This window comes from Cryptomeria japonica, chromosome 4, assembly GCF_030272615.1.
Source record: "Cryptomeria japonica chromosome 4, Sugi_1.0, whole genome shotgun sequence".
Lineage (NCBI taxonomy): Eukaryota > Viridiplantae > Streptophyta > Pinopsida > Cupressales > Cupressaceae > Cryptomeria > Cryptomeria japonica.
In genome coordinates, this window is record NC_081408.1 from 317998654 (window position 1) to 318287011 (window position 288358).

Here is a 288358-nt window from a genome sequence, read left to right on the forward strand (position 1 = left end):
TTGGGGCTAGGGTTTGGCAGGCGGAGGAGCCGAAGCTCAGCTTGCGTCGCCGCCCCCTCCCCCTTTTCTTCCCCGTGGCGCCACCATATTTTGCAGCGTCCCCGCGACCACATTGTGGGCCGTAGGCTGCGACCACAATGTGGGCCGTAGGGACTGCGACCACATTGTGGGCCGTAGGTTGCAACCACAATGTGGGCCGCAGGGGCTGCGACCACAGTGTGGGCCGCAGGGACTGCGACCACAATGTGGGCCGCAAGTGCATCCACAGTGTGGGCCGCAGGGCCTGCGTCCACAGTGTGGGCCGCAGGGCCTGCGTCCACAGTGTGGGCCGCAGGGCCTGCGTCCACAGTGTGGGCCGCAGGGCCTGCGTCCACAGTGTGGGCCGCAGAACCTGCGTCCACATTGTGGGTCGCAGGTTCCTGCGTTAAGGATTAGGGTTTTAAAATAAAAAAAAGAAACACAAAGTTTGTTTTAATTCTATTTTTTTATATATATGTTTTTTTGTTGATAAAAATATATATATATATATATATATATATATATATGGTATTGACAAGTATAAAATGAAAGAAACAAATGTTATGGAAAGTATAAAAGAGATGAAATAGATTTGTAGAAAAAAAAAACTATTTTGTTTTGATAATATAGATTTTAGTTGCTATATATATATATATATATTAAATAATGGAGATTGCATATTTTCTTTCTTTATGGTAGATTAATTAAAATTTATTGATCTTGGATTATTAAATTTATATTAACAATCGTTTAAATATGGAACTTCTTGTAATAGGAAAGGTAATCCTTGGAAGAGAGATCAACTATTGTCTTTATTTGATGACCTTTGAAATATAACACTATTGTTAATGCTATGAGATATATTTTAATAAGATGTTATTTTTTTTTGTTATTCCTTGAAATAAGAATTGTCTTTCGATTTGAGAACTAAGATCTTTCAGAAATTTTTAGAAATGAAAACTAAAGTATAGGAGAGTATGAAAATATGAATCTAAATTACCTTCGTATATTTTGTTATTACTTCCTTGATATGCTAGAAGAATGGATGGAAGTTTGGTAACGTATCGAATTGGAAAGTTTGTAAGTTTAAGTTCTGTATTTGCTTTGCTAAAGTGATGACAAACCTTGATGTATATGTCTAGAACCTGTTGTTGAAAGTGGGGCACTTGTTAAGTCTTAGGCCTCTAAATAGAGTACTGTTGGGCAATGCTCCTTGTATTTCCTTTTTAGTATGCTCAGTTGGTTCTGCCTCTATGTGGAAATCATTTAGGATTAGTGGGTCAAGTGGTCATTTGTATAATGGTTGTGTTCGCCTAAGTGGCAAAGATGGTAAAGACTTATAAATTATGTAATCCTAACGATATAATACCAAAGGGGTCTTGCCGTTGAGCAGACCTGGAGATGTAGCCCTTTAGGGGTGAACTTCGAGATCATATTTGTGTTATTCGATGTGTTAGCTTACTTTGTTTTATGCTTTAAATTATCATGGATGGTTGTATTCTTGTATAAGTGTATGGTGGGGGAATTTAACGAATTTAAATCTAAGTGCATAAATTTTATTCATCATGACAAATGTAGTAATCAGGTTCATGATAGAATGTAAATCAGATAATGGAAAAGTATTTTGAAAATGTGAATTAAAAGTAGTATTAGTGAAGAGAACCTTGCTGGGTTACATTAATGGATTAACTTGTTATTAAGCATATAAATGGAACGAATGTGAAGGAAAAACAAAGTTAGAATTAATGTTATAAATTATAAGATGAAGTTTAAAGGATGAACCTCATATGGGTATTTACCTTCTTACCTTAGTAAATGAGTATCGCCATGTTAATTATATTTCGCTTTATCTGATGAATTTACTTAGTTGTTTATGTTTTAATCTTAACAAATAATCTCTATCAGATTAATTTTATACAAAGGATGAACTCAACTAGCCTTCCATAATTATAACCCAAATAAATGAATTTCTTTATGATTGCTAAAAAAAAATTGAAGCGAAAAGGGAAGGATTCAATTAGTTGTTTATACATTAAATCTTAGTAAAAGTACCTCTCTCATATTAGCTTCATTTAACTAAAATGAGTGATATGCAATAAGATAATTGTATTTTAATCCTAAGGGGAGAACATCTCTATGAACTTATACTTTAAATCCTGAAATGACGAATTTCATCTTGCTAACTAGATTTTTAATTTAAAGGATGCTCTCATGTGTCCTAATACATTTTCATCTTAATGAATTTAGTCCTTCTATTTGCATTTATTAAAACTTCAATGAATGAACTCTATGGCTACTTGCATTCTATCCTCCATAAAGAAACTATGAATCTTTAGTTTGGTTATGCTCAAACCTTAATGAGGGAACCACGCTCTATTAATGGGAGTTTAATTCCTTAATGAACGAATCTCAACTTATTAACCAAACTTTTAATATTTAAGAAAGCTTTCAAATGTGGGTGGTTATCTTAAAACCAATGAATGAACTTCATTATATTAAATGCTCTGAACCTTTTTGGAGGCCTCTAAATGAAATTATGAATTTAAGTGCATTGAATAAATAACCTCTCAATGGCCTCCTAACCACCCAAAGTAAACGAACGCTTCCTAAAATTATAAGATGTCAAATCATTGAACATATATATAATCATGTCTTATGCATTACCTCACAATTAGGATATCCAGATTTATGGATCATTTGACGGAAGTTGAGTTAGGTGTAAGGTTATGTAATCATGTTGGGAAACTCCTTAGGATCGTTTAGCCATCCGCTGTGCTATCTAAGTTTCAGATAACTCCAAATTATCTTAATGTTGTGTCTAATTATTACTACTCTCAGTATTATTAAAAAAAATATATATTTACACTCTATTTGAGTGTTTTTAACTTAAGCCCTTTAGGGGTTTCCTGGCGGGGCATTACAATCCATATGAAGGTAACTTTGATTTGGAGATGTACACAGATGCAGATTGGACAGGTAATGTTTGTGATAGGAAAAGCACAATCGGTGGAGCATTCTTTCTTGGAGGAAAACTTGTTTCTTGGAGTAGCAAGAAGTAGAGTTGTATATCACAGTCTACTGCTGAAGCTAAGTATGTTGCAGCTTATATGAATTGTACCTAGGCTATCTGGATGAGGCACATTTTGAAATGTTTTAAGATGAAGTTTGCAAAACCTGTAAAGATCTTATGTGACAATACCAGTGTAATAAATATTTCCAAGAACCCTGTTTTGCACACACGAACCAAGCATAATTAATTGAAGTATCATTTCCTGAGGGAAAAAGTGTAGAGTAAAGATGTGACCTTGGAGCATGTTTCTACCAAGGAGTAGCTTGCAGATATCTTTACTAAACCTCTACCTAAGACTACTTTTGAGTATCTTAGAAGTCAACTAGGGGTTGTACCCCTTCATGAGGTAAATTGAGCATGATGTAGTGTAGATCAGTCTTAGAGCTACTTGCAAAATTTTACAGTAGGATTGATGTAAAAGTGGAGTTATTCCATAGGGGGAGCATCAAGTTGTAGGTTGTTGATGCTGAATAGTGAAGTTTGACATTGCATGTTTTACTTTCACTTTGACATTGTTGTCAAAGGGGGAGAAGAACTATGTGATTATGGTTAGAAGAACCAGTGACAAGCTGAAGACAAGCAATGTACATGGTAAAATGTAAAATGATTCTTATTCACAATCACAACAATCAATGGTATTGATATTTGTATTGCCATCAATGTCAAAGATGGACGTTGTTGGCATTTGCATGAAGATTGTATTAATTAAATGTTATGTTGTCATTGATGTCAATTAACCAGTAATGATATTGTTATAATGTTGTTTTGTAACCAGTAGGAAGAGCTAGTGAAAGGAATCTGTAACCAATAGGTAAGTTTGTGGAGTGAAACGGTATTTCTAAGTATTGGAGAGTTGGTGAATTAGTGGTATTAGTTTATGATCTGATGATGAGTGGTAATGATTATGACATGTATGCATATTGTATGAAGAGAGTTTCAAAGTATTTTTGATGTGTTGAGATAACAATTTTTGTCTAGGGAATGAGCAAGTATATTGCATGTAATGCAAAGTGCGTGATGAGTTGCTGAGTTTGATGAAGCAGTGATCAAGGAGTGGTCAAGGCTTTCTTGAATGATGTGTAGAGATTGTTATGTAATCCAACGGTCATACTTGAACTGAACTATTTGTAATCTCTATGAGATAATTAGGTTTTTGTTGTGTTACCGGTCTATTGATTTTTTTATAAGGTCGATGAGTTATTTTGTTTTAGAGTTGGCAAAGTTTCAGTTGAGTGTGTGGTTGCTGAATTGGATGATGTATTTGTAGTTTGTGTACAGGCGGATAGGAGTATGAAAATGATTTGAACAAGCAACTATAGTGCTATTCAAACAGATCAGCAAACTCCTATTATTTTCTAACAATTACAGCAATTGAAATCCCCTAACTAGGTAAGCTCTAACAAGCTTAGTGTTATTCAAATCCTCTAACTAGGTGGTCCTTTAGCTTGGATTTCAAATCCTCTACCGAGGTTACTCCTCACAGGGTATTGCTTCTAACAAAGAATTATAGTCAATCCCTTAACCGGGTGGTCCCTAACAAGATCTGTTCTTAACAGGACTTTTTGTAAAATCTTTAATAGGCTTGGCTCCTAATAAGGTGAACTTCAGAAGAATTCAGAATTCTTATGAGTCTCATCTCACCGTGGTTTTTTCCATTTGGGTTGCCACGTCAAAATATTGTGTAAAGTGATGAATGTTTTTCTGGTTATGTTTATTATGGTTGAATTTCTTAACTACTTAATCCACTTTGATAAGTTATGATAACCAACAACAATCTGAAATGAGTTTTACTTATGTCAGTAGAAGTATTTAGATGTTTGTGAGTTTCAAGTTGTTTACTATTAATCTGTTGTAATAGACAACCGGTTTAGCTTGACACTAATATTGCATTTATAGTTCAATGGTTTAACTTGTCAAATTATAGTTTACTTTGATTCTAAGATTGGTGAAAGTTAATATCAGTTTTTCTATCTATTGATTCACCCCCCCCCCCTCTCAGTAGTTGACCAGATCCAAGTTGTTCTTTCATCATACCATCAACCAATATTAGATGGTTTGATGTAAACCCACCTCACACATAGATAACATAACCCTAAACTATTTCGTGATTTTATTTAACAGATGGTTAGATAGATTGGGAGATTGTAAATGAGATTATTTATGGAAATATGATTGCTATTACCTAGTAAACTTGATGAAAAATCATAGAAAATAATATGACTTATTATTTTGTCCTTGCTATGCTCATGTGTTGGTTATGTGCAGGTGGGCAATGAGGACTATGCAAGAAAAGAGAAACACGTATTGAAAATATAATTCCTTTATGAGAAGTTATAATTAGTCATCTTTTAACTCAAGAGAAAAAATGACATTTTATGTTCTATATGGGTGTGTTGTGAGGTTTATCAATGTGGGTCATTAATGTGAGTTTTGAGTCAATTTCCATGTTTAAATTACTAAAATAGACCCCTAGGGTCTATACCCTTGAGGTGGGGGCCTATTAGTCATGCAATAAAGGCCCTATGCCTTTTTTTTACCCTCCAAAAGTCCTCATTAAGATGAGTGACAAATTTGAAGGATGGATGAGTTGAGGGTACCAATCCTACCACCCATACCTCATTTATGAGGGAAGACTTGGGGGAATGGGGTGTCCTATTATTTCTCCCCTGTTAAATGAAGAAAATACTTCATGGAGGAGAGGATGGAAATGTGACATGTGTCACCTTCCCATCCAATTCTTCAAATTTAATCTTTTTTATATTGAGTTTGTGAAGGGAAAATGGGTTGTCCACTTCTCCATTTTGGAGAACTTTTGCAAGTTATGGAGAAAGGAGGAGAAATTTGGGAGGAGTTCTTGAATGTGGAGATGGAGATCTATATGCCTGACTTTATAGAGATAAGTCTTGTACTTCCTTTGCCATTCTCACTTGTGTGTTGTAGGATTAAGATAAATTGCAAAGTTTATCTTAGAATTTGGAAAGAGTAAAATTGGTTATGCAAAGCTGAGTGAGTGGTACTTTTAGCTTATTATTGTAGCCATGTGAAATTGTGAAGAATAAGTATCCTTTGTCATTGGTGTCATATGAGGAGACTACATGAATCTAACTTGGGGCTATATTAGTTTTCTTGCTCGAGGGTTTGGCTAGAGCTTACGAGGGTCCATGACACCATTATGGTTGGGAGGAGACCAAGCCTTGTTTTTGTGTTTTCCCATTGTCATGTATGATTGTGAGATATTTCAAAGTGTCTAGTTAAAGAAAGATTATTATGTAATGAAAGAGAAAGCCATGTTTTTTTTTTTTTTCACATTGGAATAAATTTAATAACATTATTATATGTTTGCTCAAAAATGGTAATCTAAGAGATACTTTATGGTGTTTTGGTTGAAGAAATCTATTAAGTATTAGAAAATCAGGTCTCATTAATTTTCTTTTTCTCTGAGATATCTGCAATGAGGATTGTATGACTGTCTTGAAATGATAATTTAAGCGGTACATCATTATGTTGTTTTGTAATACTCTCTTGTTATTTTTTAGAAAGTACATTTCAGGCAAACAGAAAGTGCCGTTCTCTTGGAAATAGAAAGGAGATACTGTTAATAACGAACGATACATGGGTATGTTGTAATCTCATTTATTGTCTCTTGCATGTCCACAGAATACGCTACGCTCAATTTAGTAAACTTGAAAATAAGACTGAAAATCCCGATCATGAGCTAAAACTATTACATGCTAATTACTTAGGTGCATATGAAGTATGGAACTAGGTAACTAATACGTAGACACACTATCCTTGCCAAACAAAGTTCTCACTAAAAAGAGAAGACTTTCCGCCTTCAAAAAGGAATGAAACTCACAGAATAAAGTTCGCTACAATGTAAGGTCAAGAAGAAAAGGGTAAAAAGAAAGATAGACAAGAAGTATTATATGTTAATAAGTTATTATTTAGTGAAAATCCATTCAAAAGCATATTTCATCCACTAAATAAGATCCACCGTCAGTAAAATTAGGAATCCTAACAGTGCGTACAATTCAGATTGGAAACCCATATAGCAAATAGAATGATTATTGTGACAAAGAGAATTTGGCCCCCAGGAATGGTTTAGCAATTATATTTGTGCATCTCTCCAATTAAGTACTTCCGTCTCTTCATAGCGAACCAGTATTCTTTTAATCCTCTCTATATCACTCCAAATTCTAAGCACGAATAGGGTATAAGGCAAAGAACTGTAACTTACAATTCCTGAGTATGATAACCATGATATTTAACTGTCTAATGAAAACCTGATAATAAGGTATAGAAACAACTGATATATTTTTTTTGTAAATATTGAATTTAAGCTTATAAGAAGATCACTTGTCTGAATAGGACCATCATTTTATCCTATAATTTGCAAATTGCATAATAGTTAGCATAAGATGTCAACTGCTCGATTTATATCTTAAAATTTGTAGATGCTATATATGTATATATAGACAAAAATGTATAAATAAAAACATACCTAACACAAATTATATAAGTTGTGTATACTTAAACGCCATATAGTGAATCTTGTGTATCTGTGATACATATCAGATATGCTTATGAATAGCGCTAGAGGAGAGTCTGAATAATGCTCGACCATCTTTGCTTGACTTGATAACTCTCCATTCTCACATCTTATGGCCTTTTGTTTCGAACTTTTCTAAGGAAAAAGTAGTTTGTTGTAGAGGGTCAATGGTCGATGCGAATTTAAAAGCCCCAATTTAATTCGTAGCTGGACCGTCAACCTCTCCAGCATAGGGCTGACTATATTAAGTATGGAGACCCTTCCAACATAATAAATGACTGTGAAGGGTAGTAAAAATATAAATAAATAAGCAAAATCAAATCTACAGTTGAATGTGCCCGTTTCCACGCTGTGTAAAAATATAGAGAAATTGCTATGTAAGCCTGGGACGTCCCTATCAGTACTGTATCATCTATTTCATGACAAATGTGCCAAATTTAAACTCCTGCCCTAGTGCTTATCGCTACCATATGTCTCATTTGCAGGTGAGTTTCCCCAAAATGATTGATTGCTCACAAAATAAGATTTGCGAACAATATCAAACCCTGCAGAAGTTGAGGCATTGAGATAATGAAAGAAGCCACCCTAGAGTTAACGTCGCTGTCACCATCCCTCTATCATAATTTAAAAGTCTAGTAATAAATTCAGACTGCCATCTTCATGACACCGAAGAAGGGAGGGTTATTAATCAGATTGCAGATTTCGTTCTTATCACCAGCCTATTTGTAGTACTCTCAGCTTGTATGCTATTAAATAAACCAAGAAAGATATTCACCACAATTGTTTCCTTCCACAAAAGTAGTCATATGTTTGTTCTTGTATTAACTCATATCATATTGAAGTTATCTCCTTCTAGATAGAAGATTTGTGTTATCTAATCTAGCAAATAATAATAGAATTATTTCTACATTAGAATGTGATTTTTGTTTCATAAAATAATAGAATGCTAATCTATATTATCTTATCCTACAAAACAATTAGCTAAAAGTAATAGATTTATTTTCATATCAAAATGAAACTTTGGTTTGATAAAAATAGAATAAAGATTTATTCTATTTTATACTATAAAATTAGAAAAGAAATAAAAAATTAAAAAAAACAAAAAAACATTTAGATATATAAATAGAGGAAGGAGAATCATTGTCAACACAAGCTGCCAATAAAGACTTTGGCTGGTAGATAATAAAATTCAAGAAACACATTTATGTAATTTTTGTTTCACCTTAAAGAATGCAAGTTATTGATATTTTATTTTATCATCTAAATTAATGGATATGTGAGAATGGAAATAGTTTTATTTTATAGTGTGATTTGGTTAAAATAAAATAGAATAAAATCCATCTTGTTTTATTCTATAATTGAGTCAAGAAATGATATTAAAAATATTTCTATTTTATAAGGAGATTTGTTTCCTAAAAGAAAAAAGAAAGGCTTATCTTGATTTATTTTACTCTATAATTTATAAGAATTGGTATTAAAAATATTTCCATCTTATAATGTAGTGACATGGTTTAATTGAAAATAGCATGAAGGTTAACTTTTATTTTTTTATTTTATTCTATAAAATGGTTGAGAAGTGACCTAGTAAAATCATGTCCCTTTTGTCATATGATTTAATTTTTAATTATTATTTATTCTTCACTTTTTTTAATCCTACCTAATAATTTTGAATGCCAATGCTATTATAATCTATTGCTCTAATATTTGATGAAAATTCACCAAAGTTAAGAGTTTAAATGGATATCAAATAAATAGAATGTTAAATATTATTGATAAACTTATAAGGCACTGAGAGGGGGGGATGAATCACTGCAAGTAAAACCAATACAAATCTGATTATCAATTTCATTAACTTAAAACTCAATAGGCATATAAGAAATAACACCAAGTAAGCAATCACCACATAAAATATAAGCCACACGACACAAGAGGTTATACGTGGAAAACCCAAATGGGAAAAACCATGATGGGAGTTAGTACCCACAAAGATCCACTATCTATAGTATACACCTGGTTAGGGGCACACCTTGTTAGGAGTGTCTAAGCCCAGTTAAGAGCTATACAATAAGGCCTATGAGGAACAACTCTATTAGGAGCTACCCACGTTACTGGGACTTGCAAACACAAGTTAATGTGTCACTTGGTTAGAGGATTTAATGATCAGACCTATTAGGATCCAACTACACCCTATTAGGAGTGACCTTGTGAGAGGATTTTCTTGCTGCAAGTGTTAGGGAGACAACAAATTCAAGTGATCTTTGTATAACACCATCAGCATCTGATAAGATCCACTTTAGAACATTACAACATCACATATACTTCATCTCAAAACTCCTCTGATCACTGCACTATCAAAAATATGAAATTCGCTAATAATTTCTTACACATTCAAGCTCATACTCATATATACCTTCATACCTCATCACATATCTTATAAACATTATTAGGCCAGCTAGAACCTTGGAAAAATTCCCTAGGTTCAATGAATCTAAACAATCTTGCAATGCACGCCTTAGTTATGTCAGCTATCGACATAAAAAATCCAATTATGTATCATTTTATCGATCTAAGTGATTTTCATCACTACCAGTTGAATGCCCATCAGAATACCTACTCTGTCAATCAAATCTCATTTACCTGATCGAATCAACACATGTGATCATGAACATAACTTCATCTACTAGGACACTTCTTCTTTGCTTCTACAGAACCGCATCATCCCATTCTTCATAAATTGCTTGTATTGGTTGTCAAAATATTATTCTATTTGTCTTTTACTGGTTAAAGTCCTAATTACCGGTTCTGATAAAAACTGTCTCTGCTTACCGATTAAGCCTTGCCAGTTGAACTATAGGAATCAGATGACTATTAAAACATAGTTGCCATCAATGAGAACATACAAAATAGTCATCATACAACAATCTAATCTCTTTACAAAACATACATGTATCCGTTGCATCAAGCAAACAAACAATTACTAGCTCAGATCAAATGATCAAATTCAAATAATTATGACATTTACATAGTTAGTAATATGATATTATTTTACAACATGGTCATTCTTTCATAAGCAATTACAATTCATTTCTTTCATTGGGAGGTGTGAGACAAGTGTGGAAGACTGCAGTGAACCTGCTAGCCAACGAAAGCGCTAGCCAATGAATTGCGCGATTGGAATTTGAATCGTATTAAGGGTTTATTGCTTGCATTGGTAAATCATGCCACCTCTGATGGGTCAGCAACCTCAAACCAGATCTCAAAAGCGTCGGGATCCACTTCTATGAGCTTGGCACAATGGAGGCAGCAGATCTAGGGTTTTGGATTCTTCAAAGAATGTGAATTTAGATAAAAATGCAGTGGTCGATATGGAAACTATTAAATAGGTACTCGCCATAGGATTTCCTAATGATGATTCTTTAGTTCAGGAAATTAAGAATTTGGTGTCTAATAATTCCCCTCTGATTGTTGAAATTAATATGGCCAATGAATCTTCCTTAGGGAATAGTAATCCGTTAGAGGTTGTCCCTGTTATTATGCCAAGTGAGAATCTGGTTCAACAAGTACATGATATTTTTAACAATCATGCACATCAAATGGATGAGGGTATTACTGATAGAGTTGTTTGTTCAATTGAGAATGATTTGGGGGGTATAAACTCGACCTTTCCAATTTCTGCATCTGCTAATCCTTTTGCGGTTTTGGCTACAACAGAGTTGGGTTTTGAAGATAATCCATTTATCATGGCTTCTCCAAAGTCATGCAAGAGTTTACTAATTGTCTAAATAACTCTGGTTTTTTCACCATCGGTGGTTTCTCCTAGGAGAGATAGGCCTCCAAATAATCTTAAGACTCAAATGGAAATTGATGCTGGAATTCAAAAGATTTTGTCCCTTTCTCCTCCTGGTGGGCAAGGGAGGTATTCGGTCTATCTTGGTAGGCCTAAGAAAACATGCCTAACTCCTGTAAGTGTAAAAAGAAAGAGGAGTAAAAGAGTTGAGACTAGTCCTCCTGTGACAAGATCAGGGGCTGTGAAACGTAATTTGCAAGGTTGCTTTGGGGAAAGCAAAAATTCTCCGATTAATGCGAAGAGGGGAGCTTCAACCTCCCCTCGAGAACAATGAGAATTATTTCTTGGAATGTTAGGGGCTTAAATGCCCCTAACAAGAGATGCTTAATTAAGTCCCAGATGGACTTAATTAAGTGTGATATTTTTATGTTGCAAGAAACAAAGTTATCAATGGAGTCTGCCAATTTGGTTTTTTCATCTTGGAGAAGGTGGAATTTTCTTTCTTCTCCGGCTTGTGGTGCTTCAGGAGGTTTGGCACTACTTTGGGATAATTATAATATTGAGGTACAGTTAGTGGCATCTACTATAAATTGGATGTTGACTTTAGTTATAAGCAAGATTTTGAATGTTAAATTCTAGCTTTTTAACATTTATGCTCCGTCAAGATTTCAAAGGAAGAGTAAGTTATGGGGTGAATTAAAGAGGATTTCTTCTCCCTTAAAACATGGTTCCTTTATTATCTTTGGGGGTGATTTTAATGCTATCACTGATTTAGATGAGAAAAGAGGAGGTGTTTTCCCCAATAAAAGGATTATGGATGACTTTGAAGATTTCATTTATGATATGAGCCCTTTTGATTGTAAGTCTCAGAATGGGGTTTTCACATGGACAAACATGAGAAGGTATTTTTTGTAGATTGCTGAGAGATTAAATCTGTTTTTGTTATCTGAGAATTGAATTGATTTAGATTTTGAATTCTTTTCTTCTATTCTACTGGTCTCGAGTTTTGATCATTTTCCAATTTCCCTTTCAGTTATTGAGGATAGGGCTTCTTTTAAGTCTCCATTTAAATTTGAGCTCATGTGGTTTAGGGATTCTTCCTTTTTGCCTCTTCTTATGAAATGGTGGAATTCTGCTCCTTTTTGTTTTGGGTCCCATATGTTTCAGATTGCTAAGAAGTTAAGTAATTTGAAATTGAATATTAGGGAATATAATATCTCGCATTTTAAGAACAATTTTCAGGAGAAACAAAGGATTCAAGATATGATTGAGTGTTTTAATACTCATGTGCTTCAACATGGTATGGTGCCACAAGTTTTTGATGAACTGAAGTCACTAAAATTACAACTTGAGGAGGTGTTAGCTAGAGAGGAAATCTATTGGAGATAGAAATCTAGAGAGTTATGGCTTTTAGATGGTGACAGGAACACAAAATTTTTGCATTCTTCAACTAAGATTAAAAGATGTAAGAATAGGATATCTTGTATTCAGTGTCAAAATGGGAATTTATTGATAGAGCCAGAGGACATTGCTTCAGAGGCAGTTAGGTTTTTTAAGTCATTATTATCTTTGGAAAATGGAAATCTCAGCAATGATATTATATCTAATATTCCTCCTTTGGTATCTTTGGAAGACAACAAGATGTTGATGTCTCCCTTTTCCTTAGAAGAAGTTAAGAGTGTTGTCTTTGCCATGAATCCGGATAAAGCTCTGAGACCAGATGGTTTTACTCCTTTTTTTTTTCCAGAAATGTTGGGATTTTGTGGGAGACGATATTTTATTGGCTCTTGAGGAAGCTAGGAGAAACAGGTCTATTTTAAAAGAACTTAATACTACAATGATTGCAATTATTCCTAAAAAAGAGGATACTAAGACTTTTACTGACTTCTGCCCCATTGCTTTATGTAACACTTTGTATAAGATATTTACGAAGGCAATTTCCCTTAGGTTGGCAAAAAATCTACCTAGGATCATTTCATTGGAGCAAGGTGGTTTTGTTCCTAGAAGGGAGACGACAAAGGGTGCAATTGTAGCACATGAGGTGTTGCATTCTATTTCCACCCGAAGAACCCCAACCATGATACTTAAACTAGACATGATGAAGGCTTATGATAGAGTAGAGTGGGGGGCTTTATGTGTTGTTCTTGAGAAGTTAGGTTTTTCCAAGGCCTGGGTCAAATGGATCCATGCATGTATTTGTTCTACAAGATTCTCAGTTTTAATTAATGGTTCTCCTTGTGGTTTTTTCACTTCCTCTTGGGGTTTGAGACAAGGAGATCCCCTTTCTCCCTTTTTGTTTATTCTCCTAGCCGTAACCTTTAGTTGGGTTATTAGGGTTGATAAAGTGGGGGGGCTTTGGAAAGGTATAAGGATTCAGAATATTCCCCAAAGTATTTCTCATTGTCTCTTTGTAGATGATACTCTGTTATTTGGACATGCTTCATTAGTTGAGGCAAAAGTGATTAAAGGAATAATACAAAATTGTGCATCATTTTCTGGTCAGAAAGTGAATGGTGATAAATCAAATATTTTTTTCCTTAATACATCACAACTGGTTCAGCATAGGTTGCAATCCTTTTGGGGATTTGAGACTGGAAGTATTCCATGTACTTACCTTGGGATTCCTTTCTTTGCTAAACAGGATAAGATTGGTTTTTGGGATAAGATTATTTCGGTCATTTCTAAAAGAATTCTCTCATGGAATCATAGATGGTTAACTTTGGTGGGTAAAATTATTCTCATCAAGTCCATTTTGAATGTTGTTCCCATATATCTCATGTTTGTTTTGAAGTCTCCAAAAGCAGCTATTGTTAGTTTACAGGATACTCTTAGAGATTTTCTTTGGAACAATAATAAAGATGGCAAGAAGAAACTCCCTTTAGTTGCATGGGATAAGGTATGTTTGCCTAAGGAACTTTGCGGAACAAAAATTCAGACTCTAGAGAATCAGAATTTAGCCTTAGGTGCTAAGTTGGTTTTGAAATTATATGATAAGCCTAGCTCCTTATGGGCACAGATTAGGTTTGCCAAATATTTAAATAATGGACTGAGAGAGTAAATTTTTAAAGTCTCAAATTTGCCTTCGGGTTCTGCTATTTGGAATTTCCTTTGTAAATGTAGATCAGTTATTTTTCCTCATCTCTCATGGATTTTTCATAATGGTAGAAAGGTCAGATTCTGGGATGAAGTATGGAATGGACACACACCTTTGGTGAATACTAGGGATTGGTCTCCTCTGATCACTATTCTTTTCTCCCTTTGGGATGTTTTTGTAGCAGATTATTTTGAAATTGTGACTACTGGACCCCTTAAGCTAGATAGATGGAAGTCGATTGATTTCTTAGATGTTGATCAAAGCATGAAATTAGATTTTGAGAAGATTTTGGTGGATAGAATTATATTTCTTTTTTATTCTGAGGATGAACTTATTTGGACAAAGAATATTTCTAGTAAGTACACTGTTAAAGATGGTTACAACTCTCTTATGGTTGCTAAAGATTTATCTTCTTGGCCTTATAAGTTATTTTGGCATTCGGCTTGTCTTCCTAAAGTTGGAGCCTTTTCTTGGTTGTTAGTTCAGGATAGAATCCTTACAGGTATGAGACTAGACAGGCTTGGTATTATTGTTGTTTTCCCTTGTGTCCTTTGTAACAAAAATTTGGAATCTTCTTCACACCTGTTCTCACATTGTGATTATGCTTATGAATGTTGGAAGTGGTTGTTTGAGAAGTTAAATATATCCTTTGTTATTGGTAAGGATATCATTTCCCATTTTAGATCTTGGCCCTTTATGTTTGCCTCATCTTTTTATGCATGCCTTTGAATCATATCTCCATCTATTGTGATCTGGAATGCTTGGCTAGAGAGAAACAACAGGATATTTAAAAAAACAAGGTCTCCTGTGTCTGAGGTTCTATTAAAAATTGAGTCTTCAATCTCTGAGGTTTCTTTGTCATTTATTTATAAGAATTTGGGAAATCTTACTTCTTTTTCACACCAGGATAGTAGAGTTACTAGAGTTTGGAAGCTGCTATTAGTTTTACCCTCTCATGGTTCAATTTTAAAAAAGAATGATGCAATAGGTAAGAGATGCTTGGCTAGATGAAAACCTCCTCCATAGGGGCACTTTAAACTGAATTTTGATGGGGCCTCTCATGGTAACCCTGGGTCGGTTGAGGTAGGCATGGTAATTTATCATCACAATGCAAATTTTATTCGAGCTAAGTGTCATGCTATTGGTTTTAAAACTAACAATTATGCGGAATTTCATGCTTTGTCTTTTGGATTGGATATGGCAATCTCTTTGGGAATTAAGGACTTAGTAATTGAAGGTGATTCTATGGTGATTATTTAATGTGTTATGAAAAAGAAATTGAATTGTTGGAATTTGCAGTATATACTTGATCCCATTTTACAAAAGTTAAAATTGTTTGAATCTTTCTTGGTATCCCATTGTTATAGAGAAGTTAATAAGATTGCAAATTATTTGGTAAATTTAGCCATTGATAGCAATGCTAATTAGTGAGAGGTGGGTTTTGAGGAAATTCCTTCTAGGTTATGGGAAGGTTTGCAGCAATAGTCATATGATTTTCTTGAGTAATGTTGATGTAAAATTTTATGATGATAATTATTCATGATTTCCCCTTTCATTTCAAGTATTCATGTTCGTTGTCTGGATGAGAGTTCGAGCTCATGGTATTTGATACAATATTATTTTTCAAAAGGTTTTTTGATACTTTCTTTTTTGGCAGGAAGGTTTTTGGCTCATGGGATTTGGCACAGGGCTTTGGAAAATTTTGTCTTCTTCCATTGATAGCAGCTGTGGAGTCTACATTTGAAAATTATCCGATGGGTTTTTTTTTTGGCAAATTGTCATATGGGCTCTATGCAAAACTGATATTATATGTGTTGTGACCGCATTTTGTATGTGGTTTTGGGCGGGGTGTATAAACTGATCCGTTAGATACTATAGGTTTATTTTATGAGCTGTGACCGAAGGTTTTCTTCCTAGGGTTATTTTCTCTCGTATACTCTTTGAATCCTATGTAAAAAATAAAAAATATTAATTAAAAAATTTAGTGGAATAATCCACTTTTATTGAAAAAAAAAAAATGATATTCTTTTTGGATTAAATGAATCAAATAACTTTAATATTAAAGGTCACCTTATCTCATTTGAGGGCTAGAATTGTTAAATAATATTGCTATTTCATTAATAAGAATAATAACAATAATTTCCAACTCTTATAATTAAGAGTTTGTTTTTAAGTAAGACTATTCTAGAGATTTGGTATAGATCAAATTTATAGTTATTAGGTAAAGAGGTATTTTAAATTGTTACGTTTAATGAATCTCACATAGTAGGTTAATTATTCATAATTAGAATAAGGTGTCTTCAAGTATTACTTATTTCCCACTTAAGAATAGGGTCAATACTAATGTTACACATACAATATCTTTAAATGCACAATTTCATTACTAGGTTAACCATGTTAGGTGTTGTTAAATAGTAATCCTTTTTTTAAAAATTTGTTTGTTGCATTTTTACCTAAGTGTAAAATTTTGGGCATGACAGTTTACATGTGCTTATTGATGATAATGGATATTTGATATGACTCATGATGTTGGATGAACTAGATGATTGATGATACAATCTGGATTACTTAATAGATGGATTTACATTGGATACATTATATGCGCTTGATATTCCTATGTGGACTATATGATTTATGATGTTATGATAGTTCTAACCCCTATTTCGTGATTATGGCTTCATGTGATGCATTGATGTTGTTAATGCATGAATGTCTTTGTGAAAGGGATTATTCCTTTGTTGGCAGTGGGCCAGCATCCCTCATGGGGATTCGTGACATGGTTTAATAGTCTCCTATAGATTCTATAAGTCTAGTGGTTGTTTCGGGCATTGAAAGGTCGATCTTTTGGTGTAACGACAACCCTAGCTTCTAACAAGTGGTATCAGAGCTTGGTCACATGTTTAAATCACATAGGCCATGGCAAGTGATGCTGGGAGGGGGATTCTTGGCAGTGGGCCAGTGTCCCTCGTGGAGATTTACGACATGGTTTAACAACCTCCCATGGATTCTATAATTCTAGTGGTTGTATCAGGCATTAACACATCGATCTTTCGGTGCAACAACAACCCCAGCTTGTAACGGCCTTATCACTCATTTCAAGCATGATATGGTGTTGTGATTCTCTTTTCACTCAAATGTTTATCATAATATATATACGATGTATATGTATCATATTGTGTTGGTTGCAGGTACCGGACATCAACTCCACCTAGTCCCATAGGTTTGAGAGTGTCCTATCCTAATGACAAGTTGTCAGAGATGGCATGTGTTTCCCTCACATACTCTAGGCTTAGTTGTTCACCTAGTTAGTTGTATTGTGGCGTAAGTTGGTGGTTAGAGTCTTGGGTAAGGTTTTGATCCTTTGTGAGGTTTCTTGAGGTGATGTGAGCATGTGGTTATTATTTAATTAATAATTAGTTAATGTAATTTATTAACATGTTTAAATTAAATTGTCCTAGTATGGCTATCATTTATTTATTTGGTTAATTGAATAAGAATTATTTGACATAACAAGATCAACTAAATCTAAACATCCAATTCCTAATCGATCATAAGACATCATACCCAACATAATGAACATTTCTACAACATGAACCATATGATAATAAATCATCTTATTTTATTACAAGATCATAGTCTTTACATCATCACATCCTATTACATAAGAGTACATGATAGTCTTCCTTACATTTACATTGACATCATGAATTCATTATACCATCTCAAATACATAGAAATCAGCTGCACCACTATCTGCATAAGGAGGAATCATAGAATCCATATCCATGCATGCCAACACCAAAGAATTACATCCCAATGAAAGAAGGCATCAAACCACCAATCATGTGGAACCAAATAGGAACCACTTTCATGGTAGGAGATGACATGGGGTTCCAACTCACACTGAAGAGCTAGACTGACACCTACCAGCCAAGGGACTCAACATAACATCCAAGGATCAAAGATCAAATCACATCACATGGCTAAATCATAAATCAATAAACTCTCAAAGACATAATCAACAATAAGGCATAAGGCTAATGGACACATGTAGGGAAGAGTGTCATCATATGCTATCCTCACAAAGAAGGGCATAAAGTATGATATATGAATATTAGGATCTCCACCCAGCACTACAAGTGTAGTTACGAGAGGTGCGCAGTCACAGTTTTCAGGAAAGGCTAGGAGTTATTCTTCTTCTTCTTGAAATAATCAACAGTTTTGGAAGAAGTTTCCTTAGAGGAATAATTTTTTTCGTGGAGCTAGATCACAACAAGATAGAGACCATAGTAGACAGCATGATAGACATCCTTATCCTTCCCATTCAACTTAGAGTTTTTAGCAATAGTCTATTAGAGGCAGTGTGCAACAGTCTAGTGTGCCTCTAGTTAGCAAAAGATTTGGTAAAGGAGGTTGCTTCACATATGGACAGCAGGGTCACATAGCAATTCATTGCCCTTAGAAATCCACATAGATGTCAAGATATAGACTAGTAGCTTCTGAGCCTAAAGTAGGTGATGCTGGGAGATCCCACCATGTGTTTGCAATGGTTGATAATCATCAGGCTGAACACCAGGCTACAGTTGTTGAGACTACAAGTGAGATAGGTGGTATCTCTTTCTTAGTATTATTTGATTCAGGTGCTTCTGATTCTTTCATTTCTCCTTCAGTAGTATCTAGCGATGTGGGCTTGTTGTGGCAAAGAAAGGTGATAGGTAGTAGTTGATTCCATTGTGCATTGTTGTGAGTTAGATTTGGGAGTTTGTAACACCTCAGTGGATCTTCATGTTCTCTCTTTGGGTTCTTATGGTGTTGTGCTAAGCATGGATTGTTTTGTCTCATCAGGTTAGTATTGACTATCATGGAAAGAGGGTGCAATGTTTATATGATAGAGGAAATAGTGTGGAGATAGTGGGTGTGCAGCAACGTATTTCTCTTCCCATGATTTCTACTATGCAGTTGAAGTAGTGTGCATGACAGGGTTGTCAGCCGTTTGTAGTGAGAGTGGATGATTTGGATGCAGAAGGGAATTGTGATGATCTCTTCTGTCAACATCCCATTCTTCTTAATTTTTTAGATGTTTTCTGTAATGTCCCCATTTTTATGAGTATCAGACTCATAGAGAGATTAGCCTATTATCTTGACCCTCATAGGATAATAAGGTTCGATAGAGGGTCCTTTAAGGGATGCAACTTCTTTAGTAGTTAGAGCTATGAGGATTGGTATCATCTCCAATGTTCCGAGTGCTTCAATTTGGTCTTCATTTGGCATCATTCGGACATCATTTGCTCTACTTACTATTTTTGGTAAATTTTGGGATGTTAGAGATGGACCCCTACTATTTTTCATAAAGGGGGTATGATCATATGCAGTCTCCTCATGTTAGCTCCTAGTTCAGACAACATTAAAAAATACAGAGTATTCATGGAGATATTAATGTTTAATTGGTTCAATTAAACATTAATTATTTGGAAATTATATTATTAAGTTATAAAATAACTTTATATTATAAAGCACTCAAATGAGGGTCTATTTATAATGAGAAGGGGGCCAAGTTTATTAATAATTTATGATCACATAACCCAAGGTTTAATTACATTATGGATGCCAATGAAACATTATAAAATTTTAATGTTAATTAAGAGATTTTTGAAGAAGTTCGAACTTCTTGAGGAAATATAAGTGTGCAAAAGGAATCGAACTTTATGATGTGATTGGATTTTTTGATTGAAGTTTCTCTCAAGCATTGAAGTGTAGAATACCAAGGGTTTCTACAAGATTGAAGGCTTATCGGTATTGGAGAGCATGGCTTGTTCATTGTAACAACATATAGAGGGTGTTCAATATCATCTTATTATGCTTGTGAGAGTTGGCTTCATTCAGGAGTCAATATTGAGCTGATTGGAGGGTTTATTTCAAAGTTTGATTGTAGATTGAAAGAGACTACAATGCACTATGGTTCCATGAACAGTGCACATGAACAGTGCACTATAGTTTCGTGAACAGTGTGCTACAGTGTCGTGAATAGTGCGTGTGAACAGTGCACATGAACAGTGCGCTATAGTGTCATGAATAATGCATGAGAATAGTGCACATGAATAGTGTGCTACAGTAGTTCAATTTTTATAGAAGGGGATTTAGAAAGGTGTGCAACTATATATATTTGACAAGGGCTTTGCATATGAGGAGAATGAAACCAATATATCAAGGCAGCCATTGAAATTCCAGGTTTTCTATATATGGTCATTGTACTAGATAATCATTACTTCATGGCATCATTTTCTATTATGATTATATCATTAAATACTTGGAGGTTGCATATCTTTAATGGAGATATAAGTTGTATATTCCACATTCATGGTAACATTCAATATTGATCAGCCACTTAGCTTTCATGCCAACTGTTTGCTTAAATGCCTAATGGTTGTAGGTATACATTGGGATTCAAGAAAAGTGTTTGTCTTAATGTCAATTAGTTGTACTATTTAATTTCAGTCATTACATGTGTGTGTAAATGTCTAAAACAGCTAGTATATCATGTCTATAACAACCTTGCATTGCTAGAAACTTTCCATAACCTCTATTGAAACCTACAAGCCCAAAGAAGGAAATTAAAACATTCATAATAGCGGCTTCAAACATTGTATGTCAAGTGTTTGACAATATTCATTAGGGTTCAAATAAGCAAAACATGGTCAGAATAGCCAAGGGACACTACAGTGGTATCAGAGTGGTTTCTTGCCAACCTATTGGGTAGATTGATTCAGCTAGTTAATCATGGTTACTTCAAGTACCCAAAATTAGTGGGACCAAAATATGAAGTAAGTGTATTCCTCATTGGAAAAGTTAAAAAAAAAATAGAAGAAGCTGGATGAATTGATTTCACGCCCTGCAAAACTTGATAAAATTTCTTGGTATATGACATCTATTTGTAAGGGGAAGGAGAAACAAAAGGACTTTACAGGGGAAGCATCTAGAAACCTCTGTAATGAATTTCTAGCAACTTGTGACCATCATACAGCTGAACCTATGGTGAGCAAAAATAGGACTTACATGGAGAAATATGTTGAGCACAAGACACTTCATGATGACTCCAAGAGTGAAGAGGAGCAAGAGCAAAAAATAGGGTAAAATTTGAAGTGGGTGATGATGAGTCCCTTCATGATTCCTTTGGGGCTAATGTAAAATGCACTCACAAAAATCCAGAGGAAAAAGTAAAAGTTGAAGTATGGACCAGTAGTATTGAGACCGGGTCTATTTCAGTTGATCTTCACCTAGTTGATGTTATAGATGGTAGAAAGAAAGAAACAGTGGATTCTACATGACAAAGTTACATGAGTCTCCTAGTTGATGACATGGAGGTTATGATTGGGGACTCTTTTGATACTCCTAAGAGTGAACTTACTTCTCTACATGAGATTAGCGATTCACCATCCACTGAGTCTACTTTTTGGAGTGTTGATGAGGAGTTTGGGTTGGGAACTACTACAGCTCTAGTACCAAACTACTGCAACTCTCCTTTGGCAGCCCACAACTTATACTAATGAATTTTCCTTGGTCTGTAAGTCTGATTTGGAGAGCCAACTTAAGGTTGGTGAAGATAAGATTGTTACAGTGTTATCCCATTTTTATCAATTTTGCAAGATGGTGGAAACTCATCTATGGAAGGTCCAACTTAAAGGAAGATATAGAGGCGTTGACGAGGTTTAATCTATCTCTAAATTATAATCATTGAAGACAGCCATGGAGATTATGAAAAATAATTATTTAACTCTTCCTTCTGATAGAGATCACCTACTTGAATTGGGTGTTATATGTTTTGATGCATTGAGGACGAAGGAAGAAGAAGTAGACTCACTTACTAATGAACTTGGGAATACTAGGAAAACCCTAGAGGCTACCTTAGTGGCACTTCGACTACCTGAAAATTAGATTGTTGAACTTAATCAGAAATCAAATTTGTCACACTCTAATTCAGGTCAACAATCAAATGTAACAATTGAGGAGGACCAATAGGTAATCAAAGTTGATGAACTCTGGGTGGATGAGATGGTACAAGAAGGTTTCCTGAATGATAAAGAGATAGATGCATATAAGCATGATGCTGATTGTAAATCAGCCATCTCACATTATGATACAAACAGTATCTTTGAAGTTAAGACTTTGACATTGAGTACAAATCAATTTCATCAGGTTGAACCTATTGTTGTAGTCTATGAAAATGTGTATTCAGAGGTGGAGGTGGTAACACAAGCCATGGGCCAAGTTGATAGGATTGCCACACTTGTTGATTATCTCATAAAACATTGGTCTCAAGATGGAGTTTCCATGACAAACTTACAAATCATTAGGCATGCATTAGGAATGATTAAATAAGATATCTTAGTTTTACTTCCTGATATCGATCATGCCTCTTCATGTGATGAACAAGATGAATCATACTATATTGTGACTAATGATTCTAAGAGTACAATACCCAGTGGTGCCAGTAATTCTACTATCACTAAGGTTGTCATTGATGATAGCATGTGGGTTGATTGGAATGAGTATGATTCATCTACATTCGGTAGGCCGATTGTGTTTAGTGATGAGCCATTAACTGATGTTGGTGCCTTTTATCGCAACTATACAATGAGGAACACTCATCATTTTTCTTTTGATCCACACATGGATGAACTGGTAATACATAGGTGAGGATTGGCTCAGAGATTATATCATCCCTTGTGGGATGGAGGGTTGCCATCTATAGAAGATGGGACTAGAGGCTGCAAGTACTTGATTCAGATGGTTGTAGGAAATTATTTGCAGGGGCACTAGTCAGTTTTCCATCATATTGATGTCTATCTAACAAGGTTGGTCACTCTTATATCACTGAGATTTCCTACAAATACATGGTTACAGGGTGATTATGGTGTTAGTAGTTGCAAGCTAGATTACTGGCTGAGTCAGCACATCTGTGGGAGTCTAGCAGAGGTGAGAGATAGTTGTGGAGTTGCAGATACCTTCAACAATTTGTATCTCTTCATAGCAGATGCATGTGAGTGCAGTTTGCTTTGGGACCCGAGTGATGACAGGGTTAGCATTATAGTTTGGGTGGGTTCCATTGGTTGGCTTCACCACTTCTAGCATGGTGAAGATGAGATCAGAGTTGAGAAGCAAGAGTTTGAGGGTCTATGTGGCAAGATTCTATTCAAGGTTTGGGATCTTTTGGGTGCATCAGGATCTCAGATAGAGCTCACAGAGGAGTTTATGGGTGTGCACATGATGTCAAACACGTACATTTTTACTTTTGACCCTAATGTGTGTGACCTTTTTCAGATGCACAGTTCAGTAGCGCATGTGTTGGACAATGTATATGACAGCTCACTTTGTGCAGTTTTGCGAAGCGAGTTTGGTCAACCTTCCGAGTTGCTTACTTTTAAGATGTTTATTACTACAGCACCTATTGTTGGGTTCCTCCACTATTTCCAGCATGGTGACATGATTGTGTTAGTTTGGCAGGGTCTATTGGCTATATTGATGGTATTGTTGCGGGAACTGGTCACTGATGATAGCAACAATACATGGTTCTACTCTTGGGATCCTGGTGGAGTTGTGGGATTTCTTTAGATTGTGTACAGTGAGTCTTTTTTGAGAGATTGCTTGGGGACAAGCAATTTTAGGGAGGGCGGACTGTAATGTCCCCATTTTTGTGAGTATCGGACTCACAATGAGGATTAGCCTATTATCTTGGTCCTCATAGGCTAATAAGGTTGGATAGAGGGTCCTTTAAGGGATGCAACTTCTTCAGTATTCAAAGCTATGAGAATTGGTATCATCTCTAGTGTTCAGAGTGCTTCAGTTTAGTCTTCGTTTGACATCATTCAGACATCATTTGCTCTACTTACTATTTTTGGTAATTTTTGGGATGTTAGAGATGGACCCATTCTATTTTTAGTAAAGCGGGTATGATCATATGTAGTCTCCTCATGTTAGCTCCTAGTTCAGACGACATTAAAAAATACAAAGTATTTATGGAGATATTAATATTTAATTGGTTTAATTAAACATTAATTATTTAGAGATTATATTATTAAGTTAGAAAATGACTTTATATTATAAAGCACTTAAATGAGGGTCTATTTATCATGATAAGGGGGCCAAATTTATTAATAATTTATGAGTGCATAGCCCAAGTTTTAATTACATTATTGATGCTGATGAAATATTCTAATATTTTGATATTAATTAAGAACGTTTTGAAGAAGTTTGAACTTCTTGAGGAAATATAAGTGTGCAAAAGGAATCGATCTTGATGATGTGATTGGATTTTTTGATTGAAGTTTCTCTAGAGCATTGAAGTGTAAATACCAAGGTTTTATGCAGGATTCGAGGCTTGTTGGCATTGGAGAGTGTGGCTTCTTCATTATAACAACATATAGAGGGTGTGCAATATCATTTGATTATCCTTGTGAGAGTTGGCTTCATTCACGAGTCAATATTGAGCTGATTGGAGGATTTATTTTAGAGTTTGTTTGCAGATTGAAAGAGACTATAGTGAGATATAGTGTCATGAACAATGCACGTGAACAATGCGCATGAACAGTGTGCATGAATAGTGTGCATAAACAGTGTGCTACAATAGCGTGAAAAGTGCGCGAGAACAATGCGCATGAACAGTGGACTACAGTAGTTCGAATTCTATAGAAGGGGATTTAGAAAGGTGAACAACTATATATATTTGACAAGGGCTTTGCATATGAGGAGAATCAAACCAATATATGAAGGCAGCCATTCAAATTCTAGGTTTTCTATCTATGATCATTGTACTAGATAATCATTAATTCATTGCATCATTTTTTATTATGATTATATCATGAAATACTTGGAGGTTGCATATGTTTAATGGAGATATAAGCTGCATATTCCACATTCATGGTAACATTCAACATTGATCAGCCACTTAGCTTTCATGCCAACTATTTGCTTAAATGCCTAATTGTTGTGGGTATACATTAGGATGCAAGACAAGTGTTTGTATTAATGTCAACTAGCTGTACTAGTTAATTTCAGTCATTGCATGTGTGTGTAAAGGTCTAGAACAGCTATCATATCATGTCTATAACAACCTTGCATTGTTAGAAGCTTAAGACAATTAAAAAATTCATAATAGCGGCTTCAAACATTAATTGTCAAGTATTGTACAATATTCCTTGGGGTTCAAATAAGTGAAATAGGGTTAGATTAGCCAAGGGATACTACATTTTTCCTAGTGGGATTCTCGGTATGCAACTGAAGTGTGACATTAATTTTGGGATAGATTTGGTTTCAAGTGCAAAGCCTATATCTAAGACTCCTTATCGTATGACTACTCAAGAGTTGAGTGAGTTGAAATTGCAGTTAGAGGAGTTATTGGATGAGGGATTCATTCACCCTAGTGTCTCTCCATGGGGTGCACTAGTATTGTTTGTAAAGAAGAAAGATGGATCTCTTAGGTTGTGTATTGATTACAGACAACTTAATAAGTTGACGGTGAAGAACTGATATCCTTTGCCTAGGATTGATGACTTGTTTGATCAGACTAAGGATGCACATATCTTCTCCAAGATAGATTTTAAGTTTAGGTATCACTAGCTGAGGATTCACGAGGCAAATATTCATCGTACAAGATTCTGCATTAGATATGGACACAATGAGTTCATAGTGGTACCTTTTGGTCTCACTAATGCTCCATCAATTTTTATGAGCTTGAGGAATTGAGTTTTCATGATGTATGTCGATATGTTTGTTCTTGTATTCTTAGATGATATATTGGTTTTCTTGAGATCAATGGAGGAGCATGAGGAGCACATGAGGTCAGTTTTGCAGTGCCTACGGGATAATCAATTATCTGAAAATTTGGTGAAGTGTGAGTTCTTCAATACAAATGTGAGATATATCTTGGTCATTTTATTTTAGGAGAGGGTATCGCAGTGGATCCCTCTAAGATCCATTCTATAGTGGACTGGCCAGCACCCACTTGAGGCTCATAGCTTTATGGGACTTATGGGTTATTATCAAAAAATTGTTAAGGATTTCTCAAGGATTGCTCACCATATCACTTCTCTTTAGAGGAAAGGGAAGAAGTTTGTGTGGTCAATTCAATGTGAGATACCTTTTTGGATCCTTAAGTAGTGAATGACTAGTTCACATATTCTAGTAGTGTTAGATCCTTTGCATGATTTTGTGGTGTGCACTGATGTGTGCTTGGAAGGTCTTGGAGAAATTATTATGCAGGATGGTAGAGTGATAGCATACGAGTTGTGTAAGCTCAAAGATCATGTGTTAAATTACCCTCCTCATGATTTAGAGCCAGCAGTTGTGGTTTATGCTTTGGTTTGTTGGAGGTATTTCCTTCTTGGGAATCGGTTCAAGCTACATAGTGATCACCGTATTTTGCATTACATTTTTTACATAGGAAAACTTGAATGCTAGGTAACAATGTTGGATGAAGTTCTTGAGTGAGTATGATTTTGAGGTGAGATGCATTCAGGGTGAGGAGAATGTGGTAACAGATGCCTTGAGTCACAAGAGGCATGAGGTTTTAGTGGCGACTCTCAGTGTGGCCGCGAAGAGTAGGATACTTAGTTCCCTTCCTTTGGACAGTTTGTATTAGGAGGTTAGAGCAGACATTGCATTAGGGAGAGGGTATGTGCAGGATCATGGTGTGCCAAAACAGGGCCTTAAGTGGCAATGAAATTTCAGAAAATTAGAGTTATGCAACTTGACATGAAAATTTGAATAAGTTGTGAACATTATTTTTAAAATATGTAACAATAGAATATATAGAAAATTGAATTTAGTTTCTAAGTTGCTAGTTTCTTTTTGGAAAAAAAAATCCTATTTGATGATAATTTCAAATTTCAATGCAGTGGTACTAAAATTTCAGGAAAAAAATAAGAAGTAGACATATGTCTGACCACCCTAATCAAAATCAAATCATAATATTTTTTATAATATCTATAATATAAGTATTAGACTCATGTTCGGATGTGACACATATTTTTTTTAAATTTTTTATAAAGTAAATAATTATTTATGAATTTTTTAATACAACTTTTTAGAAATTCAGAAACTCCTATGTCTGACAATCTTAACTTGGTCAAAACCTTATGAAATTTAATTTTTTTTAATTTTTCCCCATAGTAGACAAAGCATCGGATTTTATGCATGTTTCGGATTCAAAAAATGTTATACGGTTTGAAGGTTATGAGTATTTTTCAATCAGTCTATCAATCAAGACTATTGTCAAAATTCAATTAGAAAATGAATAATAATAATTTATTAAAGTCGAAATAAGACAAGCCTTATATTGTTGGAAAGTTGGGAATGTCCATAAAAAACCCTTTTCGTTTTATCAATTTTGGCTACAAAAAAAGTCGTCAGCCACCAGTGTAAAGTCTGGAAAATCAAGGAATACTAAAAAACATGTTTTTTCAGTTGACTTTCCAGGCTTGTCACTTCCAAGCCAAATACCAAAGCATTCCCGAACCGAAATTCGAAATTTGAAAATTTTACTACAAAAATCGGATATCCGATTATATCGAATATCTGATTTTAATAAGTAAATTCTCTAACTAAATTTGCACATAATTAATCTAATATTTATTAATATATTAATTTATAAATAAATTAGTATATGATATTAGGGAGAGGGAGAGGGAGAGGGGGAAAGGGATAGAGAGAGAGAGAGAGAGAGAGAGGGAGGGAGAGAGAGAGAGATAGAGAGAGAGAGATGGGGAGGGGGAAGGGAGAGATGGGTAGGGGGAGAGAGAGAGAGAGAGAACATATGACCCCTAAGGACAACATACAATCCCTTATGACACTATATGTTATCATTAGGGGTCATATGGTGTCCATAGGGGTCATATTGTGTCCTAGGATAGCATATGACCTCTTAAGACACCAAATTGTGTCGTTATGGGTCATATGGTGTCCTAAGGGGTCGTAGGACACAATATGACCCCTTAGGACACCATATGATCCAAAGCGACCCAATATGGTGTCATTAGGAGTCATATGGTATCCTAAGGGGTCATATGATGTCTTAAAGGGTTCATATGACATAATATGACCCATTAGGACATAATATGACCCATAATGACCAAATATGGTGTCTTCAAGGGTCATATGGTGTCCTAAGGGGTCGTAGGACACCATATCACCGCTATGGACACCATAGGACCCCTTATGAAACCATGTGGTGTCGTTAGGGGTCATATGGTGTCCTAAAGGGTCGTAGGACATAATATGACCCCTTACGACACCATAGGACCCAAAGCGACCTAATATGGTGTCATAACGGGTCGTATGGTGTCCTAATAGGTCATAAGTGTTCATGTGACACCAAATGACTCCTAAGGACAACATATGACCCCTTATGACACCACATGGTGTCATTAGGGGTCATATGGTGTCCTAGGATACCATATGACCCCTTAAGACACCAAATTGTGTCGTTATGGATCATATGGTGTCCTAAGAGGTCGTAGGAAACAATATGACCCCTTAGGACACCATATGACCCAAAGAAACCCAATATTGTGTCATTAGGGGTCATATGGTGTCCTAAGGGGTCATATGATGTCTTAAAGGAGTCATATGACACAATATGAACCATTAGGACACAATATGACCCATAACAACCAAATATGGTGTCTTAAGGGGCCATATGGTGTTCTAAGGGGTCGTAGGACACCATATGACTGCTATGGACACAATAGGACCCCTTATGACACCATGTGGTGTCACTAGGGGTCATATGGTGTCCTAAGGGGTCGTAGGACATAATATGACCACTTAGGACATGATAAGACCCAAAACGACCCAATATGGTGGCATAATGGGTTGTATGGTGTCCTAAGTGGTCATAAGGGTTCATGGGACACTATATGACCCCTAAGGACAACATACGATACCTTATGACACCATGTGGTGTCATTAGGGGTTAGAAGGTGTCCATAGGGGTCATATGGTGTCCTAGGACACCATATCACCCCTTAAGACACCAAATTGTGTCGTTATGGGTGATATGGTGTCCTAAGGGGTCATAGGACACAATATGACCCCTTAGGACACCATATGACCCAAAGAAACCTAATATGGTGTCATTAGGGGTCATATGGTGTTGTAAGGGGTCATATGATGTCTTTAAGGGGTCAAATAACACAATATGACCCATTAGGACACAATATGACCGATAACGACCAAATATGTTGTCTTAAGGGGTCATATGGTGTCTTAAGGGGTCATAGGTTACCATATGACCACTATGGACACCATAGGACCCCTTATGACATCATATGGTGTTTCTAGGGGTCATAGGGTGTCCTAAGGGGTCGTAGGACATAATATGACCCATTAGGACACAATATGACCAATTAGGACACAATATGACCCATAATGACCAAATATGGTGTCTTAAGGGGTCATATGGTGTCCTAAGGGGTCGTAGGACACCATATGACTGCTATGGACACCATAGAACCCCTTATGACACCATATGGTGTCATTATGGGTCATATGGTGTCCTAAGGGGTCGTAGGACACAATATGACCCCTTAGAACACCATATGGCCCCTAATCTCTCTCTCCCTCTCCTCCTCCCTCTCTCTCCTTCTACCCTAATCTCTCTCTCTCTCTCTCTCTTTCTCTCTCCCCTAATCTGTCTCTCTCCACTTATCTATCTCTCCCTCTCATCCTCCTCCTCCTCTCTCTCTCTCTCTCTTGACGATATCGAATATTGAATTTAATCGGATATCCAATTTTTGCCATTGCCATTAATGTGGCAACAGTTAAAAAAAGGTGGCAACATGAAAAAATTTTGGGACCACAATTTAATACATTAAAATTGGATATCCGATTTTTGTAAATATTTTGGGACCACAATTTAATACATTAAAATTGGATATCCGATTTTTGTAAATAAAAATAGCCTTGTTGGCCATTTTGTGGATTCCAATGGCCCATAGTCTGCATATTCTATTTTCTATCGACGATCATGGGTTTCAGACAAGTTGGAATAAATTTGTGCTTTTGGGAGATTCTCAAAGTCAAATCTTACATTTGTGCAGAGGGAAATGGGGAGTAGTAGTCAAATCATGTAGGAGCATTTGTGCGGAGGGAAATGGGGAGTAGTAGTCGTCAAAAGTCTAAACGCAAAAGAAAACATTCAAATGACCAAATTGAAGTGTATAGAGAAAGAGATAGAGAATGTCATAGGAGGAGAAGACAAGGTATGTTAAATATTTCTAATGTTACTTCAAGTGAAGAGGAAATTGAATTTGAAAATGTGCCACAAGTTATTGAAAATGAAAATGTAGATTTTGGAAGTGAAAATTTTGAAAATGTTGAAAATGTTGAAAGTGATAATGAAAATGCTCAACATGTGGAAAATTTTGACATAGGAGGTGAAAATGTGGAAAAATTTTACATTGAAGGTGGAATTTCTCAACCAAGTGAACCATATGTAACACCTAATTACATTAGAAATGAAGACCCTCTCATGGATGAAAGACAAATTCCAAATCCAAGACCTTCAAGAACCCCAAAATGGTTATTTGAAATCGATGAGAACATTATTGCGAACCTTGAAGGAAAGAGGTCAACAAGAACCATTCAGTTGTGGGCTACACAACTTTTCAACCAAAATTTTAGCAATAAAACATTGACTGAGCAATGCCAACTCTTTTTTCAATTGCTAAAGATGATAAAGATGAGACCATTTCTAAACAAATTGAAGATTCGTATGAACAAGAAGATGGAGAAAAATTCTATTATTGCAAAAAATATATTTGACGTTTTCAATTGTATTGGAAAGAATACCAAAGAAAGAGATAAGAGAGCCACTCGAAGAGTGATTACAACCTCCTTAGTAAACCATCAATTGAGGAAGGCTCATCAAATGAGACAAACTTGTGTTGATTTTAACATAAACTATAAAACTTTGGATAGAGCACTTGCACGAAGACAAAGACTTGACAATCCACTTCAACAAGATACATGGGCTTTTGGTGGGAAGCTTTCACGTGTTGATAGAAAGTTGACTGACAATGTGAAGGAGGAGATTCAACAATTTTGTCACTCTACTTCTAGAGTGTCACCCAATGTAAAGGACATTTTGAAATTAAGAATCGACAACCGAGACCACACACTGCATCCCAAACATTTCTTGGAATCAAGCCAAATAATGTTGTACAAATTTTTTTGTAAAGTACATCCAAATTTGCAAATATCACAAAGGGCCTTTGAATCTTTGGAACCATTTTATTGTGTTCCTCTTAAGATTCCCAATACTTGTTGTTGCAAGTACCATGTGGAGTTTTCAATGTACCATGAAATTTTATGTCATATTCGTTCTACAATGCATACTAATGAGATGTTGCAGGAGTGTGCTGCAATGCTATTTCTGAGATCATCAAGAGATTTGCAAGATCTATTTTTATGCCCTAGAGATGATGGTTGTTGTTTCTATAGAAATTATTGTTTGAATGAGAAGTGCTCAGAATGTGGTGGGTTGTCAAAGTTTGTTTCATGTTTTCATGAGGGCAGTGAACATGAGTTTGGAAAGAATTATGTTGAGAAAAAAAGATATGAGACAGGGAAATATACTTTGAAGAGTGGAGGTGAAGGTTCTAGATGCGAATTAGTCTCAAGAGAAGTGAGTATTGCTTATTTTATTTTGGATTTTAAGGAAAATATTTTCTACAAGTATGCAAGGCACACCCATAGGTCTTAGTGGTTGGATCAACAGTTCAGGATGTGTAAGAACTCTTTCCCGATTGGCACTATTGTATCGGTGGTTGATTTTGTAGAGAACTATACATTGCAACCACAAAATGAGGTATAGTCTCAGTACTACAATTCAGTCCAGATTGCTATTATTGTTCACATTACATATAGACATGCTCCTGATAGTACATAAGAGGATAGGAAGATAATAAGGGAGTATCATTTTTATATGAGTGATGATAGATCACACTCCTTCGAGTATGTGCAACATCATTTCAAAAAAAAAAATTGAGTTCTTGCATCAGAAAGATATTGCAATTGAGGATTTCAGGTGCAAATTTCTCTGATGCACGTTCTATTGTTGATTGGTGTAGTTAAGCATTGTCACATGGAAGTACTCTTGATTTGGTAGTGACCAAATTCTTTTGGTTGGTTGAGGAGGAAACGGTGGGAGATAGATTGGATTGTAAAACTATTAAATATTCTTCAAAGATGCATTCATTTCTCATCTTAGATGCAAGTACATGGACCATTTGGACACAAGAGTTGGCTTGTTTTTGTCAGAGTTGTGTTTGGTGAGATTGGGATTAGTGCAAGTCAAGTGAGTGGGTTGATACGTGGGCTCCCCAGTATCTAACTCCTTTATCTCAAATAATATCCTTGTCAAACGATGACATGGAAAGTTCATTTGAGTATGGCCATCTATTAGATCTTGTACAACTAGGACATATTTTTGCAGTTGTTGCACTGCAAGGGAATGAAGAGAGATCAAAATACTGGTTAGCATGATGTGTAGAGGAAAAACAAAAGCTAACACAACCGGTGATAGAGGATGACGGGTTCACATATCCTATAGGTTCAGTTGTTATTGTGGGAACTTGGTTGCAAACATACATGATTAGAAAGAATGGCATACCTGCATTTGAAGACTATGAGAGACACAAAACCATTATAGTGTATTCACACCTTATTATATCTACAAATGTCAAGTTGTTGAAGCATCAAGAAAAACCAAAGACCAAAGAGATATGGACAGTGACTACTGCTGATCATGAAGAAATACTGGATACTCTTAAGCAAAGAGATGACCCTTGAGGCATACTTGAGTAGTAGGTCTTTAATGGTGCCTTATTTTTTTTATCATGCATTTCATTTCAAACAATGATCATTAAACCTTAATGATCATGTTTGTTATGTGCATATTAAGAATGTGTTGAAAATGCAAGTCTATTAATGAACGTGTTTTTTTGGCAACATGGTTTTTGCATGCACATAGCGGGTAGATTCGATATAATCGAGAGGGATGTATTTTTGCAACGTGACTTATTATCATGCATTTGATGAGCTTTACAATTTTTGTTGTTAGAGAACACTATTTGACAATTTTTGATGATATAATTATCACAAAACCTTTATGCTCATGCAGGTCTTTTTTGATGATATGCAAAAGTATCATATTATGATTTTTGCATCAACATAGTGGGTTCTGTTGATATAATTCGAAGGGACGTATTTTTGTGGTATATAATCCCACCTTTTCATTTATTATCATGCATTTCAGTTGAAGTGATTATCATAAAGCCTTTATGTTCATCCATGCATTTTATGTATATACAAACAATTCTTAAAAATACAGGTTCATGCCAGATCATTTGCCGTTGACAAGACCCTCTCTTGGTGATGGTACATATTCCTTTGTGCATTAATGAGATTAAATTTTGTGTATAAACATTATGTCAAGTGAATGTATTGCTATTTAAAAATGACCATATCTACCATCATCTTCAACCATGCAAAGAAATGTAGTGAGAAGGGATTTAATCAACATGCATCTTTCTTCAAAGTTATGCTTGTATACTTTGTAGAGAAACTGGTAAGTTTCGTAATTATACAATCTTGTACGTCTTAAAAATGTTTCAAATGATCTATTTATAATTTTCCAAACTAATTTGTATTAAGTGTTATAATATTTTTCTTGTAGCACATTCATTCCACATAAAAAGGTTACTTATTTTGGTCTTCATTTATATGCAGGCATTGTTGTACGTAAGCTTTTCTCTTAGGACATGAGGATGTCTGATGCAGATAAAGTGGGATGTTTTATTTGTATATGAATGTGAATTGATGTAACATTGTTATGATGATATACAATGTCCATGAGCAAATTGGTTTAGTTATATTGATGATATACAATGTATCTGTACATGAGTACATTGGTGTAGTTGTATTGGTAATGAAAAAAAAATCATGTTTGCATATCCCTTCATGGATGTCACATGCACATGTAATGGTAATTATGTGTATACAATACATGGAAATATTGATGATCATTATGAGTCTACAATGTAATGCTTGGTTATCTATATTTTTAGCACTTAGGGCGCTCAAGGGATGACATCGGTAGGGTATGACCCCAAGCGTTTGACTGAGTAGAGGAGAAAAATAGGAGCATGCATAGGGTAATAATGCCTAACTGGACATGTTGAAGCTAACGATTTGTCATCGTGACAAGCTGAACGAGAAATTCATCACGTCACAACATTCGATTGAATGAGAATAACGATTGTTTTGCGAACCAAAAAATTGCTTCCCTAATAAAACTGTAGGGCAACTTGAAAAACTGAGATACAGTTTCGCAGGGACCCCTTTCATGGCCCTGTAGGTTCAAATGGATCATTCATAGGTGCCACGGATTCCAAGTTAGGGCCGGTCAAAGTTTAACAATTTTTAGCACTTAGGGTGCTCAAGGGATGACGTCGGTAGGGTATGACCCCGAGCATTCAACCAAGTGGGGGGAAAAATAGGAGCATGTAGAGGGTAATAATGCCTAACTGGACATGTCAAAGTTGCTAGTTCATCATCGTGATGAGCTGAACGAGAAATTGGCCACGCGACAACATTCAATTTTTTTGCCAAGCGAAAAATTGCTGCCCTAATAAAACCGTAGGGCAACTTGAAAAACTGAGATAGGCTTTTGTAGGGACCACTCTCATGGCCCCATAGGTTCAAACATATTGTTCACAGGTGCCACGGATTTCAAGTTAGGGCTCATCAATGTTTGACAATTTTTAGCAGTTAGGACACTCAAGGGATGACGTCGGTAGGGTATGAACTTGAGCGTTCAACCAAGTGGGGGGGAAAAATAGGACCATGCATAGGGTAATAATGCCTAACTTGACATGTTGGAGCTGACCGTTCATCATCGCGATGAGCTGAACAAGAAATTGGCCACATGACAACATTCGATTGAATGAGACAGACAATTTTTTTGCCAACCGAAAAATCGCTGCCCTAATAAAACCGTAGGGAAAATTGAAAAACCAAGATAGGATTTTTTAGGGATCCCTCCTGTGGCCCCATACGTTCAAACATATTGTTTGTAGGTACCACAGATTCCAAGTTAGGGCTCGTCAAAGTTTGACAACTTTTAGCACTTAGGGTGCTCAAGGGACGACGTCGATAGGGTATGACCCCGAGCGTTCGACCGAGTGGGGGGGGGAAATAGGACCATGCATAGGGAAATAATTCCTAACTAGACATGTCAGAGCTGATGTTTCATCATCACAACAAGCTGAATGAGAAATTGGCCACGTGACAACATTTCATTCAATGAGATTGGCAATTTTTTTGCCAACCGAAAAATTGCTACCCTAATAAAACCATAGGGCAAATTGAAAAACCAAGATAGGCTTTTGTAGGGACCCCTCTCATGGCCCTGTAGGTTCAAATGGATCATTCACAGGTGCCATAGATTCTGAGTTAGGGCCCGTCCAATATTGACAATTTTTAGCACTTAGGGTGCTCAAGGGATGATGCCGGTAGGGTATGACCCCGAGCATTCGACCTAGTGGGGGGGAAAAATAGGACCATGCATAGTGTAATAATTCCACTAGACATGTTTAAGTTGATGATTTGTCATCGTGATGAGTTGAACGAGAAATTGGCCACGCGACAACATTCGATTGAATGAGACTGACGATTTTTTTGCCAACCAAAAAATTGCTGCCCTAATAAAACCGTATGGTAACTTGAAAAATAGAGATAGGATTTTGTAGGCACCCCTCTCATGGTCCTGTAGGTTCAAACAGATCATTTGCAGGTCCCACAATTTTTGAGTTAGGGCCCGTCAAAGTTTGACAATTTTTAGCACTTAGGGCGCTCAAGGGCTGACGTCGGTAGGGTATGACCCCGAGCGTTGACCGAGTGGGGGGGAAAAATAGGACCATGCATAGGGTAATAATGCCTAACTGGACATTTTGAAGCTAATGGTTCATCATCACGATGAGCTCAACGAGAAATTGGCCACGCGACAACATTCGATTGTATGAGATTGATGATTTTTTCACCAACCTAAAAGATGCTGCCCTAATAAAACTGTAGGGCAACATGAAAAATCAAGATAGGATTTTGTAGTGACCCCTCTCATGGCCCCATAGGTTCAATTGGATCATTCGCAGGTGCCAGAGATTCCGAGTTAGGGCCCGTCAAAGTTTGATAATTTTTAGCACCTAGGGTGCTCAAGGGACGACGCTGGTAGGGTATGACCCCGAGCGTTCGACCGAGTGGGGGGGAAAAATAGGACCATGCATAGGGTAATAATACCTAACTGGACATGTTGGACCTAATGGTTTATTATCGTGATGAGATGAACAACAAATTGGCCACGCGACAACATTTGATTGAATGAGACTGATGATTTTTTCGTCAACCGAAAAATTGCTGCCCTAGTAAAACCCCCAGCGTTTGATCGAGGTGGGGGGAAAAATAGGACCATGCATAGGGTAATAATGAATTGTATCAAGTATTGTTCATTAAATGAATTGTATTGTATTGTTCATTAAATGAATTGTATTGTTCATGAATTATATTGTGCATTAAATGAATTGTATTGTATTGTTGATTAAACAAATTGTATTGTTCATTATATCAATTGTATTGTATTGTTCATTAAATGAATTGTATTGTATTGTTCATTAAATGAATTATATTATTCATTATACAAACAACACTTACGATGAAATGAAATGAATTGTATTGTTCATTAAATAATCATTATTAACCATTGTTAATTATTGGAATGAAGATTAAAGATTTCCATGATAACACCACGCAGCGATGAGCAACAATTTATATGATCAAATATCAACTTCTATATATATAAAAATGTCAAATGATTACAAATGTATGTCCATACACAAATATGGCATAAACGCCAACTGAAACAAAATGTATGTCTAAATACGTGAATTTATATCCATATACAACATATACATGCCAACTAGACATGTAAGCATCTCAAAACTATCTATAACATCCTAAGCTAATGATGGATCATTAAAATCGATCCTCTTCGCCGCACTACTTGGCTCTGAAGGATCCTGCACAAGAAAACAAACCATGATTAATATTAGTCATATTATACAATTCACATTCGAAAAGTTAACATAAAAATGAACTATAATTGAACTATTCATGTTTACCTCATCTCCACGTTTTCTCTTCGGCTTTGTAGGACTCTTGATGTATGTCTTCGGTACAGGAGGTATGTTTTCAATATTTTCATACACAACCTACATATGTTTAGAAACATGACATTGATACAAGTTAGCATATAATTGTCACTAATAATAACAAATTATATCTACTAATCGCAAAATAAAACAAACACACATCTACTCGAGGCATCTCTTCTTCTTCTTCATCTTCAGGTATACTGGGTGTAGTCATCAAGGATGTGAAGCAAAGAATTCTCTATATATATACACAACAAGTATATGAAACTATCAATCTATGTCTAGACGTGTATAATCACTATAAGTTATTTAAACTATTCATTCAATCATATTTGCATTTAATTACCTTTCCCTTGTCTCCAACTACACTACCAGATCCTAAATTGCACTAGCCCGCACTCGTGCTGCTTGTGCCCTACAAGAGTAAAATAAGACATACATGCAAGTTACTACATAATCTAATTAATACCAATATAAATAATGAGCATGTATGTACAATAAAATACAAATGACTAGGTGCAATAATATATGTATTGTCAAGCTATCAAGGCCAAATGAAATGGCTGACAAGGTGCCCTCCTGAATCTGTCTCAACTCCTCCTTGGTCATCAACTATTAAATAGACCATGTAAATAAAAATTAGTACTTAATATTATCTAGATTATAAATATTCATTTAAAATATAACATGAACTATGAAAATACAAATCTTACCACTACATTATCAATGTATGATGATGGTGCCTCCTCGCCTCTAGCATGTGAGGACTCCCCAGGGTATCCTCTAGTCTTTGTCATAATATCTGGTGCATCATGCATCTCATGCACCTCATAATCTGCATTGTCCACAGGAGGATCAACGGGCTGTCCAACTGGACCCAAGCATATGTGCCCACACATGACACAACTATGGGGCACACATATGTGTGGAGTCGAGGATGATGTGTCAACACCACCAAATGCACCGCTACCATCAAAAGTAGGTTGAGCTATTGACCCAACCCGAGAAACCAAAAGGCTACTCAAAGATTGAATAGTTGATATGGTCCGTGAAGCTGCCTCACAAATGATATCTAGATGTTGCACTGGAGGTGGGGGATCAATAAGAGGAGGGGGGACATATGGGCCCCAGACTACTTTGACTGCCCCAGGTCTATTTTGGGGCATACCTAAACCTATTGGATGTCAAAGTAGTTGATATGTTTGTGTAAATCAAACTCAACATTAAATTTTTTTATGAATAGAAGGGGACATCAAGATTGTTGTTGGGTGGTTTGTCGAAAACCATCCACCAACGATCCCAAAAAAAATTCACAATACCATCATTTGTGCACCATTTAATAGAAAGTTTTTTTTTGGGGGGGGGTCTACGAGTTGACCAGTGCGAGGATTCACAAACAATGAGGCGATAGCAGCTTTGGATATCTTGAGATCCTTGATATCCTTATATGACAAGCCATCCGCATATTTTCCCCTCATAGAATCTCGCCACAAAATGGTGATATTGTGCTCCTTAGTCATGGTTTACATAGTCTTTATGATCGACGTGAGAGGATCAAACATTGGGTTTAGATGAGGGATCCTACGATATACATCTACAATCCCCCTCAATTCATTCAAATTTTGTGCAATCAAATCCTTAATTGAGGGGGCATTGGCAAAGGAGGGTTTGGTTGTTGCAGTTGAGGTTCATCAATGTTTTCATTGTTATCCCCCATTTTTAACCTAATTGAATGTAAACAATTGAATTTAGTTAACAAATTTAAACAATTTTGTATTTGATTTTAAAAAACCTAGTTTTCATGAAAAAAACCATATTTTCAATGAAAAATTAAATAAACATTAACAAAAAATACAAAAAATGAATGAAAATGATTGAAAACAATAATATTCTTACCTTTCAATCTATTTTTTAGCAATTTTTGGCCAAACACACTGGATATCGGGTACAATCAGATATCGGATTTTTATAAAATCATGTAGCCCGTGAGCTAAAAATGACTCACGGGCTATCACTGTGGAAATATATTTGTCTCAGAAAATTGGATATCCAATTTTTATACTTAAATTATTTTAAAATAGCATATATAATATAATAATATATTATATAATATAATAATATATTATATAATATAATAATATATTATTATATTATATAATATGTATTGTATTATATTATATAGTACGTATTGTATTATATTATAAACTATAATTATATATTATATAATATATTTTTCAATTTAAAATTACAAATAAAAATCAGATATTCAATTTGCCTAGGTAATTACCAGGCCAAGGTGTACTGACACCCAGGCCAAGCAAAAAGTCAACATGGATTTTTCGCATTTTTAGGCGAGTGGAGAAGGCTATTTTTTTCACATCACCACTTTTTGGCCCCCCATGATCCTGCACTAAGCCGAGATCTTTGGATGGCAGATATACAGGTTATTCTTTGGAGTTCGATGATCTTCTTTGACATTTAGGACATATATGTTCCAAATTTAGATGGCCTACGAGCATTGATCTTATCAGAGGCCCATCATACACCTTACTCAACACATATAGGTGTCAAGAAGAAGCACACAAATTTGTGATAGCTACATCATTGGGTATGCATGAGGAGAGACATAGTGGACTATGTGTCATGTTGCTTAGAGTGTCAATGGGTGAAAGAAGAGCACCAACATCTAGTAGGTTTGTTTCATTCGAACTTGGTTCCAGAGTGGAAATGGGACATTATATCTATAGATTTCATAGTTGGTTTGGCTATGTCTTCATGTCATCATGATGCTATCATGGTCATTGTCGATAGGTTGACCAAGGTGGCACATTTCTTGTTGGTCAGATCTTCATATACAACAACGATAGTGGCTCGTATTTTCATGGAGTAGTAGTGAGGTTGCATGGTATTCCTCAATGGATTATATCAGATTGTGTTCTAGTGTGCACTTCAGCATTATAGACTTCCCTTCAACATGACTTAGGAGCGTAGTTGAACTTCAGTTCGACTTATCATCTCAAGACAAATAATCAGATAGAGAGGGTTAGTCAGGTGTTGGAGGATATGTTGCGGATGTATGTCATGGAATAGCAGTCCACATGGGAGGATTACATTCATTTGGTAGAGTTTTCTTATAACGACTATCATAGTTTGATTGGAATGTCCTCTTTCTAGCCATTATATGTTAGACCATGTCAGACACCCTTGAGTTGGGATTGCTTAGAGGATAGATTACTCCTTGGTTCAAAGATGTTGCAGGACATGGAGGAATAGGTGAGGCATATTAGAGAGCATTTGACAGCAACACAACATAGATAGAATAAATGTGTAGATGCTCATCATGTGGATAGGCAGATTTCGGTAGGAGACAAGGTATTTTTGAGAGTCCATCCATGAAAGAGTCTTTACCGTTATAGAAAAGGCTCTAAGTTGGGACCTAGATTTGAAGAACCTTTTGAGATTTTGGAGCGGATTGGTCTTGTGGTGTATCACCTTGCCTTTCCACCCAGCTTGTCCCATATCCCATATGTGTTTCATGTGTGTGTATTGAGACCTTATCATCCTGATATATTGCATGTTTTGGATTGGCATTCAATGCAGGTCAAGGATAGATAGATTTCTTTGGAGGACATGTGCATTCTTCAATATCGAGGGTTGACCCTTGTTGGGAAAAATGGTGTCTCAACCTTGCATTTATGCGAGGTTACTATTTATAGTAAGTTTTCATTTGAGCACGAAATGGTGCGAAACTCTTCCTGAAGCTTCTGGTTGGCTAGATAAGCATTCCGGTAAAGTTGTGTTGCAAGGTCACAGCTAGTTTTGAAGATATTAATGTTTTCGTCTTGGAGGGGTGCAATAAAATATTTAAACTTAATTTTGGGGACTTTAGAGGCTCCGAAATTCCTTGAAAATTGGTCGTAACCAACGAAGCAGGTTACGAGGTGATAGAGCACTTCGCGAGCTTTCCGACGCTTCAAACGGTTCGTCAATCGGACACCCGGTTCTCAAGTTATGGCCTCCGGAAGTTTGTACTCCTGAAATAGGAAAAATAATTTGTATCGGACACATAAATGAGCTGTAAAAGGGAGCGACATGTGTTGATGTGTGCTTTAACATGTCATAGGGTGTCTAGAAGGGAGATAAGGTCGGCTACACCTTATTGGGTGGTTTTAGCCCATGGTTTTGTAATACCGTTTGACGGTTTCTTGTATTGTATCTCCTATTTATGAGGTGTGTGAGATAGAGGTTGTGTGTAAGAGTCTTATGGCTATTGAGTTGCCTCTGAATCTCTGATTAATGGTACTCCTGCGAAGAGCTTTCTCTGCAAGTATTTTGTAATCTGTTTTTGATTGCTGAATAAAATATTGAGCTGCTTTTGGAGGGTGGGGTTTTTCTCCCGAAAGGGTTTTCCCCACGTAAATCACTGTGTTGTGGTATGAATGCTATTATATCTATTTCCATTTTCTGTAACTGTTGTAACGATCTGAAAAAGTTTTGCATTACCCTCCTCTCAAGGTTAGTGTAGGAAGTTGTTTCCGCTACTTTACTTCCTTACAAGTGGTATCAGAGCCTGATCACCTTTGGTTTCAATTGTGGGCAGTTGGGTTTTTTGAACTAATCTAGATTTGAGTGGGAGCTTGTGCAGAAGACACTTTTTGATCTTGTTGCAGGAATATTCAGATGGCGAGTTCATCAGGGAGAATAGAGGTGGAGAAATTTAATGGAAGTAGTTTTGAGATGTGGAAGCTGAAGATGGAAGATCTGCTAATAGATCGAGATCTTTGGGATGCTGTTGATGTGAATGTCCAAAGACCCTCAGATCCTACTGCAGCAGCTCAGTATGATGTTATGGACCGAAAAGCCAAGGGTCTAATCAGACTGTGCCTGGCAGACTCTGTTCTAATCAATGTCCATGAAGAAAACTCTGCAAAGAAGCTATGGACTAAGCTTGGTGAGATGTATCAAGTGAAATCTTTATTAAATCAAATTTTCTTAAGAAAGAAATTGTATTCCTTGAAGATGGAAGAGGGTGGACGAATTGCAGACCACCTAGAAGCATTCAATATGATTGTGGCTCAATTAGTATCCGTCGGTGTTAAGATGGATGAGGAGGAGAAATGTCAAATCTTGCTTTGTTCTTTGCCTGATTCGTGGGATTCTCTTGTTATGGCTATCGGTAGTACTTCTATTGTTTTGAAATCTGAAGACGTGGTGGGTGCCCTACTCGGTGAAGAGATGCGAAGGAAGGTATCCATCAGTTCAAAGGAAGCCCTAACCGTTCGTGGAAGACCTAAGGAGAAAGGCAAGAAGAATGAGAAGCGTGGCAAGTCCAAATCCAAAGGGAGATCGAAATCTCCTAGAAAGTCCAAAGTCATTTGCTGGAATTGCGGTAAACCGGGTCACATCTGTAAGGACTGCAAAGAAGAAAAGAAGAAGAAAAAGAAAAAGTTCGATTCTGATTCTGAGTCTGACAAGGAAGATGGCGATGCATTTATTGCGGCTTTGGCGACTCATGCAGGTAATGATGCCTGGCTAATTGACTCAGGTGCATCTTTTCATATGACTTCCAATAGAGATTGGTTTTCTGAATATGAAGGATTTAATGGAGGTAAGGTGTACTTGGGTGATGATTCACATCTAGACATTGTTGGTCAAGGTAAAGTTAGAATTAGGTTTTCTGATGGTAGAATAAAAAGGATTAATGGTGTGCTGCATATCCCTGGATTAAAACGAAACCTGTTATCTGTGAGCAAACTGATAGATGCAGGTGTGCAGGTAGTCTTTTCTGAAGCAGGATGTAAGATGATTAAGGGTGCTATGGTAGTTGCTAGAGGTGTCAGGTTTGGCACTTTGTATAAACTTGAAGCATACACTATTGAGTGTAATAGCACTTCTGTAAAAAGTAAATCTGCGGATACTTCACTGGAAGATTTGAAGGTTTCACCTTCAGCAGATGGTAATGGTTTTTGGGTACCTAAGGGTGCTCTTTCGTCTGAAGCAAAGTTACCTGCAGAGAAGACTATGTTATGGCACCAGAGACTTGGCCACATTGGAGAAAAGGGTCTAAGGACCTTGAAAAATAAAAATCTTGTTGAAGGTTTGAATGATGGTAATCTTGACTTTGATTTCTGTGAGCATTGCATTTATGGAAAACAAAACCGCGTTCAGTTTTACTCGAGTTCTCATAAAACTTGTGGTGTTTTGGATCTTATCCATTCTGATGTGTTTGGTCCAGTAGATGTCTCTTCGATTGGAAAATCCACATATTATGTTTCATTTATTGATGATTTTAGTAGAAGGACATGGGTATATTTTCTAAAGAGTAAATCTGAAGTTTTTAGTCATTTTAAAGAATTTAAAGCAATGGTTGAGTTGCAGACTGGAAAGAAAATAAAATGTTTGAGAACTGATAATGGCGGTGAGTTTTGCTCTAATGATTTTGATAGATTTTGTAAAGACTGTGGAATTAACAGACAGAAGACAACTCCATATTCTCCACAGCAGAATGGAGTTGCAGAAAGAATGAACAGGACACTGATGGAGAAGGCTAGGAGTATGTTTAGTGGTGTTGGTCTCGAACAAAAGTTTTGGGCTGAAGCTGTTGCCACTGCTTGCTACCTGATTAACAGGTCTCCTACATCAGCTCTTGATGATAAAACGCCTATGGAAGCATGGTCAGGTCACAAGCCTTCATTGAGACATCTTAGAGTTTTTGGTTGCGAGGCATATGCACATGTGCCAAAGGAGAAGTGAACAAAGTTGGAGAACAAGGCTGTGAAATGTATCTTCATCGGGTATAGTTATGGTGTGAAAGGATACAAGCTTTGGGACCCTGTTGCACAAAAGGTAATTCACAGTAGAAGTGTTATTTTTAGAGAAATTAAGTCTCCTTCTGTTACATTGCAGCCAGAATAGACTAAAAAAGAAGATGTGATTCAACTTCCTTCTACACCTGAAAGAGTTGAATCGAGACCCCTAGATAGGCAAGAATTTGAGGAGAGCTCGTCTAGCTCTGAATCTTTAGAAGAGGAGGAAGAACCTCCAACTCAGCTTGTTCGAAGGTCTACAAGACATAGACAACCACCTGAAAGGTATTCACCTGATGATTGGAGATGTATTTTTGCTCTGAATACTAGTGTGGATGAACCAAAATCATTAGAAGAGGCATTAGGTATGAATGATGCAGAATCCTGGAAGATTGCTATGGAGGAAGAAATGGCAGCTTTGAAAAAGAATGATACATGGGATCTTGTACCATTGCCTGAAGGACGAAAACCTGTTGGTTGTAAATGGGTGTTCAAGAAAAAGATTGGTTCAGATGGAAGCATTGAGAAGTATAAAGCAAGGTTGGTTGCAAAAGGCTACTCTCAGGTTGAGGGTGTTGATTATGGTGAGATATTTTCTCCTGTTGCAAAAATGACGTCCATTAGATTTTTGCTTTCTATTGCTACTGCTTATGATTTAGAGGTTGAGCAAATGGATGTGAAAACTGCTTTCCTTCATGGTGATTTGGAGGAAGATATTTATATGACACAGCCGGAGCACTATGTGGTGAAAGGCAAAAGTAATTTGGTCTGTAAATTGAAGAAATCTTTGTATGGCCTCAAACAAAGTCCTAGGATGTGGTACCAGAAATTTGATACATATGTGTTGAGTTTGGGATTTGAACGTTCTAAATCAGATCACTGTGTTTATTATAAATCTTATGATGATCATTTCTTATTCATTGCATTGTATGTTGATGATATGTTATTCATTGGTAAAGGGAAAGGTATGATTTCAGAACTGAAGTCTCAGCTCGCTGCTAAATTTGAAATGAAAGATCTTGGTGCAGCAAAGCACATTCTTGGGATGGAAATTAGAAGAGATAGGGTGAACAGAAAGCTATGGCTAGGCCATAGTAAGTATGTGAATTCAGTGTTACAGAGGTTCAACATGCAGAATTGTAGACCATTGAGTGTTCCTTTTACAGTTGGAATGAAACTATCTATTTTAGATTGTCCTACATCCCCATTGGAGATGGAAGACATGAGTAGGGTGCCTTACCAGAGTGCAGTTGGAAGCTTGATGTATGCTATGGTCTGCACTAGACCAGATATTGCCCAAGCAGTGGGAGTACTTTCTAGATATATGTCTAATCCTGGTAGAGTTCATTGGGATGCAGTCAAAAGAGTCTTCAGATATTTGAAGGGTACTTCAGAGTATTCTTTGTGTTATCATGGTAATTCAGTTGGAGACATGACTTCCCTTGATATCCATGGTTATGTGGATTCAGATTGGGCAGGTGATATTGATAGCAGAAGATCCACCAGTGCTTATGTGTTTACTTTGTTTGGTGGTGCAATTAGTTGGATGAGTAAGCGACAGGCTGTGGTTGCTTTATCCACTACTGAAGCAGAGTATATGGTAGCTACTCATGCTTGTAAAGAGGCCATTTGGCTTAAGAGACTGTGTTCAGATATTGGAATAAAACAAGGTACAGTGACAGTTTACTGTGACAGTCAGAGTGCAATTAGCCTGGCTAAGAACCCGACATTTCATGCCCGGACCAAACATATTGATATTCAGTATCATTTTGTTAGAGATATGGTCGAAGATGGTAGGGTGAAGCTGGTTAAGGTAGAAACTTTGATGAATGTTGCAGATGCTTTAACTAAGGCTGTGAGCACAGAGAAGTTCAGATGGTGTTCAGAGTCTATGGGCCTTATGGCCCCTAGCAATTGATTCTTTGTGTTGACATTCCCTTCGGCTCTTGCAAGGTGTTCGACAAGTGGGAGATTTGTTGGGAAAAATGGTGTCTCAACCTTGCATTTATGCGAGGTTACTATTTATAGTAAGTTTTCATTTGAGCACGAAATGGTGCGAAACTCTTCCTGAAGCTTCTGGTTGGCTAGATAAGCATTCCGGTAAAGTTGCGTTGCAAGCTCACAGCTAGTTTTGAAGATATTAATGTTTTTGTCTTGGAGGGGTGCAATAAAATATTTAAACTTAATTTTGGGGACTTTAGAGGCTCTGAAACACCCTGAAAAGTGGTCGTAACCGGCGAAGCGGGTTACGAGGTGATAGAGCACTTCGCGAGCTTTCCGGCGCTTCAAATGGTTCATCAATCAGACACCCGGTTCTCAAGTTATGGCCTCCGGAAGTTTGTACTCCTGAAATAGGAAAATTAATTTGTATCGGACACATAAATGAGCTGTAAAAGGGAGCGACATGTGTTGATGTGTGCTTTAACATGTCATAGGGCATCTAGAAGGGAGATAAGGTCGGCTACACCTTATTGGGTGGTTTTAGCCCATGGTTTTGTAATACCGTTTGACGGTTTCTTGTATTGTATCTCCTATTTATGAGGTGTGTGAGATAGAGGTTGTGTGTAAGAGTCTTATGGCTATTGAGTTGCCTCTGAATCTCTGATTAATGGTACTCCTGCGAAGAGCTTGCTCTGCAAGTATTTTGTAATCTGTTTTTGATTGCTGAATAAAATATTGAGCTGCTTTTGGAGGGTGGGGTTTTTCTCCCGAAAGGGTTTTCCCCACGTAAATCACTGTGTTGTGGTATGAATGCTATTATATCTATTTCTATTTTCTGTAACTGTTGTAACGATCTGAAAAAGTTTTGCATTACCCTCCTCTCAAGGTTAGTGTAGGAAGTTGTTTCATGTGTGTGTATTGAGACCTTATCATCCTGATATATTGCATGTTTTGGATTGGCATTCAATGCAGGTCAAGGATAGATAGCTTTCTTTGGAGGACATGTGCATTCTTCAATATCGAGGGTTGACCCTTAGGGGTTGGGACATAGAGTAGGTAAGGGTCCAATGGGATCCAAGTGATGATTCTTTAGTGACATGTGAGGATGTTCTTAAGATGAGAGAGCTTTACCCCTATTTGTTCTCAGGATTCCAAGAGTAAGCCTAGGCAAAGGGGGGGAGGATGTAGTGTCCCTCTTAGAGTCACATTTTTATTTATGCATTGATAGACTTATTTAGACATATGGTTGATGCTTTGATGACTACTTATGACTTTGTCTTTACTTTTTATGATACTCATGATGCTAGATACTTTATGTGGACATATGCTATTTGATGATTCATGCAGATGATGGATACATTATAGACCATATTGATTATGGACCTATATTAGATAGTTTATATGTGCTTTCTGATGATGATGGATAATTGATATAATTCATGATGTTGGATGACTTATATGATTGATGATACATTCTGGATTACTTGAGGGATGGATTTACATTGGATGGATCACTCATTATGAGCATGATATGGTGTTGCAATTCTCTTTTCACTTGCCTATTTATCACAATGTATATATGTATCATATTGTGTTGGTTGCAGGATTGTCGAAACTGGACATTGGATCCACCTAGTCCCACAAGTTTGAGTGTGTCCTATCTTGATGGCAAGCTATCAGAGATTTCATGTGTTTCCCTCTCATACTCTAGGCTTAGTTGTTCACCTGGTCAGTTGTGGTGTGGCGTAAGTTCATGGTTAGAGTCTTGAATTGAGTATTGATCCTTTGTCGAGTTGCTTGAGTTGATGTGAGCATGTGGTTATTATTTAATTAATAATTTGTTAATGTAATTTATTAATGTTTAAATTAAATTATTCTAGTATGCCTATCATTTATTTATTTGGTTAAGTGATTACTTGATATTTTTCTATTGTTGATATTTTGTATTTATTTAATTGGGATTAATTCAATTGATTTATTTGATTTAATGTTTAATTGATTTATATTAATTATTTATTGTTTATTATCTATTGATTTATTAATTATTTAATGTTTATATTTTATTGTTGATATGATTTTTATATTTATCTATTAGTTTCTATCTATGTAAGCCTTTTGTTTATTTATCTATTATTGGGATTTGATTTATTATCATTATCCCATTTGTATTTATATTACTACTTTAATATTATTTGCATAACCGGATATAATATAAAGTCTACCTAGCCTCTTTCTTGATTGATTGATTTTATAGAGGTAAGTAAATAATACTATTAAATAATATTTACCTCAGTATTGTGCAAGGTAGGTATGATGTATAGTTTTATCGAATTTTTTGATTGGCTGGTAGATTTCTATAGTTTGGAGTATAATTTTCTATTTAATAGTTTTTTGTGCATTGTTGGTGTTGGCATCTCTGCAATTTTTGTTTCAAGCTTTGGAAATTTGTATTAGATTGCTGGAATATTTGATTAAAAATTTGGATTTTGGAGTTGTTGGATTTGATTTCGCTTCATCATTTGTTCTTGCCTTGGATTATGATTTCTAGGTTGGAGCTTTCCTTCTATCTACAATTTATATCTAAAAGATTGTCTTGTCTGCGATTGTTGAAGGATTGTTTGGGGAAATTGATTTCATTTTTAAGTTTTCAATTTGGTTTTGGGGAGGAATTTAAAGATTATTGAAAATGAGATTTGAAGTATTGCAAATATTGGAATGGTGTGTGTTGTTGGGAATGTATCTTCTGCATTTTCCTGTAATGAAGCTTTGCTCTTATTTATCTTTGATTTTATTTCATATTATTGAGCTTGTGTAAGGATATTTGAATTTTGTTATGTCTCCATTTGAATCTCCTCAAGTTTCTATGTTCACTTACAATATTTGAAGTGTCTATGACTTTGCCGAGAGTTGATTTCCTGAGTTCTATGAGTTGCAATCTTGTTATAGTTTGTCCTATGGTTGGCATTGAGTGTTGTTTGGGAATTATAATTCCTTTGAATTGTTATTCTATATCTTTCTTGGTCTTACTGCATATTACCTAAGTTACTATGCAAGTTTGATGAAGTTCTGAGCACATCTATGTGTGATTGTGGCTGGACATTGATGCAAATCTCTCCTTGTATGTTCATAATGTATTGTTCATATATTTTCATAGTGATATTTAATCCTCTCACACCTTCTGGGAGTGTCTCATGGTAATTTGTGAGCCCTTATGTAATTTTGGACAAGTTACTTTACCTATTTTATCTGTTTTTTATGCTTTTTGCATACTAAACCCAAAACGCTACTCTTTAGACCCAAAACGCTAAACCTAAGACCTAGAACGCTAGAGTATGTGATGGGAATGCTAATATGGCTCCCAAATGTGCTAACCTATCTCTTGAGAGCAGTGAACTGCTCCAGGGGTGTAGGATCTGGTAGTTTTCCTAGTATGATTGGTTTTCTAGATTTTGTGCTTTTTCTAGAGGCATTTTGGGATTGCATTGAGTTTCTCAGAGTTGTCTATGATGTCATATTGATTCTTTCATGGTGATTTTTTTATTTGCTAAGAGTTTTTGTGCCTTACCATTGAGGCTTATGATTATCTATTATATAGCTCCAGCGAAAGGAAGAATGCCTTGTTGTTGAGGAATGTTTATGAGAGCTCAAGTGGGATGTTATTTCCTTATTGTTGAGGATTGGAATTTCTTTTGGATTGTCCTTTGATTTCATGTTTATGCTTTGGTTCATTATTGCATTGTTTTGGCAAAGCCTCTTTCTCAGACTTTGAGCTTATGCATCATCTTGTGTTTCAGGTTGTATCAATGATGTTGTGACTATGTTTGTATCATTTGTGATCCTTCATGATGTTGTTGTGATGTTACTTTTATGTGTGTTTCCTCTGAGATCATGAGCCATGGTTGGGAGAGTGGGCTCTTGCATGTGTAGGACTGGGGTCTTGAGCAATAGACCACTAGGAAAGGGTCTAGACCTATCATGGAACCACATGAATAGTTTATGATTAATTGCAAATGATAACCATAAGAAATTACTAGAGGCTTTGGGTAATTAGGAGTTCACATAATCAAGATATTGAATATGTTGTTTTTGTACCCCACCTAATAGCCTTGAGTGGAGGCTCTTGGGATGATCTTGGGAAGACTATGGAGATGGTAAGCCAAACTCCCTTGAATGCTCATATGTTGAGATGGCTCCACATGTCCATTAGGGGTGTGAGTGGATATCACATAGTGTCGGGTGGAGATCCTGATATTCATATATTTATATTTTATGCCCTTCTTTTCAAGGATAGCATGTGATGACACTCTTCCCTACATCTATCCATTATCCTTATGCCTTATTGTTGATTATATGTCTAAGACTTTATTGATTTATGATTTAGCCATGTGATGTGATTTGATCTTTGATCCTTGGATGTTATATTATGGTTGTTATGTTGAGTCCCTTAGTTGTTAGGTGTCAGCCTAGGTGTTGAGTGTGAGTTGAAACCCCATGTCATCTCCTAGCACTGTGGGTGGCTCCTATTTGGTTCCACATGGTCGGGTGGTTTTATGCCTTCTTCCATTGGGATGTACTTCTTTGGTACCAGCGTGCATGGTTATAGATTCTATGATTCCTCCTTATGAAGATAGTGGTGGAGCTGATTTTTATGTATTTGAGATGGTATAATGAATTCATGATGTAAATGTAAATGTAAGGAATACTATGTACTTGTACCATGTACTCTTATGTAATAGGATATAATAATGTAAAGACTATGATCTTGTAATGAAATAAGATGATTTATTATCATATGGTTGATGTTGTCAAAATGTTCATTATGTTGGGTATGAAGTCTTATGATAGATTAAAAATTGGATGTTTAGATTTAGTCCATCTTGTTATTTCAAATGATTCTTATTCAAATTAATAGCATGAGCTCCTAGTTGGAAAGAAGAGTATAACTTGTTGTTTTCATCTAGTATATGTATATGGTTAGTAATCTTGATGCATTGTGTGAAGGAAAATCTTAAGGAAATGATCTAGTTCCATTTGTAGGAGAAAGATGTAAGAAATTTCATGATGAACATTTGGTTTGGTACTTTAAAATGAACCTAAATAAATGATGGGGTTATAAGGTTATGTATTGGTAGATCATAATCTAATGATGGAAATAAATATTGAGTAGACATTTAATGAAATGATTTTTAATGATTTCAATATGTAGATATGTTATTGAGATGCTGCTAGTAAGTAGTGACATTAAGATACCCTAGGGAAAGAATGAATGGATATACATGTTAATGATTATGATTTTATTTTCACTTATGTTAAAAGTTGTATTAATGATGTTTTATGCAATCTTATGGAGATAATCTATGTTTTGGATTTATGAGAGTTTACTATGTTACATTTATAGATGATTTAAAAAAAAAAAACTCTATTTGTTAGTTAGTTTAGTTATTTTCTCTAGGGTATTTTTGCGGGCATTACACTTATCTTGATAATGTTATCAAAATTCACTTGAAACGTTCTTATATGCCAGAACCAACTTTCATCAGCTTGAGCAATCAAATATCTTTTACTACAACTATTTAAATGAAATATATTACCTTTAGTCTTTGTACCTAATGCAATCTCAATTCCAGAACTGCCCACGATTATAAACTTTCCATTCTTGAATTGAAGATCATATCCCTTGTCAATAATATTTCCAACACTCAAGAGATTATGCTTTAGAACTTCTACATATAAGACATCATCAGTATTGTGCTTACCATCAAGAGAAATGGATCCTCTACCATGGATTATACCAGCTTTATCATCACCAAACTTCATAACGCCACCTTCATACTTTTCCAAACTCACAAACTTAATCTTATCACCTATCATATGGTGGGAGTTTATCCACTGTCAATCACCCATTCATATCTCTTAAACTTGTGCAGCTAAAGATCTTGCCACATTCATGCAGCTACCAGAATCAATAGGCATTGGATCATCTTCCTTGATAGAAATAAACACCCATCATTATCGCTTGATCCTCCTTTATCAGATTCATCATTTATCACACCTCCATCAGCAACATAATAACATCTCTTTTAAAATCTAGTTTTTTTATGTCTTGGCTTAGGAACTCTTTCCAAAACCTTGACGAAAAATGACCTATCTTATTGCAAGAACAATATTTAAAAGGTAATTTTCCTTCATATTTATCAGCTCCTTTGGGTAATCTCTTGGCAATAAGGGCTTTAAGATCCTCAAGCTCCCACTCTTCATCTTCAATTTCCTTCCTCTCCTTCTCATATCTAGACACCCTTGAAGAACTTTATCTTGGATCATATCTCTGCTTATCCTTTCTAGAAATAGTAGCTTTGAATGTAGATTCCACCTTAGGAAGAGAATCACCAAACTCACTCATCTCAAAGGTTGAAATCTTACCAATCAACATGTCCCTAGTTACATCTATCATAGTTCTGATCTCCTCAATAGAAATGACTTTATGCTTGTAGGATGCAGGTAAAGATCTGAGCACTTTGGCAATAATCTCTAGATCTTCCAACTTTCCACTGACACATCTAATATTACACACAAGCTCATTCACCTTTCGTGTGTAAGAAGTGATGTTCTCATCTTCGCTCATCCTCAACATCTTATATTTTTCCTTTCAACTTTGTAACTTGGAAATCTTAACATAACTGTAACCTTCTTACAAGGTTTCCAAATTCTTCCAAATCTCATGAGCAGTCTGCAATTCCATAACATTTGTCATCTCAGAGTTAGTCAAAGCACTCAATAATTCTTCCTTAGCCCTAATATTTTATTCAACACTTTTGATCTCATCTGGAGTTGAAGAACCATTTGCATGAATGGTATACTTGATTTTAGTAATATCCGAGTAAGGTTCACCAAAACGTCTCAGATGACACTCCATGCAACTCTTCCAAAGAGAGTATTTGGTACCATCAGATCTCAAATAGTCCTTCTTATAAGTTTCCATCTTGGATCACCTCAAATGATTAAGCTTCTTTGGAGGAACCTTGCTCTAATACCAATTGATGGAAATAGGGCAAACAACTGAGAGCGGGGGAGGGGGGGGGGGGTGAATCAATTTTCACAAAAACTTACACAAATTAAACTTATTCTTAGATTTGATAATTAAACATGAAAGCATAAATTATAAACACACATAACACCAATAATTTTGATGTGTAAACCAGGTGAAGGGAAAAACCATGGTGAGGATGAACCCAAAAAATAGGTATTTCTCTATTAGAAGTATTACAATGGGGAATGCACATACATTCAGACATACTACCTATAGCTCACTGCTCAAAATAAAAAGGCACACTACTTGTACAAACAATCATAGATTACATCTAGAAATAATGATATGGAAAATAACATCTCCTTAATATCTGATTCATTTCCATTGAAACAAAAAACAACTTTACTCTTCACACTTCTTCTCTGCCTTGAAAATATGTATACATTCAGTGCTCATACACTCATCCACAATCTCTCCATCATCATGAATACAAGATCATTACACATTTATACATGGCATCAATGTTGCTATAATATCTCTAAGGTTGGCCCAACACTTACCACCTAATTATAAAAATATAATCACACTCAATACAATATCACATGCAGACCAAGAAATGTCAGTCAAGACATAGCGTGGACCCAAATAAATCTCCTTGAACATGCTACACCTCCAAGAATTATTCCTTGAACATCTACAACACATTACAAACATCTGATCGAGCAAGAAGACGAAGAACACCAATATACCGAAGAAAATCATCAATTATAAGATCAACGATCAATGAAGAGAACCAACACAAAAGGCACGCGATCAAGAGATATCCACAAGAATCATTAACTACCATAGCAACATCTACATCAACATAAATTACTAGAATCACTAGCATCTTCATACCAGACCTCAAGAACACTAACTACAATGACTGTCAACCTTGAAAAATCACTTGGGGACCTCTAAACCATGAACCACTTGAATTGAGGAGACACACCAACATTCCAAACATACCATAAAATCGGCTGAAAAAGATATTACAATGCAGAGAAATATAGATCAAAATACTAGCACTTTGTCACCATTGAACAACTGAAAAACCAACCAAAACACAAATACCCATAACTCAATCAAATCTTCATGCAGACCTTTAAAGCTTGAACTGAATCAACTACAGAATCTCTATAAACCGATTAATCTGCAAACTCTGATCTTCATCATGGTAAATAAACTAACTCACTGAAATTTACTACATCACTATCTCAAACAGAGAAATATGTTTGCATCAATGACAACACATTTTTTAAACATCTCCCAAGCACATATATTTATGACATTATTCCAACAAGTGATAATTTGCATCAACAATTAATGAACGTGGTTGAAATCAAGAAGTTTTTTATGACTTCTTATTTAGTGTACTTATTGTCTTACCAAGCCAACTTTCCAGGGTTGAAAAGAGTTGGCAACGTCTACTTTGGAGACAAAAAAAATTATCAACATTATCCCCACCTTGAGCTAAAAGAAAGAAAGAAAAACTATTGTATAGTTAATGATGCTTTCATTTTCCATTTAATAAGGACGCTTGATAATGATTTGGGAAAAAGGTTATCTTTAGAAGCATCAGTGGTATTAGTCAATTCGGCAAATTGGTATGTGCAATTTAAAACATTCACATACACTAGATTTGCTGGATATGAAAATACAACCTTACAAGCTACCAAGGTACCCCTCAAATAGATTAATATTGCTAGGAATTTATAGACAAGTGGTATAGATTTATAAGTTGATTTCCAACAAGCATAATTTAGCATTTGTGTTCCCCATCAAGGTTGGTATATACTCTTGTTGAAACATGAAATAAAAAAAGACATTTGAACTTGATATGGCTCTTCTAGCCATTGATTTACTTGGATATGTGAGAACAAGATTTGGTCCGATTGGGAGAATCAGTCCAATAATAGGAGCACACTTTGAACATGAACCTACCATTGAGGATCATTGGGATAACTATTTGGAGGAACATGAAGTAAGCGTCAAATATTTTTCTAGATTAAGTGTAAACATGATGAGAGGAAATAGTTTTGGTCAAATACTAGAAGATTTGGAAGATAATGGAAAACTTTTAAATTCAAAATACAACATAGACAGGATTTATGATAAATTAATAGATGGAGTGGATTGGTCTATTGTAGAAGATCGATAAATGTTGTAGTAGAGTCAATGGAGTGGTTTGTCTTATGTTATCCTATGAGAAACCATCATAATCTAGAATAGGGACTATGTTCAGCTCCAACATTACAAGAAGTGGAAGACAAAAGTAAATCTATGTTTTATGTAACAAAGAGAAAAACAGATAATGTCCCTCTCATAAGAAGAAAATCATTTGCTAGACAAACTTCTCATAAGGTAATGTCCCCAAAATCACCTTTGCATCCTTCACCTGCATCATCTTCTCAAAATATATCAGCTACACCATCTCCGCTAATGTTACCAAATTCCACTTTGCATCCTTCACCTCCATCATCTCGCCAATGAATGTAAGCTACACTATCTCCACCACATGATTTACCAACTTATTACTCTCCATCAATATGATCTTCTTATGAACATTCCACTCCTCGTCAACATTATTCACAACTTGCATCGCCAAGTCTTCCACTTTGACTTAATCATGTTGTACAAAAGAGAAATAGAACATATGTAGACAAAAAAGAAGATTTTTCGTCAATAGTAGAATTATTTAAAACCCAATAGAGCCATAGGAGATCAAGGAGACTACACAAAAAATAGTAGATGGTCAAAATGTGAGAATAGCTAACATAGCCTTGCTTGTGGTTGATAAATCAGAAATGGAGATGACACTTGTAGACTGCACAATGGAGCAAGTTAACTTGGGATTGTTAACTAGACAAAATGAGAAGGAATCACTACAGTTAGCCATCCCAACCATACTTGAAAGGATGAAGAAAGATGAAAACACAAAATAAGAATTAAAATATCAAGTTTCACAACTAACTTTATTTATCAATCAGTTGGTTGGACCTATAGATTTAGCTACACCTTCTAAATTTGTTGGGTGCATTAAAAAAGGATCCTCATCAAACAAACCCAAAAGGAATTCTGAATATAATTACAAAATGGAAAAAAGGATTGGAGGCTCTCGGTGAAAGAGTAATAAAAAAAGAAGTACAAACTTATCACATCATTAGTAATTAGACCAGTCAAGCAATTGAATTGATAAAAACAATTGATAAATAATTATTGATGTGGGATGAGTGCATCCAAATTTTTGAAAAAATGAATGCCACTGCTTACACTGAATTGGCCAAGATGAAGAGTTGATTCCTAAATGTTTCAAACCTAGCAAATTAAGGATGCAGACACTTAAAAAATGTAAGGACAAGTTGAACAAGATCAAGGACTCCAGTGATAAGATAATGGCCAGCATAGAAAATTTTGTGAAAGATCTTCAATGCACTTTTTGGAAACATCCTTAGTGGTTCATACAACAACATTTATCATACAAGAGTTGACATCATCTCTTCATATGAAAATGTGTGAAGAAGGTATAGATGATATGATGAAGACAAAGGATACTTTAGTCAAGTTTGAAGAAGACTTAGCAGAGTTTGTACAGTTTCCAAACAAGATCAAACAAATAGTTTTCTCTCAAAGGATTAAGTTGAAATATCACATGGCTCCAAATGCAATGATTTCCAACAAAAATTTCCACAAAATATGTGATTTATTTTGTATTTTACTATTATTACATATTAAATCCTTGAGATTCTTTTTGTAATTCTCAATCATGCTCATTCACAATAGGCTTATAAAACTTGAGCATTATGAATGTGATGAAATTGGCTAATTTGTTATACTATAATTTATATTGCACTTTAGGATGTCAATTGGATAATTTCATATGTATATTTCTACTTGTATATCTCCTACATATATCGATAAAATGTATACATAAAATATGTAGATTTAATTGGATGTATGATAAAAAATCCTTTTTGGAATTTCTCTTTAATAATTGCATCAATTATATATATTGTTGTGTGAAATATTGTATTTATAACTTTTTTTCACAATCATAATATATTAAGTTTCTATCTACAATATTAATATTATTTAAATTATAATGCATCTATTAATATTCTTGAAATATCATATGTTCTATATTCATGCCACGACAAAGAATGAATTTTGAATTTGAGGTCGAAGGGATTATCAAAGAGAATATTGTACACACAAAAAGGAGGGTTAGCACGTATACCAATGAGACATTATTTCAAGAGATTCAAATAAAGCATATAAGAAAGAATATACAAAAATATTTCAAGAGCATCTCATTGTCCTCTATCCCCAAGGATTTAGTGAATCTCCATTGTTAGTGCTGTTAGATTATGCACAAGATTCAACTAAATGATGACTTAGAGAATGAGATTACTATGATGATGTGCAATTAAGATAACATGAGTGCTAAATGTAAGATATGCAAGCTAGTATGAAGCTAAAATGTAGATATAAACATGATATAAACAAGATGTTAAGCTAAAAGTATGCTAAATAAGCTAAATGATACTAAATGGATGCACAAGCTAGATGAAATTAAGAAATTTTAATGATTGAACTTTGGATATTTAAAAATATGCCCCAGTTTGATGTGAAAATGGTTTGATTTGAATGAATTAGAGCTAGATCAGAAAAAAATAATAAAATCCCACCAAAAACACCTTTTGAAAAAGGTATAAAAGGTCAAAAGGGTCTTGTTACTTATTATTTTCTCATTCACTATTTGGAGATTCCTTGTTGAGGTATACTTTCTTGCGAGTTTTCATCATGTCAATCCGATACCACATGCAACATTTTGAGTGGGTTCAATGCCATGATCAATCAACAGTGTATGGAACACTAGTGAGTCACCGATACCCTTCGTTTTATGAATTTTTTCAATTTTTTTATCGGTTTTGCAAACATTTTTATGTTTTTAATGCATTTAAGACCCCTTTTAGTGCATACGATGTGCAATCTAGTGCATCCAATGCGCAGTTTAGCGAATCCAACTAGGGATTTTAGGGCACAAATTTTAGGCTTTTTGTGCATTTACAATTTAGAATCTCTCATATGATAATTTTAGTGTATTCAATATTAGTTTTAGCACATATGATAGAAAACATATGACCTTTATTTTTGCACAAATGATAAAACTTTTAGCGCATCCACCTGATTTTACACATTTGATGTGTAGTTTTGTGCATTTGACAATTGTTCTTGTGCATGTGGCTATTATAGCGCATTTGGAGGGTAAAACAATGCATTTAATCTAAGTTTAGGATTTTCTATTTTTTGAAAGCCTGATTTGATTTACAGAACACTTTTGATGATCAGTTTGATAGATAGGATTGATGATTCATGATTTAGGATGATAGATGTGCTTGAGAGAGCTAATAGATTGATAGATGTGCTGAGAAGAAAAATTTAGGATGTTTTTGATGTGCTCAAAATGAGAAAATGATGCACTCTTAATGAGTGAATGATGCACTGACAAGGAACAATTGATGCACTTGCAATGAGCAAATTATGAGCTCACAAGGAGAAATTTGATGCACTTACAACAAGGAAATGATGCACTCACAAGGAGCAATTTGATGCACTCGCAATGAGAAAATGATGTGCTCATAATGAAAAAATGATGTGCTTACAAGGAGAAATTGATGTGCTTGCAATGAGAAAATGATGCGCTCACAAGGAGAAATTTGATACACTCGCAATGAGCAAACGATGCACTCACGAGGAGAAATTTGATGCACTCTTGATGAGAAAATGATGCACTCACAAGGAGAAATTTGATACACTTGCAATGAGTCAATGATGCACTCACATTGAACAATGATGCACTTGAAAAGAGTAATTTGATGATTATTTGATGTGTGACTTGATCTTTGATGACTGATGATTGATTGAGTGAATAAACTAGATTAGTTGTTGACTTTGGGTTGTTGTTGTTTTCTAGACTGATTTGTAAGTCCTTTAGATGTGAGAGCAGTATCTTGGCACTTAGTATTATCCCGTAGTTGACAAAGGATGACCGAGGAGATATTGATGCATGTGGGTTGGGATTTTTGTTGGATATGCAATGGTATCGGGTGAACCATGGTTTGTTGACAACATTGGTAGAGTTGTGGCATAGTGACCACAACACCTTTCACCTACCGGCCAGAGAGATGAATGTCACCTCGAAGGACGTATATCATATCCTTCGCATTCTAGTGACGAGAGAGCTTGTTTTATATAATGTTGAGGAGTAGGGTTGGATGGAGGATTTGAGATAGATTTTTGATGATCTGTAGATTGGTGATTACTCTATTACATGGAAAGATATGGTCGATTATTATGAGCCACTTCCTTCAGTTTTCACAGGATTGATTGGGGGATTCTTGTGCCTAGACAAGAGAGGCCATGGTTACTCTGTGGGGTGGAGTAGGATACTCAGTCAGATGCTCAAGGAGAAGATGATATATGCTTGGGGTGCATGCATGTTGGTGCACTTGTATCATGATTTACACCAGGTTGTCTATGATGAGGAGGCTTCATTGTCTTTGGGGGTCATCCTATTGCATATTTGGGCTTGGGAGAATATCCTAGTAGCACGGCCACTTGCAGACATGATACATCTACCAAATAGGCCCTATGTTTATGCATATGCTAGTGTTGTTTTCCAGCAAAGGCTGGGAAAACTAGAGTTTTGGAGGAGGGTCTTTAATGACTTGTCAGTAGTTGTGTGGTGACCCTACATTGGTTGTGAGTAGAGGGCAAAGGATTGGATGGATACCCCTTATCTCTTTACCTTGAGATATTTTATTCTAAGGATGTTGTATATTATTGAGTATTTTATTATCACACGGGTTTACAAATGGTAAGGTTGTGCATAGAGGATGCCATAGGGTACAACTGAGTATGCGTGAGCACACAAGGAGAGGTCAGAGTGGGGGCCTTCCTTGGATTCTGATACAACCTATGGGGAGATTCTGACACTGGGGGGATAGGCTTGGGATATGTTTCCACATATTTTAGATGGGGGGATAGCATGTTAGTATGTAGAGTATTTAGCAGAGCACCCATTTTCAAGGCTCACAAATTCGGAGGAGCCAATTCCCTTATTAGAGGATGATAAGCCATAGCTAGCTTGAGGGAGGAGGGGGAGGAGGGATGGAGGAGGTGAGGGAGAGGATGGGATGGGGAGAGATAGAGGCAGAGGGGATGGTGGACAAGGAAGAGGGAGATATGGTAGAGATGGAGGGGTAGGATATGGGGAAGATGGGAGAGGAGGATAGGCATAGAGGAGACCTCCACCATATGCCTTAGCTCCACCTATGGTATCGACATAACTTGGGGGTATGAAATTGCTACCATCGCAACTAGTAAAGTGAAGCCCAAGACAACAATATCCATAGGGTCGGGGATAGGCTTGACCATAGGGATTAGGTCAGAGAGAGCCACAACCACAAGTTTTCCCATAGATGTGCCTACAAGTTCGGCCATAGATGCCATCATAGGGAAAACCATAGTGGCTACAGGGTATCATTGATCAACTGAGGACATAGTTGGCATAGGCCCAAGGACATATTACTGAACTTTAGGGAAAACTGAAGTATTTTACCATTGAGCAGGACACAGCCATAGAGAGATATGGTATGACATAGACACTTTCCAGACTTTACAATAGGGCATGGGCCAGAGACTAGGCAAAGATACTATGGGGAGTTGGTATACTAGATTGGTAGGGCTGATTATTATAGCACCTTGTAATTTTTAGGTGGTGCCCTTAGAGAGGTGAGCACACTCATTTTACCAAAGCTCTATGTGTGGTGGGTTTTAGTGGGAGACGGAGAGACGAGGAGTTATAGGTCCGTGAAGAGACCTAGGTGGTGATGGAATAGGTGCAGGTCTGTCTGGTACAACAGTGAGGCCTATGGATTCTTGAGGGAGTCACTCATAGTTTTTTCCCCTCATCCCTCTTGTATTGATGTATTTTTATGTTTATCCTTGATTATTACTACCTTGTTGTTATTGATATTATTGTACATGGACATTGATTTTTTTTTTATGATATGACATGTGATGATTGTTCTATGGATTCATTCTATATGTTTGATGCAATATTTACAGTATTACATGCATGATGATGATGGATGCAATATTTACATGAGATGCCTTGATTTTCATGTTATGGATGTTTATTTGATTTTATATGCATGATGTTAGTGTGATGTGTGATTTTTATGCAATGTGATCTATATGTTTGGAAGGTGATATATGATGATCATGCTCCTATGATGATTTATGCATTTAAGCTTATGTTGATATATGATGATGTCGATGTATATGAATGCTTGTAATGTGTTGTAATGTTGCTTCATGGATTACTTATGATGATGTACTTAAGATTCTTATACATGTAAATTCTACTATGTTAGATGATATGGATATGTCAGATGGGACATTCTTAGTGGATGGTTTTTGATGAAATATAGCCGATTAATGCAAATGAAGTGATGGAATGTATGATTGAAAATGATGTTGATGTTATAGAAAACTTATTTGAAAATATGATGCTTAATGCTAATGTGATGATATGATAATGCTTGACTATGATGCTTATGGATGTGATGCATATAGATATATGTGGATGGAATAATCTTTGTGTCTACAAATGTTGTTGTATGATATGGGTAAATGTAATCTCAATGGAATGAATGATGTAAATTCTAATGGATCTTAATATGGATAGTTACACAAGATCCAAATGAATATGAAAGGGATCTAAATGATATGAAAATGTACCTAAGTGATGTGGAAATGATAATGGATAATGAACCTAAATGAAATGAAAATGATAATGGATAATGAGCCTAAATGATATGATATGAAAGTAGACAATGAACCTAAATGACATGATACTAAATGATATGAACATGAAAATGAACCTAAATGATATGAACATGCCACTTTATGAAGGATATGATTGTTTTTTATTAGTGTTCGATGTACTCAATCAGAGAAAATATTCTGGTCTTGGAAAGTCCATAGATGTAGTCTAATAATGTCATCTAAACTAGAATGCAACCCAGATGAAATGTATCCTAATAATGTCATCCCTAGAATATTTTGATAGTGATTTTTGTCATCATTGAGCATTTAAAATGTTGCAAGATAGTACAAACACTGATTATAGATTGAACCATGATGACCTAAGTACATTTTGCATGGACTTTGATATTTCAAGTTTTACAAGCATCGAGGTATGAAGACTGAGATGACCTAAGTACCACTTGCGTAAAAATAGGCAAGAGTTAATTTTTTTCATATGTGAATACAAAATGTCTTCCTTGATCTTTTGATTGATCATATCCTTAGACAAATCAACGAATTGCTAGAAATTAACTCACAAACAACAGACAAAGAAAAGATCACGTCTCCATCCTTGTTCCTCTAGTCAATGACTATTGGCATATGCACAGTCCAATGAGACATTGTAGGTGATTGAAGGTTTTGTCATTGATGGAAACCTTACAATCCTATGGCACCGGCAAGGCATTACATTGGCACTAGCAAGATCAGACTCTACACCGACAGAAAAAGGAAGCATACTGGCATAGAGGCCGACGAGATTTTTGTTATATTATATTTTGTTTATTATTGTAAAGTTATTTTGTAAGCCGACTCAGCATCATTGTAGAAAATTTTTTAAAAAAAAGAAAGGAAGTAAGATAGAAGAACATTTTTAGGTGAAATAAGGCAGACCTATTATGCGAATTATAGGTTAAGGGTTTATGTAAGAAGCGGAGCAGAAACCAGTACTGGATCTAGCATTATAGATGCTACTCTGAAGTAGTACAAGATACTAGATTTGTATAATCCATCTTTGCAAGTCAGTGAGACTTCCCTTTGAGTAGTGAGCTCTAGGCAGTTGGCCTTCGTGCATGTGCAGGCCCCTCTTGTAGCAGTAATATTCTCTTATTGGCTAGTAAGTGAATATTGTGGGTCAAAAATCCCACCGAGGTTTTTTCCACACCGGATTTCCTCATTAAATCATTATGTTATGGTGTGTTTTTCATTTGGTTGCTTTTAATTCTGATTATTGCATTATTTCTTGCATACGAGTACATTGTTATAATATGTTCTACATGTTTTAAGTTAAGAAATTCAATTCACAGGTTAGATACTGATTCATCCCCCCCTCTCAGTATCTATGGGAATCCTAACAATTAGTATTAGAGCCTGATCCTCTATTTTTAGAAGCCTAACAACTTCAAGAAGATCTTGACACCAGTAGATATGGAAAATCTGATGAAGCAACTAGAAGCAGCTCTTTTAGACTATGATGCAAAGAAATTGAAAAATATCAAACTAGAAGATGATCTAAAGGAAGCTTAGGATATCATTCAGGCACTTCAAGAAAATCTTACTATTTCATGAAACAAGAGAAGAGAACTTTGTGAAAAGATGCAAAATGAGAATGATGAAAAGGAATCACTTAATGATATGATAAACAAGCTGAAACAAGAGAACATGACAACAAAGAATGAGATGCAGGATATGACTATGAGATTTTGTAAAGAAATTGAAGATAGAAAGAAGAATGAAGAAGATTTGACTAGAAGACTAAGTGATGCAGCAAATGAAAACACAAGACTTAGCTATGAAAATGATTTATTGAAGATAGATCTGATGCACACTCAGAATGACTCCAACAAACTGATGAGGTAGAAAGAAGTCTTGGAAAGAGAACTAGATACTGCAAATCAACATAAAGAAAAATTCAAGAAAAGCTTAGAGGAACTTGGTAACTTGCTGAAAAATCAAAAACCTAAAGGTGACACTTCTGGAATTGGCTTTGAAGTTGGTGAAAGCTCTGGTACTGCAAATACATAGGATCATAGCAAACCGGTAAGGCAACCTAATGCTTATAAATTCAATGGAAAATTCTTTAACTATAATAAGTATGGTCATAGAGAAAATGAATGTAGATCTAGAAATTATCAGAATATCAACACACCCATCGGTTAATGTTCAAAATGCAACAAATTTGGTCACAACTCTAAAAATTGTAGAATGAATGTGAGATGTTATATTTGTGGAAGATTTGGACACCTATCTAATCAATGCAGAACACAAACCGGCATAGGTTATGGGAAATCTATTCAGAAGAATAATGTGACTTGTTACACATGTAACAAGATTGGGCATATTGCAAAATTTTGAAGAAGTAAAGGATCACCGACAGATAACAAAAGTTCTAGCTTGAAAGGAAAAGAAAAAGTTGAAGAATTTAAGCAAGAATTCTCAAAACAATGGATTAGAAAGTCAGACCTAAATATTGTTGGGAATACTCCTCCACTGGTAGAACCAATCAGTGCTTCACTGGCAGGACAGAGTGATGCTTCACTAGCAGGACAGAGTGATACTCCACCGGCAAGAAGCTCTTCATCAAATTGAAGAAAATTTTCTTGAGGGTTTGGGAATCAATGATACATATGCTATAATTCCCTCGGTTAATGGTGAGAAGTTGGAAATTACCTCTATACCAACAGACAATGTTAAGTGACAACTTAACCAACATGCATTAAATGTGGTAGATGGAAAAATTAACATTATAAATTTATGGTTTTGGCTCCATTTTACTTCCCCAAGATTTCAACCATTTGTACAGCACGAAATTTGCAGAGCTAAGAGATTTCAAGCAAAGAGGTAAAGCACTTCAAGCAATCAATCCATCCAAAGGCAAAAAAAGGTATTTATCATGGCATCCTCCTCTGCACCTGAATTCATAGCAAACCCTATAGTAGTTGAGGTTATAAAATGCTCTAGGCCCGTATTTAAACTAGTTCCCGAGGTAGCCAAGAAAGATGACAAAGTAGGTTCTTTTTCCCAAATTCCAAAGGGAGTTGTTTTCACAAAAGATCCCCAAATATATATTCATTGCAACATAGAGGAATTAGGAGATGAAGAAATCAAAATCATGTATAAGACTATTATATGTGATAATTCCAGCAATATAAAACTTGAACATAAAATTGTTGAAACCCTAGGATTCACTGAAATCCTTTGCATTCCTAAATTTCCCAAGGAGGTGATTAGGATAGTTTTAAGCAGGGTACATGGTTCATTCTTTTGGCTTGATTCAGTACACAAAATAACAAAGGAAGTTGTGAAAGCAATAACAGGGTTACCATCCACTGGTAACAGACCAGACAAAACCAAGAAGGTCTCTAATGACCTAGTAATGAACTTAACTGGTGCAACTTTAGACAAAAGGTCTCTGAGAGTTAATGATGTGACTGATATAAATGTGAGATTTGTTAGCATGATTTTAGGGTACAAAGCAACTCATGCAAACAGACTTAACTCAGTTTCCAGTTTATGCATTAAAAGTGCTTATGATATGGTTAAAGACAATGTAAAAATTGATGTATGTGAATGGTTAAAAGATGAGTTGATTGATAACTTAGGCAAAATCAAGAAGGATAAGAAAGGAACTTTCAGATTTGGAAATCTACTTGTATGCTTGATGCTACACATAACCAAATAGGTTCACGGTATTGGTAATAAGAATCTTGGATTTGATATACTGGTAGGAAAACAGTTGACAGACCTATTCAATAACATGGGTGAGAACAAAGAAAAGAACATTCATGACTATTTTCAAACACTTAAGGTTAGGATGAACAAAAGAATCCAACTATCATAGAAAATTGTCAACAAATACAAGGATGATATATGTTTTGTAATAAAAAAGGATGAGATCTAGATGGAAGCAATCATCCCAAGAACAATCTGGGTAACCGAGATGGGTTATGAGATAGATGATCATATAATTGAGACTTATGCTAAAGCACTTCCGGAAGCACCAAATGAACTAAAGGAAGAAATATTTTGTAGTGCTAAAACCATAGAAAAACAAATTCAATCTAAAAAGAGAGTGAAAAAGGTTGAAGCAGTTGTAAGAAGAGGCTCTAGACAGGATAAGGCTATTAAAGAAGATGTATTGAAGCAAACGAGTATCACTGGGGATGAGTTAGGAACTCTACAGCCTGAGACTCACCTCTCACTGGTAGCTACTTCTTCGGAGAGTGACATGCCTGTAGCTTTCAAAAGAGTTGTAAGGAAAAGAGATCCTTCACCAGCATCCACACCTTCACCTAGAAGGACTAGACAAAAACAACAGGCAGTGAGGTCACCAGTTAGAAAGACAACACCAAAGAAAAAGTTGATAGAAAAGAGGAAGAAGACTAAACAAAATTTGGCCCCTCTTGACAAATTGCTATATGAAATCATAGAGGAAGGGAAACTCAAGAACATAGAAAAGGTCTATGATACACTGTCAACAAATGACAAAGAACAAGTTGAAAACAATGTTATTTTACACATGGACATCTATAAGAAGTTCTTAATGGAAGTAATAGATGATCTACTAGATGAATTGTTCAAAAGAATGGAAGCAAGAAGACAAGTTGTTGTAGAGCTTGATAAGAAAATCATAATAGAAAAGTTACTTGTTATTTATCCAGTAAACTCACCTAAGGAGATAGATGACTTAATTGCAGAAGCCAGCCGGTCAGTATTCTCTACTGCACACCAGCATATTGTATTAATGGTTCGAAGAGTGAATGAAGTAACAGAGGAAACATAAAATGCATGGGACATATTTCTTGTGGAGAAAGAAAAACAAGAAGAGTACAGGAACCCCAAACCATTAAAGGTATACTAGAAGGAGAGAGACAAAGGAAAAGGAAAGGTTGGTGGACCTCCAAGTATCAAAGTAAAAGATAACTTATCCCCACCGCCTCAAATTGCATCACCGGCAACAACTACTAAAGACCAACCGGCAGATGAGAGTATGGACATAAAAGATACTAATCCTAATCCTGAGGTACTATACATGGTTGATGTTGATACACAAAAGGTCAACATTGTGATAGACAAATATATAACCAACAAGACAGATATGGCTAGTGAGCCACCGGCAACTAACAACATTGACAATACTGAAAGAAAAGTTGAACTTGATAACATAGAGCAACAAACAGCGAAACAAGTAGAGCAACAAGCTCTAGAACAGGAAGAGATTCACATCAAAACAGTGCCACTGGCAATAGGAGAAGATCAAAAACCATTGCTTAAAGAAATGGAAACACAGACTGACCTACCAGGGGTCATTGCAAGTTTGATTACTTCCTCCACCAATGGAATTCAGAATGTTGGTTCCTCCTCAATAGGCTACAAATCAACAAATGTAACTGAAGTACTTTTGGACTCCATAAAAAAGATAACAGATTGTAGTTCACAGGATTATAAAGCTATAGATGACACAATCCCAATTTTGAAGGTAATAGCTCCTAACTATAACATAGACAATAGGGATTCTTTAAAACAACTTGATACTTTGTGTAAATACATCACTAACAACATAGTGACTATTGAGCAAATAAAGGAAGAGACTTTGAAGAATAAGGTAGAAATTGAAAAGAAAAAATTCTTTGAAGATCAGATAAAGAAGTGTACTAGAGAATTTGACACACTTCTACCGGAGCTGTGTAACTTATTGAAGGAATTTAAAACTCTATATAAAGATACTTGCAAGACAAAATTTTTGACAGTAGACATAGATAAGAAAATGAGCAAGGTACAGGATGAAATCAATAAACTTGCAGATAATTTTGTTAACTCACCTGATACATTATCAGTTTTTGAGCAAATGATAACAAGTTTTGAGGAAGAGTTACTTAAGTTAGAAAGAGAAAAGGAGAGAATAGTAAATAAGGCAAAGAATTTGAGACTAAGACTGAGTCCAAGATTGGACTATCTAGTATCATTATCGAAGGAAATATCTGAGGCACTGGTACAGGGACAGAGAACACCGACAGAGCATATGCAGCACCTCACTGGTAGAGTTCAAAGAACAAGAACAACAATAAAGGATAGCAAGAAGTTTATGGAAAGTATAAACTTGATTTTGGGAGATATTTTTCAAATTGTAACCACCCAGTTACAAAGTTGAGACTACAACTCTATTGACATCTTGACAACCTTTGTCATTGATGCCAAAGAGGGAGTAGTAGTATGAGAAAATAACTAGTAAAAGACTTATCTTCTCAGGGGGAGCTCTTATATTTTTGGTAACATATTTTTGGAAACATTTTTTGATTACAATTTTGCATACACTTCTGAATTTTCTCATGAGTGTTGCCATCAATGCCAAAGGGGGAGATTGTTGGCATATGCACACTCCAATGAGATATTGTAGGTGATTGAAGGTTTTGTCATTGCTAGCAACCTTACAATCCTATGGCACTGGCAAGGCATTACACCGGCACTAGCAAGATCGGACTCTACACTGGCACTCAGACCACCGACACTGATAGAAAAAGGAAGCATACCAGCACAGAGGCCAACAAGATTTTTGTTATATTATATTTTGTTTATTATTGTAAAATCTTTTGTAATCCGACTTGGCATCATTGTAAAATGACTCTTATATAAGAGAGATCATTGTAGAATATTTAAAAAAAAGAAAGAAAGGAAGTAAGATAGAAGAACATTTTTAGGCAAAATAAGGCAGACCTATTATGCGAATTATAGGTTAAGGGTTTATGTAAGAAGAAAAGCAGAAACCGGTACTGGATCTGGCATTATAGATGCTACTCTAAAGTAGTACAAGATACTGGATTTGTATAATCCATCATTGTAAGTCAGTAAGACTTCCCTTTGAGTAGTGAGCTCTAGGCAGTTGGCCTTCCTGCATGTGCATGCCCCTCTTGTAGTAGTAATATTCTCTTATTGGCCAGTAAGTGAATATTGTGGGTCACAAATCCCACTAAGGTTTTTCCCACACTGGGTTTCCTCATTAAATCATTGTGTTATGGTGTGTTTTTGATGTGGTTGCTTTTAATTCTGTTTATTGCATTATTTCTTGCATATCGGTACACTGTTATAATATGTTCTACATGTTTTAAGTTAAGAAATTCAATTCACTAGTTAGATACTGATTCACCCCCCCCTCTCAGTTTCTGTGGAAATCCTAACAATGACATCTTTGAGTCGCTAGGAGACATGACTGCATAAATCAAAATACAACCGATGAACAAGTGTGTCGATGAGATCACCATTCAGAAAATATTATCCAGTCATTTCTTTATAATTTACGTTGTTTTGGTTTGATCATTTTAGGTCATATGACTTCGATGTTGTGTTGATTGGATGTTCACGTTGTTCTAGATTTGATTCTTGTGTTGATGTTAAGTTATCTATTTTTCTTCATTGCTTGTTTTTATATCCCTGATATAAAATGACAGGAGTCGAGATTTTGCCCCTAGTTATGAAACACATTGATTATTATGGATGTGTACACTGATCACTAAGCCATGGTGGGATACTGATTACAAAGTCATTTGGACAATTAAGGACAATGACTACGCTAAATGTGTCCAAAAAATGGTCTTTCATTAAAGCTTCTTGTTGATGGGGACAAGATATTGATGGCTAGTATGACCATATGAGATGGATGTGGGCATGGACATGCATGCAAACAGGTGCCAATGCGCTTGATAGATGGAGAAACTGATCTAAGTCAAGTAGCGCATGTCTCCAAGTTTTCACCACTTGTGTTTATTGTAATTTTTTCTGATTTTTTCTTCTTCTTTTTGTGTCTTAAGGTGCCTATTTGCCAAGTTTTCACCATAGTGACAATTTTTTTTTGCTTTTGTTCTTTTATGGATTTTTGCTGATTTTTCACTTTTTTTTGGAGTTTGCTGATTTTTGGAAATGCTTATGCATAAAAATCTTTGATATTTTGGGTGTTGATAGGCTCTTCAAGCATTCCTCCTTCTAGAGTTGAGAGTTGATATGCCCTTGGTCCATAGGCAACTACAATTATGAAGGGGCCCAACCAATTTGTGTTGAATTTTCTTTTCTTGACTCGATCTTGCTGCTTGCAAGGGTTATCTCTCAAGACGAGATCACCCACTTGGAACTCTATTTGCTTGACTTTGTGATTATAGTTCTTGGATATTATTTTTTGATAGACCCTTAGATGATCCAGTGCTTGTTGTTGGTGCTCATCTAGTAGCTCTAGTTCTTGGAGTCTAGATATGTTGTATTGTTCATCTGATACCAATCCCTTCAATGATATCCTAAGAGAAGGCAATTCAGCCACAATAGGTAGTACTTCTTTTGACCCATAAATAAGGGAGTATGGAGTTGCTCCTGGTAGTGTGCAAATGTTAGTGCGATAGGCTTAAAAAGGGGGGTTCAATTGGATGTGCCAGTCTCTACCGACATCATTTACTATTTTCTTCAGGATCCTCAATATTGTCTTTTTTTTTATTTGCTTCCCATTGTCTATCACAATGGCCATGGGGATCTCGTATTTGCAAATGATGTAGTTCATGATGAACATGGATATCTTCTTTCTTGTTGTGGTGATGGGAGATATATCCTGGACCCATTTAGTGAAGTATTTTGTTGTTGTGATGATGAATTTATGTCCATTTGAGGAGAATGGGTGTATCTATATAGCTAGATCAAGTCCCCACTGGCAGAAGGGCCATGGAGTGGTAATAGGATAAAGTTCTTTAGCAAGTGCATGTATTAGGTTCTTGTGGATTTGGAACTATTTGCACTGCTTGAAAAACTGGAAGGAGTCCTTTTCCATCATGGGCCAGTAATACCCAATTCATACGAGTTTCTTTGTCAAGGCTAGACCATTTGATTGAGCTCCACAAATCCCTTTGTGGACTTCTTATAAAGCCTTTTCAGATTCATCATGCTCTAGAAATCTAAGTAAATTACCATAAAGACCTCTTCGATAAAGGTTATTAGCGATAAGGGTATAGTGAGCAGTTTGCCGGATAAAGTTGTGCTTTTGATTTCTGGATAGACTTGGAGGAAGCATGTTCTCTTTGAGGTAGGTATAGATAAGTCCATAGCAGGGTGAGTCAGGACTCTCAATTTGGCATATGATGCGGGAATTGAGATTATCATATGTGGGAGATAGTAGGCCTTCCACTAGAAACTCGTAATGAGCTTGTTGTTCTAGTGCTTGTAGTAATGAGGCCAAGGTGGCCAGAGCATCTGCTACCTTATTCTATTCTCTTGGGATTTGTGTAAACAATAGAAATTGGAAGTTTTATTCCAGGTCCCACACCATTATCTTGTATGGAAACAACTTCTCATCCTTTGTCTAATAATCATTTTTTGTTTGGAAAATTACGAGCTATGAGTCTCCATAGACATATAAGTCTTTGATTTTTAATTTTGATGTCATATTTAAGCCGTTTACCAGTGCTTCATACTCTAAAATATTGTTTATGCATGGAAACATTAATTTGTAGGCTTTTGAGATAGTATAGCCATTAGGCATGAAAAATATAATTCCTACCCCTGATCTATGTTGAGTATATGAGCCATTAAAATAGAGCTTTCGTATTGAGTGTTTAGTATGTAGGACAACCACATCTGGAAATTTGATGTGCATTGGTTCCTCATCTTGTAGAGGTGCTTTTAAGAGTTGATTAGCTATAACCTAACCTTTTACGGCCTTTCGATCCAAATATTCTATGTCAAACTCGCTCAAAATGATGACCCATTTGGAAAGCCTTCCTATCAATGTTGCCCTGCTAAGGAGGTGCTTTATTGGATCTATGTTTGCTATGAGCTTGGTTGAATGATTGAGCATGTAGTGCCTTAGCTTTTGTGATGCAAAGACAACTGCTAGGAATGCTTTTTCTATTGTTGTATAATTCAACTCATAGCTAACCAATGTTCTACTGATGTAATATATTGCTTGTTCTTTCCCAACTTGATCCTGCTATGATAAAAAAGCTTCCAAAGATATTTTTGTTGCTGAGACATAGAGTAACAATAACTTTCCTTTGATAGGCGACATCAAGATGGGTAGATTTTCTATGTGTTGCTTGATCTCACCAAAAGCTTTTGCACATGCATCATCCCACTGATATTGTACATTCTTGTGTAATAACTTGGTGAATGGGTGTGTAGTAACCCCACCCTAATCACTCTTTTTGACCTCATTGACCATGGTTGACTTTTCAATGGCTTACGTGGATGGTTGACACATTATGATTGTGATGTTTTTATCGAGGTATTATGCTTTGGAGTGTTATTTGGTGAATATGATTATGCATTATTTCTTATTGAGGAGTAAATGTTTATTAGGAACTATTTCTTTGAATAAGAAGATGTTAACTCTTCTTATGCATTTTATTTTATAAATGATGAAATGTAAATTTTATTTATGTGTTACTAGCGATGGACTAATACATTTACTTCATGTGTGAGTTGCACTATGTATATGTCGTCATGTAGGTGTGGAAAGTGTATGGGATGTGAGGAGAGGATTTCCTGTCACTCACTTTGGTTAGACATGAAAAGTCATGATTCTCCTTCACCGGTGTGTTTAACGTGTTTGTATATATATATATATATATATGTATGTGTGGTTTGGTGATACAGGAATTGTAGGTACAAGGTATAGACTCCACCTAGATCCATGGGTCTGAGCGTACCTAATTAACTCGATGGAAGTGGAGGAGATGTTTTAAGGTCCTAATGTAATCCCTAGCCTTCCTTGATTGTGAGAGTTGTCAGTCATTTGTCAACCCTGTCAGATCACCAGGTAGGCCACCTTTCTGACGTTGGTATGTGGGTCATGTCTTTAATTTGTTTAGTGGAGTTTGTGTGTTTTTCATTTTGTGATTTGTTATATCCTTCTAGTGTGTTATATGAGAAATTAATTATTTTACCTTAGGGTAATTTTGGGTTAAAGTGTATTATCATGAATAAAGTAAATTAGGAATAAACTTGAAAAGGATCCCTGTAGAATTGAAACAAATAAACCAATTTTACCAAGTTAGCCAATTAAATTAACTATCGATATATATATAATATGGTGATTTAATTTGGTGTTATGTTATTTTTAGAAAAAGGTAATTAAATTTGTGAAAATAAAATATCTTCTATTGACTTTTTGTATGTGAGGAAATTAGATTTATTTAAAATTTAAAAGTATTCAACTTTGTAGAAAATTATTTTTAAATTTTGCATTTTGAAAAAGTGAAATTTTTGAGAAAAAGACTTTGACCTAATAGATATTTTGAGTAAAAACTCTAGGAGTTTTTCCAGAGAGGGGAGTTTTTTCATTTTTGGGGAAAAATTGGCTCTGTTTGAAAAATTCTGACTTTTGGAAGGAATTGGTTGGCTCTTTCTCAAATTTCTTCCAAGAAAGAATTTGCAGGTTATTGATAATTCTCTTTTACCTATATTTTCAATCTAAATTTAGTCAAATTAGAAGTAATTCATTCCTTCTCTTTTTTGGGTGAAATTGGTTCATGGGGTTTTCAGATTTTTCATTTTTTCTTAGGAAGAAAGAATTTGACTGTGAAATATGGATTAACTAGAGATATCTTTAAAATTTTGTATTTGAATCTTTGATTCAGATTGTTAAATAAATATTTTGCATGTTTTATTATTCAATTTGTTACCAAATTTCATACCCTATTTTTGGGCAGAGGACTAATTTTGGGTTTTGCTAGGATTTTTTTTTGTTTAAAATTTGTGGGTGCCTCTCTACCCAAAGTTGTGGGTGTCTCCTTCCCACAACCATGGAGGCTCCTCTCCCCACTCCACAGGGCAGATTTTCATAGTCGTGGAAGCCCCCTGTCCTCCACGCTATGAGGAATCATACCATGCAACATATATGTTTAGTCCATTTTCATATACTGTTAAAAAAATTAGTGTTCCCAAGCAGCCAATGTGCGTTTTGGTATATTTGAATTATATATATATTAATGTGAATAAGTCGATTAGTATAATTTTGATTTTTTTAAAAATGATTAATTGGCAAAATTCTATATTTGACAATGATTATCAGATTTCGAATAAAATAAATAAATATATATGTATTTATATATATATGAATATATATTTCAATATCCATATATATATTCATATATGTGTATATATAATATATGTATTTTGGAATTAGCAATACGAATTAAATGTTAAAGATTGATTGGATATAACTGTAATTTACTTTGGGAAAATAAAGTGTATATTGATAGTCATCAATTAAATTTAGTCAATATGATTTTTAATTGAAAAGATCTATTTTTACTTGAATAAAGATTTTAGTTTTCAAATATATCCTTTTTTTGTTATTTTCGTTAATTAGAAATTCGAATGCAAATTAAACTTGTATTTAGCCAATATGGCTTCAATTGAAAACATCTTTATTTGGATTAAATAATGCTCTCTTTAGACAATAATTTGCTTTTATTCCATAAAACATTGCTTGACATTTTTATTGCAAGTGAAACCTATGTTTAGCCATTTATTAGAAAGGAAAACAAATCGTTATTTTGAAATAATTAATGGTGCTGATTTGTTTAGCTTCATAGATAAGTCATCGTGCAAATTGATTGGTATATGTGGAATTAGACCTTTTCTTGTGTGTGGGGGTGTGGTTTTCTTTTTAAATCAAGGCATTGTGGAAGTCATTTTGGGTGTATATTGACTTAGACCCTTTATATGCATATTTCTCTATTGTAGATTTTCTTATCATGAAGGAATCAATTTATTCAAAAATCTACAATTAGAAAACAATAGCTTTAAATTATTATTTTGAATTGTCTTAATCATTCCTTAATGTGGATATGTATAGTGTGCTAGTGAACCCTTTTAGGTATTTACTCTGATTGGAGGATTTTAGTGTTTGATTTGGAAAGAGTCATTTTCATGATTCATGTTGGTATGTTGTTGAATGCAAGTCTGTCATGCAAGATAATTGGTTAAGTGATGATTGTGGCTATACTTGTTTTATTCTGGTTGTGGTCTAGACTTGAGAATAGACTAGTTGTCTACTTCACACCTCCAATTGGTTTAACCTTGGTAGAAGGTTGTTGGTATTTTGGTATGGTTTTGTCATTGATGTCAACACCTACTGAAAACAAGCACTTTGGAGATCCAACAACATTCACCGGCAAGCAAGTAACTATTGCACAGTTACTGGTATATGGTTCACTGGTAGGATATAATGTTCACCGGTACCTAGAATGATATGGAAGACACTTGATAATGTTGAAGACATCATGTGGACACTTTGTTTTGAAGAATTGATCATTGTTATATTCATATTTGCATATTTCCTTTTACCAGCAAATAGGTCCAAGGTTATCTAGGGTTACACCGATAGGTTTATCTTTTCTAGATCAGCATGGCATGCTATGGAGATGATTTATTATTGATGTAAATGCATTAAGCCGACATGTTTAATCAGTTATTGCATCAGATATTATATTGTATGTAAAATGTTTATTGTAATATCTTGTAGAGCTGACCTACAAAAATTGGTCTTAGGTTATGGTATAAATGTAAGATCTTATTTGTAAGATCAAGTGTGGAATGCGAAAAAGAATTGAGTGAAGGTATATGCAAGATTAAGCAAAGTTATACATGAAGACATCATTTAAAGGTGAAGCTAGCTTTTTGTATAAGCATATCAACATTACACTGGTACTGAATCTAGCATATGAAGATGCTATTTTGTGCAGTACATTCTTATTGGATTTAACCATCCCACTGTAGTCAGTGTGACTCCCATTTTGTGATTGACCAGTGAGCTCTAGGCTGTTGGCCTTTTTGCATGTGCAGACCTCATTTATGTACACTTACTATTTGTAGTAGTATCATCTTATTGTGGGTAAGGTTTCCCACCGTGGTTTTTCCCCTTACAGAGTTTCCACGTACAAATATTGGTGTTATGTGTTGCGGATGACTTTATGTTTATGTTTCATGCATTAATCTTTACCAGTATAGCAATTTATTGTTAACACTATCTACCGATATACTTAACTAGTTTACCGATATTAAGCATCAAGTTGGTTAATTGGTTTTTGGTTTGAATTTATTTGACAACTGATTCACCCCCCCCTCTCAGTTGTCTACGGGACCTAACAATTGGTATCAGAGCTTAGTCCTCTTTTGCAGAAGTTTAACAACTTGAGGAGATCCAATTTCTACTAATTACTTCAGGAAGGATAGTCCTAAACTTGATGGAACCAACTATGGGATATGGAAGATCAGGATGGAGACACATCTGAATTGCATTGGTAAAGACATTTGGGAGGTTACAAAGAATGGTTATACTATTGTTGTAGCTAGTCAAACTACTCCAACTACCTTAGCTAAAGATGAAGATAATTATTGCAAAGCAAGAGAAGCACTTCTGAGCGCATTATCAGATCAACAAATCATGGGATTATCAGATAGGTCTACTGCTAAAGCTATTTGGGATCATTTGGAAACACTAAATGAAGGAGATTCCACAGTCAAGATTGCAAAACTTGAAAGCTTCTGAGTCAAGTATGAACATCTAAAAATGGAAGAAGATGAAAGGATTTATGCTTTTATGGAAAGAGTAAATGAAATTGTTTTGGGTATTAAATGTTGTGGAGGAACCCTAAGTGAGGATGAGATTGTTTCAAAAATATTAAGAGGATTTCCACCCACATATAAAATGAAGGTTACTACTATAAATGAGTTAAGAACAATGCCTAATACATCAGTAACTAGGGATACATTGATTGGAAAACTTTCAGCTTTTGAAATTGAGGAATTTGGTCTTGTTGCTACTATAAAAATAGATTTGGCCTTTAAAGCATCAACATCATCTACTCCATCCTTTGACAAATCAAACTAGAGAGCCTTTTATGCAAGAGAACTTGAAAAAACCAGGAAGGAGAATGAAGAGCTTGAAGAGCTTGAAGCACTATTTGCAAGAAAAATGCCAAAAGGTCCAGCTGGAAGTAAGTATGAAGGTAAAGCACCCTTTAAATGTTTTAACTGCAATAAGATTGGTCATATGGCTTCAAGATGCCCTGATAGACATGCTAGACTAAGAGAAGAAGCTAGGAGAATATACAAGCCTAATCCTGAATATCAGAGATACAAATTTAAGAAGAACAAAGACAAATCCTATTACATTGCTGATGAAGGTGTGACTGATGATTCTGATGAGGATCCAATAGACAATGGATGGGTTTTTATTTCTATAACAGAGGATCAATCGGCACCTACTGCTCAACCGGTAGAACAAGCCCTAGCAGCCAAAGTTGAAGCAAAGGATGAATGGATCATTGATTCAGGATGCTCACATCACATGACTGGAGACAAAGGTAAATTCTTGAACTTTCAAGAATACAATGGAGGTTTAGTAAGATTTGGAGATGAAAAAGCCTATTCAATCAAAGGTAAGGGTTCAATATCTCTTGATGGTAAGCATAACACTGACAATGTCTACTATGTTGAAGGATTAAAGCATAATCTTTGAAGTGCTGGTCAATTAGTTGAGAAAGGATTTCAGTTACAATTTAAAAATGGAAAATGCAAAATCATGAATAGAACTAGTTTGGAAATTGCAACCAGTAATCATACTAGAGGTAATATCTTTCATTTGAATAACAATGAAAAGGCATGCTTAATTACACATATAGATGAAAGTTGGTTATGGCATAAGAGACTATGTCATGTAAACTTTGATTGCATGGTAAAAACCAGTACTTCTAAGGCAGTTAGAGATCTACCTAAAACTGTGAAACCTCATAATACAATTTGTAAGGAATGTCAATTTGGAAAACAAGTTAGAGCTAGTTTCAAAAGTATTCCAGAAAAATCCAATAATGCTCTTTACTTAATTCACACTGATTTATGTGGTCCAACTAGAACTAAAATCTTACAAGGTGATAGATATTTCATGCTAATTATTGATGATTATTTTAGAATGTGTTGGGTTACTTTTCTCAGAGAAAAATCAGAAGCACTTGGGAAGTTCAAACTGTTCAAAGCAATGGTTGAGAATGAAACCAGTAAGAAAATCAAATGTTTAAGATCAGATCAAAGAGGAGAATTCACATCTAAGGACTTTAATACATTCTATGAAGTGAATGGAATCAGAAGATAGTTATTAGCACCTCAGACACCACAGCAGAATGGAGTTGTTGAAAGGAAAAATAGAACTATTTTGGATGCAGCAAGGAGTATGTTATCAAAAGCAAATCTACCACATGTGTATTGGAGAGAGGCAGTTAGCACTTTTGTCTATACATTCAACAAAGTTCACATCAAAGGTGAAACCGGTAAGACCCCTCGTGAACTATGGTTTGGTAATACTCCTACTCTTAAGTATTTCAGAATTTTTGGAAGTAAATGTTATATTAGAAGAGATGAGTATATTGGCAAATTTGATCCTAGAAGTGATGAAGGAATATTTATTGGTTATTCATCTAAGAGAAAGGCATATAGATGTTTTAATAAGAGATTGTAGAAAATTGTTGAGAGTACAAATGTAAAGATTGATGAACAATTCAGAGGAACTTCAAGGTATATAGACTTTGAACTGGCAACAGAAATTGTGACAAATGAACCTACACTAAATCCACCGGTATAGAATGAAGATCCAATTACCCCGGTATCATCAGAGGATTCCACAATAATTGAAGAACAATAGCAAACTAAGACACCCCGGTATGTAAGAATGAATCATTCTGAAGATCAAATAATTGGAAACAAATTTAAAGGAGTTATGACAAGAGGAAGATTGACAAATGAAGATGTATGTCTTATTTCTCAAATTGAACCATCATCTATCAATGAGGCATGTGAAGATAAATTTTGGATTAAAGCTATGGAAGAAGAATTAGGAGAAATGGAGAAAAACAATACTTGGACATTAGTTCCCCGGCCTAAAGATAAAAATGTAATTGGAACCAAATGGGTATTTAGAAACAAACTTAATGAAGATGGTAAGGTTGTCAAAAATAAAGCAAGAAAAGTGTGTAAGGGATATTCTTAGAAAGAAGGAGTTGATTACAATGAAACCTTTGCATTGGTAGCTAGAACTGAGGCAGTCGGATTATTCTTGGCTTTTGCAGCTCACACGGACTACAAAGTTTATCAAATGGATATTAAATGTGCATTTTTGAATGGAGATCTTGAAGAGGAAGTATATATTGAACAACCTTATGGATTTTCCTTAACAGATGACAATGATATGGTTTGCAGGTTAAGAAAAGCTCTGTATGGATTAAAACAAGCCCCAAGAGCTTGGTATGCAAGGTTAAATAAGTATCTTTTAAAGATTGGTTTTACTAAAGGAAATGCAGATAGCAATTTATATTACAAAATAACTAATGATGACATCTTGATTATTGAAGTATTTGTTGATGATATAATCTTTGGAGGAGAAGATGGATTATGTAAGGAATTTTCTATTAAAATACAGCAAGAATTTGAAATGTCTATGATTGGAGAAATAAAATTCTTTTTAGGATTGCAAATTTCATAGACTGATAAAGGTATATTTTTTAGTCAATCCAAGTACTTGAAAGAATTACTAAAGAAATTTAGGATGGAGAACTCTAAACCGGTAAGCACACCTATGACTACAAATGACAAATTATCTCAAAGGGATGAATCTACACCTATTAATCCAACTAGATACAAATCTATGATAGGAGGTTTACTATATTTGACACAAACTAGGCCTGATATTATGAATGCAGTATGTATTGTTTCTAGATTTCAAAGTAATCCTAGGGAAAATCATGAATCCATAGTAAAAAGGATTTTTTGGTACTTACAAGGCACAACAAATCTTGGATTATGGTATCCTAGAGATGAAAATTTTGATATATATGCATACACATATGCAAATTGGGCAGGAGATGTGGATGATAGAAAAAGCACCACTGGAGGAGCATTCATTTTTGGATCGAGATTAGTTTCTTGGCTGAGTAAGAAACAAAGTTGTACATCTTTATCAATAGCAGAATCAGAATATGTTGCAGCAACAACTAACTATACACAGGTACTATGGCTTAAGCAAATGTTGAAAGACATAAAGGTAAAATGCAAGGAACCCATTACTATATATTGTGATAACACTGTAGCAATTGATATATCTAAGAATCTAGTATTACATTCTAAAACAAAACATGTTTCTATCAAACTGAATTTTCTAAAGGAAAAAGTTGAAGAAAAAGAGATAAAACTGGTTTATGTGAATACTAAAGAACAACTTGCAAATATTTTCACAAAACCTTTGCCTAAGGAGACTTTTGAATATCTTAGAGATTAGCTTGGAGTCATACCACCATTAGTAGAGACTTAGACAGTTGATGATTGTCATCAACCGGCAAAATTAAAATACAAATCTTTTACTCCGGTCTTTGATGAGGAAGCTACTTCTCAGGGGAGTAGTTGGTATTTTGTGTGAACTTGATTTTTGTAACTTTGGCATTTGATGTCAAAGGGGGAAAGATATCTATGGAAATACACATTATCTTTTGAGGTGAGAATGCTATTGACAATAAATCTTTGGATAAATTCATGTTGCTCCCAGGGGGAGAAATTGTTGTCTAAGGGAGATTGTTGGTTTTTGGTATTTGGCATTTCTGTTTTGGCACTTTGATGGTTTTTCCATTTTGTGTTGCCATCAATGCCAAAGGGGGAGATTGTTGGTATTTTTGTATGGTTTTGTCATTGATGTCAACACCTACTGAAAACAAGCACTTTGGAGATCTAGCAACATTCACCGGCAAGCAAGTAACTATTGCACAGTTGCTGGTATATGGTTCACTGGCAGAATATAATGTTCATCGGTACCTAGAATGATATGGAAGACACTTGATAATGTCAAAGACATCATGTGGACACTTTGTTTTGGAGAATTGATCATTGTTATATTCATATTTGCATATTTTCTTTTACCGACAAATAGGTCCAGGGTTCTCTAGGGTTACACCGATAGGTTTATCTTTTCCAGATCAACATGGCACGCTATGGAGATGATTTATTATTGATGTAAATCCATTAAGCTGACATGTTTAATCAGTTATTGCATCGGATATTATATTGTATGTAAAATGTTTATTGTAATATCTTGTAGAGCTGACCTACTAAAATTGGTCTTAGGTTATGGTATAAATGTAAGATCTTATTTGTAAGATCAAGTGTGGAATGCGAAAAAGAATTGAGTGAAGGTATATGCGAGATCAAGCAAAGCTATACATGAAGACATCATTTGAAGGTGAAGCTAGGTTTTTGTATAAGCATATCAGCATTATACTGGTACTCAATCCAGCATATGAAGATGCTATTTTGTGTAGTACATTCTTATTGGATTTAACCATCCAACTATAGTCAGTGTGACTCCCATTTTGTGATTGAGCAGTGAGCTCTAGGCCGTTGGCCTTTTTGCATGTGCAAACCCCATTTATGTACACTTATTATCTGCAGTAGTATCATCTGATTGTGGGTAAGGTTTCCCACTATGGTTTTTCCCCTTACAGGGTTTCCACGTACAAATATTGGTGTTATGTGTTGTGGATGACTTTATGTTTATGTTTCATGCATTAATCTTTACTGGTATAGCAATTTACTATTAACACTGTCTACTGGCATACTTAACTAGTTTATCGATATTAAGCATCAAGTTGGTTAATTGGTTTTTGGTTTGAATTTATTTGACAACTGATTCACCCCCCCTCTTAGTTGTCTCCGGGACCTAACAAAGGTTTGTATAACCAAGTTGTTTCTTTAGTTTTATTTTGAACTCCCTGTGTCGATTGGCTTTTGTGTTTTGCCTTGGATTTCTTTGGAGGTTGTGTAGTGTTATAAGGAAGAGTGGCTTATATGTGGGGGCCAGGGCCCAAAGTGGCTGCTAGGATGATCCCTTGGAAGTTTGAGTAATAAGTGATAACTTAATTAATAAACTGGGGTTTGGATTTAAAATATTAGTGAAGATTAATTGTGCCCCTCTCATGGTTGAGTGTCAGTACAAACTCAGGATGCAGTGGGAAGGCTTGGAATGGAAAACCAACTACCTTGTCTTCATAAAAGGTTTGTTGGGTCCACATTAGTCATGGATGGGGGCCGGGGATTCAGGAGAGACTACTAGGATTACCTAGGATTGGGGTCGGGGCCTATGGAGGCCTGCTAGGATAACCCATACCAGCTATGCGATGACACTCTTCCCTTGTGCTTACTAGTGTGTTGTCTTGTGTTGCCTTTACTTGGAGGACTCTTGTGGGAATCATATTTGTATACTTATTCCTTATGTGAGTACCTAATGTACATGTTAGACCATGTGACGCTTTCATTGGCATTGCATGAAGAATGCATTTATGAAGTATAGTGTTGTTATTGATGTCAATTGCAACTGGTATTGAAGATGTATTGCAAACTGGTAATAATGCAGTAAAGCAATCGATAGTGAAGCAATGAATGAAACCAATATTATTATTGAAGCTGAGCTCAACCGGTAACCCTAACCCATTGAGAAGAAGACCCTAACCGATGAAGTTTGGAGAATTAGTTGTGATGATCTATGACTGAATAGTGATTAGAGATGAAGATGCCACATATGCATGTTGCACGTGATGAGTTTCAAAGTGGATTTGGCATGTAGAGATAACTATTTATTTTGGGAAAGATCAAATACATAGCATGAATTGAAAAATGCATGATGAGCTACATGATCCAATGTGCGATGATCCAAGAGAAGTTGAAGCTATCTAGAACAATGTGTAGTTGATTGCTATATAATCTAATGGCCAAGATTGAACTGATATGTTTTTAATCTCTATGAGATCTGTAGGTTTGTGTTGTGTTACCGACCTATTGTATTTTCTTATAAGGTTGATGAGTTATTTTGTAATTATGTTGGCAAATTTGGTTAAGTGTGAATGTTGTCAAACCAGAAGCTATGTCTATAGAATGTTGTGAAGGCAGATAGGAGCGATAAAGGATCTGATTAAGCAAGATGGTGTTATTTCTAGATTAGCAAAGAACCTATTTTTCTCTAACCATTACAACAGTTAAATCCCCTATCCAGGTAAGCTTTAACAGGCTTGGTATTGTTGAAATCCTCTAACAAGGTGATCCATTATCTTGGATTTGAAATCCTCCTCTGAGGTTGCCTTTAATAGGGTATTACCTTTAATAGGGTATTGTAGTCAATCCCCTAGTTGGGTGGTCCTTAATCAAATCTGTTCAAAGGAGAAAAGTTCAAAAGAGTTTAGAATACTTTTGGGTATTCATCCCCATCGTGGTTTTTCCCATTTGGATTTCCACGTGCAAAATCATTGTGTCAAGTGGTGAATGATTTTGTGGGTGTGTTTTTGATATGGTTGACATGAATGATTGTTAAATCTACTTAGATATACTTAGATGACCGGAAAAGATCTGAAATGAGTTATTATTGGTATTAAGTGAAGTGGTTTGATGTTTTAGTTAACCGATAAAGTTTGACAGTGCACTTGCAATTTTTTATTCAGAGACTAAACTAGTTAAGTTTAATGATTTGATTCTAAGTTGAAAGTTTGTTTGGTGAAAGTTTAGTTTAATTTCTATCTACTGATTCATCCCCCCTGCCCTCAGTAGTTGACTGGATCCTTATAGTTTAATCATATTATCAATTGGTATCAGACGTATCCATATCCTCTTCAGTTTAAGCCTAATAGCTTGAGAAAAAGATCTAGGAGAAGATGATGAAGTACATGATGGTATGATAAAAGAATAAGTATCTGGTAGATTACTGAGAGGAGGGGGTGAATCGGTAAACTGAAAAACTGATAAAAACTTCCCAAACTCAAATTCAAACTCACAAAGTAAACTTTCACTATCAAGATCAATACTTATAAGAATACTCAACATTAACATTAACATCAACATGCTTCATCTCTAAATGATTCTAGTTATCATGCCTTATCTGAAGTTAATCAAATCACCAAATAAGAACATAACCACAAAAAAATTTACCACTTGACACAAATGTGTATACGTGCAAAACCCAAATAGGTAAAAACCATGGTGAGATGAGACTCACAAGACAACTATCTAAACTCTTCTAAAGTTAGCCATGTTAGGAGCCAAGCCTGTTAAAGATTTTACAATAAATCCTATTAAGAACTGATTTTGTTAGGAATCACCCGGTTAAGGGATTAACAAAATGCCTTGATGAAAAGGAAAATACCCTATTAGGAGTAACCTCGATAGAGGGTTTGAGAATCCAAGCTAATGGACCACCTTGTTAGAGGATTTTGGAGTAACCAAGCTTGTTAGAGATTACCCAGTTAGGGGATTTCAATTATGGTGTACTTGTTAGAAAACAATAGGTTTTGTTGATCTATTTGAATAGCACTACATTTGCTTGATCAAATCCTTTTAAGCTTCAATCCACTGTTACACAAACTGCAGATCCATTCTCTCATTAGGCAACCACACACTCAACTGATTTCAGCCAACACATTGCCAACACCTTTTACAAACAACTTCATTGACCTTAAATACAAATCAATTAGGTTAGTACCAAAACAAAACCTAACTCTCTCATAGAGATTACAAACAAATCAGTTCAAGTGTGATCATTGGATTCACATAGCAATCAATACACATTCATCAAGAAAATTCCAACTGCTCCATGATCACCGCTTCATCGGACTTTGTAACACATCACACACTATGCATTAGATGCAGTCCACTTTTCTCATTCTCGACAATCAAACAAACAAATAAACAAATGCACCAAAACAATCTGAACTTATCCTCATACAATGATCACACATGTCACTATCATTACTACTCATCATTAGATCTTAAACCAACATACTTGATTGGTTAGGTTTTAACAAAAACAACTAGTAAGGTTTACCAGTTACATTGCATAGATAGGTTTTAACTTGATACACCAGTTTGCTAGTTCAACTCACATACTCACATACCAGTTTACAACATCTTCCTCAAAGATCTTCCTACCAGATACAAGACAATATCAATAACAATAACAATATCATAAATACCATCACTGATTCAATTGACATCAATGACAACATAACACATCATTAATACAATCTTAATGTAAATGCCAACAATCTCCCCCTTTGGCATTGATAGAAATATAAATATCAATGCCTCTTATTGCTGTCATGGATTGGTAAATAGGAATCCTGGTTTTCATTACCAAGTATTCACCATGCTCTCTCTATCTTCAGTCTGTCACTGGTTTCCTCTTTGCCAATCACATAATTCTTCTCCCCCTTTGACAACAATGCCAAATTGAAAGTAAAACATGTAATTGCAAATTTTCACTGTGCATCAACAACATACTTCAACTTGATGCTCCCCCTGTGGAATACATCCACTCCTACATCAATCCATGTAAAATTCTACAAGTAATTCAAGGACTAATGTAATCAGCATCATGCTCAACTTAGTTCATGAAGGGGTACAACCCCTAGTTGTCTTCTAAGACACTCAAATGTAGTCTTAGGTAGAGGTTTGGTAAAGATATCTGCAAGCTGCTCCTTGGTAGAAACATGTTCTAAGATAACATCTTTACTTTGAACTTTTTCTCTCAAAAAGTGATACTTCAATTCAATGTGCTTGGTGCGAGCGTGTAAAACAAGATTCTTAGAAATATTTATGGCACTTGTATTATCACATAAAATCTTTATAGGTTCTAAGATATTCATCTTGAAACCTTCCAAAATGTGCCTCATCCAAATAGCCTATGTGAAATTTATATAAGCTACAACATACTCAACTTTAGCAATAGATTGTGAAGTACAACTCTTCTTTTTACTACTCCATGAAACTAGCCTTCCTCCTAGAAAGAATGCTCCACCGGTAGTACTTTTCTGGTCATCAACATTTTGTGCCCAATAAACATCTGTGTACACTTTCAAATCAAAATTTTGTACATATGGATACCATAATCCATAGTCAACTGTACCTTTTAGATACCTAAAAATTCTCTTGGTTGCTATAAGATGTGCTTCCTTTGGATTCTTTTGAGATCTAGAAACTATAGCAACCACATGGGCAATATCTGGTCTACTGTGAACAACATAGTGTAATTTGCCAATAATTGACCTGTATTCCTTTTCATCAACAGACTTAGATTCATCTTCCTTGGACAACTTACAACCTATAACCATTGGAGTTCCAACTGGTTTACAATCACTCAAGCCAAAAGTCTTCAAAACCTGTTTCACATACTTAGATTGAGTAATGAAAATACCATTCTTAATTTGATGTATCTGCAAGCCTATGAAAATTTGTATTTCTCCTACTAAAGACATTTCAAACTCATTCTTCATTTCATTTGCAAAGTTGTTTCTCATGACATCATTACCTGCAAAAATAATATAATCAACAAATACTTCATTGACCAGTATTTCATCTCCTTCAGACTTGAGATAAATATTACTATCATCAACTATCTAAGTCTCTACTGGTGGTGGTATGACTCCAAGCTGATCTCCGAGATATTCAAAAGTCTCCTTAGGCAAAGGTTTTGTGAAAATATCTACAAGTTGTTCTTAAGTATTCACATAAACCAGTTTTATCTCCTTTTCTTCAACTTTTTCCCTTAGAAAATTAAGTTTGATAGAAACATGTTTTGTTTTAGAATGTAATTTGTAATATAATCAAGATGTCATCATTAGTTATTTTGTAATATAAATTGTTGTTTGCATTTCCTTTAGTAAAACCAATCTTTAAAAGATACTTATCCAACCTTGCATACCAAGCTCTTAGGGCTTGTTTCAATCCATACAGAGTTTTTCTTAACCTGCAAAGCATATCATTGTCATCTGTCAAAGAAAATCCATCAAGTTGTTCAATATATACTTCCTCTTCAAGATCTCCATTCAAAAATGCACATTTAATATCCATTTGATAAACTTTGTAATCCTTGTGAGCTACAAAAGCCAAGAACAATCTAACTGCCTCAATTCTAGCTACCGGTGCAAAGGTTTCATTGTAATCAACTCCTTTCTGAGAATATCCCTTACACACTAGTCTTGCTTTATTTCTGACAACTTTACCATCTTCATTAAGTTTGTTTCTAAATACTCATTTGGTTCCAATTACATTTTTATCTTTAGGTCGGGGAACTAATGTCCAAGTATTATTTCTCTCAATTTGTCATAATTCTTCTTCCATAGCTTTAATCCAAAATTTATCTTCTCATGCCTCATTGATAGATGATGGTTCAATTTGAGAAATAAGACATACCTCTTCATTTTCCAATCTTCCTCTTGTCATATCTTCTTTAAATTTGTTTCCAATTATTTGATATTCAGAATGATTCAATCTTACATACCGCGGTGTCTTAGTTTGTTGTTGTTCTTCAATTATTGTGGAATCCTTTGATGGTACCGGAGTAACTGGATCTTCATTCTGTACCAGTGGATTTAGTGTAGGTTCATTTGTCACAATTTCTGTTGCCGGTTCAGAGTCTATATACCTTGAAGTTCCTCTGAATTGTTCATCAATCTTTACATTTGTACTCTCAACAATTTTCTGCAATCTTTTATTAAAACATCTATATGCCTTGCTCTTAGATGAATAACCAAGAAATATTTCTTCATCACTTCTAGGATCAAATTTTCCAATATACTCATCTCTTCTAATATAACATTTACTTCCAAAAATTCTAAAATACTTAAAATTAGGAGTATTACCAAACCATAGTTCATGAGGGGTCTTACTAGTTTCACCTTTGATGTGAACTTTGTTGAATGTATAGATAGCAGTGCTAGCTGCTTCTCTCCAATACACGTGGTAGATTTGCTTCAGATAACATACTTCTTTCTGCATCCAAGATAGTTCTATTTTTCCTTTCCACAACTCCATTCTGCTGTGGTGTTCGAGGTGCTGATAATTGTCTTATGATTCCATTCACTTCACAAAATGTATTAATTTCCTTAGATGTGAATTCTCCTCCTTGATCTGATCTTAAACATTTGATTTTCTTACCGGTTTCATTCTCAACCATTGCTTTGAATAGTTTCAAGTTTCCAAGTGCTTCTAATTTTTCTTTGAGAAAAGTAACCCAACACATTCTAGAATAATCATCAATAATTAGCATGAAATATCTATCACCTTGTAAGCTTTTAGTTCTTGCTAGACCACATAAATCAATGTGACTCAAATCAAGAGCATTATTGGATTTTTCTAGAATACTTTTGAAACTAGCTCTAACTTGTTTTCCAAATTGACATTCCTTACAAATTATATTATGAGGTTTCACAATTCTAGGTAGATCTCTAACTGCCTTAGAAGTACTGATTTTCACCATGCAATCAAAGTTTACATGACATAGTCTCTTATGCCATAACCAACTTTCATCTATATGTGCAATCAAGCATGCCTTTTCACTATTATTCAAATGAAAGATATTACCTCTAGTCTGATTACCGGTTGCAATTTCCAAACTAGTTCTATCTATGATTTTGCATTTTCCATTTTTAAATTGTAACTCAAATCCCTTCTCAACTAATTGACCAACACTTAAAAGATTATGCTTTAATCCTTCAACATAGTAGACATTGTTAGTGTTATGCTTACCATCAAGAGATATCGAACCCTTACCTTTGATTGAATAGGCTTTGTCATCTCCAAATCTTACTAAACCTCCATTGTATTCTTGAAAGTTCAAGAATTTACCTTTGTCTCCTGTCATATGATATTGGGATCCTGAGTCAATGATCCATTCATCCTTTACTTCAACTTTAGCTGCTAGGGCTTGATCTACCGATTGAGTAGTAGGTGTCGATTGATCTTTTGTTATAGCAACAAAAACCCATCCATTGTCTTGTAACGTCATAAATTGTATGCACTTGCTAAAGCAGTACAATTTAACACCTAGTTTAGCATCCGCCTTGGCACAGTTGCATTCTGCATTGCATTTCTCCTTTAGCACTTAATTAATCAAACTAATTAGGTCTAAAGGTTCTATTTCACCATTCTCTACATCATAAAGTTGGGCGCTTTCACTAAAGCGTGCCCTTCGCATTTTATTCCTCCAATACATCACTTAATCAAAAACCCTAATTAAGTCCTATTTTGAACTTGGGGGCTTGGTTTCGGGGTCAAAACATCTCGAAATCACCTGTAACTTCGGGATTCTCTCCAAACTCATCATATCCGATGGACCTGAAAATTTGGTGAAAAGTTGTCGGGACCGTGCCGCCCGAAGTGCACACGGTCCCGAACATTTTTCTTGAAATTTTAGGAGCATGATCCAATCATAAAATAAAGCTTAACCCCAAGAAATTGGTGAGATATTCAATCTCTAGGTCGGCCAAAATACGAATTTACGATCTAGGGTTTCATACATAAGAGCTCTCTTTCTTAATTTGAAGGGATCCAAATTTTGTTTTCAGGAACTTCATATGCAGCGAAAGAGCAGATCTTTGAAGACTTCAACATCTTACAACATCCTTCTATCAAGCATCTATCAAATTCATTCATCCACTTAGGGCTTGGAAGACATTGAAGAACAATAGGAGATTACCGACTGAAGATTGGCTTGTACTCCTCCCTTGAGGGTTGGGTATGATTTCATGTTGTTTTCATGTCTTTACATAAGCTTCAATACATCATTTATTAATGCTTTAGATCACATTGCATGTTGATTTAGAGCATTTACATTATCATTTACAAGCAATTAGGGTTTACTTTCTAGGTTGTTCTAGTTTGCTTTCTTGCATTTTAGGACCTTGCACACACACTAGGTCTGCACACACAATACATTTTACAAAACAACTTGGCTATTCGTGGAGGTGGAAATCACCGAAGCAGGGGTTTGACTAAGGCAAAACCCTATATAGCCGCCCATACACCCTTTTTTAGATATCATTGCAGGTTTTGGGATTCAAACGACGCCGCGGGATACAGATCCGGAGAGAGAAGGTCGAGACAGCACTCTGTATCAAATTGCAGAGCAGAAGACTGGGACAGGGGCGCTGGGCGCCCTAGTCCCTGGGACAGAGGCGCTGGGCGCCCTGGTCCTCCGGACAGATAGCTTGCAGACAGCTTTCCGACAGTGTTCTAGGGTGCAGAACAGCAGTTTCCAGTGCAGTTTTCAGGACAGTGGCGCTCGCGCCCCCGTCCCGAACATTTTCAGTCTGATTTTGACTCTGGGTACACATTTGCATTCTTATTTCATCCTTGTATTTACAGCTGTTCATTGTTTAATCTCAATTCTGCAGTCTTGTTATTAGTTCATACTTGCATTTTGGGATTAGGGTTTGAACTTGCATTACTTGATCTTACAATTTCAACAAGGGAATAGAAATCCTAATAGATATCCTGTGGCTCTCTCTTTCACAAAAAGAAGTAGCCAATTGTGCGATATCTCTAGGCTCTTTCGTATTCCGTAATGTGCGTCAAAAGGTAGGATTAGGGCATGTTAACCTAGTCTCACTTTTTCCCCCACACATTTTGGTGAACCCGACGTGAATCTATCATTGCTTCCTCTTGCATTGCATTTGTTAGATCTAGATCCAGATTTAGTGTGTTTTCATTTCATTTTCATTAAAAAGAAAAGGAAAAAGAAAAAAAGTGTGTTTCTTTGCATTGGGTGTTTAAGTTTTGTGTAATCTTTTCAAAATGTCAGATTTTTATTTGCAAAATGTTCATGCTTTCGATGATTATTATGAGTATAGCCAAGATGAATTAGATGAAGCTTTAGATGAGTTTTTAAACCCTAAAGATGCCAAACCTTCATTTTACCAAAAACTCTTAAACCTTGTTACTATGCCATTTCGTTGTGATGAGAAAGATAAGTTGAATGAGTCCTCTCAAGGGTACATTCCTATCAACTCTTCCACCAAATCTAGTAACATGGTTGTTTTCAACAATCCCCTCTATGAGGAGATGTCTCCTTTTGAATCAAAAGATAAACCTTTCAATAGATATGATCATGCTTTGTTGGATGATGCTCTTGATGACTTTGTGGCTTTATCGAAATCTTTAAACAAAAACACAACTTCTAAATTAGTTAACATGATAAACTTGAATGAGCATAAAAAGCCTCTCTTTGAAGTCCAAGGAGCTTATCCTTCTCCCACCTTTCAAGTTTCTAAGTCACCTCTCCTTACTGTCCAAGGAGGGTATGATCATGATTCCTTTCGTACTCCGAATAAACCAATCATCACTATGCAAGGAAGAAAACCTATAAGTCCTTATAATTATGCTAAGCAAATAACTAGAGAGAGTTATCATGTGGTTGCCCATACTTATCATACCATAAATAATAGGCAACCTGGTCCTCCTCCTGTTATCCCAGTTTCTCTTCCAAATCCTCAACCGGTTCTTCCACAAGCTCCGCGTATTTCACAAGTTCTTGGAAAGGAATATGATCTCATAGAACAACTTAAAGCTACCCCTACTAAGATATACCTTTGGGATTTGATTCAAAATTCTTCTGCTCATCATGGAATGTTACAAGATGCCTTGAAAGATTTGAATGTTCCTCCACTGAATACATCTAGTAATATAGCATCTTTGGTTAACTCTGTGATGAATCCTAAATCTCAAATTGTGTTTACCCAAGATGAGTTGCCTACTAGTGAAATCCAACATCAATATGATCCCTTGATGATTGTGGTTATCATGAAAGACATAGGTATAAGGTGAACACTAGTAGATAATGGCTCTGGTCTTAATCTGTGTAGCATTAATCTTTTGCATAAGATGAATGTGGATACATCCTTAATTGAACCGGACTCTCATCCTATTCGAGGCTTTGATAATGTGGCTAAAACTTCATTAGGTACTATCACCTTACCCATCACAGTGGGGCTTGTTACTTTGCCTACACCTATCCATGTTATGTCGAGAAATCTAACGTACAACTTGCTACTAGGGAGACCTTGGATTCACAATATGCAAGTTGTCCCTTCTACATTGCATAGACAAGTTAACTTTATTTATAACAATAAGACATATACCTTGATAGGTGATACTAATTTTCAAGCTTGTTTGCAAACATCCACTTCTAAGGGGGGTTCTTCTAAGCCGTCCTCATCTAGTGATGAATCTTTAAATAAGATACCTATCGGTGAATCCTCGCTCTCTGATGATCAAAATTCTTTGGATGAGTCTAGAGCTCTTGGAGAAGATTCCTCTCAACTTGAAACTATACATAAGAAGGATTTTGATCCTGGGAAGATCCTCGAAGACGATGATTGGGGATCCCTTGATTTTAATCCTACCTTTGTGGGTGAATATAAGGTTCCTTCTAGAGAAATTAAAGTTGAAAAGAAGGAAGAAGCTGAAAATCATAAAGTTGAAAAGAAAGAAGAAACTAAAAATCAATCAACCTTACCTAAATCTATGAGTAATAATTTTGTGGCCGCCTCTCAAACTTCTTCTCCTCACATCTCTAATTATGAATAGTTTGATTCTTTGTCTTATGAAAAACCACCTTCTCTTCCTAAAATGGTTGATCGTTATGGTTGTGGTTTTCGCATTTTTGCTAAGCATGGGTATCATGGAAAAGGTTGTGGTGCTCATGAACAAGGGATAAGAGTTCCTCTAGAGACTAATTTTCACAATTATGCCTTTGGACTTGGCTTTAATCCCTGCAAACGTACTAAAGCTTCTAAAAGACCATGCATTAGTGTTAATGCTATCTCTACATCTTTATCAATACAACATCCTGAGTATATTGATGGGGATCCTTCGTGTGCCTGTGCTTTGGATGTCTTCCCTACCGACGATGCTTTAGCTGAGTTCTTGGGAGCCTATGACACCCTTCCTCGTTATCATCACAATAGGGGACTCCCTTATTGTTTGAACACTGAAGCCTATTTTGGAAAAGAGATTGATAATGACAAGATTGTGAAAGAATTCCCTTAGTTAAAGGATACTCCTCAACAAAGTAATCTTCTCATAAGTGACACCACTGATGTTAAGATGGACCCTTGCAATAAAGAGAAAGTCATTAAAATTGGGAAATGTTTGGATGAAGAGGACCAGAAACAATATGAAGAACTATTGCATGAATTCCCTGAGATCTTTGCTTGGGCATATTCTGACATGCCTGGTATAGATCCTAAGATCGTTACTCATTATATTGTCTTAGTTCCTAATGCTAAGCCCGTGAAACAAAATATTCGAAAAATGAATCCTAAGGTGGCTCTGCTTGTTAAGGCTGAGATTGAAAAATTATTGGAGGCTGGATTTATCCGCCCTATCGACTATTCCCCATGGATTTCAAATATTGTCATTGTGGCTAAACCAGACAACAAAATAAGAATGTGTATTGACTTTCGGGATCTAAATAAGGCTTCTTTAAAAGATGATTTCCCTCTTCCAAACATTGACATGATAGTTGATTCTACGGCAGGACATGCCTTGTTATCCTTCATGGATGGTTTTTCAGGCTACAATCAAATTTTTATTAACCCTCAAGATCAATTCAAAACTGCTTTCACCACTCCTTGGGGTACGTTTTGTTGGATAATGATGCCTTTTGGACTTAAAAACACCGGTGCAACTTATCAACGAGCGATGACCCTTATCTTTCATGATTATATGCATAAGATTTTAGAGGATTATGTTGATGATATTTTGGCCAAATCCTTTCTTCGCATAGATCATGTTAAAATCCTTCATCAAATCTTTGAAAGAATTCGTAAATATCACATGTGCTTGAATCCCCGCAAATGTGTTTTTGGTGTGGATAGTGGAAAACTATTAGGGTTCATAGTTTCGCATCGTGGGATTGAGGTGGATACTAAGAAAATAGATGCTATTGTCAACATGCCACCTCCTAGAAATGTGTCTCAACTTAAAAGCTTACAAGGAAAGATTCAAGCTATTCGTAGGTTTGTGTCTCAGCTTGCGGATCGTACCTTTCCTTTTACTCAACTTCTTAAAAAGGATATCACCTTTCAATGGAATGAGGATTGTCAGCAAGCATTTGAAGATTTAAAAGTGTATTTGGCTAGTCCTCCGATTCTTCAACCTGCCGAACCTTCTAAACCCTTCCTTCTATATACAGTTGATTCCTCTCATGCTCTCGCAGCATTGTTGGCACAACATGATAAAGAAGGTAAGGAATGTCCGGTTTATTACATAAGTCGTACCTTACTCGATTATGAGACTCGATATTCTGCGATAGAAAGACAATGCTTGGCCTTGGTATTTGTGACTCAGAAATTGAGACATTATCTTTTGAATTCAGAAGTCCATGTCATGGTAAAGTTTGATCCTTTGAAGCATCTTTTCTCTAAAACTGATTTATCAGGATGTCTAGCTAAGTGGGTTATGATGTTAACTGAATTTGACCTTAAATTTGTTTCACAAAGAGAAATTAAAGGACAAGCGTTGACCAATCACCTAGCTGAGGCCCCTTCACCTTTCTCCTTCCCTAACCCTGAGTCTTTTCCTGACGACTTCATTCTTTCTATAGAGAAAGATGAAACTTGGGAGTTATACTTTGATGGCTCTAAGTGTCGTACGGGATCGGGGGCAGGTGTTGTTCTGATTTCACCTACAAAGAAACCCATTCCCTTATCCTATCGTCTAAATTTCCTATGTACCAATAACATTGCTGAGTATGAGGCTCTTATAGCGGGAATAAAAGCAACCTTAGCTCTGAATATAAAACACATACATATCTATGGAGATTCGCAATTGATTATAAGACAAGTAATAGGAATATATCAAGCAAAACAAGACAAATTATCACAATATAAAGACCTTGCTATCTCTTTATTACAAAATTTCAATTCTTATACTATGGAACCTGTTCCTCGAAAAGATAATCGACATGCGGACGCAATGGCATGTGTGGCTTCTCTAGTATCTTTAGAGGACCCTATGGTCAATCTTAAATTCGTTATTCACAATCTTATTTCTCCAGCTATTGTAGACAATTCTAGCTTGGTAACATGTTGTGACTTTGTAGATTCAGATGAATGGTTCTCGCATATCGTAATATATTTGACCGATGGTACCTTTCCTGATTCTGCTAATAGGAACACTAGGGCTAGAATCCACAAGCTATCTGCTAGGTATATCATTCTTTCTAATGTCCTTTACCGAAGAGGTTATGATGGTCTTCTCCTTTGTTGTCTTAACAAGTCGGAAATCCCTGTTGCTCTTGAAGAGGCACATTCAGGTGCCTGTGGGGGGCATTTTGGGGGCAAATCCTTGGTTCATAGATTGCTTCGTATGGGATACTATTGGCAAACTATGCAGAAGGATTCCTTTTCATTTGTTAAAAAATGTCATCAATGTCAACAACACAATAATCTGATTCATGCTCCTGCCCAAGAACTCCATTCTCAAGTAGCTTCTTGGCCTTTTTCTGCATGGGGTTTGGATGTTATTGGTAAAATCTCTCCTCCTTCATCTCAAGGACACACCTTCATTATAACTGCAACATATTACTTTACGCAGTGGGTAGAAGCTATTCCCCTTCGCTCTACCACTCCTGAAGTGATTTGTCAATTTCTTCTAGAAAACATCATTTCTCAGTTCGGGATACCTTCTACTATAATCTTAGATAATGGGACATCGTTTAAGAACAAGGACGTGAAGAAATTCCTCGAGAAGTATCATATCAAACATTGATTTTCTACACCATACTATCCTCAGTCAAATGGTCAAGCTGAATCATCCAATAAGATAATTGAACAAATTCTTCGCAAAACCATGAATAAGCATGGTAAGGATTGGAGTAACCAACTAATATATGCTCTTTGGGCCTACCGAACGAGTGTACGAATTGCTACGGGAACTACTCCTTATAATCTTGTTTATGGTGCTGACGCTATTATGCCCTTAGAATTAGAGATTCCATCACTTAGGGTTTCTCTCAAAGGTATAGTAGATGATGACTCTTATAGAGAACAATGACTTCAACAGCTTGAGATGCTTGATGAACAGTGTATAAACGCTCTTGAGCATATTCAAGCGTATCACAAAACTCTACAACGAAGCTATAGTGATAGGGTCATTCAACGTTCCTTCTTAGTAGGTGACTTAGTCCTCTATGAGAATCAGCACAATGTGAATGCCTTACCTGCAGAAAAGGGAAAATTTAGTCCTAATTGGCTTGGACCATATATCGTTATTGAGGATTATGGATCAGGTGCTTACAAAATAGCGGATGTGGACGGTACGCCTCTTAAAGAACCTATCAATGCTATGCACTTGCGTAGATATTATGCTTAATTCTTCGTTCTTCATCTTTTCAATTCTTCAACATTGGATAATATGTTAGTGTCTCTTAATTAAAGCAAAATAGAATTAAATGTTATGTTGTTTGATCTATATTGCTTTGTTCCTGACAAGCGTGTCTTCTTACCTTATGGTTTGTCTTGAATTCATTTATGTAAATTGTGAAAGATTTACATTCCATTATGCTAGCATATTATACAGTGTCGTTATGTGTTAAGTAGAATCGTATCATGTTGTGTTTAAGTTCAAAATTAAATCACATTAGTTATATGATTCTTAGACTTAATGCATATTTCTTCCTTATCATCAATGTTGTACTTGATTAAATATTTTAATTAAGTCACACATGTATCAATTTAATCATGGAGCATTGAGAAATCAATCGTGTGGAAATTAAATTCTGAACATACATGTACATTTACCAGATGTATTAGATTTAATCAAAACAAAATATACATTGTTTTAAGCATTAAAGATAACACATTTGAGACAAAAGAGAAGCATGTATATATACATATATATATGTGTGGATCGTATACAAATATAGGTCACTGTATATCCAAAATGTGACCTCTCCTACATCATAAAATCATCTCCTATCCCTAGGGCTAGTGGCTAGAGAATGTCGACTGGATGCTCCCTCCTGATCTGGCCATGAAGGTGGACCCATGGGTGTGTAGCATGATACAGATCGTGAGTGACTCCGAGAGGAACTCCTGCAATCCCTATCCATAAGGATCACGCGATAGGTGGTAGCCTCGGTCTGAGCCGCTGCTAGATCTCACCGTGTCTGCTGGAGGTCCTCTGATAGGACTCTCTCTCTCTATCGCACCTGCTGGAGGTCCTCTGATAGGACTCTCTCTCTCTCCCTCCATATATCTACCTGTACTTGGAATGGGAAAAACAAATCCTCATGCCGACCCGCGTTCCCTTGAGGCCTATAGGCAATCTGTGAGGAACTGGGGATCTGTGCTATCATGGAAATATCTGTCATTGCCTGCTGAATCAGGGAATGCCATTCCTGCACATTAGCTGTGGTAGTAGAACAGATTTTTGTTAGTACCATTCTATATCATCAAAAAATTAATCAATCAATATAAAACTACTATACCTGGATCTCCCTCGCGCCAGTAGGGATCATGATATGGTAGTATCTGTGCTTGGGAACCGCTAGGCTCCCCTCGCTCGAATAATCTATCCATGATGGGTGTAGGCTAGACGGTACTAGGGACAGGCCTCTGTATCACCTCATGTTCCCCCTGTTGGGGAATAAGAGGTGGATCTAGTGCTATGGTATCATCTCCTGAATGGTGGGGAGCTGCATCCGACTCCTCCTCATCATCTCTATCCTCCTCCTTGTCATCCTCCTCATCATCCTCATCCTCGTCCTCATCCGCATCATCACCTGCATCTCCCTCGTCCTCCTCTCTATCTGTATCCTCCTCCTCCTCCTCAGCACTGGGCTGATCCCCTGTAGGTGGATCAGGATCTCCCGCCTCCTCATGACCCTCTCCCTCCTCTAGCTCCTCTGACCTGGATCCCTGGTCCTCATCTTGGTCTCCATGTCTCCATGGGCCTGGATAGCCTGTCGGATGATCTGGTGGAAAGATAGGACCTGGATATGATCTCATAAACCATGAGACGTACCTCCGCTGTGCTCCAGGCTCTGCATAATAGTCAGTGACTACATCCTGATCAGATCCCTCTAAGTCTATAGTCTCGATGTCATCTATCGTCGGTCTCGCTACTGCTCTAGGTCTGGGAAGGACCCGTGAGTGTTGAGTATAGATGGGCACGTCGGCTGGAACACACTGCTCTAGCCCGAACTGCCTCCGTACTCGGTCAAAGTAGAAAGGGACTATGATGTGTGCATATCATCCCCATAGTAGGCAGTTCCTCTGTAGGCATGCTAACTGTCTCTCCATCCCATCCCATCTGTGCATCCATAGGTAAGGTCTCCACACTGTCACCTCAGCCGTCACTCTATCAAAAATCACTCTCCAATATAACAAATCCCCAAATCTCCACTCGCTGGTAAGTGGATAAGCGAACACCCTAGGTCGCTTGCTCACTGTACTCAGCGGAAAGCCGACGGGCCTGGTGCATGTGAAGTGCTCTAAAATCCACACCTGCAGAAGTGTGCATGTCATCAAACTACAACCCTATCCAAATACGTACTCCTCAAGGTCGTGATAGAGATGCACAAGCATACTCCGACCCCAAGCATACACTCTCTTGTGTCTCTCCATCGCTCTGATACACCATGTGAGACCCCCATGCATGTGTGTCCCTCGCCCATTAGGGCAGACGGCTAGTGCTATGATGGCTATCATAAGGCGTCTCAGAAGGGGTACCTCCCCTGTAGGATGTAAGAGCCAGCTGACCATGATGCGACCTCTCGTCTCGCTCGGCATGACTCTCCCTATGCAATACACCTGCTCTCTCTGATGATCCTCCGCTGACCGATCGGTCGCGTATGTAACAGTCGCTCCTCTGATAGGAAGATGAAGTATACGGTACACATCCTCGAGTGTGACTGTCAGCTCTCCTATTGGAAGATGAAATGTGCATGTGTCAGGATCCCATCGCTCCATCAATGCCATCAGCATCGCGGGATGGAACCGAATGGCTGGCATGAGGATCACATACCATAATCCTACTATCGACAGTGTGTCTCTCTCTGACTGAGTAAGCCACGGAATCTGATCTCGCAAACTATGAAGAATATGTCCCGCTATATGCTCTCTCATGTATGAAAGGCCCTGCAACACAAAAACATAACCGTAATCAGTACTCAATCATCAAAATCGCTAATGCAAACTGTTGAACATCGTGTGCTAGTCCTGAAACCCCTCGCCAAGCCTTGATTGGGGACCATAGTGTCCTGTCAGGGACCATGGTGCCCTGAGGGGACCATGGCGCCCTGTCAGGGACCATGGCGCCCTTGTTAGGGACCATGGCGCCCTGGGGGGACCAGGGCACCCCACAGGGACCATGGTGCCTTGGGTGGGCCCCGGGTCAGCCTTCAAGGCCCGCATAAGATCACAGAAAAGTCAACATGTGAAAAATCAAAAGTCAAACGTTCAGTCAACTCACCTCATCCAGTGGCTCGTCGTCGACCATGGCCTGGCGCAGGATCTTGATCCTCGTGGGACGCTCTGGTCATCATGAAGGCATGATGATGGCTATGTGGGCTCTGCTGCACTGAATAGTATTCTGAAATCAACAAAGTGATGAGTACAAGTGTCACTTTCGATGTATATACTCTCGTTTGTTTATTCTTACTTTTTGAAACCCTAATTTTCCTCTACCATTCATTTTATCATAACTTGAGTTTGGGAGATGCGATTTTCGAGCCGTTTGTTGCATTGGAATCATATTTTCCTTCCCCTACTCTCGAGATGTTCCAAAAAGTGCTCTGATGAAGCCTATTTAGTGAACACCCCTCATCAATACTACCTTACACAATTTGTTGTAAGTAAACATGCTACCCTGTTTCACCTCCCCAACAAGCAAGTCGAAACAGGGGGGGCATATACCTACTCATAGATTTCATCACTTTCCCTAGTAAGTATTAGGTGATTTTCTGATCTAACATGTGTTTTGTAGGGTGCGGTTCCTAACTGTGTACTGCAGATGCCGCTGGGGGCTTCGTCCGACAACTTATGGATATATCCTTTTTCAAATAATGTTTACTTTCTGTACTTTAGCTTGCATATGCACGTAGTACTCATATGACCGCTAAAGTGGGGGCTAAATGTAACGTCATAAATTGTATGCACTTGCTAAAGCAGTACAATTTAACACCTAGTTTAGCACCCGCCTTGGCGCAGTTGTATTTTGCATTGCATTTCTCCTTTAGCACTTAATTAATCAAATTAATTAGGTCTAAAGGTTCTATTTCACCATTCTCTACATCATAAAGTTGGGCCCTTTCACTAAAGCGCGCCCTTCACATTTTATTCCTCCAATACATCACTCAATCAAAAACCCTAATTAAGTCCTATTTCAAACTTGGGGGCTTGGTTTTGGGGTCAAAACCTCTCGAAATCACCTGTAACTCCGGGATTCTCTCTAAAATCATCATATCCGACGGCCCTGAAAATTTGGTGAAAAGTTGTCAGGACCGTCGCGCCTGGAGTGCACACGGTCCCGGACATTTTTCTCAAAATTTTAGGAGCGCGATCCAATCATAAAATAAAGCTTAACCCCAAGAAATTGGCGGGATATTCAATCTCTAGGTCAGCCAAAATACGAATTTATGATCTAGGGTTTCATACATAAGAGCTCTCTTTCTTCATTTGAAGGGATCCGAATTTTGTTTTCAGGAACTTCATATGCAGCGAAAGAGCAGATCTTTGAAGACTTCAACATCTTACAACATCCTTCTATCAAGCATCTATCAAATTCATTCATCCACTTAGGGCTTGGAAGACATTGAAGAACAATAGGAGATTACCGACTGAAGATTGGCTTGTACTCCTCCCTTGAGGGTTGGGTATGATTTCATGTTGTTTTCATGTCTTTACATAAGCTTCAATACATCATTTATTCATGCTTTAGATCACATTGCATCTTGATTTAGAGCATTTACATTATCATTTACAAGCAATTAGGGTTTACTTTCTAGGTTGCTCTAGTTTGCTTTCTTGCATTTTAGGACATTGCACACACACTAGGTCTGCACACACAATACATTTTACAAAACAACTTGGCTATTCATGGAGGTGGAAATCACCGAAGTGGGGGTTTGACTAAGGCAAAACCCTATATAGCTGCCCATACACCCTTTTTCAGATATCATTGCAGGTTTCAGGATTCAGACGACGCCGCAGGATACAGATCTGGAGAGAAAAGGTCGAGACAGCACTCTGTATCAAATTGCAGAGCAGAAGACTAGCACAGGGGCGCTGGGTGCCCTGGTCCTACCAGGATAGGGGTGCTGGGCGCCTTGGTCCCTGGGATAGAGGCGCTGGGCACCCTGGTCCTCCGGACAGACAGCTTGCAGACAGCTTTCCAACAGTGTTCCAGGGTGCAGAACAGCAGTTTCCAGTGCAGTTTTCAGGACAGTGGCGCCCACGCCCCCGTCCCGAACATTTTCAGTCTGATTTTGACTTCGGGTACACATCTGCATTCTTATTTCATCCTTGTATTTACAGCTGTTCATTGTTTAATCTCAATTCTGCAATCTTGTTATTAGTTCATACTTGCATTTTGGGATTAGGGTTTGAACTTGCATTACTTGATCTTACAATTTCAAAAAGGAAATAGAAATCCTATTAGATATCTCGTGGCTCTCTCTTTCACAAAAAGAAGTAGCCAATTGTGCGATATCTCTAGGCTCTTTCGTATTCTGTAATGTGTGTCAAAAGGTAGGATTAGGGCATGTTAAGCTAGTCTCACTTTTTCCCCCACACATGTCTGTTGGATCCTCATCAGAATTATCAGTCACACCTTCATCAGCAATGTAACAAGATTTGTCTTTATTCTTCTTAAATCTGTATCTCTGATATTCAGGATTAGGCTTGTATGTTCTTCTAGCTTCTTCTCTTAGTCTAGCATGTCTATCAGGGCATCTTGAAGCCATATGACTAATTTTATTGCAGTTGAAACATTTAAAGGGTGCTTTAGCTTCATACTTGCTTCCAACTGGACCTTTTAGCATTTTCCTTGCAAATAGTCCTTCAAGTTCTTCAAGCTCTTCATTCTCCTTCCTAGTTTCTTCAAGTTCTCTTGCATAAAAGGCTTTCCAGTCTGATTTGTCAAATGATGGAGCAAATGATGTTGATTCTTTAAAGGCCAAATCTATCTTTATAGTAGCAACATGACCAAATTCCTCAATTTCAAAGGCTGAAAGTTTTCCAATCAATGTATCCCTAGTTACTGATGTATTAGGCATTGTTCTCAACTCATTTATAGTAGTAACCTTCATTTTATATGCCAGTGGTAAACCTCTTAAGATTTTTGAAACAATTTCATCCTCACTCAGGGTTCCTCCACAACATTTAATACCCAAAACAATTTCATTTACTCTTTCCATAAAAGTAGAAATTCTTTCATCTTCTTCCATTTTTCAGATGTTCATACTTGACTCGGAATTTTCAAGTTTTGCAATCTTGACTATGGAATCTCCTTCATTTAGTGTTTCCAAATGATCCCAAATAGCTTTAGCAGTAGACCTATCTGATAATCCCATGATTTGTTGATCTGATAATGCACTCAAAAGTGCTTCTCTTGCTTTGTAATCATTCTCCTCATCTTTAGCTAAGGTAGTTGGAGCAGTCTGACCAGCTACAATAGTAGTAAAGACATTATTTGTAACTTCCCAGATTTCTTTATCAATGCAATTCAGATGTGTCTCCATCCTGATCTTCCATATCCCATAGTTGACTCCATCAAGTTTAGGACTGTCCTTCTTGAAATAATTAGTAGACATTGGATCTCCTCAAGTTGTTAAACTTCTACAAAAAAGGACTAAGCTATGATACCAATTGTTAGGTCCCGGAGACAACTAAGAGGGGGGGGGGGGGGGGGGGTTGAATTAGTTGTCTAATAAATTCAAACCAAAAACCATTTAACCAAATTAATGCTTAATACCGGTAAACCAGTTAAGTATGTCGGTAGACAGTGTTAACAATAAATTGCTATACCAATAAAGATTAATGCATGAAACATAAACATAAAGTTATCCACAACACATAACACCAATATTTGTAAGTGGAAACCCTGTAAGGGGAAAAACCATGGTGGGAAACCTTACCCACAATCAGATGATACTACTGCAGATAGTAAGTGTACATAAATGGGGTCTGCACATGCAGAAAGGCCAACAGCCTAGAGCTCACTAGTCAATCACAAAATGGGAGTCACACTGACTACAGTTGGATGGTTAAATCCAATAAGAATGTACTGTATAAAATAGCATCTTCATATGCTGGATTCAATACCGGTGTAATGTTGATATGCTTCTACAAAAACCTAGCTTCACCTTCAAATGTTGTCTTTGTGTATACCTCTGCTTAATCTCGCATATACCTTCTCACAATTTTTCTTCACATTCCACATTTGATCTTGCAAATAAGATCTTACATTTATACCATACCCTAAGACCAATTTTAGTAGGTCGGCTCTACAAGATATTAAAATAAAAACATTTTAAAAATAATATAATATCTGATGCAATAACCGATTGAACATGTCAGTTTAATGCATTTACAACAATAATAAATCATCTCTATAGCGTGCCATGCTGATCTAAAAAATATAAACCTATTGGTGTAACCCTAGATAACCTTGGACCTATTTGCCGGTAAAAGCAAATATGCAAATATGAATATAACAATGATTAATTCTTCAAAACAAAGTGTCCACACGATGTCTTCGACATTACCAAGTGTCTTCCATATCATTCCAAGTGTTAGCGAACCATATACCAGTAATTATGCAATAGTTACTTGCTTGTCGATGAATGTTGCTGGATCTCCAAAGTCCTAGTGTTTCAGTAGGTGTTGACATCAATGACAAAACCATACCAAAATATCAACAAGCATATTGAGCTGAAGTATCATTTCATGAAAGAAAAAGTGCAAAGAAAGGATGTGTCACTAGAGCATGTATCAACTAAAGAACAACTATCAGATATCTTTACTAAACCTCTACCTAAGGCTACATTTGTATATCTTAGAGGTAAGTTAGCAGTCGTACTCCTACATGAAGTCAATTAAGCAAATGTGGATAACATAAGTCCCAGAGCTTATTGAAAATATTGAAGAAGGGTTGGTATAGAGTGGAGATACTCCACAGGGGGAGCAACTAATTGCATATCAACGAAGCATGGATGAGAACCAGAATGGTTTTACCTTCCCTTTGACATTGTTGTTAAATAGGGAGAATAACTATATATGATTGATAGCTAGTTACCAGCTGAAGATATGAAGATACAGTTGAAGGAAATAATATGATTGGAAAATATAAACCAGGATTCCTATACCTATGTATGTGCTTTACTCTCAATCATGAAAATCAATTGGTATTGATATTTGTATTCCCATCAATGCCAAAGGGGTAGAATGTTGGCATTGTAATAAGATTGCATTGATGAAGTATAGTGTTGTCATTGATGTCAATTACAACTGGTATTGAAGATGTATTGCAAACTGGTAATGATGCAATAAAGTAACCAGTATTGAAGTAGTGAAGGAAACCAGTATAATTATTGAAGCTAAACTCAACTAGTAACCCGAACCCATTAAGAAGTAGAACCTAACCAATGAAGTTTGGAGAATCGATTGTGATGATCTATGACCGAACGGTGATCAGAGATTAAGATGCCACATATGCATGTTGCATGTGATGAGTTTAAAAGTAGATTTGGTGCATAGAGATAACTGTTTATCTTGGGAAAGATCAAATGCATAGCATGAAGTGAAAAATGTGTGATGAGCTATAGGATCCAATGTGTGGTGATCAAGGAGAGATTGAAGTTGTCTAGAACAATGTGTAGTTGATTTCTATGTAATCTAACAGTCAAGATTGAACCGACATGTTTACAATCTCTATGAGGTCTGTAGGCTTGTGTTGTGTTACCAACCTATTGTATTTTCTTATACAGTTGATGAGTTGTTTTGTAATGGTGTTGGCAAATTTAGTTAAGTGTGATTGTTACCAAACCAAAAGGAGTGACTGCAGAATGTTGTGAAGGCATATATGAGTGATAAAGTATTTGATTAAGCAAGACAGTGTTATTTAGAGATCAGCAAAGAACCTATTGTTCTCTAACCATTACAATAATTAAATCCCTTAATTAGGCAAGCTTTAACAGGCTTGGTGTTGTTGAAATCCTCTAACTAGGTGATCCATTAGCTAGGATTTGAAATCCTCCTCTGACGTTACCTTTAACAGGGTATTATTCAATCCCTTAACTGGGTGGTCCTTAACCATATCTATTCTTAATAAGACATTATTGTATAAGATTCTAACAAGTCTTGGATCCTAATAGGGTGAACTTCATAAGATTTCTGAATACTTGTGGGTATTCATCCCCACCATGGTTTTTCCCATTTGGGTTTCTATGTGAAAAATCATTTTGCCAAGTGGTGAATGATTTTGTGGATGTGTTTTTGATATGGTTGATATCAATGACTAGTAAATCTACTTAGATATATTTAGATGACTGAAAAAGATCTGAAATGAGTTATTTTTGGTATTAAGTGAAGTGGTTTGATGTTTTGGTCAACTGGTAAAGTTTGACAGTCCACTTGCAGTTTTTGATTCAGAGACTAAACTAGTTAAGTTTAATGATTTGATTATGAGTTGAAAGTTTGTTTGGTGAAATTTTAGTTTATTTTATATCAATCGATTCACTCCCCCCTCTCAGTAGTTGACTAGATCCTTATAGTTTCATCATATTATCAACATTATTTGTGTTTTCTTGAGGGCCTTATTACTATCTCCGATCATGAAGGGGTGGTCCTTTTTGGGCCACATGGTCGGGTGGTAGTGCCACTTTCCATCAGGTATTTTGTTCATGTCTTCTTGTGAGGGATTAGATTTGTAGGTGTGCCAAATTTTTCTCTTGGATTCAGTTCATTCTATTGTACCGGTTGGACCTCTTTGTTCTTCTTGGATCATATTTTTTATCTCTCAGACCTTTGGTGGCTTGTTGTACCAAATGGTTATATGTATGCCTTCACAACAGTTGTAAATTGATGTAATCATTATGCATTTTTATGAGACTTGGTTTATTAAGTGCCGTTGTAATATTATGTTATCCTTGCAATGTAAAAACAATGTATTATAATGGGATTTAGATGATATGATTTATATCTTTAATTAAATTGATTGTTGTAATGTAATCGAATGTATTATCATAAATGAAGCATAGAAATGTTAGTCTTATCTCATGCAAAGTATGAAATAATCATTGTTTAGTGTAATTAAGTCCTAATGGATAAATATATATCTTAAGTAGATTAGTTGACCTAAGTAAGAACTAGTTTAATTAAGTAATCCACGTTGGGAAACCCTTTAGGGGTTAAGTTTTAGTCTTCCGCTTGTGCAACTTCTATTGCAATGTTTATCTTTTACGTTTATATGTTTGGTATTGTTTAAAAAAAAAAAAATTACACTCTTTTTGAGTGTTTGTAGTTGAATCCTTTAGGGTTTCTTGGAGGGGCATTACAATCAGTATCAGAGCCAAGCTTTGAAAATACTGGGATCTCTGGTGTAACTTGTGCCCTTAGTTTGGTGTACAATATATATCCTTTTCATTGCATGCTTGTCCTTCTGATGTATTCTTGTGATTAATGCATATGATAGTGAAGATCTTAGATGTTTTGTGATTTGTTCCCTTTTTCTTACTATATCAGTAAAACTCTAAATGAGTGTAACATGTGTATTCAGTTCTTGCTCTTCCTTATTGATTATTAGTGCTTGCTACGTGATTATATGTGCATTTTTTTCTTGTAAGATGTTTAGGTCTAAAATTACTCTTATTTTTAGAGATAATTGGATGTACCTTTTTAACTAATATTATACTCATTCAAATAACTTATTAGGCTGGATAATGCATTACCTTAAGTATGAAAGTATGATTTTGCGCTTGGGTTATATTTGTAATTAGACTCAGTATTGTATTTTTGAGAACTTGAATAGAAAATGTTGAGTGCATATTCATAGTGAATTGAATATATTTCTTATTTCCTCCTTTTCTCTAGAAATTAAAATATTTGTATCTTGTGTACTTATGATTGGGTGTCTTCTTGTTGTGAATGAAGGTTGTGTCTTCCTAGAACCCTTATGTGAGTCTTAGAGAGGTTAGTGTGTACACGAATGTTGGAATATATCTTGGCTGTGTTAAAGGATCATGTTATTGTGGTATAGGAGGGAATTGGATGTGTTTCATTAAAGATTTCATTGTGTGTTTTCTATGGCCAACTCAAATAATGATTTGTATGAACAATACAATAATGTAATTGTAGTTGGCATATCAAATTGGCTTTGTATAAATAGGATGTGTAAATGAAGAATGTGTTTGATGTGCATGCATAACCATATATTAGTTAATGGGTGGTTTCATTTTCCCTCTTCTCGTCATATTTCGACATTCAATGAATGGTCATAGTAATGATATATTTTTATCAATGAGGAGTAGTGAGTATTTTTCTAGAAGGTTAGTATGATAGAAAAGGTTGTTTATATTAATCTCGTCGTGAAATTAGGACATTAGTGGTATATTTAATATAAGGAAATATCATGATAAGCCAATTTGCATTCTTTTATATCGGTAGTTAAATGAAAAAAAAATAGTACAATAAAGATGTTAGGAATATAAGGAGAAATTTAAATCATAATTGTGTGATCTTGTTGGTTTACATGCATATGTGTGGATTGGTTGATTATCGAAATTCTCTCCCTCTTAACTCTATCAAGTTATGAAGATTCATAGATTTTCTCTAAAATGATGTAAATTGGAATTAAATAGAAGTATTTAATTGTTTGATTAACAAATATTATGAGGCATATATTAAGGAATGCTTGTTTCATTCTGCATTGGAGACCAAAGTGTTTTGTTTTGTCTATTAGTGCATCAGGTCAAGTAAGTAAGTAAATGTAATACTTTTTAATTATACTCTCTGGGTAGTCCATATGGTTTAGATGTTTGATAGATCATTATGGGGAGAAAGTGTTGATTAAGATAATCTCATCACTACATGTAGAATGTGTATGGAGAATAGGAAATTAATCTTTTGTGGTTCTGTTTTATTTTGAAAAATAGAATTCTCAGCTTCACAAAACTTTTGTGTAATTGTTTTGGTTTAAAGAAAAAACAAGTTTTGAAGGGGCCCCAAAACCCTTTACAAAATGATTCTAAGAGGATTAGAATTAGAAAGCAACATCCCAAACAGAACGGGCTGCAAGCATAGGCATAGAAAGTGGTAGCCAAAGAGACAACAAAAGCCCAATCGGGCACAAAAAGATAGTAGAAAGACCAAACCTAGACACAAAAAGAACTAGCAACAGAAAAAAAAAACCCAATTACATTAGGCTTCAGAGGGTCTCAGTGACCTCAGCCTCTAGGGCCTTCATGGTATCAACAATAGCCTGCATAGTGTTATGATCCAGGTTATGAAAGGCCACCTTCTTCATCATGTTCCCTCGAGTCCTTTTGCAGGGTCCTTCACCACTTTGAGCCACCTCAACTTCTTCACCAATAACAACAATAGCCTTATCTGGTTGGTCTAGACATTTCACCGTGGTATTCATAACCATTGAAGACTATTTAAATTTTTTATGATTGCTAACCATAATGGTCTTGAGGGTGTCCTGGATTTTTTTGTAGCCATCCTCAACCCAGGTGATGCATTCCTCCATTTTTTTTCTTAAGCTGGTCAACCCCTTCCCCTATTTTTTGATACAGTTCATGACCGAATTCTTCTCAACATTAGTCCAATTCCCTTCATTGTGGAAACCAAGAGAAGAAATAGCATGGAGGGAATCCATTTTTCTACCCAAAGCTCTTTGGCTAACCCGAATCTCTTTAAGTTCATGAAATAGCCACTTGAACAAACTGGACGTGTCAATTACATGATCACGAACCAAACCCAACAAATTTTCATAATCCTCCTTCTTATCATTTAGCTCATCACTTTTAGGATTAAGGTCAGCAATACCAACCACACCCATATTTCCAGCCTCCTTAAAGAAAAGGCGAGAGGTTGGGACATAAGGGTTATCAGAGTTCCTATCATCATCTACCTTCTTAGAAGAAGAGGAGGAGCCAATCTTAGCCAAAGTAGAGGAGGAGGAAATAACAATGTTCTTATGACCTGTGGAACCCTTCCTCATTTTGGGTTTAGAGCTTGAAGGAATTTCCACTTTATCTTTTTTTAGGGGAAGGCTAGTGTCCACAGACCCAGACCCAGAGGCGTCACTCACAGACTCTCCCATGCTAGTCTCAAAATTCTCAAAAGAAATATGGATAAAATACTTAGGGGGAGGAAGAGCATGAAAATGGGCATCAATAAAAACCAGCAAGCCTTCATGAACAATGGGAAACTTAGCAGGGTTCTTATGGTGGTCACTGAAATCAGCCTTAAGAGAAGACATGAGGTAGAATGGGAAGGACATTTTCACTCCATGGCTGAAATTATTCAGAATAAAAAAATGGTTGTCATAGACTCTAGTATACTGACCATCCAAAGTGAGATAACTCATAGTTACCTTGAGAAGCTTCTACCAGAAAGGTTTGATGACCACAATATCATAGTAGCTAGTTGTCTTCTTAACAATTTTAGCCTGCTCTTCCTCTTCTTTAAGGAAACTCTCCACAATTTTCTCTGTGTACACCCTATCTTTGTAATACTTCATGCCATCCATAGATAACCTAGTGACCTAAGCAATAAGGGATTCATCTACCAGGACTCTCCGATCGTGAAGAATAATCAAGCCATCCTTTCAATTTTTAGCAAAATACCTAGTAACATCTTGATTTCACCCTCGAAGCTTTTCAATGTAATTAGTAAAGCAGCCTTTCTTCAGAATGCACCAAAGCTTTTTTTCATTGTTAAGCTGCACATAGCTAGGCGGCTCAATTATCTTTCTTACACCACCCATTTTCTCAGGCTCTCTATAATTCTCTTTGTAGTGAATTTCTAGAGTTAAGGCAATCCTCCAAAAAATGTATGCAATCACCCACAAAGCATGTGAAATAAATTCCCATCGATTCTTATGTCCTCTCGAGCCACCTCTCTTAGAACTGAAGGTATTGGCAGTTCTAAAAACATGCAAAGTCATAATAACACTAATATTCATTAACTTTACTCCCCTGACTTCGCTCATGGAGTAGATACATTGCAAGTTCAGAGTCCAACAAAGCTGGGCTTTACGCGTCACTCCCCTATTGGCAAGGAAGTCATCAATCACATTGACTTGTCTATAAACATGAGCGAACATAATTTATCAAAGGTTTTAATAACGTGTTTTGTTTTTTTCATCCAAATATCAACATTCCAAGTTGGAGTAGAATTTCCTTTAAGGTAGTTGATAATGTTCTTAGAATCCCCCTCAATCCAAACAAGCTTACAGTTGTTCTAGTTTGCAAGTTTTAGACTATGATATGCCCCTATGGCTTTGGCAACATTATTAGTCTATTTACCAAGAGGGATAACAATAGCAAAAATGAAGTTTCCATTGTGATCCCGTATCACTCCACCACAACTAGCTTGACCTAGGTTCCCTTTAGTTGCACCATCAAAATTGATTTTGACCCAGCCTTGGAGAGGAATGTTCCAACCAATGTTGTCCCTAAGGTTGACCTAGGTGTTACCATATGATGACCAATATTCCAGCCCTTGACAATATTGACTTCATACTCCTTAAGGATGCCATTGTCAGAGAGAACATTGGGGATAACAACCGAGAGGTTATCAGAGATGGCTCTAGAAATTTTCTTGAAAACAATATCAGAAGGGAGATGGGTGTCCCAGAAGATGCGATTGTTACATTCTTTCCCTAAACCCCATGCCATATGAGGAAACACAAAATACCATACCTTCTTTATGAAGCGATTTCTGGAGGGTGGATTCCATTGGTGGATAAACTCCTTAATAGTTCCCGATAAAGTCCATCAAAGATCCCATTTATGAAGCACCAGACTCTACATCTGAGAGGTGTAAGAGGAATGTAAGAATAGATGGTCCATAGATTCATGTGCTTGCAAGCACAAGTAACATTTTTTTGGGATAGAAAAGCCGCTCTTAACAAGATTGTCAGTAGTTAAGATTTTATTAAGAAAGAGGAGAAAAAAAACATATTTACCTTAGTAGAAAGGTTATTAATCCAAACTTTATAACACCAGGACACATAAGGTTCCTTATAGACATTCACAGAAGCCACAAAAAATTTCCTATTGGGATTGGATTTCCAGATTAGTTCATCTTCCACACTTTCCTCCAAACCAAAAGAATTTAGGGAAATTCGCAATTAGGTAAAAGAAGGATTAATAGAAAGAAGATTAACCCATCTTACCCTCTTTCCAATAGGCACCCACCATGGGGCCATGAGAAGCCACACAAATATCTTTTAAAGATCTCAAAGTAGGATTTGAAGCCAGTGAGTTATGCCCAATACAACAATCATCCCAAAACCAGTTTTTTCTAGCATTCCCAAGCTTCCAATAGGCTCCCCAACTAGCCACATCCCTATCCTTGAGAATATTATTTGAGATGAGAACTAGCAGGGATCTGAGAAGAACTCAAAAAATCCTGCAAAGAATGAACATTAGAAAGATATTTATTATGCCATAAGGTGTTCCATTCCCTTCTATAGTCATAAGACCTCCAAACCTATTTAGCTAGCAGAGCATTATTAAAGGTTTTGATGCTTCTAATACCCAATCCACCAACTCTCCTTGGCTTGCAGACATTATCCTAGGCAACCAGAGGGATTCTTCTCTTTTCCTCAACTCCTGACCAAAGGAATCTTTTTTGAATTTTGTCAATAATATCAGCAAATTTAGAGGGAATTTTGAACAATCTGAAAGCTTACAATTGGAGGTTCTAAAGAGTAGCTTTCAATAGCTGAATTTTACTAGCCTGACTCAAAAGGTTACCTTTCCATCTAGCCAACTTCCTATTAAATTGATCAATTAAAGATCTCCAAAAGGACTCGGAAGGTTAAGATCCCAAAGGGAGGCCTAGGTAAGTAGAGGGGATCCTACCAATTAGGTAGCCAAGAATGTTAGCAATCTTCATTTGGTGCTGCTCAATAGTGTTGATAAAATAGATAGAACTTTTAGTTCTATTAACCATCTATCCAGAGCCTTTTTCATAGATGCTAAGAATTGATTTGATGACTCTAGCTTCTCCAAAAAAGGAGCTACCCATTAAGATGGTATCATCAAAAAAATGTTGATGAGAGAAAATCAAATTGGTAGAGGACAGTTTGAGACCTTTTAGGGAACCATCGACAACTATTTTATGAATGTATCTTCTCAAAATTTCTGCCATTATTGTGAAAAGAATAGGTGAGATGGAGTCACCCTGCCTAAGACCCCTCAAAGTTCTGAAGAAGTGGGATGGTGAACTATTGACAATAACAATAGAAGAGGCGATAGAAATGAGCTGCCAAATCAAACTAATCATCTTGCTGGAGAAACCAAATGCCTAGAGAAATTTTTTTAAGAAGCACCAATCCACCCTATTGTAAGCTTTAGCAATGTCCATTTTTGGAAGAAAGCCTTGAGACTTCACCTCCAAAAGAGAATGAATGTTTTCATGAACTGTGATGATGGAGTAAAGAATCTGTCTTCTTGGCATAAAGCCATTTTGTTGAGGGGAGATTAGAAGAGGAAGAACACCTAGCAATCTTGATGTAAGGACCTCAAAAATAATTTTGTAGAAAGAGTTTCACAAGGTGATAAGCCTAAAAGCATCCAAAGAATCAACCCCTTGCTTCTTAGGAATAAGGACAATGATGGTAGCATTCAGTTCCTTCAACATAGATCTAGCTCCCAAAAATTCTTTAACAACATTGTAGACATCTTCCCCTACCACATCCCAAAAGTGCCAAAAGAAAAACATAGGAAAGCCATTAGGGCATAGAGGTTTACTACGATCAAAAGAAAAGAAAACACTCCTAATCTCCTGCTTAGAAGGAATGGCAGCAAGATTATGAATTTTGGCTCTCAGATAGGATTTTGGGTATAGTATCAGTCAACATATTATGAAACTTCGGGTCCAACAACATATCTTTCTTCAGAAGATCAACAAAACACTCAACAATAGCTCTACTGATTTCATCCTTATTATCAATTCTTCTCCCATTCTTCATCAGGTGGCCAATTCTATTAGCATCCCTATGTTTGAGGGTAGATATGTGGAAGGATATGGTATTTGTATCACCATCCTTGAGCCATAAGGCTTGAGATCTCTACCTCCAAAAGGTCTCTTCCTAAGCTATTATATTTTTCATATTTAGACAAAACCTCACTCTGCTGGCATTTTGTTGCATTATGTATGACTGGTGAATGAAATGGTTGTCATTGTTGGCAACATCATCTTCTAAGTCTTCATAGTCCATAAAAAATGAAGTAAAGGATAACCGGTAAAGAACAAGAGTTCTTATTTATATCGGCAGTGAGTAGACCAGTATATAGAGGTTAACTGGCTGAATAGAGTACAGACTAGCTAAGCAATGTGTAGATAGGTTAAGCATAGTGTAGACTGACTAAGTAGTGAGTAGATTGGCACACAAGAGGTCAACCAACTAAGTAGTGAACATATCGGTACACAGGAGGATAATCAGATAAGTAGATAATAGATTGGTATATAGGAGGTAACTAGTTATGTAGAATTTGATCGGTACTACTGCATAATAGGAGTCTCAACCGATAGACCAGGAAATGTCTAGTTGACATCCAATTAAATTGGAAATCTTCTCCAGTCAACTGGCAGACTTATCGACATGAATGACTGTCTTGACCGATATTTCTGGAATAATTTCTGGAGAGTGATTTATGGCACGGTAACAGAATTTTCAATCTGATGTTTTGGAGGGAAATTTGGCATCAAAAACAAAGGTTAATATATTCACACAATTCATTCTAAGAATGTTGTTGTTCACATGAAAAGAGATTAGTGAAAGTGAACACAGGAGGAGCAGAACAGAGTATAGCAGATACACATATGAATCGGTGAAGCTGACACCGATTTGTTGAACAGAGCATGTAAAGTGGATCTATGAGATAGAGGTAGTGTCATTAGAGAGATCTTTCATCTTTGTTTCCTTCTAACAATTGCAGCATTGTAAATCCCTTAACAGGGTGAACCTTAACCAGTTCTTCATGTAAAATCACTTAATAGAGTCACTTCAAATATGAAGTTGTAAAATCCTCTATCAAGGTGAACTTTAACATGTTCTAAGTTATTCTTAACTGGATACCAATCACTCCTGATAGGGTGATGTTCTCAGAAAGAATAGATGGTATGCTCTTAACATGGCACTCTTTTTCATTGCAGCAAGAGAGAATATGGGTTATCCCCACCGTGGTTTTCTCCCTCTAACTGGGGGTTTCTAAGTATAATTACCTATGTTATGTGATATTTATGTGTGCATGCAAATCTCTTTTCTATGGTATTATTTTCTTTCATGATTTACACAATGTTTAAGACAATGCAAAGGATAGTTGCAGACTGGTTATTTTGACTGGTTGAATTATGAATAAATTGCTTTAACTGATTCAAACCCCCTCTCGGTCACTAGGTAAATACTAACAATTGGTATTAGAGCTCTGATCCTCTAAAGTAAAGCATGACACCTTGAGGAAAAATATCATGGAAGAATATTGGTATCAGAAGAAGATTGATGAAGCAAATGAAATTATTGCTTAGCTAAAAAAGAGACTGAGAAAATATGTTTCTAAAAGAAAGGAACTAGCTCAACAACTAAATGAGAGCCAGGATATCATACATCAACTCTTTGAACAGAGTGGATCTGAAGAAGCAGAAGAAGCAGTCTCAGAACCCATGGAAAAGAACAAGAAGCTGACTAAAGAAATCACACATCTCAAAAGACAAAATGAAAGCTAGGCTCTGAGAATGGCTGAGATACTGGGAGCCAGCAAAAGTGTTGATGAAAGAAAAAGAGATGCAAAAGAAGCTTTGTCAAAAGCTAAAAGAGCCAAGAGGCTTGTTGAATATTCCTTGAGAGAAATGATGCAATCATGATTGAAAAATATGAAGAAATTTGAATTCTCACTCAGGAGAATGAATACATACATAAGCATCTACATGACAACATAGAGGAAAAGGAGAAGATGATGAAAGAGATTGAACAACTCAAGAGTGAGTTGAAAGTTGCAAATGAGAGAAATGAGAAGTTAGGGAAATTCAATGAAAGCTCTGAGAAGATAGATCAACAGTTGAAAGCTCAAAGAACAAAGGAAACAACCGGTCTTGGTTACTCTGGTACAGGTCCTATGGAAACTGGAGAATCATCTAAATCCAAATAGATGAAGGATGATAAAAGGAACCATTCATAAGTGAAAGGTATGAAGTTTTCTAAATCTGCTTGTAATCATTGTGGTAAACCGGGTCATAAGTTTGATGTCTATAGAAATAAACCGGTTAGTCAAAAGAATATTTTCACCTTTGATGGTTACTGCCATAATTGTCACAAGTATGGTCACACTGCTTATGAATGTAGATCTCAATCTAGAAGAATTTTAAATAGAAGAAGATTTAATGGACATTGCTTTACATGTAATAAATTTAGACACAAATATGAAGAATACATGTTCAAGTCAAATGTATCAAGATCACCATTCAAACCGGTTAGTCCTAATAAAAGGAGTAGTCAGTTCAATTCCACCTGTTCCACTTGTGGTAATTTTGGTCATGTTGCAGCAAATTGAAAAATAAGAATGGGTCAGAGAAATAATTCAATATCATGGAGGACAAGTGGTATGGTATGCTTCAATTTCAATAAGATCAGTCACTTAGCTAGAGAGTGTAGGAACTGATCCTATAACCGGTTTGAAGACAAGAACCGGTTTGGCAAGAAGAAAGGGAAAAATGACCATAGAGGAAAGAAGAAAATTGAAGAAGTGAGAAATGAAATGAAAAAGACATGGATTAAGAAGGAAGAAAAAAAAGAAGGAGAAAGTCATTCTGAAACCAAGTCATCATCCATCAGTGATGAAATTTCCTCTTCAAACTAGGCATATCAATGCCCAAGGGGAGCACATATGGTAAGATTATTTTTGAATCCCCTTAAACAATATAAGGTTATGTTTATTTGCATAGTTGAGATGCATAAAATTTAGCCTAAAATTCTTGTTTGAGAAATCTCTTGTGAGTTAATTTTTTGTGTATCGGTATTGGTAACAAAAAACCGATAAAAGGAGAATCAATGTACTTTAAGTTGTAAGTTTCAATACTAACCGTTGTATCATAACATCGATAAATATCAATAGATAAATAAGGAAATGTCAATACATTTCACTTACCCGAATTTCTTGTGAACTTTCTTGAGCTTTTGTGCAACCAAAGGTGACTGAAGTCTTAATAGTGATATTTGTGTGAAAAGTTCAAGCAGAGTGATAGTGGTTTTTGGTATTTTTGAGGAGAAGGTATTCAAACCTCATTTGAGAAAAAAATATTTGAAGGTCATCATTGCAACACTTATATCAACTCTTGTGTTGGTTGAAGCTATTAAAGAGCCTCAACCCCAATTCAAGTTGCATCCAATGAAAGCTAGTGAGATCAACATGGCCAATGCCTTATCATTTTTGCCCTCTAGCATATTATTGGTTGAAGATATTTGCTCCTACATCCATTTAAATCTTGAAGAACTTGGAGACAAATTCATTTGAAATGAATTGAAAGGGTTTTGTGTTAATGGCCAGTTGAAGGTAGAATATTTGCCTTTGAAGGCCAAGGGTTTGTCAAATGTTGTTGATTTTCCTGATCAATTTCATGTCGATTAGGTTAGGTATGTATTAAGTAGAGTACATGATCAGTTTTGGTGGCTGGAAGCTCAAGCATCGATCAATATTACAAAAGATGTGATTCGAAGAGTGACAGGGTTTAGCGCAACTGGTGAAGCACTAACCCTAAGAACAATTTCATCACCTGAACTCACTCGGTTAACCAAATCCTAATGTGATAGTAGAGAAATGACAATAACTCATATTGAGGATGTTGAAGTAAGATTTTCTTCTACAGTGCTGGGTTATAGGGTCTATCAATCAAGCCAAATGAATAGTGTGTCGAGTAGTGGCATACATGTTGCCTATTGAATCATCAAAGAGGATGCTACATATGATATTTGTGAGATGATCATAAGCCAGTTTCTGGTAAAGATGGAGAGAATCAAGAAGGACAAGAAGCAATCTTTCAAATATGGCTCACTACTGGTATGTATATTTTTCTATGTGCAAAACTTATTTCCTAGTAAGGGTAATATAGTATGGTCTAAAGAAAAACCTATCAAGGTTCAGATAGGTGAAATGAATAGGGATCTAGGAGATAGGTTTGATGAAACAATGTGGGGATATTTTAAGGAATTTCAAATCAGGATGCATAAAAGGGAAAGAATACCAACTAGTATAGTGGAAAAGGGTCAAAGACAAAACCCAAGGGGACTGCAACTACCAAGCCAACAACATATACAAAAGAAAAGGACATAGGTACTCTTTTATCTTCCCCAAGTAAAGATAGACTGGTAGGATTAACTTATACCAGAAAGAAGAAGAGTGAAGAAAAAGTTGATACAAAGGCTAAAAAGAAGCCCAAAAAGGATGAAAAAGAAGGTGATAACACTGACACTCAATTAGATGTAGCGATTAAAGAGGTCGGAAGAAGTGGAAGAAACATAGCTCCAATAGTTGATGAATTGGTCCATGGGATCAAAGAATTTGGAGGTCTGTCTGATGTTGGGAAAACATATTCCCTCTATCATGAAAAAGACAAAAGAAGAATTGAGGAAGCCCTGATCTGGAACTTGCACAAGTTTTGTAGAACTCCCAATGAATTATATAGAATAATTCCTTTAGATTTTCAAGATCAAATTGAAGGGAATGGAAAATAGCTCCAGCCATTGAGAAAGAGCACATGATAAAACCACTTATGGAAGTGCAACATGATTTAGATATTGATCAAGCTTCACTAGTAGCTATAGCATGCATTCAACATTTTAAGATAAGAAATAGAATAGGGAGAGTGGCTATACGTGAAGTTGAAGCAATACATGAAGAAAGTGTTTCCTTGTGGAAAACAATCATGAATCAGCAAAAGGAAGTTGAAGAAGAAATAACAAAGGGAACAAAACAGGACCAAGGTGCAGCTACCCTTGACAAAGGGAAAGGTAAAGACAAAGACTCTACTTAAGGTTTTGATGTTTTCTCAGTTGAGGACATCATAGGAAATGTTGTGTCAGACATTTCCAATCTGACAAAGGATGTCAAGCAACCGGTTCATACTACATTGGTGAAGGAATTTGATTAAACTGAGCATCCCGGTAAAGATGAAGTGACAATTGAAGACATTCCTTTTGAAGATACACCCCATATAGCTTTAGTGAAACCAAATCCTATTCTATCAAAAAAAGGCAAAGAGGAAGAGAAGAAAGTGGAAGATAAGAAAGCAGTGATGGATACTCCTTTGAGAAAGAGGAAGTTAGACTTAGAAAAGGAAAGTGAAAAGAAGAAAGTAAAACTCACCACTGCAACCAAATCTGAGGTTGAGACTGTAGAAAAGGAAGATGAAACAAAGGAGGAAGAAGAGGAAGAATCAGTCATTGATATAAAAAAAATGACTCCCAAGAAATTGATGAAAGTCTCAGAAAAAATAAAAATTCAAGTTGAAAAGGCTAAATTGAGAGCAAAGAAAAAGAAGGTAAGAATTCTCAATTCTGCCAAGACAATTATATCTGACTTAATTCCTAACATTGTCGTTGATGATAGTACACCCATCATTGATCAATTGGGAACTCGTGTAACAACAATCGGTTCAGAGGTTGCAATAAGACAATATGAATCAAAGAGAGGAGAAAAACTAATGGAAGAAATATCAATTGGAAAAGTTGCCCTCTCCAATCGCACAAAAGAGGTGAAAGATATACTACAAGAAGTTGGCCAATTATTGGTCAAATCTTCAAGTTTTACTGATTTATTCAAAGATCTAGAAGATAAAAGAACTCAGACTCAAAGAGAAATTCAAGTTCTGGTTGGTTCTTTTCATCCTCTTAATAGCTCAACAACAATTTTTAGTGGCAAGGTAAAACAACTCAATCATGAAATCAAAAGGTTAAAAGAAGAAGATGACAAATGAGGCTTTAGTTTGTTAGAGCTACAATTCTATCTGGCACCAATTATTTATTTCATGCAAAGGAATGTTAAAGAAACAGAAGGTCTCATAAATGAACCTAACTCCAAAACAATTGATGATATGGAGAATTTTGTTGCATTTTTGCATGGACACTTCACCACCATGAAATAGATAAAGCCTTCATGGGAATTCTCTTTGACAACAGCTCAAGAAAACTTCAAAGAAATTTTTTTACTTTGATAAATTATTTTGTATAGTCTTTATCATTGATGCCAAAAGGGGGAGTTTTGGAGATTTGTACATTATGAGTAACAAGGGTGAGTAACAAGGGCCATAACCGGCACATTTTTGTATTGTTTGCCACCAATGCCAAAGGGGGAGTATGTTGGAATTTTGGTGCATTTTGTATGACCAGTGAATGAAATGGTTGTCATTGTTGGCAACATCATCTTCTAAGTCTTCATAGTCCATTGACAAAGAAGTAAAGGATAATAGGTAAAGAACAAGAGTTCTTATTTCTATCGATAGTGAGTAGACCAATACAAAGAGGTTAATTGGCTAAGAAGTGTATAGATCAACTAAGCAATGTGTAGATAGGGTAAGAAGAGTGTAGATTGACTAAGAAGTGAATAGACCAGCACACAAGAGGTCAACCGGCTAAGAAGTGAATAGATCAGTTCACAGGAGGATAATAGACTAAGTAGATAATAGACCGATATATAGGAGGTAACCGGTTATGTAGAATTTGATTGGTACTCCTGCATAATAGGAGTCTCAACCAATAGACCATGAAACATCTAGTTGAAATCTAGTTAAATTGGCAATCTTTTCCAGTCTCCCGACAAACTTATCGACATGAACGATTGTCTTGACCGATATTCTTGGAATAATTTTTGGAGAGTGATTTATGGCATAGTAATAAAATTTTTAATCAGATGTTTTGGAGGGAAAGTTGGCATCAAAACTAAAGGTTAATATATTCACATGATTCATTCTAAGAAGGTTGTTGTTCATGTAAAAAGAGATCAGTAAAAGTGAACACATGGGGAGCAGAACAAAGTATAGGAGATACAGATATGAATCGGTGAAGCTGACACCGATCAATTGAACAGAGAATGCAAAGTGGGTCTATGAGACATAGGTAGTGTAATTAGAGAGATCTTTCATCTTTGTTGTCTTCTAACAATTGCAACATTCCAAGTCCCTTAACTGGTTCTTCATGTAAAATCCTTTAGCAAGGTGAACTTTAACAGGTTCTAAGGTATTCTTAATCAAATACCAGTCACTCCTAACAGGGTGATGTTCTTAGAAAGAACAGATTGTAAAAAAAAAAACATGCCACTCTTTTTCATTGCAGTAAGAGAGAATGTGGGCTATCCCCACTGTAGTTTTCTCCCTCTAACCAAGGGTTTCTATGTATAATTACTTGTGTTATGTGATATTTATGTGTGCATGCAAATATCTTTTCTATGATGTTATTTTCTTTCATGATTTACACAATGTTTAAGACAATGCAAAGGATAGTTGTAGACCGGTTATTTTGATTGGTTGAATTATGAATAAATTGCTTTAACTGATTCAACCCCCCTCTCAATCACCAATTAAATACTAACAATTAGTATTAGAGCTCTGGTCCTCTGAAGTAAAGCTTGACAGATTGAGGAAAAAGATCATGGAAGAATACCAGTATTAGAACCAGATTGATGAAGCAAATGAAATTATTGCTTAGCTAAAAGAGAGACTACTAAAATCTCTTGCTAAAAGAAAGGAACCAACTCAACAACTAAATGAGAGTTGGGATATTAGAGATCAACTCTCTGAATAGAGTGGATCTAAAGAAGTAGAAGAAGTAATCTCAGAACTCATGGAAAATAACAAGTAGCTTATCGAAGAAATCACACATCTCAAAAGAGAACATGAAAGTCAGGCCTTGAGAATGACTGAGATACTAGAAGCCAACAAAATTGTTGATGAAAGAAAAAGAGATGCAGAAGAAGATTTGTCAAAAGCTAAAGGAGCGAAGAGGCTTGCTAAAGATGCCCTAAGAGAAAATGATACAATCATGATTGAAAAAGATGAAGAAATATAAATTCTCACTCAGGAGAATGAATACATACATAAGCATCATCATGACAACATAGAGGAAAAGGAGAACATGATGAAAGAGATTGAACAACTCAAGAGTGATTTGAAAGTTGCAAATGAGAGAAATGAGAAGTTGAGTAAATTTAATGAAAGCTCTGAGAAGATAGATGAACAATTGAAAGCTTAGAGAAGAACAAAGGAAACAACCAATCTTGGTTACTCTAGTACGAGTCCTATGGAAACTAGAGAATCATCTAAATCCAAAAAGATGATGGATGATAAAAGGAACCATTCAGAAGTGAAAGGTATGAAGTTTTCTAAATATTCTTGTAATCATTGTGGTAAACTAGGTCATAAGTCTGATTTCTATAGAAATAAACTGGTTAGTCAAAAGAAGATTTTCACCTTTGATGGTTACTGCCATAATTGTCAAAAGTATGGTCACACTATTTATGAGTCGTTACCTTGTACCTACAATTCCTGTATCACCTTAGACCCTCCCCTAAACTGCATGAAACCCTACCCTAAGCTCCATCACAAAGTAGGAGTTGTTGAAACATCGAGTTTTTCAAAAAAAATTTGTGTAATTGCTAGGAACTATAATAATGTTGTGTTTGGTCACTAAAAATATGGAAATGGTGTTACTTCCTTAAATTATTCAATTTGAGAATTCTAGTAATATGGATAAATGCTAATTTTGGGAAGGTGATACTTGTAGTAGAGATAACGTATAGAATGAGAGTTATGCTTGGAGTGTATATCCTTTATGTGTGAAATGTTGTATCTGTACCCTACCTGTATATGACTTCTTACATAAGAATAACTATATGAACATTCATGTGTATAGAAACAAAATTGCATGGCATTAAAGTAAAGTAGTTAGTCTAATAGCCTTAGTGTCTATTATTCATTCTCTAATGCACTTAGGACATGTGATCTTGGGTGTTGTGTAGCGGCTACTCCCTATGGTTTGGCTGAAAATGGTCACTTTGTTTTGAGTTTTTATTGAGACAACATTTTGACTATCTTTTGACTAGTGGTTTGTGGCTATGGGGCTAGAATTTTCTTTTGAGATTTCTTATGGTGAAATGACCACTAAATTCTCGTTTCTTTTATTTAAATTTGACACTTGTCATGTTTTCAATTTTGTTGATTTTCTAAATTGTCGGAATCTTTCTTTAATTATCATCATCTTTGGCAATCATCATTTTGGATGACTTTCTTTTGAGATTTATGGTGCTCATTTTGATTATTTGTATTAGCTGGTCCTAGCTACGTATTAAGTGTTACATATGTTGGAATCCAAGTGCACTAAGAGGGGGGAGGGTGAATCAGTGTTCTATTAGTGAGATCAATTTTAACCATATTAACAAAGTATTTCAGTAACCAGTAGCCATAAAAGAATATAATAGTTAGTAGAAATGATGCAACCCCAAGAACATACACCATAACATAGATTTATACGTGGAAAACCTCAAAGAGGAAAACCACGGAGGGATTGGTGACCCACAATATCTATCCATTGGACAAATGAATAAATATTACAATAGGGGCCTGCACATGCAGGAAGGCCAACGCCTAGAGTGCACTACTCATCACAAAAGGAGCCTCACTAACTACAAACACCAATTATTGGTTTACAAACAAAATTTTGAACTCAGAGAATGCATCTACTATGTTGGATGAGTGCCAATTGCCAAAAATCTCCCCCTTTGGCATTAATGGCAACACTCGTGTGAAAAAATGGATTCTTGAATTGCTATACCAGTTCCTCCAAAAACTGATGACCAAAAATGACCCTGCTCCCCCTAAGCTATACATTACTTCTCATGTCCCTTAACATTTTTCACAACAACCACTCCCCCTTTGATGTAAATGACAAAGGCTAGGGAAAATGAATGAAATAATGAAATCAAAATGTGTTTACCAGATCTAGATGTACTTGAATATATATGGGTAAGCACCCTTCAAAAATCCTAAGTATCCCAACCAGTTTTTCAATGTCCCCAAAATAGATACAAACCCATTAAGAATGTATGCATGAAGTTCTTCTTTAGTTAGGTTTGTCAGTGTGGGTTTATTCATAAATTCTATACTTTCCCACTTATGAAGTAACAAAGTGTTCAAATGGGGGCTACCCAATCCTCTCAATTCCCTTGCACGTTAGATTAATCTATCCATATCTTTCTTTAAGGTTGATATCTCAGATTCTGTAACCAAAATTTGACCATCAGTAGCATTGGTCAATGACTGAGTACCGTAAAATTTGTTATCCAGATGTTCTAACTGGGCCTTTGCTCCTTTTGTTTTTACCTCCAGATCACCTATAAGTTTTCCGGTGTTAATACAAGACCTATATATACAACTGCATTGATTAAGAGCCTCATCAATCTTTGTTAGTTGCTCTATCATTTTGACCTTGTCTGATGTGATCATATTGTCACAAGTGACCTTCCTAGCTACATTGTACCTATCTATTGACTGTCATTTTGATATTTGTTGAAGAGTTTGAAACTCTTTTGCAATGTGTTTAGTCAAACTCTTAAGCTTACTAGAGGAGCTAGCTACCAAACTGATGTATCCTGGAACTAGCTTCTGCAGAACAAGAATGGCCTGCTCAATGACTTGTTTGTCTTATGTTCCTTCCTTGCTTAACTTCTGAGCTGTAAGATAAATTAATTCAAAACTGCTCAGTTGCTGAATATTTCTTTGTCCAAAATCAACTTGACTGGATGAGCCAAGTGCCAACAACATCTATCATGTTCACTTGTCTGATAGTGTGTTAAGGGAGAACACCGTAGAGAGTGGTTCTAGGCATAGTGAGGTAACCAAATAGGAATGGGATCAGTTAATAAAATCGGTGTTTTTTTTTTTATGAAATTGGTTTGTAATCATCTAAATCATAAGATGCAGTAGCAAGAAGTGTGAACTGGATCTATTTAATTGTGTGATAAGCTTTAGGTAAATATTGATGATATGTAGACTTATTGTTTCGTCAAGTGTTTGAAAAGCCTACATGAGTTCTAATTAAATTAAGTGGACATTAGATGGTTGGATGTAGGTAATTATATTCATTTCTTCATTCAAGTGAGGCTATATTTTGCCTTAGGAGTGATTTTTTGGTGTTGTTGTTGGCGTGATTTTGCACCATGAACCTTTATTCATTCAATGTGTATGAATTATGTACCTTAGAGGTAGTATGAAATATTATTTACGACTGAATTTTAGAGTTAGATCTAAGAGTATCTAGTGGTTAACCTAGGTAATAAAAGATGATGCATCTTGTTGTAACTCTTTTAGCGCATTCATTTTCATAATTGAGGAATGTAAAAGCAATATTGTTCAATGTTAAATTATTTGATTTAAAAAAAAATGTTTATGTTAAGATAGTTGACTTGGATGTTGATTTCTATACATTGGTATATTGATTTTGTGGATTTCATTCTCCTTAAGACAAGTTAAGATTTTGGGTTATGTTATGTGAGTGTGATGACCTAGGTGTCCTTGTTGTCCCATCCTAGCCTTGCGATTTCTAGGAGTAAGTCGAACCTTAGGTGGGAGGATGTAATATCCCTACCCTAATAAGACTCTTTTTGACCTTATTGACCATGATTGACTTTTTAATGGCTTACGTTGATGGTTGACACATTATGATTGTGATGTTTCTATCCAGGTATTATGCTTTGGAGTGTGATTTGGTGAATATGATTATGCATTATTGCTTATTGAGGAGTAGATGTTGATTAGGCACTATTTCTTTAAATAAGTAGATTTTAACTTTTCTTATGCATTATATTTTATAAATGATGAAATGTTAATTTTATTTATGTGTTACTAATGATGGACTAACACATTTACTTCATGTGTGAGTTGCACTATGTTTATGTTGTCATGTAGGTGTGGAAAGTGTATAGGGTGCGAGGAGATGATTTCCCATTACTCACTTCGGTGAGACACAGAAAGTCATGATTCTCCTTCACTGTTGTGTTTACCATGTTTGTATATATATATGTATGTGTGGTTTGGTGATACAGGAATTGTAGGTACATGGTACCGACTCCACCTGGCTCCACAGGTCTGAGCATGCCTAGTTAACCTGATGGAAGTGGAGGAGATGGTTTTAAGGCCCTAATGTCATCCCTAGCCTTTCTCGATTGTGAGCATTGTCAGTCATTTGTCAACCCTGACGGATTGCCAAGTAGGCCACCTTTGTGACATTGGTATGTGGGTCATGTCTTTATTTTGTTTAGTGGAGTTTGTGTGTTTTTCATTTTGTGATTTGTTATATCCATCTAGTGTGTTATATGAGAAATTAATTGTTTTACCTTAGGGTAATTTTGGGTTAAAGTGTATTATCATGAATAAATGAAATTAGGGATAAATTGAAAAAGGACCCCTATAAAATTCAAACAAATAAATCAATTTCACCAAGTTAGCCAATTAAATTAACTGTCAATATAAATATGGTGATTTAATTTGGTGTTATGTATTTTTTAGAAAAAGGTAATTAAATTTGTGAAAATAAAATATCTTCTATTGAATTTTTGTACGTGAGGAAATTAGATTTATTTAAAATTTAAAAGTATTCAACTTTGTAGAAAAGTAATTTTGAACTTTGCATTTTGGAAAAGTGAAATTTTTGAGGTAAAGAATTCGACCTAATAGATATTTTGGGTAAAAAATCTGGGAGTTTTGGTAGAGAGGAAAGTCTTTTCATTTTTGGGGAAAAATTAGCTCTGTTTGAAAAATTCTGGCTTTTGGAAGGAATTGGTTGGCTCTTCCTCAAATTTCTTCCAGGAAAGCATTTGCAGGTTGGATGCTTGATTCTTTTGCTTTGTTGTTCTTTTTAAATTTTCTGAGATTGTGCGACTATTGTGTTTCTTCATTTGTCTGGTTGAAAGAATTTGTTGTTGATAATTCTCTTTAGCTGGATTTTCAAACTAAATTTAGTGAAATTAGAAGTAGTTCATTCCTTCCCTTTTTGGGTGAAATTGGTTCATGGGGTTTTCAGATTTTTCAAATTTTCATGGGAAGAAAGAATTTGACTATGAAATATGGATGAATTGGAAATATCTTAAAAAATTTGTATCTAAATCTTTGATTAAGATTGTTAAATGAATATTTTGATTGCTTCATCATTCAATTTGTTTTCCAACAAATATTCATACCATGTTTTTGGGTAGACGACTGATTTTGGTTGTTGCTGGGAAATTTCATTGTTGAAATTTTTTATATTTTAAATTAATAAAAAAAAAATTGTTTGTAAGAGGTGGGGGGGGGGGGGGCATAGAGGCAAACCCCACATTGTGGGGAGAGGCTACCACTATTGTGGGCATCCCCTTCCAACAGCTATGGGGGGGGAGCTTTCCATGCCTTTGGAGGCTCATCACCCAACTCCATTAGGGGAGCTTTCCATAGTCGTGAAACCCCTCTCTCCTCCATGTTGTGAGGAATTATACCACATGGCATATATGTCGCAGTCCTTTTTCATATATAGTTAAAAAAATTAATGTTCCCAGACAGCCAACATGGGTTTTGGCATATTTTAATTATATATATATATATATATTTTAATATGAATAAGTCGATTAGTGGAATTTTTATTTTTTTTAAAATGATTAATCAGTGAAATTTTGTATTTGACAATGATTATCAGATTTGAAATAAAATAAATAAATATATATGTATTTATATATATGAATATATATTTCAATATACATATATATTCATATATGTGTATATATATAATATGTATTTTGGAATTAACAATATGAATTAAATGTTAAAGATTGATTGGATATAACTGTAATTTACTTTGGGAAAAAAATTATATTGATAGTCCTCTATTAAATTTAATCAATATGATTTTTAATTGAAAAGATCTATTTTGACTTAAATAAAGATTTTAGTTTTCAATATACTTTTTTGTTTGAAATTTTCATTAATAAGAAATTTGAATGCAAATGAAAGTTATATTTAGCCAATATGTCTTCAATTGAAAAGATCTTTATTCAGATTAAATAATGGTTTCTTTATATGGTAATTTTCTTTTATTCCATAAAATATTGCTTGACATTTTTATTGCAACTTAAACATGTGTTTATCCATTTATTAGAAAGGAAAACAAATCTTTATTTTGAAATAATTAATGGTGTTCATTTGTTTGTCTTCATAGATAATTCATCGTGCAAATTGATTGGTATATGTGGAATTAGAACACTTCATGTGTGTAGGGGTGTGGTTTTTTTTTTAATTCAAGGCATTGTGGAAGTCATTTTGGGTGTATGTTGGCTTAAAACCTTTTTATGTGCATTTCTCTATTGTATATTTTCTTATCATGAATGAATCATTTTATTGAAAAAGGTAAAATTAGATAACAATAGCTTTAAATTATATTTTTGAATTGTCTTAATCATTCCTTAATGTGGATATGTATAGTGTGCTAGTGAACCCTTTTGGGTATATACTCTGATTGGAGGATTTTGGTGTTTTATTTGAAAAGAGTCATTTTCATGATTCATGTTGGTATGTTGTTGAATGAGATTCTGCCGTACAAGATAATTGGTTAAGTTTTTATTGTGGTTGTACTTGCTTTATTCTGGTCATGGTCTTGACTTGTGAATAGACCAGTTGTATGTTTCACACCTCCGGTTGGTTTAACCTTTGTAGAAGGTTTGTATATAACCAAGTTATTTCTTGAGTTTTGTTTTGAACTCGCTGTGTCGGTTGGCTTTTGTGTTTTTCCTTGGAGTTCTTTGGAGATTTTAGTGTCATAAGGAAGAATGGCTTCTAAGTGGGGGTCGAGGCCCAAAGTGCCTGTCAGGATAACCCCTTGAAAGTTTGAGTAATAAGTGATAACTTAATTAATAAACTAGGGTTGGGTTTTAAAACATTATTCAAGATTAAATGTGCCCCTCTCATGGTTGAGTGCTAGTACAGACTCAAGATGCAATGGGAAGGCCTAGAATGACAAACCAACTACCTTTTCTTCACAAAAAGTTTGTTGGGTCCGCATGAGTCATGGATGGGGGTTAGGGGTTTGGAAAAGGCTCCCAAGATAACTCAAGATGGGAGTTGGGGCCTATGGAGGCCTGCCAAGATAACCCATACTATCTATGCAATGACACTCTTCCCTTATGTTCACTAGTGTGTAGTCTTGTGTTGGCTTTACTTGGAGAACTCTTATGGGAGTCATATTTGTATGCTTATGCCTTGTATGATTACTAGATGTACATGTTAGACCATGTGATTCTTTATTGTGGTTTACTTGAGGGCCTTATTACTGTCTCCTAGCATAGAGGGATGGTCCTTTTTCGGCCACATGGTTGGGTGGTAGTGCCACTTTCCATCGGGTATTTTATTTTTTTCTTCTTGTGAGGGATTAGCTTCATACGTGCTCCAAATATTTCTCTTGGGTTCACTTCATTCCATTGTATCAGTTGGATCCTCTTTGTTCTTCTTGGATCATATTTTTAATCTCTTGGAGCTTTTATGGTCAGTTGTATCAAATGTTTATATGTATGCCTTCACGACAATTATAATTTGATGTAATCATTATGTAATTTTATGAAACTTGGTTTACTAAGTAAAATTGTAATATTATGTTATCCTTGCAATATAAAAACATTGTATTATGATGGGATTTAGATGATAGGATTTATATCTTTAATTAAAATCATTGTTGGAATGTAATTGAATGTATTATCATAAATGAAGCACAAAAATGTTAGTGTTATCTCATGCAAAGTATGAAACAATCATTGATTAGTGCAATTAAGTTCCTAATGGATAAATATATATCTTAAGTGGATTAATTGACATTAGCTAATAATTAGTTTAATTAAGTAATCCACATTGAGAAACGCTTTAGGAGTTAAGGCAAAGTCTTCTTCTTGTGCAACTTCTATTACAATATTTATCTTTTACATTTATGCATTGGGTATTGTTAAAAAAATATATTTTACACTATTTTCAAGTGTTTGTAGTTGAATCCTTTAGGGTTTCTTGGTTGGGTATTATAGGGTGACTCCTATCAGTGAGTTACAAGAGAAATCTTCTTATGGATTGTAGCTTTCCTTGTAATGATCTTAATTGACTAAGATTCTTTGGTGGTGGCATCTCCATGATAGCTTAAACTATTGCTGGATCCACTTCAATTCCCTCTGTTGAAACTATATAGCATAGCAATTTTCCCGATGTTACACCAAACACACACTTCTTAGGAAAGATTCAAAGGCTAAACTTCTCCAATCTTGTGAAAATTTGGTCTAGCATGTGTGAGTGATCTTTCCCTTTTAGGGACTTTTCCAAGATATCATCCACATATCTTCCATTGTGATATACATCATATCATGAAAGATGGTTGTCATTGATCTTTGATAAGTAGTCCCAACATTTTTGAGCCCAAATGGCATGATGTTCTAGTAGAAGGTACCCCAAGGGCACGTAAAAGTTGTCTTATCTTGATCTTCAGGAGCTCTTTTTATTTGATTATATCTGGAGAAGTCATCCATTAAGGAGAACATTTCATGCACAGCTGTTTGATCTACTATCATGTCTATATTTGGTAGAGGAAAACCATCTTTTGGAAAAGTCTTATTTAGGTCTTTGAAGTTAGTAAATATGTGGATAGTTTTTTCATGCTTTGATATTGGCACAATACTAGAGATCCATTCAAGATAATCGATTACTCTATTAAATCCAACATCAAGCAACTTCTTCAACTCAACTTTCACTAGTATTGCAATGTGGGGGTACATTTTCCTCAACTTTTGCTTGATTGGTTTTACACTTGGTGCTATGGATAGTGATGCATGATGTGATATAAATCTAATCCAAGCATGTCTACATAAGACCAAGCAAAGTTGATTTTCTTCTCTTTGAATAACTTGGTATGATCCCAATTCTCTTGCTCAGATAGAGATGCGGTCAAATGAATAAGATTGGGAGTTTTTCTTGTTCCCATATTGATTGTTATTGTTGGTTCAATCAATATTGTTGATCTTTCTTGATAGTGTTTGGGGAGAGTATCAATTCTCCCATCCTCTGGCACCTCTAAGAGGTATTCACTATTGGATACATCCTTTCTTCTTACCTTTTTATGATCTAATGTTGTCATTAGATGGTTTTCACCATTATATCTTGTGTTTGATTCATTTGGTACACTTTTAGGACTAAAATACTTGATACTCCCCTGATTTGGAGTTGCATTACTGAGTTCTTTAGTGGAAGCAATCATGGGTTCAATTGCATTAAGATATATGTTAATGGTCGTATCATTAGGAAAGGTTTCAAGTTATGTGGGCTCGATTTGTTCCAAATCAATGAGTTCAAGATGTCTTAAGGGTAATGGATCATTAGGTCCAATAGTAGTGAAAGTCTTGATAGCGGTATCATCGTCGAAGGTGTGGATAGAAAGGTCAATGACATTACTTTCCTGAAAATTTGACTATAGTGTTATGAATTTGATATTCTTTATTGGAGTCATCATCAAAAGTTTGTGATTTGAATTCAAAAGATCTTGGCCTTGAAATTTGACCCTCATAGAATGTAGGTTCATAGGCATGAATTACATCAATATCAATTTCATACCAGGACTAGTCAAAAGGTGAACGTGAATCCAACTCCCAGTCATTTGAATCAGATCCACTGTATTCTTGCAACCTTTGAATTTGTTCATATATGTTAGGAATGACCACTCTTGGTGCAACTGGTGGAGTAATTTCCACTGTTGTTTCTTATGTCATCACCTCTTCTATTGTGATTGATGAAACAATCTCCATTGGTGCTTCTGATTGTATATCTTCTTCTAAGTTATTTGATGAAGCAACATCTTCTAATGATGGGAGTATTTCTTTTCTTTTTGATGGTGAACTTATGTTTACTTGCTCTATGAACCCTAGTTTGATCTTGTCCTTACAACTCCTAAAAGTGGCTAGGATTGGTTCCACCATACCTTCCTCTCTTTTTCCTATAGGTTTGGTTCCTTTGTATCCCATTTTCTGCATAATGAGAAATCCCTTCCCATATTGTCCTGTGGGTATTTGGATATCTTTTGATATTGTTCTGGTCTCTTCTTCATCCTTGTACGACCAGTTTAGAATACCCTTGTCTTCATCTTCTTTCGATAATGTTGTTTCTTATTTGATAAAGGTACCATTATAAATCATGTGAAGTTTTGATACTTGTTTTCATGATGCAGATGGTCTTCAATATGATTGAGGTGAGAGTCATAATTGTGCCAAATCCAATGAGTGTTCAATAGAGTACTCCCCTACCCCTTTGTCTACTTGAGATTCTTCTCAAAATGGGCCAACATAGTTGCCATATGACCATCCATGTTAGAAACACTCTATGTAGAAGCCTTTTGTGTATTTTCTTGATTAGGTGCACTTTCTTGATGTGACATGCTTTCTTGATTTTAGGGAGTAGTTTTATGAGCTTCCCTATTGTGTGGAACAATAACATCTATTATGGGTTTGAGTGAGTTTCAATGTGGAAATGGATTTGGATACACTGGAATAACAATCTCTTCTCCATCGCAATAATATTCAAGCATTGATGGTAAGTAGATGACACTGCTTGCATCTCATGTATTTATGGCCTACCTAAAAGTATATTATATGACAAATTCAAGTCCAAGACTTGGCATACTCTGCTCTTTTGTATAGGTACCACTTTGATAGGTAGTGTCTTACAATAAAATGGTTAGTGCAATGATTAATATTCAATAAACCCAAAAACTATTTAAATAATATATCAAGAAAGATTAAATAAGAACATCATGAAAACAAGACAAAATATACTAATGAAGTTCCCATTGCAACTCTTCCTTGTCCTCCTTGCCTCCATGAACTTTGCTAGCTCCAAAGTTTGACTAATGGAGAGTTGGAGAGAGATGGAGTGAATGTGGATTGTTCTCCTTGTTCTCAATAAAATAAGTGGATGGATTTGATAGGATTGGATTTGAGTGACGGATTATGAATTTGATAGATTTGAGAGAGGATGAGAGAAGAAATAGGCAGCATGACAATGCATGAGAAGTGGATGATTTGTGAGGAGAATAGGCTCCAATTTATAGATTGGAGAAGGCCAATGGAGGGCCAAGATTGATTTGATTATGAAGGGTTGAGATTGATTTGAGATAGAAGGCATGGATCAAGGGTGCCTTGGGAAAATAAATAGGAATATAAAATTCCTTGGGAAAAGGGGGGAGAAATTTGAATTTCAAATATGAGGAAATAAAAATTCCAAAATAAGGATGCATTGAGGGATTCAAAGAAATTTGAATTTCTTTGAGACTCAATGTTGATGTGACGTGAGTGGGAATTAAAAATTGAGGGAATAATGTTAAGCATGATTATGAGAGATTCTAGAAGGATTAATTAGGCTAATGAGATTAGAAAAAGTGATGTGTAGGAATCACACGACTAGGTTAATTAATTAGAATTAATTAACTGAGTGGGTTTAGAGGAAATGACTATTGGAGGGGACTTTAGAGGAATAGGGGAATAATTTATTTATTTGGTAAATTAATTATTGGACAATAGTGACAAGATTAATTAAATTAGGTTTAATTGATTCTGAGAGGAATGAGGATAACAAAATTAAAATAATTAATTATGTTGATAGGCTTAAATTAATCAACTATTAATTTTAGGTGTCTATAGGTAGTATCACCAATTCTTTTAAGGATCTTTTTGCATCATTGTAGGCTTTTATGATGATCTTTCTCCTTGGGTCCACAACATCTTCTAAATATCCTAATGCTTGTACTAAGTTGAATGTATAGATATTTAGGCCAGACCCTCCATCTATCAAGACACATTTGACATGGTTTTTATGGATCATGACATCATTGTGAAGTGCGAGATTATACAGGTGATTTAAAGACATGTCCTCTTTAGAAAAGGATAAATAGTGAGGGGCAATTACATGCCTCACCATCGCTTGTAATTGTATTGCATCAAAGATTATTTGGTACCATTGTTTCGACTAGGGCCTTTTCCAAAATCTCCTTGTGAGTAGGAGAGAGCTTTAGCAACTCTAATATAGATATTTATGCAGGAATCCTTTAAAGTTGGTATACAATATTGTATTTAGGAGTGGATGATGTTGATGGAGAGAATCCTTTTAAGGTTACCTTAGCTTGGCTTCTTGTGATTGTGTTGGTGGAATTTTTTTCTCCTTTCCCTTTTATGATGATGATGTTAACTTATGACTCATACGCTTCAAGGTTTTTTATTGTGTTATCATAAGCATGGGCATAGTTCACAAGCTTTCCTTTTTCATCTTTGGATGTTTCACCCTTTTCATAATTAGGAAGAGGGGAGAGGAATGTTTCATGTTGATCATTGGACTTATGGCCATGAATCATTATAACACCATTGTCTATCATGTCTTGGACAATGTGGTTTTATGCCCCCTATTTCTATGAAAGTCACAATAGTGATCGTTGTTCCATTGAGAGATTTTAAGTTGTGGTTTAAATCCTCTTGACTATACTAGTGTTATCATTTTGTTATCAAGAAGAGTTTTGAATGCTATTTCTAGAGGTTTCCCCAATGGCATGAACTTTCTTCTTAGTTTAGGTACAAATGGTTTTAGTTGATTGGTGTCTAATTTGTTTCTTTGATTGTGGTTTTGATTATTGTTTTGGTTGTTTTTAGAGAAGGTGTTGGTTGATAAGTTGAAAGAATGTTGCTTCGGTTTGGCATTGTCGGTGTCAACAACTCCATCATTGACCACATTCTTATTCCTCATTGAAAACTTTGGTTTCCCATTGTTGGAGTTGTTGTTGCTTGAGGAACCTTTTTTATCTTTGTTCAATTTGAATTCTCCTTTCTCAACCAGTGCTTCTTTGATTTGGACTCCATTTTCAATTAACTTGGCAAACGTAGGAGGACATTGCAACTTTAATTGATAAGTCATTTCACTGACCAAATTATTTATGAAGATACCCATCTTTTTTTTTTCTGGTATACTACGTGGGTACTTTGAAAATAATCTCCTCCACCTTTGTAGAAAGGTAAGGAATGATTTTCCACCTTTTTGCTTGGTGTTGCATAGATCCAACATCAAGATCTCATGTTCAATGTTGTAAGAATATTGTGTGATAAATTTATTCATCAATTATTCAAAGGATCGAATACCAGAGGGAGTTTTGAGAACCATTATATGGCTTTTCCTCCTAGACTCCTTGGAAATAATCTCATCATGAATGTTTCATTGTGTGCGAATTCCATGCTCATGGTACGAAATTCCCCTATGTGATCTTGGGATCGAAGTCGCTCATGTACTTGTCATATTTGGGTATTTCACAATTTGGGAGGAATGGAACCATGTTGAGCCTCTTATCAAATGGGTAAGGACATATGTCCTCTAATGTGTACCTTCTCATGGTTTCTCCTTGTTGCGTATCTTGAATTTGTTGTTGCAATGCTTGCATTTGTTGTGTGATCATAGTAAGAGGGTTATTCTCATTGTTGTTATTGTAATAATTGGTATCATATTTGTGTGTCCTTGGCTCTTCTCTTGTTTCATGATTTTGTTGTGTTATATGGTTCATATCAAAATCCATGGGATTTTTAACACCTTTTCTTTCTAGCATAAGGAAGTATTTTTCCTTGTCTGATTCTATAAGTTTCTACACAAGTTTTTGGAAACCAAGGTTTTGTTGGGCCTCTTGAATTATGTCCTCAGTTACATCATCTTCACTAGCATCAAAATATGTGTAGAAGGAGTTGGTTCCTCTATGTCCCATGTAACCAGCATATCAATGATTGTACTTATTTCTCTCTACATTTTTTAGCTCGCATTGTAACTGGCATATGAATGATTTGTTGAAAAACTCAATAGGTGATTAGTTCTTGAGGCAAATATGCCAAGTTAATTCGACCACCTTGATTGAGATATTGAGATAACCCTAATCTTTATTCCAATGTGTGTGTTCTCAGAGGTTCCTCATCAAACTCATTTCCATGACCACATAGATAATCACGATAGCGGTATAGGAACATGCGATGTTTTAGCAGAAGCTTGCAGTTAATGTAAAGAAACTTCATGTTCTTCAAGATTTATTTTTGACTAGGACTTTTCTTCTTCAAGTCTCTCTTTTGACTATGATTCTTCCTCTTCAAATGATGAGGGATGGTCATGTAAGTGATGCAAATTTTTGTGTAAGATAATCAAACATTCTATCTTGTTTTGATTTGAACAAAGCCAATTAGGGGGGTAAGATGTGACCCTATTGATAGGGCTATGTAGATGTCATTGTGAACTGCAAGTCCAATTTTAGATGAGGAATGATATATCCTAATGGAAAATCTTGTTGGAATAGATAACCAAGTATGATAAAAGACTAATCTATGATTGTATGATGGAAAATTTGTTCCACTTGCTAAAACTTGTACTCCTAGCTCTCTTTTGACTTATTGTGAAGGTTGGAATCGACTGTACTATCAAAAATATTATCCCTTGTAATTGATGTGATAAATGGCACTTTTCCTCCACATCATTGGAGGTCAGGATTTGCCATCAGTTCCTTTTGTCCACTCACACCATCCATGTCAGCCCTAGTTGAAGCATTGCCAACTCCGCCAATCTGTCACCTTCGAGTAAATAGGCATGGTGCAGAGACATCCATGTGGTGCGCTAGTGTACTGTGAATCAAATAGTTCATAGGTAGTCATTTAAGCATTACACCTACACCCAAAAGGAATCGTAATGCCTCTACATGTGCCCACTAACATCTGAATTCCTTCCTTGCTCTATGTCTCTCACTCAGGAATCATTTGGGAGGATCTCTGGTAATTTGGTTAATTATTTTCTTGTAGGTTGAGCTCTTGGAGAGAACTGGAAGCCATTCCACCATTGTTACAACGCTACCAAGCATTCTAAGTACACCATTCCAAGAAATTCCAAGCATTCCAATATCAATTTGTGATAGGGGAGTTATCTTAAGATCCTCTTTTTTGCATATTTATCAACTTTATTTCCAATTTCTTGTTACATCATTATTCTCCTTATCATTTATCTGTCATGTGGCTTTCTTTGGCTTTATGTGGAGGTGGAAACACCAAAATGGGGGTCTGACTTAGGCAGGCTCCAAAACACATCCCCCAACATTTTCCTATCTTGCACGTGTGTAGGTACACTACCGTGAAGAGGAGATTAACTTGTGGGAGGCTTCATAGCATGAACCTTTTGTTTGTTTATTTCCTTCCCTTTTCTCCTTTTATTATATCTTGGCTATCTTGTACATCATGTTTACTAGTTTAGTTTCATCATTTTTTGTACTCTTATTGCATCATAATCACACTTAGATATTTTTGTATGAACTATGTACCTTGTTCATATAGGACAATAGCATGTCGCGTTGGTGTCCCAGATCCATGCGCTCATCCTGAGGATTCAGACTCTGCAGATTCATTCAGAGATGCTTCTCGGGTGTCTAGCACTCTTGCATAAATCTGTTATCCCTTGGCTCATTTTAGTGCCAGTTCGTAGAGGTAATTGGAAGGACAATTAGTTCTCAAGGATCCATCATCCTTGAGGTGGAAAATTCCCTCCATTACAATTTGGTTAACCTGACGTGAAACAAGATTATATTTGCATTACTTGCTTTCCACTTCATCTGAGTGCATTTAGTCTTTTACATTTTCAAAGGTTTAAAAATATCAAAACAATCTAAAGATTAAAAAAAAGAAAAAAAATAGAAGACAAAAAACAAAAACAAAACTTTCATTAGCATTTAATTTAAATTTTTGCATTTTTCTATTTATCATCTAAAATCAACTTTATAATCTGGTGTCCCTATAGTGTGGTCCTAAATGTCATGTACCTTGTTTATGAGCTTTATGACTCAAACTGCAACACGAGCCATATTCAAGAGGTCTTCCAGGAGGAGTTTTCCCCCTGATCGATATAGTCATCCTCTACTCAGTGCCATGCAAGGTGAGGAATCATCCGATCCTAATGAGTTCTTGACCTCTCATAGTTTGAAATATATTCTAACTAGGGGGCCTTCTCCTTCTAATTCATAGCCTAATTCCCTTAGGAGTTCTACCCCGTCTTCTCCTCCTATGGATAATCATGATTTTAGGGTCACTATAGATTTTGAAAGATCAATATGTTGGAGTAGAATCTGAGAGACTTTGAGGGTTTCTTGAATAGAGAGAATTTCCTCCCCTAGGCTGGGATTGTCGTGAGTACCTTGAGAGACATGTTAATCTCCAACAAGAGAGTCCTAGAGATGTTGAGAGCCTTTTCCATGATTGTTAAAAAGCATGTGCTCTTGGTAGATGCACCCCCTATGGACAATAAATATGATCCTTTTAGTTCCCAGCTTGGTGTTAGCATTCCAGGCCTAGGTGTGCACATGGTGGACTCAACAATACCTAGTGTTAGTTCTTCACTCACTCCATTGGGCTACACATGCATGGCTAGTAGTTCTACCTCCACTGTTGCTTGGGTTTTAGTATTCAATGCTAGCACTACATCTGCCAGTAGCACAGGTCCTTTTGGAGGTTCTGATGGAGCTGGCAGTGGATTTGGCTCACCTCCACCTCCTCTGCCTTCTAATCTTGTCCTGAATACAATCTTACAAAATGTGGGGTAGTTGCAGTTGCAATTGACAAACTTAGCCTTTGCCTTTGGTCAATTATTATGTGCCTACGTATTATAGGAAGAGTCCCCTTGACATTACCATCTTGAATACTATCCTTCCAACTACTGTTGAGTCCTTGAAGTTTGATAGGTTCAATGGTGATGGGGACCCGAATGTGCATATGGATTTCTTCATGACTATGTGTAGTGACTACCATAGTCTAGATTTCATGCTACAAAAAATGTTCTCTTGTTCCCTCGAGGGGACAATTTTAGAATGGTATAGCTCCTTACTTGAACACTCTATTCTTACCTTTGATCAGCTTATGGATCTTTTCCTTAAATGGTTTCAGGTGCACATTGGTAGCAGGGTCACTATCGTTGACCTTGTTCATTGTAAACAAAAGCCCAGTGAAAAGATCAATGATTTTATTTTCATATATAGCGCTATCTCAACCAAGATCCCATTTGCCTTGCTAGATAGTGATCTACAGAGGATGTTTATCAGCAATCTCAATCGACATTGAGGGAGAAACTATCTCATAACCGATATCTGAACTTCGCTAACATGTGCTCTACTCTCACCGATTACCAGCACACTATATCATAGTTCAAAGATACTTCTTCAAACCCTCATGGTGGGTCCTTTGCAGGCATGACCATAAATGGGTCCTAGAAGAATAAGGCTATCTCTAATGTTGTAGTTGTTCCTTTGATGGCTTCTACACAAGCCTCACAAAAATATAGTCTTCACAGCCTTATTACCCTTCTGGAAATAAAACTATTGTCCGATAGTCGACCTTATCTGCATTGGTATGATGGTTCAAAGTTTTGTCATTATCATCGCATGCTTGGTCATGATACTAAGAAATTTTATCATCTTTGACATGTTTTCCAAGACCACATCAACAATGGTGCAATCAAGGTGGATACATGGAAGCAAAAATCAAACAAGTTTATTGATAAAACCAACAACGACTTGCAGATTTATATTGACCCTATCCATCCATATTTGATGAACATTATATCTGCATCAGATCCTTCTTTGGATGATGGTCCATATGTGAACATGGTCACCATCACCCCCATTACCTCACCTCCAGCCCAAAAGGGGAAGGTATCTGATATGTCCTTGTAATTTACCCCATTAGATGACTCATATTGTGGAAATCCTGCTCCTCTTTACATCCTTGCCAAGTTGAATGGTCAAACTATCCCACATGTGATGGTTGACCCATCTAGTAGAGTCAATGTTATCATAGAGGACACTCTCTTTGTGAATGGCTAGCACAGACCAACATATGATGAATGTCACACAACTTTGAGGATGCATGACAGGTTCTCTATCCGCCCCTTGGGTAGTATCACCTTGGCAGTCCTCGTACGACCTAAGGAGGTGTTCTTTGTGTTCATCATCATTCTTGAATTGAACCTCTTATGTGTTAAGCTTGACATTCATTGGCTGATTGCTATGGAAGCAGTCCCCTCATTTGTGCACAAATATCTCAAGTTTCCTCATGATGGCATGGTGCATGTCATCCAGGCCATTGGATACTGACCCCTGATTGGCTATGGGGATTTTTTGTTGGACCAGTTTTGACCTACACTAGTGGGACCTATGCTTCCCTATAGTGATTAAATGTACCATGCTTATTATTAGTATAAAACAGGGGAGTCGACTCCTACATCTGTGCACCCTAGTGTTTCATTGCCACCTCCTGCATCAACCTCTCCTCCATGGATTCGAATCTTGGAGTGGATGATGCCTCATATCTCCTCATCATTAGGGGCCATGGCTAATACTTCTCCATCAAATAGACCTTTGTGTCCACCTAAGACTGCATAGCCTCGAACGGTGTCTGTTGTTTATGCTACTGCGCCCATTGCAACCAAAGGAAAGGCACCCATGCTACAAAGTTTGTGGCCTGCCCTCCCTTCGAGCTCCTGATCATGGCCGATATTCCTCGACCCTCTCATTATGAAAAAAGGAAGCACTCTTCTTGTGTCCCTTTGTCATAGCCTATCCAGGAACCCTCTGTTCCTTTGACCACTCCTTGAGCAAAATGAGGATGAGCACCCATTGTTGTGGACGTTGTGCCTCTCCAGGATGCACCTCTTGTTTCATTGGTTTGGCCTTCTCCCATCCTTGACACAATTCCATATACCTCTCCTATGGATCATGATGCTCCTAAATCTTCTCCAAATCTGGTTGGTGGTCCTTACCTCTGTCAGAATCAGCATGAGCGTGAAAGTAAACTTTTCTTACGGGCTTGATCTCGAGCACATGATGTTGTCTCATAGTTTGCTAGTGTGGCTCCGGCATGCAATGCTACTATTTCAGATCCTATCCCCTTGGTTCCTCCCATATCTGCACCTATTTTGGTCTTTCTCCCTATTTCTTTAGGGGTTTTTGGTCAATCTCCCTCTAAACAAGTGCAGGTTTTCATTGCTCCTTATTTGGGGCTGCCTCTTATCACTTCTTTACTAGACATGCCTCTCTTGTCCCGACCCTTTAACATGTCACATACACAGGTGGTGCCTATGGGATATTGTCATTCATTTCTACTACTAGGATATGTTGTCATTGATGTCAACATATTCCTATGATTTTTGTAGTGATTGCTAATTTGGAAGATCTTATAATCTAGTTTTGATGTTGTTGCTTTGTTGATCACTGTTTTACAGAGTTCAATATTTCCCCCAGTATATTCTGATGTGATCGGATCTTGTGCTAATATTTTGGGATACTGTTTGGGATGGTCGTGTGTATCTTCATTTTAGCTAGTTCATGATTTGGTTCTTTGCAAGTTATCTTTCTTCGTGATAGTTGTTGATTGGTTATATTCTTGAGATTTTAGATGTTGATCGATGAAGATTTCATAAGTGGTGTTGGTGCAATTATTTCAAATGATTCTAACATGCTTGGTGGTATTTCCTAGTCATGTCCTCTTTGTTTTGGCAATCTCCATTGATCATTGTGCAAGTTTTTGGTGGTTTTCATCAACCAGTATTGATTTGCGTGTTATACGGTTTTCTTGGTGTTGTAGCATGTTGCGGTTGATCTTGGCATGATTTCTAGTGGATTTGTGTGTTTGGGAATTTGATTTAGGACCATGTTATTCTATGTAAACCAATATATTGGTTTGGTGGATGATCTTTCTATCGTGTGATGTAATTTTGTAATTATGAGTTGAGGATTAGTATTTATCCAACCTTGTTATCAAGGTTGATGAATTATATATTTAGGTTATATAGTCATGTAGTTTGGGTGGCATTTTGGTGTCTATATTATCAAAGAGATTTTTATGTGCAAATAAATGATTTATCCTTCAGTGTTGATTTTGAGGAGATATTGGTGTTGTAGAGTAGACAATTGTGCTTAACTGGAATTGTAATCAAGCATTTGGAGATGTTATTCTTTTAGTGCATTCCTTTTGGATTGTAGTTTGAATCTTATTGTAAGTCGGTGAGACTTCCCTAAGGGTTGTAACCTTTTAGGCAATTATATTTGAGCATTGAGCTCTACGAAGTGTACCTGAATGTATGTGCATTCCCCATTGTAATATTTTCACATACTACTACAGAGTATCATCTTATCGTGGGAAGATTCACATCGTTGTTTTCCCTTAACCGAATTTTCCATGTCAAAATCTTGGTGTTGTGTGTTGTGCTTTCAATTTTCCTATTTGTCTTATTTCTACAATTTATTAGATCTATTTTTGGTGGTTAAGTTTGTTATTTCGGTGAAGACTGATTCACCCCCCCTCTCAATATTCCTTCTTGGTTGCTACTAACAATTGGTATCAGAGCTAGATCCTTTGGTAGAAGCTTAATTGCTTGAGGAGATCCAAGATGGCAGCTCAATGTGTAATCTTTAAGAAGGATAGTTTGAGGTTTGATGGAACAACTATACTATATGGAAGAACCAGATGGAAGTGCACTTGAAATGTGATGGTGAAGATTATTGGAAGATTAAAAAGAATGTCTATGTTGTTCCTCAGAATGGACCTTCTACTCCTGATGAGATCAAGGAAGTTGAACACAATATTAGAGTGAAGGAAATATTTCTTAGTGCCTTCACTGATTCTGAGATGAAAAATGTGATGGGACTTTAGACCGCACATGAGATCTGGGAGAAGCTTGAGATCCTATATGAAGGTGATAAACAAGTGAAATTTGCCAAGTTGGAGATTTTGAAAGGAAACTATCAGACATTGAAGATGGGAGATGATGAGAACACACACTCATTTATGGCTAAGGCAAATGACCTTGTCCTAGGTATCAGATGTGCTAGTGGAACTATTGAGGAAGATGAAATTGTTGCCAAGGTGTTGAGAGATCCTTGCCTCTTTCTTATAAACATAAGTTCGTTGCTAATGATGAGATCCAGAGTGTGACTACAATGACAATAGATGTGTTGGTTGGAAAACTTGCTGCATTTGAGCTGAGTGAATTTGGAGAATCACATGGAAAGTCTGAGACCTCATTTAGAGCATCTACATCTATATCTGGTAAGAAAAAATATGATCCTAATGAGTGTATAATATCTAGATGTGTGTGTGTGTGTGTGTGTGTGAGAGAGAGAGAGAGAGAGAGAGAGAGAGGGAGAGAGAGAGAGATGGAAGAGCAAGAAAGAGAGCTAGCTGAACTTGAAGCATTGATTGCCCAAAGATTGCCTAAAGGTTCCAATAAGTATGTTGGAAAGTTGCCTTTGAAATGTTTCTCTTGTAATAAGATATGACATTTTTCTTCTACATGCCCAAAGAGAATGGCTAAGTATGAAAGGCATGATAAGTTTGATAAGCATGGTAGGAATGATAGATATGACAAGCATGAGAAATATGATAAGCCTTACAAGTCTAACTGAAAGTTTAGAAATCAAAAGAACTATTATTATGTTGCTGATGAAGGTGTTACAGATGAAGAATCAGAAGGAGATCAAGTTTTGTTAATTGCTATTAAAGAAGATCAGCCCGTACCTGTTGATTCCACTTCTTGCACTATTGAGGAGAAAGTTTTAGCTGCTAACGTTGAAGAGAAAGATGAATGGGTAATTGACAGTGTTTGTTCAGATCATATGACTAGTGATAAAAGAAATTTTGTAAGTATGGAAATAAATTATGGTGGAATAGTTAGATTTGGAGATGACAAAGCCTGTGTAATCCATGGGATAGGTTCTATTTCTTTTGATAGTAAGAATAACATTGCTGATGTCTTGTATGCTGAAGTCTTGAAGTATAATCTTTTAAGTGTTGGATAGATGGTTGACAAAGGTTGTGATCTACAATTCAAGGATGGTAAATGCAAGATTTTGAATGCCTATGGTATAAAGATTGCATTTGGAACTAAGATTGAAGGTAACATTTTTCATGTGAATGTTGGTGAGAAAAGTTATTTGATTTCTTAGATAGATGAGAGTTGGTTGTGGCATAGAAGGATGTGTCATGTGATTTTCGATTCAATGATTAAGATCAGTTCTACACATGTTGTTAGAGACCTGCCTAAAATTGTTAAGCCTGCTAATTCGGTATGTAATAAATGTCAGTTGGGTAAGCAAACAATGATTTCTTTTAAAAGCAAATATTATACACCAGAAGGAATATTAGATCTTGTGCATACTAACCTATGTGGACCTACAAATGTTAAAAGTGTGCAGGGTGATAGATATTTTATGCTACTAATTGATGATTATTCTAGGATGATGTGGTTTGTCTTTTTGAAGGGAAAATCAAAAGCATTTGATAAATTCAATATATTCAAATCTAAGGTGGAGATTGAGTCTAGATTGAAGGTGAAGTGTCTGAGATTTGATAGAGGTGGAGAGTTTTGTTCCAGTGAGTTTAATTTATTCTATGAGAAGTATGGGATTAGAATACAATTATCTAGTCCTAGAAGCCCTTAGCGGAATGAAATTGTTGAGAGGAAGAACATAACTATTTTGGATGCTGCAAGGACTATGCTGATTGAAGAAAATGTTTTGAAGATCTATTGGAGAGAAGCTATTAGCATTGTTGTTTACACATTCATTAAAGTTCACATCAAAGGTGATACCGGTAAGACCCCTTATGAGTTATGGTTTGGTCATGTTGCTACTGTGAGATATTTCAGAGTATTTGTTAGATAATTTTATATCAAGAGAGATGAGGATATAGGAAAGTTTGATACTAGAAGTGATGAAGGTATCTTATTGGGATATTCTACAAAGAGCAATGCATACTGGTGTTGCAATAAGAGACTAAGAAAGATTGTAGAGAGTGTAAATGTGAAGGTGGATGAGAACATTGGGAATGATGGTCAACATATTGTTTTAACGCCATTCAACATGAAGAGCCTAAGTAGAATGATCCAATAGAGACAATAAAGTTAGATGTTGTTGCTGCTGCCACTGGTGATGGAGTGCAATAACTTGGTAATCAGAACAATCAGAAGACTTTGAGGTATGTAAGATTGAATCATTTTAAAAATCAGATTATTGGTGACAAGAATAAGGGTGTGATGACTAGAAGAAGATTAGTTGCTAAAGAAGTATGCTTGATTTCCAAAGTTGAACCTAAAGATGTTGTTGAAGCTTGTAAAGATGAAAATTGGATGAGAGATATGAAAGAAGAACTAGATCAGATTGAGAAGAATAACACTTGGGAACTTGTGCCTAAACCTAAGGATAAAAATGTTATTGGTACTAAATGGGTATTCAAAAATAAATTGAATGAAGTCCGTCAAGTCAAAAATAAAGGTAGACTGGTTTGCAAAGGATATTCTTAGTAAGAAGGAAAAGATTATAAGGAAACTTTAGCTACAGTTGCCAGACTTGAAGCTATTAGATTGTTGCTTGCTTATGCTTCTTATAAAGGTTTCAAGGCATACTAGATGCATGTCAAATCTACCTTTTTGAATGGTGGTCTTGAGGAAGAAGTATACATTGAACAGGCTGATGGATTTTGATTATCGGATGATGGAGACATGGTATGTAAATTGAAGAAAGCTCTTTATGGATTGAAACAAGCTCCTAGAGCCTGGTATGCTAGATTAGATAAATACTTGTTGAAATTGGGATTCACTAAAGGTGCCACTGATAGTAATCTATATTTCAAGATTGAAAATGATAACATCTTGATTGTTGAAGTCTTTATTGATGATATTATCTTTGGTAGTGATGATAACTTGAGCATGAAGTTTGAGGGTGATATGCAGAAGGAATTTGAGATGTCTATGATTGGTGACATGAAATTTTTCTTAGGTTTGAAAATTGCATAGACTGGAAAATGCATATTCATATCTCAAAATAATTATGTGAAGGAATTCTTGAAGAAGTTTGGGTTAGATGACTCCAAACCGGTTGGAACTCCTATGGTGACTAGTTATAAACTGTCTAAAAAATGATGAATCTCCAAAAGCTAATAAGTGTTTGTATAGATCTATGGTTAGTGGACTGCTATATCTTACACACACTAGACTAGACATTATGAATGTTGTATGGATGGCTACTAGATATCAAGCTGATCCAAAAGAGAGTCATGACATTGTCGTTAAGAGGATATTCAAATACATGAAGGGAGTTGTGGACTATGGACTATGGTATCCAAGAAATGATGATTTCATGCTATGCGCTTACACCATGCTGATTGGGCTGGTGATGTAGATGACCGAAAGAGAACTACCGGTGGAGCATTCTTTTTGGGTAAGAAACTGGTTTCATGGGCTAGCAAGAAACAAGATTTAGTGTCCCTATCTACTGCTGATGCTGAGTACATTGTTGCTCCTAGTAACTGCACTCATGTAGTTTGGATGAGGCAAATATTGAAAGATGTCAGAGTTATTAATGATGAGCCTACTGTTATTTACTATGACAATTCTAGTGCAACATCCAAAGACTAAACACGTGTCAATAAAATATCATTACTTGAGAGAGCAAGTTAGTGAAGAGAATGTGAAGTTGGAGTATGTATCTACAAAGGAACAAATTGTTGATATTTTTAATAAGCCTTTACCTGTAGATACATTTGTCTACTTGAGAGACATGTTAGGGATATCCAACCCTCCTAATGAGAACTAGATGCATTGAGTTGCATCAATCCAATGGATTTCAGAACCTTATCTCTTTATCTAGATTGGTGTGTTGGTGCTACTCCTCTGGTGGAGTAGTTTGTTGATTTGATTATGCATTTCAGGGGGAGAGAGATTTATGTCCCTATTTTGGGGAGAGAGTTTGGTTATCTATTTAAGAGCTTTGGCATTTCTATCAAAGGGGGAGAGAGATCATGTGAAAATATTCTTTCTAAGTCCTAATCTTAGGTTGAGTTTTTTAGAGATATCTTCTTTCTTTGCATTGACTATTTTTCACATTCATATGTTGCCATCAATGCCAAAGAGGGAGATTGGTGGATATTGTCATGCATTTCTACTACTAGGATATGTTCTTGTCATTGATGTCAACATATTCATGTGATTTTTTCCAATGATTTCTGATTGGGAAGATCTTATGATCTGGTTTTATTGTTGTTGCTTTGCTAATCACTATTTTGCACAGTTCAATATTTCCTTCACTATATTCCGGTGTGATCAAATCTTGTGCTAAGATTTTGGGATATTGTTTTGGATGGTCTTGTGTGTATTCATTTCAAATGGTTCATGATTTGGTGCTCCACAATTTATCTTTCTTCATGACAGTTGCCGATTGGTTTTATTCTTGAGATTTCAGATGTTGATCGATAAAGATTTGATAGGTGGTGTTGGTGCAATTGTTCTGGATGATTCTAACATGCTTGTTGATGCTTCCTAGTGATGACCTATTTTTTTTCGCAATCCGCATTGATCTTTGTGTGATTTTTTGGTGGTTTTCATCTATCAATATTGATATGCGTGTTATGCAGTTTTCCTAGTGGTGTAGCATGTTGAGGTTGACCTTGGCATGATTTTCGGTAGATTTGTGCATTTAGGAATTTGATTTAGGACTATTTTATGCTATGTAAACCATTATATTGGTCTAATAGAACATCTTTGTATCATTTGACATAATTTTATAATTATGAGTTGAGGATTAGGGTTTACCTGACCTTGTTATCAAGGTTGGTGAATTGTATATATAGGTGATATAGTCATGTAGTTTGGGTGTCGATGTTATGTTTGCATTATCAAAGATAGATTTATGTGAAAATAAATGATTTATCCTTTGGTGTTGAGTTTGAGGAGAGATTGGTGTTGTGGAGAACATAACTATGCTTAACCAGAACTGTAATCAGGCATTTGGAGACACTATTCTTTTAGTTCATTTCTTTCGCATTGTAGTCTGGATCTTATTATAAGTCAGTGAGACTTCCCTAAGGGGTGTATCCTTCTGGGCTATTATATTTGAGTAGTGAGATCTATTGGCAATTTGGAGGAATTGATTATGTGTTGCATTTATGTTTTATCATTGATGGCAACACTGATAGTTTTGGTTGTTTACCAGTTTCTAGTTGGTTCTGATAGAGTGGTTGGTTTACGATGTTGATTCGATATGCTCTGGTATTCTTTGGTTTGTGGATTTGGTTTGGATATATCATTCATGCTATTTATATGTGTAACACAATCAGTTGGTTTGGGATTTGATGACTTAGAGCTATCATTTGTTCTAGTAAGCCTTTTTGTCACTCGTAAAGATTTTACCGGCAGAGCTTTATTGAAGATATTTTGATGCACATGATAAATTGTGTTGGTGTTGCTTCTAGATGGATTTTAGGATGCTATTAGTTATCTTGTTCATGTTCCTATTGATCAGTGGTGTTGGATTTGGTTTATGGCGACCTATTTTGGGTCCGGTGTTATCTAGGTTATTGACCGGTTTATGTAACATGTTGGAAGATGTTTCTAATGTGTTACTGATGAGATTTAATGATTGGTTTACATTTTTTTCAACCTTAGCCTACTTGGTTGATCATTGGATTGTGGGTTTATGCTATTAATTTATTGTATTATCTTTTAGGTGGCCGACCTAATTATCTAGGTCCTGAGTTGGTTTAAATATCATGTAAGATCTCTTTGTAGATCATGTATGTGTATGGTATATGATATAGGATTATTTGTGTGTGAATAATGTTGTAATCATATGCAAAGGTTTTCGTTGATCATAGGTGATTGAATTGGGTTTGTAAGAGATGTTTAAGGCCTCTAGTATTAAGCTTAACTGAAACTATACTCAAGCATAGGTGATGCTATACTTGCAGTTCAATCTTCATTCCGGATTGTAGTCTAATGTATTTTGTAGTCAGTTAGGATGCTTTTTTGATGAGAAGTGCACTCTAGGATATTTCCCTTCCTACATGTGGAGGCCCCCTTCATATTTTAATCACATACTTACTACAGAAGTATTATCTAATTGTGGGTAGGCTTCCCACTGTGGTTTTCCCTTTACCGGGTTTTCCATGTACAAATATTGGTGTCATGTGTTATGGTTGGATGGTAACTATTATGTGATTTATGTTTATGTTTAATTTCTATATCTTCTATTCTGATATTGGGTTTATGCATTCCAGTATTGAGTCTATGTGTTCTGATACTTCTATAATCCGGTGACAACTGATTCACCCCCCCTCTTAGTTATCCTCTAGTTATTTGAAATGTCTAAACATTGGTATCAGAGCTTGGTCCTCTCTGCAGAATACTAACCATTTCAGGAAGATCCCATGGCATCTAACAGTGTAAGTTAATCAAGTTGATCTAGAGCTATTTTCTAGAGAGAAATTCCTAGCCTTGATGGAACAAATTAGAGGGTATGGAAGTTTCAAATGGAGACACATCTGAGATGTCTTGGAAAAGATATTTGGGAGATAATTGAGAATGGTGTTACACTTTTTAGTCTGGCATCTAATAATCCTTCTCTGGCAGATCTAAATAAAGAGCTTGAGAATGATTGTAGAGCTAGAGAAGCCCTTTTGTGTGAACTCTCTCATCAGCAAATTATGGGACTAACTGATAAATCAACTGCAAAGGCTATATGGGACAACTTGGAGACTCTAAATGAAGGTGACCCTAGTGTTAAAATTGCTAAACTTGATGGTTACCGGGTGAGGTATGAGAACCTAAAGATGGAAGAATATGAAAGGATTATTTCTTTTATGGAGAGAGTTAATGAGATTGTTCTAGGAATTCAATGTTGTGGTGGATCTTTGAGTGAAGATGAAATTGTTTGTAAAGTACTGAGAGCTTTGCCATCAGTTTATAAGATGAAGGCTATTGCAATTAATGAATTGATAACTATGGAAAATACTTCTATTAATAGGGCTACCTTGGTTGGGAAGATCTCTACATTTGAGCTTGAGGAATTTGGACCTTCTGGAGCTACAAAATTTGAACTTGGTTTTCATGCATCTACATCATCTACTAGCAATAGTGATTAGAAAGGTTTATAAGCAAAGGAACTAGAGGATATGGACAAAGAAAATGAATAGTTAGAGAAAATTGAAGCCTTATTTTCTAGAAGAGTACCTAAAGAACCGAAAGGAAGTAAATATGAAGGAAAAACACCTTTCAAATGCTTTGCATGTACTAAGATAGGTCATTTTGCATCTATATGTCCTAAAAGAAATTTAGGATTTGAGGAAAGAGCTAGAAGATCTTTTAGGCCTAACCATGATTATCAAACCAAGAATAAGTACAGGAGAAACTAAGACAAATCATGCTACTATGTCGATGAGGAAGGTGTGACTAATTCTAATGATGAACCAACACAAGATTCAGCTAGTGGACCCAACAATGGAAAGGAATGTGTATTTCTGGCTATCAAAGAAAATGATCTGGTACCTGAAGAGAAGGCCCTTGCTGCTAAAATTGAAGACAAAGATGAAAGGGTAATTGATAGTGGATGTTCACATCATATGACTGGAGATAAAAGTAAGTTCTTATCTTTGCAATAATTTGATGGTGGTTTGGTTATATTTGGAGATGGCAAATAATGTATGATCAAGGGAAAAGGAACAATATCATTGGATGGTAAATGTTGAAGGTTTAAGGCATAATATTTTGAGTGTAGGATAGTTGGTGGATAAGGGATTTGAGTTTTAGTTCAAGGATGGAAAATGCAAGATTATCAACAAATTTGGATTGGAGATAGAAACCGATACAAAGACTAAAGGTAATATTTTTCATTTCAACTCCAGTGAGAAGACATGTTTGATTGCACAAAATTGATGAGAGTTGGCTATGGCATAAGAGGTTGTGTCATGTGAATTTTGATTGCATTGTGAAGATAAGTTCTACTAAGGCAATTAGAGATATACCTAAGATTGTAAAGCCCTAAAATCCGGTATGTAAGGAATGTCAAATGGGAAAGCAAGTCAGAACTACTTTTAAGAGTATACAAGATAAATCTTATGATTTTCTCAATCTTATTCATATTTATTTGTGTGGTCCTGCTAGAATCAAAAGTTTTCAGGGTGATAGATATTTCATACTAATTATTGATGACTATTCAAGAATGATGTGGGTTACTTTTCTAAGGGAGAAGCCTGAAGCATTTGTAAATCTTTAAAGCTAAATTTGATACATAGACAAGATTAAAGATTAAATGCTTAAGCTCAGATCAGGGTGGAGAATTCACATCCAGTGAATTTAAAAGCTATTGTGAGAAGAATGGGATAAAGAGACAGTTGTCTGCACCTTAGACACCTTAGTAGAATGGAGTTGTGGAAAGGAAGAGTAGAACTATCTTGGATGCAGCTAGAACCATGATGATGGAAGCTAATCTGTCTCACATCTACTAGAGAGAAGTTGTAAGAATGATGGTATACACACTCAACAAAGTTCATATCAAAGGAGACACCGGTAAGACACCTTATGAGTTATGGTTTGGTCATACACTAATAGTTAAGTATTTTAGAATCTTTGGTAGTAAATTCTATATCAAAAAAGATAATTCCATTGGAAAGTTTGATCCTAGATGTGATGAAGGAATATTTGTTGGTTATTCTAATGAAAGTAAAGCATATAGATGTTATAATAAAATATTGGAGAGAATTGTGGAGAGTACAAATGTCAAGGTGGATGAGCAGAACATAAGTCAAATCAGAACTTATGAGAAGGAACTGGTAATGGAAATGATCATAACTAAATTGGTAGTACCTACACTGGAACATAATGTTGAACCAGTTACTCTAGAAGTATCAAAAAATTCAACAGTAATTGAAGATCAGGACAAAGGAGCATAAAGTCAGATGACTCCTACGTATGTAAGGTTGAATCATTCAAAAGATCAGATCATTGGAGATAAAAAAAAAGGAATGATGATAAGAAGAAGGTTGGCAGCAGATGAGGTATGTTTAATTTCTCATGTTGAACCGACATCACTAATTGAAGCTTGTAAAGATGAATTTTAGATCAAAGCTATGGAAGAAGAATTAGATTAGATATAAGTTTAGTTCCCTGGCCTAAAAATAAGAATGTTATTGGAACTCAATGAGTTTTTAGGAATAAATTGAATGAAGATGGACAAGTGGTGAGTGTTGGAAACCAATAATAGTAAGAAGTGGGGGTGAATCAGCGTTATACTAGAATAGTAGATTTTAGCTTCAATAAAACATTCATACACCAACCGGTATACTGATATAGATAGAATTGAAAGAAGTAAAGAAACCAATAAGCCAAACACATAAATGAGAAACATAACACATATTTATACATGGAAAACCTTAATGAGGCAAAACCAACATAGGATTTGTGACCCACAATATCAACTCGCTAGCCATATGAAGCGATATTAGAATATATAATGGGTCTGCACTTGTAGGAAGGCTTACAACCTAGAGCACACTGCTCAATCACAATAGGAGCCTTACTGACTACATAAAATTCTAGACAACAATCCAGAGAAGTCTAAACTGCTAAGATAGCATCTTCTATGCCAGAATACAGTTCCGGTTTAAGCTCTATCTATTTTAGTTGAAACCCTAAACCCTTTATCGAAATAACCCTTACAGTAAATTCCTCACATACATAATCCCTCTGAATAATTACATTCGCATATCCATTCCATTACATCCATATTATTATTCTATTAAAATGATCTAATCAATCTTCCCTATATACCCTATACAAATTTATGCCTTATGTTAGCTTACAAAGATATATACAATATCAGATTACATGTCGGCCAGATAAAATACATGAATAAACATTAAAAAAAATTGTCGATGCTCGATCCAAGATATGTCAGCCTCCAATACCGATAACCTTTTCTGTACCATATCGGCCTGCATTTCTGGTGACCAAAGAAATCATTTTGTCTTGCCGGTGTCAGTGCTTGTGTAGAATCCATGAAGTTCTTGTTGGTACACCATATGAAGCCAGAATACAAAATCATGTTGCCATCAATGAAAAAATAGTAAAACCAACCAATAGAGTGTCAATTTCCAGTAATCTCCCCCTTTGGCATTGATGGCAACACTCATGTGAAAAATGATCTAGGTTTCATTTGTTGGTTTCATTCTGCCCTGCTCCCCCTGAGCAAAATATGCAATATACTCCATATCTCCAAAAACTCCAAAATTTTGTAACTCCCCCTAATGTATGCAACCCTTTTATTCTTTTTCACATTTATACTACTCCCCCTTTGACATCAATGCCCAAAAGCAATTGTAAAAATAATGTAAAAGAATTGTACTATGAATACCTCCAAAAAAAAGTCTTACAGGAGCTTGACCAATTTTTAAATTTTTGAATAAGCCTTCTCTAGTAACTCCACATAAGTATCCCAGCCGGTTTTGAATGTGTTGGAAATAGATACAAGAACACTCAATAAATGTGCAAAATATTCTTTCTCATTTACCTCTGTCGGTGTGGGCTTTCCCAGCATATCCATGCATTCCTTCTTATGTACACAGAGTGAATCCAATCTTGGACTCACCAAACCTCTTAGACTTCTAGCTATCCAAATTATTTTATCTCTTTCCTTCTCAAGAGAAGAAATTTGATTCTCCAAAATCAAAATTTGACCATCAATTGATGTATTCAATGTTAATCCATCAAAAGAGTTAGCAATACTAGCATTTTTCTCCTCTATCTCTTTTATCTTTTTGTCTACATTTGTTGTAAGTATTTCACTATTGCAACATACACTATATATATTTGTACATTATTTCAAACAATTTTCTATTAGAGTTAGCTTCTCTTCAATATTTTTCTTCTTTGTCTCGATTACCTGATCAAAAGTGGATCTCTTAGCCTAGGTAAATCTTTCAAATTCTTGTCAGTTTGATATTTTTTGTAAGGATTGAAAGTATTTTGATATGTGCTCAGTGATTACCTTAAGCTTGTCGGAAGGCCTCGCTTCATTTTCAATCTTACACTCTGGGACCAGTCCATGTAGAACAGTGATTGATTGATCTATAATCCCCTTGTCTATAGTTCCCTCCTTCATCAGTTTCTGAGCAGCCATCATTATTGGTTCAATTGGACTCATCTCTGTGATGGTTTTCTTTTCTACCTGAGAAAGTGTCAATTGTCAATAATGATGGGCCAACAACTAGTTCCCTATCGGATTCCTCTATTTTCTCCTTTGATGTTTTATCCTTTAAGACCTCCTTACTTGTACTGGTGACTTCGCCACTTGTTGCAGTCTGTGTAACTATTGGTTCCTCTGTAGGACAATATCCTCAACATGTACATTAGTATCTGGAGGACAATTGTCCTCAATATTAGTATCCTGCACAATGTTATCTTGTTCAATCTCTGTATTAATCAGTATTTGAGTATTTGTCTGTACATCTTTATTTATCAATGTCTCAATTTCCATTATCTTAATATTTTTCAAAACTGAGGGTGAAGTACCCATAATCCCCTTTCTTTTCCCTTCAACTGGTGTATCTACAATATCCGGTTTTGTCTCTGGTGAAGTAAAGAATCCTTTGTATTCTCCCAAAACTTTAATGAATGCCTTTTGAGTTTCCTTTATTACTTCATTGACTCTCCCTAGCATCAGGCTAGTTATCCTATGTTTACTATTGAAGACCTTTCTTTCTGTCAACTCAATTGTCTTATCCATTTCATCTAGAGTCATAGTAACACAAATAGCTAGTAGTTCTTACATTTTAATGTGTTTATCCTCTTGCATAGCAGATAATCTTCTAGCATCTAACATGTTATATAACTTAGCTGTTATTTGATTTTCTATCTCTCTTAAGGTTTTCTTATAGATATCTAAGTATAGTAAGACTACTTCTACTTCTCTCTGTTTATCATCCTCTAAGTTTTCATTATTAAATTTAACCTTCTTTAACATGCCATCTTTTGTAATTTCATCTACAATTTCTGCACAAGTTTTAGGTGTAACCTTACCAAAATCAGTGTCATCCTTCTTCTTCCTCTTAACAATACCGGATGGAGTTGTAGGTGTAGCTTTAGGTTCTTGCTTCTATGTCGATAGATTGATTGTGACCTTCTTAACTAGTTGCTTTTTTTATTCCACCTTTGTTTCCTTCAGTTTCTTCCTAACAACCCTCTTGAATGCTAATAGAGTGTCAAACTTTGATTTAGATTCAATAGTAACATGTTAAATATGAACTTCTAGATCCTTCCTCTTTCTACTTTTCTCTAGGACAACATCAATTAAGGCCTTGATGTCCTTTGAGACCTTCTGTACAAATTTAATTGCTTTTCCTTCTTGTTTGTCCCTTTTCTTCTGGTTGAACTCTATTTCAACCTCTAGAGTCTTGTGTTGTGCAATTCCACAGGCCTTCTCTGCCTCATCTATTGGTGCATCAATTAGCATTTTCGCATAGGCATCAAGAATTTGTGCATCCACCTCATAGCCCATTTCCTCAATCCAAATCTTCTGGGGCTTAACTTCTTCCATGAGTATCCCATCCTTCTTTACAATGAAGCAAATGTCGGTAGAGTATTTCTCTACTATATGCTCAGGTACCCTTACCCTAGACTTCATAGATTTTGGAAATGCCTTGAAATATCCCCATATCTTATCATCTCTTTGGCTTCCTAATGCAACAATTGACTATTTTAATTGTCTTCCTACCAGAATGTCAATAGGCCATTGTTTCCTACCAGAACCAGGTGTATCATTCAAGAAATATAGTATCAAGCATACTAACAAATTCCCATACCAAAAAGTTCCCTTCTTCTCTCCCTTAATCTTTGCTAAGTTGATTAACAACTCATCAAGCATCCAACCACAAAGATCTAACTTTACATTGTCTCTCATCATTTTATATGCAACCAAAATGCATGAACTAGAGACAAAATTTAGTTGGTTTGACTGAGTTACCTTATATCTGATAATCATGCTAACAAATTTGATGTATGTGTCAGTGATAGTGCTCACTTTCATGGATCTCTTTTTAGATGTAGTGCTGGAGATCTTCCTTACGAAGTCATTTGAAACTTTCTTATCTCGATGTTGCCCTACCGATGACAAACTAGTAAATTCTCAAATGTCTTCCTTAGTAATTTTGTAAGGTTTGTCTAGGCATATGAATTCCCCATGTACTCTACTCAGTACATATCTGATTATATCATCCTCAAACTCTAGAATATCCAGAATGTATGTAAACCCTAGTTCTTTAATATATTTATATATTGGTTTTATCTTTCCATATTCTCCCATTAGTTCACTCATATAAATTCCCTTGATCTCTAAAGTTCATAAGTCCTCTATATGATAGTGAATGTATGCCCTAACATCCTATACATACATAAAACCCTTTGAAACGCAAGACAATGCTCCAATCAAATCTTTCTGGGTAGCCACATGTGGATAACACTTGAAAATTAGCCTGGGGCAATCCTTGACCTCCACAATAGTTGGTTTTGAAACAAAAATAGGAATATAAGATGATCTCGCTTCCATGTTTAAAGATAAATACCTTTTCTCACTCTCGGTGAAAATCTTCAACAAATTCTTCCAAATGCAGGTGAAATTGCTCAAGAAGAAAACTGATTGCCTTTGAATAGCCTATGATCACACATAGTCGCTTTGAATCACTCTCAAATTGATCTGAATGTAGGGTGATTAACAATGAAGTGTATTCAACCTTATATCCTTCGAGAGAAAACCCTAATCTTTCATTGACATAAATGACTGTTGATGAAAGATACTTGATCTTGCTTAGAACATATCCATGCTAGATAATCCTCTCCAATAGTTGGAACATCTTCCAGAACCTCTTCCCGCAACATATGCAACATCTTCATGAATTTTTCCTACCCCTAAGGAATCTACCTTAGTTACTAGATGAGCTCATTGTTGGTGCAGGAGCAGCCTCTTCTATCAGATAAGTAACCAGGACATTCCTATCAGATGATTGTTCTTCAGTCTTCCTCACCCATCTTTGAGTATGATCTTTTCGGATTTCACTAATCTTCTCTTTTCCTTTTTCATATGATCCTCCATTACTAACCGATGGATTTTTGCTTCTGTAGAACTTAGCAATATGTCCAATTTCATTACATGCATAACATGTAACATTGTTCTTTTGAATTGCTTTGCTAAAATTGCTGAAATTGCTTGACCTGCACTGATTAGCCATATGCCCAAATTTTCCACAAGCATAGTATTTAACATTCATTCTGCAATCTTTTATCTTATGACCAATTTTATTGCATTTAAAACATTTATCGGGAGAAGAATTAGGGTTTTGATTTGCTCTATTTCTACATTGCCTAGCCATGTGACCAAGTCTATTACAAACAAAACATCTACCATTAAAATTATAAGCATTGAATTGTCTTACCAGTGGCTTATGATTTTGATCTTCATTAGCAATACCGGAACTCTGTCCTTCCTCAAATCCAAGTCCATTGGAATCTCCAATCTGTCTCTGTCTTTTCAATAACTCATTAAGTTGTGCTGAGGTGATCTTGAATTTTTCTTTGTACTCACTTGCAGCAATTAAATATTCTCTTAGTATTATCATTTATCTATCAAGCTCTTTCTCATTGCTCTGGGATTGTACCAAATCAGTTCTCAACATATCATTTTCATGAACCAACCTACCACATGCTTCAAATTTGTTCTTTAGGGACACAACAAGATTTTCTTCTTTTTTCTTTCTATCCTCAATCTCCTTAGACATCCTCATAGTTATAGCTTACATTTCATTCTTCATAACCATGTTCTCCTGACTCAATTTCTAACATTGTTCCTTAAGTGCATTTTTCTCTTCATCATCTTGATTTTGCTAAAGTTCCTTCCTCATAGCTTGAATAGATGATAGCCTCTCTTGTAGGACAAGAACGAATTCCTTATAAAAATTCAATTCATCTTGTAGCTTTAAGTTCTTCAACCTTTCAACATCATAATCTTCAAGTGCCATCTCAAGCTACTTCTCCAAAGCCATATTCAATGATTATGGTTTCAGGATCTTCCTCAAGCTATTAAACTTCCTCTGAGGCACAAGGCTCTGATACCAATTGTTGGAAACCAATAACACTGAGAGGGGGGGTAATCAATATTATACTGAAATAGTAGATGTTAGCTTTAATAAAACATTCATACACCAAATGGTATATCTGTATAGATGAAATTGAAATAAGTATAGAAACCAATAAGCCAAACACGTAAATCAGAACCATAACACATAGATTTATACATGGAAAACCTCAATTAGGAAAAACCACGGTGGGATTTGTGACCCACAATATCAATCCACTGGCCATTTGAAGAGATTACAATATATAATGGGCCCACACTTCCAGGAAAGATTACAGCCTAGAGCACACTACTCAATCACAATAGGAGCCTCACTAACTACATAAAATTCCAGACAACAATCTAGAGAAGTGGGAACTGCTAAGATAGCATCTTCTATGCCAGAATACAGTTCTGGTTTAAGCTCCGTCTATTCCACTTGAAACCCTAAACCCTTTACCAGAATAACCCTTACAATAAATTCCTCACATACATAATCCCTTTGAATAGTTACTGTTGGTGTAAATAATTATTCATCATGGATATTATTACACTTACTTAAGTTTACTTAGGATAATGCATTTCATAGTAGTTTGGATATGAGACACTTGGGTGTTTGTGCCACATTGGGATAGTGTGTGTAGGAGAAATTCCACCTTTTATGGTGTTGATCTTGTTATTACACTATCATATCCACTTATTGTGGAGTGATAATTCCACCTTCGATGGGTGATCCACCTCATCTAGAATATTATATTATTTCTCCTACCTACCCACATCTATTTCCTACCTACCCTTGTTTCTTATTGAGCCACATGTCATGTTTATGTGCTCATACATATCCCTAGCCTTGCCTATATAAGCAGGCTCATGTACATTGTATGTAACAAGTTGTTGATCATTTTCTATTGATGAGAATACAGTTTATTCTTGTCCTATATTGTGTCTCTATCTTGTACATTTCATTGACCCCTTGATCTTGGCAAAATCCAACATGGTATCAGAGCTATTGGGGCTTCATTGATTCGTCTTGAAGAGGCATTATTGCGACGTCAAGAGGTAGATCTGAGGAGCAGCATCTTTTGGAAGCATCCTAGACCAGATCCAACCTCGCCATTGCGTCCAAAAGGCCGTTTCCATGAATTTTGGTTATAAAGTTGGCCTATTTTGGTGAGAAAAAAATTTTCCCCAATTTTGCTTATATCGTACGGATTTTCAGAATTTATTATTATTTTTCAGAAAAAAAAAATTTCATTTTCTGAATTATTTTTTCAAAAAATAAAAAAAAATTGAAAAAAAAAATGGAAAAAGCAAAAAAAATCAAAAAGTTGTTTTTTGGGGGGTCCGCAGACCCCCCCCCCCCGTGACCCGTACAACAGGTCTGTGCGCAGCACCCGTACCTCCTACCTGCGTGCCGCAGGTTCTGCAGACAGATCCATACCTGTCCACGCGTACCTGCTCGTCCTGCTGCCCACTGTCGACCCTGCTCTGTCGCCTCCCTCCGCGCAGACTGTGCTCCACCACCACTCGGCGCTTGCTATCTCCCTCTAGCATTGGCAGCACCGCGGCCCCCGCAGCACCGCCCACCTACCTGCTGGACTTCGCCGCTAGTACTCGCCGCATCCTCCCGGCTCCTCCGCCCAGCACCGGTGCCCTCAGCGGCTCTCGCGAGACCCTCGGTCACCAATCGCCGGATAGCTCATCCAGTCAACGAAGACCGGAGGACCACACCCGCCACGTGGCAGGCGGCCACTGGCCCGTGGATAAAACACATCCATACAGACACCACGTCATCGCACCCAGTCACAGAGACACGTCATCTTTTCGTATGGTACGAAATATACAATCAACCTACCATGCAATCTGTCCGTACAGTACGGACATACAGTCAGCAGAGGGCAAAGTTTTTGTGACGGTCATACAGCCATCAAATTTAATCGAGTGACTTGCTGATGTCAGCACCACATCAGTAGGGTTTGAAAATTTTTGGACCCCCTCTCATTTGCATTTTTGATTTTGCAGTTCAACTTCAAATGGCCATAACTTGCTCATTTTTGCTCCTTTTTGGGTGCAATTTTTTTTGAAATGGGCTAGAATTTTGTGCTCTCCACAGTGGTGAAATAATTTTTTGATTTTGATGCACGGATTTTTTAGAAAATGCAGTTTTTGGTGACTGTCCCTGAGTAATCCCAATTTTTGCAACTTCAGAGGCTTCGTTTGGGGTCATCCGACCTCCTTTTTAGGTGCCATTTTTTTTCTGAAAGTGCGTATTTTTTTGTCTACTTTCACATGATGCTATCAGATTGATGTCATTGTAAGTAGAAATTGTACTTTCAGATCTTGGCCATTTTTGGCTCTCTTGGTACTTGTGTGTTTGCTTGAATCTCAGTTAGATTCATTGCAATATTGATTGAAGTCTCTTGTATCTCATTTGGGAAGTTGTAAAATTTGCATCAGAAGTCCACTTTGCCTTGTCTTTCAAGTGTTTCATTGTAATCGCACTAAGTATAAAGTGCCAAAATCATCACTTTAGGGGGGGTACTTTGATTGATTGAATTTGGGGGGTGTCTCTTATGCTCTTGTGCTTTTGTGCTCTTGTGTTCTTTCCTTTTTTCTGCTATGGGTTCTTCTAAGTTTCCTCTCTTAACTCCACATAATTATGCTACTTGGAAAATTGATGCATGGAGTAAACTTATGGAAACAGGACTCACTCATTACATTGATGGAACTATTGTTGCTCCAGCTGATCCTAAGGTTGATCCAATTTGTCACTTAGATTGGCTCACTAAAAATATCATGGCAATTGGTACCTTAAGAAAGTATGTATCAAAGGATCTCATTTTTCATATTGAGAAATGTACTCTAATCAAGGATGCTTGGCAAAAGTTTCAAGACTTGTATGGTCAAGTTGATGAGATTAGGGGATATCAAATTGATAGTGATCTCACCATGTTAGATCCCAAGAACTTTGATACTATACAAGATTATGTCACTAAGGCAAATGAATTGAGGGCACAACTCAAAGATTGTGGCATTGATAAAAAGGATACTCAATTGATATTCAACTTGATAGGCAAGCTTCCACAAGAATATGCAGCATTTGTTTCTAGTTTCCAAACCCATAGGATGACAATGGGTTCAAGCTACACAATGCCTAGATTTGATGCTTTCAATGAAATGTTGATGATGGAACAAACTAAGTTGATAAGCATGGGCATTCTTAAGGCTTCTAAGTCTCAAGCATTAGTGGCAAATCAAGGGAACAAAGGAAATCAAGGAAAGGACAACTCAAACAAGAAGAAATGGCAATCAAAGCCTAAGGACAAATCACCATCTTCTCCACAACAAGGAGATTCATCCTCTTCCAAGAGAGATAATTCACCAAAGAGGGAGAGACCTACTTGTGCTTATTGTAAAAAGATTGGTCATGAGGAGCATCATTGCCATTCTAAGAAGATTGATGAGCTTACACATATCATCAAAAAGCATAACATTGATTTGCCTAAAGTCTACAAGAAGGATGATTCATCAACCTCCACTTCCTCACATTCAAAAGGAAAAGGGCAAGCATTCATAGCTTCTACAAGTGGAAAGACTCACTCTTTTGGAACAAGAAAAGGAAAAGCTCTATGTGCTACTATCAGTCATGATTTAGAGAGATGGCTTCTAGATTCAGGGGCTTCTCATCATATGGCATCTTCACAGTCTATGTTCTCTACATTTGAGCCTTGTACCATGCCACAGATTTTGATGGGCAATCATACATACATGGATGTGATTGGGAAAGGATCTATTGACATTGGGGATAACTCCTTCAATGATGTGTTGTGTGTACCCCACTTGACAAACAATCTCCTTTCTATCTATCAAATCACACATGGTACAACTAAGAGAGTTGTGGAGTTCACACCTGACTCAGTTTTTATTAGAGACATGGAGACTAGAGCTATCATTGCAACTGGGGTGGTTGATCATGCATCTCGGTTATACTCCTTTTCAGATTTTGTTGATGATGATGATTTCACATTTGATGATTCTACACATGATGATCACACTTATTGTGATGGTTCAGATTTTGAGGAGAACTTTGGACACTTGAACATGGGGATTCTCACATGTAACCCCGTTCTTGATTCTTGTATTTCATCTCCTCATATTGATATCACATCACCTATTGCACCTGATGATGCAGATAGTGCGACAATTTTGCCTTCATGTGATTCAGTGCAGCAGGATATTCATTGTCTTCCAGCTTCAGATTCATGGGATGATTACTTGACAGACATTGCAGGTTTGTTTGTGGAATCCTACATTGCAGATTTGGGAGACATCATTGATGACATTCATCTTCTCTTTGATGAAGATGATCCTTCTTCGATTGTTGCGAGGGCACACTCTGACCCTCTTGTTCATTCTCTACATGATCATTCTTTCGAGGTTGACATGATTGTGGATACTTATGTACTGCAGTTGGAGGAGGTCTCTTTATTTTTTGAGGAGACATATGAGTCTTTGGGACATGTTCTACATCCATCTCCACTAGATATTGGAGTGCCTTTTTCAGCAGTGTGGAGCTGTTCACCACCTTTGGAGGGGGTATCTTTTAGCATCGACATGGGGACACTTGAGCAGTTTTCAGAGATTCCTTTCATCATGAGTTTTCTTCATACATCTTCCCTTCATGATTGGGGAGACTTCATGGATACACCTTTGGTTTTGTTTCTTCCTAAGGGGAGGAATGTTGTTCGATGTTCGTGGAGCAGTTTCTTCATACATCGAGCTTCTATCATTGGTGCAGATTCTTCATTGAGGGAGGATCATAGTTTGACTTCTCTTCTTCTCTCATATGGGGGGGACTTTTTCTGCACATGGGGTTTTGTTCCTCACATACTTCTATGAGAGTTCTCTTGTATAGCTTTCATCTCTCTTTTGGGGGAGGGTTTTTTCCCATTGGGTTTTTCTCTCTTTCCCCACTTTGTGAGAGATTTCATTGCATTGGTTTGCATGCATTTGCATTTGTTCATGGGTACCTAACATGGCCTCGTAGCCGGGACCCATCTTGCATTGCTTAGTTGCATTGTAGACTTAAGTGCATTCCCCTAAGTTGCACTTAAGGGGGGGTGTTGGTGTAAATAATTATTCATCATGGATATTATTACACTTACTTAAGTTTACTTAGGATAATGCATTTCATAGTAGTTTGGATATGAGACACTTGGGTGTTTGTGCCACATTGGGATAGTGTGTGTAGGAGAAATTCCACCTTTTATGGTGTTGATCTTGTTATTACACTATCATATCCACTTATTGTGGAGTGATAATTCCACCTTCAGTGGGTGATCCACCTCATGTGGAATATTATATTATTTCTCCTACCTACCCACACCTATTTCCTACCTACCCTTGTTTCTTATTGAGCCACATGTCATGTTTATGTGCTCATACATATCCCTAGCCTTGCCTATATAAGCAAGCTCATCTACATTGTATGTAACAAGTTGTTGATCATTTTCTATTGATGAGAATACAGTTTATTCTTGTCCTATATTGTGTCTCTATCTTATACATTTCATTGACCCCTTGATCTTGGCAAAATCCAACAGTTACATTCACATATCCATTCCATCACATCCATATTATTATTCTATCAAAATGATCTAATCAATCTGCCCTATATACCCTATACAAATTTATGCCTTATGTCAGCTTACAAAGATATATACATTATCAGATTACATGTCGGCCAAATAACATAAATGAATAAACATAAAAACAAATTGCTGATGCTAGATCCAAGATATGTTAGCCTCCAATACCAATAACCTTTTCTATACCATGTCAGCTTGCATTGCCGATGACCAAAGAAATCCTTATGTCCTGCTGGTGTCGGTGCCTATGTAGAATTTGTGAAGTTCCTACCAGTACACCATATGAAATCAAAACACAAAATCATGTTGCCATCAATGACAACATAGTGAAGCCAACCAATAGAGTATCAATTGCCAATAATGAGGAATAAAGCTAGATTGGTTTGTAAAGGATATTCTCAGAAGGAAGATATTGATTATGATGAAACCTTTGCACCGGTAACTAGAATTGAAGCTGTGAGATTATGTCTTGATTATGCAGCACATAAGAACTACAAGGTTTATCATATGGATGTCAAATGTGCATTTCTAAATGGATATCTTGAAGAGGAAGTTTATATTAAGCAACCTGATGGATTTTCACTTTTAGATGATAAAAACATGGTTTGTAGGTTAAAGAAATGTGTATATGGATTGAAACAAACCCCTAGAGCTTGGTATGCAAGACTGGATAAATATCTTTTGAATCTTGGTTTCAATAAAGGTAATCCTAATAGTAATTTATATTATAAGATCAGTGATGATGATATATTGATTATTGAAGTCTTTGTTGATGATATCTTTTTTGGAGGTGAAGATAAGTTGTGTATGGAATTCTCTAACAATATGAAGAATGAATTTGAGATGTCTATGATTGGGGAGATGAGATTTTTCTTAGGTTTGCAGATTAATTAAAGTGATACAAGTATTTTCATCTGTCAAACTAAGTATGCTAGAGAGTTGTTGAAAATAATTAGTTTTGAAAATTCTAAACCGGTTGGTACACCTATGGTTACAAGTGAGAAATTGACAAAGAATGATGCATCTACACTGGTAAATCCTACAAGGTACAAGTCTATGATTGAGGGTTTGTTATATATGTCTTAGACTAGACCAGATATAATGAATGTAGTTTGTATTGTATCAAGATATCAGAGTGATCCTAGAGAAAATCATGTGAGTGCGGTGAAAAGGATTTTCAAGTATTTGTAGAGAACAACTGAATATGGTTTTTTGTATCTAAGAATGATGACTTTACATTATGTGCATATATAGATGTAGATTCGGCTAGAGATGTTGATGACCAGAAGAGCACATCTAGTGGAGATGTCTTTCTTAGAAAGAAACTTGTTTCATGGATCAGCAAAAAGCAATCATGTACATCTTTATCTACTGTTGAAGCTAAGTATGTTGCTTGTACTACTAACTATACACAAGTTCTACGGATGAAGAAAATGATAAAGGATATAAAGGTGGATAGTAATGAACTGGTAGTTATTCACTGTGATAACTCTGTTGCTATTGTTATATTAAAGAATCTAGTATTTCATTCTAAGACAAAGAATACATCTATCAAGTCTAACTTTTTGAAGGAAAAGGTGGAAGCAAATGAAATTAGACTAGTTTATGTGAACACTAAAGAGAAGATTGTAGACATTTTCATTAAACCTTTACCTAAAGAATCATTTGAGTACCTCAGAGATAGATTGGGGGTTTCTGCCCCTCCGATAGAGACCTGAATGATCCTGATTGGCATTAGTTTGCCATTCATTTATAGAGATACTATTCATTTTGGATTAATGTGGCAATGCTACTACTCAAGGGGAGTAGTTAGATGTGTGGTTCAGTGGATTTATCATCTTTATTCGATATTTATGCCAGATCTTTGGCTTTGATGTCAAAGGGGGAGAGATATACGTGAAAAATAGAGCTTAACAAAATATCAATCAAAGGGAGAGTTTGGTTCAGAGCTGTTTCTATTTTGGTATGGTTTTGTCATTGATGTCAACACCTACTAAACACTTATCAACTCTGGCACTTTAGATAATCAACAACATTCATCGGCAAGCAAGTGACTTATGCACAGTCACCGGTATCTGGTACACCAGCAAGATAAAATGATCACCGACACTTGGAAGGGCATGGAAAACACTTGGTTATGTTGAAGACATCATGTGGACACCTTGTCTTGGAGTTTTGTTTATTGGTATATTCATATTTGCATATTTGTTGTTACCAGCAAATAGGTCTAGGTTACACCGATAGGTTTATCTTTTCCAGATTAGCATGGCACACTATGAAGATGACTTATTATTATTGTAAATGCATTAAGCCGACATGGTGAATCAGTTATTGCATCGGGTATTAATTGATTTGTAAATTAATTTTATTGTATTATCCTTAGAGACGACCTACTAAAATTGGTCTTAGGGTATGGTATAAATGTAAGATCTTATTTGTAAAATCTATTGGAGAATGCGAAAAAGGATTGTGTAAAGGTATATGTGAGATTAAGCAGAGCTATACACATAGACATCATCTGAAGATTGAAGGAGGGTATTTGTGAAGACAATCCGAACTACACTGGTACTGAATCCAACATATGAAGATGCTATTTTGAGCAGTACATTCTTATTGGATTTAACCATCCAATTGTAGTTAGTGTGACTCCTATTTTTGAGCAATGAGCTCTAGGTGCTTGGCCTTTTTGCATGTGCAGACCCCATTTGTATACACTTACTATCTGCAGTAGTATCATCTGATTGTGCGTAAGGTTTCCCACCATATTTTTTCCCCTTATAGGGTTTCCACATACAAATATTGGTGTTATGTGTTGTGGATGACTCTGTCTTTTTGTTTCATGCATTAATCCTTACCGGTATTGCAATTAACTGTTAAAAATATCTACAGACATATTAGAGTGGTTTACTAGTATTAAGCTTTAAGTTGGTTTAATTGTTTTTGGTTTGAATTTGTTAGACAACTGATTCTCCCCCCCACCCCCCTCTTAGTTGTCTCCAGGACCTAACAAGAGCTTCATTGTAATATCATCTTATGGGAGATTGTTGGCTATCTTCCTTTGGGGGAGACTTGTTTGGGATTTCTTGGCACTTGGATGTTTTTCACATCTAGTGTTGTCATCAATGCCAAAGGGCGAGATTGTTGGCAATTTGGAGGAATTGATTGTCTGTTGTATTGATGTTTTGTCATTAATGGCAACACCGACAATTTTGGTTGTTCACCAGTTTCTGTTTGGTTCTGGTAGAGTGGTTGGTTTATGATGATTCGATATGCTTTGGTATGCTTTGGTTTATGGATTTTGTTTGGAACTATCATTCATGCTATTCAGATGTGTATCATGATTAGTTGGTTTGGGATTTGATGACTTAGAGCTATCATTTGTTCTAGTAATCCTTTTTGTCACCAGTAAGGGTTTTGCTAGTAGAGATTTGTTGAAGATCTTTTGATGCATGTGATAAGTGGTGTTGGTGTGGCCTCTAGATGGCTTTCATGATGTTGTTGGTTATCTTGTTCATGTTCATCCTGATTAGTGTTGTTGGATTTGGTTTATGGAAACCTATTTTGGATCTAGTGTTATCTAGGTTATGGACCAGTTTATGTAACGTGTTGGAGGATGTTCCTAATACGTTACTAGTGGGATTTAATGATTGGTTTACATTGCTTTTGGCCTTAGCTGACTTGATTGATCATTGGATTGTGGGTTTATGTTATGAATTTATTCTATTATCTTTTAGGTGGTCAACCTAATTGTCTAGGTCTTGGGTTGGTATAAATATGATGTAAGATCTCTTTGTAGATCATGTGTGTGTATGATATGGGATATAGGATTATCTGTGTGCAAATAATGTTGTAATTATATGAAGAGGTTTTGGTCAATCATAGGTGATTGAATTGGGTTTGTAAGAGAGGTTTAAGGCCTCCGATATTGAGATTAACCGGAGCTGTACTCAGACATAGGTGATGCTATACTTGTAGTTCAATCTTCATTCAAGATTGTAGTTAGTGAGGATCCCTTTGTGATTAGCAGTGCACTCTAGGCTATTGGCCTTCCTACATGTCCATGCCCCCTTCATATTCTAATTACATACTTAATGCAAAGTATTATCTAACTATGGGTAGGCCTCCCACCGTGGTTTTTCCCTTTATCGAGTTTTCCACGTACAAATCTTGGTGTCATGTGTTATGGATGGATGGTAAATGTTCTGTGATTTATGTTTATGTTTAATTGCTATATTTTCTATTCTGATATTTGGTTTATGTATTCTAGTATTGATTTAATGTGTTCTAATAATAAGGATTTAAATGATTAATATTCTGTAATCCGGTGACAACTTTTTCAACCCCCCCTCTTAGTTGTCCTCTGGTTATTTCAGCTATCTAACAAGCTCTAGGCAGAGTGCCTGAATGCGTGTGTGTTCACCATTGTAATATTTTCATATACTACTACAAAGTATCATCTTACTGTGGGTAGGTTCCAACTGTGGTTTTTCCCTTAACCATATTTTCCACGTCAAAATCTTGGTGTTGTGTGTTGTGCTTTCAATTTGTCTATATGTCTTATTGATGTAGTTTATTAGATATGTTTTTGGTGGTTAAGTTTGTTATTCGAGTGAAGACTGATTCACCGCCCCCCTCTCTTAGTCTTCCTTCTTGATTGTTGCTAACAATTCTTAGTGCAAATTTGTCTACCCCACCTACTTTGCTATTGTTGGGTATGTGCATGATCATGGTGGGCGAAACAGGCCCTTAAATGGCAATGAAAATTTAAAAAACAAAGTTAGGTGAATTGACGTAAGAAAATTGAATAAGTTGCCAACATTATTTCAAAAATAAGTACGAATAAAATTCCTATTAAATTGAATTTAGTTTCTAAGCTACTAGTTGTTTTTTTGAAAATAAAAATCTATTTAATGAAAATTTTAAATTTCAATGTGGTAGTACTAAAATTTCAGGAAAAAGACAAGTGGGTGTCTATCTGACCACCCTAACCACAATCAAATCATAATAGTTTTTAATAATATTTTATATATAAGTAAAAGACTCATGTTTGGATATGACACATTTTTTTTTGTATTTTTTTTTAAATAAATATTTAATTATGATTTTTTTACTATAACTTTTTAGAAATATTAAAAACTCGTATGTCTGACCACAATAACTTGCTCAAATGTTTATGAAATTCAATTTTTTTTTAATCCTATAGTAAATGAAGCATAGAATGTGATGCATGTTTTTGATTCAAAAAATGTGATATTGTTTGAATGTTATAGATATTTTTCAATCAACTTATCAATCAAGACATTAGTCAGGACATCGCCAATTTCTGGCCCCTCATGATCCTGCACATACCCTGCTCCAACATACGAGTTTTCCTAGGGTCCTTCAGCCTACTATGGTTGATAGGAGGAATGTCACTCCTATCCTCTATAATGCAATTTTGAGTAGGGCCTTGTTCCAAAGTTTTGACAGTGCAAGTCTTCATAAGTATGTTCTTCATCCCTTCCTTTTCCTATCTTAGTGCATGTTGGTTTGCTTATTTGCATGATAAAGAAGGCCCCACCTTCTCTTGAGTTTCTTACTGCCCCTCTTCTAAAGGCCCGTAGTCTTGTTCTTGTTCCCTCTTCTCCAAGCGAGTCACTTGCTTCCTCCAAAGTGGCCTGCATGTTCGGCTCCTTGGAGGATATCCCGGCCTTGTCTACGATCTTCACACAATCATTCACCTTCACCTCCTTCGAGCCTATAGACAAAAGATGTCACTGCTACTTTGTCTCTTTCTCTCACTATTGGTGAGGCACCCAGTGTAGCCCTTGCGATATTCCCTCTCCAATCTTGCCCCCCTTCTCCCTATGACCTGGATTGGGAGGACGAGGCTCTTCTTGAGGATGATGATCTCCTACAGTATGATCACCTCCTAAGGGCTAATTGTTAGGACTTTAATTTTTCATCTACATATTTTTTCATGTGTGTGTGATTGTGTTCCCATGTGCTTGATTTTCGTTCCCTCCTGGAGGACCCAGGTCACTTTGTAGGTACTTGGATACGGGAGGTTGACTATTTTTATCCGTCTTGCTCTCATAAAGAACCCAAGTTACTCTGTAGGTGCTTGGATACAAGGGATTTTATGTCATGCACATTCCTCTATTTGTCTACCTCCTTCTATTTGTCGTATATTTCTTTTCAACATTCAAGGATGATGCAAAGTGTTGGGGGTATTCTTTGCTTTCTTCCATGTTGGCCCGAATTTTTATTTTATCTTTGTCTTCTTGTGCTCTTCTTCAAATCTGAGAAATTTGGCACTATGATGATACACCCATCTCATAGTGATACTATATATCTTTTTGACACTATTATGCATTTTGATGCCAAACTATCGGGTCCCCTTGTCTTCTTGTATTGCATCTTTTGATGTTGTGGGCATTTATGTGTCACTCTATAGTGGTGGCATTTCATGGAAACATCTTGTTATGTTGACATGCCATAACTTCTCTTCTCCTTAGAATGACATGCCTTCCATGCCTATCATTCTAAGGGGGGCCATCATATCTGCATTTTATCTCTTACCTCTTGCATCTGTTTCATTTGCCAAGTTGTTTTTTCATGTTTTCCCAGGTGGGGGCCAAACCACTTGATCTTTTTATTTTCCAAGATTGCATAGGTGGGGGAAAAGCCACTTGATATTTTCAAAATATTGCCTACATGGCGGTCAAACCATTCCTAATCGATATCTCTCATGTTTTCCTTGTTAGGGGTCAATCTACTACTTACCAAATTTATCTACCCTATTGCATGGCTATCTAGCATGTTTCTACCCATGCTGACAAATCTATCTTTATCTGCCCTATCGCATGGCTATCTAGTGTGTCACTACCCATGCTAGAAAAATTTATCTTTATCTGCCCTATTGGATGGTTATCTATACTGGCATGTCATGCCCTATCATATGGACATCTACCATAATGCATCTTGCTACCCATACTGATGTATTTTATACCAATAGTGGCCACTCATCTCATATCTTTCTGTAGCCAGGGGATTTCTTCCAGAGCAAAGTTTGTTTCTATCATGCTATCTTATCCATTTCTTTATCTTACCATCCATCATGTTAGTTTGCAACTGTAAAGCGGAAAAATCGTGATCAAACCCTAGTTGCTCTCCCCTCTTCTAACTCCAAGGAGAGAGAAGGGAGGTTCGCTAGGATTCGATGGTTTTCACTTAGGGGGGAGACTTTACATTCAAAAGAGGGGTTGAAACCCACAAGATCCAATCCCATGCAATGCAAGATTGGATGCTAAATGAGTTTCAAGGGTTAAGACAGCAAGGCTGCCCTCTTTTGTAAAGAATGTGCATAGGAAAATTAAGCTAGGAATGCATAGAAAGTGACAAAGATTCGCTTATAAACTGAGATAGGAATACAGTATGAAGCTCCAGACCTGGAATTAGCAGTAAAATGTCGATACGGCGCTATCTTGCAAATTTGAGCAAAAGTTGTCAGGACGATGGCGCCCGGTGCCACTGTCCTCCGAAAAATCCGCGAAACGAAGGGGGATCTGTTCGTCTCTGCACAAGGATTCCAGATCTTCAATCTCAGCCGCGTACCTGCAACCTACACACAGAAAAGCGAAGACGATTGGGGGGTTAGGGATTAGGGGTTTGCCTTTAGGTCAAACCCCATTTTTGGAATTAACCAAGAAATGAGCAAGAGCTGTAAATGTAAATGACTGTAAAACAAGTACTAATACCTTGTTCTAAGGATGTTTGTATCCTTATGTGCGAAGGTTTAGATGTTGTATGTTGTATGTTGTAGTAGTATGTAGTAAGTGATCTCCTCTTCAATGATTGAATCCTTGTCTTGAATGCAACACTTAGCCTTGAATGGAGACTTAGAAGGAATGCTTGAATGCTTGAATGCTTAAGTATATTTTCCACGCCTTTTTCATCATGTATGTGTTCTCCCCAAATGAGAGAGAAAAATGTAGTTTATATACTTGTCAATTAGGGCTGATAGACTGATTTTCCCGGCCTTAGGCCGACCAGGAAAGTTAATTTCCAAATTGCAAACAAAAAGACCCGAGACCCCTTAGGAGACTAGGCCCAAAATAGGACCTAGGGACCAGGGCGCTGGGCGCCCTGGTCCTGAGGGACCAGGGCACTGGGTGCTCTGGTCCCACCTCCCGGGACAGTAGGGTGCAAGGAGGTTTAGGCCAGGGTACTTGAAAAATGCAGTTTTTGGTGTTGTGAGCAAGCTTCGGGGTCTCCATTCAGGTTGCGTGTTGCGTCGCCATTGTGAAGACCGAAATGCAGTTGAAATTGCAAGTGTCGCAATTTTAGGACGCTACATTTAGCCCCCACTTTAGCGGGAGTATGTATGCTCATACTTCCGGTAAAGTACAAGGAAACAACATTGAAAAACTTTCACCACGTCAAGGAGGCAAGACACACCAAGCCCCCAGTGGACTAAGGATCTTACGACTTCGATTGACAAAGTAAAAGGGAAGATCATGAAGGAGAACCATGACTGTCAGTAGTAAGGTTCCCTCACTATGAGTCATGCAAGAAAGATATCAAAAAATTTCAAGGCAAAGCTAAATTTGCCAAGAAATTCTCAAGTATCTTGAAAAGATATGAACGGGATGTATGCCCCCCTACGTTAAAGCGATCGCACACGCCTCACCAGGGGTGATTGTTTTAACATAGTGATACATATAAGAATGAGAAAGGAAAGGAGCACGTTATCGCAAGGATTTAGCCCCCAAGTGTGAGATAAGCCCAAGGATAATAGACACAAAACACAAAGCACGAGGTGACTTCGCTTTCCTTGGGGTCAGTATGCTGTATGATAAGTCATGTATATATCATATGTATGTATGCATAATTGTTCTTCATTCCCCAATCAAGGAAGGTCACCTAGAAGAAGGGAACACATGTGTCTTTTGAGTCAACATGAGAGAGATCGAGAGATCTCAATGCTTTGCATCGTCCTCAAGTAGACAACACTAAGGACAACAAATAGAAGAATGAGAATAACATATAGAAGAAGTAACACAAGAGAGGAGGAGAGAATCTGCTATGCTAATGTAACTAGTGTAGCACGTCATCTACCCCCCGATCTTGCTGATCAATGTTTCAGGAAGGCAGGGAACACGCTAGAGGAGGAACATTCAACACAGCAGATGGAGCTATCACAAGATCCAAACAAGGGCTATGTTCATGTTCCGAGCCACATTGTTCTTGTCTAGGAGCTAGGATAAGTGCTTTAGAAAATTCATTAGATAAATGGTTATCAACATCAACAAGTTCATATTCACTATCAGAAGCAAGAGAAGTAATATTTTCATCATGAATAACATTTTCATCTATAGCATCATCAAGATTTATAAAAATAGGATCTTTAACTCGCACAGGATCAAGACCATCATGCATCTTATGTTTAGGAGATTTAGGCTCAATGTCTGGCTGAGGAGAAAATGGAATAATGCTCGTGGAAGGTGTTTTTGGAGAGGGCAAAGTTTGAGAAGCAGCTGCTTGAGCTCTAAGATGACGCTTTCATCAACGTTCACGTGCAGAACGATTTCGTCTAGTCTTAGTAGGAAGTGAAGAAGATTGAGGAGGAGGAATGTTCTCATCCCTATCACTTGGGTGTTTAGGTTGTGGTCTCTTAGGCTGAATAATAGGAGAAGAAGAAGGTCTCTTCTCTCTATAAAAGGAAGGAGGAGGAACTGCTCCATATAAAGGAGAAATTTTTGGTTTAGGAAGGAGACCAAGTCCATCATGACGAGGAGGTATAGGTCTACTTGTAGGAAGTTTATTAGACATAGACATAGTCACATCCATAGGGATGGGTTGGGAATCTTCTTGAGGAAAGACATTAGTTTTATCTTTCAAAGGAAGAACTTCCTTCTCAAGAATGATAGGAATGTCAAGTTTAGGTGTCCTAGGTTCACTTAAAGATAGGATCATATCTATTTTCCACTTTTGATAAGATTTGAAAAGATGATCACTTCGCGGAGGAAGGGATTGGAATTGTTTAGGCCAAAAGTAATCAAGAGGAACACTAGAGGTTCTTTCAGCTGGTTTAAAGAGGCTATGATTGACAGTAACAATTTCACCATTATGGGGAAATTTCAAACACTTATGAATAGGAGAAGCAATAGCTTTCATGGAAGATAGCCAAGGATAGCCAAGCTTCACACGAAATTGTTCGGAAGATGGAATAATAGCAAAGTTCACATCAAGGGATTTGTTATGGACCTCAATAGGCAATGTAATAGAACCAATTGCGGGAGAAGAAAATGCATCAAATAGTTTCACAATCACATCTGTTTTGTCATAAATCACTTGATTCAATTGCAAAGTAAAAAGAAATTCTTCAGTAATAACATTAACCATGCACGAAGGATCAATAAGCACTCCACGGCAAGGTGTATTCTTGACTTTTGCAACTATGTATAAAGGACCATCAGGTGCCCTAATGGTTTCATTGGAATCAAATGTGATGGAAGGTTCTTTAGGGTTTTCTTGCTGCTCTACAAAGTTAATCACATTTGGAGTCATAGACACAAGACCATCAGATGAAAGAGAGGAATCATTAGTCTCAATCGCATTAGAAGTATGAGAAGGTAATGGATCAGTGAAAATCTGAAGATTTTGATTAGGAGGAGCTACAGATGTATTGCCTTTATCATTCACTCCAGAAACAGAGATAATAATATTATCAATCAAATCTTAAATTTTACCCTTTAAAGAAAAACATTTTTCAGTATCATGCCCAGGCTGACGATGAAATTGACAAAAGGCTTTGTTATCAAAATAAGGTGAAGTAATCTTTGCAGGATCAATTTGTCTTATAGGAGGAAGAGTAAGCACATTTTGTTCCAATAATTTATTCATAATACTATGCAATGATTCATTCAAAGGAGTATACTTTCTTTCTTTCTTGAAAAATTTAGAAATAGGAGGCACACCTGATGCTGCATTCACATTGTTGTTGATGATGTTTTCATTGAATTTGATGGAGTCTCTATTCGGTTTAAACTTCCCAAATGGTTGTTGACTGCTATCACCCTTATCACTCGGAGCCATAGGATGTGATTGTTCCATTTGACTCACAGTTAGTTGATAATTGTGAAGAGTTGCACACAACTGTTGGAAAGAAGTAAACTCAGAAAACAGAAGTTTGTCTCGAATATCTTTTTGTAAATTAGAAATAAAGATTCTTTGAATATCATTGTCAGGCACTGGAAAAGAAATTTGAGCATACAAATGCTTATATCTACCAATGAAATCAGTCACTTTTTCTTTAACACCTTGTTTACAATGCATTAAATCAATCAAAGTAACTTTAGGACTTATATTGTTTTGAAATTGTTGAATGAAAGCATTTGCAAGTTGTTCAAAAGAAGTAATAGAATAAGAAGGCAACGAGCAATACCATTGTAGGGGTTTGTCTCTTAATGTTCTCGTGAATAGTTTTGCAAGCAACCTTTGGTCATAAGCAAAATCAGTACATATTGTTTGAAAAGTCTTAACATGTGTTAGAGGATCACTTTTACCATTATAAAGTTCCAAATGTGGAATTTCAAGATGTTTAGGGGGAATAGCTTGAACAATGTCAAGAGAAAGTGGGCTCGCAACATCAAATGTGGGCACACTAAACCTAGATTGATTCATAGAGGCAATTTGTTGCTGTAAAGAAGAGATAGTTTGTGCAAGATTGTTAATGGTCGCTTCAGTCGAAGAATTCATATTAGATGTGTTAGATTGAGATGGAGGTGTTATGTTATTGAAAGAAGGTAAAGAGTAAGGTGGTGGGACCCTATGATAATTAGTCATAGGAGATGATTGGACAGGAGGAACACTACAAGGAGGAATGGAATGATTAAATGAATTGCCCCCTTGCGTCATGTTCATTTGTGTAGATGTAATAGGAACACTCATTGAAGGAGTAAATGAAGAAGTCGGATTGAATGAAGGAAGAGGGTTAATTGAAAAGGAAGGATTGCCCCCATGACTAGTGATCACAGGAGGAATGTCTTGTGTAGAAGTAGCCATTATGTTTGATGTAAAGGTAGGTATGCTAGCAATAGAAGTCATCAAAGGAATAGAATGATTGACTTGTGTAGGAGGTTGTGTATAACCTAAAGTTTTGGCACAACTCTTCATAGGCATCACGTTCGAATTCACAATGTGTGAAATACCACGCAAAATATCAATTCCATTCTTATCACTTTGAAGCATACGTTTTAGACCCTCAATTAAAGGAAGAGCTTGACTATCAGGGTACTCATGAGACATCCATTGGTGAAAATCATCAAATTGGTTATCTAATTTCAAAATTTGTTCTTCAGAAACCTCATGGAGAGCTTCTTCATCATTAGGAGGATTAGAGGAATTACCCATGTCCTCGTTAAAAAGGCTATTCAAATTAGGTTCCATCTCCTCAGTAATTAAACCTCGGAAAGACTTAATTCTACAGCTTCGTCTAACGGGAATAGTGTAAGTAGGGCTTATTGTTGTAAAACTCATGCACTAGAGAAGGAGAGAAAATTTTGATTTTAGAGGTAGCAATTTTCAATAAAATCAGCCAATCTTCTGGATTTAAGCTGTTAAATGCAATCACGACAGTCTCCCGAAATTTCGGAAAAAAATGTCCAGGACCGTGGCGCTCGGAATGCAACATGGTCCTTGCAATTTTTTTCGAAATTTGCAGGGATGAAAGGTATGATAATTTTAGAGCTAATCTGAAAAAATTGAGTGATTTTACGGTCTGTAGATAGGCCAAATTAAAGTTGCAATCTCAAAATTGAACCCTACCCAGATTGTCGAAAAATGCAAAATTTGAATTTTGAAAAAGAGAGGGAAACTGAAATTTTGAATTTTATGATTTTAGAGGGAATGTCAAGAGCAATGCAAATTTTGAAATTTAAAAATTGACTCAATTTCACGCAAAATTCAATTTTGAAAGCGGAAATCAAAGTTGTTGTAATTAAGCACTTAATTTCAAAAGTCACAAAATGCAAGAATTTGAATAAAGCACTGAAATTTTTAATGAATGTTAATGCACTTTTCAGATTTAGGACAGTAAGAACACGATTTTGACACAAAATTTCAGTTTCAATGATTTTTGAATGTTTAAAAGCCTTAATCGAAGCAATCACAAGACCAACTTTGACTATAATTTTGAAGGTGTTAAAATTGATAAAATCAGCCAAAATTCTGGATTTTAGCAGAAAAATACAGTAAGATCTAGCTCCCAAAATTTCGGAAAAAATGTCGGGGACGATGCCGCCCGGCGCCACGGTCCTCGCAACTTTTTTCCAAATTTTCAGGGATGAAAGATATTGTGATTTTATTGCGGAATCCAAAGTTACAGTTGATTTGGAGATGTTTTGATTGGTGAAATTGTCGAACAAAGGTTGAATCAAGAGGGTTTCAAAAATTAGGGTTTTGACGTTTAACCACTTAATTTTCAAAATTAAAACATAGATATGAATTAATAATTTGTAATAGAAAGACAGATCTGAAACAAGCATTAACAATTAAAAATTTCACAAGCTTAATTACTAAAAAGAAATTTTAGGGTTTTTATGCAATCACCTCTAAAATTTTGCAAAAGATCAAACATGGAAATGTAATCAATTTTTTTTTTAGATCTAAGCATGAAAAATCAGAAAGGATGTTCACGTCGGGTTCACCAAAATGTAAAGCGAAAAAATCGCGATCGAACCCTAGTTGCTCTCCCCTCTTCTAACTCCAAGGAGAGAGAGGGGAGGTTCGCTAGGATTCGATGGTTTTCACTTAGGGGGGAGACTTTACATTCAAAAGAGGGGTTGAAACCCACAAGATCCAATCCCACGCAATGCAAGATTGGATGCTAAATGAGTTTCAAGGGTTAAGACAGCAAGGCTACCCTCTTTTGTAAAGAATGTGCATAGGAGAATTAAGCTAGGAATGCATAAAAAGTGACAAAGATTCGCTTATAAACTGAGATAGGAATACAGTATGAAGCTGCAGACCTGGAATTAGCAGTAAAATGTCGATACGGCGCTGTCCTACAAATTTGAGCAAAAGTTGTAGGGACGATGGCGCCCGGTGCCACGGTCCTCCGAAAAATCCGCGAAACGAAGGGGGATCTGTTTGTCTCTGCACAAGGATTCCAGATCTTCAATCTCAGCCGCGTACCTGCAACCTACACACAGAAAAGCGAAGACGATTGGGGGGTTAGGGATTAGGGGTTTGCCTTTAGGTCAAACCCCGGTTTTGGAATTAACCAAGAAATGAGCAAGAGCTGTAAATGTAAATGACTGTAAAACAAGTACTAATACCTTGTTCTAAGGATGTTTGTATCCTTATGTCCGAAGGTTTAGATGTTGTATGTTGTATGTTGTAGTAGTATGTAGTAAGTGATCTCCTCTTCAATGGTTGAATCCTTGTCTTGAATGCAACACTTAGCCTTGAATGGAGACTTAGAAGGAATGCTTGAATGCTTGAATACTTGAGTATAGTTTCCACACCTTTTTCATCATGTATGTGTTCTCCCCAAATGAGAGAGAAAAATGTAGTTTATATACTTGTCAATTAGGGCTGATAGACTAATTTTCCTGACCTTAGGCCGACCAGGAAAGTTAATTTCCAAATTGCAAACAAAAAGACCCGAGACCCCTTAGGAGACCGGGCCCAAAATAGGACCCAGGGACCAGGGCGCTGGGCGCCTTGGTCCTGAGGGACCAGGGCACTGGGTGCTCTGGTCCCACCTCCCGGGACAGTAGGGTGCAAGGAGGTTCAGGCCAAGGTACTTGAAAAATGCAGTTTTTGGTGTCGTGAGCAAGCTTCGGGGTCTCCATTCAGGTTGCGTGTTGCGTCGCCATCGTGAAGACCGAAATGCAGTCGAAATTGCAAGTGTCACAATTTTAGGACGCTACAGCAACTAGTGTGTGTTTAATATGTACCAAATAGAAACATCTATACCAAATCTTGACATCATCTCACTTGGGGCAACCTCATCTAATCAACAAAAATATGCCTCCCTATTGTGACTATTCTTTCTCTGTATCTTCCTCTACTTTAGCTTCAAATCCCTCAACAAAGGCATTCTCGCTGAAGTGGGGGAAAAATGTAATATCACCTTGTAAATAATATGACAAATGGTGCTTATTATCCATTTCATTGGAGGTCAGGATCCACCATCATGTCCTTTTGTCCACTCAAACCATCCCTGTCAGCTCTAGCCAAAGCATTACCAACTCTGCTAACTTGTCACCTTTAAGAACACAAGCATGATGTAGAGACATCCATGCAACACGCTAGTGTTCCACAATTCTGATAGTCCATAGATGGTCATTTGAGTGTTACGCCTACACCCAAAAGGAATTGTAACACCTTTGGATGCACCCACTAACGTTTGAATTCCTTCCTAGCTCTATATCTCTCACTTGGGAAGCATTTGGGAGGATCTTTGACAATTTTATTAATTGTTTTCTTGCAGGTTGAGCTCTTGGAGAGAACTAGAAGCCATAACACCATTGTTGTAGCACTACCAAGCATTCCAAGTACACCATTCCAAGCACTTCCCAGCATTCCAATCTCAATTCATGATAGGGGAGTTATCCTAATCATCTTTCTTTCATATTTATCAACTTTGTTTCCAACTTTACATTACATCAATATTTTCCTTATCACTTATCTCTCTCGTGGCTTTCTTGGGTTGTCCATGGAGGTGGAAACACCAAAATGGTTAGGAAGGCTCCAAAACACAACCCCCAAAATTTTCCTTTCTTGTACGTGTGTAGGTACACTATTGTGAAGAGGAGATTAACTTCTTGGAGGCTTCATAGCATGGACCTTTTGTTTGTTTATTTGCTTCCTTTTTCTCCTTCCATTCTATCTTGGTTATCTCGTACATCGTATTTCCTAGTTTAGTTTCATTATTTTCTATACTCTTATTGCATCATAATCACACTTAGAGATTTCTATACAAACTATGTACCTCATACATATAGGATGACATCATGTTGTGCTGGTATCCTAGATCTACATGCTCATCCCGAGGATAGAGACTCTGCAAAGTCATTCAGAGATGCTTCTCGGGTGTCTAACACTATTTGCATAAATATGTCATCCCATGGCTCATCTTAGCGCCGGTTCGCAAAGGTAATTGGAAGGACGATTTGTTCTCAAGGATCAATCATCCTTTAGGTGGAAAATTCCCTCCATTACATCGACACTAGATGAAAAAGGGTATCTAGAAGTGTTTTTGAAATTTCTTGAAACTGACTGGAAGTACCCTCTGTCTCAGATGTGGTATTAAATATGTTCTATAGAAATTTGCATATGCACAATTCTTTTATCAAATGCATGACTATGCACAACAAATGGGCAGCTCTAGACCCTATATGCACTATAATAGTTTTACTTTGATCAAATGCGAAGTATTGAATGTCATATACATTAATGTTATGGTTAGATGTGTTACTACTTATCAAGTTGCCATTAGTTTTTATATTCAAAGTCATACTATATACTCTAGTCAATTAACACTACTGAATCATGCAGTCGGTATACACAGAGAAGTCGGTATGCATAGTCTAGTCGGTTATAGAAGAAAGCAGTCACAGAACGTAGTATACATTGAGCTGTCTACTGAGTATCTTTTTATGTCTATCGAGCAGCAAAGATGACACACTGAGTTGATATACACTAAGTGAAATGTGTTACCAAATTCATTGAACCTAGACATACATATGAAAACATGTTACAAGATCAAGGCACATCTAGCCATTGTCACATTGGAAATTGCACTAGAAGATTGTGTATGATTTCGAGATCAATCTAACCAATGAAATATTTTGTATAGTTATTCATTTGAGGAATCGTGCTTGTAAGATTGAAGCAATGAATTGGATCACCATCTTTAGATATCTATTTATACAGCATGAGTTAAGAGTTAAAGGTGTGTGCATGTGTGTAAGAAGACTGTTACAGAGACACAGAGGTCACTGAGAAGGTTTTTAGAGAACAATTGAAGAACAGAGTAAACAGAAGGGTTTACCGAGTTACTATATGGGTTATCGAGGTATGCTATAAGCAAGGTAATCTATTTTGAGCACATAGAATCTGCTATAACATTTCAGATGTAAAGTTGCAGATATTTGTAATGATTTTGTTGTAATATTGTGAAGTTGAAAGAGAAACCTTTAATAGGGTAAAAGACTCTAATCAAGTCTATAAATTGTAAAGCCTCTAACCAGGTGCAACATTTAGATTAAGTGTTGTAAAATCCTTTAGCAAGGTAGATCTAACAGATCTTGTTACTCCTAGTAGGGTAAGCTATCAGAAATAGCTAATATGTAGCTCTAACCGAGCACTCTTTGTTATTACAGTAGTGAAGTTGTGGGTGCCATCCCCACCGCATTTTTTCTCTCTAACCAAGAGTTTCTACGTAACCAAAATATATGTGTTATGGAGTGAATAATGTATGACTATTATCTATTTGTTTTAGCTTTATTTTATGTTACTGCACTATTTGGTTTATGCATAATAGTAAAGTTATTATTTAAGAAAAGTTTTGGAATACTGATTCACCCGTCCCCTCTCAGTATATTAGCTTTCCATATTGGGCCTAACAATTGGTATCAGAGCTTGAATCTTGGAAAAGGGTTTAACTTCCTAAAGAGAAAGATCTTATCAATGGAAGGCTACAAACAATCTTGGAGGATTGTGTATCTACAAGAAGAGCTAGATCATGCTAATCAAGTGATTGGAGACATGCAAAGGCAAACGCAAAAATATCTGAAAGTAAGAAGAAGATTATTTGATGATTTGCAGGATTCTCAAGAGTTAGTGGAACAAATTGAGACATCATCTGAGAACAGTATATCTGAGGAGATTGAAGAAATGATTGGAGTATTGAAAGAAAAGAACAAAGAATTGGCCGATCAACTAAAAGCAATGAAAAGAGAACATGAACATTTCAACACACAAATGACTACAAATGTAGATGCATTAAGGATAGCTACGGATAAAGAAAGAGATCTAGAAAGAGAGAAACAACAACTTGAAGTGTTAGTATCTAATAAAAATGATGAAATCATAAGGTTGACTGGGATTCAACAAAACCTATCAGATCAACTAGGTTATGCACATCATGAAGAAATTTTGAAGAATGATGAGAACCAAGCATTGAGACTTGAAGTATCAAGGTTGACAGATGAACTTGAAATAGAAAAGAAATCCAAGGAAACACTGAAGGAGAGCTATGAAGCATCAAATATGTTGGATGAGCAACTGAATACAAGAAGACCCAAGAAAGATGCAGGACTCGGTTACAAAGGAAAAGACTCTACCGAGAAAGGAATTCATACTACCGAGAGAGGGGAATCATCAAAGCAAGGTGGAAACAAGAATAACATTAAAAGAAAGAAGCCTATTTGCAACTACTGTGGAAATCAAGGTCACACTGCCAACATGTGCCAAATCAGAAAAGGTAAGCAACTGAATGTCACTAAGTCCAATGGTTATTGTTACAATTGCAATAAATATGGTCACACATCTAATCAATGTAGGACAAAGTCTGTTAACAATTATCAGAAGGAAAAATTCAAAGGGTTTTGTAGAAACTGCAATAGATATGGTCATAGTATTGAGAAGTGTTGGTTTAAACAAAAGAACTACATGTGGACTGCACACCGAGAAAATACTAGAGGTTACCGAACTTACATAGATCCTTACCAACAATATGCAACATTACCATGGGATTACAATACAAGGATATGGTGTGAATGTTGTGGAAGATATGGACATATTAGTGCTAACTATTTTATAAGGTTTGGAATGAACAACCAAAGATCATGGAGAAATCCTGGTATGGCATGTTTTCATTGTCACAAAGTTGAACACTTGGTTGGAGATTACAGAGATCAACCTAGAAAATACACTGAAGAAATAAAAGAGAAATTACAGATGATTTGGAAAAAGAAGGAAATTGTGTCAAAGGAAGAAAGCACCTTACCTACCGAGTTAGGTGCACCTATTCCAAATTAATCAGTAAAGGTATGAAGGGACTGCATTCTCTAAAGGTTAAAATCATAATAGTTCCTATTCTATTATGTACTAAATTCAAAAACTGCACAGTTAAGATGCATTAGTAAGTTTGAAATTCTATCAAAGTCTTTGAAGTACTTTACAGGAAACATGTCAAGTCGGTGAATACAGGAAACCTGTCAAATCGGTAAATGAAGGAAGCTTAGTTATTCGGTTAAAACAAAAAGAGAGTAAATCGGTTAAAGAGGAACCAAGTGCATTTAATGTTTTTGACCTAACCTACACGGAGCCCGATAAGGTATTTTGTGTACTTAAAAGCATTTTCGCGGTCATTTTCTCACCAAGTTTTCGAAAGAGAAGAGAAGAGCGAATCAAGGTGATCAAAACCTCATTCAAAGCAAATCCAAGGTATTTACATCAAATCTCAACATATTTTTAAGCTGGTTTTCCGATCTTGTTGCCATTATTTGCTATGTATAAAGCGTATGTCATTTGAAATTCTGAAACCCTAAGGACTCTTTACTAGTGTTTACCTGAAATCTTAAATGGCGCCCAAGATCCAAGATCCCATTGTTGTCAAGAATGTAGAGAAGCCCTCACTGAAATACTCTTTGACTCCTAAAGTTGCCTTCAAACCGGATGACAAAACCGCCTTTTCACTCATCTGAGATCGAGTCTTGTTAATCGAAGATGTGAGATTCTTCACCAAATGTCGTGTTGAAGAACTCGGTCATGTTGAAATCAAAGACATCTATGATGAATTATGTACCGATGGTGTATTAAACAGCAAGTATGAACACATCAAAATCAAGGGATTAACTGAAGCCCTAACCTATCCCTGTGTGTTCAAACCCCAGTGGGTCAAGTTTGTTTTGAGTAGAGTTCATGATGATTTCATGTGGTTGGAAGAGCAACCATTTAAAATAACCAAGGAAATCATTCATGTGATCATCGGTTATCCTATCTATGACCATGCACGAGCTCAGAAGATGATATCACAGAAGGAATTGATCATTTTAACCGAAGTAGAATCTGATTATAGAGGACTGAAACTGAACAATGTCACTGATGCAGAACTTAAGTTTGCCATTAGAGCAATTGGTTACTATTTCTTCCAATCAATAAGGGAAAATAGTGTACCCTATGCAGCAGTTGACTTAGTTTATAAAATTGTGAAAAAGGGAATGAAAGTTGACTTATGTGAGGTGTTATTGAAGAATCTATTTGAGAATCTGAATACAATCAGGAAGCTGAAGAAGAACAACTCGGCTAACACACTAAATTTTGGTTCACTTCTTGTATGCATGTTTTTCTACTTTGAAAAATTCTTTCCATCAGTCGATAAAGTAGTTTGGGAGCTACACCGACCAATCACCCATCAGATTAATGACTTGATCAAGAAGTTAGGAGATAATTTCAATGATATCATGGATGATTATTTCAGTAAATTTTAGAAGAAGATGCATAACAGGTACTGAATTCCACCCCAACTATTGGAGAAATATAAAGATAATATATGCTTTGAGGTAGACACTAACTACTTTTATGTGAATGCTATGGAACTGAGGACTCAATCCTTGTCACCAATGGGTTACGAGATTGATTTTGACATCACACAACAAGAAATTGATGCATTTCTTACATTACCAAGGCATGCTACCAAGCTGAGGTATGGAACCTATGAAGAAGTAAAGGAAAAGGTAAAAATGAATATTGTAGTACCCAAAGCTACAAGAAAAGCAATGAAGATGATAAAGGTTTTAATGGAGAAATTCGGAGAAGACTCTTCCTCCACACCTATCAAAGGCACTCTTCCCATCACTGAAGAGGAATCAGAAGCTCAAGAGGCAGCTATAACACTGAGCACCAAATTTCCTAAGGGTAAAGTGCTAAAAAGAAAGAAACATGACACTTCAAAGGCCCTATTGACTCCTCCAACAAAGAGACCTAATACAAGAGCATCTGCAACATCACCGAGTAAGAAACAAAAGAGTGTTACTACTCCCAAGGTAACAAAGACATACAAGAAATCTACTTGGAGACTCATTTTGGCAAAAGAGTCTAGTGATACAGAATCTGAAGATGCAAACAAATTCCAGATTGTCAAGAGCAAGAAGGTAAATATACATAGTGTTGAAAACTTCTGTGCCAATCTGAAAGAATATGGCAGATTTGGTTCATTTAGATATGTCAACTATGAAACTAGAAATAATGATGAGAAGAGACAAATTGAAGAAGTTGTCATCTGCACACTTCTAAAGTTTCGGTTAGCTCCATTGGAACTAGTAAAGTCACTTCCAAATGAACTTTACTTGCATATTGATAATAGGTGGAAGTATGCAATAGACTCAAAGAAACAAATTAGAGAAAGAAGTCTAGTCCATCTATTTCCTGATATGTCAGTAGCTGAAATAAAGGAACATATAACAACCTACAATTCAATGTTTCTTGTCAAACAAAGAGCTTTAAAACTAATGAATGGGCTATATATTGACGTAGAAAATGAGACAAAAGAAAAGTGGTAGGAAATCTTCAAAATCAAGGATGCCGATGACCAATCTATAGTTGAAATCATTGATGTCACTCAGCATGATTCTGATGTTACCGAACAAGACCCAGCTGACACTATTCAAATAGATGAAGATGTCATGGATACAGAGGAACCAGAGCAGGAAATGATAAAAGGCACTACATATGTAAAACTTGTATCTAGTGAATCCATTTTAGAACAAGTTCAGCCTTATCCACCGATCAATCAACCTGTCTCTATTGAAGCTCCTTAGGATACAACACAAGGCACCGAAGGTCACAAATCTACAGCAAGAGAAGATACTACTTGAGTACAGACCTCTCAAGCACCTTCAAGCACTAAAAATATAGAAGTTGAGACACCCAGTACTGAGACACCCAAAGACACCATCGAGGCTACAGGAACCGACCAAAGTTTTGTCTCTACCGAGCAACCTACCGAGGGTGAACAAGCCTCTCAAGCTATTGTCTTGGTCCAACCAACCAAAGGTAAAGAGAAGAAGGTGAAAAAGCATAGTTTCAAAGTTGATTTAGCTAAACCGATAGTGTTGCCCAATGTGGATATATCAAAATTAAAGGGGCAAACACTCATTGATTTCGGTGAACTATGCAAAGCAAAGGCCAAACAAGAAAAACAGATGGCCATACAAAAGAAGAATAAAGTACTTCAGAAGGTCAAGACACTGGTATCAGATATGCTACCTACAGCTACAGTGTCAACCAATGCAACCATCCATATTCAACTAGATGAACTCCTTAATAAAATAGAAACATCCGGAGTTGATGCATCTGAGTATTTGAGCAAGCTAAAAGACAAGGAGCTTACTGCAAAAATGATAGAAGAGGTACAGAAAGCTCTAGCTATTGGCAAAGTCAAACTTGTCAAATTCATTGTTGAGTTGTCCCCTCAACTGAAGCACATTCTTTATGTATTTCAGAAACTCTGTACATTTTCTATATTCATTAAAGACATTAAGAATAAAACTGATGCAATTGAGAAAGACATCACCGATCTCTCAAATAAGTTGACCCCAAAGCCCAATTCAGTTCAGAATTTTTATACCAAGCTTCAACAACTCATGGCTCAACAATTGGAACTAAGAAATGAAGAACATAAGATCAGGATGGATATAATGACACTCCAGACATTATTCCTTCCTCATCTTTCATCAGTCCAAGAACAGATTAACCGAGCCACACACCTATCTACTACACAAGAGGAAAGCACTTTAGATGGCTTAATATCACTATTGGCTAATATTCAAGCACAAAATTCTTTAATGGAAAGTGTAAAGGATGCACTCTCTATTGCTCTCACCGATGCTCAGAACAAGTACAAATCGATTTTTGACTAGTTACCACCCCCGAATGGAAATTAAGTTTTTGATGTTTGTCAAAAAGTGGGAGTGATACTATATATTTGGGGAGTGATACAGTTTTGATATAGTTTTGAGAATGATATAGTATTCAGAGTATTGTATACAGGGGGAGTATACCGAGTAGAGTATGCAGACTATCCAAGGATAGTAAGCATAGCACACAAGCACAAAATCGAGCATGCAAAATCAGAGTTATGTACAGTATAATGATAAGGGGAGTATATCTAAATATACTACTTCATTGACTTTTGTATATACTATCAAGTATAGTCATTTTGCAAAGTATATAAATTTTTGAGTTATAACTTTGAAAGTAGTTTTTGTTAAACATCTCAACTAATGTCAAAAGGGGAGATTGTTACTACTTATCAAGTTGCCATTAGTTTTTATATTCAAAGTCACACTATATACTCTAGTCAATTAACACTATCGAATCATGCAGTCGGTATACACAAAGAAGTTGGTATGCACAATCTAGTCGGTTATAGAAGAAAGCAGTCACATAACGTAGTATACACCGAGCTGTCTACCGAGTATCTTTTTATGTCTATCAAGCAGCAAAGATGACACACTAAGTTGATATACACTGAGTGAAATGTGTTACCAGATTCATTGAGCCTGGACATGCATATGAAAACATGTTACAAGATCGAGGCACATCTAGCCGTTGTCACATTGGAAATTGCACTAGAAGATTGTGTATGATTTTCAGATCAATCTAACCAATGAAATATTTTGTATAGTTATTCATTCGAGGAATCGTGCTTGTAAGATTGAAGCAATGAATTGGATCACCATCTTTAGATATCTATTTATACGGCATGAGTTAAGAGTTAAAGGTGTGTGCATGTGTGTAAGAAGACTGTTACAGAGACACAAAGGTCACCAAGAAGGTTTTCAGAGAACAGTCGAAGAACAGAGTAAACAGAAGGGTTTACCGAGTTACTATATGGGTTACCGTGGTATGCTATAAGCAAGGTAATCTATTTTGAGCACATAGAATCTGCTATAACATTTCAGATGTAAAGTTGCAGATATTTGTAATGATTTTATTGTAATATTGTGAAGTTAAAAGAGAAACCTTTAACAGGGTAAAAGACTCTAATCAAGTCTATAAATTGTAAAGCCTCTAACTAGGTGCAACATTTATATTAAGTGTTGTAAAATCCTTTAGCAAGGTAGATCTAACAGATCTTGTTACTCCTAAAAGGGTAAGCTATCAGAAATAGCTAATATGTAGCTCTAACCGAGCACTCTTTATTATTGCAGTAGTGAAGTTGTGGGTGCCATCCCCACCGCTGTTTTTCTCTCTAACCAAGAGTTTCTACGTAACCAAAATATATGTGTTATGGAGTGAATAATGTATGATTGTTATCTATTTGTTTTAGCTTTATTTTATGTTACTGCACTATTTGGTTTATGCATAACAGTAAAGTTATTATTCAAGAAAAGTTTTGGAATACTGATTCACCCCTCCCCTCTCAGTATATTAGCTTTCCATATTGGGCCTAACAAGATGCGCAACTCTGAGAGTGAGATGCACAAAATTTCTATTCAAATGCATAATTCTAGAACGTATATGCACTAAACTACCATGAATTGAGAATTTTGAATGCTTTGAAAATGTTTTTTGATCTGAAAGTTGGATTTTTTGAAATGATTGGACATCTTTCTTGTGTGGTATGATCATAAACATAGAAAACACTTGATTAAGAACTTGTTTTTTCCTTAATCTTCTAGACAAATAGTGTATGTTCTAGGCTCTAAAGAAAGCCCAAGTTTTCATGGGTACAACACATAAAATATACACCAATCAATTCTATCCTAAGGAAATTGGCTTCATTATCATTTTTCTACCCACACCTTCGTACCCTGTCAACTCACACAACCTTGTCAACCCCTAAAGGGCACCCATTTTTTTGCCTTTGTGAGAGCTAGTGGAGTCATGTTATGAGCCTAACAATAAGTACTCAAAAGGGGAGTTCTCACATACACTCAAAAGGGACATACGGTGAGTGCCTTCGAGATAGATTCTTTCCCCTCTCTACACTAAGAGAATGATAATGTTCAGAGGTGAACCAGGTAGGATTCCATTTTAACTTGGTACTAGTAAGGGATCTATTTAGCACGTCAGGTTATAAACTAAATTAAGAGGTCTCCTAGCCTTGTAAACCAAGGTTTTCTATACCCGAAGGTACAAAAGAGAGCTATTACCAAGCATTGTCATTGATTTGATTTTCATAAAACCACATTTATTTTAAAGTGGGTTGGATTACTTAGCGTTAGTCATTCCCACTTGGGTCGTTCCCCACTCACCAGCCTTCTGGGCTTCTTGGGAGGGTAGGCCCGCTAAATAAATTCACTACTTGAAAGAAAAAGGATATAGGTGGGTTTGGATTTTTTATCACCCAATTAAGGGGAGATAATATACCTACCACTATTAACCTTAAAATGTAAAAAGAAAGAAGTAGATTTACACTTGTAGATTAGACTAGATGCCTATTTTAACCAAAAAAACACAAAGTCTTGTTGGAAAATGTGTTTGACCCATGAATCTGCAAAATTCCTATTAGTAGTTCGAGAATTTTTTGTCTTTGGCTTGCGGATCAGCAACCTACAAACAACAATTTAGCAGTCAGTTACAAAAAAACTAGATTTTAATGTAGATTATCAAATGCACTATTTTATGAAGTGTGTGCACAATTCTGAAAGCTATATGCGTTATTTTGTAAATTAATTATGCTAATCTACAATTTATATGCACTAAGATGATACCTAAATTCATAGAACTGTGAATTAAATGTACAAAAACAAAATGCACAATAGTTAATTGCAGAATGCACTAAGCAAAGAGTTAAATTTGCTAAAATAAGTATTATATGCATTATTTTGAGTGTTGCATGCATAGTCGTGAGAGTCAGATGCACTTTTCTGGGTATCGCATATGAAAAAACATGGTTTTTGTCTGCCTATTCATCAAGATACCTGTGAGAAAATTCAAAATTCCTACAAGAAAAATGGTTAATTTTGGGCAAACTACCCCAGGGTGGGCACCAAAGATGTACACAAAAAAAAGGAGGGTTATCACCTAGTCTACCAATGAGACATTATTTAAAGAGATTTAAATAAATAATATAAGCAAGAATATACAAAAATCTCTTAAGAGCATCCCATTGTCCCGTATCCCCAAGGACTTAGTGAATTTGCATTGTTAGTGCTCTCAAATTATGCACACGATTTAACTAAATGCCAACTTAGAGAATGAGATTACTATGATGATGTGCAATTAAGCTAACATGAGAGATAAATGCAAGATATACAAGCTAGTATGAAGCTAAAATGTAGATATAAACATGATATAAACAAGATGTTAAGCTAAAATCATGCTAAATAAGCTAAATGATACTAAATGGATGCAAAAGCTAGATCAAATTGAGCATTAGTTTGATGCAAAAACAAGAGATGATTTGCATGTTGGAAGTGGCTCTATTTATAGACTTTCCAAGGCTAAGAGTGAGGTGGCATGGAATCAAGGGTTGAGATTCAATCTGGCAGCATGGATGATGAGGATGCAAAGATCATTTATGATGGAAGACTTAAATACATGGAGGTTGAGATAGAGAAATCATATTTATTGCTAATTGTGGGCTCAAGAAGAAATCTTGAGTAAATAAGCATGGCACAAGCATGGTCCAAGTACCCAAATCTAAGGTCCAAGTACCTGAATGAAGAAGCATGGAAGGTTCAAGTACCCAAGTGTAAGATTTAATTACTTTGGATGCATGAGTAAGGAAGGTTCAAATACCATTGAGTATAAGACTTAAGTACTTTTGATGGATGGAGAAAGAAAATTTGCAAGTACCCAAGTGTAAGACTGAAGTACCTTTGATGTTAGCATTTTTGACCAATTTAATTTACAAAATAGATAGTTTCACTTGTCACATGTTGATGTGTTTGATGAGGTGGAAAAGGGGATGAGGATTTGGATTTGTAGGAAAATGCAAGTGGGTGAGCATGAATAGGATTACCAAGAATTGTCATTGATTTGATTTTCATAAAACCACATTTATTTTAAAGTGGGTTGGATTACTTAGCATTAGTCATTCCTGCTTGGGTTGTTCCACACTCACCAGCCTTATGGGCTTCTTGGGAGTGCAGGCCCGCTAAATAAATTCACTACATGAAAGCAAAAGGATGTAGGTGGGTATGGATTTTTTATCACCAAATTATGGGGAGATAATATACCTACCACTATTAACCTTAAAATGCAAAAAGAAAGAAGTAGATTTACACTCGTAGATTAGACTAGATGCCTATTTTAACCAAAAAAAACACAAAGACTTGTTGGAAAATGTGTTTGACCCCTGAATCTGCAAAATTCCTATTAGTAGTTCGAGAATTTTTTTTCTTTGGCTTGCAGATCAGTAACCTACAAACAACAATTTAGTAGTTAGTTACAAAAAAGCTAGATTTTAACATAGATTATCAAATGCGCTATTTTATGAAGTGTGTGCAGAATTCTGAAAGCTATATGCATTATTTTGTAAATTAATTATGCTAATCTGCAATTTATATGCACTAAGATGATACCTAAATTCATAGAACTGAGAATTAAATGTACAAAAACAAATTGCACAATAGTTAATTGCAGAATGCACTAAGGAAAGAGTTAAATGTGCTAAAATAAGTATTATATGCATTATTTTGAGTGTTGCATGCATAGTCCTGAGAGTTATATGCACTTTTCTGGCTATCACATATGAAAAAACATGGTTTTTGTCTGCCTATTCATCAAGATACCTGTGAGAAAATTCAAAATTCCTACAAGAAAAATGGTTAATTTTGGGCAAACTACCCCAGGGTGGGCACCAAAGATGTACACACAAAAAAGGAGGGTTATCACCTAGTCTACCAATGAGACATTATTTAAAGAGATTCAAATAAATAATATAAGCAAGAATATACAAAAATCTCTTAAGAGCATCCCATTGTCCCCTATCCCCAAGGACTTAGTGAATTTGCATTGTTAGTGCTCTTAAATTATGCACAAGATTTAACTAAATGCCAACTTAGAGAATGAGATTACTATGATGATGTGCAATTAAGCTAACATGAGAGATAAATGCAAGATATACAAGCTAGTCATTGATTTGATTTTCTTAAAACCACATTTATTTTAAAGTGGGTTGGATTACTTAGCGTTAGTCATTCCCGCTTGGGTCGTTCCCCACTCACCAACCTTATGGGCTTCCTGGGAGGGCAGGCCTGCTAAATAAATTCACTACTTGAAAGCAAAAGGATATAGGTGGGTTTGGATTTTTTATCACCCAATTATGGGGAGATAATATACCTACCACTATTAACCTTAAAATGCAAAAAGAAAGAAGTAGATTTACACTTGTAGATTAGACTAGATGCCTATTTTAACAAAAAAAACACAAAGTCTTGTTGGAAAATGTGTTTGACCGATGAATCTGCAAAATTCCTATTAGTAGTTGAAGAAATTTTTGTCTTTGGCTTGCAGATCAGCAACCTACAAACAACAATTTAGCAGTCAGTTACAAAAAAACTAGATTTTAACATAGACAATCAAATGCGCTATTTTATGAAGTGTGTGCAGAATTCTGAAAGCTATATGCGTTATTTTGTAAATTAGTTATGCTAATCTGCAATTTATATGCACTAAGATGATACCTAAATTCATAGAACTGTGAATTAAATGTACAAAAACAAAATGCACAATAGTTAATTGCAGAATGCACTAAGGAAAGAGTTAAATGTGCTAAAATAAGTATTATATGCATTATTTTGAGTGTTGCATGCATAGTCCTGAGAGTCAGATGCACTTTTCTAGCTATCGCATATGAAAAAACATGGTTTTTGTCTGCCTATTCATCAAGATACCCGTGAGAGAATTCAAAATTCCTACAAGAAAAATGGTTAATTTTGGGCAAACTACCCCTGGGTGGGCAGCAAAGATGTACACACAAAAAAGGAGGGTTATCACCTAGTGCACCAATGAGACATTATCTAAAGAGATTCAAATAAATAATATAAGCAAGAATATACAAAAATCTCTTAAGAGCATCCCATTCTCCACTATCCCCAAGGACGTAGTGAATTTGCATTGTTAGTGCGCTCAAATTATGCACAAGATTTAACTAAATGCCAACTTAGAGAATGAGATTACTATGATGATGTGCAATTAAGCTAACATGAGAGATGAATGCAAGATATACAAGCTAGTATGAAGCTAAAATGTAGATATAAACATGATATAAATAAGATGTTAAGCTAAAATCATGCTAAATAAGCTAAATGATACTAAATGGATGCACAAGCTAGACCAAATTGAGCATTAGTTTGATGCAAAAAAAAGAGATGATTTGCATGTTGGAAGTGGCTCTATTTATAGACTTTCCAAGGCTAAGAGTGCGGTGGCATGGAAACAAGGGTTGAGATTCAATTTGGCAAATTGGATGGTGAGGATACCAAAATCATTTATGATGGAAGACTTAAATACATGGAGGTTGAGATAGAGAAATCATATTTATTGCTAATCGTGGGCTCAAGAAGAAATCTTGAGTAAATAAGCATGGCACAAGCATGGTCCAAGTACCCAAATCTAAGGTGCAAGTACTTGAATGCAAGAAGCATGGAAGGTTCAAGTACCCAACTGTAAGACTTAATTACTTTGGATGCATGAGTAAGGAAGGTTCAAATACCATTGAGTGTAAGACTTAAGTACTTTTGATGGATGGAGAAAGAAAATTTGCAAGTACCCAAGTGTAAGACTCAAGTACCTTTGATGTGAGCATTTTTGACCAATTTAATTTGCAAAATAGATAGTTTCACTTGTCACATGTTGATGTGTTTGATGAGGTGGAAAAGGGGATGAGGATTTGGATTTGTAGGAAATTGCAAGTGGGTGAGCATGAAAAGGATTACCAAGAATTGTCATTGAGTTGATTTTCATAAAACCACATTTATTTTAAAGTGGGTTGGATTACTTAGCCTTAGTCATTCCCGCTTGGGTCATTCCCTACTCACCAGCCTTATGGGATTCTTGGGAGGGCAGGCCCGCTAAATAAATTCACTACATGAAAGCAAAAGGATGTAGGTGGGTTTGGATTTTTTATCACCCAATTATGGGGAGATAATATACCTACCACTATTAACCTTAAAATGCAAAAAGAAAGAAGTAGATTTACACTTGTAGATTAGACTAGATGCCTATTTTAAAAAAAAAAAACACAAAGTCTTGTTGGAAAATGTCTTTGACCCATGAATCTGCAAAATTCCTATTAGTAGTTCAAGATTTTTTTGTCTTTGGCTTGCGGATTAGCAACCTACAAACAACAATTTAGCAGTCAGTTACAAAGAAGCTAGATTTTAACGTAGATTATCAAATGCGCTATTTTATGAAGTGTGTGCAAAATTCTGAAAGCTATATGCGTTATTTTGTAAATTAATTACGCTAATCTGCAATTTATATGCACTAAGATGATACCTAAATTCATAGAACTGAGAATTAAATGTACAAAAACAAATTGCACAATAGTTAATTGCAGAATGCACTAAGGAAAGAGTTAAATGAGCTAAAATTAGTATTATATGCATTATTTTGAGTGTTGCATGCATAGTCTTGAGAGTTAGATGCACTTTTCTGGCTATCGCATATGAAAAAACATGGTTTTTGTCTGCCTATTCATCAAGATACCTATGAGAAAATTCAAAATTCCTACAAGACAAATGGTTAATTTTGGGCAAACTGCCCTAGGGTGGGCACCAAAGATGTACACACAAAAAAGGAGGGTTATCACTTAGTCTACTAATGAGACATTATTTAAAGAGATTCAAATAAATAATATAAGGAAGAATATACAAAAATCTTTTAAGAGCATCCCATTGTCCCCTATCCCCAAGGACTTAGTGAATTTGCATTGTTAGTGCTCTCAAATTATGCACAAGATTTAACTAAATGCCAACTTAGAGAATGAGATTACTATGATGATGTGCAATTAAGCTAACATGAGAGATAAATGCAAGATATACAAGCTAGTATGAAGCTAAAATGTAGATATAAACATGATGTAAACAAGATGTTAAGCTAAAATCATGCTAAATAAGCTAAATGATACTAAATAGATGCACAAGCTAGATCAAATTGAGCATTAGTTTGATGCAAAAACAAGAGATGATTTGCATGTTGGAAGTGGCTCTATTTATAGACTTTCCAAGGCTAAGAGTGAGGTGGCATGGAATCAAGGTTTGAGATTCAATCTGGCAAATTGGATGGTGAGGATGAAAAGATCATTTATGATGGAAGACTTAAATACATGGAGGTTGAGATAGAGAAATCATATTTATTGCTAATTGTGTGGTCAAGAAGAAATCTTGAGTAAATAAGCATGGCACAAGCATGGTCCAAGTACCCAAATCTAAGGTCCAAGTACTTGAATGCAAGAAGCAAGGAAGGTTCAAGTACCCAAGTGTAAGACTTAATTACTTTGGATGCATCAGTAAGGAAGGTTCAAATACCATTGAGTGTAAGACTTAAGTACTTTTGATGGATGGAGAAAGAAAATTTGCAAGTACCCAAGTGTAAGACTCAAGTTCCTTTGATGTGAGCACTTTTGACCATTTTAATTTGCAAAATAGATAGTTTCACTTGTCACATGTTGATGTGTTTGATGAGGTGGAAAAGGGGATGAGGAATTGGATTTGTGGAAAATGCAAGTGGGTGAGCATGAATAGGATTACCAAGCATTGTCATTGATTTGATTTTCATAAAACCACATTTATTTTAAAGTGGGTTGGATTACTTAGCCTTAGTCATTCCCGCTTGGGTCGTTCCCCACTCACCAGCCTTATGGGCTTCTTGGGAGGGCAGGCCCGCTAAATAAATTCACTACTTGAAAGCAAAAGGATATAGGTGGGTTTGGATTTTTTATCACCCAATTATGGGGAGATAATATACCTACCACTATTAACCTTAAAATGCAAAAAGAAGTAGATTTACACTTGTAGATTCGACTAGATGCCTATTTTAACAAAAAAAACACAAAGTCTTGTTGGAAAATGTCTTTGACCCATGAATCTGGAAAATTCCAATTAGTAGTTCAAGAATTTTTTGTCTTTGGCTTGCGGATCAGCAACCTACAAACAACAATTTAGCAGTCAGTTACAAAAAAACTAGATTTTAACATAGATTATCAAATGCGCTATTTTATGAAGTGTGTGCAAAATTCTGAGAGCTATATGCGTTATTTTGTAAATTAATTATGCTAATCTGCAATTTATATGCACTAAGATGATAACTAAATTCATAGAACTGTGAATTAAATGTACAAAAACAAAATGCACAATAGTTAATTGCAGAATGCACTAAGGAAAGAGTTCAATTTGCTAAAATAAGTATTATATGCATTATTTTGAGTGTTGCATGCATAGTCCTGAGAGTCCGATGCTCTTTTCTGGCTATCGGATATGAAAAAACATGGTTTTTGTCTACCTATTCATCAAGATACCTGTGAGAAAATTCAGAAATGGTTAATTTTGCGCAAACTGCCCCAGGGTGGGCACCAAAGATGTACACACAAAAAAGTAGGGTTATCACCTAGTGTACCAATGAGACATTATCTAAAGAGATTCACATAAATAATATAAGCAAGAATATACAAAAATCTCTTAAGAGCATCCCATTGTCCCCTATCCCCAAGGACTTAGTGAATTTGCATTGTTAGTGCTCTCAAATTATGCACAAGATTTAACTAAATGCCAACTTAGAGAATGAGATTACTATGATGATGTGCAATTAAGCTAACATGAGAGATAAATGCAAGATATAAAAGCTAGTATGAAGCTAAAATGTAGATATAAACATGATATAAACAAGATGTTAAGCTAAAATCATGCTAAATAAGCTAAATGATACTAAATGGATGCACAAGCTAGATCAAATTGAGCATTAGTTTGATGCAAAAACAAGAGATAATTTGCATGTTGCAAGTGGCTCTATTTATAGACTTTCCAAGGCTAAGAGTGAGGTGGCATGGAATCAAGGGTTGAGATTCAATCTGGCAAATTGGATGGTGAGGATGCCAAAATCATTTATGATGGAAGACTTAAATACATGGAGGTTGAGATAGAGAAATCATATTTATTGCTAATTGTGGGCTCAAGAAGAAATCGTGATTAAATAAGCATGGCACAAGCATGGTCCAAGTACCCAAATCTAAGGTCCAAGTACCTGAATGCAAGAAGCAAGGAAGGTTGAAGTACCCAAGTGTAAGACTTAATTACTTTGGATGCATTAGTAAGGAAGGTTCAAATACCATTGAGTGTAAGAGTTAAGTACTTTTGATGGATGGAGAAAGAAAATTTGCAAGTACCCAAGTGTAAGACTCAAGTACCTTTGATGTGAGCATTTTTGACAAATTTAATCTGCAAAATAGATAGTTTCACTTGTCACATGTTGATGTGTTTGATAAGGTGGTAAAGGGGATGAGGATTTGGATTTGTAGGAAAATGCAAGTGGGTGAGCATGAATAGGATTACCAAGAATTGTCATTGATTTGATTTTCATAAAACCACATTTATTTTAAAGTGGGTTGGATTACTTAGCATTAGTCATTCCCACTTGGGTCGTTCCCCACTCACCAGCCTTATGGGCTTCTTGGGAGGGCAGTCGTGCTAAATAAATTCACTACTTGAAAGCAAAAGGATATAGGTGGGTTTGGATTTTTTATCACCCAATTAAGGGGAGATAATATGCCTACCACTATTAACCTTAAAATGCAAAAAGAAAGAAGTAGATTTACACTTGTAGATTAGACTAGATGCCTATTCTAACAAAAAAAACACAAAGTCTTGTTGGAAAATGTCTTTGACGCATGAATCTGCAAAATTCCTATTAGTAGTTCAAGAATTTTTTGTCTTTGGCTTGTGGATCAGCAACCTACAAACAACAATTTAGCAGTCAGTTACAAAGAAGCTAGATTTTAACGTAGATTATCAAATGCGCTATTTTATGAAGTGTGTGCACAACTCTAAAAGCTATATGCGTTATTTTGTAAATTAATTACGCTAATCGACAAATTAATATGCACTAAGATGATACCTAAATTCATAGAGCTAGGAATTAAATGTACAAAAAGAAAATGCACAAAAGTTAATTGCAGAATGCACTAAGGAAAGAGTTAAATGTGCTAAAATAAGTATTATATGCATAGTCCTGAGAGCTAGATGCACTTTTCTGGGTATCGCATATGAAAAAACATGGCTTTTATCTGCCTATTCATCAAGATACCTGTGAGAAAATTCAAAATTCCTACAAGAAAAATGGTTAATTTTGGGCAAACTGCCCTAGGGTGGGCACCAAAGATGTACACTCAAAAAAGGAGGGTTATCACCTAGTCTACCAATGAGACATTATTTAAAGAGATTCAAATATATAATATAAGCAAGAATATAAAAAAATCTCTTAAGAGGATCCCATTGTCCCCTATCCCCAAGGACTTAGTGAATTTGCATTGTTAGTGCTCTCAAATTATGCACAAGATTTAACTAAATGCCAACTTAGAGAATGAGATTACTATGATGATGTGCAATTAAGCTAACATGAGAGATAAATGCAAGATATACAAGCTAGTATCAAGCTAAAATGTATATATAAACATGATATAAACAAGATGTTAAGCTAAAATCATGCTAAATAAGCTAAATGATACTAAATGGATGCACAAGCTAGACCAAATTGAGCATTAGTTTGATGCAAAAACAAGAGATGATTTCCATGTTGGAAGTGGCTCTATTTATAGACTTTCCAAGGCTAAGAGTGAGGTGGAATGGAATCAAGGGTTGAGATTCAATTTGGCAAATTGGATGGTGAGGATACAAAGATCATTTATGATGGAAGACTTAAATACATGGAGGTTGAGATAGAGAAATCATATTTATTGCTAATTGTGGGCTCAAGAAGAAATCTTGAGTAAATAAGCATGGCACAAGCATGGTCCAAGTACCCAAATCTAAGGTCCAAGTACCTGAATGCAAGAAGCAAGGAAGGTTCAAGTACCCAAGTGTAAGACCTAATTACTTTGGATGCATGAGTAAGGAAGGTTCAAATACCATTGAGCGTAAGACTTAAGTACTTTTGATGGATGGAGAAAGAAAATTTGCAAGTACCCAAGTGTAAGACTCAAGTACCTTTGATGTGATCATTTTTAACCAATTTAGTTTGCAAAATAGATAGTTTCACTTGTCACATGTTGATGTGTTTGATGAGGTGGTAAAGGGGATGAGGATTTGGATTTGTAGGAAAATGCAAGTGGGTGAGCATGAATAGGATTACCAAGAATTGTCATTGATTTGATTTTCATAAAACCACATTTATTTTAAAGTGGGTTGGATTACTTAGTGTTAGTCATTCCCACTTGGGTCGTTCTCCACTCACCAACCTTATGGGCTTCTTGGGAGGGCAGGCCCGCTAAATAAATTCACTATTTGAAAGCAAAAAGATATAAGTGGGTTTGGATTATTTATCACCCAATTAAGGGGAGATAATATACCTACCACTATTAACCTTAAAATGCAAAAAGAAAGAAGTAGATTTACACTTGTAGATTAGACTAGATGCCTATTTTAACAAAAAAACAACAAAGTCTTGTTGGAAAATGTGTTTGACCCATGAATCTGCAAAATTCCTATTAGTAGTTCGAGAATTTTTTGTCTTTGGCTTGCGGATCAGCAACCTAAAACGAACAATTTAGCAGTCAGTTACAAAAAAACTAGATGTTAACGTAGATTATAAAATGCCCTATTTTATGAAGTGTGTGCACAATTCTGAAAGCTATATGCGTTATTTTGTAAATTAATTACGCTAATCTGCAAATTAATATGCACTAAGATGATACCTAAATTCATAGAACTGAGAATTAAATGTACAAAAACAAAATGCACAAAAGTTAATTGCAGAATGCACTAAGGAAAGAGTTAAATGTGCTAAAGTAAGTATTATATGCATTATTTTGAGTGTTGCATGCATAGTCCTAAGAGTCAGATGCACTTTTTTGGGTATCGCATATGAAAAACATGGTTTTTGTATGCCTATTCATCAAGATACCTGTGAGAAAATTCAAAATTCCTACAAGAAAAATGGTTAATTTTGGGCAAACTCCCCCAGGGTGGGCACCAAAGATGTACACACAAAAAATGAGGGTTATCACCTAGTCTACCAATCAGACAATATTTAAAGAGATTCAAATTAATAATATAAGCAAGAATATACAAAAATCTCTTAAGAGCATCCCATTGTCCCCTATCCCCAAGGACTTAGTGAATTTGCATTGTTAGTGCTCTTAAATTATGCACAAGATTTAACTAAATGCCAACTTAGAGAATGAGATTACTATAATGATGTGCAACTAAGCTAACATGAGAGATAAATACAAGATATACAAGCTAGTATGAAGCTAAAATGTAGATATAAACATGATATAAACAAGATGTTAAGCTAAAATCATGCTAAATAAGCTAAATGATACTAAATGGATGCACAAGCTAGACCAAATTGAGCATTAGTTTGATGCAAAAACATCATATGATTTGCATGTTGGAAGTAGCTCTATTTATAGACTTTCCAAGGCTAAGAGTGAGGTGGCATGGAATCAAGGGTTGAGATTCAATCTGGCAAATTGCATGGTGAGGATGCAAAGATCATTTATGATGGAAGACTTAAATACATGGAGGTTGAGATAGAGAAATCATATTTATTGCTAATTGTGGGCTCAAGAAGAAATCTTGAGTGAATAAGCATGGCACAAGCATGGTCCAAGTACCCAAATCTAAGGTGCAAGTACCTGAATGCAAGAAGCAAGGAAGGTTCAAGTACCCAAGTGTAAGACTTAATTACTTTGGATGCATGAGTAAGGAAGGTTCAAATACCATTGAGTGTAAGACTTGAGTACTTTTGATGGATGGAGAAAAAACATTTGCAAGTACCCAAGTGTAAGACTCAAGTACCTTTGATGTGAGAATTTTTGACCAATTTAATTTGCAAAATAGATAGTTTCATTTGTCACATGTTGATGTGTTTGATGACGTGGAAAAGGGGATGAGGATTTGGATTTGTAGGAAAATGCAAGTGGGTGAGCATGAATAGGATTACCAAGCATTGTCATTGATTTGATTTTCATAAAACCAAATTTATTTTAAAGTGGGTTGGATTACTTAGCGTTAGTCATTCCCACTTGGGTCGTTCCCCACTCACCAGCCTTATGGGCTTCTTGGGAGGGCAGGCCCGCTAAATAAATTCACTACTTGAAAGCAAAAGGTTATAGGTGGGTTTGGATTTTTTATCACCCAATTAAGGGGAGATAATATACCTACCACTATTAACCTTAAAATTTAAAAGGAAAGAAGTAGATTTACACTTGTAGATTAGACTAGATGCCTATTTTATAAAAAAAAAACACAAAGTCTTGTTGGAAAATGTCTTTGACCCATGAATCTGCAAAATTCCTATTATTAGTTCAAGATTTTTTTGTCTTTGGCTTGTGGATCAGCAACCTACAAACAACAATTTAGCAGTCAGTTACAAAAAAACTAGATTTTAACGTAGATTATCAAATGCACTATTTTATGAAGTGTGTGCACAATTGTGAAAGCTATATGCGTTATTTTGTAAATTAATTACGCTAAGCTGCAATTTATATGCACTAAGATGATACCTAAATTCATAGAACTGAGAATTAAATGTACAAAAACAAAATGCACTAAGGAAAGGGTTAAATGTTCTAAAATAAGTATTATATGCATTATTTTGAGTGTTGCATGCATAGTCCTAAGAGTCAGATGCACTTTTCTGGGTATCGCATATGGAAAAACATGGTTTTTGTTTGCCTATTCATCAAGATCCCTGTGAGAAAATTCCAAATTCCTACAAGAAAAATGGTTAAATTTGGGCAAACTACCCCTGGGTGGGCACCAAAGATGTACACACAAAAAAGGAGACTTATCACCTAGTCTACCAATGAGACATTATTTAAAGAGATTCAAATAAATAATGTAAGCAAGAATATACAAAAATCTCTTAAGAGAATCCCATTGGCCCCTATCCCCAAGGACTTAGTGAATTTGCATTGTTAGTGCTCTCAAATTATGCACAAGATTTAACTAAATGCCAACTTAGAGAATGAGATTACTATGATCATGTGCTATTAAGCTAACATGAGAGATAAATGCAAGATATACAAGCTAGTATGAAGCTAAAATGTAGATATAAACATGATATAAACAAGATGTTAAGCTAAAATCATGCTAAATAAGCTAAATGATACTAAATGGATGCAGAAGCTAGATCAAATTGAGCATTAGTTTGATGCAAAAACATGATATGATTTGCATGTTGGAAGTGGCTCTATTTATAGACTTTCCAAGGGTAAGAGTGAGGTGGCATGGAATCAAGGGTTGAGATTCAATCTGGCAAATTGGATGGTGAGGATGCAAAGATCGTTTATGATGGAAGACTTAAATACATGGAGGTTGAGATAGAGAAATCATATTTATTGCTAATTGTGGGCTCAAGAAGAAATCTTGAGTAAATAAGCATGGCACAAGCATGGTCCAAGTACCTGAATGCAAGAAGCAAGGAAGGTTCAAGTACCCAAGTGTAAGACTTAATTACTTTGGATGCATGGGTAAGGAAGGTTCAAATGCCATTGAGTGTAAGACTTAAGTACTTTTGATGGATGGAGAAAGAAAATTTGCAACTACCCAAGTGTAAGACTAAAGTACCTTTGATGTGAGCATTTTTGACCAATTTAATTTGCAAAATAGATAGCTTCACTTGTCGCATGTTGATGTGTTTGATGAGGTGGAAAAGGGGATGAGGATTTGGATTTGTAGGAAAATGCAAGTGGCTGAGCATGAATAGGATTTTTTTTTGAGGAATTTAGGAAAAGTGAATTATATAATTAAATTGCCGAGGGATTCAACTATATAATAGAGGAATATTTAAATAACCTTTCCATCGAAATAATTATTTAAGACAAATTTATGTTTATACAAATATCATAGAAGACAGCATGAACAAATAAAAGATGTTGTAAGGGAGGAACAAAGACAAAGATGCAATGCGATTGAAAGGCATATATATGTTAGACATAGAGAAGAAGTAGTAGTAGAAGAAGTTGAAGTTCATATTAGAGAAGGTGAAAATACAATTGGAAGCAGTCATCAACGAACTTGTCAACAAGAATCTCATTCTCAGAGGGATGATAGGCAACAAGTTCACCAACAATCAATCGAAATGCAAAAAATTAAATCAGATGCAAACATTCAAATGAATTTTTCAGAATGAATAATTGGCATCTATTGAGTATATACCTCAAAATACTGAACATGTTCCTCAAACTAAAATAAATGGAGGAACATAAAATAATGTACAAAATATAGACAATCCTAATGGAATTCTTCAAAATGATATGAAAAATACTCAACTTGCATTTCGACATTGATTAGACAACTTTGTTTCTTGAGCAATGTGTTATATATGTAAGGAATGCTACCTTGGATTAAAAGTGTATCACACTTCACAAGGTCTTGTATGTAGTAGGTGTTGTCATGAATGAGGAAATACTAGATTCTGTTCCTCGAACAATATGGATCCAGGACCACAACCACAAGAACTTGTCAACCCAACAAAAGTAGAAGAAATTATGATTGCATGTGCAAGTCCAATTTTACAAGTCACATGGAAAAGGGGGTCAATATAAATACAAAGTACACACAATAAGATTTCCACAAAATATTGAATGAATTTCCAAGATTTTGCCACATCCAATCAAAGGCATGCTAATAATTATTGTTTGAAGAAAAGATCAATGTGGCATGGATTACAACTTTATAGTAAATAGAGAATGTTCCTATAAAGAATTAAAATATAAAATACAGTATGGAAACTTCTATTTAGATGTTACAATTGATCATAATGCTCTGCATTATTTGGACAGAGATTGTATCACAATATCTTTGACAAAATAAAAATGGTGCACATGAAATTTGATTCTGACTCAAATCAAATTGTATTTGTTGGTCCAACTGTGGAAACGGGTGATTCTAATATCAGAGATCACACAACATCAATGGCTTCAAAACCACCGACCGTGCAAAGAGAAATGGAATTAATCCATGCATGGGTGAATAATCCAAATGCAAATCCTCCCAGATTGATTGATTGGCCTGCAATTGGTGTATCTCCAATCGATGAATATACAATATCAGGTTTAATTGACATGGCATTGCCAACTCTATTTGCTAATGATCGGTGTGATTGGTCAGAACCAAAAATAAGATGAGTACACCTACATGAGTATTTGAAGCATTTGCTTTGCTATAGGGACCGCCACTTTGGAAAACACCCAAGGTTTCAATACTACATGATGAACATGATAATGAGGCACTGGGTAGAAAATTCAACTATTGTATTTGCCAAAAGGAACCTTTGGGAGTTGCCTATCACAATAAATGAATTACATGAACATAAGAAGAACTTTCCAAACTCACACCTAGCTAATAAATTAATGCATAATTGGAACAACATTGAGAGGTACTAGATCATATTGGACAAAATGTCAAGAAGAACTATCTAACATGCTTCATCAAATCGGAACACCGACAATATTCTTTACAACCAGTGCAATGGATTTGTATTGGCCAAATTTGCATGCATTTATGCTATGAAGAGCGCCATCAACTCCTTGTGAAGTTAAAATCTGGAGGAAACAAAATGTTATCGACTATCCTCATATAGTCCCCCACTACATGCACTTAAGACATTCTATATTTAGAAAAGAAATACTAGAAAAGATATTGGATGTTAAAGACTATTGGTGCAGATATGAATGGCAACATAGGGGATCACCACACATGCATGGTTTCTTATGGATACATGGAGCACCAAATATGGATAGTATAGATTACGAAGAAATTTTAAACATGGTACAAAGACATGCAATGTGTAGAGAGGGTGCATGTTTAAGAAAGAAACAAGGAGCAATGGTTTGTAGGTAATAATTTTATAATAAATAATTTTATATATAGATGAAATGTAAAAGTTTGAAAAAACATGTTGAATAGTATTTATGAATATAATTGTAGATACAATTCTCCTTGGGCCTTAAATTTACATGGATCAAAATTATAGGTAGACATAGATAGTGGTGAAAAGAAATTTGAGCCAACAAGGAATGATGATAAAGTCAATTCACACAACCACTACATACTACAATTGTGGAGAGCTAATATAGAATGGAAACCAATTCTTTCAAAATATGTAGTGATAAAGTACATTGCAAAGTGTGTAGTGAAAGCAAAGAAGAGCTCAGAAACCTACCATCACATACTAATGCATCTTGCAAATATATAAAACCCAGATGATCTACTAGCAAAGACATACAGGAAGCTCCCAATTGAAACTATTATAGAAAGAGATGTTGGAGCTCAAGAAACATGCTACATGCTCTTAGAACTTCCCTTGGTTGAGAGTAGTAAAAGATTTGCTAATTTGAATGTTTCACGTGAAGTGTTCAAACTTGTAGTTGTATGTGATTTAGATAACAATGAAGAACAAACAAAATCATTCATTGATGGATAAAGGACAAGGCCATTCTCTATGGAAGCTATCACCCTTATTCAAGCAACCAGATCATGGATATATAATCCTTGATGGAGAAGAGATAAAAAATGGGAGCCCAGGGAAAGAGAATCTATTGTTAGATTGTTTCCAAGGTTTCTATCCATACCTTCATATGAATAAAAAAATGTTTATTTTTGTTTATTAGAATTGTTACTTTACATGCCATTTCATGACATGGAAATAGATATATGTGACAACAATGGCACTATAATACCAAATTGGGAGTCACTCAATTATAGCCTTTGGCATGTGGAGCAAACAATAACTACAAAAAATAATGAAAATATTAGTGATTATTCAGATACTGAAGACAATGGCATCTTTCAAGAAAACACTACAAAGAATGAATGTGAAATCATATCAAGGCTACATCATCGTGATATAATGTAACTCTCAGAAATAGATATGCTGGGAAGAAGGGATATTGATAGACTAACAGTTTGGTCTAACGATATCAAAGTAATGAATATATAATTCAAGCAATCAATTTCATAAATGCAATGAGAGAGAACAAATACCTTATACATGATGATATACCACAATATAAATTATGCAAGCTTGAGTGACAAACAAGGGAAAGCATTGAACGTAATTATGTCAAACTATCATATGAATAAAAATGGGATGCCATTGTATATGATAATTCAAGGAATGAAAGGAACAAGAAAGTCATACCTAATTGGTGTGATTACTAAAAGTCCTAAAAGTGAAGCAATGTCTAATAAATCCCTCCTTCTATTACTTGCACCAACTGGACTTTCAGTATTCAACATAGGAGCATCGAGTATTCATTCTAAGTTGATAATTTTAATAAAATATTTTGCTCAACTAGAATGAACAAGACTAACAAATTTTTAAGAAGAACTATCACATGTGAAGTATATATTGATTGATGAAATGACCTTCGTTAGAGATAAATTACTAAACAACATAGATTCTCAACTTCATCAAGCATTCCCACAAAAATCTAATCTATAATTTGCAGGTATATTCACAATTGCATTCAATTATAAAAAAGTATTTTATATTGTAATAAATGCAATTTAAATGTATTAAATTTCTATATTTGCATTATATAACATTTAAAATTATGTTTATCAATTATTGTCATGTGTTTCGATCATTTTAGTTGTAGACATAGGTCAACTGCCTCTCATCAAAGACAAACTGACATATGATAGCAATAAACGAGCAAAGATAATGTGGAAAAACTTCAAAATTGTGCTTTTTTTAGATAAAGTATTTAGATAAGATGGAGAAGACATTGAAAAAATATAATTTTGTCAACCGTTGACAAACCTGAGAGAAGTACAACCTACAATTGATGATTGGAAGTTGCTAAAGTCAAGAACAAACATTAACATTACTACAACAATCAATGAAGAGTTTTACAATGATGATCATTTCTTATCCACAAATGATAATGTTCAGAATCATAATAGGAAAAAATTATATTCTCTCAAACAACTTGTTGCACGTAGCATTGCAACAAAAGTTGGAATTGTTAATGCAATTGAAGGAGGTTCTCAAGATGCACTTGATATTGAGTTATTGATTATTAAGAATACAAGAGTAATGATAACTTCTAATCTATGGATAGAAGCATATGGGAATATGTTAGATTTGGTTAATTGTTGTCATTGATGTCAACACTGTATCCTAGTTAGTCTTGGTGATCTTCTTGGTTCTGGTTGTGATTCTAATCCGGTATGATCAGATCTATGGAATCAGTTTTGGATGCTCATTCTTGATGGTTAAATGTTTTCTATATTTTGAACATGGTTCATGATTTGGTGCTTTGGTTGTTATCTCTTTTGGTATTTGCCTTTACCATCTTGCCTCTGCTATCCCGATTAGCTTTACCGGTATGCTATTTTGGTGACTTGGTTAGTGGATTTTGGGTCTAGCTTATGGAATCAGTTTCTCTCATGTTGAAGGTGTTTCTTGGTCATGTACCAAACATTTGGTGACTTTGCATTGTATGGCATGTTATTATGATGGTCTTATTTGGATTTGGTTTAACTTTTTGTTACTTCACAAGGGTTTCTACTGGTTGGTGAAGCGTGTTGGATTTTGGTCTTAGCGGAATTTCTGGTGGATATAATTGTTTGGATATTTGATTTAGGTCCATGGTATATAATATAAATCATAATATTGGTCGTTGGTATTGTGTGATGTAATTTTTGTAATTATGGGTTTAAGGTTTAGCCGACCTTCTCAATAAGGTTGATGATCTATATTAACAGGTGGCTTATTCATGTAATTTGGGAATCGATGGTTATGGGTGGTTATCAAAGAAAGGATTATGTGTGAATAGAGTCATATTATTCTAGTAAAGGTTGGAATGGTTTTGTATTGCAGAGAAGACATTAATGCTTAACTGGAACTATATCAGGCATTAGTAGATGCTACTTTCACAGTTCATTTATTTCCGGATTGTAGTCCGATGTTTATGTAAGTCAGTGAGACTTCCCTTTGTGATGATCCTTGTGCTCTAGGTTGTTTTCCTTTTGGCAAGTGAAAACCCCATTATAATTATTCATAATACTACTATAGATTATTCATCTGATTGTGGGTTGGGTTTCCCACTATGGTTTTTCCTTTTACAGGTTTTCCACATCAAAATATTGTTGTTATGTGTGTTGTGCTTTCACACTATATCTTTCATTGTGTTGTGCTCCAATATAAGGTTTATAATTAAATTAATTGTTGTACTTGTGAGTAAACTGATTCACCCCCCCTCTCAGTTTACTGTCAGTATCAGTAAGGTCCTCTCTACAGAAGCTTAACTGATTGAGGAGATTCAATGACATCTACATCAAGTTCCACATTCAACCCTTACTGGAAGGAGAGTCCCAAATTTGATGGTACTAATTACAAAATATGGATGAAGTGAATGAAGATTCATCTCAAATGTCTTGGAGTTGAAGTTTGGGAGATAGTGGAGAAAGGGTATATACCTCATAATCCTAATTCTGGAACAATGACACCTGCTGATGAACATAAGAGAGTTGAAAATGATGTAAGAGCAAAAGAAGCATTGTTATGCGCCCTATCTAATTTAAATCTATTGAATGTCATAGAGTTGGAGAATGCTAAGCTGATTTGGATAAAACTTGAAACTCTTTATGAAGGTGACTTGGCTGTGAAAATTGCAAAACTTGAAGGTTTCCATGTAAGATATGAAACTTTAAAGATGGAAGAAGATGAGAAGATAAGTTCTTTCATGGATAGAGTCAATGAGATTGTCATGGGTATCAAAAGTGATGATGATATAGTGTCAAAAGTTCAAAGAGTTCCACCTCAGACTTACAAGATGAAGGCTACTTCTATCAATGAGCTATGGACAATGTCAAGTACCCCTGTGACCAGATATACATTACTTGGTAAATTGACTGCTTTTGAACTTGAAGAACTTGGAGATCGGAGTACTGCTAGAACTGAGACTACATTTAAAGCATCTGCCTCTGGTAAGCAGAAGATAGATTGGAAAGAGATGTATGCTAAGGATATGGAGGAAATTGAGAGAGAAGAAATAGAACTTGAAGAGCTAGAAGACCTAATTGCTAGAAGAATTCCTAAAGGACCACCTGGAAGTAAGTATGAAGGAAAAGTCCCTTTTAAATGTTTTTCATGCAATAAGATTGGTCATTTTGCATTTATATGTCCTGAAAGAGCTTCTAGGAATCATGAAACATTTGTGAGGAATTATAAGCCTAATCTTGAATATCAGAGCAAACCTAGATTCAAAAGAAATAAGGATAAATCATGTTATTGTGTTGGTGATGATGATTTTGGTATTACCAATGATGATAATGATGAACCTATGAGTGGATCCGATAATGGAGCCTCATCCGACAAAGATTGGGTCTTTATTGCTATTAAGGATGATTCTCCAAAATTTGCCATTGAAACAACACATACTAAAGAAAATGCTTTAGTTGAAAAAATTTAAGAGAAGGATGAATGGGTTATAGAAAATGGTTGCTCGCATCACATGACTGGTGACAAAACAAATTTCTTATCATTGCAAGAGTTTGATGGTGGATTGGTCATATTTGGAGACAAGACATGTAGGATCAAAGGCAAAGGAACAATATCATTGGATGGTAAGACTAATACTGATAATGTTTATTATGTTGAAGGCTTAAAGCATAATCTTTTAAGTGTAGGTCAGATGGTGGATGGAGGATTTAATTTTCAATTCAAGGATGGAAAATGTAAGATCATCAATGGATCTAGATTGGAGATTGCTTCTGGAACTGAAACCAAAGGTAATATATTTCATTTGAACTCCAGTGAGAAGGCTTGCTTGATTGCTCAGATTGATGAAATTTGGTTATGGCATAAGAGGATGTGTCATATAAATTTTGATTGCATAGTACAGATTAGTTCAATACCGAATGTCATAGATTTGCCCCAGATTATTAAACCTCATAATTTGGTATTTAGAGAATGTCAAATGGGTAAGCAAGTTACAACTTCTTTCAGAAGTATACATGAAAAATCTAATGAAATTATTGATCTTATTCATACTGATTTGTGTGGACCGGCAAGGAATAAAAGCTTTCAAGGTGTTAGATACTTTATGTTACTTTTTGATGACTATTATAGAATGATGTGGGTAGCATTTTTGAAAGAGAAATCTAAAGCTTTTAAGAAATTCAAAATCTTTAAAGCTATGGTTGAGACTGAGATAGGACTGAAGATAAAGTGCTTAAGATTAGATCATGGAAATGATTTTACATCCTGTGAGTTCAAAAACTTGCATGAAAGGGATATTAGGAGACAACTTTCTGCACCTAGGACTCCACAACAAAACAGATTAGTGGAAAGAAAGAACAAAACAATTTTGGATGTAGCAAGGACAATGATGATAGAAGATAAATTACCTGACATCTATTGGAGGGAAGTTGTCAATACATTGGTATATACTTTCAACAGAGTACACATAAAAGGTGATGTCGATAAAACTCTTTATGATTTATGGTTTGCTCATACTCCTAGTGTCAGCTATTTTGGAATTTTTGGAAGCAAATGTTACATTAGAAGAGATGATGCACTAGGAAAGTTTGATCCTAGAAGTGATGACATAATATTTTTGTGTTATTCTACTAAGAGAAAATCATATAGATGTTATAAGAAAAGCTTGAATAGGATAATGGAAAGCATAAATGTCCAGGTGGGTGAGCATGGTAATAATCATATCAGATCATTTGATTATGGACTAGAAGATGAATTTATTAGACCTGAACCGGTAATGCAAGAATTAGTTTAGAACAGTGAACCAGTGATATCGGTAGCACTAGAAAATAGTGACAAATGCACAACATAATGAGTCATCAAATATAGAAAATTCAAAGACTCGCAGGTATGTAAAACTAAATCATTCTAAAGATCAAATTATTAGAGATAAAAGGAAAGGTGTGATGACTAGGAGAAGGTTAACTGCTGAAGAGGTATGTTTAATTTCTCAAATTCAATCAGGATCATTTATTGAAGCAAGTAAAGATGAAAATTGGATAAAAGCAATGGAAGAGGAATTAGGTCAAATTGAAAAGAATAAGACATGGGAACTAGTACCTAGACCTAAAGACAATAACATTATTGGAACTAAATGGGTTCTTAGGAATAAATTGAATGAGGAAGGTCAAGTTGTAAGGAACAAGGCTATATTGGTTTGCAAAGGTTATTCATAGGAAGAAGGAATTGATTATGGAGAAACTTATGCCCTGGTTGCTATAATTGAAGCAGTAAGACTTTTTCTTGCTTATGTTTCACACAAGAACTACACACTATATCATATGGATGCCAAATGTGCATTTATGAATGGAGAACTTGAAGAGGAAGATTGCAATGAACAACCTAATGGATTTTCTTTATTAGAAGACAAGGACATGGTTTGCATATTGAAGAAAGCTTTTTATGGATTAAAACAGGCCCTTAGAACATGGTATTCTAGATTGGATAAGTATCTTTCAAAGCTTGGTTTTAGTAAAGGTAATGTTGATAGTAACTTATATTACAAAATTGAACATGATGATATATTTATTATTGAAGTCTTTGTGGATGATATCATTTTGGAGGAGAAGAAGGTCTATGCATGAAATTTGCTAATGATATGAAGAATGAATTTGAAATGTCTATGATTAATGAGATGAAATTTTTATTAGGTTTGCAGATTACTCAGACTGATAAAGGTATTTTCATTTGTCAAACTAAGTATGTGAACGAGTTACTTAAGAAATTTGGCCTTGATAATTCTAAACCTATAGGTACTCCTATGATAACCAGTTGTAAATTGTCAAAGTATGATGAATCACCTAAGGTCAATCCGATCATATACAAATCAATAATTGGTGGTTTTCTATACCCAACTCAAACAAGACTTGATATAATGAATTTTGTTTGTATTGCCTCTAGATTTTAGGCAGATCCTAGAGAAACTCATGATATTATTGTCAAGAGGATATTCTGATATCTGGTAGGTATAACAGACTTTGGGTTATGGTATCCAAAGAATGATGACTTCACATTATGTGCATATAAAAATTCTGATTGGGTAGGAGATGTGGATGAATGGAAGAGCACTACCGGTGGTGCATTCTTTCTTGGGAGGAAGTTTGTTTCATGACTTAGTAAGAAATAATAGTGTACTTCATTATCTACAACTAAAGTAGAATATGTTGCAGGTGCTACCAACTGTACTTAGATTTTAAGGATGAAACAAATGTTAAAGGATATAAGGGTAAGTTATGAAGAGCTTATTGTTATTCGCTGTGATAATACTGCTACTATTGATATGTCAAAGATTCTAGTATTTCATTCCAAATCAAAACATATTTCTATAAGGTATAATTTCTTGATAGAAAATGTTGAAGCAAAGGAAGTCAGATTGGTTTATGTGCCAACTAAGGAATAGATTATAGATATTCTAACAAAACCATTGCCTAAAGACACTTTTGAATATCTCAGAGATCAATTGGGGGTTACCAACCCTTTGAAAGAGACGTAGAGATGCAGAGAAGCATCAATCAGGTGAGCTTATTAGACATAGTTTTTTTTATCTGGGTTGATGAATATGGTGCTACTACTTAGGGGGAGTAGTCAAAGGAGGAGAAGGTATTAATGTGAAAAACTATCAGATCTCGGATGGTGTTTATTTTAGATCAGTCTTTTCTCTTGTGGAGATTGTTGGCATTCCTTGGCACTTGAATGTATATTTCACTTTCAATGTTGCCATCAATGCAAAAAGGGGATATTGTTGGCAATATGCTCGATTTGGTTAAGTGTTGTCATTGATGTCAACATTGTATCTCGATTGGATCTATCCCAGTTGGTCTTGGTGATCTTCTTGGTTTTGGCTATGATTCTGATCCGGTATGATCAAATCTATGGAATCAACTTTGGATTCTTATTCTGGATGATTACATGCTTTCCATATTCTATTGGTTCATGATTTGGTTCTTTGGATGTTATCGCTTTTGGTATTTTCCTTTACTGACTTGACTCTTCTATCCCAATTAGCTTTACCACTATGATGTTTTGGTGACTTGGTCAGTGGATTTTGGGTCCGGCTTATGGAATTGGTTTCTCTCATGCTGAAGATGTTTCTCAAGATCATGTCCCAAACATTTCGTAACTTTACATTGGATGGCATGTTATTATGGTGGTCCTATTTGGATCTGGATGTCATGTTGGATTTTGGTCTTAGCAAAATTTCCAACAGATATAATTGTTTGGATATTTGATTTATGTCCATGCTATGTAATGTAAATCATAATATTAGTTTGGTGGTATCGTGTGATGTAATTTTCATAATTATGGGTTTAGGGTTTATCTGACCTTGTCAATAAGGTTGATGATCATTATTTATAGGTGAATTATTCATGTAATTTGGGAATCGATGGTAATGAGTGGTTATGTCTGCATGTTGAACACAAGATGCCACTAAGAGGGGGGTGAATCAGTGTTTTCCAAAATTTAACCTTTTAATCCTAGGTGTGTGTACTGGTTGGAAAATCTAACATAAAGTAAACATACCAGTAAGATACAGGAGGAGACTAAAATGTAAGCACACACAAAAGGAGCATCACATAACACCATATGTACAAGGAAAATCCAACATGGGAAAAACCTCAATGATAAATGTTGTTGGAGTCTACTGCTCCAATCTAGCCTCATAATAAAACAATGGTTACAACATTTAGGGCACCAACCCAAGGAGTACCACCCCTTCTTTAGGGCACCAACATAAGGAGAACCAACCCAAGGAGCACCAACCCCTACACCAAGATCCTACTCAGTGATTACAATGACATATATCAATACAAAGTAATAACCCAGTTACAAATGAATTATGTAACCTCTCACACTCAACTTACTTTGTCGGTTCTACTATTCTCAATCGGTCTTCATCTTCTCTATTTGCTGCCGGTCCTCAGCTCACTCAGATCCTCCTCTCTTTCACTCTCTCCTATAACCTTACTAGTTCATCTTCTACCTCTTGTCTGTCGGGACTTTGTTTTGTCAGACACACTGCTGCTTTCCACCACTGATACTCTTCACTATGATCTTTTCCAATTTTCTCCTTACCGATCAAGCCCCGCTTAGATCTTTCCTTACTGGATCTTCACCCACACTCCCAATACACTACAACACCTTCTCTTCCTTTTGGCGGGTTCTAGCACCATTGATTTACACCATTGCAACTCACTTTGCAATCTACTGGTCACTCTGACCTTGCTGGTTAAGCCTCTACTAAACCCTCTCACCAGTTGTACATCCAATGCTTAGTCGCTATGATCTTCAATGAAGTCTCTGATTGCTTGGCTCTCTGCTACTTTTTCACACTCCACTCTTCAACATCCAACATCTAATCTCTTGGAAGCATCATTCGATCTTGATTTGTAGTCGACATATTTATATGTGTGTTTTCCGCCATGAACGACATTCAAACCTTTGGTGTGCTAGGATTCCTTTATCAACCTCGAGGCATATCAAATTGAATCAGATCTCCTTCTAGAGATTGACCACTTGCAATAGATCAATCAACTCTATCAATCTCATTGCATCCAAAACACATTTTCCATATTTTGAAAACACAACAACCTACATCCTAGTATGTCAGCTTTGTGATTTGTCAATTATCATGCATGATGTGGTTTCCTTCACCTACTCCAATCTGATCGATCAATGCATCCTGGATCTCCTCTATTCATTTAATCTCGAGCCACAAACCCCTAGAATACACCCATTATTTTGGGGGTTGACCATAAATACAGATTCATTCGATAGATACTTCACCGACCCACACCTCATCGACCACAACATGCATGACACATGTCTCCTATGTGTCATCATTGTCAGCATGCACCTCAACAAACTCACCATGTTAGTTTAGAATTTGTCACCGACCAACACACAATATCGGTGCTTCATCTACCGATTCTCTAACCATGTTGGTTATACCCTAACCAATCAACTTTCAAGCCTGCACTTGGCAGCTCTGTTGATGGAACACTTTTTCCGGTCACCAAAAATATGAATCCACCACATGCTCATCTTCATCAGGTAGGAGCACATCACTTAGCCTCTTTTCTCTGTTATTGGTTCACATACTTTGTAGTAGGCACCTTGATGATACCATGTCATCAACCTTCAACTGTTTCCATCTGAGGAATCTGCATTTTGATTGCACTCTCTATCTGTAGCTTCTAGATCTTGCCTTCTTCTTCATCAGCCCATACATCATCTCAACTAGTTTGTCAAAGTGACAAAACCATCACTTCTTTACTCTTCATTTTCTGTCCCAGTGGCACAACATGCCAACTTTTGCTGATCTGGTACACATCTTTGATTTCATGCACTTGAGGCATCCTTGTGTTTCACCAGTTGATCCAGTGTGAGCCTTTAATCATTTACCTTTAATATCTCTAACTTATCCCAAAGCATTATCACTTACAGGTAGGAGAGGATCCTTGTCATCTGCTTTCAACATTGCACCAATATGACCTAGCTCACATTGACTAGATACATCTTCAATTAGGCACATATGATCTGGTTGGGCACACACACTATTATTCATATCATCAACTTGTGATATCATCTTCATCTAGTGGGAATCCTACAGATTAACATCCAATTGCATACCAGTTCTGCACTTCTTCATTAGCTCACCCTGTTTTTTCACTAGTCATATGCTTGTTGGTTGGCTACAATTTACTTGCCAACATATCACATACTCTTTGTCATACTATACTGTTCTCCACTACTTGTCTTCAACACAAGCCAACACTAATTTAAGTACCAGTGATCCCAATGACTACAAAGTTGGTTGACATCCTCTTCTTACTAGTGACAAGGTATACTAGTAACCTATTACACTAGTTAATGTCAATGACACCATTACTAGATGACATCAATGATAATTATGCCAACAATCTCTCATACTGATTGCCATGCCATACTGTTGACATCAATGACAATACAATTCCAACAATCTCCCCGTTTGGCATTGATGTCAACACATGTAGTATTCATCATACTATAGATTCTCTCTCTGCCTTTGAGAACAATGGCAAATAGTACTAATACAGTTTCTCTCTCCCTTTTCTCTACCAGTTGCTTTTCCTCCTTTGACCATTTCATTTTGCATCCTCTCAACTACCAACACTTGAGATGGAGGGATCAGACACCAACTGACACCAATTTCTCAGCTACCAAATGTATATATAAACCAAATACCAATGGTATATACAAGTCTAATACCAATTATAGGAAAAATGTGTCAGTGAATTCCGCTTACCTATTGGTTAGACTGCATCATCTCTGCTTGTATATGCAAAAAGTTATTCTGACCCCCAATTTGCTGATACCAAGTGTTGAAGTTGACACTGATATCAATTTGATATCACATATGTATTCATCGATACCAAATGTATGTTCTCCTTCTATGCAGGTAACTCTCCCTCTTTGTAGGCAACTCTCCTAGTGGTCCGATTGTGAATTCAATAGTACAAATTAAATAGACATTAAAGTACCTCAAAAACACATATCGATGAGCACATCCCAAAGTCGCAATCATACTGGTACAACCAAAGATACTTTCTCTCCCCCTGTGTTAAAGCATGTCTAATACCAATCAGAAAATATGGCTGTCAACTCCCCCTGAGTCATAGATCTTAGTTCATCTTTTCCTATTAGGTTCTAAACCAAAGCTCCAATATGCACCTTATACCGATTGAACTAAGTGAATAAGTGATCGAATGATGATATTTTAGCTCCATGGTATCCATCATTACTCATGACATGATCATGTATAAACACAATGGAAAACCACATCACTACCATGTCAACTATCTAACCAGTTAGATCAAAATGAAGCATGCATATATGATCTACTATCGGGCTAATACATGTCATTCAGATCTTTTCCAATATCACCTAAGATATAATCTCTTCAATCCATGCTACCAAAGTTATTGCAATGATCCCAAAACTCATTGACTTACATAACCTGCAATATTGGTCAATATCCATATTGGTTAATATACTGCACGTACCAGTTTACTAAACCGGATCAACATCTTCACTAGAGCACCTTTATATAACTCTTGTCTTCTTGTGTCAATTACCTCTAATTCCCATGGCAATTTTAACCATACACTGATACATGTGACATTAATCCATCTCTCATATGTAGATGTGTAGTCAAGGCAACAACTGGTGTACACACTACCATCTCATCTTCTTCCTTTATATCAGCAGTAGCTTCTTCTTCCATTTGTCCTTTTCACTAAGGGGGTGAATAATATGGTCAATAATTAACTCCCCCTAAGGTCCTGCATCTCCTTTAAGCCTTCAGAGATATCACTTGTGCATTGAATTCATAGTGCCAGTCCATGGTCCTACTCTCTTCCTTCTTTCTCCATACCTGCTTGATCTCCATTTTCTTCACATTTGTAGTCTTGGGAGCAGGTCTTACCTTCTTTTTCTGATTTGTCCTTGCTCTACCGAATTTTGTAGCATGACCAAAAGAATTTCTATAAAAGCAAGCTGTGTTCATACCAAGTAGTTGTCTTGAGGATCTTCTTTCAAACCAGCTAGACCATCTTCTTCTGGTCATGCTATTGTAACTAGCTACCGATACCAGTTAATTCCTTGATCCTGTATGGGTATTTCTTCTCTAGTTCCATGTAGGTCTTTAACTCCCATATTCTCTATACCCATTTTCATATTGACCATAGTTGTTATACCAGCTACCATAGGACTGCAAGTTCTTCTTTCTATAATTATAACTTCTATGCCCAAAGCCATTACATCTTTGACAGACAAAATTCTTATTTCTAGGAAATGCATTTTGTCTATTCCTATACCTCTTTTTGCATTCATATGACCTATGGCCATAATATTTACAAGAAAAGAAGTAACTGGAGAAGGAGGGCATATTACTTACAAATTTATTCTGCCAAACATGAGTGGATCTTATTAGTTTGGCATCTCCATTTCTGCTTCTTCGGGGATTGTTTTTGAACTATCCAGTCACTATAGTCCTTTCATCTAATCCCATCTTCTTCCACACTTATCTTGACTTGTGGAAAACAACATCTCTTTGTTTTCTACCAGTACAAGGTCTTTTAGTTTGTTTTCTTCTCAAGTTCTTGCTATCGATGAAGCTACCTTCTCTCATCTTTCCTTTTCCTTTGGAATCTACATTGTTCCTCCTTGCAACACCGGTCTTCTTTAGCTTAATATCCTCATCAGTTGTAGTTAGATCAACCTTCTTCCAAGGAGTATTCTGGATAGTGAATATTTGTCCCTTGTTATGTCCATTTGAGGAGACAAATTGAATGTCTTTGTGGGAGACATCCTTGTTGGTGGAGCATTCACCAACATCACATCCTAAACCTCTAGTATCCTTGGAGTGTTTTTGCTTCTTCAACATCTTGTCCAAGGCATCACTTCTTCCATCAAACTGGATCTTCACCTTGAGTTCATCTTGACACTTCTCAAGGTCTTTACTGAGTTTCTCCACTTCATCTCTTAGCCTTTGATACTCTTTGTTTTTGGCCTCTAGCTCTGATGCTAGATCTTTACACCCACACTCCTTGATATGCAAATTTGGGTTTGAATCTATACTCTATCTTTTTGCATCATTCACTTGTGTTGTGAGATTTGCAATGGTTGACTTTGACTCTTGAAGGTATTTGATCAACCAGTTTTGTTCCACAACCACAACATTCTTGAACAACTTGTATTCATTCTTCACTATACTAAGTTCCTTGAGTGCACTTACAAATTCTCCTTCAAGATCAAATTCTTCTTTATCTTCTTCTTCATCTTCACTATCACTCCCAAACACATCTTGCCAGTAGGATTGATCTGTATGATCACATCCAAATATGTGGTTCTCACTTTATGTCTCTTGAGCCATGAAGAGGTGAGTCTCCTCTTCATCATTGTTGTTGTTGCTGCTAACTAATTTATCTTCATCTATAGACCCATGTGACATATTTCTCTTCTTTCTCTCACAAACTAGTTCTATAGTGGCAGGCTCATTTCAATAGAGCTTCTTCAGTCGGTCCGACAAAATCTTTGATGATCTATATTTGTTCACTTGTGAGGAAACATCACCAGATAGCCCACTTAGTATAGCATCCTTGGCTTCAACATTGCATTCATTTCTTCTTTATGCTTTAGGATTGGTGGGAGGACTGATCGATCTAGAGGGACCATTTACAATCGACATCCAGACATCATACCCTAATGAAGATAGGTAGATTTACATATTGCAACTCCAAATAGAATAGTTTCAACCATTAAACACGAGAGTAGGATTTGACACTAAACAGACCATTGTATTCTTATACAAGAATCTACCTAGGCTATAGAAATATTATCAACCAGGAACCTAGGCTCTGATACCAATTGTTGAACACAAGATGCAAATTAGAGGGGGGTGAATTAGTGGTTTCCAAAATTTAACCCTTTAATCCTAGATGTGTGTACCAATTGGGAGATCTAACATAAAATAAACATACCAGTGAGATAGGGGAGGAGACTCAAATGCAAGCACACACAAAAGGAACATCACATAACACCAGATGTATGAGAAAAACCCAACATGGGAAAAACCTCGGTGAGAAATGTTGTTAAGTCTACTAATCCAGTCCAACCTCACAATAAAACAATGGTTACAAAATTTAGGGCACCAACCCAAGGAGTACCACCCCTGCTTTAAGGCACCAACCCAAGGAACACCATTCCCGGCACCAAGATCCTACTTAGTGATTACAATGACATATATCAATACAAAGTAATAACTCGATTACAAATGAATTATGTAACATCTCAAACTGAACTTACTATGTTGGTTCTACTCTTCTCAACTGTTCTTCCTCTGCTCTATTCTCTGTCAATCCATAGGTCACTCAGATCCTCCTCTCCTTCATTCTCTACTATAACCTTACTGGTTCACCCTCTACCTCTTCTCTATCAAGACTTTGTTCTGTTAGACGCACTACTGCTTTCCACCACCGATACTCTTTATTATGATCTCTATCAGTTTTCTCCTTACTGGTCAGTCCCTGCTCAAATCTTGCCTTTCCGAATCTTCACCGACAATCCCACTATACTGCAACACCTTCTCTGCATTTCTGCAGGTTCTAGTACCACCAGTTTACACAACTATAACTCACTTTGCAGTTTATCGGTCACTCTGACCTTGCTGGTTAAGCCTCTAGTAAACCCTCTCACCAGTTGCACCTCCAATACCTAGTCTCTATGATCTTCAATGAAGTATCTAACTGGTTGGCTCTCTGCTGATTTTTCACACTCTACTCTTCAACATCTATCACCTAATCTCCTGGTGACATCATTCAATCTTGATCTTTAGTTGGCATATTTATATGTGTTTTTCTGCCATGACTGACATTCAAACCTTTTGCACACTAGGGTTCCTTCATCAACCTCAAGGAATATACAATCAAATCAAATATCCTTCAAGAGATTGACCACCTGTAATGGATCAATCAACTCCACCAATCCCGCTGCATCCAAAATATGTTTGCCATATTTAGCAAACATGGCAACCTGCATCCTGATATGTTGGCCTTGTGTTTTTTTAATTATTGTGCATGATGCAGTTTCCTTCATCTACTTTGACCTTCTTGATCAGTGCATCCTAGATCTCCTCTGTTCATTTTATCTCAAGCTGCAAACCCCTGTAATGCACCCTTGATTTCGGGGTCGACCATAAATGCAAACTCAGTTGATAGCTACCTCACCAACCCACACTTCACCGACCATATCATGCATGACATCTGTCTCCTATGTGTCATCATTAGCAACATGCACCTCATCTCGATCACCATGTCAGTTTAGACTCTGTCCTTCACCAACACACAATACCGGTGCTTCATCTACCAGTTCTCTAACCCCACTAGTTATACCCTAACTGATCAACCTTCAAGCCTGCACTTGGCAGCTCTTCTGGTAGAACACCTTTGTCCATCACCAAACATATCAATCCACCACATGCTCATCTTCATCAGGTAGAAACACATCACTTAGCCTCTTTGCTCTCGTACTGGCTCATATACTTACCGGTAGGAACCTTGATGACACCATGTCATCAACCTTCAACTATTTCCATCTGAGGCATCCACATTCCAGTTGAGCTCTTTGTCCATAGCTTCTTGACCTTGCCTTCTTCTTCATCAACCCGAACATCATCTCAACTGGTTTGTCAAAATGACAAACCCATCACTTCTTTACTCTTCCTTTTTTGTCCCAGTGGCACAACATGCCAACTCTTGTTGATCCAATGCAGATCTCTGATTTCATGCACCTGAGGCATCCTTGTGTTTCATCTGGTGTGAGCCTTCAATCAGCTGGCTTTAATATTTCTTACTTATCCTAGAGCATTATCAGTTATTGATGGGAGAGGATCCATGTCATCTGCTTTTGGCATGCACCAATATGCCTTAGTTGACATTGAGAAGATAAATCTTCAATCAGGCACATATAATCTGGTTGGGCAACTCAGTGTTAGTCATATCATCAACATGTGATATCATCTTCATCCAGTGTGAGTTCTGCAGATTGACATCTATTGGTATTATGGTTGGCTTTGTCATGTGCTGCACTGCTTTGGCATTTGATGTCAAAGGAGAGAGACTTCTATGGAAAAACAATGTACTTTGATGATTGGGGAGAGATGTATTTTTGGAGAGATGTATTTTTGTTTTGGTTACACTGTTTTTGTTTTTGGTATAGAACTTTATGTTGATCTATTTAGGGGAGATTGTTGGCATTCTATTTTTGGCACTTAGATGTTTTTCCATCTAGTGTTGCCATCAATGGCTTAGGGGGAGATTGTTGGTATTATGGATGACTTCGTCATGTGTTGCATTGGTTTTTTCATTGATGTCAACACTTATCTTTTTGGAGGTCTACATTGTTGATTTGGCACTCTGGTTATATTGGTTTGTTGTTGAACTAACACATTGTGGTCCCAGTATGGATATTGGCTTATGCACAGTTACCGGTATATGTTTCACCGACAACTCAAGAAGTTGATGATGACTTGTTATCATTTGGAGATCATTTGGTTATATCAAAGACATGGATTAGATGTTTGCATTTGGTGTTTTGCATATTAGACTGATCGGGTTCACATATTTACCTTAACCGACAAATAGGTCTAGGTTATGAACCGACATATGATATCATGTTCCAGATCTACACGACATGATTTGGAAATGATTTATTGATTGGATAATGTGTAAATGTATTGAGGTCGACATATTTTATTGCATCAAGGCTTATTTTATAATTGATTTAAATATAATATCTTTTAGGAGCCAACCTAATGATGAGGTCTTGGGTTTTGCATAAATAATTGTAAGATCTTATTTGCAAGGAGTATGCATACATGTTAAGATCATTTTGAAGAGCGAAAATAAGTAGACCCTTCTGCGAATCACGCAAATATCATCTAAAGGTTGAAGGAAGGCTATCAAAGGTTATGAAGGTGTTTGGTCCTCATGCTCAGAGCTTAAACCGATACTGAATCTAGCATTGAAGATGCTATATTGAAGTAGTACATTGATTATTGGATTTAACCATCCAACAGTGTAGTCAGTGTGACTCTTATTTTGTGATTGAGTAGTGAGCTATAGGAAGCTAGCCTTTCTGCATGTGCAAACCCCATTATTGTATTCACTTACTATCTGCAATAGTATCATCTGATTGTGGGTAAGGTTTCCCATCGTGGTTTTTCCCCTTACAGGGTTTCCATGTCAAAATCTCTGTGTCATGTGTTGTGGATGTTGTTTTCCTTTCTGTTTCATACATTAAGTTGTAGCAGTAATACTATAACTGTTAATATGTTTTACCAGCACTAAGTTTTAAGTTGGAATAATTTGTTTTGGGTTGAAATTTATTGACAACTAATTCAGGTCCCCTCCCCTCTTAGTTGTCCTTCCTAGTTCCTAACAACATCCAACTGCATACCAGTTCTACACTTCTTCATTAGCTCACCCTGTTTGCGCACTGGTCATATGCTTGTCGGTTGGCTACAATGCCCTTTCCAACATACCACATACCAGTTGTCATACCATATCGATCTCCACTACTTGTCTTCAACACAATCCAACACTAACTTGTATAGAGGTAATCCCAATGACCACAAAGCTAGTTGGCATCTTCTTCTTATCAGTGACAAGCTATATCGGTAACCTGCTATACTATTTAACATCAATGACAAATATACCAAACTTTGATCCAGTGTGAGCCTTCAATCATCTTCCTTTAATATCTTTGGCTTAACCCAAAGCAATATCACTTTCCAGTGGGAGAGGATTCTTGTCATCTACTTTCAACATTGCAGCAATATGCCTTAGCTGACATTGAGCCAATAAATCATCAATGAGGCACATATGATCCAGTTGGAAACACTCACTGTCAGTCATATCATCAATCTACAATATCATCTTCATCTGGTGAGAGTCCTGTAGATTGATATCCAACTGCATACCGGTTTTGCACTTCTTCATTAGCTCACCCTATTTGATCACTAGTCATATGTTTATCGGTTGGCTACAATAAACTTGCCAACATATCACATACCGGTTGTCATACCATACTGGTCTCCACTACTCATCTTCAACACAAGCCAACACTAACTTGTATACCAGTTATCTCAATAACCACAAAGTTGGTTGACATCCTTTTCTTATCGGTGACAAGCTATATTGGTAACCTTCTATACTAGTTAACATCAATGACACCATTGTTGGCTGACAACAATGACAACAATACGAACAATCTCTCATACCGATTGTCATGCTATATCATTTGAGATCAGTGACAACATAATGCCAACACTACATTATCAGAGAAAGGATTATGTGCGAATAGAGTCATATTATTCTAGTGAAGGTTGGAAAGGTTTTGTATTGCAGAGAAAACATCAGTGCTTAACTAGAACTGTATCAAGCATTAGTAGAAGCTACTTTCATAGTTCATTTCTTTTCAGATTGTAGTCCGATGTTTATATGTAAGTCAATGATATTTCCATTTGTGATGAATAGTGTACTCTAGGATGTTGGCCTTTCTATAAGTACAGACCCCATTGTAATTATTCATAATACTATTGCAAAGTATTCATCTGATTGTGGGTAGGGTTTCCCAATGCAATTTTTCCCTTTCTGGATTTTCCACATCAAAATATTGGTGTTATGTGTGTTGTTCTTTCATGATATATCTTTCATTGTCATGTGCTCCGGTATAAGGTTTATAATTGAAAATTGATTCACCCCAACCCTCTCAGTTTACTGTTGGTATCAATGTATTCCAACAATAAATGGAGTATTAGGTTATACTCAAAATATTGCTTACAAACGTAGAAGTATGCCACCAAAACCGCCAACATTTGTAATGGTTAAGTTTGATAACTATTTTGGATTTCCATTTGAGGATCACAATCCACAAGTAGTTCCCATCAGTGTAAGAAAAAGAGGTTCTATAGTCCAAATACCATTAAGACTGGCTTGGGCATTGACAATACACAAGACACAAGGTTTGACACTTGGAAAAGCCACAATTGATATAGGATCAACTAAAAGAACATGAATGAAATCTGTCATTATATCTCGTGTAAAGTCTTTGCAAGGACTCGGAATAATGCCACCATTCACATATGATCACTACAAAAAAATGAGAAAGGGAAAACAACTTGCGAAGAGAAAAGTTGAAGAAAGTAGATTGAAAGATTTAGAAATTAGTTGATGTAATACATTTTCATAAACATTCACTATTTCATATGATCAATATTAAATTTTCATATTCTATTTGATTAAGAAGTCATCTCCATTCCTTTTGTATCATTCTATTTTTAATTAATTTAATTACATTTACAGGTTTATGCAAAAACTTTCATTCTATACTGTATTATTTATTAATTTAATATTGGTGCTAATTTTGAATCTTATTGTAACCTTATCATTAATATAACTACTAATAATAACTTTAACACTAGCACTAACCCTAACTTTAAATCAAATCCTTATTTTCCTAAGATCTATTGAAATTAAAGTTCACGCAATTGTATAATCTATATTTTTTCAAAAAATATTCTTCTACAAAATTTGGATATGTTGACATGTTGTAGGTTTCATGGAGAATAAAGGATTAAAATGCATGTGGGAAGAGATACCAGAATAGTTGGTATTGATGATTATAGAAAGATTGTCTACTAGGAATTTGTGAAGAATGAAGTTGGTATGTAAGAGGTGGAAGGAGATCCTTTCTTCACCCAATTCTTTGAAAAACATCCTTGCGGATCATTCTCCTCCAAGAAGTAATTTCTTATTGCAATTTTTTCCATTTGGGTCCTAAAGGATACAAACATGGGTCATCGAAGTTGAATCAGATTTTTATAAGGTACATTCAATTAAATTTCCAAAGTATTGTAAGTGCATAGAAATGGTTTCCAACAATATCTAGTGTTGCTCAAAATGGGTAAAAGATTTTGATTCTAGTTTTTACATATATGTTAAAAATGGCTGAACAGTTGATGCATTATATCCCCCTAATGGGCCTAGTTAATGATTGTGATAACTCCCTTGTTGGTGGTGTGTCAAAAGAGACCAAAGAGACTACGGATGACATGGCTGCTGAGAACCCCCAGGGTGTCCCTACTCTTCAACAAATGGAAAATATGAGCACATATGTGTTAGACATCACGTAGAGAATTGAAAACCTCGGCTATGTGCTTGATTTGTAGACTATCAAGGATGATGTCAACCAGCTCAAGAACAAGATGGAGGCTTGAGAAGCCCAAATGGCGGGCCTTAACGAATTCCATGTGTAGGTATTACATAGCTCTATACTCACCCTCTCTCTGTTGACGAAATGTTCTGCAGACACTGAGGAGGACAAGAAGGAGGCTAGGGACCTCTACAAGTTCATGTCTAATGAATGGAACAGTGCCATGGATACCACTGGGGTGCACAAGGCACCCCTGTAGTTTGTTTTTTGTTTTTTGTTGTTGTTTCTATTTTTTAAAGACTTGGTTCCTTTTTGCTGATAGTTGCTATTAATTTTTGTTATAGTGATGTTTCTCCACTATGATTTTTAATAGTTTTGCTATGTAAAGGGTCAGTGCCCTTGTTCTCACTGCTTTATTAGTCAAAAACAATGGAAGCATATAATTATGGGAGAGAAATTATCATTATATGATACTGAAGGAAGAATAGTATGAACCATTGAATTACAAAAGTTTGACCCACAACTTCTTATTGAAACCAATAAGTTTTGAATTTATATATCATTATTTAGCATATCGGTAGACTATATGAATGTATGGTGACCACAATAATTTCTGCACTAGATTGTGTGAATATATGGTAGTAACAATTATTTGTTAAATTTTATATTTTGGAATGTGGAATTATAATTTTGCAATTGATTTCCTATAATTTCAAATATAGTTTTATGTTTGTATTTTGAAATTATAATAAAGCTCTATTGTTATCATTATTTTCACATTAATTTTAAATTTACACTACTATACACATATTTCAATATATATATAATTAAATATATTTAAAGAAAGTTATAACATTTGCTAATATTACACTATTATACTTATTAAATTAATTATACAACTTTATATGATGATATTGAAAATAACTTAATTTTAAATTTATTATTCATAGTTAATACACTAGTACATTTGGGCCTAATTTCCGATGGCTAATTATCGAAAGTCTAACGACACCATGTTGGACTTCTAACCAATTTAACCTTCGAAAACTCATCGTCGGTCTTCCCGATGATGCCATTTGCGTTAGACGTCCGACGGCGGTTATATTTACTCCCTCGGCCAAAAATTTTGACTGATTACGGTTATAATTCTAATGGATGCTATGTTTTGTCCTCAATGACTGTCCGACAAGGAAGTGACATCGAATATACAACATCCTTGTCGAATGTTTCTTTATTTGTCGTCGGAATTCCGACGGTATCATATGATGTGGGTCAGATGGCTTTGCCATCGGTGCATGAAAGCATTGAACGAGTTCTACTTTTAAAAATTCCATAAAACATTTTTTATTTATTTGATTTAGTGTTATTTGCAAAAAAAGATTATCAATGATGTTTCCTTTCTCCAAGAATTCTCTAGGATCTTTCCTTCAGATAATATGTAACATCCAATGATGAAATCTTTTCTTTACAAATGCTTATTTTATTTAATTATCATCTGAGTGTGAATTATAATTTATATCTATGTGGAAGTAGAAGATACAAGCTGAAGACTTGTGCATAACTAAATTTCGTAAAAGAAAGCAAGCAAGCATTATCTTGAATGACATGGAAATAAGCTCATCAACTGCCTAGAAGAGAGCAATTGGAGAAAATTAGAGTAAAGTGTTAAAGGGTGATAAATACATAGAGAATATGCAATACAAACAAACAATGTATGGAGTGTGTGATTTGACGTCTCTAATTTATGTTCAGAGGGAATAACTGGTTTTGGAGTTCCAGGGAAACCTATTGGGCCACACTTGGAGGAAATCAATGTGTTGATGCAAGGACCACCTTTTTTATATTATGACAATGATGCTTTTGTACCGAAGGATATTTGGAAGGCAATATCCAAAAATTTCTATAGTGTGGAACTAGAGTTGGTGGACTCAAAGTACTTTTTATCTTCTAGAAGACCAAGAGGTTATGTACACAATCTCCCAATAGAAGGGTGATTTCAAGCATTACCTCTCCCCCCCATGACTATTCAGGAAGCACTTCCTCAGACAAAAGACTATTGGCCTCCATGGGATCAAAGAAAAAAATTGAAGCATAGACTCTGGATGATGTGGTGGAGTCCTTCATGAAGAACTCTATACTATAATTGAAAATTCACAAGGGAAACTGCAAGATAGTGAATAGAAATACATTCTTGAAAAGTGGGAAGAATGGATGGATCTGGGTTTGGGTGGGGCTAGGTCAGGTGGCTCCTCTATAGGTTGAAGAGATAGAAATCATATTTGGATTTGAATAAGATCACACTCGTGGAACTTCGTGTGCAACTGATCAATTGTGTTGTTTGGGTAATGAATTCTAAATAAATACAGCTGCATACCATTCATCTATCTTGATTAAAGCCTTTTATCCTTATGGCATTAAATTAAAGTTCTTTCTCTATTTTCAAGTGATCTTTGGAGTAAAGGTTGCTTTGCATCGACCTAAGATACATTTAACTTGTGTTGTATCTGTGGAAATTTGTATCCTAGGTCAATGCAATGCAACCTCTTCTCCACCAATACCAAATAGAAGAGAAAGTACTTTAATTTAATGCCATCAAGATAAAAGGCTTTAATCAAGACAGATAAATGGTATGCAACTGTATCTATTTGGAATGCATTACCCAAACAATGCAATCGATCAGTCACACACGAAGTTCCATGAGTGTGATCTTTTTCAAATCCTAATATTATTTCTATCTCGACAACCTCTAGAGGAGCCACCTAACTTGGCCCCACCCAAACCAAGTTCCATTCTTTGCACTTTTCAAGAATGTATTTATGTTCACTCTCTTGAAGTTTTCCTCATGAATTTTCAATTATAGTGCAGAGTTCTTCACAAAGGACACTACCACATTGTCTATAGTCTAGAAATATAATTTTTTTCTTTGATCCCATGGAGGCCAATAGTCCTTTGTCTGATAAAGTGCTTCCTAAATAGTCATGCGGGGAGAGGTAATGCTTGAAATCGCCCTTCTATTGCACAATTGTGTACATAACCTCTTGGTCTTCTGGAGGATGAAAAGTACTTCGAATCCACTAACTTTGGTTCCACACTATAGAAATTTTTGGATATTGCCTTCCAAATATCCTTCAGTGCAAAATCATCATTCTCATAATAGAAAAAAGGTGGCCCTTGCATGAACACATGTATAGAAAATCATCATTCTCATAATAGAAAATCTTCAGCTTGTATCTTATGCTTCCACATAGATATAAATTTTAATTCACGCTTAGATGATAATTAAATAAAATAAGCATTTGTAAAGAAAATATTTAGTCATTGGATGCTACATATTATCTAACGGAAAGATCCTAGATCTAATTATTGGAGAAAGGAAACATCATTGATAAAAAAAATTTCAAATAACACTCAATCAAATAAATTAAAATTATTTCATGCAATGCTTTCATGCACCGACGACAAAGCCGTCTGACCCACACCATTATCCATAATAGAATAAATCACTATAATAGGCTATTATAAAGAATCTATACAAAAATATGAAAGAACATTAAATTACCATTACAAACCCATAAACCATTAAATAGTGAAAATAGATATAAATTTGTAAATGTCTCCCTACAAACACCACAACCATAACCAAAACAAAAAAATTTCTTACCCGCAAAAACTAAGTAGCTGGTGAGTTGCAAGTCTACAACATCTCTCAAATGATCGAACCATTTCTTAATTTTGTTCTCCTGATTAGTCAATGGATTTAGTTGCATGTACAAGTTTTCTATTTCAAGCCTTCTGTTTCCTTCTGCATCATTCTTCATGTCTATAGTATTGGATAGTTGTACAATTTGTGATGCTATAATATCTATGTGACCCTTAATATCCTTAGTATATTTAGGCCATTGCCTTTAAAACATGTATGCCGCCACTACATCCTTTACACTTTTCTAAAAAAAAATTATGCTTTCTTGTAGTTGGATATGTGTTGTTGCACATCTAATCACCAAAACTTCTAGTATTTTCTCTTCCACCTTCTTCTCTACATCCTTCAAAACTTTGGCTTCCAATTTGAAAGAATGTTCCTTAAATCTATTAAGCATCAATTGTTTTTTCTCTGCACTTGACAAAGACTCATCCAAAAATACTTCTAGAAGTCCTTCATGAAGGACTTTCACTGCATCATTAATAATTTATGAGCCCTATATTTTAGACTTACTAAAATTCTTTGTGAGTAGAATGGTGAAGTTTATCACCCAAACAAATCATATGCAAGGGAGACAATCAATTAAGGTCCATCTGATCTTGAGACATTGATGCCCACTTTAGCATGTCACATCATAAATTGACAACTAGGACACATTAGGTGCCCTAGTACTCATGATTGGGACCCAAAATATGACCCCTCATTTATTGCCTCATATGTGAGTTAAAATTCAAATACTTTATGTATGATTAGGTATAAAAGATAGCCTACCCTATCATTTGAAGGGGTCTACCTAAAATTCAAGTGATATCTTAATTATAAAATCAATTCAATTCCAAGCGAACAAGCAATCAAGCATTCATCAAGCATTGAAGGAGAATTCAAGTTAAAGCACAACATTCATGATCAACAGTCTGCATGGCATCCTAAAACCTTGTGTGAGGATTCAAGAAAGATTCATCAAGGTATCATGTTCAATTTTAAGCATTTTTAGATTAGATCTAAAGGGATCATTTTAAAGGGGGAGGAAGAGGTCTTTTCCTTAAAATGTCTACCTCCAAAAATAGAGGAGATATTTAATAAAGATATCATTTTTTAAATTAAGAAATGGGAAGGAGATTAAGAATAAAAACCTTCCATATTGCACACTTCAAGGTATATTCAAACCTATTTGACCCAGGAAAGCCCCCATCAACAAACCTATTTTCGTCATTTTGTGTGTAGGAAATTGATTCAGGAGTTATGTGTGAAGAATTTGGCAAAGTAAACAATGACAATCAAACTCAAATTTTGATGGCATGAAAAGTAGAAGAGTAGGCTAGTTCACACCTTCTAGTCCCAAGAATTTTTGACAACCTTTTGATAGTAGATTTTGTGTACCATCCTAATACAAAAACCATTCATTTTGTCTACAACCAATAGTCATTGCTAAAATCAGTTTAAAGTGTATCCATTTAGGGACCTTTCATAAAATATTCCCAACTTACACATCATAAAAGGATCTTAAAATATTCATTGTTTATAATGATAAGAATTTGGTTGTTCCATACACCTTCCTTTACTATTTTAAAAATATCATCGACCAAAATATTGTGCAACAGTAGTATGGAGTGCATTTCATCTATTTTATGTCCAAAGATTTCATCATACCACTTTCTTTTCAAAGGTGATTCATTGATTGTGTTGTTTGGGTAATGCATTCCAAATAGATACAATTGCATACCATTTATCTGGCTTGAAATCCTTTTATCCTAATGGCATTAAATTAAAGTTCTTTCTCTATTTTCTGGTGATCTTTGGAGCAGAGGTTGCTTTGCATCAACCTGGGATACATTTAACTTGTGTTGTATCTACGGAAATATGTATCCTAGGTCGATGAAATGCAACCTCTTCTCCACCAATACTGGATAGAAGAGAAGGTACTTTAATTTAATGCCATCAGGATAAAATGCTTTCTAGACATATATTAGGTATAAAAGGAAGCCTATCCTGTCATTTGAAGGGGTCTACCTACAATTCAAGTGATCTCTTAGTTATTAAATCAATTCAATTCCAAGTGAACAAGCAATAAAGCATTCATCAAGCATTGAAGGAGAATTCAAGTTAAAGCACAACATTCATTATCAACAGTCTGCATGACATCCTAAAACCTTGTGTTAGGATTCATGAAAGATTCATCAAGATCAACAATCTGCATGACATCCTAAAACCTTGTGTTAGGATTCATGAAAGATTCATCAAGTTATCATGTTCAATTTTAAGCATTTTTAGATTAGATCTATCCTTTCCCTCAAAAGGAAAATGTTATACTTCAAGGTTAATTTAAAACCTGAGGTTTGACCTAGGAAAACCCCCATCAACAAACCTATTTTTCATCATTTTGTATGTAGGAAATTGAATCAGGAGTTACATGTGAAGAATTTGGCAAAGTAAATGATGACAATCAAACTTAAATTTTGATGGCATGAAAAGCATAAGAGTAGGCCATTTCAAACCTCCTAGTCCCAAGAAATTTTGACAACCTTTTGATAGTAGATTCTATGTACTATCCTAATCTAAAAAACATTCATTTTGTCTACATCTGATAGGTGGAGGATCTGGTCGATCCGCACCTCCTAGTCCCAACAATTCTACTTGAACAGTCTGTCATGGGAGAAGAGATATGACTTCTAGGTCTACTAATGAGTTACTTACTATTAGTCATATGATAAGACAAAAGAGAAGAAATGTGAATAATACTAGCTAACAAGTTGTGTAATGTTGGGTGATTCATGTTACATCATGGATTTCATTGGCTATAAAGTTGTGTTATGCTAGCTGATCCATGATAGAGAAGATTAACAAACAAAACCATTTGTTCACAAGGCAATCCAAAAACTCTACTACAAAATGGTTGTTGTAGTGACACAAAACACAAACAACAATAATGACCAACACTTGCAAAGGTGTAAACAACAACAATGGTCAGACTAGCATTAATCCATGTTATTCCAAGTAATGAATCCCAAAAGTAATAACCATGCCCTAGGGGGGGCTATGTACCACAACACTTCTAGTTTGAGGATATAACATAAATAAATTAACACAAAAAAAAAGGAGAGCTCATATGCCTCCCCTTAAGATGTCAATATACCTCTAGGTTGATATCTTAAGGTAGAAAGTGATCAAGGATAAGCACCTTCAACACCAAGAAGATACCCTTAATAAACATACATGCATTCCAAGCTAGGAAGAAAGATCCTTGTACATGCATCATTGCTATAAGAAAGGAAGACATAGTTATAAAAGAGATATTATGGAAACATTAAATAATTTAAATGAAGTCAACCAAAAGAATGCAGAGAGATAAAAAAAACTCTATAGAGAAACTATTTTACATACCTCAAATACAAAATTGTAGGGTGGAACAATAAAAAATGGCAAATCAAGGAAAGAATGAAAGATCCACACCAAATTCTTATACAATGTAGTCCAGTTGAAGGATTTTTATTCAACACAAGATAGTGAAGGGGTCAATATGATGATTTATTTGAAGGTTCATAAGTTAACGTTAGTCACTAACATATAAAGAGTGAACAAATTGAAGAGCCCGATGAATTGTCTGCGTAGCATGAGGATGTATGATGTTAACAATAGAAAAATGATATTATAATGGTGGTGAAACTACAAAAAGTTTTGATCATATTTTTATTGAGCATGAAAGCAACGACCTTGAGCTCATTAATGATAGGCATCGTGTTGTAGAGTATCAACCCTTGTTGAACAAGGGTGTCACATTTTTTAGGCTCAATTAGTGCAAGGAGACATTTTGTGTATATGAAGTGGTTTCAATTAGCCATTTTGTGTATAAGTAGAGGAGAGGTCGATGTCTTTTTTTATTTTCCTACAAAACAATGAAAGAGGTCCTAATTAAGGAACACACATGTCCAAGGAAGGAGAGAATGTGGATTCAGGACAATTTTATGCAAGAAAGGATATCAAGTTATAAAAGATAAAAATCAACAAAGCTAAAGTGGATCCTTAAAAAAGAGGAACAATTGACAACTATTATTCTTTCTCCATAATGTAGAGACAAGAATAACTAGGCTATTACGTTGCCTCCCAAGTATGATTGCACTAGGCTATTACATTTCCTCCCAAGTATGATTGCACATGAAATCGTAGTACCATGAATGACAATGAGCCCCTAATAGGTAATTAAGCTACCAATGTCATATAGCAAGATAAAAACATAATAGGTTATAAATGTCATTTAGAAGGGATATGATGAGTGTATAACTCATTGTCACCTATTATTTAAATGTTACTAGAACTACAATAAGTTGTTGAATTTTAATCTCCAAATCATGACGTTCATTAGTGGAATAGTTGATGATGCTTGAAAAAAGGATTGTCCTAATTTTGTTTATGGTTTTTTCTTCAATTTTTCAAGGGGAGAGTAATAAAGTTTGCTTTAAGAAACTCATACAAAATTATCTCTTGTTGTGATTAAAATTTGTTGGAAAAGTCATAGATATATTAGACAATGGGGGAGGGGATGTCAACAAAGGAGGAGGATAGAAACCTAAATCTTCTTTAGAAAAATGTAATGTATATTTCTCATGAACCTCTACACTTCATTGCACACATCCTAAATCATGTCCATTGCATCCATGTGTATAATTAAATGTGGTATTTATATCATGTCTAGAGGAGTGTGTTCATTCATATTTTCAAAGTTTAAAGATCCTCAACCATCATCAAGACATGTGTTGGAAGAAGAGGTTGGAATAGATTTAGAAGAAGCTTGAATAATTGACACATACAACTCCCTTGAGACTTCATATTTGGATAGAGGGACCTTATATCAAATTAAGGAAGGCATGAGAGTGATATATGTATTAGTGTAATTATTATACTTTTTGAATATTTATCCTTAATATAATATTGGAATAGTATCTTATACTAATTAGGGAGTCGTAATTAGGATATTATTTTCCCATTTTTAGTTGTTGATCTCATTATTTTAGACACAAATGATTTTTGTCATTTCTTTTCTTTATGTGCAATATATATCTAATGTAATTATTTATATTTTTAATAAGAAAATAAATTTATTGTAGTAATCATGTGGTTTTTTAATTTTATCTCTTGTCTAAGAGATAGTATTGAAGATCATAACTCTAACATGGCTTTATTTTGGATGAGTAACAAAATTCCTCTATTATTTATCCTATGATAGATGTTCATACCTTGTTCAAAAACTTCCAATTTCTATGAGGTAGTCTGTCAAATAGTCGGCATGCCATTTTAAAGCTCCCATTTTCACACATGTTGGGGGATGTTGACAGAGCTTTACACCTTCCCCCACGCCAACGGAGAATCAGAAACATCACTATGTGCAGGTGCAAAATAGATGGGTGACCGATGAATGAATTAAAGAAGGGGAATGAAGCCTATTGGTCTTTAGTTGAACATAATGATCATTGGGATTGTACAAAATAGACCTTTTAAAATGCTTTAGAAACTTTCAATATTGTGAAGACATGACCATGGAATTCAAACTGCTAAAATTCATCACAAAAACGATGTCTCATGGAATGCCACGATATGCAAAAAGTAGATTTGTTGAAAATATTTTTGACACCTTAAGGCAAATAAACATGGTAGGTGTACAACTGAAATCGACAACCATTACCAGCACCCTCTTCATACACATCTGAGATTGGAACCTTGGAATAGGGTTTGGGCATGAATTGAAATACTAAGGGAGATTTTCAGATGTTGTAGTTGTGAATGCCTTGGTAGATATGTCTGCAAAATGTGGGAGCATAAAATAAAACATATGAACTATTTTTTGAAAGAAAAAAAAATCCCCAAAAAGGATGTTGATTCATACCCGGGAGCATGCCCTATTCCATGAGCTGACATTGCTCCCATTTTCGCACGTTATCCCTTTTTCGTTGGGCCTTCAATCTACGGAAAACTCCATATCCAATTCTTGGGCGGGGGAAAAAGAGCTTTGATTTGCTTGGGATCACCATTCATTTCTAGCAGGACTCGAGTGAAATGAATTCTATAGATATGATCTCTATTCCCCAACAAAAAATCGGTGGCATTATGACACAACCTCTCCTCTATTGCTGGGGTTTGACAGAGGTGGAACTGCAAAGAGCCAATCTAGGTGGGAGGAGGTTGACAGAGCTTTACACCTACCCTATTCTTGCATGAGCCGACATTGCTCCCATTTTCACATATTCCATGAGCCGAGAATGCTTGGAGCTGGCATTAATCGGTCAAAACGGTTCACGGTTCATGCTTACTCTGGGCGGGAGTACACTGCTGGGGTGGCAACATGAGAATGGGAAGAGATCGCAAAATGATTTGAAATGTCTTAGTCTTTTTTTTTTTTTTAAGTAATGCCCATTGTCGTCCGAATTTCGATGAACGTGGGCACTTTTTGTAAAAAAGTACAAATGTAATTGCCAATTCCTTCTCTGTCAAAAACATATATTGAATTATCATCGGAATTCTGATGAATGCGGGCAATTTTTCAAAAAAAAAATCAAATTTGTTCACAATATACCTTCTCCATCAAAAACCTCCATCAGAATTTTAGGCCAAATGTATTAGTGATATCAATAACTTAAAATATTATGATATAATGGAATTAATCACATCAATATCTAGATTATTTAAATTATAAAGTAATACATGTTAAATCATTATTGAAAACTTATTATTAATCAGGTTAATATTAATGAAATATTTATTCATACAAATATTCATATTATTTAGATGCTATTCGACTAAATATTAGGCTAATATTTTAATTAATAAACAAAATTGTTGAGCTTATGAATTCATAAAGAAATTTAAGTTATTAAAGTTATAATAATTATTATATGATGACATAATGACATTAATCACATCAATATCTACATTATTCAGATTATAAAGTAATAAATGTTAAATCATTATTGATAAATTAATATTAATCAACTTAATAATAATGAAATATTAATAATATTAGCATCATATAATACATGCTAACTAATTTAATTAACTAAAATAATAATATTAACTAAATGTTTATCAATGAAATATTAATTTAATATTAAATAATAAACAAAAATTGTTGAACTTATAAATTCATTAAGAGTTAAGTTATGAAAGTTATAATATTTATGAAAATTATTAAATTTATGAAAATTACTTTATTAAACTAAATAAATTTATTAATAATATTAAATAATTAATTAAATTAATATTTTTGATTGGGGAAAAAATGGGTTTTACAAGGACTCGAAACCACAGAGTTTACAAGAAAGATAAAATATTAAAACAAAGTTCACTAATATAGGAAAGCTGCATAACAGAGAAAAAAGGACAACAACAATGAGCCAAAAGTTAGAAAAAAGCCAACACTAGATAAACAAAGCTAACCTAAGGACTTTAAGGTATCAACAATCTTGGCCTCAAGGTTATTCATTTCCTGAGCCACCTTCTTCAACTCATTGATCTCCTAAGGTGCATAATCCGCTTTTCTCTTCCAGTTGGCTTTAGTCCTCTTCGAGGGGCCAAAATCCTCTTTCTGGCTTTTGTCTTTGTCAGTTATTAAGTCCAAAAATAAGGTCCCTTGCTAAGTTTTTTCTAGCTTATCCACCAAGGTGCTCATTGTAGTAGCAGAATTCTTCACAATTTTGTGGCTTTGCTTCATGATGTAGTTCATAGTTTCCCAGATTTTGCCAATTTCCCCTTCTAGATGTTTTATCATTTTCTTGTTTTCTAGATTGATATTATTATTAAAATTAGTTATAAATTATCTGTTTATTATTTTGAAAAAGTATGGGGAATTGGGAAAATGGAATAAAAGAATTCATTATTCCTTGGAGTGGATAAAGTGGAAAGAGACCCATGTGGGGTCCTTCCAAAAAGATATTAGCATTTAAGATGGAGTTGGACATGGATTGACCTTGGGATTAAGAATGTGCACATTTAAATGGAGTGATTATATTATTAATGGCAACTGATAATGTATGAGGATGTGATGGGAGGAGAGAGAATGAGTGGAAGGAATTAAAAAGTGCTTTTAATTTTAAGTGGGAGAGAATAGGGATGCATCTATTCTGGCTCCAAAACGACAGTATGGATTGACTAACAGGCATGTTAGTCGCGCGTTTTACACTGTCAATTTTGCAATAAACGACTATGATTGACTAACCTGTCACTAACACGCTGTAAGAAAGGTATGTTTTGGAGCCAGAATAGTAACACGTTGTAAGAAAGGTCTGTTGTGGAGCCAGGATAGCTTCAGCCAGAGAAGAGGGGGGTTGGATTAAATAAATAAAAGAATTTATTTATTGCAATGGGGAATTATGAATTTGATCAATTCATTTTTCAGGACATGTGGGAAGAAGAGAACCCTTTAATTAAATAAATACAATATTTATTTAATAAAGTTGTCATAGGGAGTTATTTAGCTATGTTAATTAAATTAATTTAGCTAAGGTTGCACAAGCAAAGGAGCGCATAATTAAATAAATAAATTATTTAGTTAGCGGTTAGGCTTATGATAGGAGGAATTGTAGGAATAATTTGATCAAATTTGGGTGTCTACACATTGAAATTATTAATAGACTTGAAATTTGATTGAATGAATTAAATATATTGGATTAGATGTGTATTTCACAAAAAACTAAAAAAATGATTTTATATATTTGACTATACCCAATAGGAGCCACTATTTAAGAAAGGTTAATGAATAGTTAGTATAAAAATTATTATGTTTCATTCTTTCTTGTGAAGTAGACATCTAATCCAGTGTATTTAATTCATTGGATCAAATTTCAAGTCTATTAATAATTCCAATTACATAAGGACTATTATATATATTATGATAGTCATTTTCTATGTGACATGGTAAGTTAATATGAAAATATTTGTTTGTCTTTTTGAAATTGATTTTAACTCTTTCAATATATTCTAACACATTCAACTTTGTTTGGAAAAATAGGGGTAGTTTTTTTATTAATTAAACGTAATCACTATAGAGAAAAACAAAGCAACATGCCCAACAAAGGACCACAACCTAAGAAAGAAGACAACCAACCAATCAAAGCCCTTCGAAGGCTCCCAAATAATTACTCATGTCTTCCATAACTAAATATTGTAGAATTCAAGAATAATTCATGGACAAAAGTCTGTCCAACACTCCATGTCCCCATCTACTTATAAGCCCATTTTGCCAAACAATTTTCCACCCTATTCCACTCTCGAGGAATGTAAAACAAGGTAGCAAAGTCCAAAGAATTACTAAGACTATAAATATGATTTACCACCAAGGCATTTTATGACTTTTCTCCATCCAATTGTCGCTTATTCGACATATCTTGATCACTACTTGTGAATCAAATTCACATATAATCTTTCTCCAACCAAGGGTACAACCCTTTTAGTGGAGAATAGCCAAAGCTTCAGTAAAGCTGTTAGTTTATTATCCTTTATACATATAAAATAAGTATAAGACAACCCCTTAATTATCTCTACTAATACCACCAATCCTAGCATGTCTTAGATTTCCTATGAAAGATCCATCAATATTACTTTTTACAACATCATTCAACATCAATTTGTTAAACACAAAATTAATTGCACTCACTACATGGTAGGACATAACACAATGTCTCTTGTTGGAAACGAAAATAAACTTTTCATAGATAGGTCAATCAAATAAGAAGCAAAAACAATAGTAAAAATTAACTTAGATTAGTAAATGAAAGTAGTAGTTTAATTTGGAATTCAATGTTAATTTAGGTAATTAAATTATATACATATATAATTTTAGGTTTGATGAAGAGGAATAAAATTAACGTGGAATTAAAATTGATTTATAAGTAGATTACAAATAGAATAGATTTGTCTATTTGTATATTGCTTTAAATTATACATGAAATTTATGTCCAACTTGTTTAGGTTGAGTCCATACCCTTAAATATCTTTAATGTATATAAATTCATCCTTAGTAATGATGATTTGTTCATACTAGTTATATGTCTATGATCTCTAACTTGCCTAATTCCTTGATATATACTCTTCTATCTGGATTGAAGATATTTAAAAATACCTTAAGAGGACTATCAAATACTAGGCAACAAGTTATCCTGTGTCAAGTCCCAAACTTGTTTAGCTACTTGAATTCATTTAGCTACACACACAAAAGTTTACTTTCATTAAATATATTATTATTATTTCTATCTAAGTGTAATTGGTTGGAACACTCCTGAAAGAACTTAATATCCTTTTGTGATAGTCAATTTTTATCTATTACACATACTCATGTTAATTCCCATCTAGTTACGCTGAGAGCCGTAACCTACAATGGCATCATATAGGGGTCATCACCAGTAACAGTGTAAGAAAAAAGAAGTGCTTTGTATTCATGGGGATGACTGGGATATTCATGGACATTCTATAACTGATGAAGTCAAAATGATTGGACATTCTATAACCAATGAAGTCAAAAAAATTCGAATGTTACAACTACATATACAGCTTTTTATGGACTCACTTCCATGATAACCATTTCAATTCTGACGTATCGTTTCTAGTTAAGAACTGATCAATTCATGATTGTAATTTTTGTAATAGAGGTCACCACCAGTGTCCATGTCATAAAAAAGAAACCTTTCATATTCCTGTCAGTTATACATGAATGACGGTTACAAATAGAAGTGGAGAGTATTATGATTCACAAGTGTGAGCATTCGGTTATAAACACATGATAGCAGAAATGGCTATGAAGTGTTTTCTATGAGTTGTCTTCTATGAAGTGTTTTTTTTCAATGACAGATGAGGGGTTTCTTCAAAGAAATAAATATAGCCGATGAGAAGCAGAGGATAGATCTCCATCGTCTGAATTAGCCAGGATTGCTACTTTACACAAGGGGGTGGCAAATTTCTCGAAGAAATAGAAATTGATTTTGATCACAAAACACTCTTCATTGGTGAATATCATGGGAGAAAGATAGGCTTGCAGATCTTTTTTCCCATTATGGCAAGGTTTTGTAGATTGATAATGAATGATCACGTCACTGGGTGCGCCAAAGGCTTCAATTTTGTCATTTCACTAAACCTTCAATTCTTGATATGGTTCTCCAGGACAAGAAAACCATCGACGGGAGAATTGTATGTTTCTTTTATCATTTTGTTGCTTTTCTTTTCAACCATATATGAATATACCTTGCTAAATTCTTTTGGGTTTTGTATTTTTATTCTTTTTTTTATCCCTAATGGTTGTTTGATCTTAGACTGATTAATTATCTCACCCATAGTAGGCTGCATAGAAGAAAATGAGGTATTGTCATTATAGTTTGTTAAGGCTATCTAACATTTTTCCTATAAACTCTGCTAAAAAGTCTGTTAAAAAGACTATTACAAGAAATATTTTGGCATTCCATGGGACCACATTTCTTTCAGGCGTAGTCGGTATGCCTTCTCTTTGCTTTCATATTTTGCATGCATGTCTACCGAAGCATTTTCACTATAATATCTGAAAAAAATATCCCTAACAGTGTCTTTGATGGATATCCATACATAATTCCAAAGGTCCCATGTTGTGCATATCCTGCAACTATTACACTGAATGAGATGGCATCTCTCTAACACATTATATCAAACAATTTGTGCACCTTGCCTATGGTTCCCCATTTTCCATTCATGTCTAATAAGGAAATTGCAACCATAATATATGACAAAATCCATTTTTCATTATGCCTTGTTACATTATACGTTGTTGCAAAGCTCGTATTTTAGCAAAGGTAGGGAGGATGCTAATAAAGGTTGTAAATTCCAGCTTTACACTTTCCAATTGTATTACCTTCAAAATTTATAAAGACCTTTTAGCAAACCCATTTTGTGCATTTTCTAATATCATCGCAGTCTATGACACCACTTCTTTGGGGTATTATGTCAAACAATTCACTTACCCTATCTATGCTTCTAAATTTTCTATAAAAATCTGCCAAATGCACTTTTATTTACATCTGATAACTAATAATGAATTTGACGGTTCTTTATCCAAAGCTAAAGTTAGGCGTATGATTTAATTATTTTATTTTTTATAATTATGGGAAAGAGATATCCTTATACCACATGATAACAATATTCTATGAGATGAAGTTTATAGGCAAAGAGTGTTTTGAAAAAATTGGTAAGCAAATGAAAAGAAATGTAGAATCCAATTCCTACCGGTTAAAAATGGTACATGAAATACAAGCATGCTAAAAAGCGTTTTACACTTTTGAAAAGATATTATTTCGAGTTTTGTCTTTTTATTGAAGAGGAACCCTAAACTATTATATCTCGCACAAAAAAGTTTCAAATTCAAAGTTTGTTAGAAATGTGTTTAAAATTTATAATTATCTTTAACTACTCAATATTTAATGTTTTTTGAAGTGTAAATTATACTAAGTCAAAAAAAGGTCATTAAAGATGGAGTTATATATAAGAAAGGTGTCAATAAAAATTAATAATGCATTATAAAAAAGATATATTATACATCATAAATATTTTTAGAATCCATGCATAATCTATTTTTCGAATCCATTTGAAATTTGTTCTTATAAGAGATTCGTATGAATTCTACAATGCTTATAAGTTTTACTTACTTATGTCTTCAAAAGATAGAAATACAAGCTGATTAATATTATGACATTCACTCACATGCATTTTCCACTTTAAGTTAATTTTTATGAAAATTTTGATTCATATGAACTTTGCAATGCTTAAAAGTTTCGAGCTCAATCTATAAAATTTACCACTATATCACATGTGAGTTATTTTAAATCTTATATTAACCTCCTCTACAAACTCAAATATAAAATCCTAAATTACACCACTTTAAATTTAATAATTGTTATTAAAGAAAATACATTAGATTTTATATATAGAAAATATTTTAACTCTATACCTCATGAGTTTGTTTATGTGTATTAGAGAGACTAACACATGAAAGAGAAGTGCTATTTAATTTTTGTTTTTAAATGTAAGTGTAATCAATTCAAGTGTGAGTATAAGTATCACACTCTAAAATAAAGTAATTTTTATTCAACTATTTCTTTTTTGCAATCATTGTTTCTCTATGTTGAATTTATATAACAATTATATAACACTAACCCCAACCTTGATTGGATCTTAACACTAACCTTAACCCTATTCAAATCATAACACTAACCATAATCCTAATTGTGGTCAGGGTTAGGGTTCAATAGGATTATAACAATTCAATTAGGATAAGGGTTAGGTTTACAATTCAATTAGGGTAATGGTTCGTGTTATAATAATACTATGACAGGGTTATAATTATAGTTAGGGTTACAAAATAGAATCAAGATTAAAGTTATAATTAGAAATAAAGATAGGGATATGATTAGAGTTAAATTAGGTTTAAGGTTATAATTAGAATTAACGTTACTCCTCATTTAAATTTAGGATTAATATTCAATCAAGGATAGGGTTAGGGTTTAATTATAGTTATGGCTTAAATAGATCATGCATGTTGTTGTCTATTATAATGTATTATTTTACAAAGAAATGTATTGGATGTTAATGTCTTGGGTCTAATGGTGCTTGAACCATATTTTGTTTAATATCTTAATCTATAACCTAAAATCTAATGTCTTAATCTATAAGCACCACAATTGAACCCTATTAGAACCCCAACCCTAACATGGTATTAACCCTAACTCTCATTGTGCTTGAACCATACTTTTGTCATTTCTTCCATGTTGCTCTATGATATATATATATATATATATATATATATATATATATATATATATATATATATATATATATATATATATATATATATCTTGCCAGGTATCCTTCTCAATGCACATATTTTTAATATTTTTTACCTTAACCTAACCTTCATTGAATGTTAACCATAGTTTAATCATAAACCCAAACCTAACTCAAATATTGCCCCTAATTGAGTCCTAACCCTAACCTAACCTAAACCCTAACCCTAATTGAGCCTAGACCCAACCATAATTGAAGTGTAACCCTAACTATAACTAAACTCTATTTTAAGCCTTTTGAACGAATCCATTTTCTACAAATCTTGCAATATTTTGCATTCAATGAGATGACATTCTAGCCTTTGTTATGTCTATGATTCCACATCTTGCATGCATATCTACCAAAGCATTTATAACTATAATATCTGATAAATTTTTTTTCTTATCATTATGCTTCGATGAATCTCCATGCCTCATCCAAAAGCTCCCATTTTCACACAGGTAGGGAGAACGCTGCAAAAGAATTTGGCATTCTACCAGCCAATCGCATTTGTCTTAAAGTTTCAAAAGCCTTTTCAACTAATCCATTTTCTCTTCATTACATATCAATAATATGCATATTGAAAAAAAGAAACATTTCATTTAAATATAATAATTTACAAAAATAGTGTATTAGAGTGGTTCGTTTCAATTTGATCTCAACAATTTTTCATTTGCATATAATTATAAAACATGAATTAAGTATTTTTGTTATGTAGAATGTTGTTTTTTTTGAATTATTTTTTCTCTATAAAAGTTAAAGAATAGGAATTATAAAAATAGAAACAATATTTTGACAAGTAAAGGAAGGAAAGAATTTTAATTTTCAATTTAGAAATATCAAGAAAGAATTTCCATGTTTCTAAATCTTAAACATAAAAATACAACGTTTCTAAATTTGATAAATAAAAAATACAATTACATACCAACATAAATATTTCAAAAATAATATATAAATTATTATTTTCAATTAAGAAAGATCAAATAGAATTTTAATGTTTCTAAATTTCAATCATAAAAATATAATGTTTATATATTCAAACAATCAAATTAGGTACCTACAAAAATATTATATATAATATTTAATATGTAAAATTATTTATTATTAAAAGTTTCTAATTTATCATATAGATGTGATATTTCTATTTATATAAATTTCTATGTTAATAATTTTAGTCATAAATTCAAATTGGGCCTATAATTTTATTATAATCCTACCAATATGATAGCTTTGGCTACAATGATCATGCAAGTTAGATTCTATTATAATGCATCTATTATTAAAAGTTTCTAATTTATCATATAGATTTCATTTTTCTATTTATATTCTATTTATTAGGAGCTAAACAAAAATTTTTTAAAATAATATATAATTTTTAATTTTAAGTTTAAAAATATCAATAAGTACTTTTATGTTAATAATTTTAATCATCAATTCAATTTGGGCTTATAATTTTATTATATTAATCATACCAATATGATAGCTTTGGTTGCATTGATGATGCAAGTTATATTCTATTATAATGTATCCATTTAAAATAAAACATATTGGATGTTAATGTTTTGTGTTTCATGATAAATTAAGTAGTGAGTTATTTTTGGTTGAGTTGTATTTGAGTCCTACATGGGAGGTATACTTTTATTCTAAATTATTTTTCCTAAATATATTTTCTATTAAACACAACATATTTAATGTATATTTTTTATATATGATGAATTGATATAATAGTTATTAAGGTTATGATCAAATTTTAACACTAACCTTAACCTTAACTAATTGAAATCTAATTGAATTATAATACTAAATAAAATCCTTATTCAACCCTAACCTAAATAATATTCCTAAAAGGGTAACCACTAATATGATCTAATATCAACCCTAACCCTAATATAATAAGAATTGATTCCTAACAAAAACCTAACCCTAAAATTAATCCTAATCATAATTAAACCCTATAATGAATTTAAATTCTACCCCTAAAATAACATTAACCCTAAACCCAACCTAACCTTGATTGTATCCATAACCTAAACCTAATTTCAAACCCTAACCATAATTAAACCTTTACACTAAAGTAAACTATGCTAACCCTATTTGAATCCTAACACTAAATTTCTAAGCTTAATTTAATCCTAATTGAATTAAATTATAATATTATCTCTAATCCTAATTGATATTAAAAATAACCTAGAATAGTAACCTTAATCATAGTCTAACCTTAATACTAACCCCAATCTAACCTTATCTCTAGCCCTAATATAACCTTAATTGAACACTAACCATAACTCACCCCTTTACTTATCCCTAACACTAAGGCTAACACTAATTGTGATGTAAAGCTAACCCTAAACCCTAAACCCCAACGTAACCACAACCCTAAACCCTAAAACTAGCAACAATCATTTTTCCTAACCCTAAAGTGTAACCCTAACCATAGCAACAATCCTTTCTCCTAACCCAAAATCCTAACCCTAACCATAACCCTCAACCTTGTAATCCTAACCATAACCCAAAACCCATCCCTATCCCTAACCCTAAACCTATATCTCAACCCTAAATCATAAACCTAACCCTAACAATGATGTAAACCTAACCTAACCATATACCTAAGCATAATCCTTAGCCACAACCCTAACCATAATGCTAACCCTAACCTTAACCAAATTAAATCCTATCCTTAACCATAACCAAAATGGTAAATGTAACCCTAATCATAAGCATGATATAAACCCCAACCCTTAAGCCTAATCCTAACCCTAAACGTAACCCTAACCCTAACGGTGATGTAAATGATAACCATAACCCTAACGATTATCTAAATTATAACCTTGAAATTAACCCTAACCCATACCCTAAACCATAATTCTAACTCTAAACCATAATTCTAACCCTAAACCTGAGTGTAACCCAAACACTAAACTTAACTCTAACCCTAACCATGATGTAAACCCTAACCATAATCCTAATCCTAATGCTAAAACCTAACCCAAACCCTAACCCTAGCCTTAACCATAATTTAAACCCCAACACTATCGATAATCCTAATCCCTAATCCTAAACATAATCTTAACCCTAACCCTAACCATGATGTATATCCTAACCCTAACCATTACCCTAATCATAAACCTAACCATTGTGTAAACCCAAACCATAATCCATACCCTAACTATGACATCAATGCTAACCCTAACCCTAGACATAACCTCAAACCCTTTGCCTAACCATAATCCTAACCCTAACCATTATATAAATCCTAACCCTAATCACAACTGTATTTCTAGCCATAATCTTACAATAATCCTAACTCTGACCCTAACCCTAACCATGACATAAATCCTGACCCTACTCATGATGTAAATCCTAACCATAACCTATCCCTAACCCTATCGCTAGCCATCATGTAAACCCTCACCCTAGCAATAATCCTAACCATTGAACCCCAAGCTTAACCATAATCCTAATCTTAATCATAACCCCAACAATGATGTAAACGATAACCCTAAACCCTAACAATAATCCAAACCTGCCAAGACCTAACTTTAACGCTCAAATTATTGCTAAATATGACATAAACTCTAACCCTAATCATAACCATATTCCTAACCATAATCCTAACCAGAACCCTAACCCTAACCCTAACCATGATTTAAATCCTAACCATACCCATGATTTAAATCCTAGCAATAACCTATCCCCAACCCTTACCCTAGCCCTAACCCTAACCAGAACCCTTAACCCTATCATTAACCCTAACCCTATCCCTAGCCATCATGCAAACCATAACCCTAGCCATAATCCTAACCATTAAACCCTGAGCCTAACCATAATCCTAAGCCTAACTATAACCCCAACAATGATGTAAACCATAACCCTAAACCCTAACCTTCATCATAATCCAAACAACAACCCAAACCCACCAAAATCTAATTTAACCCTCAAATTATTGCTAAATATGACATAAACCCTAACCCTAATCATAACCATATTCGTCACCATAATTCTACCATAATCCTAACATTGAACCTAACCCTAACCATGACATAAATCCTGACCCTGCCCATGATTTAAATCCTAACCATAACCTATCCCTAACTCTAACCCTAGCACCAACCCTAACCATAATCCTAGCCTGAACCCTTAACCCTATCCCTTTACCTATCCCTATCCCTAACCCTATTCCTAGCCATCATGTAAACCCTAACCCTAGCCATAATCCTAACCATCAAACCCTAATCTTAACCATAATCGTAACCCTAAACATAACCCTAACAATGATGTAAACCATAACCCTACTCCCTAACACTCATCATAATCCTAACAATAACCCAAACCTACCAAAACCTAACTTTAACCCTCTAATAATCACTACATATGACATAAACCCTAACCCATAATTTTAACCCTTACCCTCTCTAATTATAATCTTGACATAAATTGTAACCTTTACCCTAATCATATAATCTTAAACCTAATCCTAAGTCGTAACCCTTTACATAATCCTAACCCTAAACTTGACCATAATCCCAAATAATAATTCTAATCCTAACCCTAACTATTAACTTAAACCTAATAATGATGTTGACCCTTACCATAATCTTAACTGTAAACCACAGCCTAACACTAACATATAATTTGAACCTAACAATGTTGTTAACCCTAATCGTAACCTTAACCTTGATGTAAAGCCTTACCCTAACCATAATTATAATCCAAACCCTGTACACTTATTATAACCATAAACCAAAACTAAAACTAACCATTCCCTAAACCTAACCCTAAAACCCTAGCAATATTCCTAGATATGATATAAACCCCAATCTTGACCATATTCCTAACCCTGACAATGAACTCTAACCCTAGATTCCTCATTGAACCTTGACCCTAAGTCTAAGACTAATTTAAATTGAATACCAACCCTTAACCCAAACATTATCCTAGATTATTAACCTTAACTGTAAGATAACCTTGACCCTAAACTTAATCTTACCACAACTGAAACCTAACTATAACCTAACCTTAAATGTAACTCTAATCCTAGAATTAGACCCTATTAAACTATATGCCTAAACTTAACCCTAACCCTAACTAAAATGTAATTTTAATTTAACTCTAATCCTTGACTAATCCTAACCCTAATTTAGCCCAAAACCTAACTATAATGATGGTTACGCTAATATTAAATCCTATCCCTAACCATAAACTTCACCCGAACCATAACCCTAACCATAATCCTAAACCTAAAGCAAACCCTAACCTTGATGCTAACCCTAACCATTATCATAACCCTAACCCTAACAATGATGTAAACCTTAACCATAGCCATAATACTAACCTTAACCCTAACCCTAGCCCTAACCCTACATTGAATAATCATAAATAGAATTATAATCCAAACCCAACCCCATGTTATAATTATAACCCTAACCCTAACTGTAATTATGGTTACGCTAACCCTAAATTGGATATAAACTCTACACATAACTAAAACAATAATAATAAACCCTAACCCGAACCATCTACTTAACCCTAACACTAAAATCTAACCATAAGAAAAACCCTAACCCTATTTGTAATCCTTAATGCTCACATTAACCATAATCCTAAAGCTAAACCAAACCTTAACCTTGATCCTAACCCTAACCATGATATAAGCCCTAACCATTATCATAACCTTGACCTTAAAACCTAACCCTAATTATAACTGTAACCCTAACCCTAACAATGATGTAAACCTTAGCCTTGACCATAATAGTAACCTTAACCCTAACACTAAATCCCAACCCTATCCCTAACCCTAACCCTTACTGTAATTCTAAACCTAAATCAAACCCTAACCTTGATGTGAACTCTAATTGTAGCCCTAACAATGATGTAAACCTTAATCCTAACCATAATACTAACCTTAACCCTACCCTAACTCTATCTGTAACCATAATATTGAGCATTGAATAATGTTTTATACTACCATTAAATAAAGTCTAATATAAATCTTACATTTAGTATATGCTTTAATCTTGCAACACATATATATTTATTAAAATTAGTCTAAATGGATATATAAAATTTCATATATCTCCACATAATAATATAATAATATTATAATATAATTCAATTCAAAAGAAAGATACTATATAAATATATATTGCATTTATTTTATGTTTTCCATGTCGCTCCGCGCGACTGCCACTAGCATATATACCTTAAATTTTAATTTAATCTATATAAAATACGCCAAGAGATATCCTTCTCGAGGCACCTATTTCTAATCAATTTTATACCCTAAATTGAAATAGGCACCTCGAGAAGGATATCTCTTGGCATCTTTTATATAGATTAAATTAAAATTTAAGGTATATATGCTAGTTTGGTATTAACTTTCACAATACAAATTTGTGCAAATATGGGTGCATTACATTATCCTTCACCTATCCCTATTATACACATTCCCACACATTTATCCACATCTTATCCATTTATACACGTCTATACATATAAAACATATTTTTTATATCTATTATGATTAGACATCCATTTTGTACACAAACTTTAATGTTCCATCATCTTTCCTATAGTGCTTCAATCTTTCATTTTCACTATGAAAAAATTTCTCACTTATTTGACAATTAATTCAACGTCACCAACAACTATTAGTTTTTAGATCCTTTTTTCTTTAGTTGCTAATGTCCCAAACATCAAAGCTTCATACTTAGCATTTTTTTATTGTTATTCTTAAAATCAAGCTTGTATGAAGAGGGGAATTTTTATGTGATGATATAAGAGAATTTATTGGATGTTTTATGATAGAATGGTGTAAATATGGAAAGATGTATACAATTAAAATAGCACATGCATTTTCTTTATTTGCTTTTTCTTATATGGTATATGGTTTATGTTTGAAAAATATGTATGGAAACTATATTTTTAATGTTCTTTATCTATCTTTATTTATTTTCTTCCATTTGTTAATATTCGATAGATGTAGTGAAAGTTGGTAGTTGTCAAGGAGAAAAAAGTCTTTTATTATCTATTAAAAAGGTCAACAATAAAGAACAATCTCTCTCTCTCTCTCTCTCTCTCTCTCCTCTCTCTCTCTCTCTCCTCTCTCTCTCTCTCTCTCTCTCTCTTTGTCTACTCTTTTTCATCTTATTTTTTTCTTTTTCCTCATCTAGATCTCTTTTTCTATCTCCCCCTCCCCCTCTCTATCTATATATTATTATCACTACCTCTCTCTTTTTTACTATCTCTATCTGTATTAATCCCTCAACCCTCTCTATCTGTTGGGTTCTTTCTCCCTCTCTTTACGTATATCTCCTTATATCTCTACCTCTCTCCCTATATCTCCATATCATCCTCTATACTATATATCTCCCTCTCTCCTTCTCTATGTGTTGATATATCTCTCCCTCTCTACCCACTCTTCTCTCTCTCCATCCCCATACTTTGTCTCCTTTCACTATCTATATCTCCCTCCCTCTCAATTTGCCCCACTCTCCCTTTTCTCTCCCCATTTATGTCTATCTCTTTCTCTTCATATCTCTCTCTCTATCTCTCTTCACATATATCTATATCTTTCCATTCTTCTCCTCTCTCTCTCTCTCTATTACTTGTCTTTGTCATCTTATTTTCTTACTCTTGCCTCATCTAGATCTCTTTCGCTATCTCCCCTACCCCTCTCTACCTATATCTTATTATCACTACCTCTCTCTCTTATTTAATATTTCTATCTATATCAATTCCTCACCCCTCTATATCTGTTGGGTTCTTTCTACCTCTCTCCCTATCCCTCCATATCATCCTCGGATACTATATCTCTCCCTCTCTCCCTCTTTATGTATCGAGATAACTCTCCCTCTCTACCCAATCTTCTCTCTCTCTATCCCCCATTTACTTTGTCTCCTTTCACTATCTATATCTCCCTCCCTCTCAATTTGCCCCACCTCTCTCTGTTTCTCTTCCCATCTATGTTTTTATCTTTCTCTTCATATATCTCTCTCTATCTCTCTTCACATATATCTATATCTCCTCACTCTTCTCTCTCTTCACATATCTCTTTATCTCTAAATTATTCTCTTTCTCTATATATATCACACTATTTCTCTTTCCCCATCTCTATTTCTAATTATCTCTCTACTCTCTATTTTTAACCTCTCCATGTCTCTTTCCCCCTCTCTCTATATCTCCTTATACCTCTATCTCTCTATCACTCTATCTCTCCCTTTTCCTCTCTATCTCTCCCTCTCTACCTCCTTATCTCTCTTATCTCTCCCTCTCTATCTCCCTCTCTCTCTCTCTCTCTCTCTCTCTCTCTCTCTCTCTCTCTCTCTCTCTCTCTCTCTCTCTCTCTCTCTCCCTCTCTCTCTCTCTCTCTCTCTCTCTCTCTCTCTCTCTCTCTCTCTCTCTCTCTCTCTCTCTCTCTCTCTCTCTCTCTCTCTCTCTCTCTCTCTCTCGCTCTCTCTCTCTCTCTCTCTCTCTCTCTCTCTCTCTATATATATATATATATATATATATATATATATATATTCATCTCTTCCAACTCTATCTATTCTTTTCTCCTCTCTGTCTTACCTCTCCCGCTCCTACTCTCCATGTCCCTCTCCTTCTCCTTCTCCACATATATCTTAACATCTCCTTTCACTCTTCCCCCCTCTATCTCCCTCTCTCCCTACCATCATCTATCCCTCTCTCCCTCTCCCCTTATTACAAATATAACATGATCTTGTTGTTAATGGATCCTAATCATCTTTCTGAATCAAAGGTTTTTGTTAAATTATGTTTAACCTCCTTGTAAGTGGATGCATCACATCTTCATTGAGACCTTTGTCACTCTAACATCATTTTTTTCTAAATGCCCTACCAACTCACCTCATGCACTACACAAATGTATGCAAAAGATGGACCAAAATTTCCCTTATTTGACTTTTCACACATCTTCAGCATACCCCTTACATACCAAGGTGCATTTGCCAGTGTATTATTTACCCACATGCATTGAAGGAGAAATATATTATAAACGTTAAGGACTCTATTAAATGCATGATGAATAAACCTTTCTTGTTTTTAATGTATCAAAAATATATGCATATGTAAATGCAAAGCATTCAAATGTTTGAAAAAGCTTTCGTTTAATCTACATTTATTTTATTTTTAGTAATTCATAAGGATTGATATTTATTAAAATTAGTTATCAATTCTCTTTTTTATTATTTTGAAAAGTATGTTTTATAATAAATTATTGATAATGGTTATTTAACTATTGAGTATTTGGTTATTAGTTTGAATTTAAAGAAAGATCTTAATTAATTATTATTAATAAATTAATAATTAGTAATGTTATAATAAGTAATTACAAATAATTAATTTTGAAAATATCTTTTAATACTATTAAAATGTTTTTTAAATATTTTTTAAGGATAATATTAAGATATTAGAAATAAATAATTATTAACATTTTAATAAAAAATATTAACAAAAATAAATAATAAACTATGATTACTAATTATTTAAAGTTGTTGAAATTATAGGATTGATACTAAGTTTGCCAAATACTATTTTAAATCTTTTAATTATTCATTATAAATAAGAATAACACTAAATTATTAACCATAAATAAGTTTTAAATAACAATTTTATTAAAAATTATTAATAATAATAAATGATAAATTATAATTATTAATTATTTAAAGGTGTTGAAATTATAAGATTGATACTAAGTTTGCCAAATACTATTTTAAATATTACTCTTTATTGATGGATAAGATATCCAAGGAATGAACACAAACCAAACTATTTTAATATAAGGGTATTAATGGGTTTGTTGGTTTGCTTTTATATAGTTTCCATGATCAAAGATTGCTCAATATACAAATAAAGGAAATTATCTATTCAATATTATTTTGAGGAAATTATCTATTCAATATTATTTTGTGTGTTTTGAGATAAAAGAGATCTAAAATTCTATTAAAATTAATATATGTTAATAGTCATATTATTGTATTATTAATAGCACTTTCTTTCTTTGCATACTAATGAATATAAAGTAGAGGCTAACATGATTTTGAAATGGCTACTACATAATTGTTTGCTTTGCAGGATTTATTTTCATTCTTTACTTTTTTATCATAAGAATATATATATTTTTATAATTGACAAAATTTTAATTTTTTGTTAGAATTAATATTATTATATCAAATTTTTATAGACATGTAGGCAAAATGAGATAAAAAATAAGAAATATATTGTAATAGTTTGTTGCAATATTCCCCAAAATCCTTGTTATTTGTTCTAATATTTGACATTTGGAACAAGAGATAGAATTTATTTTTTTGATAATTGAACTACTGGTTAGGGCTGGTCCCTTTATTATATGCAAAAAAATATATACATCATTATTAAGTTCTAGCTATGACAATTTATTCCTTCTATGTCATTAATACAAATTAACTTTCAGAAATCATTCCTCTACAATATCTACTAACTCAAGATATCCTTACATTGTTACAAAACTTCCCGCAGGCCCATATTGTTCAATGACATTCGAGAATTTGAAGTTTTGTTCACAATCTAATTGCCTTCTTATAAATCTACTCCTTAATTCCAATTATATCTTACTTTCAAAAAACTACTATTCCTATTATGATACTATGCCAAAGAACTCATGCACAAGGGGCAATGATAATCTTCTAACCATCAACATTGTCTTTCATTTCTTCGTCCTCCACTAGGTCTTCTACTTCCATGATGATTTCATGACTCTACAACTCCAGTCCTTCCATCTCAATGAGCGTTTCCATTCAATTAGGTGCTAGATCAACAACTACCTTTGTCCAATTTAGGAGGAAATTTAGGTTTTTTACTGCTTTCTTCTTATAATCTTGATACTCCATCTCATCATCCATGAGAATAATTGGTAGTTTTGGGACTTCCTCTCCTTTTTTTATCAAAATCTTTAGGCAAAGGAATCCAAAAATTCTCACAATTCCTCATAATGTCTTCAAGGTAGCCTAGGAATTGGGTTTTGAAAATGGCCTCACAAAGATTTCTAGCCATCTCCTTTCTTAACCCCCTGTGCAAAGCTAAAGCTAAAAACATGGACGAGATGTCCATGTTTACTTGATATCTATGATCTGTCATTATGAATTCCTCACCCAAAAAACAATTTGATCGGATAAAATACTAAGCGGTGTTCATATTATAGAATGGAATTCAATCTCTTGTTTGTGATCCCTCCTAAAAAATCCATCTGCATTTTTCTAACAATCAAATGAAATGTAGTAAATAGATAGGTGTGATTTGTTGATGAAACCCTATATTTGGAAATGTCTAGTCTTCTCAACAATTCATCACCCTTTTCGATCCTTTCCTAAATTTAATTTATCTTCAAGTCCACCTTAGCTTCACATTATTTCACATCAATTAAAGTTACCAAGATATCCTCCCATGATTTCCATCATTATTTGGTTGATCAAGTTACGAGGAACCCCTCATTAGGTGAATATTAGAATTATAATTTATCCTTTTCCACAAAATTAGTGCCAACTACTCCTTCCTCCAAACATCTTATCCACTTAATAATTTAGTCTTTTTTGCCTTGGATATATAACATTGATTTGTCAATCCACCTATCTTAAAAATTACTTTTGCCCACCTGCCTTGAACTCCCATCTTTATTAATAGTATGCCTCAATTTCAAATTTTGTTATTTCTATTTAACCAGATAGCCATTAATTGCCACATTTAAGTTCAAAACCATTACTTCTACTAATCATGGGAGGCAAAGGATGAAGGACATCTGTTGGTTCATTTTTGGCTTAACTGAAATGAGTTAATTATTATTAGCAACAATTTTTGCTATCATATCCACTTCACTATTTCCCTCCCTATACATGCGAGTAGCTCTGAAATCTTCTAGCTTCATAACCATTTAGCCATCAACCAATTTGGAGACATATTATTGTGAACCTAACAAAGTCGTTCTTATCTCCACCTTCAAGATGTATTTTCCTTGTTCCAAACATTAATTACTATTAGGGAATCACCTTCAAGATGTATTTTCTTTGTTCCAATTGTTAAGCCCATTCGTAGCCTAACAAAGTTGTTCTTATCTCCACAATGTTATTAGTTGTCACTCTTATGGGTTCTAATTGTTGGGCAATTGTAGTTCCTTCCTCATTTCTAGCAATACATCCCATACCTGCATTGTTTGGATTACCTTTTTCTGCCCCATTAGAGTTAACTTTAATCCATCCTACTTGTAGACGAGTCCATTTAGTGCTCTCTCTACTAGTTGTTGAAGTCTTGATTGTCCCATTCTAATAGTTTTTAGGAATAGCTAAACCCTTGAATCTCTTAATCATGAAATCATACCACCAGCTAAATATTGAGCACTTTTTCATTTTATACTTAGCTACCGAACTAACTAGTTCCAACACCTGATCTTCTATTTTCTAGATTAGAATTTTCATTGGAATTTCCTTGTTTTGGAAGGTTCTCCAATTTCTTTCTTTCTAGATTTCCCAAATTATCACTCAGGGGGTAAGCTACCACAACATTTTAAAAAGGCCTATTTTCTCCATTCCATTCCACATTTAGAACTAGTTACTTACATGTTGTTGTTTGGGGTAGTAGAATTCTAGTTTATCCATAAAGTAATTCCAACATTTCCATGAGTATTGGTGATCTAAAAATAGGTGATCCACCATTTCCACACTCACCTTACACATGACACATCTACTTGCTCCTTGGTAACCCATATTAGTCAAACAATCTTGAGTGAGAACCTTTCCTTAAATTTCTATCCAAGAAAAGACTCCAACTTTGGGAAGACAATATTTACTCCATATAAGCTTACATGACCAATCATCTTTAATTAAGGATGTATTTAATTTATAGCCTGGACCTACCTTATAAGACCCCAATTTTGGTCCACACCATCTTATTCTATTTGGTTTATTAGATGGAATTAGCTATCTCTTTTCTAATAAATCTACAAGGGCTTCTTTTTGCACTCTTGAAGCCTATAAATTCTCCATAGATTTCCATTATTAGATCTGTTAGGAATTGAATGCAAAAAATATCAATTATATGCAAATAAAGATTAAACAAAGGAATTAAAAACACAAAAATAATAACATGGAGGAGACAATTTTTCACGTGGTTCACCCAAACTCGAGCTACATCCACTAAACAGAGAGTCCAATATTAATATCTAGCAAAATCGAACTAATTACAACCAGTAATATCTTTCAACTTAATACCACTGCAAAATGCTACCAAAAAATATCTACAGAAAACCCTAACCCTTAACCATTTTATCAATAATTATATCAGGTACAAAAATAGGGTTACAATATGTCAACCAATAGAAAAATAACTCTCGATGCCTTTATAAAATAATAAAAGTTCATTGAGCTTTTGGGGGCAGTGCCCTCAAAAACCTCCGCGAGAGTGCTGCCCCTCGACCCCACCCTCTATCGTGACAAGGAGCATGCTAGGGGCACTACCCCTTGGACCCTACAAGGGGTATTTCCCTTGACCCCATCTTGGGGACACTTCCCCCAAACCCCCATTCAATAATTTGGGGGGAAACTGCGTCGATAAAAGTAGAGAAAATTTAACTGTCTGATTAGGCTCCATACAACAATAAGATCCTCATTCAATTTTCTTCTACGACTTTCTCACAATCTTTCATTCTTTCTCCCCATTTTAATAAGGTCTATCATCTTATATCCTCCAAATTTGGATGGTCTTCAAAAAATTTATTATCATTCCAACAATCTATCCAAGAGTAATCTTGTTCCCCATTACCTATCTCCCAAGTTACATGTCTTGTTATAATGTCCCTAATATAATTCCAAACTAATGAGCCTCCAGGGGGTCTCTTACCTTCAAAATATTGATCAGATTGTTGGAATTTAATTTCTTCCTTCTTATTATATTAACCCATTTCTGATCACTTTTTGCATATCGATTCCATACAAGTTTCACCCCCATCGCTAAGTTCATTAATGTTAGTTTTCTCAAACTTTCTCCACCTACATTTTTTGGCCATATTTTAACCCAAGCCAGCAAAGGTGTTTTGTTTCGATCGATGATTCTGTTCTAGAAGAATCTTCTTATTATCTTATTCATTTTTTACTCAGTTCCATTTGGTATTTTAAAATATGACAGAGAGTATATAGGAACACTTGCAGAGAGTACTGATTTTATCATTAGCAACCCTCCAGCAAAGGAAATCCCTTTTCCCTTCCATGCACTCATCTTGTCTGCATATCTTGAGACTAAACTCTTCCTATACTTCTTTTTATTCATTCCTTGAAAAAGTGGTGTTCCTAAGAATTTACCTGGGAGGTTAGCCACCTTAATTTTTAACATCGTGGCGAAGTCCCTTTGAAGGATCCATTGGGTAATGAGAAAGAACACATCTGACTTACTCCAATTAATTTGTTGGCTTGAAGCATCATAGCATTTAGCAAGAAGGGATATGATATTCCTAGATTATGTCCTGTTTGATTGACCAAACAACATTGTGTCATTTGTAAATTGTTGGTTGGTCATCAATTTCACACCTAAAACTACCTTAATTCCATACCAATTTATAGCCTCCTTTATCTTGCTTATTCGTCTTCCTAGTGCTTAAGGCTTAATTATAAAAATAAAAGGGGATATGGGGTCACCTTTCCTTCTGCCTCTACATGAGCTAAAAAGGCCATGAGCCCCACCATTTATCATCACTGAGAAGGTCAGGGTTGAGATACAACCATCAATCCATAGGATCCATTCCTTTCTAAAACCAAATTTTCCTTTAGAACTTCCTTCAAAATTTCTCTATCAACCTAATCATAAGCTTTTATAATATCTAGTTTTATGATCACTCGTTCTTTCTTTGGCTTCCTAGTTGAGTGAATTACTTCATGAGCTATTATTATACCTTCCACAATCGATCTCCTAGGAGAAAAGGCACTTTGTTCTTATGCTATTGACATATTTAAAACTCTTTTAAGTCAGTTTGCAATAATTTTGGAGATTGTTTTATATGTTGTATTTGTGAGAATTTACCAAGATCAAGAGGCAATGGAAAGAAAAAAATAGAGAGACAAAATATATGATAGGAATAAAGTGTATTCTATCAAGATGAAAATAATGATCAACTGGATCATCAATCGTTACATACAATGAATATGAGCCTTCTTATATAGGCAAGGCTATATGGATATGTGAGCACACAAACATGACATGTGGCTCAATAAGAAACAAGGGTAGGTAGGAAATAGGTGTGGGTAAGTAGGAGAAACAATATAATATTCCACATGAGGTGGATCACCCACTAAATGTCGAGTGTAACAACAAGATAAGTCCACAAAAGGTGGAAATTCTCCTACACACACTATCCTAATGTGGCACAAACATCCAAGTGTCTCATACCCAAACTACTATGAATTGCATGTACCTAAGTAAACTTAAGTATAGTATAATAATATTCATGATGAATAATTATTTACACCAACACCCCCCCTTAAGTGCAACTTAGGGGAATGCACTAAAGTCTACAATGCAACTAAGCAATGGAAGATGGGTCCCGACTACCAGGCCATGTTAGGTACCCATGTACAAACCCAAATGCATGCAAACCAATGCAATGAAATATCTCACAAAGCAGGGAAAGAGAGAAAAGCCCAATGGGAAAAACCCTCCCCCAAGAGAGAGATGAAAACTAGATACAAAGAACTCTCATAGAAGTATGTGAAGGACAAAACCCCATGTGAGGAAAAAGTCCCCCCCATGTGAGAGAAGAAGAAGAAAAGATAGGTAGCCCCCCCTCAATGTGGAATCTGCACCAATTATAGAAGCTCAATAGTGTATGAAGAAACTGTTCCATGAATGTCGAACAACATTCCTCCCCTTAGGAAGAAACAAAACCAAAGGTGTATCCATGAAGTCTCCCCAAGCATGAAGGGAATATGTAGGAAAAATACTCTTGATGAAAGGAATCTCTGAAAACTGCTCAAGTGTCCCCATGTTGATGCTGAAAGTTACCCCCTCCAATGGTGGTAAACTGTGCCATACTGCTGAAAAAGGCACTCCAAGATCTAGTGGAGATGGATGTAGAACAATATCCAAAGACTCATATGTCTCCTCAAAAGATAAAGAGACCCCCTCCCATAGTTGGACAAAAGTATCCACAATCATGTCAACCTCTAAAGATTGATCATGTAGAGAATGCACAAGAGGGTCAGAGTGATCCCTCACAACAATTGAAGAAGGATCATCTTCATCAAAGAGAAGATGAATGTCATCAATGATGTCTCTCAAATCTGTAATGTAGGACTCCACAAACAAACCTATAATGTCTGTCAAGTAGTCATCCCAATCAACTGAAGTTGGAAGACATGAAATATCCTATTGTAATGAATCACAAGAAGGCAAAACTGATGCACTAGCTACATCATCAAGTGGTGTGATATCAATAGAAGGAGATGATATGCAAGGCTCAAGAATGGGGTCACATGTGAGAATCCCCAAGTTCAAGTGCCCCAAGTTCTCCTCAAAATATGAATCATCAACATAGGAAGAATCAACGTCATCAATAGGACCAAAATGTGAAAAAGAGTACAACCAAGATGCATGATCAACCACTCCAGTCGCAATGATAGCTCCACTCTCCAGGTCTCTAATGATAACTGAATCAGGTCTAAACTCCACAGTTTTCCTAGTTGCCCCATGTGTGATTTGATAGATGGAAAGACGATTGTTTGTCAAGTGATGTACACACAACACATCATTGAAGGAGTTATCCCCAATGGCAAAAGATACTTTCCCAATCACATCCATGTATGTATGATTTCCCATCAAGATCTGCAGTATGTGGCAAGGCTCAAATGTAGAAAACATAAACTGCAAAGATGCCATATGATGAGAAGCCCCTGAATCTAGAAGCCATCTCCTTGAATCGTGACTTGTATTAGTACAAAGAGCTTGTCCCTTTCCTTTATCTATCCCAAAAAGTGATCCTTTCCTTTATCCTTGGAAGAAGAAGCCGATGTAAACATTCTAGAAGGTAGGTTGATTTTGTTCTTCTCAAGAAGATTCTTCAACTCATCAATATCCTTCTTATAACAATGATGTTCATCATGTCCTGGCTTCTTGCAATATCAATAAAAAAGATTGTCCTTATATGATTTCCTCTTAGGTGAGAATGGTGAATAACCTTGTTGTGGACAGGAAGATTGTGCTCCATCTTGATGTGGTTTTGACTTATGTTTCTTTTGATTCTTTCCTTTTCTTTAATTGCTTTGATTCCCTTTATTAGCCAAAAAAGCTTGATACTTTGAAGATTTGAGAATCCCCATCATGGTCAACTTAGATTGCTCAAGTATCAACATCTCCCTGAATGAATCAAATGAGGGAGAAGTGTATGAGGAAACTTGAGCTAACCTATGGGTGTGAAAGCTAGATACAAAGGCTGCATACTCTTAAGGAAGCTTGTCCAACAAGTTGTAAATCAATTGAGCATCATTTTTGTCAATTCCACAATCCTTTAGCTTTGCTCTTAGCTCATTTTCTTTTGTGACATAATCTTGGATTGTATTAAAATCCTTGGGATCTAAAGTTGTGAGTTCACTATCAAGATTGTAGCCCTTAATCTCATCAACTTGACCATACAATTTCTGAAAAATATCCCAAGCCTAGTGAATTGTAGTACGCTTATCAATGTGAAAAATGAGGTCATCTGATACATACTTTCTAAGAGTTCCAAGTGCCATAGCATTCTTAGTAAGCCATTCAATTTGAGCATTAGGACCAACCTTAAGATTAGGTGGTGCTGTAATAGTTACATTTACATAATGAATGAGTCCTTTTTCCATTAGTTTACTCCAAGCCTTAATCTTCCATGAAGCATAATTATGAGGAGTTAAAAGTGAAAATTTAGGAGAACCCATAGCACCTCAATGAAAAAACACAAGATAGAGAGAGGCACAATCACATAAGAAACCCCCCCAAAATACTAAACAACCCCCCCCCCCCCAAAAAAAAAGATGATTTGGCACTTTATACTTAGTGCATATACAATGGGCCACTTGCAAAACAAGGCAAAGTGGACTTTTGATTTCAATTTACAACTTCTCAAAATGAGATATAAGAGACTTCAACAAATGCTGCTAGTGATCTAAACTGAGATCCAAGTAAAATACAAGTACCAAATAGGCCAAAAATGACCAAATACTGAAAGTAAAATTTCTACTCAAAATCACTATAAACAAATGGCAGATTATGAAAGTAGACAAAAAAATTATTCACTTTCAAAAAAAATGACACCTAAAAAAATTATGTCCTGACTTCTTGCAATATCCACAAAAAAGATTGTCCTTATATGATTTCCTCTTAGGTGAGAATGGCGAATCACCTTGTTGTGGAGAGGAAGATTGTGTTCCATCTTGATGTGGTTTTGACTTAGGTTTCTTTTGATTTTTCCTTTTCCTTGATTGCTCTGAGACCATGTGATATTTTGCCAAGATCAAGAGGCAATGGAGAGCACAAATAAGAGAGAACAAAATAGATGATAGGAATAAACTGTATTATATCAAGATGAAAAATATGATCAATTTGATCATTACAAGCTATTCAATGATTTTCCATTTGTCCGTACAAACAATGTAGATGAGCCCAAATGAAGCCCCCAAAGTTGTAAAAATCAGGATTTTATGATTTTCAAAAAACCTGTATCCGAATAACAGAAAACTCCTGCACCACTGTACATATCACAAAATTCTACCACAAAACAAAAACAACTGCTCGAAAAAAGGGGTCCGGATGAGTGAGATATCACTATTTGAAAATTGTCTGCAAAATTATAATTTCTAGAAAATTTCCGTCACAGCTTCAAACTTCAAATGCCTCTAGATTTGGCTTCCGAAGTCTGATTTGGATGAAACAAAAGGCAAAACTAACTTTCTTGGACCTCCTCAATCCAATGGTGACCTCATATTTGACCCATCAAGCTTCAATAATAACTTGCAATAGAAAGCTCCAAAATGCAAACCCTAAATTTCCCTCAATTGGCAAACCAATGACACTCTAATGGCTCTGATACCATGTGAGAATTTGCCAAGATCAAGAGGCAATGGAAAGCACAAAATAGAGAGACAAAATATATGATAGGAATAGACTGTATTCTATCAAGACGAAAATAATGATCAACTGGATCATCAATTGTTACATACAATGAATATAAGCCTGCTTATATACGCAAGGCTATATGGATATGTGAGCACACAAACATGACATGTGGCTCAATAAGAAACAAGGGTAGGTAGGAAATAGGTGTGGGTAGGTAGGAGAAACAATATAATATTCCACATGAGGTGGATCACCCATTGAATGTGGAGTGTAACAACAAGATAAGTCCACAAAAAGTGGAAATTATCCTACACACACCATCCCAATGTGACACAAACACCCAAGTGTCTCATACCCAAACTGCTATGAAATGCATGTACCTAAGTAAACTTAAGTATAGTGTAATAATATCCATGATGAATAATTATTTACACCAACAGTATTGCATAAGGCTATTAGTCTAAAGTCATTAATTGTATTTGTCAACTTCTTCTTTGGAATCAAAGATATAAAAGTATGATTCATTGCTCTTAATACTATCCGCTTTTTTCTTGATTCCTCCATCACCTTATGTATATGTTGACCAATTATCTCCCAGAAATATTGGACAAAGCTAGCTAGGAAGCCATCTGGGCCAAGAGCCTTGTCAGGATTCATCGAGAATACTGTTGTTTTCACCTCCTTCATTGATATTTCCATAAAAAATTCCTCATTCTATTGATCCATAATTACCTTGGGAATTGCTTCTAGAAATTCCTTTCTTGTTTCCTTATTCGAAGGTAGATTTTTATTAGCATGGTTTGAAAGAAATTTATAGCCTCTGTATTGACTTCTTCAAAAGTTTAAGTTCTTGTTCCATCTTCCCTACTAATTTCCATAAATCTGCTCCTCTCCTTTTTTGTTGTAGAAGTTTTGTGAAAAAAAATTATATTTTTGTCCCACTCTTGAAGCCAAATATCTCTAAATTTTTGTCTATAATAGCATTCCTCTCTCACCGATATCTCAAGGAGATCGGTATTTAAAATTTTCTCTCTTCCATATTCCTCTATACCCATTTCATCCTTAATAATTTTTTCATTGATATTCACTAGTTCCTTTTCTACTCTCATTTTCTCGAAAAAATATTTTTGAAATGAGTTTTATTCCGTTCCTTCAATTTCATGTTAACATACTTCATTTTTCTAATAAGTTGAAACATGTATGCATGTTCTTTGAGATTAACCTCCTTCCACCATTTTGTAATAAGACTTTCCTGGCTTGGATCCCTGAGCCACATATTTTCAAACTTAAATGGAATACCAAATGGGATATGGATTTGAAACAAAGTCAATTGAACTGGGAAATGATCAAAGCCAATAATAAGAGGAAGAATAGAGACATCATAGAACTGCATTAGTTTTTCCTAATTATTGCCCATCATGAATCTATCTAATCTTTCTGCAATATTGGTGAAGCCTTTCATCCCATTGGTGTACGTATACATATTGTTTGTTGCATGTAAGTCCTTGAGGTTATTTTTATCAATAAAATACTAGAAATCATTTTGGACTGTTGTTGTTTTCCTAAGTCCCCCTTTTTTTCCAAGTTATTTTTAGTAATGTTAAAATTCCCTATTATCAATACTCTTTCCCTTGCGAGTCCTTCCAGCCTATTTGATAGTTGTAACCATAGCTCTTTTTCTGCATAGTTTGAGCTAGGCTATATACATTGATTATGTTGAAAGTCTCATTTGTTTGTAGTATCTTGCATCTACTTGATATCCATCACATATTTCCTTCCACAATTGAAACTTCTAGTTCTCATGGGTTCCATATAATTCCCTGACCTCCTAAAGCTCCATTAGAGTCTATAAATTATCCCTTCCAATATTTAAAACAACTTAATCTCCTTTCACATTCCTTCTTTCAAAGCTTGGCCTCTTGAAGAAGATAGATGTTTTTTTTTGTTTCCTCAATTTGACATTTAATTAAACAGTTGTTAGGGGTATTTATACCCCTAACATTCTATGTTATGATCTTCATTGTGATTGGGGAAGGTCGAGGACCTTCCCAGAGCCTTTATTATTTTTCCTATTCCTTTTATGTTCTTATATAACAAAGATGTTCAGTTTGGGTTTGTTTGATATTCTCTTCCTGCTTTTTTGCTCAAGGATCCTAGGGCCTTTTATTCTTGGCTTTGATTTTCTCTAGCATCCTCTCTTCAATCCTCATTTCATCTATGTCCTCCCACTCTCTTTAACCATCCCCTTCTTCATCTCCACTTGACACCTCTGTATTTATTCCTTTCCCTTGCTTTCCTTCCTTCGCTGGATTTTGAGAGCTATTCACCTTTTTGCCCTCCTCCTCTAACACTTGTTGGTTTTCCATTACTTCTCTATTATCCTTCTACCTTACTGCCTCCAGTTGTTGACATATTGTCTGTCTTAAGTTATCAGTATATTTTAATAACACTTTCAATTCTACTTCCTTATTTATATCTTGTGTTGTTTGGAATTATTATTCATTTCATCCAGCTTGTTTCCTTGGCTATGCTCCAATCATTTTGTCAGTTGATTCTCTTATCTTCTTCTTTTAAGGGTACTTTCATCTATATCTCTACTTTCTATATTTATATTTGCCTATTATATACCTTCATATTTGTCATATGTTTCTAGATTATTTGAGATTGAGATTCCTTCTAGAATTTTTTCTCTAGGTAGGAAACAATCTAGAAAATTCTCATTCAAAATTTTAACTTGTTGTTTCCACCCACCCCCATCTATGACAATTTCTAGCTCATTATATATTCTTGAGTCCATATCAATTTCTACACAAATCTTTGTTAAGTCCCCTTGTTTTCCCATTTAGTAAATCCTCATCTATTCTTATAAATGAACCTAATGCATCTCCAATTCTCATGCTTGCTTCATCACTCCAATATTCTGTTGATAGACCCACCAGAGTAATCCATTTTAGGACTTTGTTAATCTTAAAGATCTTCGGGTCAAAATTTGAGCTCCAGTTTGTTATAGAAAAGATAATACCTTTAAAGAAGCTAGGACTACCATGTAGTATCTCGTGCTTTAAATATAAGTTTATACATTCCAACAGAAAATGACCATTTTGGAGGGGGCAAATGCTTATCTTTTTTAGGTATTTTCCTTTCCACCATTTAATTATTTCTTCAGAGATCCCTTTTTCTTCTCGTTCTCCTACCTATTTGATGATTAAGGCAAGCTTCTTCAATCTATTGATCCTTGTAGCCATAAGGTCTGAAGACATAACAAAAATCTTGTTACCCAAATATTTTTTCTTCCAGATTTTCCTTTGTAGCAGTTTTTTATTCTCCATTCCTTGATCATTATTCCATCCTCTTTCCTTTGGGGCATTCAAAGCTCCATTTAAGGCTCCTCCCATTCTTCATCCTTGGAGAGGGTTTAAACATGACATTCTTTGATTTTCTCAACTTTGTCTATTGTGTATTCTCCTCACAGGCCCCACTAGCCAATATTTTGAGTGCATCTTGAAGCTTTGGTTATTGATTGTTGGGTCTCCTCTAATGGGAATCATGTCTACCACCATAGCTACTAGGGGCCATCTTTGACTTCTAGATGGATCTTCCCCATCCTTCATATCTATTGGTCTCCATTCTCTAGAGAAAACCTCTTCATCCCACCTGGGGAGGAATTCCCCCTTATATTAATGCCCAGATTTCATATATAGTGGGTTTGAGATAGAGGATACATTCCCCCCATAATTTATTTATCAATTTTAATTTAAAATGATTAATAGATTATTTATTCATCAATTTCATTTTAAATGATTAATGAATAAATTATTCATCTATATATTGTAATAGTCTCCAACTTTGTAGTGTGAACATCCGAAGAACTTCAAAATAACCTCTATAGAAGCATGTTTAGTGTCTTTTGTGTCATACCTAAGTTGATTGTCACATAGTGTTTTGTATGTTTAGTTTATCAAAGTCCAAAATGATCAAAGTCTAACAAAATCATATATCATGTTATCAAAATCCAAAATGTCAATTTGGTGGATTGTATAATTTCATCAATTTTAAATAATTAATAATAGATAATTTACTATAGATTATTATTTATTAATTTTAATTAAAAAATAAATAATTTTTTTTTAATTAGTAATTTATTTTTATTTATAATGCTCATACATCCATGAATTAAAAAGTATTTACAAGAATTTAGCATCAATCTTATAATTTTAATCCATAATTTATTATTGATTAGGGGAGAGGGACCAATTGGCAATAGGGGTACCAATACATGTCATAGTACATGGGCACTTTCAAACCAATAGTGGTGCCCTAAAAATGTCATGTCAATGCTTATCCCCAAAAAAGTACCTCTAAATTTCAAAAAAAAAATCAATGATGTGATGCCACATCAGCATGACATTAGTACACAAGTAAACATGACTTAGTTCACACCTATGGGTCTTATGACAATTTGGGACCATTTAGGACACCTTCACAAAAATGCATGTTGATGTGGCATAATATTTGTGTAAAATTAAGAACCCTAAATGTTTATTATGAATAATTTATTATTAAAAAAATATTTCTAAAAGTTAAATTTTTAATTTATTCTAATAATAATCACTATTAATATATTATTTATTAGTAATTAATTAAGATCTTTAAAGTTAACCCAACAATAAAATTCTTGAAAGTTAAATATCAAGTATGAATAATTCAAAATGAAAAATATTTAAACAAAAAAACATTTTAATTAATTTTAACAATATTATAATTCTTTTAACCTTTTGTTAGTCTCCCTTAAAACATGTGGGATAAAAACTAATTTCCACACAAAACAACATTCTGTACAAAAGTATCTAAAATCTACAAAATACAATCGATTTTTGTGCAATTTTTTACAAAACACAATAGATTTTGTGAAATTTTTAATATCCTAATCTTTATAATTTGCATCTCCATTATTATAAAACCACACAAAATAAAACAAAAAAAAACATATTTTAGACATCTAAAGTCTTTTCCAGTGTGGACATTAGCCGCTGGCTAAAAACTATTACACAACACGGAGAGAAACAAAGAAAAGTGGTCCACTAGCTTCCGCGTGACAAAGGTAAATCTGAAAACGGGAAAGGATGAATTTTAAAATGTTTGTGGGCCCGACCATCTATGTCAATGCTTCGAGAGTGTCGGTTAAGCCCGGTCGCGATGTCCGGCATAACAGCAGTTTCCAACTGTTCTTGTCTGCACTTAAGCCTACTTCACTTCCCTATATAATCCAACCATTAGTAGAAAACACTCTGAGCACACAAGCACTAAGATATCTTGCTAGATGCAAATGCCTATGGATACTTTAAAGCTTTCTTCATTCTTTTTGTCATTCTCAGTTTCACTAACGCTTCCTCTTATAATAGTACTACTAACTTGTCTTTGCTTTTTCAAAGGCAAAGCAAAGGCAAAGCTGCTGCCGGGGCCACGAGGACTGCCCGTTTTGGGTAGCCTGCTGGACCTCGCTTCGAATCCCCACTTCTCTCTTTACGCTCTTTCCAAGTGCTATGGTGGCCTCATGTATCTCAAATTGGGCACCATCCCCACCATTATTGCTTCCTCCCAGGAGGCCGCAACTGCCATTCTCAAAACATTTGATTCCGATTTCTCTAACAGACCGCAGACCGGATCAGCGGCGGTGGATATTCTCATCTACAATAGAAGCGACATCGCCTGGTCTCCGCAGTGGCCTTTCCTGAGAAAGCTCTGCATTTTCCACCTCTTGACCCCGAAATGTATGGACAAGTGGCAGGAGTTCCGAGAAGAAGAGATGGCGCTCTTGCTCACCTCCATCTTTAAACAGCGAGCCAGTGCTGTAAATGTGGGTGATTTTGTTAACGTCTTTACTTGTAATGTTATTGGACAGATGACGCTCAGGATGAGACTCTTCCACGAGAACAACGCAGACGCCGAACATTTCAGAGAATTAATGAACGATTTTCTAAGAGCTGCTGCTCGTATTAGGATTGGAGATTTCATTCCTTTCTTAGAGCGGATTGGTTTGGGCGGTTCTCTTGATGAAATGAAGAGCCTGAACAAGCGCCTTGATCAATTTCTTATGAGGAAGATTGAAGAAAAGAAGCGTATGCCTTTGTCCAGCGAGGACGATGGCAACAAGGACTTTCTACAGATTCTCTATCAGCTCAAATCTAATTCTGCCAGTGAGGGAGAACAGCTTTCCGAGTCTAATATCAAAGCCATTTTACTGGTATGCACTTTAATAATTTCAGTTTACAGTAGTATTCCGTCATTTATATAATAGATGATTCGTGCATGCAATGATTTTAAGCTTGGAAATGCAGGACATGATGGCGGCAGGAACCGATACGGCTACCCGCACGGTAGAATGGGCGATGTCCGAGCTGATCCGCCATCCTCATCTCATGAACAAAGTGAGAAGCGAAGTAGACGCAGTTGTGGGAATGGAAGAGAGAGTAAGAGAATCTCATCTTCCTCAGATGAAATATTTAGAAGCAGTTGTGACAGAAACTCTTCGACTGCATCCTCCAACGCCGCTTATGCTTCCTCACGCATCTCCAGACAGTTCAAGGGAAGTAATGGGGCATTTCATTCCCACGAATACTCATGTGATGGTGAATGTGTGGGCCGTAGCAAGAGATCCAAATGTGTGGGAGAAGCCATTAGAATTTGATCCGGATCGCTTTGTGGACAATCCTGTTCATCTCGATGGACGAGATTTTCGAATAATACCGTTCGGCGCAGGACGAAGAAGGTGCCCGGGCTATAAACTGGGACTTCGTATGATTCATTTTGCCCTTGCAAGCTTTGTTCATGCATTTGATTGGTCGCTTCCACCTGGTGAAGAACCCCAAGATTTGGACATGAATGAGAAATATGAACTCTCAATTCACAGGAATGTTCCTCTCAATCTTTTCGCCATTCCCCGCTTGCCCACTCACCTTTATAACTCGTCGCACTAAATATTTGGTGTGGAAGTATTATTTCCTGTTTAATGCCTTCCTCCGTACAGCCTGTATCCTCTTCTTTGAACGTTTGCTAGTTCGTAAGCTCATAGAGATGTGAAGTGCGGTTTTTTATCATAAATAAAATCATCTTAGAAGGTTTGTTAGTTCATAAGCTCATAGCTTTAATAAATAAAATCATCCGATCTCATATATTCGCACCCATTTTCGATGTGTGTGTGGCCTGTGTATAAATCAAAATTTTGTTGTGTTTAATTGTGAATTGTAAGGGTTAATTCAGTGAGGCTAATTTTGATTTTTGTTTGATAATGTTTATATATTTAAGTTGATATTGTGTTGGATCATATAGTATGAGATTGAACCATGGTAGAAAGTCAAAAATCTAAAATTGTAGAATAAATGAATGGGAATGTGTTGAATGATGTGTACAATAAATGAATAGTAATGGTGAATGTATAGGAACAATTAGAAATAGTGATGAAATAAGATCAAAATTGTGGAAGCATGGGTAAATGGTATGGATGAAGCATCAAGGAGTCGGTCCAACTTTCAATAATTAATTTATAAAAAATCAGGATTATGATTTTAATCTTCATTAAGAAATGGAGGTATAATCTTTCAACACAAACACTTTATTTCCATTACAAATCTACACAGAATAAATACCATAAAATTATAAAAAATTTCTCTTAAACTAATTGAAATTATGAAAAGGCAAAAAGAAAACTTAGACACACATCCAAAGAGATGCATACAAGAAAATGTCACTAGAGAAAATGTTAAATTGGTGAATTTTTTAAGTAAGAGTGTAAGAACATCCCATGCCACTATCTTAGTTGCTTATATAGGTATACATCACTATATATGATTAATTAAAAATTAAAACATCATCTTAAAGCCTTTTCACACCTCCTTTACCTCTTTCTCTATGAGAACCTTGACCTTTCCCAAAGTAATTAACCAAACAAACATAAAAAAGAACTTTATCATATCTAAAAGACAGTCAATTAGATGATTTTCCTTGCCAAATCTTTAACTTCAACTCAATACCCATGATATATTGAGTTTATTGGTATGCAACTATATATTTTGTCGCTTTGTGCAAAGTTCACTTATAGTCGGTCCTATATTAATGTGAATTTTACCGAAATAATTTCTAGTTAAATTTAGTTCAGAAAAATTGATTCAATGACAAGAAACATTCTAGACAATCTTTCACACCTTCTCAACCAAATTGCTAACTATTGTACATCATATATCAACCATTTTGATGATTAAAAGTTTTTCCTAATATAAAATTTTAACAGTGACCTTCAATTAACCCTACCAACTTTATATCTTAAGTTTTTATTTCAATCCATTGTTTCTAAATATATAATTATATGAAATATTTCATCAAAACAAATCTAAATATAACACTGACTTCTTCCATTTATCTTTTTCTGAAAATATAAGGATTTGTTATTTTTTCCTTATATAAATTATACACATCACAATTATATATCCTAAATTTAATTATATGACATAAAAAGAGCAATAACTGGTTGAAAAAGGAAACAGTGAGTAGGAAATGTGAAAATCAATATGGAATAGTTGACATTTGAGCCATGCTTTGACATGGGCATAAGAATTATTATTTCGATATTTGTACATCAACTATAGTATTCTCAGTTTTCTGCGTTCATTTCACATTCACATTGCTTCATGCCGACAATGGTGTACATCAATAACAAGCCCTAAGGAGTGAATAAAAGTATCTTTGAAAAATGTGAAACTAGGTTTAATTTTAACAATTAAAATATATTAATAACATTTGAATAAAAAAGTTTGAAATTGATTTTTAATACATTTATAGAGATTTTCAACTAAATTTTTAAGAGGTATTAGATTTTAATTTATTATTATTATTTTCTTTACTATGTTTATACATAAATACATTAATTTTAATTTTTAGTTAACAATTTTTTTTTTTGGTTTTTTTAAAGTTTATTTGAAAACTTATTAATTTTTTTGGAAAGTTGTCCTTTATTATTTTAACAATTGTTTCTTTCTTTTTTAATGTTGTTTTGAAAAGTTTAACAAATATTATAAACTTATATGTTATTTGGTTTGATTTGACTTCATCATATTCCTTATTTATATTAACTAAATCTATTTTCTATATTTATATTTGAAAAAAAAATAAAAAAATTAATTATTGCTAACGAATGAAGAAAAATTATGTCAAAATTATTTATTAAAAACTTAGAAGATGTCTAATTTGGTCAATGGGTCCTCAATTGATCCTTAATATGCTAACAATTTTGTTGTAATTGATACTTGAATTTCATGTAAACAAATCAAATATTTTTTAACTTGTATAAGTAAAAATATATGTGACATTTTTAATTTTTGGATGTATTATAAAATATGAAGTTTTGTTTCTATATTTAACCACCCTTTCATCAATACCACTTAAAATAAAAATGGACAACTATTAGAGAAATATATTAGTGTGTAATAATGATGGTGATGGAATATATCATTTCTTACTAAGAATTTTATTGATGAAGTTTGCATTCTTTCCTTTGCATCTTCATCTTCACAGAACTTGTTAGGGGCTTTTAGAATAAAAAAAGGAGTCCCTCACTATGGTCCACACACACTTGAGTACCAAGTTTTAAAGTTTAAGATATTTTTTCTTACATGAAGGAAAAGCATATTCAAGTATGTTTTAAAGATTTGACAAGGTTTCGATGAAAACACAAAATGGTGAAAGCTTGGTATTCTATTTATCATAGTAGAGAACATTTTATACAATGCATGACATGTCATTTGGTGGTTATATAGATGATAGTTAGAGAGTTATCAACCAACCATAGTAATCCCAATGATGTCAACATCTCGTTCCTCCCCCTCATCCCCGTTAAACACTAATCTTAAAAAAATCAAACTCACCTTGCCCTAGGGACCCCCCATTAAGGTAACAAAAAAACTTGTCGATTACAAAAATTATATAAGTGTATTTCAGAAGATATTTCCTTGAAGAACAAAATCTTGAATCAAGTTACCACAAGTTTCCTCATGACCCTGATAAAGGTGTAGCTTCAAGCTGAATCCTTGAGCTCTCACTCACAAAATCTCGAATCATAGACATCGAATTATTTTGGACAAAAATCCTCTAAATTTTTTCTTGACCCTCATAAGGGTGATAATTCTTGGTCATAGTCTCATAAACTCTCTAGGAAACCATCCATACTTAGGCTCTTCAACAAACCCCAAACTTGTGTCCAAAAAATCAAACTTTACAATACATGTATTCTTCAATTTTGTTAATGTCAACAATTAAGGCAAAAAGGAAAGCATAAACAAAAAATGTTAAAAACACTTCTCATGCAAAGCATCATCTCAAAGTGAGAATCTAACTTGAGATGATAGAAATTCCTCCATCGTCTAATGTCACCAACCTCTAGTATGTCCTGCTATACTTTGTTCATTTGATGTTCTAGGTGAGACCTTGAAGGTTGTGCCATGTGACATAAAGATGACTCTGAAAGCATAATCGATGTTTGATATATGTGTAGCCATGGCAAAAAATGTCAACAAATGATGGACCCATCAATTGATCAACTTTATACCTCCATAAAATAGCACTTGGGGAAGTATTGCAACCTTCAATAGAGAGGTAATAGGATAATAGAATTTTGAGCAATCACTCCATCAATAAGACCATTTTCTGATAATTCTAGTTTAGACATGTAATTGTCCCCATCAATATCCCTAAATATCAACATTAGACACTTCCCCATTTATTCCTCAAAAAAAATTCCCTCCAAAGAATATCATAATGTTTGGACCCACACAACAAAGAACTGACAAAGCTTTTGAGAACAAATATGGCGTTCTCTTTATTATGTTTGTGTAAAATCATAAAAGATTCACTTTCAATATTCTTTCATTACAGTCCTCAGATCAAGGAACATTATGACCATTTAAATAAAAATTTGAAATATCTCCCTCTTATATCTCCAAAGAAAAATAAGCTTTCTATTTAATGTTTCCATACCTTACACTCATTAATGCAATTTAATAAAGCTTTCCTTAATCAAGATCTTGCATTATTTATTACCCTAAATTAATGAATGAAAAAGAAAATTACATAATTTAAACATTGTAGAAATGTTGTGCAATGTTTATCATGTGACCATTTAAAAATATAAATTGTACAATTTTTTTAACAATATAAAATGTTTTTAGAATCTATGAAACCAATTAACTTAAAGAAATGAATACATTAATTATTGAATAATGAGATGTCTTTTTTATTGTTGATGTTGATCTTTTGAAGATGGCTCTTTGTTCATTGAAGTTGATTTTACATGATAAAAAAATTACAAATCATTTTTCATGTAAATGTTGAATTCTTGAATAAGCTCCAATTAACTTATAAATATTTTAATGCATACAAATGTAAATTTAATCTTAAACACAAAATAGATTACATTATATTTTTTAAAACAATGTAAAATTCTAAATTTAAATCTACTACCTAAACAATTTTGAGATCACTATATAGTCAAGTATGATCAAATTGTATACAAAATCGAATTCTAATCCATCCTATTCAAGTAAAAAAATAGAAATAAATTTTTATATGTATCCTAGCACACAATAATATATTAACACAAATAAGCTTTAGAATTATAAGATTCCTTAGTAATCAATATTTTAATGGATAGTTTATGTCAATACAAATCAAGTTTACTATCTTAAAGATGAAATAAAAAATTTATTTCATATTGTTTTTGATAAAGATAAAGGGGTTTTACATGGACCCGAAACCAAAAAGTTTTACATAAACCGGCCATTAGCCAAACAGATATGAACCAACATCAAAACAGGGGAGCACCCCCAAAAAATCATGAAAGAAAAAAAGACGCAGACAAACAAGACAAAACAAATCAAAAACCCTCAATTAAGAGAATGCACCAGATCCTTGTTCTTTTGGATGGAAATCTTGTTGATTTCTTCCAGCTCCTCCATAATGAATATGGAGGTACACTTGTTGCTACTCCTGCTCTGGTTATGGAACTAGGACTATTGGCTTTGTTGTCTCCAACAACCATATCTTCCCCTCCAAGATCTTTCACCAGTTCATTGTGGTAGGATCTGTAATCATCAACCATGGCATTGATCTTTTCAAGCCCCTCTATACTGTTGTTCATGGCTTCTTTTCTTATGTCATCCAGGTTCTTGACATTTTTCTTTATCTCTGCCATAGACTATTCCACCTTTTCAATTCTATGCTCTTGATTGCATTTCATCACCTCGACGTCCTGGGAGAGATTTTGGGTCATAATCATGAGTTTCTCAGATTTACTGGGTTGAAGGGAAGCAGTGAATATTTCAATAATATCTTTAACCCCCACTTTGAGGGTATCAATTTCTCACTCCACCCACTTCCAGTAACACTCTTGGCTTCTGGTATCTTCCATTACCAGGTTCATTAGATTACTAGTCCTCTGAATCCCATTGTTCTCTTCTTTGGCCATGGTCCCCTGTTTTTCTTTCAGGGCATTGATGGGGATGTCCAATTTTATTTCCTGATCTGAATTCTTCAGACCATAGTCCTTAGCCACCAACTTCTTCCTTTTAGAGAGGGGCTTGGCCTTAGAAATCAATTTGCTGGTGGTTTTGTATTTTTTGGCCTCCCATCTAGGAGGATTCTTACTGCTAAATGTCCTAGGGGTGACCATCATCTCCCCTTCTTCCGTAGGTTTATAATCAGGGTCATCAAGAGGAATTGCACCCACACTACCCTCTAATTCCATATCCGAGTAAGAGACATCCTGGATATTAGTCTGATGGCTAGTCTCAGTTATAGAGGGCACAACTTCAAGGGACCTAGCGTACTCCATGATGAGCACAATAAGCCCTTCATGGAGAGAAGGGTTGTGTGGATTTTCCAAATATTTTTCTAGGCTATATTCTTGAGAGGAGGCCAGATAGAAAGGAACATAAATGATTTTATCATGCCTAAAATGATTCAAAATGGTAAAATGATAGGAAAAGATGTTGACATATCTACCATCAAGCGTAATATACCTCATTATGAACTTGGCCATGTCAGTGCAGGGAGCCATAAGATCTTTCCTATTGTAGCTTCCATCAACCATCTTGGTGAATCTAGAGTGTTCCTTGTCTTTGTAAAAGACACTCGACAAGTCCTCCTTCCCAGTTTTCCTATCCCTATAAAATATTCTCCCTTTCGTCGCTAGACCAATGACCATCACCACCAAGGTTTCATCTAGGAAGAGGAGAAGGGCCATGAAGTCGATATAGGAAAGGGACCATTCCCCCATCAACAACTTCCCGCCACACATCCTTTTTTTTCTTCCATTTCTTGCAAGTAGACAGTTCTTGTCTGTTCTTGTCCCCACCCATTATGCTCCTAGTCGTTGAATAGCAAAAAATGGGCCACACCAAAAAAGGCTCCAAACAGTCGCAGGAAATGGGCCACACTAGAAAAGTCTCCAAACAGTAGAAAAAGATGGGCCACACAATAAGACAAAAATCCAGGCACCAAGGAAGTTTCTAGATCTTCGATTAGGGAAAACAAAAAGGAGTTGTTTCCCCATCAACTCTATCAAATCATGATGAAAGATCATTGATTAACGCAGGTGGGTGTAATCATTATGGGCCAGCTCACACAGGTTTTTGGGGAAAAAATCCCTACTATTCCACCATTTGATCGAAACATAACCCACTGCTAGATTGGCCAATAGATCCACTGCTTTATTTTCTTCCTGGTATACATGTGAGATTTTGAAATCTACTAGCTCATTTATTATATCACGAAAATCCTTGATCAGATTAGTTGTCATCTAGATAGGATCTGTGAGTCCACTCAGACAGTTGACAATGTTTAGCGAGTTAGACTCCAACTAGACTTTTGTAAAGCCTTCTTTTTTAGCCATGTGTAACCCAATGTGGGCAGCACTGGCTTTCGCATATTGGTTAGACTGAGTGCCCAGAGGGAGGGCCACCATAGAAACCAATAGACTAGAATGATTCAAAGCCACTCCCCCACTCCCGATCAGCCCAAGATTTCCTTTAGTCGGGCCATCCACATTGATTTTGATCCAACCCGTATGGGGCAGATGTCAGAGAACATTTTGTCTGCATTGCTTTGTTTTGTGGACTAGAATGGCAATATTTTAGTCAATTTGCCACTGATTGATAGTATCCTAATCCTCTTGGAGAGTAGGGAGGGGATGATCATTCTTTCTATTGGGGCAGAAGTGTAGACAATTCTCCTTGGTAGCAGAGAAAATTTTAGTAGCCACAACAAACCTAGGAGTTTCCAAATCCCTAAAAACTCTATTATTTCTTTCTTTCCAGATGCCCTAGGCAATATGTGGAAGAGATAAATTCTAGAGAACTCCCAAAGCCTAATTATCAGAGCGCATTTTCATTGAAACCATATTCTATGGATAGTATCAGGGAAGACCCAATCAATGTTCTAGATGTTAAGGAAGTGATTCTAGATATCCTTGGCAAAGGCGCAATGAAGTAGCAGATGGCCATAATTTTCCTCCACCTCTTTACAAAGAAAGAATCTATTGGTAAGAGGAATACCTCTTCTGTAAAGATTGTCAAAGGTAGAGATCTTACCCTGCATAAACAACTAGAAAAAAAATGTTAATTTTAGGAATTAAGAGCTTGTTCCAGATACCAACCAAAAAGAGGGGGGGGAGAAGCTTCTAGAGATGAACTTATAAGCATCAACAAACTTGAACTTCCCAGAAGAGGAGAAATTATAGAACACTTCATCCTCCCCTTGAGAACGGGGGATGTGAATACAATTCAACTAGGGTTGCATAGGTAATAGAGCATTATCCACAGAGTTGAGGTCCAACCAGACTCCATCTCTAAAATAATCAGCCACCCAAGCGCCAATTTTTCTGAGACATAATTCTTTGAAGGGAGGATCACAAATAGAGTCCGATAGGGGGCCATCACCAGTCCACCAGTCATCCCAAAATCTAATTTTGGTATCATTCCCCAACATCCATCTGCAACCATGCAAGATAACTTTGGAGGAGCCATAGAAATTACTCCATAAATCAAAAACAACATTGAGAAGATCAAAATTTTCTAGAGTGTTTTGAATATTTGGAATGTGGTATTTATTTTGAATATGTCAATCCATTCAGTATTATCTTTAAGACATCTCCATAGCTACTTGGCCATCAGGGTTTTATTGAAATCTCTCGGATTCTGGATGTCTTATCCCCCCATGGATTTGGGAAGGCAAACCTAATTCCAAGCCACAAGATGTAATCTATTCTTAGATTCAGTTCCAGTCCATAATTTTTTTTTTGAATTCTTTCCAGTTTATCAACAATTTTGGCTGGGATTTTGAATAAGCTCATAGCATAAACTGGGAGGCTCTAAAGCAAGGCTTTGAGTAGCTAGAGTTTACTAGCTTGGATTAATAAATCACCTTTCCACCTAACCAACTTGTTCTGGAATTTGTGTATAAGATTCGTCCAAAAGGAGTCTGGAGTCGAACCATGGCAGAGAGGAATACCTAAATAGGAGTCGGGCAAAGATCCAACTTTACAACCAATAATTGAGGCAATCTTCATTTTCCTGTGTTCAGGAGTGTTAAAGAAGAAAATGGAGCTTTTAGCTAGGTTAATTTTTTGCCTTGAACCATGTTTATAGATATTCAAAGTCATTTTTAAATTATTAGCTTCTTTAACAAAAATTTCCCCCATCAATAGAGTATCATCGACAAATTGTTGGTCAGAGCATGTGGAGGCTTGAGATGAGGGTTGTAAGCCCATAATATTGCCATTTCTGACTTCCTTTTGAATAATTTTACTGAGAGCTTCACTCATCAAAATGAAAAGGAAAGGGGATAGAGGATCCCCTTGTCTTATGCCCTAGACGCAGAGAAGAAACCAAAGGCAAATCCATTAATCAACACAGAAAATTTTGGGGTGGAAATATAATACTCAATGATCTAGATGAAGTTATCTCTGAATCCAAAAGCCCTAAGGATTTGGAGGAGAAATCTCAAATTGAATCTATCAAAAGCTTTCAGCAGGTCCAATTTCAGAAGAAAAAAAAAACCAGGTTTTCTATTGATACAAAGGGAGTGGATATTCTCATGCACCACAATAATAGAATCTCGAATCTATCATCCAGGGACAAACCCATTTTGATGTTTAGAAATTAAAGAGGGGATGAGAGTCTTAAGCCTGAGCATCAAAATCTTGGTGAATATTTTATAAAGATAATTGCAAAGGCTAATAGGTCTAAAATCCTGAAAAGAGAAGGCATCAGGTTTCTTAGGGATGAGGATAAGGAAGGTGGAATTCAGTTCTTTCAAGAGAGAGTGGGATCCAAAAAATTCTTGAGCCGCAGTGACCACATCAGTACAAATAATCTGCCAAAATTTTGAAGGAAAAAAAGAGAGAAACCATCAGGGTCGGGGACCTTGTTACCTTCAAAAGAGAAGACCGCATTGCAAACTTCATCAGGAGAGGGAATTTTGGTAAGCTCCAAGTTCATGTCCTGAGAAATCATGGAGGGAACTTCCTACAAGATTTCATTTTGAGCTAGATGATCAAGAGGCTCATCCACAAAAAGGAGATTAGAGAAAAAGTTGATGGCTTCCTGGAAAATCTCATCATGCTTATCAACCCATCTCTATTCGATCTGAATTTTGTTTATTCTATTAGCAGCCCTATGCTTAAGAGTCATCGTATGAAAGAACTTGGTGTTTTTGTCGCTACTTTTGAGCCATAGAGCTCTAGATCTCTGCTTCCAAAATTCCTCTTCTTTGGAAATAATGTCATGCAATTTAGTCAAGATTTCAATTTCATTGTTCAAGACATCTTTATCAAACCCAAAAACTTGAATATGATTTTGAACCTCCTCAAGATCCAATTTGAGCTTCTCTTTAGCTTTGAAGATATTGCCAAAGGAGGATTTATTCTAATGTTGAATATTAGACTTGACATTAGAAAGCTTCTTGGTTATACGAAACATAGCCGTGCCCTGGACATCAATATTCCACCACTCCAAAATTTTATCTTGGATTTTAGGGGCCATCAGCCACATTTTCTCAAATTTGAAGGGGTACGCCTTTCTGCCAAATAATAGAGTAATGAAGAGGCAGATGGGAAGTGATTAGACCCAACATAGGCCAAGGCATTGAGACGACAGGAAGACATCTGAAGCCAATCAAGAGAGACAAGCCCCCTATCAAGCTTAACCTAAAAAACATCCCACTACTGCATCTATTGGACTAGGTGAACTTGGCACCAATAAGATCCAGATCCAAAAGGTTCAAAGTGTTGATCATGTCAGCCAAGTCTTGTCTACTATCAATAGAGATAGGAATACCCCTTGATTTCTCCATATTAGAGAGAGGAGTATTAAAATCACCCAGAAGAACCCAATTTTTATTAGGGAAGAGCGATCTAGCATGGAAAATGCAAGACCAGAGGGCTTTCCTATTAGATCTCCCATTAGGAGCATAGATGTTGGAAATAACCCACAAGGATCCATCTTTAAGACTAGAGAATCTAGTAGCAATGTGATTAGGAAAAGAGAGAACCACCTTACCACAAAGTAGTCTCGGATTCCAAAGGGTGGTGATACCTCCTGAAGCACCATTTGCATCTACACAATGAACACCACAATCTCTGAAGATCGCCAGTTTAGTTTTTTCCACTTTGCTACCGGGCAGTTTCCTTTCTTCGACAAGGCAAATATCAGGTTTATGATCTCTGACCAAATTGGATAGCAGGTCATGCTTGTGGGGGTGATTTAAACCCCTTATGTTCCATGAGATGAATTTCATTTAGCATGAGGGGGGATCCCATCTTCATTTTTGGTAATGTTCTTTGGGCTCCATCTGTAATGGCAACCCGACTCTACCTATCTCTTCTAACAACATTGGGTGGTCTCCCCACCCCCCTTGATTCAAACCCATAGTCTGCTTTTTGTCTATTTTTGGTTAAGACCCCCCCTGAGATCAGAGTGTTTTGGCCAATAGGGGAGTTTCTTCTTCTATTTTTGGGTTTGACCTTAATAAAAGGAGCAAATTCCTCAAGAGATGATGCTTGCAAGGGGGAGGTCAGGGGTTTTGACTCGATAGAGCTATCCATATCCACAATCAATTGAATGGAGATATCCTAAGAAGATCTAGAAGAAAATGGGAGAACCACATCAAAATAGGGGGCCTCCATAATAGGGGATTCCCCAATAATCTCCTCAGGGGATGAGAGGTTTTGGTCAAGGGAAGTAGGAATGATTGGCTCAGATCTAGGTGGAGATCCATCCAGATCAATGCCTAAAACATTCAAGGGAGGGTCTACGGCCAGAGCATTCATCTTCTCTAAGGGAAGAAAATCATTCCTCTTCCTCCATTCTTTCTTTGGCTTAGCCGAACACTGCCTGGCCTAGTGACCCACTTTTTTACAATGGAAACACACGAAGGGGATGGATTCATACTCCACTTTCTGCACCCATCTGCCAAGCTTGGAGAAAAGATCTACCTCAAAAGGTATTTTAGTATACTGTTTGACGTTGACACACATTTTGGTATAAGCTAGTCGTCTTTTAGCTATAGTCATTAGGTTGATTAAGATTAGTTCACTGAAACAAGCTACAATTCCCACAAATATTTCTTCTCCCCAAAATTCCTTGGGTAAACCTGGTAGTCTGACCCAGATAGGGGCTTCATTGCATTCGTAGTCTTTTGGATTAAAAACTTGGTTCTCACTTTTTAAGGGCTAGCGAGGCTTTGCCTAGCATCCAAGGACCTCTCGCCAAAATAGATTGAAACTCTTCTTCATAGGTGAATGAAAAGGAGAAGAAGCCACCAGCCATAGCCAAAACATCAGTATGACCTTTACCTTTCCATTTCCTAACCACCCAGGATCTAACTGGCTCAATATTTGGGCATGATCCAATAAATTTTCCAGCCAAGGCTAAGTGCATGTGAGCCCTATTTAGTTCCATAATATAATCTGATATAGAGATGGAGCAAGCACCAGAATTAGTAAACTTAATGTTGATCTTAGTAAATTTATTATTTTAAGTATAGAATTAATCAAATTTAAGTTTCTTGGTATAACTTTTCAGGTGATTTTTTTTAAGTGATGTATGAAAATGTGTTAATAAGGTTGAGCATTATAAAGGTAAACCAAAGAATAAATTTAGTATGAGGGGGCGTGTATCTTTTTGGAAAAAAAAACTTTTTACTATAGTATATTGTTAGTTTAAGGTGAAAGCTATTTCAAAATTTAATGATATACAAAATATTAATTTAAAAACTAATTATACATCATGTATGCTTCAAATTATAGGAGATTGCTTGTCATATTCAAATATACCTATAATTAACTTAAATTTAAATATTTATAAATATTAATTTTAATATAATTTACAATAAATTTATAGCACTATAATAATCGTTAATATTAATTATATATTTTCTAATATTATATTATTCTCATTTAGTGGGGTGATGTAACAATTTAAATGATACTCCTACTGGTATAATGGTTGATTGATCATACATATAGTTTTTTGTTGAGTATAATTTTCTCAAATGCCTCTATGAACTTCTAAAAGTTCATTCCATACAAATCAAATTACATGAAAAATTAGATAATATATAGAGTTAAATATAGCATGTTTCCCATCTAGATGAGGCTATATCACAACATAAGAAGTTATCTAAATGAGATAAGTTTTTTTATTAACAAAAGAGAGATAGGCCCATACCATTACATATCCACAAGGTGACACCTAGAGTAGATGAGGGATGCACATCCGATAAAACAAAACCCCACTACAACAAAACCCAACAGGGCAACTCAAAAGCCAACAACAACTAGAAAACCAACTAAAAAATATAAAGAGACCAAGACCCACAAAAACCAAGAGTAACCACCCAATAAAGGCACAAAGAGATGGCCAACTACATGGGGGAACCTTTTTCCTACCAATTCTAGCACAAACTTAATACTTTATCAAAAAATGACACTTTCTTACTTGACCAATGAGAAATCAGGGGTGGCTTTCACTAGAGACATTGTGGGGCTAGAAAACACAATCGGGGCCTTTGTGCATTTACGTTTTTTCTCCCTTTTCCTATATACATGTCCACCTTGATAGCCTATAGAAAGGAATTGTGCATATTGGCCACATTCTTGCAAGCAATATTAACCTCTTCAATTTTCTTCTTGAGGGCCTCCTAGGATTTTTTTACCTCTTCTAGCTCAATTTTGGTCCCTGCCATTTTGAGCTTGGCATACAAATCTTCAATCTTTTCATTCACCTTATCCCATTCCTCCATGAGGCCAATGAGGTATTTGGCAGATCTCCACACTCTATCTTTATCTAAATCATCTAGTCGGGTGTTAGCCCTGATTTTAGCCTCAGTCCCTGCCTCCAATTGATTTTTTTTTCTGATAGCAACATTCATCTACCTAAATAGCCACTTTAAAAGATCATATTGCATCCACAAACCTTAGAACCCACTCAAGAGGCCTATAGATAGTAGGATACATAATAACATTGAAGTCCCACACAAGATCAAGAGCAGTCACATAAGTGGACCCACCAAGAAATCCCACCACAACACAAGTGCCATCCATCTCTAGGATATGAACAAACTGAGAAATCTACACATTCCTTTTGCAAAAATAAATAATAAAAAATAACCTAGAAGGAGGGCCAATAGGAGGAAATATAGATCCCCACTCAAAACACTCATTCCCACTTGAAATAAGGGAGTGAGAAGAAGTAATGCTAGGAAATGAAAGGCCCCAGAATAACCTCTGAAGCACAAAGTATCCAAATGGGTCCCCTATAGAAAATTTTGAAAAGAAAACCTCAGGCACAAACCTTCCACCTACCTCCAACAACATCTGCAAAAAAATGGAGCAACGAAAACATTGAGAGGGTCAAAACCATTCCATGAAGCATCATAGCATCGCATGCCACACTCCACGTTGACCCTGTTGTAGCAACATGCATTGTCTGAACACACCAAACTACTGAAGAAAGGAGGGAAACTCTAGGAAAGAGGGAAATAGGAGCCAGTTGCTTCCCACAAACCCCGTTTTGTGCAAAACACATCAATGCTCAAAGACTAAAGGAGTAGAGTAACCACACCACCACCAGGGTCCCCAAACTGGGGATAAACTAAAACCCATAGAGTTGCAATAAGGGAGGAGACACAAGAAATGAACCACAGTTGGGAAAAAAGTGTAGACCCATCCCCGTCTTCCTCACCATCTCCATCTTCCACCTCAGAGTCCCCTACATCGCCTTCAACACCTGAAACCATAGAACCTCTATGCCTTTTTGTTACAATTATTTATTTATTTATCCTTATTTATATTATCAAATTATTCCTTTAAATATCTCACTATCCATCTATTTATCCTCGCTATCTCTCTTTATCTCCCTATCTCTCTATCTTTTGACATTTTTGACACTTTGAGCACTCAAGAGAACATCGCTAGGGTGTGACTCAGAATGATTAGGAGACTTGGGGATAAAGCCAAGGGTATACCTAGTGTAAAACCCAGCCACCCAGATGTGATCACACTAATGGTTCGTGCCCACGATGAGCATAACGAAAGTTGCACTATGTTGCCACCTTTCATTGAATGCATTTGACAATTTTTGATGTGACTAAAAAAGTCTACACATGGGCAAATGGATCTGATTTACCCAAAAGAAAGAGATATTTTTGTATTCATCCACCAGAGGACCTCGTAGGTTTAGACGACTCATCCATACATGCCACGGGCTCCGAGATACACAACATCAAAGTTTGACAGTTTTCACACTTTGAGCACTCAAGGGAAAGCATCGCTAAGGTGTTGCTCGGAATAATCACGTGAGTTCGGGAGAGAAAGAAGGGCATACCTAGCATAAACCCAACCACCGAGATGCGATCGTACTCATGGTTTGTTCCCATGACAAGCATAACAAAAGTTGCACTATGTTGCCACCTTTCATTGAATGCATCTAACAGTTTTTTATTCGTGTTGCCCCATATTTGACATACCCAAATTTTGAACTTCAAATTGGTCCCAATGTTGAATGAAGGCCCAAATATGTGTCTATATGTAATGAGTGAGCATGTGATCCAATGTTCTTGTTAGTTAAAATGTGAAAAATGGACAAGTCTTGAAAATTACAAATAATTGAGGGAAATAGTTTTGTAAACGTGTCCTAAGCATCATTATTTACCATATGACAAATTTTTTCCTGAACCCAGTTCACAGTTTGCCATATTTTAAATTTTCAAATTTTGATGTCCCTCGTTCGAAAATAATTTAAATCCCTCATCCTAGGTATTTTTATGAGGAAGAAATGATGGTATTTTCTCATTTCCCTACCATTAACATGTGTTTCAAATTTTAGAGCCTAACTCCTTACCATTTAAAAGTTATGGTTGTTTTTGCCTAAATTTGGGTATTAAATTTAAATGGGAAATATTTAAATTATTTTTCAAAACAAAATTAATATTTTAAATTGGTTTCAATATTGTGATCATTTCGGGGAAAAATTTATTTTAAAATACCTCCCATCTATCTTTCTCCCACTTCATGGTCAACAGCTCCAAGAGTCAAAATCACAACCCTTGAGAGAAAATGGTTAGGAATCCTCCATTTTTTAGCATTCTTAACCCAAATTTATAACCTTAAAAAGAAAAGGTTAGGATTGCTCCAAACTGGAGCATCTATAACCTTATTTTTTAACCTTGTGTGGATCCACTTTATGAGTTACATGTAAAGGTTAGAAATGCTTTGTTTTGGAGCATCTCTAACCTTTTTCACAAGATTAATAAAACATGCTCAAGGGATAAGCCTATACAAAGAGTAGTAAATGAAGGGCAGTGGTGATAGAAAAGGCACATGAGATGTTTGATAGGGTTTCCAAAAGAGATGCAATTTGGTGTAAACGACTTTCCAAACTTAATAGTGCATGAAAAATGTGGAATCATAAGACTTGTTTGACAAAATGCTTCAAGAGATTGCACCTCACGGGATGTGTAATTGATATGCATAAAATGGACATGTTGAAAGGGCTTCAGATACTTTCAAATATATGCAATTGGTAGGCATTGAAACCAATTCCAATAACCTTTGCATCCATCCTCCTTGTCTATGTGGGAGAATTTTGGTTTGAAAATATAATTGAAACTATTCAAGTGACATACATGTTAATGTGGAACCACTGACAAGGCATTTGAATTATTTTACCAAATTCATTTAGTAGGCATCTAGCCAAGTTGTACAAACATTTCCTCTCTAGCCCATACCAATATGAAAGTGCCTACCTCAAAAGGAATATAGTCTTGTGGCCTGATATGTTTGCAGGAGATGCTCAAAATAGAGCTTTTGAAAGGACTTTAGGAACTTTCAAGAAAATGCAAATATGATTGATTGGTGTCAATTCAAAATTCCACAACCTTCATCATCAATCTCCCATACTCGATAAAATAGAGGTTTTATAGCAGAGTATTGGCATCCATTGAAATATTGATTGAAAGTGGGTTTTTGTCCAATGGTGTAGTTGCAAACACTCTTGTAGACATGCATGTAAAAAGTGGAAGCACACATGCAAGGCACACAAAGCATTTAATAAATTGTCTCAAAGAGAAATGTTGTAGCATACCTTACACATGAACTGTCTAATAGAATGTAGTGTGATGCACATTGTGGGAAGAATAGACAATGCACGTGAAGTGTTTCATAGATATTGTGATGGAGATGTCATCTCATGTAATGCAATGATTGCAAGATATGCACAAAATGTATTTCTTGTTAACTCTATAGAAGCTATCAAGCAAATGAAATTGGTAGGTGTAAGGCCGAATTCCACAACCTTTGAAAGAATCCTTTCAGTCTCTGTCAAAATGGGAGCTTTAGATCAGGGTATGGACATTCATCAAAGAATAAAGGATAGAGGAATTTTGTCAAATGTTGTAGTTGCAACTACTCTGGTAGACATGAATGTAGATCTTGGAAGCATAGACAATGCATGTGGAATGTTTGATATAATTCCACATGAAATGTAGATCATGGAATCTTTGACAGTACACGTGAATTGTTTAACAAAGTGCTCAAAGGTGGCGCCATCACATGACACATGACACAAAGACTGTAGGAAATACACATGCTCAACTTTTTAGGAGAGTTAAAAAAAATTCAAGAAAATTCAATTGGTAAATGTAGAGCTTATTCCCCACTATGCCAAAATAGATTCTTTGCAAATAGGGTATAGACATTCATCAAATGATAATGGATAGTTGCAAATTCAAACTATGGAAATCGTGTACTTGCATGCAAATTGTGGAAGTATAGATATAACACATGAACTACTAGATAACATGCCTCGACGTGTGTCATCTCATATAATGGTAATTATAGAAGAGCACTACCAGGCTAGCCTTTGCTTGTAATTTAGTGTCATTATGCTCATTTCTTGCACTCTCTTGGGTTGCTAACATTTCATTCTCTAAATATTAGAGAATGCATGTCAAAAGGTGTATTAGTTTGATGGATGTACAAATGTCTTTAAGAATGGAAGCGATAGAACTAAATATAAAGGTGATCAATCATCTTGTAATTGAAATATGCACGTTTGAAGAAATGTTATTAATGAATGATCACTCTATGTCAATGATCAAGGTGGTGGTATAGTTAAAAGTGCAGATTAAGCAAACAAAGACAAACAATTATCAATTTCAAAAACATTTTCAAAGGTATTAGAGATAAAGCAAGTGAAGATTGGGAACTACTTGAACAAGATTAATAGCTTGGTCTTTTTCCAAAGGTGTAAGTTTAAAATTACCTTTTTGTAAAAGTGACTTGTGTCACTCATGTAATTAAAGTTAGAATTTGGACTTATTTCTTGTAAAATTAGTCATCCTCACTTATTTCCAACTCATTTCTCGAAAGGTATTTATTCTAAGTTTTGACTTGGCTGGTTATCCCAAGTAGTTACATGAAGTGGTTATGGGTTGGTTATCAATGTAAACCTATAAATACGAGGCTTTCTTATTTGTAGGGGGACTTTTAGGGCGGGGGGGAACTCTGTAGAATTTTGTAGAGAACTATGTGATAACTTGTGATGATTATACCTTTATTCTTAAGGGTTTTGAATTTGTATTTTTTCAAAAGAATGATGAAGAATACATTGAGTTCATATGTCTTGAATGTATTTGTGAGTTATAGCTAATAATTTCTCATATTTTGAATTAGTAATCCCTTTATGCATTTGCGTAATACATTGGTTTTCAATTCCATGATCTACGTAATCAATTTGATGAAACATATCATTTCCTAGTATCTTGACTTGCATGTACTAGTACAACTCATCTCTTCATATGTTGAGGTTTATTGTACTTCTTTCATCATCATTGCATGTTTCAACCTATTTGGTAACAAACCCCTTTTTTAATTGTTATTAGTTGTGGGATCTCAATTGGTTTTCACATTTCTACTGTTGGGGTTTCTGTGAGTCATCTTTCCTTAGTTTTATGTTTTCTCCTTTTTGTACTTTCAAGTTAAAAGTACACAAAAATCCCAAATACCCCCATCATATGAGGGAGTTTCCCCTATCAAATGTAGAGGAAGATTGTGGTTTTACTACAATCTCTCCAACTATTGGAACATTCATCACTACTCTTGAGGCAAACAGAGTTAGTTTCAAATAAACAACTGCAGTGACAAATATGTTTACCAATAGATTTTGTCAACTCTGCTGGGGAATGAAATACTAGTGTGTTTTATTCCTCAAAAATTTCAAGGTACCATCTTCGGAATAAAGGTTGGCAACTCTGGTTGAAAGATCGAATTTAGAATAATGGTTTGGTACAAAGGAAAGCTAGAAAGTGGGAGTGAAAGTGATGTTGAAGACTATATATATCAAAAGAACCAAGCTCCTGATGTGCCTATACAAGTTTAATTCTTGAAGAGCTTCTATGGTGGCATGCAGTTTACTCCTGATAAGATTCATCCCTCTTTATGTCAAGTGTTGCAAGATATTGAAGAAAAGCATGGACAAGAGATTAGTTTTCTTGTTTATTATCATTTACCCAATTCAACAACAAACAAGAAAGATGAAGAAAAAAGTGATCTTTCTCCTATACCAGCTGCTCAACAGAATTGAAGTCTTGATAATCCTGAATAAGTCAACTTCTTGGAGAGATTCTGTAGTGGAAAGAAACTTGATCCTAATAAGGTCCATCCTTCTCTACTCCAATCTTTGCAAGTAATTGAAGAGAAAGAAGGAAGGGTAAAATTGTTTCCTTCTCATGATCATTCACTTGAACTAGAGGTAAACAACGACAATGATTAATTAAAAGATCTTCCTGTTTCACTTGCTGCTCAAAGAAATCAAGATCTTAATGATGCCGAATAATTTTAATTTTTGAAAAGCTTTTATGGTGATAGGAAACTTGATCTTAACAAAGTGCATCCTTCCTTGCTTCAAATATTAAAAATGATTGAACAAAAATAGGAAGGAGAAAATTATTTTCTTGAATATGTGTACATTCCTGATGA

General features: G+C 35.4%; 1 protein-coding gene across 1 annotated transcript; it reads left to right on the forward strand.

The window, feature by feature from the left end:
* The first annotated feature begins 267091 nt into the window (after positions 1-267091).
* Positions 267092-268947, forward strand: LOC131038827 (flavonoid 3'-monooxygenase CYP75B137). Its single transcript, XM_057971385.2, has 2 exons — positions 267092-268024; positions 268119-268947. The coding sequence occupies exons 1-2, from the start codon at positions 267101-267103 to the stop codon at positions 268755-268757; spliced, it is 1563 nt and encodes a 520-aa protein (XP_057827368.2). The 5' UTR covers positions 267092-267100; the 3' UTR covers positions 268758-268947.
* Positions 268948-288358: the final 19411 nt, after the last annotated feature.

Excerpts from the sequence above, each read along its gene's own strand:
- LOC131038827 (XM_057971385.2), top strand. The coding sequence starts at position 267,101 with ATGCAAATGCCTATGGATACTTTAAAGCTTTCTTCATTCTTTTTGTCA. Across the intron at positions 268,025-268,118 it reads ATATCAAAGCCATTTTACTG|GACATGATGGCGGCAGGAAC; the intron begins GTATGCACTTTA and ends TTGGAAATGCAG.